Raw genomic sequence first — 212867 nt, forward strand, 5'->3', positions numbered from 1 at the left:
TAATTGTTTTCATTCCTCTCAGTGATGGACTTCTGAATTGACCACTGGGGTCAGAGAGCTGTTCCTCTCATCTGCCAATCCTCGACCAAATACTTAATATTATAAAAACCCTAAATCATGATAAACTGCCTTCTTTTCCTCACTTCAACCTGACGGGTGAGTGTAGTTCTTTTCGTGTCCCTAATAGCGACAGGGGTGGAAGAAAACACTCTTTGTGTTCTTAAATACAGATTTACTGGAAGCTGGGGCGCACAGCTGGTTTGCAGAAATATGGATACCTGGGCACTCAGAGTACCTTGGCTGCTGCCTGCCTCAGGGCTGTGGCACCAAACAGGTGGGGATTTGTCTCCTTTCACCAGGCTGCAAGCTGAAAAGTGGAAAGTTGCTCTAGCCATCCATACGTGGAAAAAATGTGAAGGAAAGTTTTTCTGATGAGATGCTTGTCTGCCTCCTTACAAACACAGTGGACCAGATCTTCTGCTGTTCCTGAGTTGGCTTTCACTTCATTGAAGATACGGAGTTATTCCAGCTGACAGCAGGGCCTGAGCAACAGCACTTTAATGGTTTTTGCCTTATTTAACTATTAACATTTGTTACGGCGTCGTTCATTAGATGAGGCATAAAGTACAAGTCCTTTTTATTAGGTTTTCATCTCTCCTCTCCCATTAGGGAAAGGTTCCACTTTCAAATTAATGTTAGAAGGGACTTTAAAGTCTTAGCTACCCCTAATCTTTATGGTTTCATTCGACTTCCTAATATATCGTTGGGTTTATCCTGTGAGCTGGGAGCTATATATTTGAGGGACTTAGTCCAAAGATACAGTATAAGCAGATAGTTTGGTTAAGCTGATTTTTGCAGTTTAAGTGGGTCTAAAGCCCATCATGCCCAGGATTATATTTATACTTGTGGTTAAATTTGACAGAATTTGAGCATTCTCTGTGCATTGCAGTGTACAGCTGGGGAAGGAGAAGGCAGCAAGGTTAGTAGTTTATATGTAAAGTAGAGCTTGAAGGAGCACGTAGACAATTTACATTTTCATTCTCTTGTACATCACTCAGGGAGAAAGTAAATATTTTGGCAGCCTAGATCATGTGATAGCGAAACAAGAGACTTCATTAATTCAGATATTTCAGATTCAGCAACAGCAGAAAGGAAGGATTATGAGTGCCCAATTTGAGCCAGCTGGAAAAAAACTAAATCTAGACCAAGGTCAGGTACATCACAAATGAAGGAATGGTATAAAATACATTTAATTTCCTGAGAGCTGTGATAAAATTAAGATAAGAGCCCTGGAAAGAGAATCTAATACACCACTCAGCCCTATCAAGCCTTACAGGTTTGCTAGGTGTGTCATAGCTGATTTGAAAGGATGATTCCTAAAAAAAAAAAACAAACAAAAAAAACCAACAGAATGTTCTATTTTTATTCTTTTAAGAGTTCTTGTCTTTCTGAGTACTGCCATTCATAGAACTGAATGATATTTTTGTGCAATATTGCTAAGTGACAACACTGGTGCTCTTTGTCCAGTAACCAGGGACAAGCCCAGCCTTTCATTGCTGCAGCCAGTTCACAGCTCTGTGCTTTCCCTCCCGTGGGACTGCAGACCCCAGCCCTGCAGTGGGCTTGGCTGCCTTTAGCATTTGCCCTTCACAGCACAGGCTTGCTCGTGGTGGAAAAGGCTGCTCCTCACAGGCAAAGCAAAGCCCTGGAGGTGTCCTGCATCACTGAGGCTGGGAAGCATTTCCTTAAGCTTAATTTATTTTGCAGAGGCCAAAAAGGAGGGAGCAGCACTAGCTAGGGGAGAAAGAGACTCTGGGAACAACATCACTTTTTTACACTGCTGTCTCCTCAGCAGTCATTCTAAAACCAGCTTTTGTTCCAGAGGGTGAAAACTTGCCATCTTCCTCTTCTTTTTACTTCTCCCTTCAGTCCATGCCTTCGATTATTTTATTTGCATGCACATGGCAGTATGTGAGTGCACAGGTATATGTTCATGTGTATAGTACATATTTTTATATAGGGGTGTGTGTACATTTTGATTTGAACTAAAATCATGTTGCTGCTTATCTCTCACACAGTAAGGGCCCTGTTCTAAATGATAAATTTTCATATATATTCACTTCTGCTTGAAAATCACAGCCAGCATTTTCTTATTAGACCAGATCTAGGCTACAGGGGGAAGGAAATTACATTGCCCCCCTAACCCAAACCTATTTTTAATTCCTGACATTGCAAAGGTTAGAGGCGTCTGGGGAAGATTCTCTCTGTGCTCTGCCCACATCTTTGTTCACTCAGGTAACAAAAATCCTCTGACCTCATCCAAAGAACAGAGTGCAACAGCTGGTTCTGCAGCTCAAGAAACAGCAGCCAAGAGCAGGAGCACTGAAAGCAACCAGCAATGAAAGGGGAGGATGGCAAAATACCCGCAGGCTGCTGAACATTTCCCAGCAATTCAGCAATGGCCAGCTGTGAGTGCTAATTAGAGACATTGCGTCACTGACCTGCTGCTAAAAGGGAAGGGAAATGGGGCTGCAAAGTTTACCTTTGTTGGGTTCAGTTCTGCCCACAAAGGAGTGACTGCTGCTCCTGGCTTTGCCAAGACTGCTGCACATCTGATGCTGTACCCTGAGCAGAGCTCCAGTAGAAACTCAGAGGGTGCAGCAGGGCAGGAGAGCAGTGAGGGCTCAGCAGTGAACTGGAAATTCAGCTGGACTTGGAGAAAAAAAAAGCTGTATCACTGTGAAATTCAGTTGTGCAGAGTCTCTCTCCGTATCAAAGTCAGATTAAATTTATGTTTAGACAGGACAGAAATCAAAGGTGCTTTCAGAGCACCAAGTTTAGTATCAGTCCATGACAGCCATCATGGTGAGCACTGCACAGCCAAAATCCATGAGCCTGTCTCCCCTCAGAGATCCAGCTGGTGCACACAGGAGTTCCAGGTCATAACTTCCTCTGATGTTTGCCTGTTATTCCCAAGGGTTGGTGAGCATTCATTTACCTTGAAAACCTGTAAATGATGGCTCTGGTGTGTTCATATAGCTGTAGGGTCCAATGCTTGTACAGTTGCCATGTGTCAAGAAATTTTCCATTAAAATAGCAATAAAAATACAAGATTATTACTTTTTGTAACCCTCAGCCTAAGCAGGCCTTGTGCTAGATCAAACCCCACCTCTCCTCTGAACTCTTCTGTGTCACCTGCTGGTTCCTGATGTGCTGCTATCCTGATAATCAGCTCCTAGTTGCAATTGTCTGCCGCACATCTCTGCAGCTCACACTTTGCTTCATTTGTTTAGGACTTTATTGCTCAGCATGAAAAGATGTGATTAGACAAAGGACACATGAGCTGATTGTTGTAGCCCTGTACCAGCAGCTTGTTTTGGCTTGCCAGCAGGGTTTAAATGGAACACACAAGTGCAAGCCTGAGGAAGCAAGGCACAGGTCTGAACACTCCCAGCACAGGGACCACAGAGGTGTTTCTGCAGAAAGGGCAGTGTGCTGCCCAGAGCTGTGTCCATCAATTAGCAGAGCCAGCAGTGGGGTGCAATAAGGTGTGTAAGAAGAAGCCCTTCCTGGTGATGGAGAAGCTCAGACTGGAAACCTGGATTGCAATGTAGGCTGAAATTACTTTCTCAGGATAAGGCTGGAGACCTCCACTGCAGGGGAGGAATTACCAAAACACTCAGACATCTCTGAGGAGAAGTTACACAAGTATCAAGCCCTCAGTGGTTTTGTCATAAACAACCCAACAAGCTCATCTTCCTTTGGTGGATCCCCAGGTGGATCCCCAGTCACAAGGGAGAGGAATTTGCTGTTTGCTACAGCTGAACACAAAACAACCTGCACCTCTTAGCAATGCCAGGGTAATGCTGACTTCATGCAGAAAGGATCAGCTGAATGTTGTAAGGTGCCTGTTTGGAAGGCATGTTTTAATATGTGCCACATGGTAGATCGTAGCCCTGGTTTGTGCCTGAGATGTTTTGGTTTTTCCTTAAGGGGGAATTTTCCCAGGGAATTTTCTGGGAGAGAAACAAGTAACATGTTTTTGTAATGGTAAATTGTTTACATTCTTTTGCTAGGAGGGCCTTCTTGATGTCCCTCTGGTCTGACCAATGTGATTGAAGAGGTTTGTCTTCTTGTCACCAATCAAATTGCTCTGTGTAGAATAGCATAAAAAGGAAGACACATCCCAAGAGTAAAGGAGTCATTTTCACCCTTCTGAAGTTGAAGTCTTTGTGTCGTTGTGGTGTAAAACAGTGTCAGTAAATGAACCCTGGGATTGCCCAGGACCTTGGAGGTGAGTTTTACCCTGCCCTGGGAGAAGTGCAGGGGCTGCACCACCCACCCAGGCTGGCACAGTGTTCTGGCAACATGGCAAACAAAAACAACTCCACAGAGACATTATGCAAACTGCTTCAGTTGGGTTAGAAATAGGAGCTGGGAATGACAAACCAGGGGCTAAGCATGTGAAACATGCAAAAGGAAGAGATACTCACAAAGCTGCAACACTGAGAAAGCACTACTGAGGACCCTGGTTAAACCCCAATGAGCCCACCAGAGTGTCAAGTTGATAATCTGAGTAATAAAGGTTCTTGTAGCCAAATCATGGAGCTGAACCAAGAGGATGCACAAGGGCAGTAGCCAGGCTGCTGTAACCAGGGGCTGGAGCACTGCTGCACTCTGAGGGCCCTGGGACCAAAAATTATCTGCTGGTCACAGTGGGACGCTTTGCCAGATCAGAGCCTCAAAGAGCAGATGGGATTTATCCATGCAAAAGCATGCACCTGCCTCTCAGTGAGGCCTGATTTAAAACAAGAGAGGAAGAGATGTTCATACAGCATGGCTCATCTGACCTATCTAAATGTTTTATTTGGAGAAAAAGTTTTGCTTAGAGAATTCTGGGACAGGATCATCATCTTCTCTCTTCTGTCTTTCTATGGGTGTTGCAGAAATCTTTTGTCTATTACCCTGGGCCTTCAGGTACCTGTATTAATGAGCCCTGCTGGGCTCCAGGTGAGCAGGTCAGGGCTGAAAAGCCCTGGGTGGAGCTGGACATGGCCTGAAACAGAAATGGGAGCACAGAGGAGCCTTTTGGGGTGAAACCCCGGTTCTGCAGGTCACCGGGACACCAGCACTGGCAGCATGTTGGGCTTGGGCAGTGTCCTCTCTGTGACTCCAGCCCAAAGGCTTGGCATTAATTTTTAAATTATTTGAAAGCCCTGAAAGGTTCTCTGCACCTTGCTGCTAATGAGATTTCAATGTAAAATAAAAGGAACATTGTCTAACCCAGATTAAACTTGCTCCTGAGTTATTTTTAGCTTGCCTAAACTCTTTCAACCGCTTTGGTAAAACTCATCAAAATTCATCTCTACTAAAAGGATGTAACTTCAAAGAAGGCATATGCATTAAATGTCAACATGCTTTACTCATTATAAATTACAGTATCATTAAATCTAACATGAGTTAAATGGGAAAGATTTAATTTCGCTATATTTAAAATTAAGGCATTTAAGCATGGGGATAAAATTCTCTTTTAAAAATGTTTTTAAAGCAAAAGGGGGGCATAGAAGGTTTATTTTCCATGTTATCATATTTGTATATAAAAACAAAAGCAAAAATGCAACACTCCATTGTTCTGAGGAAGATGTGGCTTACTTCTGCTCATTTTACAACCCTCTTTTTGGATACACTTCTAATTTAAACTGTGGAAACCGAAAACGCTCCTTTAAAACTGGTTGTCATGGTTATAAAATCCCGAAAGAAATTATGTGCGTCTGCATCTGCTGAGGGAAACATTTATGGCATGATTTAGCAGAGTCGGGGGGGGGGCAAGCAACCACCCACCACAACCCATTTTCAGAGTCACTTATTACATTACTGGAATTAATTTATCACCCTCCCCGAAAAGCCACAGGAAGGATTCTCACACGTTTTTCACTGCGTGCGGTTCATTAGCAAATATCATATGGCGAGGGGTTAGTTCTGTCAAGTTCCAACAGGTTGGGGGGTTGTTTGTTTGTTTTCTTTAGTTGTCTTTGTCTCAAGTAAGCTTATCCAGAAATATAGAGTGTGCTAGACTGCCAGCATACAGTTGCTGTCACACTTGATGTCTTGGATCTCTTCCATTATTTTTTTCCCTCTCCCTGATACAGCTAGAAAGTCATCTGGCCAGGATAAAAAGCCAAGCTGTGTGCTGCAGGTCAGACTGGCCTGAACAAAAGTCTGCATTTCTTCGTGGAGCTCAAAAGGATAAAGCAAAGGACAAGAGGAAAAGAAAGCTAAAGAAAGAAAAAAAAAAAAAGAAAAAAAAAGAAAAAAAAAAAAGGGGGGGGGGGGAAAGGAAAGAATAAAGGGAAAGAAAAGAGAAATGGAGAAAGGGAAATGGAAAGAGGCATCACCCACTGAAGGAAAACTAAGTCTTCAGTGAAGCCATTGCACTTTCATGTGCTCCCAGGACAAAGTTTACCAACCTGTTGAAACTGTAGGTTTATTAGAAATGAGTCTATGTTGGCTCAGGCCTCCTCTCTCACAGGGATGCAAAAGTCTGCAAATGGCTTAGAAACCGTGGTTTAGCACATTTCATTTTTCATTAAGAAAAGCTGACTGCATAGACAATTAAAAAATTAAACCATGAAAGGCTGAGGCAGCATTTTTTAATCTTTAGGGTGAGTGATCTGTTGACTGCAGGAAATCTGTGCTGTTCCTGGCCCTGTTGCAAAATGTAAATAGCATATAAGGATGATGAGGGCATTTTAGATAAACATTTTGTGTTATCAGATCGTGAGCCTCAAGTGGGATTCAAAGGGTCTCCTTGTACTCATTGATCCAGGGCTTTTCCCATTTAAAAAAATCTGCTAGAGAAGGAAGTCTCAAGCATGAAGCAGAACCCTTGTGAGAAAGTTTGGAATATAACAACGGGCTGAGCTACTTTGGAGAGGCTGTGGATGTTCTCAGACTCCTTGAAATTCTCCTGCCCATGAAATCAGGGATGTCATTCTTTACTCTTCTGTTTCTGTGGAAAATTATTTCTAGTGAATATTTTCCACACTCCTCATGGAAGCCCTTAATTTATAACACCTGAATGGAAAAATGTAAGAAACTGGAGATGAGGGAAAGCATCAGGGACAGAATTATGTTTCTCCAGTCCTCTTTCCTCCTTCCTTTATATCTCAACAAACAAAACCTTGCCATTGTTTTTGAATCCTTTATGTGACTTCTGAACGTCCATGTGCTGCATGATCACAGATTTGCCTTTTCTCTTGTTGCCTATAAAGTGAGAGATGTGCTTTCCCATGTTTGCACTACCTAACTCCTCACTCTGATCTTTCCTAATGTCTGAGCTAAACCTGAGAACAGGCAGGGAGCAGAGCTGCATCCATCCAGCTCTCTGCAGTTGTTCCCACTGCTAACTCCTGCCTCACCTGCAGGGTTCTGCCAAGCTGTGGAGTGGTGGAGCTGAGGACTTTGAATGTTACAACATGTATATATATATATATATATATATATATGAAATTCAGATAAATATGCCCAAATTCTCCTCCCATGTTGAACAGTGTCTGCTCTGCAGTTCTAGATCTCACACAGCGATGTGCTTTTCTATGAGCAGTGTCTATATCATTGATTTATAATCCTATAAGTAGATTGCAAGCCTGATTAATCCCTCATTTCTCTCTGTCTGTCTATTTCTCATCTCAGTTCTTTTCTTTCCCGTGACTTATTTACCTAGCAGGAAATAAATTGATTCAATCTATTTCCTTGTCCTGTCTTTTCTTATTTCTCTGCTAATTATTAGTAGACAGAGTCAGCACCCTGTGGGAGGGTCACCCTCTGCCCTTTGGGTACCTTTGGAGCAGCAGTCTCACCTGCTCTCAGCTGGGATGGATCACACCCTTCTGTTCTCTCCAGGGGCTGATGACAGCCTGCTTCACTGCAATCAGATTAATTTGGAAGTATTTTACTTTCCTGGAGAAAATGTCGCAGGATTACAGAGGGGAGAGATGGAAGAGGTTCATTAAATTGGTCAGTCCATCTTCCTGCCAATCAGTGGCAGTTCCTGGCAGGGCACACTCCAGCTCTGCTCCAGCAATGTTTTTTAAGTGCCTGGTGATGTGCTGCCAGCCCCTGTCCTTGACAATGTTCACAGCCAGCACCTTCCCAGGCCAGGAGCACTCAGAGCTGCTCCTCCTCTGCTCTGCCCTGCTGCCTGATCACCCTTCTTTCTCATAAATTCCCCTCTGTGTGAGCACCACAAACAGCTCTTGCTAAAGGAGGTGTTGAGTAGCACAAATCCTGGCAGCACCACTTGTGAAGGAATCCTCCCTGGGACAGCTTTGCTGCTCTTTGGGAAGGTCACCTCAATGCCTCTGTCCCATGCTGCCCACACACTTCAGACATCCCACCCTCAGGCTGGCAGGACCAGCCTGCTCATGCTTGAAAGTAATGATTTATAAACTTTCTTTAGTGCAAGCAAGAGAGCAAGAGGCTTTACTCAGACAGACCTGGCTAGATGGAAATTATTGATCAGGAGATGGTCTCAATGTGTCTAGAAAAATAGCTGACACCAGTGGCCTCTCTCTCTTTATCCATTTCTGAGTTGAGCATTATAGAAGTTCAGGTGGCTTTCAAAGCCTGGCTCAATTTGTGCCCTGGACTGAGCAGCTGTTTTATTTCTATGCAGACAGAGAATTTTCAGTGCTGAAGAACTTGCTGGGTCCATCTTCATTACTTCACTTAATCAGATGTGTAAGATAGTTGTTTGAGCCTCATTCTCTGCCAAATAACAGAATCATAGAATCACAGAATGGTTTGGGCTGGAAGGGACCTTAAAGCTCATTCAGTTCCACCTCCTGCCATGGGCAGAGACACCTCTCACCAGATCAGGTTGCTCCAAGCCCCATCCAGCCTGGCCAGTTTAATGTCCCTGTGGACAACTAGGAAAAGCTTCTGTAAGAAAGGTGCCTGTAAAGGGTGCACAGATGTGAAGGAGCTGGACTGAGCTAAACCTCTGTCTCTGCCCTGTACTCCTGCCCTGTGTTGGCTTGTACATGTTGTTTATTTCTGGATCCTAAATCAGGAGTAGCATCAGCCAAGGAGAATAAATCTTCATCCCGGTGTGTTGGATGATGCTCTCATAAAGGGAATGAGATGTGCATATATTAACTTGTTTCCCTGGCTTCCACAGGGCTTGTTTAGCCAGAAATTATGTGCACAAGCAAAAAAGTCTGCAAAGCAAAATGGGTGCTTTGTCTCCCCCAGGGCCTCAGCAATTTTGGTGACTGATCCTGCATTTTTGCATTTGGGAGAGCACAAAATGCCACTTACCATTCACAGGGTACTGTGCAAACCCTGTCTGGGGTTGTGGAAGGAGTCTGGGATCTGGTGAGGACTCATCCCATGGACAGTGACAGAAGTTGCAGCTTGTTCAGGCACAGCTGCAAGACCACACAAATCAGTGCTGTCAGCCAGTAACTAATCAGCTCCTGCAAATAAATCCATTCCTGCTCATACTCCATCCTGACAATTCCCTTTCCAGTGAAGCTCCCAGGGCTGGGATGTACAGCCTTGACACTCTCCCAAATGCCTACTTGGAAGAAGCTACTGTGCTGCCAGCTCCCAATCTGGCAAAAGCCAATCCCAATTACAAAAGACAAGCAGCAGGACCAGTCTCTCACACTGTTTTCTTCATCAGTGGATATTATGGCCTGTTCTACCAGTGTTTGCCATGAAGGCTTTAGCCTGTTCTCCCTCCTGTGCTGAACCCAGGGTCTCCTCATCCCAGCTGAGGATGCTGAGAGTAGGCTCAGAGAGTAAAAATAAATAAAATTAAAAACTCATCAATTAATATTTTACACCAAAAATCAAAGAAGTTTTCTGCAGATGTCTCTACAGATGGAAAAACTTATCTGTGGCTAACTAGATTTGGATGCTTTATCCTCAAACTGAATTAATGCTACTCTGTCTCTTCCAGCTGTGATTGCTCCACACCCAGACACCATTCCTGGATGGGACAAAACCTGTAGGGTCTGATCAAAGCCACTTGCAAGGGAATAGAAAAAGCTCCTCCAATTTCCACCTGCTTTGGTTTCTGCACTGAAGGAGCACCAAAGCAACAGTGGTTTCAAGAACAAGTCAGCAATGTTATGTATGTTTATGTCAAAAAAAGTCTCTTGTACCTTGGCAGAGAATGCCACTTGTGACCAAGCAAATGATACAAGAAGCAAAGGGAGCCATGTCTTAGAAATTATTTAAATTTCCAAGTGAAACACTTCTGCCTCTATCCCACTGTCTTTCAAAATCTTCATTTTATATCTGAAGAGTAATTTTTTTGAAGCAAGGTTACCCCCTTGCAGCAAATTAAATGGAACAGTTTATGCACAAAAGGTTATAAGAAAATACTTATTATGTACTTAGATAAAGTATTCCTTCTTCAGCCTGATTTGCTTGGGCGAGGGAATTAGATGCTATAGAAGTTTTATGGATGAGATATCTGTGACCAGCTCAGCTTGATTTATTTCCTATTGTCTTCAGGCTAATGAGGAGGAGGGTCAAGAACTGTTCCTTTTGTCCTGTAGAGAAGCTCCATTCTAACAATAGATTTATGTATCTCCCTCATCCCCAAACCATCTAAAAATAAGATTATGTTTTGCTCATTAATCTCAACAAATTGTGTTCTGCTTTGGTGAGGAAAACAAGAGCTATTCCTTTTATGGTGCTCAAGAAAAGTAAGGACACAAACACTCAAGGTCAATAAAATGCACTTTTTATTCTGTATCAATGAAAATATAGCCACATGTAAATAAAGACGTGTGGAAAAAAAAAAATCAACATTGATCCTCCCTGAAAAAGTACAGTTCATTGTGCTAAAACCCATTTTCCTTTGGGTTAGAAACAGTTGTCTGCCAATGCTTTAAAGTGACCCACAATTTTCCTTGTTGAATTTTAGCAAACAGAAAAGTGCAACAAGAAGCTTGCTACAGATAAACCAGTTTCACCCACCACAAGGACCAAAAGTGACAGGAGAGTCACCCACACCAAAGATGCTCCCACGAGCTCCTCCTGGGCACTCCCATGAGTGACCAAGGGAGGAGCATCCACTCTGGACCAACTGATGTGTGATTTTCAGTACAAAGATGGTCCTTCCTTGATGTAATTCCTGATTGCTTTGCAGGTTTCAGATATGGTAGCAGAGGTGCATTCCTTTCATAGCTGTTCTGTTTCAAACACTTTATTTTTTTATTATTTTTTTTTTTCTCTAGGTTTTTATAAGCTTCCTGCTGTCAAAATACAGTTCTCATTTGCTTTTGTAGAAATAATCCTGAAAGGCAGAGGCATTTGAAATCCTCCCAAATCCTCAGTATATTAACAACAGCAAAAAAGATAGCTGGACTGTTCAAAAATATTGTCGGGAACATGAATGTCATTTGCATTGGCTAGTGTACAAAGAGCAGCAAGTAGTAACAAAAGAAACATCACCCGAGCAATAACCCTTTCCCCCAATTTCTTCCTTGCAAAAAAAAAAAAAAAAAGAATTTTCTCAAAATACTTTTCCTCCTCACAGTCCAGTGTCTGTGAATCACATACATTCAAGAGCCGCAGTCACTCTGTAGATCGGGTTTTCCAACATGAGCTTTTAAAACCAGATGTTTTGCCCAACTTCTCCACGAGGGTTACACAAACACAATTATACCAAGCTGGTGCTTTTTTCAGCTAATGGGACACCTTGAAAATTGCGCTCAAAAAGTAAGGACCTCGGTTAAAAAAAAAAAAAAAGAAAATAAAAAAGGAGGATTTAAAGCTGATTATGCTTTGGAAGTCCTGCTAATGGTAGTGGAAAGATTCTCACGAACCAGGGATTACTCCCTGTTAGGTGCTCAAGGGTGGAGAGAGATACCAGAGCACAAATGTGATGTGGGGAGTGCTGGGCTGGCGACACAAGGGAAGAAAAAAAATTCACACTGGCATTTCAGCAGAAAAAGCAAAAGCAATAGAAGGCAAGTTATGCCGAGATTGGGTGCTCAGCACAGCTCTGTGGGTGGGGACCTTGTGAGGGCAGGATGGTTTTTTAGGTTCAGCATCTCTGTGCAGGCTTGTACAGCAGCTCCTGCTCAGTTTAGTTTTCAGTTGTCATTTTGGGTGAGGGGGGAAGCCTAAGGAAAAAACACCTAGAAAAACAATAGAATGTTTTGTCTATAATGAGGTCCCCTGCGATAACAATTCATTAAAAAATAATCTCCCCCTGCCACTAATTGTTATTATTCTGTGAGCATGCTCCTACCAGGGTACCTCTGCAGACACCACTGCAAAGCTGAGGGTGCACAGACATGGGCAAGATCATGCCTACCCCTTGTCCCTCTTTCCTTCCCACTATAAATTCTCAAGATTTTTCTTCATTTAGGAGCCTAGAATGACTAGTTCCCTCAATGTGTGGGAACTCATAAGCATATCAAAGGGATGAGGAGGCAGGAGAGGAAGCCTAAAACCCATGCCAAAGCTCCTGTGTCCCTCACAGAGCCAGGGCTTCAGCCTTCAAAACCTGTTCTGGGTTGGGGATACACTTCAGGAACCCCCACAGGAGCTGCCCCTTCCCTGCTCTGCTCTGCTCCAGGTGTAGATGGAGAGGAGGAGACACAAATAGGACTCAGAAGTTGAGCACATCTGGCCACATCTGGATCAGCAATGCCCAGCTGGAGGGCTGCATGGCAGGATTCAGTCTCACAGCACCTGGTGCTCAGCCTCTTGTCTTTGTCATCATCTCTCTCTGTGGTAGCACTAATAACTTTATTTTTAACCGTGCTTCTCCCCAGAGAGAGTTTGCACAGCTTATGTACATGTCTGCCTTGTGCAAGGATATTCCAGACAGTCATGAATTTTGAGCAGTTACTTTGGATGGGAATTACTGACAGTCCAGACACCAGGAATGTGCCTTTTGGATTGAAATACGTGTTAATTAAGAAGTGCCCTTTCCCTGATTGGTTCAGCTGATTTTTATGGCAATTCACCTTGCTGTCCCAATCTTCAAACACATCCTCTACATTTCTGCATTCTGCACGCAGCATTTAGTAGGGCATGAAATCTTGGACCCATTTGCATTAGACAAGGGCCTGAAATTAAAATTCTAGTACCCACAGCTCTCAGTTTTGAGAAAGCTCAGCCCACGCTGGGACTCAGTGTCCTGGTCCCTCAGCGAGAACTGGGCTGGAGTTAGAGAAATTAATGGAAAGACTTCCACTGACCTCAGAATGAATATTTACACAAGATGCTCGAAGCTTGAAAATATTTACCTCCAAAACAGAGAACACAGCTTAGAAGATCTGCTGAGACCACTTTACTGAACCACTCATCCACTGGCTGCTATTTAAGCAGGACATTAAAAAATCAGCTCTTGCTACAACTCTTATTAGCATATTATTTCTTCCAAACACAAACAGCAAAACAGATCATTACCTCATTAAATCTGCTGATGCAACATCACTTAATCAATCTCCCCATTTCTACAATTTCCTAGCCTAATGATCTAGGCAAGAAAACAAGGGAGGAAGGAAGGAGAGAGAAAGAGAAAAGGTATAAACAAACAAACAAACAAGGAAGGAAAACACTGCATTTCGTTGTGGAAAATATCCTGCTTCATATTACGTAGCTTTCAAAACACAAAAATTATCTCAAGATACACAGCTACACCTGCACATGAGCCCAGCCAAGTCTCTACACATAAGAACAGTCAATAGGTATGTAAGATTTATGAAGCATATCATGTCCTAATTCATGTGAGAACAGTTGGCAGTACTAATGGGATTTTGTTACATAAACTGTGCTGATAAGGCATTGGAGCTTTAAACAGTTAGCAACAGTGTTTTTACGGCTGGTATGTTTTCCAGACAAAATATGGTGAACCTTTACTTCTGCTTGCAGCTTTGTTGGAGTGTCCCACATCCCTTACAGGCTGCAGATCTCTTAAAGGGCAAAAAATCAACAATCAGTGACAAGAGGGGGAGCAAACCTGCCCTAGGAGAAATACTGCAGCAGCAGCTTTAGGAGCATCTCTGAATCCTTGTGAAACCAGGGGCAGGGGGAGGCTGACACTGAGGTCAACTGTGAAACATGCCCATGGAAGTGAAATAGTGCCGACGATTACATTTGAGAAAACATGGTTTGTGTGCAAGTTTTCTGGGAAAGCTCATTAGCCAGTCCTACCCTCCACAGAAATGAGCCCCAGCTCCCCTTGTCTGAGTGCAGGGGTTTTGTTGGGACAGCTGAAAGGTACATTACAGACCTGCTCTGCACTTCAATGCTAATGAGCTTTTCCACTGGTACCAATAAATTCTCCTGCTCACATGTTTAGCATTCCTTTGGCATGCATTGCCAGATAAATCCTTTATTGTCTTCCTGGTAGCTTGCCCAATTCCCACCAGGCAGATTTTTAAAACCCAAATCCTGCCTTTATTGCTGGCTACTGCCTCTCTCACCTGATAAATTCAATTTAGCACTTGATAGAATTAGGCAGTTGGTGGCTCTCAGCCCTGCCTTTAAATAGCAAAGAGATGTGTCTGGAAATCTGCAGACCATCAACAGGCAGTAGGAGGTGCTGGGAGGTGCCATTGCATCCTTGCACCCATAATCCTTTTCTAACAGTCCCATTGTGGGGGGATCCTGCAGAATAAAACCCCTTCTGTGACTGATTTCAGGAGAAGGATGTTCACACTGATGACCTCAGTGGGATGAGCTCTGAACATGCACTGAGTGCAATGGGGTTGTTGGTGTTCAAAAGCTGAGTACAAACTACTAGTTGAGGTGGCATTTCAGCTTTAATTTTAAGGTACAACCTGACTGAGCTTGTTTGTAATGCCAGGACTCCTAATTATACCTAAAATAAAGTTTAAAAAAAAAAAAAAAAAAAAAAAAAAAAAAAAAGCTGTTGCCAAATAGCATTTGATGATTGAGTGAAGAAGGCAGTAATTAATCCTGCAGGGACAACAGCCGACTAATTAGAAGCAGAGCAGAAATTTTGTTTTCCTTTAGAAAAAAAATGGCTTTTTCCATGAGAGCTCAGATAAGACACCCAATTTACAAACTGAACTGTGACCTCCAACTAATGGTCCTGGCAGCAGCCTTGGATGCAAGTGAAATCCCAATGATTAGTCAGAAAGTGGGTTTTTTTCTTTCCTTTTTCTAGGAAATAAAAGTGGTGACAGACAAAAGAGGTGGAACGTGTCAGGAAATTCTACTGACAACATATCCAGGAGAGGAAAGTGCCCACATGTCTTTGGCATAGGACACATGGAGAAGCTGAGCAGAGCCCTGGGTTTGCCTGAGGAAATACAGAGAAGTTTTACTGTCACTACATGGCACTGGTTCAGATTGCTGCTGGGGCTGAAGTTCACCCAAAGTGTAACTGGAGTAGGAATGGTCACACACATGGCAGAAGCTGCTGTCTCATTTGAGTTCCCCTGCTCAAAGTGGCTCATTAAAACCCACAAACACCTAAGCCCCTGCCATCCTACGGAACAGTGTGATGCTCATGAGTGTAAAAAAGGGCCACATATAAAATAAAATAAAATAATAAAATAAAAAATAAAATAAAATAATCTCCTGACAATGGCAGAAGGCTTGCCCTGTTATTCCTGTTTAATTTGGAGACGTGTTGCTAAGCCACAGATTGGAAAGATTTTGTGAATAACCCTGTGAGCCATCATAGAGATCGAGGGGGTCAGAGTCTGGAAAAACATCTAATAATAGAGCCAGGTGTAAACCTTTGAATGTGCCTGGACAAGCAGGGAGTGAGCCTGGGAATGGGGCTTGGGCAGACCCTGGGAATGTGCACAGATCCCATGGATGTGCCCAGACTTTTTGTACAAGCCCAGGCCTTTTCCCCAGGGGTGTCCACACACTGACTGAAAGAGGAGCAGGCTGAATCCAGGGAGATGAGAATCCAGAGGATGAGAATCACCTCCAGATCCAGCCACTAATGAGAAACCTGCACATTTCCTACACTCTTCACTGAGCACGTCTGCCAGGGCAGCACTGAAAACCAGCTCAGATGCTGTTGATATTTTGATGGCATATTCAGACACTGTAATCACCTTTCCCTGGACTGGGGAAGAGGCTGGTAGAGGGTGTGGGTGTTGTTGATGTATCCATATCAGCCCACTGCTTCCAGAAACTGCATAGTCACCGAGACATTATTCTCAGTGTTTGGCACCAAGTGTGGATTTTAGCTGATGCCTGATGAAAGGCTTAATTTATTTATATGCCATAGTTTTAGAATATGCCAGATTTCTCTGCTGTCTGTTTGATGAGTATTGGCTCTCACAGCTGTTATCTTGAAAACTGGCAACATGCTCATCAGCATGGTATTTAAACTGAAAACCAGAAAAAAATTAGGACATAACTAAGAACCTTCAAATTTTACCTCCTGTTTGTGCTATTAAAATCTACAGAATCACCAGATGATAAAATAGGACTTGGGGACTTTCTGGAAATTACTTGGTCCAACCTCCTCTGTTCATAGCAGGGCCAGCTGCAAATACAGAGTCCACACACTGATAATGCATAATTTAGATACCAAATGCCCCTTTCCAACAGATTTTTGGGACACGGGAAGAGATTTGGCTCTCCTGAAACCCACATTTTCCCCTAACAGCATATATTGAGCATCCCTTAATGCACTTTGCCTGTCCCATAGATGTCACACCAGAAAAATCTTCCAGCCTCATCCTGGAGCAGGGAGGGCTAAGCCCAACCTAGTACAAAATCCTTTTTATAGGGCTTTTAATTAAGGCTAATTGATGTATTCCTGGCAGAAAGCCAGATGCAGAGTTGGTGCACACCAGTAGTCTCAGCCTGTGGGCCAAGCCAGCTTGCATCTCCAAGAAGAAAAATAACAAAGAAAAGAACTTATCTGCTTTATAAAAAACAAACAAAAAGGTTTGTGAGAACACTGCCAGGTTCCACATACCATGCATCAGGGGGCTGATTAGCATAATGTAAGAAATAAATACAATTTATTCAGCATGGCCTGGTCAAGGCCTTTCTGAATGCTTCTGTCATTTGAGTATACAAAATCAATATGTGCCTTCTTGTCCCACTGTGCACTACAAGGTCAATTTTCTGTCTGACTAAATGCAGCCTCAGTGAGGATGATTTTAGTTTGTTTGTCATTTGTTGGATATCACAGCACTGCTCTTTGCACAATATTCTTTATGTCAGTAAGAACATTCACTGCTTCTCTGCCAGAAGAAATGTGGAAATTTTTTTGTCAATTTTAGCTCCATTCAGCACTTTGCTTTAAGAATGGATTTCATTTGGAAATGCATCATAGCATATGGAACCAAATACAACATGCAGAGGTTGTATTATCCACTTGCACAAAAAAAAAAAAAAAAAAAAAAAAAAAAAAAAAAAAAAAAAAAATGAAGGGAGAGTTATAAAAAATATTCCCAGATGTGGAAATCCAGATGGATCAAACTTTTCCTCCTACAGCCTGGTAAGAGCAATGTTAGCAAAACCCATTCAAACCCTCCTCTGCAGGAAAATTGTACTTGAAAATATATATATTTTTTAATAAAACAGGTATCACTTTGACACCATCTCACTCAAGGAAAAAAATATTTATTTTAAGAAACAATCTCTCCAATTCTGACATCCAAAAAGATAGGCTTGGGTTTTCTAAATGCTCAAAATCCCGGTAAAAAAGTATCAATTTCTCACAATATACCCCTATATATCCTCACTCCAAAATTCCATATTAAAACCTTTGGCTTTTTTTTTTTTTTTGTTTTCCCTTCCAGTTCAGGACATCATTTCCTCCCCAAAAGCCTCTCAGCTATTTCATGAGCACAACATCTGTTTTCTGACCCAGGCAATGGTGACATCTGTGGAACGGTCTCAGTTACTTCCAGAGCAACTGCTCTTGGCTTTGCAAAGAGTACAACATCATTTCTGCAGCTTCCACTCCTTTGAAACTGCCCTGGGATTCAAAATACATATAAAAGCCTGATTTGATTCTCAGATTCAGCCTTCACACCTGTGCTACAGAGTTGGTTACTCTCCATGTGCTGGTAAATGAAGACTGAACTCGAGTCTAGCAATGAGCCCAAACTTTGGTGCAGCATCAAACCCCTACAGTTGTGCTACTTCTGCAGAACAGGGAAAAGCAAAATGGACAAAGCTTAAGTCTGTCACTTCCAGAATCAGCTCTGCTCTAACCCCCGTTCCCTGGCAAAGACAGAAAAAAAAGGATTTGCAAATAGAAATTCAGAACTGAATCCTCATGACAACAATATTTTTTTTCCAGTAATTATCCTGAAGTGCTGTTCTATCTCTTATATGCAACATTACACAAAAAATGCTATTAAAAGTACTCTAGTTCATTTGCTTTGGGAAGTGTTTACATTTTCTGTACGCGTTTTGTTTCTATTCCAAAGTCCTGAAAGATAAAATCCACTCGTGTGCAGGTAGAATGCCTTGGACACACAAAGCACAGGGCAGGTGCTAAGGATGCTGTTCCCAGCATCTGGCAGGAACATCTGTACAGGTTTTGAGCTCTTACAGGACAGGAAAGGAAGGGAAAGCATGCAGCCAAGAGCTCCCTCCACTTGGTGTGTCACTGCTTGAGCACTGGCCTGGGTGGAAGTGACACCTTGGTGTCCTTGTTGCACTTAATGACTGCAGGTGGTTGCTTTCAGTCCAGCCTGGACTGCAGGACTGTGACTCATGCTTTTCAACAGAGAAGGAAAGTCCCAGTCACTCGTCACATCATGCACAACGCGAGGGGACAGGAGACAAACCACTGACAACTCCATGAAACAATATGTAACGCTCCCAACACGGGTTTTGGAGGCAAAGTCCTTCAGAATTGCACCAGCCAGAGCCAACCCCACAAACTGGGCCTCCCCCTGCACACAGAACATGGACAGCCCATCCACAGGCTGCACTGACTGTGCCTGCAGGGCACCCATCACACCACTGCTTTGTGCAAGGTAAGAGCTGGTTCCACTGAACTTGCAAGGGACAGTATTGGAATATCAGAGTCAAAGCAGCAGTAGAAAAAGACCTGGAGACACTGTATTTTGTTTCATGAACTTGGTATTTTACACTATTTAGCCACTACACATTTGAACCACTCAAGCTGCACTTGAACTTTAACAGACATTCTGGGCCCGCCCAAATGATTTTCAAGGTCAGATTAATCCTGTTAACACATTCTCTCATTGTAAAGTGGCACAAAGTTACACCTGACTTGCAAGATAAACCTAAACAGAGATCCCTGTGCATGCCATGCAGTTCTACCTAGAATTAATATCAGTTATAGAGAAAGAAAAGCAGTCTGTCACAAAGGCAGAGGAATGCCATTAAGGCCAAAGCTTTCTAACAAAGCCAACCCCCATTATCCTGCTGTCTCTTTTGCAGCATCACTTCATGGCAGGTTCATGCATTCCAGGAATTTTAACGAAGTCTGGCCCCCAGACCTGTGTGACTCAGCTATTCACCAGGCAGCCCTGGGCAGTGGCTGTGTGTCTGTCTTAACCAGCAGACCAAGTCGGGCAAGAACATTCAACATTTGAAATCTTGGCACTTAAACTGTACCCACAAGGTCTGTGCAGACTCCTGCAGCAATCCTGTAACTCCCTAACCCCATAATCCCCCCCTCCCGATTCTTTCAGAGTCCTTCAAGGTGGGATTTATCACAGGAATGGGAAGTCCTGTTGCTCTGCAGGTGCAGTTTGTTCTTGAAGTCCAAACCATGGCTGCAGAGTCATGGATTTGCACTTGAGTCAGAACAGCAGCTGCAAAATACAGCTGAAAATTTTGACAGAGGCAACTGCAGCTGCAGAGAACTGAAATGAGCAGATGGCCTGATCACTAGGCTTTGGGAAGGCCTGTCCCTTACTGTGGCTTTTTGTTCTACACTTTTTCTTTTGTTCTTTTGGTATCTCTAATTTCCTAAAGAAAGGGGCTGAAACAGGACAGAAAAAACTATCATCGCCCAAAAAGCCTCCATGAGTTGACACAACAGAAGCAATGACTTCTTTGGCTTTCTTATGAGCTTTTGGAGCTTTATGGGTTTGGATTTCACAGTCAAAGATATGTTCTCACCCTAAGGTGTAGATCTCTAATTGCCACTACTGCAAACGATGGCTTGTTTGGGTTTTAGGGATTTTGTTAGTTTTTCAGGAAGTGATTTCATTTAGTCTATTTTTCTAATGTTAAAAATTGGATCTAATACTGGTGTGTGTTTAGAATGCTCACTAATTATAACCATGTATTTGATATACCTGATTGGTAGTGATGCCTTGTGGTACATACATGCTTTACTCCAGGCACTTTTGAAAACATGGGATCTTGATTCATGAGCTCATCTAAGCTGCAAGCAGGGGGAATCCTTCTCTGAAGGAGCCACTGTGCTCTGCTGGGCTGGCCTCAAGCCACACCAGGTAACATCTCTGAAGCTGCAATGGCAATTTTTGCTATGCATCTTGTGTACCTGGATGCAAACCAGTGCAAATTGAGAGGCAGAAACACCCACCACACTCAGGGGCAGAGTCCCAAAGCCCAGCTCCAAATAGAAGATCAAACAAGATCCAGTGCAAAGCCTGCCCTATTGCAGCCCTCCAAAGCCAGCAGCTCCAGCCCAGGAGGTGGAGGGGGGTCTGAGCACAGCCCAAGGCTGGAAGATTCTGATGGGAGTCAGCTAAGAGGAGGGTCAGAGCCTCTGACACAGACCTGGGGGACTCAGTACATGTGGGACCTGGCTGTGTGGGCATTGCAACCCTGCTTTTGAAACGTGCCCCCTCCTGCACTGAACCCCTCCACAAGCCCAAGGCATGAGAAGCACTCCAGGCAGGACTCCATCCCCCCAGCACACCCATCATTCTCCCACCCACACATTATCATCCAAGCACCTTAGACTAAAGAGAATTACATCCTGACCAGTTATTTTCTCTCTTTCTAAAGGCAGCTGCAGACTGATAAATGTCTTCATGAAAGAGAGTGGAGGGGGATTAACTGCAGCCTTTTAACTTCAGGCTTTCAAACCTGCTCACATGGCTCCCAAAAAGCTGAGCTACGAGTTCTCTCCCTTGCTCAGACCTCGTGCAAAGTGTCTCTGCCAGGGGTAACAGGGGGGACAGTGGGAGAGCAACCTCAACCCCACAGAAATGGGACATGCTAACGAAGATACTGACAGAACCAGACACCACCACTGAGTGCTGCAAAGAGAATTTACATTAATGTTACTCTAACAGTTCAGTAAAAATGGCATCAGTAAAAAGAGGCTTTCAAGAAAGAAGTTACCCCCAAACACTCAGGGAGTGCAACTGAGAGAGTTTCCGTTACTTTCATTTTGTTACATAAATCACCATTATTATTCTTATTATTATTCTTATTATTATTTCTTACTTACGATGTTAAAAGAGCAGGAGGATACTTGAAATAAAAGGCTGTGCATGCACAATACCCACACAAATAAATTCCAGTGATCCACCCTAGCACCAGGCACGGTGCCCTTCCCTGCCCACTGAGCTGAGCCCTCCCTTTAGGAGGAGTAGGGGAATTCATCACCAAATATACAGTATATTGTCATGGAATGATACCAGGAAACAATACTAACAGGAGTCTGAACGTGTCCTTCACGTCATATTGATCTATTGTTTAACTCGGCAGAAAAGACAGTGAGGAAATAAAAGCTCAATTCACCCAGCCTGAGATCAAAACTGTCATGGCAATATTGGCAGGTTAGACCCTGATTCTTTAAATAGTACATTGCCTTTGTTAAACAAAAATCATTCTTTTATTACATAATAGAGATTATAAATAAATGTAAAGTGTGCATGCAGTCAACTGCATATTATACAAGCAATATCTATGTTAATAATTGCTTTCTTTGGCAGGCCAGAATCCAGCTGGACATGCAATATTTACATATCAAAATCCTTGGTGTGTTCAAGTCATATTGGATGCAAGTGAAAATATATATGTATATATATTTACCGTATACACACACATATATATATATGTATAAAGGTATATATACACCTCTGCATATATACTGTATACATATATACACATAGGTATATGCTAAAAGTGGATTTCATCTTTTTCAGATTCAGGTGATTCAGGCCTCGAAACACTAAAAATATCCTGACAGGATATCTGGGGAGGGGACTGGGGTGATAAATGAGACTTGGGGGAAGAGAGCTGGGATACGTTCTTTTCAGACAATATTTTTAAAATTTCTGCCACCTGCTTCTCAAGGGCAGCCATCCTGCTGCTTAGCAGCTGGATATCTTCTTTGAGTTCGTGCTTGACTTCTTGCAGCGTGGTTTGTAAGGCCTGCTCAGGAATGGGGTAGAAGGGACACCTGGCATCCGCCTGGATGGGGCTGTGCTCCAGGGGGCTGCGAGTCTCACCAGCTTTATCCAAGCGAAGGTCACTTTTTGTTATCCCACTGTCACAAGAGTCTGTTTTCCTCAGCGGATTTTTATTTACACCGTTCTCCGAGTCATTGGACTTGGGGTCATCTGACAGCAGCCCCATGGACTCGGCCTTCGTGACGTTGTTCCAGTCCTCCTTTTTCTCCTCATGGGTGGCCATGGTGTTCTTCAGTCGGAGCCAGCCTTTCCCGTTCCCGTTTTTCATCCTCATGGGGCTGTTCACCTTGAGGCATTTCTGGTCCCCGTTCCCGTTGGGCTTGAGTTCCATGGCGTCGCGGTTGTTGGGCTTGACGGCCTCGCTGGTCTTCATGTAGGCCAGGGTGGTCTGGATGGGCGTGATCTGGGACACGGTGACCACGCTGGTGCCCGTGATGGAGGCCCCGTTCTGCACGCTCCTGCTCTCCACCTGCAGCTGGTTCCGCTCCGGGTCCACGTGGGTGGAGCCTTGGTTGCGCATCTCCTTCTGCTGCTTGAATTTCTGGAAGAGCTTCCGCACAGGGTGGTCCACGGGGATGCTTAGCGTCACCTCGTTCTTCTGGCGCAGGCGCTCCTCTTCCTCCTTCTTGACGTCGCTGATCTTCCTGAAGATAATCTGTGTGGGGGATAAATCCACAGCAGAGTCAGGATCCAAAGGGCAGCGCACGAAAATATTAATGTGAGATGGGTAAACAATCTTAAGAACAGCCATTTCTCTCTTAATTCCTAATTCTGATCTTCCTTTCCATCTTAATTTTTTGTAGTGAATTCAAATGGAGCTGATCAAGACACAGCAACCTCAAGGTTAACCACTATAGACAAGGTAAATATACATACACATACACACACACACACTTTCTTAACAGGATACATTAAAAGTGGGTTTCACCTTTTTCCTTGATGCAGAAGATACTACTACTTGAAGAACTAAAAATACTCCGACACCAGCAGAAGGAAAGAAACTGAACAAAGAGAAAAAAAGCAGTCGACAAAGAACCCAAATACTGTGATGCCAACCTACCCATTACTCACACTCATACCTGCTCCGTCACTATCTTTAGTACAGATCAAAAGGGAACAGTAATTCAGCAGGGACTACACAGCTGCAAGATAAATTCAATGTACACACCCTTCCAGAGGCTGGAAAATCCCAACTTGCTCAATACTTTTTGGTTTTGCTGTTAGCGTTAGAGTTTTTCTAAAACACTGCAATAGCCACCACCTCATCATGCCATGCCATTTAATGCTGAGTTATTTCACCCAGCAGCATGTCTCAGGGTGCTACAGAAAAAGGAATTTGAGCCTCAAGCTGGGGGAGGATCCACAGAGAAAAACTTTTTTGTTGATTTTCTGCATGTTACACATACGATTTATTTTTTTTAGGTTCATCCAGTTTTCTTGAATATGGGACTGAGGCAGTGTGGGGAAACTGGTTCTCTGTTTGACAACACTGTGAAAAGCAGCCTATAATTCAATACAAATATGGACTGTGAAGGGATAGCGTAGCAAGAAAAGGAAAACAAAGGAATACATTTGTGTATTTATTTGAAATACACAAAGCCCTGTGTCAGTCAACTGTAGATTTTTGAAATATCAACTTGAGTATCCATATTTGACTATCTATTTACTTTCAAGTTTCCCATCTTCAGAAGTCAGCAGAGAAGTGTCACAATGGCTACAGATCCTTCACTGCATGAATCTGAGATGAGCTGGACTTCAAAGCTTCATTAGAGAGCTTTCAACTGCGGTAGATACATCCTTGCCTGCTGCTGATAGATGCAGCTGCTTATAATAATTTGGTTAACTTGCTTATTAAGAAGCCCAGTTAAAAAAATTTAAACAAAACCAAGGGACAACCATGGAAGTTGCTTTCATCTGACTCCTCTGACCTAGATGCAGTGACACATTCCCTCATTTGGAGGCTCCCCTTCATCAGCAGCTGCTCTCATGGAGCTACTCTCTCTTTCTCAGGCCACTGGGGAGAGCAAATAATGGCAAGAGAAGTTGCCCTTGATTCAAAATTGAGTGATTACATTTAATTGAAGCCACACTCTCTAAAGGCAGATTTGGAAGGAGAGTTGTGTGTGATGTTTTGTTTGTGCCTCTCTTTCCCTGGAGGGCAGCACAGCACCTCTGGCAGAAGATGCAACAGTGAAAACAACCAGCTGCAAGGATGTGTCCCCAAGGTGCATCCCCCAAGGGGACATGGCTGGTTCCTCTGCTGGTGTCCCTATTTGGCTGTGCTGCTCTGCCTTGCTCTGAGTCCCTGAAAACATCTGCAAGTCAAGGGAAACATCCTTTAAAAGGTTGTGTAGTGGCAGGACAAAGGGGGAATGGCTTTGAAATGGTAGTAGGAAGAAATCCTTTACTGTAAGAGTGGTGAGGCCCTGGCACAGGGTGCCCAGAGAAGCTGTGGCTGCCCCATCCCTGGCAGTGTTCCAGGCCAGGTGGGATGGGGCTCTGTGCAACCTCAACAAGTGGAAGATGTCCCTGCCCATGGCAGGGAGTTGGAAATGGATGATCTTTAAGGTCCCTTCCAATACAAACCACTCTGTGTTTCTGTGATTTCTCTGCATTCTGGCCATGGATCTGTTTCCCAGCTTGAGCACCCTGCCCTCCTGCAGCCAGCCTGAGCCTGGCAGCTGCTGTCCAGAGGAGTGGGGGATGCTGGAAGGGAGGCAGCTGCCAGCTCCCTGCCCAGTGCAGCACTGGATGTGCCACTGGGAAAGGCACCAGGCAACACTGACAACTTCTGTCCTGTTGCAGGTTCATAATAACCACAGTGACAACAACAAAGACCACAGCAGCAGCTTTTTGATTTCTCTCCAAAACCTTGCACCCTCACCTCCCTTTCTCCCCCAGTCCAATCTTGGTTCTTTTGTCCCTCTTCTGGACTCAGTTCAAACCTTCTCCAGACAGAGGTTATTTCCCTGAAGAATATAATTACCAGTGACTGCTGCTGCTGGGTTTGGCACAAGAAAAGCCAAAACATCTCTAACCTGACACCACCTGTACCTCATACTCCTGAAGTGTGTCTTTATAAAAGTCAGGAAATAACTTTTGTAAGCTTTTTGCCCCAGAACCACTTGGCCAGGTGTCACTTGGATGGGTTGAGCCCAGTGGCAGGGGAGTCTGAGCCTGAGTGACTCACAGCAGAGCAAACACTCTGGGAGAAGCTGAAAGGGATGGGTGGCCGGTGGCCAAGGTGGCAAATGCCAGCAAATACATGATGCAAATCTGGTCTGCCCATGTGAGGCCAAGGACACACTGACCACTCACAGCCATGAGCTTTACTCCTACTTTATGCCCATGCAGTGAAGACACAGACCCAAAGCCCTGCTGTCACCTCCTCAGAACATGTTCTCTCAGCTTCTTGCAGGACACAACATGACAGAACTCTTGAATGAATAATTTCCTCTTTCTTCTCTTGGGACAGAAAATGATGCTGCCTGGAATGGGTATGGGCAGCTCCTTTGCAGAAGCAGGCCTGCTGAATGCTGGATTAGTGCAGAAAATGCCCAGGGACTCTGAAATCCAGGGGTTAGCTGAGAGTCAAGAATTCAGGACTGCTGTCCCTCAGTGGAGCCTTATTTCCAATGGAGCAAAGGTGGGCTGATGCACAGCCCTGGGCCTGCTCCCCCTTGGCTTTCTCATGTAACCTATATGTGTTCATAGCTGTTTATTTTCTTTTTCACTCTGAAATGCACAACCAAGCAGATCCCAACTGACCCTGTGGGATAAGGGCACTTTGGATGGAGACTGAGGTCTTGGTCCTCACTCTGCCACTGAACTACTCTGCCAAGAAAATCATTTCACTCCATGGAGAATTTTCCCCTCTTCTTTCCCCTCAGCCAAGGAAGATGTACCCTTAGCACAGCAATAATCCAGTTTTGGTCAGGAGTACTTGAGATCAGTAGAACATGTACAAGTAAAAGAAAAGAAAGCTCTTACACAGACTGAAGAAAAGACAAAGACCTGAATTTACAAAGAACTGAAAAAAAAAAAAACAACCAAGATGTGAATTCTAGCACTAAGCAATAGTTATTTTCATTACCAATTTTTTCCATATTAGGAGATTTTTCATGTGGCTGGATTTAATCCACTTCCACAGTGGTTTAAACTAAACCAGAATAGTTAAAATGTGTTTACATTTACAAATGTTTACATGGAGAATTAATTCTATTGATGTCTAATAACTCGAACCAGCTTTCTTTCTTTATAAATAAGAATAGAAAAACATCTCATGCAATCTGACATTTCTGTGCAGATTGGGAGTGCATTATTTTGAAATCTTAAATTGGATAAGCTATTTCATTTGTCCCTGACCCTTTTCAGAGAAGTTACACATAGGCCTGCCCAAATGTATGTCCCAGGAGCAGACACAATCTTCAAAAGAGTTACTCAGAAGAAGCTGAATTAAGTGTGTATAGAGTTTATCTCACAGAGTAAAGAGCCACACTTCTGTCTCAAAACAAGTTCTAAATTCATTAATGTAACAGACATTAAGTGCAGGACTCCATTTCCTTTATGGATCAGATTGTGAAAGACTGTTCCATGTTGGCACAAACTTTGTCCTATGGGACCAGGTTCCTGGGTTTCCTTTTGTGTATTTATTTTGGGAAGAAGGGGCAACAGAGATGACAATAATTATTGAGCTGGCAAAGATAAAGTAGAAGCTAACTGATAGCCAGCCATGGGGGCTGAAATACTCCAGTTATTTATGAGGCAAGCACAGAGGAGACAACAGCAATTTGAGATTCTCCATCTGATCTCAACCTCAGCCTCCTTTCTCTCCCTTCCATACCAAGAGGTAACTCATGTGAGTGTGAGCTCTGTCCCTTCCAAAGGGGGACCTGACCAAAGGTACTGGCAATGGATATGTCACTGCTGGAGCAGCTCCTGTGAGGTGCCAGCTCGTACAACCAGCCCCAAAGCCAAGTGCAGATGAGGGCAACAGCAATGAGGAGTCAGGGAGCTCGAGGCTGAGACACACACACTGAATTAATGAGTAAAGCTGTGGGCTTTTCAGGTGCTTTGAAATGCATCCCTTGCCTGCTGCCTTTTTTTGTAGCAGTACTGTGAAAATCATCCCTCCATGACCTTGCTCCATACAGGAGATCTACACAAAGATCCCTTAATAAGTGACTCCAAGGCAGGTACATGAAGGGATTGAAGAACTGGTACAAGTCTTGAAGAATTACAGTGAATTCATAAAAAGTGGCAAGTGTTTGACCAGAGATTATCCTGTCCTGAGCCTGAACATCCCATGCTGTTGTTAGTGGTGTTCAACATGTGCCTGCTCCTCTCCACAGAAATCCATGGAAAGGGACAGCCAGGGATCCAAAGGGAGCACAGTTGTCATGGAGATGGATGCAGCGTGTGTGCACTGACTGGGAGGGAGAGAGGGAAGGAGGGAGGGAGAGTCACACAAAGCCATCAAAAAAGCAAAGATTTTCAGAGTGTGAGGACGCTGTCCTAGGAGAATTGGTTTGACTCAGCCCACTGGACATTTCTGCAGCAGAAACACCACACTTCAGTCCCCACAGCTACATCCACTCAGTTACCACAGGTCACTGTCATTAAAGCACAGACCAGGCTGATGTCAGTGCTGATCATCTCTCAAAAGTTTCTTTCAGGGGTAATTATCTTGTCTGCATCAATGTCTTGTAAAAGCCCCATCTCCCTTGCACCTGATTGTTCACAACACAAAGTATTTGTCCAGATCCCTATATTTTTTGTTCCTATTTAACACAGCAAGATCTTAGAAGGCATCTGAGATCAGCGAGATAAGAATCATAGAATCACAGAATCATTAAGGCAGGAATCAAGACCATCAATTCTGAACCAGGTTAATAAATTTGAAGAAATATAGGGCTCTGTTTAACCTGGACTTATCTGACAGCACAGGTCCAGAGCTATACTTGAAAACATTGTAGATGAAGCAAGTAAGATAAGCAGACAGAATTGGAACTTTCCAAGTGATTGAGGCAGGACCTCAGGGAAATGCACCTTTCCTTGGACCACACTGCAGAGCTGGCAGCTGGTTTGCAGTTGGCTGAGACCCATCCAGCACCTCCTTCAGCAGCTTTCAGATGCCACAAGAAGGATTTGGACTGCTCCACCTCTTCCAGGAATGTCTAATTGCCATACAAAAAGGGAATTAGAGTGTCCTCACAAGGTGTGTTGGTCTTGGCACCCTTTTATATAAGCCTTTTTGCCCTTTTTATATTTTTTTTTTGGTAATAGAAGAGCTGCCCTTCCTTGCCTCCTTAGCCTGAAATGACACAAGCTTAGCTGAAGCTGGCAAATGGATTTTAAAAGTTTTAAGTGGTATAACCAATATCCAATACTGCAATAACACAGATCTCATTTTCTTTGGAAATAATGCTGCAAGGCTGTACAACATAAATTTCCATAAAGATGTCTCCAAAAAATACTATTAATTTTCACATCTTGGAGTGCACTGTATGAAGGTAATTTACATCTTTGTCATGCTAATGTGGAAGGCAGATTTGTGTCAGATCCAGGATTTAGACACAGGATACCCCAGCGCAGATGACTGAGCTATTTCCTGCTCCTGAAAATACATAACACATAAATACATTTCCTTCCCCATAAAATACACCAAATTTCCAGAGCACAGACACTTGGAACAGGGCTCACCTACAAAGCCTCTGTCTGCATCTGAACTCACCCTCCAGGAGCCCTGCACAGCAGAGGGAGGAAGACAAAAGCACTTGGAAGGTGTGAGTCATCTCACCTGCAGCTGGATGTTAAAGCAGGTCAGACAAGCTGTACCCTGAGATCCCTGTTTGTCTCTGGTGTCTGCACAGGGAGCTCTGTGCCTGTCGCCTGTGTGCAGACATCCTCTGTGCATGCTGGGGATGGAGGACTCAAATCCCTACCTCTGGCAGTGCAAATGTCAGGGTTTGGTGCAGACTGTGTAAAAAAAGCTTCCTGCAAAGTTTTTCTCTGTGTATGTGTGTATTCTGCACACCCTTCATCTGATCCCATTTTTATTTCCAGCCCAGCATGTTGGGGTTTTGCCCCACAGTCTCAGGGCCCAGCCAGTCCTTACAGACAAACATTATTCTTTCAAAAGCTGCAGAGGGAGGAGGACAAGCCACAACTTCCCAGGAGACCCTGCCAGACTCAGTGAGAGCTTGTAGAAAACCAGATGTTTTTGCCTACTGGATGAACGACCAGCAGGGAAAAGAAAGCCACCCCTTCTCCCTTGTCCTCACTACACTTCCAGGAAAAACTTCCAGCAGGGGAGTGGAGATGTCCTTCCCACAGCCCCTAGGAAATTGGAGAGCACCTGAGATGTGTCTGTTCTGTACACTCACCCTTTTGCACTGCAAAGCTCCCCCCACTCCCAGGTGTTGTAGGATGGATCCTTCTTGCATCACTCCCACCCCTGGCACCAAGCACTGACAAACCCAGCAAACCCTTCCCAAGCCATTGCTCTGATGGGCTCAGGGGGGTCTAGGATGCTTCATCCCTCAGTCCTTGAGGACTGGTCCCCTCTAGGAGCTTTTAGTTGTCAAAACAGGGCATATCTGGGATATTCTTTTTTTCTGATATTCTGAAAACTAGGCCAGTTAAGCCCAATTCCTAATGTATAACCCTTGGTGAAAAGGCTTGCTCCAAAACTGAAGTGTTTTTAAAATCTAGGCAGGTCCCAGAGAACTTGACTCATAATTAATACTTGATGTGAAAATGCTTTTAATTCTTATTTTTCAGATACTATCTTAAAAAAATTAAACCCCCCCAAAATTTCCATGATATTAAAACAATCTTCCTTTTTTTGTTTACATGAATTAAAAATGTGAATTTTAAAAGTTATACTATGAAAGACTGGACAGAAATGCATGAATAGGAAGTGACCCCATACAAGCCTTTAGGTTGGTTCCTAATTCACTCCTGCAAATCTCTACAAACTCTTAGCTCACTTTATTAATCTGCGCTCCAAGGATGCAGAGTAGATGGTTTGAAATGATGGCTTTATTGTTCCTCTGCTCTGTACACTCCTCAGATAGCTTCTCTTTGATGTGAAATTCAGCCTCAAAAAACAAACTGCTCTAACAACTCTTTTAATTGCTCTCCAGTAAATTCCCCTTAATCCTCCTGTCCCAGGAACTGCTTTGTGTTAAACCATTGCTCCATCTGGGTGTGAGAAAGGAATCACTGTCCTTGGCTGTGCAGTGAAAATGACTGACTGCTGAGCAATTAGTTAATCTCCAGGATAGGGATGTTTCACTAAACAGTCTTTCATGCTGGATTTTGGAGGAAAAGAAGATTTCTGTAGGTTAGTCTTCCAGCTGCTTGAAAGAAACAGTAAATAATAGCCTTTCTGCAAATTTCCATTGATCCTGACTTCACAGACACGGTAACATGCTACAGCAAAAGCTTCCTACCAAGCACATTTTAATTTTGCTTTGGGGAAACTGTATTCACATACATCCTTCCTAAGCAACTGCAGAATTGACCTGTAAAAGATGTGAAGATTTCCAATCTAAGTAACAAAGTGATCTTCAAGGAAATGAGAATTATTTCCATGTGCTGAAAAAGCCCTTTTAAGGGATATTTAATGGCATTTTATGTGCTAGGAAGAGGTTCATTCTTTTATGATTACTTAATAAAGATCTTTGTCCCTCAATTTGCTCATCTAAAGAAAAATCAAGACATGTAACGAGAGAGAGACCCTTCAGAAGAGCACAACAACAGCCAATAACTGATTTCCAAAGTCCAGAAATTCCATCATCTCTTTACTGCTTGTCCTGTGGTTTAGAAATTGATTACTGTAGGTCAAATTCTAATCTGGTTCCATTTCATGTTCGCAATCAATTCTCACAGCACCTGAGTACCCTTGCAGAGAGACATCTGTGCATGCTGGCAGCCAATTAGGCTGATCTGCATTTGTGAAAAAGCATGAATATTAAGAAGAAAGTGTGGTTGAGAGTTTGACCCATCCCCTTCATACTTGGTATGGATCTGACATCATCCTGATTTCATTTAAAACCTGTCTGGATGGAAGGAGAAAGAGGAGAGAAGCGGGCAGAGATCTAAGTCTCATTTGTCACATCCCCGGAGCATCGTGGCCAAACACAGAGAGCACCAGGCTGGGATTCACAGGGGTGGATTATCCTGCTGGCCTGACCTTCAGCCAAGTGGGAAGTCCTGTACAAATCACTCTGCCTCTTTCCTCATGTCTCCATCTCCCCCAGTGTATGAGAGGATAATAGCACTGCCCTCATTTCCCCAATTAGCTGGAAATCCCTCTGTCACTGCTAACTATTTACAACTGAGAGACTAAAACCCATGGCTGACAGCAGAGAGAGGTCACTGTGCTGGCCTGTTGCCAAAACTAAGGCAGTTCATTAAAAAACAACAACAACCAGTCATTGAAAAAAATGCACACAGGTGTTCTCAAGGTGTCGGCTGAAGATCAGGGGCCCAAGGCACTGCTGCCCTAAGATGTTTAGGACAGTGCACCATGGATGTGCCACATGAAGTCCTGTCCTCATCCCCTGAGACATCAATCCCCTGATTGATTAAAGGTACTAACACCTACTGACCCCTCCTCTGCAAGGAAAGATCACTCAGCTGGTGTGATGGATGCTCATTATTTAAACAATGTGATTATATGCTGGCCAAGTGTGGGCTGAGCTAAGGACTCAGATTTCCAAATGGAACGCCAAAACCTTTTCCTCCCTTGGCAAAATTATACAGTTTTTCACCAGCTACAAGAGCATTATCTGAGAGCAGCTCAGTTTCCTGAACCAGGAGTTCTTCTGTTCTTTGAGTAACTCAGGCCTGAGCACCTCCTGCCCAGAGATGCCTCCCTCCACCTTTTCATATCCCAGGGGAAAACAACTCATGGATTTCCTATGGCTGCAGTTTCAGCTGTTGTCTCTGATATCTGCTGGGGTCTTTCTGCTGGGAAAAGGATGCTGAAGAAGGGCACTGTGCACCTCTGGAAGTGGGGAGCCTTGCCACTGTTTTTAAATGTGACTCTGGAATTGGAATTGATTGCTTATTTTTGCTTTTTCACTCACTGTTTTCTGTTTTCTTTGCTGTAACCAAACAGCAGATGCTTTAGCATGTTGCAGAGCAGACAGATTCAGAATGATTTCTGCAATACTATCCAAGTGAGCAAAATGCACCTTCCACATACAAAATTATTTCAATTCATAAACCAGAAAGGCTACTTTGTTTATGAATTTATGGTGGGTTTCAACCAGGGCCTGTTGCTGCTTGGTCTTGTTCAGGGTCAGCCTGTTCCAGAGTGAAGTACTGACCTGTGTGGCCTCACAAGGACTGTCACCATGGTCCAAACACACACAGCCCCTCTTGGGCTCCTGTCACAACTGGCAGCAAAGAAGCCCAGCTTTATCCTCCTAATTCCTTTTCAGGACCCTAAATCCTACACTGAACTTAATAAAAAGACTAAACTGGATCAGAACTGAAATAATGCATTGAATCAGAGTGTAATCTGTTTTCTGTACATAAGACAGACTTGGTTAAACACGGGGAAATTGAGCAGAGAACAATTTGAGTATGACTGCTGCAGGGTAACTATTACTGAGCAGTGTCTCGTGGGGACCCCTGTTCCCTCTCACTGATTAGGACTATCCACTTTGGGAGTTAAACTCACACCTTCCTTCACTCCCTAACAACTCTCCCATGTAAACAAGTCTAATCTGAACTGGTCATTTGGTGGGTGAGCAAACTATCTGCAGATGCGCTCTTGATGGAGAGTATCACATATTCATCTCTACTTCCCCTTTCTCTTTTCTTCCTTGCTGATGCAATTATTAGACAGTGAAGGGCAAGTGAGATATTTCTCCTATTTCTTTGTCTGGCATTAAAGCAGAGAGGAGAGCAGATTTCTCTTGATGGGGTTTCTTTTTTTTTTCCATTTTGCAGATGTTTCTTTCTCCTGCAAGAACAGAAGCTGAGGTACTTACAGAGGGGGACAGAGGAGCTAAAAATCCAAGCCCATTAGACTCAAGATCTTTCACTGCATCTGGAAGTGAATCCTAGCAAAGATACCTCCACCCACCCCAACCAGGCCATCTCATGACTTTCAGATAACCCCACTGATGTAAAGAGATGGTGACATGTGCCACACTATGACCACATTGTCACCACCAACCCTGCCAGCACATCACCATCAGGCACCCCAGTTCTCAAGACCTGGAGGGAGCTTCCCACTGCCTCCCAGCCCAGCTGAGGGGTGCTGTGCTCACTGCCAGACAGTGCCCCCACTCACAGGACAGTTCCCAACTCCATCAGGCAGGCTGGGACCTTGCAAACCTCCATCGATTGGCCCCTGGATCAATATCTGCTATTGGCACTGGCCTAATGAAATGTCAGTCAGCAGCACTGCCAATTGATCCACGCTCATCCCTCCTGCACACGAGCTACTCTCTCTGCATTTTACCAGAGATTATTAAAAGAAGAAAACAGGCTTCAGTTCTCCCAGGATGTCCTAAGGGGAACACGCTCCTGGGCAGGGAGAGGGAAACACAGTTCAAAGCCTCCAGATGACAGCAGGGTGGTTTGAGCTTGGGGCAAACTGCAGAAACGGGGAAAAAGTGCCAAAAGACTTTACAAGCTGCTCTTCAGCCTGATTTAACTTGGAGCAGAAAATCAATCATCAATAATAATATGCAGCACTAATCCACCACTCCCCTTTCCCTGTATTGGAGGAAGTTGGATTTACGTAGCTGCCATTTGTGCCAGAGGCCAACACCAGGGCACAGAGAGGTCATGCATCACTTGCCCAGGGTCATTGAGCTGTTTAGTGGATCAGCTGGGGGATGGAACCAAGGTTTCCAACCTAAAGCCCCTGTAGTAGGAAAATCCAGACAGTAAAAAAGATTAAACATATAAATACGTTTCTTAGAATTAAAATAAGATTATTAATGTAATAACCATTTCTTTTTACCATCGTCCTGTCTGGTGTGTAGACTTCTGGATTTGAAATAATTGAAAAGGCTCAGCTTTAATTGCAGTTAATTGTTGGAATTAAATCCAGACCAGGACAACTTACTACTGTGGTTTGTGTTGGGAGAGGGGTGAGGAGGGAGGAAAAACTATTTCTGATTATTTAGTGACAATTTTCAGAAGGTTGTGCTTTTCTTCCAATGAAAAATATCAAAATCTTAATGTTTGGCTTCTGGCCAGCTCTGCTTGTGCAGTGTTCCTGCATATCCCCAGCACAAAGCTATAGGCACAGAGGATTTGCAGAATTCGTGGTTTTTTCTCTGCATTTTTGCCTTTTATTGCTTTTTGCCTGAACACTAAATGGTCTCACTAAATGCCTAAGAGAGTCTCTCCATTTACAAAGTAATACATCAGCAAAAGAATTGCAAATTGTTCCCCAAATGTACTACTCTCTCCTGCCTGCTTTCAGTGGAAATTTAAATTAATTGGAATCATTATGGGTTTCTTTTTTAACTTAAATATTACTGTACCAGACTATAAAGTGCCTGAAATTTAATCTGAAGTCTTCAGACCTGAAAAAGCATTTTGCAACTGAAAGATTTTTGATTTTTTTCCAGCCATATCCATTGGCCCAATAAAAAATAACACCCGTTGCTACCAGCCTTGCTTCTGACATTGAGAACATTCTACCTGGCTTTCAGAAACCTGGGTTTTATATGGAATGTGCCACAAGCCACTCTGTTCACTTCATCACTTTCAAGGCTTTGTTAATTTATTGAAAAGCTTTTACAGCAGGAGCTTCAATTAAAACAATGCACTTCCATTGCCGTGGGATGTAGGAGACCATCAGTTTTGTTTGGAAGTGGTAAGTCAGAAATTAAAGAATAATTTAAAAAACCGAAATGAAAGGGACAACGGGCAGCCTCTGCACCTAGAAGAGCCAAGACATCATCACCTTGTATTACAAAACAGAGAGGAAAAACATCTGCTGCTCGTGCACTGTCAGATATTCCTCACCTGAATCAGGGCTAATAACCAATATAGTGGAGTTACTGACTCCAGACTCAAGCTAACACAAAAACATTCCAGTATTCCTGACTGGAGCAGTTTTGGACTGGTGGATGGCCAGTCATTTGTTTCTTTCTCGTTTCCTTCTAGATCCCAGTCAAGGACCTGATCTTCTGGGGCTCAAAGTGAGGACCTGCCTCTGTCACACCACAGGGAAAGGCACCAGGACTCCCTTTGTCCCACAGCAGTGTCCCCCACCAGAAAGGCAGAATCCAAGGGGATGGAGCAAGGCTCTTCTCATTGGTGTCAAGGAGGAGAAAATGGACAGAAATTGTCCATTTTCTGGAGTTCCACCTGAACATGAGGGAAAATTTCTTTCCCATGCAGTGACTGAGCACTGGAACAGGTTGCCCAGGGAGGGTGTGGGGTCTCCCTCACTGGAGCTATTCCAGACCCATCTGGACACAATCCTGTGCTCTGGGATGGCCCTGCTTGAGCAGGGAGCTGAGACCATCACTGAGGTCCCTTCCAACCTGACCCCCCTGGGATTCTGTGATTCTCTGACTAGGCTGCATTCAGAGCTGTTCCCATCTGTCTCTGCCTTCACACTGCACCAGCCAACCACACCAAAATTACCTCAGTTATTCCTTGTTTTATACAGCCTATTGCCATATCAGAGAAGACTGAAGCTATCTAGACCGAAGTCAGGACACTTCTGCCAGTGCTCACTCCGTTTCTACAGATCTTTTGGATGAAACCCAAGCTCAAATGACCACTGTCCATATCCCAGTGTCCACCTTACCCATGGGATGTCTGGCAAACAAAGCCACAGGGATGCTGCCAAGGGAGAATGAGTTTGGGCAGTTCAGCAACTCACATCTGTGCTTCTGAACTCAGAGACACAGCCCAAAACCCACTGGAAGGGTGAGCTAGCAATTCTTTTAATTTGAAATCAAGACTTGGAAAGGATTAACACCTCTGAAAGACAGGGTCAGCCCACTGTGCAATAGATGTGAAATAACTCAGTCAAACCATTGGGAAATCCAAATTTGACAGGAAAAGAAGACCAAAAAGTTATTTGAACTTTTAGTATCTACTTCCTTTAACTATAGAAAGCTTGGTGAAATAACCTTAAAAAGTGTCCCAGGGATTCTTCAAGTGAAACATCTCTCCCAGCAAGAGCAAAGCTTTTCCCATTTGGGAGCTCTTGGTTGGCAGTGTGTGATTAAGGAGTGCTGGCTGTTGGAACATGCTGAAATTGCCTTTAATATGATGACAAGCCACTGCATCAGTGAAGAGGAACCACTTGGGGAGAAAAAGAAGACCCAAGACACAAGCACGGAACCATTAAGGAGTATGCTGTCAAGAAGAAATATAATATGAAGAGGATGTGCTACTTTCACCTGAAACTTGTCCCTTTAGCCCTTAGTGGCTGGCAAAGCTCTGCCACTGAGGGTGCCTTAGCTCAGGAGACTGATGGAATTACAAGGTTTTAGAGACATCTGTAACTGTCAGCAGAGAAAGGGCCTTCTAGTTATGGCATAATCAAATTAAATTAATTTTTAAAGAGCAAAGACCACATTTAAATGATTGTGCTAATGTTTCCTCATACTTAAATGTGCACCAGCAGAGAGCTCTTCCTTTCTGGGGCACAGAGTCAAGGGAAATCACCCACAGCCAGGAAAGCCAGGAGGAGAGCTGCCCACCAGCTAGTGAACCCTCCACCACAGCACGGAAACACAGCATCAGCCATGTGAAAATTCAGTGTGCTGCTCCCTGAAGCCACTTGTGCAGAGATGGAGTTGCTGATGACACACACACCCCTCTGAGGATGAAGTGCTCTCCCAAAGGGACCACTGCATGTTTTCCCAGCTCAGGAGATGTGACTGAGGCACTTGGCAAGTGGTGAATAAATGCAGAGCCTTGCATTTATTTCTGAAGGGCATCTGCAGGAGGAAAAGCAGCACAGGAGAGTTAACTGGTGGGGTTACGGGGATGGCATGAACAGATGGTGTGGTGAAGAGACATTTCCTTCCCACTTGCACACTGACTGCATTAAATCAATCCCTGGGCTTTCAAGGCAATGAGCTCAGGCTGTGCTGTGAAGGGTTTTAACGATCTGACCATATCCTACTTGTGGGTATCCTTCTATTGAGCCTCCACACTTAATCCACTCTTGGGGAAAGCTCTTTCCATTTTTCTCATGTGCTTCTTGGTGATCTTCCCTACTACCTGTATCACAGCCATCACCCCTTTGCTACCTATGGATGTCTGTAAAGCTCACCAGCTTTAGAGAGATCCACATTTACATGTTTTTGTTCCCTTCCATGTACTCAGGCACTGACATGGGGATGTTCTATAGGGGCTGAGCCTGTTTTTACAGCCTTTGCTTATCTCACTGCTCCAGACCTAAACAAATTAGTTTGTAATCCTCAGTATTGTATACTCTGGAAAACCTGGCTTTAAAAGTGATCAGAAATGACCTCCTCACATAAAACTGCAGGCAATCCCCTCCTCCTGTCTGGGGCTGGCTACAAGAAAACCCTCTACCTGCACCAATAACAGGTCTTTGCAATCAATAACATTGACAATTCTGTATTTCCCTATTTGTGGCCATGCTTCACCATGTTTATACATTGCTTTCTACCACTCCCTGTGCACACACAATTAATGAAACACCAGCTGGTGCAGGCTAAACACTGCTGCAGGGATGTAAAAAGACACTACACAAAAGTACAGATCTCTACCTCTGTTATTCTCCATCTCAGATGCTGTGTGTGCCTCCCAGAGCTCATTCTGAGTTCAAAAACCTTGGTTAAAGCATCTCTCTGTTTTTCCCTTTAATTTTTTTTTCTGATGTCCAAAATACCCAGCTAACCCCAAGCCTCCTATACAAGACAGCAGGTTTTTTGTCACTTTGTCCCAGGAAGGCCTTGTCCAGGAGGATGACTCTCCTAAGTGGGGTTTGCCATTTGGTTTACATGATGGGGGACACTTACAAGTGTGCAACTGTATCAGATGTTAAGACCAGGAAGGTGCTCAAAGGCCTGGAGCACCTCACATATGCTGACAGGCAGAGAGAGTTGGGTTTGTTCAGCCTGGACAAGACTCCAGGGAGACAGACCTGAGAGCCCCTTCCAGTGTCCAAACGGGCTACAAGAGAGCTGGAGAAGGGCTTTTGATGAGGGCACGCAGTAATAGGTCAAGGTGAAATGGCTTTATACTGCCAGAGGGTGTTGCAGCAGCCCTCTTGTTAGAGGGTAGAAATGAGCAGAAACACAGACTCCTTGTTTATCACAGCATGAAAAAGGTCCTGGTTTATTCCTCTTTATAGCTCAGCCATCCTGACTCCAACCATTCACTGACTCTGCCTGCAGCAGCTCCTGCTGTAGGTTTCCCTTGCAGCCTCTGACTGCTGGTTATTTCCTGCTAAACAATGACTGCAGGGATCAGTTTGCAGACTCTGACTGCAGGCTTTCACCTGGCTAGACTGTGACTGCAGGTTCTAACAGGCTCTAACTGCTGACCAAGACCACCTCACAACAGTGATTCTCTCCCCAAGATTCTTCATCCTCTCCCATTCATGATCCTCCTCTTATCACCTCAGCCACTCCTTTTATCACACTTATCTTTATTGGATGTAGCTGTGACACATCAGGGGAGAGGCTGTATTGGGTAATTAACACAGCTGTTACTCATCAGGGGCAAGGTCACCTGTATTGCCTTCTACACAAGGGCAGGTTTAGATTCAATTTAAGGAAACAATCTTCCCTGTGGGGTGGTACTGGCACAGGTTGCTTAGAGGAGCTGTGGATGTTCCATCCCTGGAAGTGTTCAAAGCCTCACTGGATGGGGCTCAGAGCAACCTCCTCTAGTGGAAGGTGTTCCTGCCCATGGCAGGGGGCGTGGAAATGATCTTTAAAGCCAAACTGACCCAAACTATTCTGTGTTTCTGTGTTCCCTATGGGGCAGGGCTGATCCACTGGGCCAGAGCATCTTGCCCTCAAGAAGGCCAGCAAGGTTAAGAAGGCTGCTGGGGTTTTGCAAACCCAGTCTCTGTCCCAGCAGATTCCTTACCATCCCTATTAGCAGCTGTCTGACATGTTGAGTTGAATTTGAGCCCAACTGGTCTGGCAGGAAGCTCTGCATGGGACACAGACTACAAGATTTCTAACAAATGCTTTAAGTTACAGCTGATGGTTCATCAAGTTCAGTCAGGCATCTGTTTGGTACATTAATGCATGGCTGCATTGAGCTTGTGAATTATTATTCATGTACTTCTGTAGAACATCTTGAGGTTGTTGGCTGAGTCCTTCGCTAAATGGGAACAGGGACAATTATTCACACATGAAAAACATGCATGATTCAGTTTGTCCATTTACATTTCTAGTGTAACCTTCTTTGGCAGGATGGCCAATACAGCCTGGGAGAAGGATGGTCATTTATAATTGAGCTGCTTTGACCAACAACTGTTCTGTTTAAAAATGGATTTACCTCAGACACACGATGGAGATGGAAATTCACTACAGTGGCACGGAGTCAAGGAAGGCTGAATTGGTGAAAATAGGGAGGTTAGAAATTAATTATGGAGATGACAGGGTGTTCTGTTAGGGTCAGGGACATGGACAAGGAAAACTGGATGTCTGTGCACTCAGAGGGAAGCAATGGGCATGAATGGAAAAGCAAATGTAATCATAATAAAAAGGCTTCAGTTCATCTGACCAGTTAGAAATATCCTGATTAGAAATGGCTGTTCTTTGCTGCTGTCATCTTGCTTAGGTCCCCATTTTTACATTTTTAAGGGAGTGTGAAGTGTTTTAGGCTCTCAGAAAAAGCCAGAGCCTGTTCCTGTGGTAACAGGAGTGCTGTTCATAACAAAAAAGAGGACAAAGGAACTGCTTCCAAAGGGATATGTACTCAGAGAGGTAAGTCCCCTTCTCTGGAGGTAGAGTGACTGATGGAAATTTAATATATGAAAGAGTATATAGCACGTTTTTTGGCAGCTGAGACAGCTTTGTGGAGTTCTAATAAAAAAATCTGATATTCACCCAGAAGTCAGAGGGGAGGTCCCAAAGTTCAAAATATCAAAAGATCACTGAGAGTTTAATTAACGGAGTTAAGTGAAGCAGAGGATTTATAACTGCTCACACTATGCTCCTTTTTTTGATAGAAACCTGCAACTAAAAACTGTATTATGGTTTTGTTATCTTCAGGAAGGGAAACAAATTAAGAGCTAGGGCTGTAAGGTCTGAGAAGTAAAAATATGGGGGAAAAAATGAATTAATAATATATATTCCTTCCTAAACGCACTGGATATTTTTGGCTTTCAGTAAGTTGCTCAGAAGTGCAATAATAGGGGACTCAACTTATTTCAGGTGCTTCCCAGAATGTCCCTGTCCCTCCTGACAGCTCTGCCCACCTCTGGAATATATTTAAGTATCTCCTGAATTTGTTCCTGCAGACTTTCTTTGCATGGGACCTAAACTGAGCCAGCTTGCTAATCACAGCCACTGGCAGACAATTAAAAAAGGCACAGTCAATCAGCCATCATTAAGTTGGAAGTGACAAGCTAGGGTTTTTTTTTTAACTAAAACTAGTGGGATTCATGCAAAATTTCCCACAAAGTTCCTCTTGCACTTTGTTTACAATTTAATACTTTCCTACATGCACTGTAGAAAGCAGCCCCAAAATACCAGTGAAAACAAGGTAAATCTGGGATTTGCAGGACTGCAATGATTATTATGTGCTGAACCAGCACGTTTGGGTATTATTGCATCTGTGAAGTGTGAGCTGAAAAATAATAGATTAATGGATTTATACTTGCACAGAAAAGAAAGGCCTTACACAGGGAGTTTTATTTGGCATTTTAGAAGCTATTTATTTATATATTTATTTACTTGAGTAGCCTTTTTGATTAAGTCAGGGCAAAAAAAAAAAAAAACCTAATAAATGAGATCAGGGCTGTCTCCATTGCAAAACTTCTGTGAAATTGTTACTGATCATTTCTGGATCCCATTTTGGGCAGAGCCAGACGACTCCCACTTGGATGAATGTTCTGCCTGTGCCTTGTGAAGCCCACGGGGATCCACTGACATGATCCCAATGAACAGGCAGAAGTTCTCTTTCCCCAGCCATGGCTTTGGGTGCATTTCTACCAGCATTCCCAGCCTGGCAGAAGTAAGGTTTAAGGAATGAGAAGTCTGGGGTGGAAGCTCATTTTATACCCTCAAGTCATACTATGCTGTTGCTAAAATGTCTGATGTTCAGCTCCAGGAAGCAATGACAGAATTAATCACCTCAGTTTTTTAATATTTCCCCCTTTTCTTGAGGTTAGTTATCAGGTTGGAAAAAAAAACATAGATCTATACAGCATTTAGGCTCAGTAGCCCCTGTAAGAAGAAATCCATTGTTATGGAATAATTGCTTGGAGGGGTGTGAGGTAACACCAAACACCCCTGTCCTCACTTTCTGTATAAATCCTGCCTGCTGGGAAAAAATTTTCTTAACTGGAAATCAAAAATGAAATGGCAATGTTCCTTCCCATTGCACCATGCACATTCCCTCCCCTTCCTTTGCAGTGGGAAGAGACTAAAAGCGTCAATTTTAATCAGTGAGGGGAGGTAAACAGAAAATGTTCATTTTTTAATATTTACAAGATTTAAAATAGCAAACCTTTGATTTTTTTTTTTTTTTATTAGCAGTCATGTCCTGTGCAAGCAATGCCACCTTGAACTGATATTAGCAGACAGCCTGCAGAATGCTGTCTGTGTCAGCCAAGGAGAATATCTTAATTATGAGAGCTTTCTAAAGAAGACAATAGTGTTAATTCACAGAAAGCACAATAGCAAATAATCATCAATCTGGATCTTCACTCTAACACAGCCAGTCACATTTTTGTCTCTCTATGGACACTGCCCATCCTGACATTCCTGTTTAATGATCTTTCCACACACAGACAAATCACGCAGATTGCACAGCCTGCCTGAGGAAGGCTCATACTTTTCACTGGGGTAGATCAGTTGAGTGCCTTTAGTATCAGCTGTTGAGTCCCTGTGTGCAGAGACATCACACCAGCACACAGGATTCTTTTTTCTGCAGCCACACAATGCTGTTCAAAGATCATTGGATGAGAAATATGCTAAATTGCCTTGCATTTCTCAATAAAGACCAGCAGACAAACAACATAAAATGACCTTTTGATTTAGATTTAGACAGGGAAGTTACACATACAGGAAAAGAATAAGTCTACCTCTGTAATGCCAAAAGATTATCAGAATTTGGTTCAGTCCTGCTTTTAACAGAGCTGGTGATTTGTCCCTTTTTGCTCCTACAGAGGCATGGTCAGGATGTCTGAGGAAGGTATTTAACTCAGAGATTATATCTAGAATAGAATATTGGCCTGCTGCTACCCTGGGGGATTAATGTGGCTCTGAAACACCACTAAAGATGATAGTGCACTGGCTGATCTCTGCCTCTGCCTGCAGTCTGAAGGCAAAATGTGCTAATCCAGACTGTGCTGTGAATCCATAGTACACCAAACTTCCCAAAGATCTCATGGGAGAGGGACAGGGAGAGGGAGAGGGAGAGGAGAGGAGAATATACAACCATCATCTAATTCAGGGCTGACCACAGGTTACAGCATGATCTTAAGGGCAATGTCCAAATGGTCTCAAACACTGATGGGCTGAGGGTACCAACCATCTCTCTAGGAAGCCCATTCCACTGTTTGACCATCTTCTCAGTAAAGAAATACTTCCTAATTTCCAGTAAACCTTCCCTGGAGCAGCTCTGAAGCATCCCCACACATCCTGTCACTGGATCCCAGGGAGAAGAGATCAGCAGTTTTCTCTCTCCCCTTCCCTTCCTCAAGCAGCTGCAGGGGGAAATGAGGTCACCCCTCAGCCTTCTTTTCTCCAAACCAGACAAGTCCAAAGTGCTCAGCTGCTCCCCACACTCCTTCCAGCCCTTTCACCACCTTTGTTGCCCTGGTTGCATTCAAGAGTTTCACACTTATCACCAAGTTCTGCACTCAGCCACGTCCAAGCAAGAGAAAACCTCTGTGCTCCCTCTGCTCCTCCAGGGAAGGGATCCAGAGGTGCAATTACACCTCACTTTCCACGGTCAGTATGACCCGAAGAGTGCCCAGAGGAGATGAGTGTACAGGAGATGAACAAGTGGCAGAAAGGAGAGGGAAAGGAGTGAGGCACACGGGGAAGAGCCCAGCTCACAGCTACTCACACAGCAAACCAGGCCATCTCACTCTGCTCTGACAGCTGTCCCACGCTCTCTGCCAGGGGCTGAACTTGAGGCTCCTGCAGTTCTCCCTTTCAATTTTTATGCTGCTCTTCTACCTAGCAAAGTCACACACAGTCCCCCAAGGACTCACTTCCTCGCTTTGAATGCCTTAAATTCAAGTCCCCATGTCCATGAGGACACAAGGAATTACTCAGGGGACCAGGAGGTGGGAAGGAAGAGCTGCAGAAAAAAACTTGCCTCAGATCCGTAATTCTCACTTGGAAGGATCCGAGGAGCTCTCAGTGGCAGAAGGTGGAGGATGGACTTTGCTGGGCTGTCTGTAACCACAGGGCTACAAATACACAAGGAACTGCTGCATTATCTGTACTGATAAATTCCTCACATGGGTTTGGCCCAGATCCCTGAGCATTTTCTCCAGAAATTTCTAGCCCAGGGCCACCAATCAACAATTTGGACAAGGTTACTTTATTTGAAGGCTTGGAGTGGGCTCGTCTCACCCAAACACGTTTGACATACAAGTGTAAACATCATCAGAGGTGGTATTAGATATAAATCAGTGGAACAGTCCTTTAGGAAATATTGCAATTGAGTATTAACATGTTTGGAGAGAGTGGTGAATGCAATAAAGCTAAGCAATAAAAAAATCTTCAAATATTTTCCAAAGTGAAAGTCTTTTCAAGCATAATGGCAGCTGCAAAGTCTGCTAAGATGTGAACAAAATAAAACCAAATTGAGTTTTGAGGGTGTAACTTGCTTACTTGGTAATCACACTAAACCGTCACTAAAGATAAACTGTAGCTATAGGACCTAATTTTCTGGGACAACATATTCATATAAAAGAAAAAAAAATAAAAAAATAAAAAAACCCAGACAACTAAAGTCATAGAGGGAGAGAAAAGCTCTGAGACAAGGATGATGCTCTGACTCCTTTCCATGTAAGCAAGCCACTCCCCACAACTGATGCACCAGCTGGTGAAGTGCAAACAGCTCTGAACTCAGCTCCTGCAATTTTGAGTAGCTTAATTCAGAGCTCAAAACCTGTGAAAGTCCTCAGGGTCACCAGAACACAAGTGACCTTCAGGGGCAAGGGCTGATAGCTGCTCTCTGCCTCTGGCATTGCTTCTGCATCACTAATACAGCACACCATTGGGAGGGTCTGGAAAATGAAAATAGGGATGGTGAATGAACCTTGGGATAACCTTCACTTTTAGGACACGTGAATGCAGAATTCAACTTAAAATAAAGCTTTTCTTAAAACCACATGACACAGAACTAATGAGTGATTCAGTCAAGAAACCACATGTGAAGCATTAAAACCTCAAGCAAGAAGAGGAAGGCAATTTAAAAAGGAATTATTCTAATCTGAAGGAAAAAAGGAAAATAGGACGTGTGTGTTAACACAGTCTGATGGCCTCGTCCGCTAAAAAGCCCCAGAGACTCCGCGTGCTGGAGGTATTAGACAACATCAGCGGCTCACAGTGTTGTCCCTGGCTTTAAGAGCATCACAGGGAAAAGAGCTGAGCCTCCCCGAATGGGATTTTGCTGCCTTAAAGGCACTCATCTCTCCTCACATCTCCCTGGCTCGCTCTCAGCACACCTTCCAGGAGCAAACACACCAGGGGTCAGGCATGAACAATTGTCCTCTTCCCCGGCTGCTCCTGACTCATTCCTTTAGCACAGCTCATTCTGCCCACGGTAGAAAACAGCAGGAGGTGACTGTGTGCCTTAAAAGCTGTGGCTGAAATCTTTGCTGTATGGGCAGCACAGGAGGATTTTAGTTGTGATTTCAGGAAGGACGAGATTTCATCTGGGTTTTTCCCTGCACTCGCACAGGCTATGCTGGGCTCGCAGCTCAGCAGAGGTGGTACATTAGCTGGTGCAAATGGAAGCTGTGAAGAGAAAAGGGAAAATAAAACCCAGAATGTGGCTGGAGCAGGGGCCATGTGGAGGTAGGGCAGCACTTTTCCAGGACAAGCATCCTTGTTCTGGCTCCTGGAAATAAACACAACACAGCACAGCACAAGTGCAGGAATGAGGTTGAGATGTGGACATGGACAGCAGCAGATTTGGGTGGACGAAGACCACCCAAAATCCTTAAACCCAGTTCCAGAAAGGTCTGTAAGAACCGACTGTGCATGACAATTAATTTGCATAGAGAATGGGGAAAACCTGTCAATAAACAGGTATCCCCAAAAAGCCTGGGCACCCCACAACCCTAGACACCCCAGCTAGAGCAATGCTGGAGCCAGGACTGGTGATCTCTCTTCCTCACCCTTCTTTTCCTTGTTTGCTTGCTTTCATTAATCTCTTTCTTTCTCTGCTCCCTTTCACCCCACTCCTTTATCCAAAACCCACTGCTGTGTGCTTACAAGGGGAGCAGGGACTAACTCATAAAAATTCCTATGCCAAGTGTGTAATTTGCTAATGAAACTTTGCAACCATTTTGAAAACCCTTTGATTTCTGTGGTTCCTTTTGAGCCAAGATTTCCACCTGGGGTGCTCACTTCCCTTTGACAACTGGATGCCACAGAACCTCCTAAAAATCAGTCAGGATTCCCCTCCTCAGACCAAGCTCCATGGCTCAAGCTTGCAGAGAGGCCCCCTCCAGCTGTGTAAAATCTTGAGAGGCACTTAATGAATTAGATACTATTAATATTCTCTTCCAGCATCAGAAGGCAGTAATTAACTCTTTGAAGACTCATCCCAAGCCCTGCTTTATTACTCAATCCTCAGAGGCAGCTATGTAATCTCATTGCGATTTTAAAGAATATAGTTTCAGAATAATTATTTTCCTTGATTGGGAAAAAAAAAAAAAAAAAAAAAAAAGAAAGAAGTTCAAAGTCCTGGTTCTGCCTTAGAGTGTGCATTAGTGATACCAGACATGCTGTAAAGATATCAGAGCACAAAACACGATATGCTGCAATACTTTTGCTGAGCAGATGCCTTAAGGAGGTCATTTAACATGCCAGGCTCTAAATGCTATTTGGGAGTGAGAAAACATTATTTTCCCACTTCAACAAGACTTTCACTTCCCTGTCATGTGGAAATAACCTTTTGTGCTCAGTGCTATTATTAATTTATTAGCCTTTTGAATGTCTAAATGTTTTACAGTCTATGGACTGCATCAAAGTGCTGGCTGAGGGATAGGGCAGCACAAACACATGGCGTGTGCACCCAGATCCGTGGATGGGTGTTTCAAAGAGCAGACCTGGTGCAAGAACACTTCTGCCTATGTATTTTTGACAGTGAGAACAGCCATTTTCTCAGGCACAAACCCCCAAGGAGTGTATTTATGTCATCATTAAATGTCAAACCGTATGAGTGATGACTACGTGGAAAAAGTGCTAAGTATATATTTCTATAGAAATCAATTAAAGGAGACAATTATTTTCTTTCCATTTAGGTAACATGACTCCAGCACAAGCTGCTGCAGAATGGTGCAGCTGTCAGCCCAGCCTCACTGCCTGAGCAATTGCTTTCTGTTCACCTGATGGAACTGTCCTGGATGGCACCGATTCTCCTCAGGGATGAACTCACCGCCAAACATTTCTGTGATTCCCAACAGGGAATCATGGATCCTTCCAGCAGATAGGAGGTTTGAAACAATCCCCTGAATAACTTTATGTAACAGGAATTGCACTGTGTCCCTGGTGTTGAATGTAGCATGATCTATTTTGTGCCCAGGAACAAAACACAGAATTTCTCCAAAGCAGACTCTGGCTCAGCACATCTGACTGCAATGCCAGGCTGCTTCCAAGGCAGTTATTGACTGAAACTCCAGGGGAAGACAGGTGGAGTTCATCTGATGTGTGTGAGGTATTTAAAAGTTAGTGATCATGGGCTCCATGAAATCAAAAGGGGATGATTTTCCCATCCCAGACTGGGCACTGAAGAGGGGCCAGATGATTTCCTCCAGGAGGAATCATCCCTCATGGGCTATGGAGGTGATTGGTGACTACTCTGGACATCATCAGCCAGTTTTTAATGAAATTAACTCCATTCTGCATGTCCCACATTGACACCACCCTTCTTGGACTCTTCATCCAGTCTCTCATACTGCCCACACATTCCCCCAAACAGCATTTCCTTTCCTTCTGAAAAAATCTCATGTTTCTTTAGGAATGCTGTTCCTGCTCTCTGGGAGTCCCTGCCCCCATGTCAAAGTCCATGTACCTGACACTGAGCTAAACAGATGGTATCTCTGCTGGGAATGTGAGTTCCATGAATTTTTCCACCTGGGTGATTCCCCACACCAGGGCCCTGCAGGGAAATCAATTTTCCCTTAAAAAAAGGTGTGTGTGAGAGAAGAAATTTTGTGACAACTCAGCCAGGAGGGTACTCCTCATATGCATCCCTGGACTGCAGAGCTGAACTCCAGCACACTGCTCTGTCAGGAATAGACATGTCCATGTTTTTCTCAGGAAGCCAGCTGGAGTGACAGGCTCACAGTTTTAAGAAGGAAAGAATACATTTTGGTATAATGTACGTGGCATTATCTTGTCCCATGAAATCACCATCAGCAATGCCTGAGCAGAGCTGTCATTGCAGGGCTGTGAGCTGGTGAGGGGGCAAGGGGAGGAATGCTGGAGTCAAGGCTTGGAGCACTTCTTATCAACAGAGAAGTGATAAACTAGAAACCATGAGCCAGCTTTCAAGCCCCAAAGCCCTCCTTCAGGTCTGAAGTGGAGTTAACAACCTTCCAGTCAGAGGTAAGCTGACAAGCTGGAACCAAACCTGATTACAACTCAGCTCTTTCAGGCTCCAGCCCAGACAGAGGGGCACTGTAATCCCATTGCATCTGCTCCTTGCTGTGGCTATTTCGTGCCGTACTTGGCGATATCGATGAGCACAAAAAATAAAACCTCCTCTGAAAGCAGCATTTGTACAATGCTGCAGTGGATAGAGAGAAATTAGACTCCTAAAAAGTAAAATTCTAGTTGTGTTGAACTCTGTTACTGCAGAGGCTGAAATTGTCTTGTGAAATACTGAGGTAGCCTTGGTACATTATCAGGTGGGATGCCCAAGGTACAGCTGCAGAAAAACGTGTTTCAGCAGCTAGAGGATCACAGCTAATGCTCAGTAATCTATAAATCACTGTTATGAGATTTCTCTATGCAAATGAAGTTTATATAACCCTCATCAATCGTAAAAAAAAATCATAAAGATGAGATTTTGCAGCCGCAATGTGAATTAAAGGATCCCTTAACCTGTTTTCAAGATACGTCTTTATAGCTAATTAATTTTTAGATGGAGTGTTCTTTGAAAGAACTAATGGATAGTGAGCATTGCTGATTGATTATAAAATGAGCAGGGGGGTTTAAGAAGTGAGATGTGAATGCAAAATCCCTACCCAGCTTTATTAACATTGTCATATTAAAATGCTAGACTATGCAACTGTGAGAAGCAGGTATTAATACAGTACCTTTGATGAGTGTATTTTATTTATTTAACATCAATAAATTTCTGTTAGTTGGTCTATAACATGGAGATCCATCAGGTTGTTCTCTGAACTGTGTCTTAGAGACTTCAACTTTGAGAAATCCAGAATCTGGATTCTATAAAATATAACTTTATACATTTATGCAACGGGGTGGAAAAAACCCAACAAAATGAAAACCAGCAACTAGGAAGAAAAGGAAAAGAAATGCAATTCATATGTCATCCTGCTAGGACTGCTCTCCAGAGCTGCAAATCTACAGGTAACTTTTATTGAGCCATCATTACCAATACTGACAGCATTTATCGAAAGGCCACTCAATCTGCAATGACCTGAAAACATCAGCAGGAAATGGGGGGGTTGTTAAACACTGCCAGCAGGACTCTGCAGCCTCCTGGTGAGACAGAGGGGAAAATAAAGAGCTTACCCGCTTCCTCAGGTTGCAGGTGAGCGTAAGGTTCCTGGAGAAGGAGTTTGCAAAAGCAGTGTAGAAGTCCAGCACTTTAAGCAAGGCTTCTCGCTTAATTATGTGCAAATCGCAGTAGGTCAGAGCCCGCACGTTGGCACAGGCATGGGCCAGGCTGGTTTCCTTCCAGAAGATATCACCAAACACGTCACCTTTACCTGAAAAACAGCAGGGCACATTTGTTAAAAGGCAGAGTTTCTCAGCACACAGATGATTTTTTTTTTCACAACCTATCTTACATTCCCAATTATCCCAACGCAAGCACCCAACCATGAAAACTAACAAGGGTAAAAGTTTTAAAATTAGCTGAGGTGCTTGAGCATCCCTAGCAGTAGCCCCAGGTTTTTAAGGTATTTATAGATTGGTCTTGTGAAGTGTCACAAAGCATAAGAGCCAGATTGTAAAGGTTTCCTTGTAGCTGAAGATACAAATAATGGATTTTTCAAAGGCTGCCAAATATAATGAGCATTTAACTAATGTTCAGGTGATTGAATATTTCAGGTGTCTGTTCCCAAATGATTTAGGAGTCCTGCTCTTACGAAAACCTTCTGACATCTGTGTTCTTTCATCCTCATGGCTCTGCAGTGAGGGGCAGGAGCCAGCTTCCAGGGCCTAAGGACCAAATTCCAAAGGACGTTTAACATTTTTAATTCAGTGTCAGTGGTAACACTCCTTCTGGGAAACCCACCAAAAGCCTCACTGAGACTTTTAACCTTTAAATAACCACTTCTAAATCTTAAACACATCCAAAAGTATAGTTCTAAACCCAAATTCATCCATTTAAATAGAGGCTTAGGCTTAAGTCTGTATTTCAATGTTTGCTGAGTAAGAGAGGGTTTGACACCTGAGACATGTACATGTATAAATACCTTCAGCCAGAGGGGAAAATTACACCTGAAGGCCACTTCTGCACTGGCAGGCAGTGGAGCAGAACAGCTGATTGAGGACTTGGGACTGGCTGTAGTCCAGTGCCACAGACAGAAGAGCTCCAGGGACTGTGAGTGCTCTGACTTAGCCCAGTTTTGTTCCCTCTGCAAGGAATCCACACCTCCCACACCTGTGCTAGACACCCAAGCAAGAGAAGAGGATGAGGACATCAGATTCAAAATCACACTTCTAACCCAACCAGAACCTCAGCATGGGTGTAGATTGGAGATATGCTTTCAGGTTTTTGGACCTTCTGGTTGTTCTGAGAAGAGGCAACAGAAAACACATTGGAACATTCCAAAGCTGTCTTTTGCTGCCTGGCCACGGGCTGGGCAAGGGCCACAGTGTGTGTGGTTTGTGACTGACAATTCAAATCCTGAGGCAGAAACCGTGGTACAAAGGATATTTTTTTGTTTCAGACCCCCAGAGACATCCCAGCTCTGTATTTTAGCAGTTGTTAAAAGGGAACTCAAATCAGTCAGTCAGTCAGTGGCTATTGATTTCAGACACCTCCAGCAGCCCCTTGGTGAAGGTTGGGATGTTATGGTTTTGGCATAAAAGAGGTAATGAATTTTCCTATTTCCCCTTTTTGGAACTTTTAACATTTTGCTCCACTCTATTTTGGAAACACAAACCAGAGGGGTAATCTGTCCAACCTTATTACTTTTAGGGGTCAGAGACTCTATTTCTCTATTTCCATTTCTGCTTTTGGTATCGTATCCAGAAAAGCATATCTAACATTTCTTAGGCAGAATGAAACAAAATGTGCAAGTCCTTATCTCCCCTTCTCTGTTTTTGTTTTCTAACAAATGTCTCTATAACAGAATCATCCCTTAGAAAGTTTATGACTGCATCTCATTGAGCTGCTTTTAATTCTACATATTTTTATGTTATTAAAATTAACTACAATACATAACACAGCTGGTATAATTGATAAAACAAGGTGCTTTAAAATGTTTTCCTTAATAGAGAGCATTTTCTAGTAACATTATAATTTATCCAATGTACTGTTTTGAAATTACCTTCTGCAGTTAATTGTCCTTGTCTGTACTTAGAGTTCAAAACCCAGTTTACAGACACACTCAGCACAGTTACATAATTTATAGAAAACAGACCATTTCTGAAATGCAGAAAATTGCTTAATGGATTTGCTCTCTGAGGTGGACACAGGACAGAGCTGAGTCCTGCTTTCAGTGCAGAGTGCAGTTAAAAGACAGTGGTTTTACCACTGAAATGTGAGCAAACCACTTGTTCTCTTCTCAAATTTAGGCTAATATGTAGTTAATTTAAGCAAGAGGTTGAAAGCAGTGGATTCTCAGCCCGGAACTCAGGACAATAGTTACAGAATCAGTACACAAATCATGGATGAAAGAAAGCAATATTCATAAGCTTGAGAAGATGTTCTCATTGTCTTCAGTGTGGCAGGGAACTGCACTGGATGGGACTTAAAGGCTGGGACACGATGAACTGAATTTATTCACTCTTCCAGGAGCCATCACTCACTGGATTTGAAGGGTGAAACTCTAAACTGCTCTTACATTGTGGTTTATACTCTTCAGAAAGCACAAAATTTTGGAAGCCTTTAAAGGGATCTTGAATTTGACATTTCCCACACACACTTCTGAGCTTGTTTGCTGGTTATAAATGTGCTAAGGAACTCACAGAATGAAAACAAAACCAACCAGATACTCCAAAACAACCTGTCTTTTTTTCATAAGTACAGAGATTAATGTGCTGTACTTTATCCCTACTAACTTTAGTTCACTGTGCAGAGAGAGGTAATTATTCACTCAGGACAAGATCAGATGTTAGGAGAAAAAAATCTTTACTCAGGGGGTAGCGAGGCACTGAACAGGATGCCCAGAGAAGATGTAGGTGCCCCATCCCTGAAATGTTCAGGGCCAGGCTGGATGGGGCTTTGAGCAACCTGGTCTAGTGGAAGGTGTCTCAACCCATTCTATGATTCTGTGGGTAATTTTATGCATTGCAACTAAATAAAAACCAAAATTTTCAGGGTTGCAAAATAGAAAATTTAACTAGGCTAGGTCTGGCACAGCTACCCAGAGACACATACAAGTATTTTTCACTTGCAGGGGATGTTCAGAGCTCCAGGGAAAGTGCTGCTGGGGCTGAGCTGGGAATGCAGAGGTGCTGATGCAGCCTGCATAGTTTCCAAAGCTTTTCTCTGGAGATTCATTGAGGCATCAGTACATTCCCTCCCAAATCTGCCCTGAGTCCTGAGCACCTCCTGAATGGAGGCAAAGCTCTGGGAAACCCTCCTGCCCCTGCTCACAGTGCCCAAAGCATTGCTGGAAGAAGGAATGCTGTAAATTAGAGTGGGAGCTACTTGCATACATTTTACACATCACAAAATCATAAAATCCTTTGGGTTGGAAAAGACCTCTAAGATCACCAAGTCCAACCATTAACCCAACAATGCCAAATCCACACTAACACATGCCCCTAAATGCCACATCTATAGAATTATGGAATCACTGGGTTGGAAAAGACCACTAAGGTCATAAAAATTCAGATTTTGCAACTGAAAGGAGCATGGACAACAAGAGGACATGTGAAGGGAGTTGGTGGCAGGCATAGTTTCTGCTGAAATAGCTACACTGCTATCATTCTAAATACTACGTATGCATGCCTATACATAAAATATACATATGTATTCATGCATATTCACATAAACATATTTAGGGGCAATCATATGGTATGCAGCTGTATAACAGGTCAGGATATTTCTATGCGCTGTTCTATCTTCTATATGCTGATAACCTTGCCAAACAGATTTGGGGGGACAGATGTTCTCTGCAGATTTACACCATGCACTGACCTGCCAATTTGCCAGGCAGGAATTCATGCCTGGACCTTTCAGGCAGAAAAACTCTTGAGGGCTTCATGGAACCCCCCAGTAGTTTGCAGATGGAATGAAAAAGTGCTTGAACTCAGAAACACCGTTTTTTAAACAGCATCTCAAACCCACATGTGTATTTATGTAAAGACAAAATTCATCCTCCTTCAGATGGGGACAGAAACTGAGCTAATAAATATCCTAGCAGACATAAGAGCTTGATGGATCCTTTGGAAGAAAGTTCAGGCAAGCAGTTAAAGAATAAATTCCTGGTGGGAAATAGCACTGGGTAAAAACACATAAAGGGGACCAAGTCTTCTTAAGGAGGTGTTTTTATGTGCAGTCTTAGCTAATAGACCAGCTACCCTTTAACCATTTTAAAATACCTCCAAAGCTTCATCAGTCACGCTAGCACGAGCCAGACATGATGAATTATCTTGGCTTTCCATCAGGATGCACTCAAATCTTACCTTGCTTATGAAAAGCAAAGGCTGATGTTGTTTGAGGATCAGTAAAATTGTATCAGAGAGAGGAAATGTTCATCCAATCAGCTCAAGTGCCAAATACCATGAAGTGATGACAGCACGCACACAAGTGAAGGTCATAATTGCATGTATTGATGTCTATATTAATAAAAATTCATATTTTTATGTATCTGGAGTGAAACCTCCTGCTGCAGGACAGACATGTCCCAGACTGATGTAGAATTCCAATGAGCAGGAGTGAATCAGCTCCTATCACCCAGAGCAGTCCTGTGATGGGCCAGTTCTGCATCTCCTCACCACGGCACACTGGGACTGGTTGCACAGGTTTACAAAATGATGCAATATATTCATGGAATAAAATCCATCTGTGGCTACTAAACACAGAAAGATTTCCCTCTGGGTGAAATACAGCCCAGTGGAGGGTTGGAAACATTCTGGGGAAGCATCACAGTTTTCTTACTTCACCATCCTACTTTCTCCTTCACATCTGCAATTGACCTCTTTTGGAGACAGGCTGCTGGGCTGGCTGGATTTCTGGGTGTCCCACTTTGTGACAAATCTGGGAGGAAACAAATTTGGGAAAAAAGAGGGGATACCAGACCATGAAGTCACCCCAAGACATTTGGCTTAGCTGAAATTGTTGTTTCTGCCTTAAGAGGGTATCTGGAGAAGGTGGGGGTGATGCAGTGATGCAAATCCATCACTGGGACACTTCCCATGTGGGACATCCCTGCAAGCACAGCCCAAGATGTGCAGAAATGACACTGAACTGTGAGAGAGGTCTTCGTGCCCCTGCCAATGTTTAATCCTCAACTTCAGTCTTTTTCTGGGGCATCCAGAAGGGCCAGAACTGCCTTGAAAATCAGATCAAAGTTGATCACTGAGCAGCTGATAAATCCACCTCGGTGGGACTGCACGTGAAAGGGCAGAATGACAGGAGAAAACAGCATTTCCAGCCTCTGAAGCATTGTCACAACAGTCAGTAAAGCAGCAATGACAACAGACTGTGCCAAAACCCTGGTCCATGCTGGCAAAGGTGCTTTGCCTTATTTAACACAGTGCAACCTTCCCCATCTGCACCTGGAAACACAAAGGGATTGACCTTTCTTCCACCATTCAGGAATGCTGCAAGCAGGGCCCAAAGTCCAGAAAGATTTCTCTCCTCATCTCACTCATTTTTTAGTGCAAGTATAATACTGCCTCACATCCTTCTAGAAGCCCCAGCTCCTGGAGACAGGTTATTTCCATTATGATTTTATATAGAAATAGGTTTCTATCCTTTCTGACTGAAGAAATAAACCTGAAAGCATCACCATTCCTACCACCTTGAAAACTCATAGGGCAAATCACATTACCTCAAACTGTTAGTCTGATTTAAAAGAGCTGTACCACACGACTTTTTAATAATTTTCCTGTTCTTGTGCTGGCAGGACTTTTGAGTTTTGGCAGTGAAGCATGCAGGTCTAATTCCAAAACATATCAATTCAGAGAAAGCAATATTTCTGACTCTAGAGGCCATGGATCAAATCTGTAACACACTAGCTGGCACTAAATTAAGATTGATGTTTCTTATCATAATTAACCATCATGCAGAGACACAAAAATTAAATTAAATTTATAAAAATAATATGAAAAATTCAGGTTTGTCAGTAGGAACTAATGACACTTTTGAACAAGCATCAGTAGGACTAAATCTTACAATGGTACTGCAGATGTCAACCCAGAGCTGCAAGATCTGACTGATTCCAAGGCACTTAAGAAGAACTGCACAGTGCAGACCAGCAAATCATACTTGTTTGCAGACAAGTAACCCTTCAAATATTTTGAAAAATACTTTCAGATTCAGCACTTAAAACCCAGCCTAAATCACATTAATTATTTCAGTTCTGCTAGCTGAAAAAAATCCCAACACTTTTCTTTATGACTCATTTTCCTCTTAGTTAATTTAGTGCTTTAACTCATTGAAACACAGGGGACTTTTCCTATAGATGAAATAGGACACAGCCTGTTCTGTAAAGTGCAACCAGGTGCATGCTACTAACCTGGGGAAATGTTCACAATTAGTCTGCCTTGGTTGACTTCCCATGGAAAACCACACAAAAGTTCAGTATAAATTAACAAGAGCTGATTTGACACAGGGGCCAATTCTGCCACCTTCATTCCACTTGAGAAGAAACCCAAGCTGCAGCTAAACTAATTAAAATCAGGGAATTAGCCACTAATACTGTAAGATGGAACTGGACTGACAGGTTTTTATGTCACAAAGTGCACCACATGCACAGTGAGTCTCATCCTCCACAAAGCACAGCCCCAGCTGCCCAGGCATGGAAATTCAAAGTGCTGATGTGTGGACACCAAATATCCTCTTGCTAATGCCCATAAATGAGAGCTATGGAGCTCCTGGGATTCCTGCTCACCCAAATGGGAGCTGCTACTTGCTCTTCCTCTAAAGAACTTTTCTCTGTGCGATTTGCTGGAAGACTCAATCTTTTGACCCTCAGACAGAAGTAGCATTAAAAGCAGAAAAAGACTCATCCCTATTTTCACCTGCCATACCAAACTCAAGAAAGTACTTGCTTTATTCCTCTGATACTGCATCCTATCCCCTTCCCAGATAAAAACATTGGAAATAATTAATGAAGCAGACCTTTAATAAGGTGTGTGGTTTGTCTAATAACAATTAACTACGGGTTACTCTGGAATTATATGCAGAACATGCTGAGAATTAGCATGTAATACATAAAGGCAAGTAACTGAACACTGTGGGATCAGGACCCTGAGTGTGGCTGAAAACATGAACTATTACATTTATATTCATTCTGACTTGACTAACATACTGAGTTCACTCAGCAGCAACCCCCACCAGGATTTCACTGCTCAATATATTTTTATCACTATGCAGCTTGAGCAGTATTTTTGATCAATTCCTACAATCAACATCTGAACGCGGTGGGCCATTATTTTTCTGCTGAAAAAACAATTTCTTTAAACCTTGTTAATCAATATGCCCCGTTTAAGTTACTGCACAGCTTACACAGCCAGCTGTGCAAACAGCAGGAGCTGGAGAGCAACTTTCAGAGCCACTTGGTTGGCACTGCCACCCATGTGTGACTCCTCATCAGGAGCAAATTCAGGTTAATTGCAGCAGGGTGAATTATGAGGTGGACTCTTGGTAGCTGATGCCACTTCTCATTAGCCTGGGGACTCCAAACCCCTGGTCCTCCCTGAGATCCTCTGCTGGTAACACGTCCCTGTGCAGAGCAGTGGCATTAAATTGTTTACTCCTGCCTGAGACGCTGGAAAATTACTGATGTGCCTTCTCAGGGTCACCTCGCTTGCTGGGGAAGTTTGGATAATTAGAGGCAAGAGTGCTTGCCCTTCTCCATTCTCCTGGCAACTCCAGATGAGTTATGTTAAAATGTGTGTGTGTCCTTTTCCCCAGTGTGGCAGCACCCCAGCTCTGCACATGGAGTGCTCCAGGACCTACAAAAGGTGGGACACTGCCCTCGAGGAGGGGAGGGAACTAATGAGGGGAACATCATGGAGCACCTGGATATCTCCATTAATGAGTCCTAAAAACTGCAGGTCTACAATTGGAGTAGTTCTCTTACTGTTACTGTTTCTGAAATGCTGATTACTGCAGTGGCTGGGTGTTTAATTATCCAAAAATGAGAACCAAATCAAACCGGGGGGAACAAAATGTCACAGTGCTGCAAGTTGCCCTGTCAATCACCAGGCTCCACCTGATTTCAAGCACAGGAAACACCAAAGCTGGTGCTGTTGAGGCAGGGAAAATGCTGCTGAAAGAAAGAATGGTTGTTCCATGAAGGTGGAAAAAAAGAAAAGCACCTGGACAGGATCCCAAGTCTCCTGACGACACTGTTTCTGCAGGCAGAGAAGCTGGATGTGCCAACTCACCCTGGCTGCAAGGCAAGGGAACATGATATGGGAAGATGGACAAAGGGAAGATCATGGAGTGATTCATGCCAGGACCTGAGGGAGGATGAAGCCCTCCACTTCGGATGGAAGCATGAATGTCTGAGACAGGACATGATGGTTCTTAATCTGTTTAATGCCCCTACCTGACTCACTTCTCTAGTAGATTCCACATTTAAAAATACATCACATCTGCAGGTGAGCATGGTTGAAAAAAAACCCCAAAACATCCCTTCTCCCTCTCTCTTTCCTTAAGCAAGGCAAATGACACACTACTCTATTGAACCACACTGCACTATTATTTCCCCTGTAAGGATCAGAGGCTGCAGACAGCACGTCCTGTTCATTCCTGCTCTCATAGAGCAAATAAACGAGGACAAGTTTCCAAAGGACACTTACTGCATTTCCTCTACTCTAGGTCACTGCTGGGGGGTGAAGAAGATGGACAGAGTGACAGCACACTCCTGTGAGTTGACTTTCCCTGGGAAAACCATTGTGGCAGCAGATGCTTGGAGCATTCAAAGCAGGTACTGAGGTTTTCCCATTAGTCAGTTTTTTTGAACCTGGTCTCCCCCTTAGGCAGATTCAGACAAAGGTTCCTTGTGCTTGAACTTCTCAAGGCAGAACAGATCAATAAAAATTATGTTTTTCACTGTCTGATCTGCAGTTGCTGTTTCAGGTGCCACAGCTGCCACTAGAAATGTCTTTGCAACTACATCAGGGAGAGATTTTCTTCCACAAGTGAATTTTTTGAATACAATATCTCATAATTACTCAGTTCACTATTCTGCTAAATAATCTGTCAGAGCATGAAAAAACTCTTCAGTGTCTTCTAGGACTAGAGGAAGCAGTTTATCTTGCTTTAAGTTACATTTACAATGTAAATGTACAGGGATTCTGGCAATCCCTGTAGTACATAATGAACACGGCTCTGACTCATGGAAGAATTGAAGGCACTTCTGGTAATTAAAGGTAATTCATTTAACCAGATATGGTTAAAAGTCTCTCTGGTTAAAGGGGGATTAACATAGATACTAGATTTAATACACCTAAAAGGTAGAAACAAAAATTTCTTACTGTCATGTCATCCCTAACTCACAATATTTATTAATAGATGCAATCAAGTTTTGCATGTAATCCATTTAGTGATATCTCTTAGTTCAGTAAATTACATATTTATTGTTTTCATTGTTAAAACCATTTATTTGTTTAAATACTGCTACTTCTTCCCAAGCCTTTTGTTTTTTAAATAATTGTAAGCAAATATAAGATATCATCACTGAGATTAATTATAAAAATGAAATGGTCCAGTGAGCTGGAATACAAGGAATAATTTCCTATGGAAATTGTTGATTTAGGAGCTTTCATCGTAATGACTTCACATCTGAATATGGAAACAGATTCAGTCTTACATTAAATCTCTTTTTTTTTCCAAAAACTTTATGCACACTAGAATAGAGAAAGGCGCAGCAGGTATTCCCAAAGAGCATGGATGTGTGTTTTCCTGAGCTCATGCTCCAGCTGGGAGAATCCAAGTGACGCCCTGGGGGAGCTGTTTCTATGCAGCCCCATCCACACTGTGCCCAACCCCACCCCAGTCCTAGGCACACAAACATTTTTAGGGAAACACATCAGGAGCCCTCTGGAGCCACCCTGAGAGGGAAGAAGCAGCACAGAGATTCAGTGGGGCCTGACAGCTGCCCTAAAACCAGGAATCCACTGGATTTGCCCTCAGGGAGTGACAGCTCCAGCTTAAGAGAAGGCAAATATTCATCAGGATATGAGTTCTACAGTAAATGGGTCTATTTTAAGCAGGCAAGACAGGCTCTGGATAGTTTTTCTGCAGAGCCACCAGTTTTTACTCCAGATAGTTGTGCCTCTGAGGAGGATTCCTGCCCCCACACTGGTGCTGACCACTCAGTCCCATCATGTGCCACACCTTTCCCAATCCCATACAAGCTAACGAGGGTCTACACTGGGCTCCTTCCCAAAACCAGACAGCACAGTGGAGTGATTTACCTAAATTCCCCCATTACTCAGACTTCTCATGACAGTAGTTTGATACAAGGTGTAACCCTATCCCTTTACAAAGTCAGATCAGACTCTTTATTTTCTCTAAAGCCAGCTCACTACAAGCAAAAATTTTGCTTCCTTGCAGAGACTGTTTGCAGGTATTATTCTCGGCTAGAAAACAGACAAATGAAAATCCCAGTGCGAAGATTAATGTGGAAATCCTCCTGAGGGGGTAACATAAAACAATGTGCATTTCCTCCAGCAGGCCATTTAAAAGATGTCAAGCACACAGATGCCATTCTTTTCTGCTCAGAGACACTGTAGCTGTGACCAGTGAGCCATACTGGGCAGAAAGAGCACTCCCAATAGCACAAAAGAGGAGGGATTTGCTTCCAGAGAAGGATCTCTGGAGACACAGCATCTCCATCTTGTGACAACTGCAGTCCCAGCTGATGTTAGGCAAGGCTTGTTAATATTCAAACCTCAGCAAAAGGAAAACACACACACACACACACACGAGCCACGAGCACTCCAGCAGAGCTCACAGTACCTAAAATAGCCACCACCTCGTCGTCCTGGATGACTTCCAAGGATCCTGAGACCACAAAGCAGAGGGCATCCACACTCTCCCCAGCGTGGTAGATGAGGTCCCCAGGGGCACAATGGATGGTCTGGAACTCCACGGCCAGGGCTCTCAGGCAGCCGTCGCTGGCCAGCCGGAACGCAGGGTGCTCGTTGAAAACCTTCCTGTTCAGGTGCACACAGATGTCTGCCCTCATGTCCTTTGGGCAGATGGAGAGGACCTGGATAAACGAAAAGATGGGAAAAATGATCAGCTGGGGATGTGTCCTGGTACAGGGACACAAAACCAGTAACAGCTAGAACCTAGTAGAAGACTTTAACTGACTAGCGACTAACAAGCCTAATCCCTGCGCAGGTTTGAATCCTACCAACTACATGCTTCTTCTTTCCCCTCCTTCACCTTCAAAACTAATCTTTAAAGTGTAAAAGCTAATATACAACATAAACATGATAAACAATTAAGGATACAAGCATTAAAAAGTCACTCCAGGACAGGATGTGACACCAAGGCCACCGCTGTATGAAATAACCAGATGGATGGGTCTGATGATGTGCCTGGGGGTGGGTCTTGAAATCCATCCATCCATCCATCCATCCATCCATCCATCCATCCATCCATCCATCCTTCCACACTTCCTTCCGTCCATCCATCCATCCATCCATCCATCCATCCATCCATCCAGTAATTTCATAAAGCTTCTGGTGGGAGTTTGATCCTGATTTGGGGTAGCGTTTTCCTACCCATCTATTGCTTTCCCAGGGCTGTTCTGTTACACTGTGCTCACTCCTAACAGTTTTCACACTCGTTTTCCAGAGTTGCAGCTGGAAATGCTCTGTCCTATCTGTGGGTGTCCCTCCAGACCTGGTGCCCAGACTATCTGCCTGCTGCTCAATCCTTGCAGGAGCACAGGACAGACACACAGAGATGGAGGAGCTCAAGGACACGCAAAGACAGACCATCCACAACAGAAAAACACCACATTTTGTTCACACTCAGAAAACACAGCTTTCAGAACCCTTGATGTAGGAGACCACTTACCAACATGTGTCCACACACACCTAGGGCTCAGTTTCAGTGAGACATACAAGGAATTACCTGCCCAGGAGGGCTTACAGACTAGAAAATCCAAAGAGATTGGAGGAAAAAGGAAGTATAAAGAAACCTCATGAAATGTAAAGGTGAGTGAAAAACTGTCCACTATGAAGACATCTTCATTGTAGATCAATTAAATAAGACCTTCAACTGGTTTCTTACCTTAAATAGCTTTTCCTATTGAAACAGTAACACAAATACACCTGAAGAAAGAAAGTGAAAACCTATGGGTCCTGTTTGATTTGTAAACTGTGTGTTTAATATTTGCACACGCTCCTAAACACACCAACATTCTTATAGCCTCAACATGCACAGTAGCTAATTGCACCGAGAAACATATAAAATCTTTTAATGTTTTTCTAGGATAAATGATAGAAAAGAGCGTGAGACTAAGAGCACCCTGGAAGTCTCATATCCAGAAGACTGCAGATCAATAGTACTGATTAATTCCTTAATGTGGCAGCTTGCTCTGCAGACAGTGCAGGAGACAGGGACACTGGGTTAATGAGTTGACCATCATGGAATAATAGCAGAGGGAGACTCTGGTAACCCTGACTAAGCTTTGAGGCAAATGGTCACGTTAATGAACTCAAGCCACGATTTTAATTTCTGTTTAATGCAGGAGAGGTATAAAACAAATTACTGCTGAACGTTACTAAAGCTCCTAAAACATAGAATGTGCAAAGAATAAATAACTTTCATTTTAATAATAATATTTCGTCCTTTTCTTATTTAGATATATCAAAATTCCTTTGGGATCAAAGACATAATGAATGCAGAAAGGCAAAATAGAAGTTATTCTCCCATTCTCACTATGGCAGTGTGTGATGAGAAGGGGCCACTGTAACCATATGCACTAACCTCTTCCACTCCAAATGTTCTCATGAATCCCAAAATACCTGGTAAAACTATAGCCTAGAAGGCCTAAACTTAATGTTTTCAAGTGCTAAAGGGTATTTCTTCCAATGGACAGCTACTCTCCTTTTTTAAAACATGTTGTTTCTGAACTGATTTTTTTTTTAATTTTCAGCCAACAGCCAGAGAATCTATGATCTTGCTGAGATAAAAGACCTGCAATAATCATAAATCTCTTCCACATGTAGGTGTTTGTAGAATATGACCAGGTCACCTCTCAATCTTGAAAAACAAGAGAGATAGAAGATGCTTTTTCTGCCTATCACTATAAAGCACAGGCTCTCTTTGGAAACTTCCCCCTCCATGAGGTTTTCTCACTTACAACCAACTTCCCAGCGCTACCAGATAATTAGTTTTTATTTTAGTTTACACAGAGTAAGTCAATTTGGGTTAATGATATTTTTCTGCAACAAAATGTTGTACAGAAGACATTAAAATCCCCTGCATAAGTACGTTTTATCATAAATAAATAGTAATAAACACATTTGACAAGGCATATTCTCTATAAGCCATCATTTGCATTAGCAATAGCATCTTGTCTGAGTCACTACAGACCAAATTCAGTGTCAAGTTTCCATAATTTAGTAGGGGCAAATGTCAATTTTACAAATGTTTATTTACCTGAGTCATTCCATTTACCAGTAGAAATATGGGGCACACCTTAGTTTCTCATTTAAAAAGAAAGATCACTTTTGGGAGTGATTGTTTCGCCTCGGCCTCACTTGTGGAGCAAACAGAAAGTTTGTCTTTATTACAATAAAACAGAAACATGCCATCTTTTTTCATCTCAATAGTAACTTAATGAAAAATTCTGCTTTCTTCTCTACCATGATTGATGATTTTTAACATTTTTATCTACTCTTGGGCCTGAATCATGGTTATAAGTTTTTTATGTCCCTTTAATACTTTCAGAAATTTAAGTGCTTTTGACTTAACAAGGCCACGAGCTGGGAATTCTCAAACATTGCTCTTAAGAAAAATGTTTGTGTTCACACATGACTGATTACCAAATTTTAGCTTTTGAGCTTCCCAACTGCAGAAAAAAAAACAGTTAAAGTGTTGCAGAGGTTGTCCCTGTAAGATTCTGAGATGTTCCAGGACCCTTTGTTTGTTTGGAATGTAAAATAGTTGTGTCCCCCAAGAATAAAAGCCACTTGGATGCAAAGCAGCATAACCATTTCCTCACAAATATAGACTTAAATACAGAGTATTAAAAATGAACACTCAAAGAATTATTCTTTTTATAGACTCAAGCAGCATATCTATCACTACACACTGTAATATGAAAAAAAAAAAAAATCCATTGCACAGAGAAAAACCAGTCTTAAAAAGCATAATTCAGGAATTTTCTGATGTCATGATAAAGTGATTCTCCTAATGACAAATCACTGTACAGAGATAAATGGAGATATCAGTTACCAACGATATCAGCAGCAAATGAGTAATGATCTAAGAGGTAGCCAGGAACAAATATGCTTAATTTATGCTTAATTGAGTTTTCTTGCTTGCTACATGGGCATTGAAAACAGAAAATGAAACAGATGACAAGTAAAACAAACATTTAATATCAGAAGATTTGGCAAGGCATTGTTGACTGCTGTAGATAAATGTAGATATAGGTAGGGAAAAAAAGTGAGCAAAGATAGATAATTGTAACATTCAGCTATGGGTTTACTGCATGCTCTTCAAATGAGCACTCCAAATTCGGATGAATATTCACTGAAAATGATCCCTTACAGATAATACAAGACTTTGGACATTTTTATTGTGAATTGCTCTCACTGACATCTCAGCATTATTAAGGCAGCATGCAACCAAAGAAATGCAAACCAGTAGCACCATGGCTGTCCCTGAGTTCATACTGTGTACAAATGCACACATATGGGTGCAAAAAAAGAAAATTTAGGTTAAGAGAGAGGACATCCTGCAATGCTCAGTCAATTTTTTCACTGTGAAGGAAATGCCTCCAACACATCCTGGTGGCAGAACCAAAGCTCAGCTGGGACATTGGTTCTGCCCCTTGTGCTCTTTCGGCAGCGCAGCAAAAACCACCAAGACAAATTTCTGAAGAGGAGATTTCCTTGGAGGTTCTGTGGCCTTTTTGCAGTGAAACCTGCAGTGTGTAAGGCAGGCAGGGTGCTCAGGTCACTGATGGCAATGTTTTACTTTGCTAAGTGAGGGGGTTGGAGCACTTGGAGAGGGCAAGTGCTTGTGCTGCTACAGAATTTGCTCCGCAATAAATCTGCAGCCACAGACTTCCCAGCCAGCTCTCCCCTGTATGTACAGGCAGCACGAAAGAACAGAAGATGCTACATATCAGTGCAAAATCAGAGGAGAAAAGTGAATTCTACCCAGAGGAGAATCTTTGCTGGCTGTACCAAGTCTGATTTCACCGGGAAAGAAGCAAGGCTCCCTGAACAGCACACGGGTATCCACAAAAACCTGAACCACTACGAAGCTGAGGGAGCAGAATAGAAAACACAGAATAATATTTATCATTTGTCCTCTTTACACAGGAAACTGAATCTCCTCAAAGTCAGTGTAAGACAATTTCTGAGCTCTGCCATCACCACCTGGCGCCTGGGTGATACAGACCCCAGGACAACTCCCAAAGCAAAGACTCAACAGCACCATCATCTCTAGATCATCTCACATGGAAAATGCTGACAGTGAGAAAATGGCTTGTGTCTGCTGCTAGAGATTGGGAAAGGCAGGAAACAGCTCTTGAAGACCCACAGGGAAATGGCACAAAATATCTCACAGACTTGTTCAGCTCAAGATCTGGTAGGGGTGGGGAATTAAACCCCCCAGGAGGTTCCATCTGATTTTTTAACTCTCTCATCCATTCCCTCAGCATGTACAGGCAGTTCAAGATAAGCTTCCTGAACAGCTCAAAGAGCTCTACAGGGAGCAGAGATTATAAAAAATTCAAAGAAAAGCAAATGAATCAAAACAAAAACTGCACAGATTAAGAGCACGTCCAAACAATATCTTTTAGGATGGGTTTACAGGTTTAAGTATTTGTTAAAAAATCTTCCCCATCTGGAAAGCACTACAGGATGGCTTGGCAGGTATTACAGAATCTGTTTAAGACTTGTCAACAAAAAGGGCAGAGGCCAGTGAATCATGAACATTAGCTATCAATCCTCGTTCAGCACACAGGATTCCCACATTTTGGGGGCTGTAGGTAGGGAAGATATTGAGTGATAACCAAGCCAAGAGTTTTGACGTTCTGTGGTGTAATAACTAGGGCTGTTTCCTGAATGAATACCTGTAATAAATATCAGAGATACTAAAAATGCCAGCTTTGAAAATAAAGAAAATAAACTCCTCCAACCTCAAACCCATTTGAGACCACAGATAGGTCTTTTTATTTTGTGGAGAAAGGCCACTCTGGGTTTTCAGACATATCCAGCAGTCAGAATCAATGTCAGCTCTTTCCAAAACACCCACAATACTCACTAGGCAGCTGACCAAGTTACTCAGGTTTTTAGAAAGATTTGGCTCATTTGAGTATGGAGTTCTTTTTCAGGCCTGGCTAAAAGTGTTACATTCGGCACTGGATGGAGGCCAAAGAGACAAAGGTAAGAAAACAGCTGATTGGCAAATCACAGCATTTTTCTGTAATAATCAGGTAATTTTGAAAGGATCTCAAAGATGATGTATGGAGCTGAGCAGTAATTAACCCTGCATGCATTAGGGTAGTCTTTAATACATCACTGAGTATCTTGGCACTAAGAACTGACTGTCAGCAGCAATGGTGTGCTCTGTTTTAATTGCTGAAAGATCCAAGGTCTCTTGGATTTAAATGCTCTGAAATCGAGATCTGAAAATCACATCTAAGTTTAGTTTGTCTTGTTTTCTTATTAATAATATATGAGCTGAACCAGTGATTGAAATGGATAGATTTAGTGGTATCACAACAAAATTAACTTGGTTTTTTTTAACTGAGTAACTTGTTAAAGACATTTTAAAAAATCCCTAGAAATTGGTTGTGGAGTCCATTAAATTCAGTTTTGTCAACACAGCTAGAATCTGGCTAAGGACTTAAAAATCAGGGCAAGATGAGAGGAAACAACATGTCTTTTAAGGAATTAAGTGGTACACCAGCACAGGGGCTACTGGTCTATATAATGCACAGAAAAGTGGCACAATAATAACATCCATGGATGGCCCCAAATAGTAGATCCCAGGTTGCCCAAAGGCTGCATATTTAAAGGTTTTACTGTCCTCAGTTTTATTGTCATATCTACAGCAAGTAAAATTATTGCACAGTCTTCTAATGGGGCAAGGGATAGCAGGCTACTGGGAAATCTATCCTTAAAAAACAGCTTTTTAGATAAAACAAGAAAAAACAAACATCAGAAAGACTGTGTCATACAGTCAAAGAATTTTGCAAGTCACAAAAGTTTCTGGCACTCAAGGTCACCCTTGGAAGAATGGAATTGTTCAGTGGACTATTTTACTTTGTGCTTCTTCTGGAGGAGGCTTGATTTTTCTCACCTGCAGCATTATGTAACGACACCTAAGGAAATGAAGGATGAAAACAGATGTGGAGAAGACCTTCCCCAAGATGTGGTCTGGAGCTGATAGCCCCTTTGTCTGCTCCATCCCTTTGGTGGCAGTGCTCAGGAAATTGCCCTGCCCATCCACCCAGAGACTTACGCCCCCAGGAATTAAGCTCATGAGCTGCTCCACAGCCCTGGCATCTCCTCAGGCATGGTAAGTTCACAATTTATTCTGTATTAATCCCAAGATATTACATCCAAGAGGCAGAGATAACTGTTAATAGTTATCTTTCCTGGTCCTCCAAACAATCCATGAAGGGGAAACAGAAAGCCCCACTGGTGTACATGCCCTGCTCATAGACCCATGGGAAGGACAGTGAGATCCTGAGCATCTCTCCTGCATCCCACTTTCCAGAGATCCATGGATTCCAGCTGTACCTGTTCCTAGCTCAGCTCTGTGAGATGAGGCACAACTCCTCGTTCACCTCATCCCAATCTGCAAGGAACGACCAACAACCTCTACAACAAAACAGAAATACTTGTCCAAAGGAATTTTACCTGCCCTTTCCAGCAGAGAACTGTGTGCAGGTGTCACAGATAATGCTGTGGGAGTTCTCTTTGGCCAGAAAACTTGGCAGCCTTCTGCTCCTGGTCATCCACAAGGAAATCCAACCAGCACCTCACCTCAATGTGATGGGACATGGCAGGACTGGCAGCTTGATTCCTCTTTGTTGTCTCAGGGTATCACTAATTATTTCTACAAGTCTTGAAGCTCTTCTTAACAGCAAACATGAATAAGCTGCACTGTCCTCATGTAGATTAATGTTTAATGAAGTTACAACCTGTGTCTATTTACCATAAACTCATCTCCTTTATGAAAGCTCAGTGGACCAGCAGTGAATAATTCTAATAGTGTGTTATGTTCCTGTGATTTCCATTGCAGTCAGTGCAATGTGGAATTGCCTTTCATTATCCCAATTGCCACTGATGTTCAGGTTGAAACTAAATAAGATGACTTTTTTCTCATTCAGCCTATGGCTTTTCTGAAGGAAACTACTGTTAAAACATGACAGACATTTATTTAATTGCTTTCTGAGCAAATTGTAAGCCATATAACAGCACAGAGGTCAAGATGAGAAAATCTTTGGATTTTATAGACATTTCAGAGTGTTATCATTAGATAAGACCTTGAGACATCTGCATGTTAGTTAACGGTTGTTCTGCTTTCCTGGATAATGACCTATTTCTTACAGAAGAGCTAATATCTATAAATTTCTCATTTCTTGCCTGGATATTTTAATAAAAACTAAGATATTTGAATTCAGTGTGTTTCACATATCAAATTATTACTGCAAAGATTTTTTTAGTCTACTTAAAAATGGTCATGTACACAGAAAGTACTGCCTCTTTTTTTACCTCTCACAGAAAACACTCCAGGTTCTGAAGGATGAGAGATACATAATGCATAAAGGCTTTTCAGTTTTGTCATGTTTTTAACCCTGCTTGTTATTAGATGAGTAACCCCAAAATCTTCATCACTAAACATAAAAAAAAAAAAAAAAAAAATTAAAAAATTAAATATCCCATCTTGTTTGAGCCACTGTTACACCAGGAGATAAGTGTCCATGTATTACATATCTCATCCCAGCTGTCAGAGGAGGGCTCTCATGTTTAAGTGATTTAAGATTATGGATCAGAGGCCACTTGCTTCCCCCTTTAGGTAATAATAATAAATATGCTAATGCTTTTAGTGTCATTGTTAATTCCTTGTTTGTGAGCACTCAGAGACAGGCTGAAGCAATGCTGTCTGAAGGCAGGATTTGAGGATGAGCTATTCCCAAGGAGATCAGGGAAGCCAAAATTCTGAGCTTAAAACACCTCCAGTTCAGTGTGGGACACCAAGTCCTCTTCCACATACAAGGAAAACACAATGAGGTTTTAAATTTTTTTCAGGACATCCTGCTACACAGGTAGCAAGGACTAGATCTTCACTTGGCCTCCTCATTCTATAACTTCTACTTTGCCTTCAGTTCTCATGTAAGGACTCATCAGTTTTGGCCAAGGTCCTCTTTGGGGCTACACACTGAATGTGTCCTTCAGGGATAAATATTTGAGGCAACAAATCAACACATGTGAAGTGGTAGTAATCCCAATCGAGTTTAAAACTTGTGGTTTTATTTCAAGCATATTAATTCAAAAGGTTTAGTTATCAAAGAAACACATTTTAACTCTTGCTCCACCAATGCTGGGATTGTTCAATACCGTAGAAACCTACTGTAATACTCATGTAATACTGTAATACTCATTCTTCCTTCTTGTTTTTTAAATTTGGGGTTCAAAACAAAGCCATTTCAACATGCCGAGTGACTGAATGAAATATCTTACAAATTTGGGGCAAATGATGTCGCAAAACACACTCCAGTGTGACAATGGAGATATATTTGGAATAATTTAGGATGTAATAGAGTGTATTAGGTTGAAAAACATCCTTGAATGATGGAAACTGAAAAGCTGAAATTCCTCAGTAATTATCCTGTGTCACAACCACATGTGTGTTTTGCAGGATAATAAGAAGCTTAATGAAAAGTTCATAAAAATTAAGGAAAATGGGAAATTATGTGATGCAAATATATCCTCACAACAGACTGCTCAGAATGTCATTACTGGAGCTTTGAAAATGAAACTGGCAGAAACCTCTAAGGTCAGGTCCAGGATGTCAGACAAAGCAGTGCAGAGAAGCAATCCAAGATCTGGAACAATAATCCCCTCTCCCAAGCTGGAGCACTGTCTGGACTCAGCTGCAGGTGCAGCGCATCCCATTGGCCCCTCTGTACCCACAAAAATAAATCTGGGTACCTTGGGAGTCCCTCTGTTCCCATCCTCCTGCTGTTCTAGGTTCAGTGCAGATGGATGTCATTTAAGTGCAGGGGGTCTTACAGCAAGGCTTGATGGGTTAATGAAGGACCTGAGCAAGAGAAACCACCCACCTTAAATGACCAATCTCCAGGACTGCATTGCTGTTTCTGTGATTTTTTTCAGCTGGAGTTTACAACCCTTTCCCATTTGTTTGGGTGATGCACATTGTAACACCTCCCTGAGCGGAGATAAATGTAAGACTGGCTGCAATGCAGCACAGCTTCCCAAGCTTTTGCTAAAGGCAAGGTCTTTGCAGCAGAAAGCAAACTGCCTGATCCTTACCCTCATACAGACTCTGGGATGCTCTGTGAAGGCACTACAGGCTGCTGGAGCTGTTGCTTTTGCAGATTTGCAGGCTGTAAGGGACACAAAATATCAAAACATCCAACCTGGTGCTCAAGTTCTTACATTTCTCTTGTCTCTGTTCTTCTGTACCATGGGCTTTTCTGGGAATCTCGATTAGCTGCAGCTACTGATGTCCAGATGCAGAAATCCTGAAATCCTGAAATCCTTCCACTGTTTTAAATTGGGTTTGGATCCAGGACTACATTTAGGCAGGGGAAAATTGTTAAAAAACCCCTAAGTCACAGATTTTACAGGTAAATTAATTATCTAGCTAAGCAGCCACTCCATCTTGCAGACCAGAGAACAATGCTTGCCATGAGATTATGGCTCTAACTGCATTTTTATCATCTATAAAACCGGACATGCGGAAACTATGGCAGGAAATTTCAGTAATTAAAGCATAGGTTCTCCTAATTAACTGCAAAGCATCATTAAAATCTAATGAAACTGTAGTGGAGTAACACAGGGACTCTGGCTTAACTGCAAGGAGATAAATGCAAATGGGAGTTCAATTTCCATGTAGTTTGAAGCTTATACAATGGGGCTGAATGCATTTCCAGTGGTTTAGAATGGAAAAGCTCACTTTTAACACGTGTGAATCAGGATTAGGAAGTTAGGGCATTAGTGTATAAGAAGTTAACATAATAAAGAATGTGGCATACTGAAGCACAAGAATGAAAGAAATGAAGATTTTGCCTACTTAAAGTAGTTGTGTTTGTAGTGGTAAACTGAATTTCACAGCAGATGATAAGTAAGAGAACTGGTGTTGCATCAGCATGATGTAAGACTAAATTTTTTGGTGCAGAGACTTCATCCTGGCACACCCGAACAATGTGCATCACCATCCCATACTGCATCAGAGATTCAACTGAAGAAAGAACTTTAAAGCTCTGCAAGCACATTTCAAAAGTCATCTGTCATATGTCATGACTCTTCCTTAACTCCTTTGGACCCTTGACCTTAAAATCCTTAGAAGGGAAATCATGGATATTGGAGCTTGAATGCCTAATTTAAGATGACATGCACCAGGTCCACAGGAGCCACAGGAGCATCACTGATCCTCACTGAACAAAAATCTGTACCTAAAGCTGTTTTATCTTGCCTTATGTTCAAGGAATTGCAGGTGGAACCCTTCCCTCATCTGACTTCAGCTCTCTGAAATATCCAAGGCTGGACAGACTCACTGCACATGCAATGCAGAAAGAGAGTTCTTGAGCACAAGTCATGAGGTCAGTCCTGGCATATGATGAATCACTCTCCAAAGAAGACCTTCTAAAATCAGCTTTTGAAGAAACCTAAATGACCAATCCCTTCTGAGGGCCAAAGTCCTGTAGAGCTTCCACCTTGGCATGGATGCCAGTGATATCACATTCTCTGTACCTCCCTACCACAGGTCTGAAATGTCAGTCCACAGATTTGAGCTCAGGGAGATCAATCTCTATTGCCATTAAATCCTATACTAATTATGCCGATGGACACACCGACGTCCTGGGCATCAGCAAAAGGTCCAAGCCAATCAAACTCATTTAATTGCAATGCACAGATGCCAATACTTCTCAGGATAATACAGATGTAGTTTAGACACCAAATTATGTTCTTGGGCTAATTAGAAGACCAATTTCCCATTGATTCCAATAGTTTGGTACACTAAAATTGTTTAGTATTTAGACAAACTAAGACTGGAAAGCAGAAAACATTTACCACAATGAAAAATAAAGGCACACATTCAAAGCAGCAAAACAGTCCATTTTTAAAACAACCAGGTTTTTTTCCAAACACAAACATAATAAAGGCATAGCATGCAGTTAATAATTTGTTAGTAAATTATAAGCTGCTATACAGTCCACTTTCTGACAAAGCACACAATGGACACAAACTCTTGCTCGCTAAATTGTTACCTGGGGTACTCATACCTTTTCTGTGTCAATTCCTTTAGACATGGACCAGGTTGAGACAATGTAATCCATGACTCTTTCACTAAGGCCTTTTGGGACTTGATATAATTTTAGGAAATCCCTCACGTTGTTCAGCATCTCATGGTACCGGTTGGTGTTGGCGTACATTTGCTGGAAAATGGTGGTGACGTTTCCAAAAATAGTTGCATAAAGAAGAGCTGGGAAAAACCAAAATAAAATATGAAAATTAATGTGTATGCTCTAGTAAATGCTAATCATATTTCAAGGAAAATGTGAGAGAATTCTGTGTCTTACATTCTTACATTAGACATTACAAACTTTTCAGAAAAGAGAAATATTCTGGTATCTCATAACACCAATGTGCTCCACTACATCTGTTTTTGACATTATCAAATGCACAGAATTGTGCCTGTAATTTTTAATAATCTTCACTCAGAGGTACCTTATAGCAGAATTCAGCTATGCATTTCCATATTGCTTCTTTTAAAAAAACAACTGCAGCCTACAAATGGTAAGAAATAAGCCCCTGTGAAAGGAAAAAATGCCTTCCATCACTCAGTGCATAATGTCTTCCCTCTACACAACCCATTTCTACCTCATTTCAGAAATCCCACTTTGTTTCCCACCAATTTACTATTGTACATCACACCTATGTGAGAGGTGGCATTTTTAAAGAAACATGGTGCTCTCCTAAAACCTATCTAATAGAAGAATTGTACTTCAATTTCACACAGTGGTTTTGATATGTCCAGGTAGAAATCAGATGTCTTCATCAGGATCACACCAAACTAGGTCACACAATGTGTGGCACAAATGAACACAAGATTTCTGTTTCAGAAAACACAGCAGAATTACAGTCTGTGTGATGTTACAAGGGCAGGTTTTTTCCTTGCTTTTCTGATTGCTGCGTCATATCTGCAAGCTACAGAAAGATTTTCTATACCTCTGTATCCATTCAGACATACATCAAGACTTAAGAGTACAAGTATATGGATTATAAAAAAGTTTAGATGGATGAATGCCACATGACTTTTTTATTTCTTTAGCTTTCTCTGCTCTTTTGGACTTTTGCAGCAGGACAAACCTGATGAAATATCACTTCTCTTAAGTGCAACATCCCTCATCCTTCTGAACAGCTGCTGATTTATCGTGCACTCATCTCATCAGGTATGTGAGGGCACAAATATCTCTGATGTTAGATGCTACTGCAAGTCTTCATAAATGTATAGAGAAGCCCTAATTGCCCCAAAATGCTTTCTGCAGCAGCAGAGTTTCTACAACCTGTAACTGCAGCTAGACTGCATCTGTGAATCCAATGCCTACAACCCAACTGGCCATGCAGACTCACCCAGAGGACACAGGCTGATTGAAAATGTGCCCTGTAAGGCTTAAACAAAGAGATTCAACTGTGACACCTGCCAGGTTGGAAACAGCTACAAATGCCATGGTGAAAACAGCCTGTCTGAAGCAGCTGGCATTTATTACCTCCTCTTGGCAGGGAGGATTTGTGGAAAAAATATATGGCCAGAGAAGAGATTCTAGTCCTGTGTCTCATAATATCGGGTCCTGGAAAAGTTGTACTTTAAAAAAAATAAGGTTTCTTCAGGAAATTAAGGGTAGAATAAATCATTGGATCAAGCACACAAAATCCCTGCAGACACCATGCAGCAAAACTTCACTAAGCCAGAATCCACCAGGCTGTGGAGTCTGCACAGACAAACTCAGCATCATCTCCCTGTTAGAAACCAAAGCCTTCCTTTAGAACTGGAAATGGTAAAAATGGTTGAGTTCATCCAAACACTCCACTCCTCTCACAGGTGATTGCAAGGGGGATCTTTGGCAAAGCATTCAAAGGAACCTGCTTAGATCTTCACAGCTTTGGAGCTGTGCCTCAAAGGCTCTGCTCACTCCTGGTGCTCCCCCATGCCCACACCAGCAGCTGCTGAGGGGGGATTGCAGGTTTTGGGGGCAGAGAAGATTTTTCATCATTTACCTCTCTCTGTAAATCCTCTCCCCATCACTGTATTTTCTACATAATAACTAGAAAAGGAGGAAATTTATTAAAAAATGGTTTTTATTGTTGTGCAGGTCTAGGTATGCAACAAAAGTTCGGAGATGCTGACAAGCATCTAATGCTGCTGTCACCTTCAAAGGGTTAAGGCTCTCCATCAATAACCCATATTGTCCATAATTAGCAAGTGAAGATATCTCAGAGAATCTCTACTTAATGAGTAAATATTGAAGTGACAGGTGTGAGTCTTACCTCTCACCTATAAAAAAAACAAAGGCAGATGAGTGCTACCAAGGGCATTTCACTTTTGCTGTATTTTAATTATTCTTGGCAGGTGGAATTGGCAGTAAAAAACATTTTCAAAAGGTTCTGAAAGAAAATAAAACGCTGTGCCTCTCTTTACAGGAACAGTGTTTAAACTACATCTAAAGAAATCTCTAAAGTTACTCATACACCTAAATAGTTTAATTTAGTCTCTCAGTTTACAATAAACAGGAGAGATGAAGTTGAAGGTGAAATGACGCAATTTCATGAAAGGACTGCTTGGGTCAAACTGCATTTATTCACCTTCTCTTTATTGACTTGAATTTCTCCAAACAGTTCCTGTTATGTTCCTACAGTCATGCAATGCTCATTAACTCAATTGTTCTATGTGTATAAATCTGGAACAGTCTTCACTGAATTTTTTAGAGATAAATTTGATGTAATGATGCAGAAATATTTTTTTCTCAGTCCTAAAGGTGAGGTAAGTGGTCCAATTGTAATTGTAGTTTCTATTTTTACTCTCCTAAAATCTCCCCAAAATTACATACAAGAACCCAAGTACTATATACTTTCACATATAAAATCTGTTACTATACTTGTACTTTTACACAACATTTCTGAATGATTTAGCAATGGTGTTACATAAATGCTTTAGCCTATTTAAAAATAAGGAAATTTCTGAAAAAAAAAATGACTCAGAGTTACCTAAATAATCCTAAAGCATTTCAGATCTATTATCCTGACCATATGCTAAATACATCCAGAGAGGAACATCTGCCTTAAGGAACTGAAGGCTTAATTGAGAGATCTGATTTTCCTTATGTCCTGCTCTACATTGGAGTATTATTAATCCAAGCATATACAATGCTCCTCTAAACTGCAATTGTAAAGAAGATCAGCAAGGGGGTACCAGCCTTGTCTCCCAAATATCAAGCAACAGGACAAGTGGAAATGGCTTCAAGTTGTGCCAAGGAAGGGTTAGATTGGAAATTGGGAAAAAATTCTTCACTGACGGAGTGTCCAGCAGTGGGACAGGCTGCCCACGGCAGTGGTGGAGTCACCATCCCTGAAGGGATTTAAAATACACACAGATGTGGCACTTGGGGAAGTGGTTTAGTGGTGAGCTGGGCAGTGCTGGGTTAATGGTTGGACTCAATGACCATAGAGGTCTTTTCCAACTTAAACAATTCCATGAGGCTGTGCTCCTGGAAAAACATAGATTTTCATTTCTGCCCGTTAAGGCTAGCTATGACTTCTTCAACTAATTTTTGATATTAGCTATTCCTGCAAGGTTTTTAGATAAGTATTGTTAAAGTTCTATCATTCAGGAGAGATTTGATAAAAACTCCAATATACATTTCTGTATTGGGTTTACATGGTCTAATTTTGGTACTGAGAGGGTGGATTCTGTTTACACAGGGGTGGCTTCTGTCAGAAGCTTCTGGAAGCTTCCTCCACGTCCAGCAGAGCCAATGCCAGGCAGCTCCAGGACAGATTTGCCACTGGCTAAGGCTGAGACAATTAGAAAAGATGGTAACACCTCTCTGATATCATATTTAAGAACAATAAGAAAAAAAGGTATTGTGCAAATGTAACTGCAGCCAGAGAAGAGCAGGGTGAGAATGTGTGACAGGAACAGCTCTGCAGACAACAAGGTGAGTGTCTGGCATCCACACAGGGTCAAACCACTACAATTCACTAAATATAAATAGAGAGAAACCCAGTACCCAAAAATCTGATTTATTATTTTAGAAACGGAGCAGTTTTCTGTTATTTCTCTCCACCTCACCTTGATAGATCTGCTCAGACTGCAGAATGTTTGCAGGCACTGTTTGGTGCAACACCAGCCAGTGGCCATCTCCTACGTCAAACAGCCTCGCTGAGATGCTGCAGCAGCAAAAAGCTGCCACTTCCCCAACAGAAACAGCTTTCCTCAAATCCACCAACACACTTCAACCAAGTTACTACTTGGGAGAAAATAATCCTCCTAAGCCCCCTCCTCCATCAGTGTTTTATAGCACTTCTTTGATGCCAGCCCCAGCCTCCCACCTCTCCCCCTCAGGGACACTCCTGTCTGCCAGCTGTGCCAGTGAAAGCACCAACACAGCCCTGTGGTTTTACAGCTCTTCAAAAGCTCACCCTTGATTCTGAATCCTTGTCCCCACTAAATATTCTGCTGCTAAAATACTCTCCCCCATCCCAGCAATGTTGTACATCCGTGTTCAATCACTATTTTTCTCCATTTACAGGGAGATGCCAATGCCAGAGCACACTTTTACATTTTTCTTCCAAAATCATCCAAATAAAAAAAAAATAAAAAAATAATTAAAAAAAAAAAATAAAAAACCTTTCCTCCCCTGTAGCCAGATCACTGTATTATCCCATGACACATCATCCAATGTATTTATCCTCCTATAAGCTCCAACAGTGCATTGTCACACCCACTTTGCAGAGGAGAAGCTAATGGGCAAAGGTCTGGATTGAGCAATGAAATTCAGCTCTGAACTCCTCACCAAAGCCATCTGACTGCTGAAATCAGGGGGGATTTGCACACAGCTGTGTCTGGTAAAAAACCCACCACGACTCCAGGTTCCAGATCCCACCAGCAGCCTGGCACTCCCAGCTGTGTGTCCTGCATTGTCCCTGCAGGGTGCTGGTGGCATTCCTACAGCCCACTCTGCAGTCACACAAGGTGCACAGCTCCTCCCTGGGTCCAGCTGGCATCCACCCCTGCTTTCCTGGTCCAGCAGCTTCCTGATACCACAGTAATGCAAATCCTAAATTAAGAGGATAGTGATAATAAAGATAGGCCTGTAAAATCCCTGGTAACATTGATATTTGCTTGACAAGAACTAAATTATTATGTAAATTAGATGATTATCAGTGGTAAACTGTAGGAACTCACTCTCACTGTTCTTCTCCTTGCAGGGGACACTGCACAGAAGAGAGGGAAGCTGCTTCGGAGGCAGCTGAGCATTTGACATTCCATATGCATAAATTCTTATCAAAATGAAGGTTTTCAACTGCACTTGTACGGTAGGTCACTAATTTTTAAATTATGAAACTGGGAGCTTTTTTTTTTCATGAGCACACACAGCTAATGGAAAATACTTACTTTAAAGCTCCAGTGCCTCACCACTGTGCAATGACCTGACCACCTGCACTTTTGCACAGAGCTGCAAGCCAAGGGTGCCTGAAATATTATTGCAAAACACAGCCTTCAATTAAAGATATCATTGTCCACATCATTCAGTGAGTTTGGCTTCCAGTCCTGTGGCAGTGATGGACAAGAGCTGGAGCTGGCTAAGGTTATTCAGCGGCACAGACAACAAAATTCCTCATTTCAACCACCTGAGGATGGAGGGTTGACCTGGTTTAGAGCAAATTTGGGGTAAAGGTCTGATGCTAAGCAACTTCAGATCAGTTTGCACACACATTCCCTGCTCAACATCCCTTTCCACAGCCACCTCAGGTTATTAGATTACTTTGTTCCTTCACCTGAGAAACAGTGCCAGCCATCAGAAAGAGAGCCCTGCACAGGCTCAGGGGGATTCCTGTTGGTATTTGGATTGAATTTCCTGCATTTCTTTCCATCAGAAAGCTTTACAGGTCTTGGGACTGCCAGGGTCTGCTTCTTCCTCTTCACATTAGTCAAGGGTGTTAAGCACAATACAGGAAGGCACAGCCTGAAAAATGGTGGCAATTACACCACAACAGGCAGCAGAGCAAACAGCAGTGCCCTGTGTTAACTGAATGGTAAAAGCATCACTTTGCCGGAAAAATCCTTATTTTGCAGTGAAAAGGCCTTAATTCTAGAATCTTTTCCTCTAAGAGCTCTGAAGTAAGAGGCTGATTAGGGCTTCTTTTACACATTTCATATGCAGTAGAAGTTGGGTTTAATGGGTCACAGCTTTTGATGGTAACAGTTGGGGCAGGAATATTTAACTTTCCATTTATCAGAACAGTATGACACAAACACAGATAAGAATTAACCAGTGAAATGAGTGAAATCATTTCTTACAATGATGCTTCATCATTCCTGTTCCTTCAGAAACCCATCACCTCCTTGCCAAATGGTATTTCACACACTGCGCAATGTCCTGTGCAAAGGTAAATGTTAAATAAAACACAATCCCTTCCCTAAAGGAACTACAGTGGGTGCAGAAGGAAAGTAGAGAAGCAGAAGTTAACCAAAGTTCATGAGAATTATGTTCACTATGAATTCCAGCAACTTCCATGCCTCTAGCACACTTTGCTCCATCCTTACTTATCATTTTCATCATTTGGAATATTATCTCCAACACTGCCTCATTTCCATGCAAATCTCTCCAGTATTTCAGAAAAAGCTGAATTGTGTCTGTCAGGCAACCATCCACCTATCACAAAAATCTTTCTCTTTCCTTTCTCCACCAAAAAAAAAATATTCCCAGAGAGCTGTCCTGACTCTTGTTTCTGTCCAGACCCAGGGATCAAAACCATCCTGTGCCTCCCTTGCTGTGCCTCAGTGTGTCAAAACTGTCACCAGTAACAAGCACAGGACACAAAGGGTCCCCAGCACTGCTGAACTGCAGCACAGGAACCAAAGGGAACAGCTCAAACAAAAAGTTCCCTGAGCAAAGTTGGCAGCTGTCAGTATCCCTGTGTGAAAAGACGTGCTGGATTTGAGCCGCGAGGCTTTTTTCTCTTGTTGACTTTTTTTTTCCTCCCCTTTAATGCTTTTAAAGGATTTTTTTTTTTTTTTTTTAGTGGGACACCAAGTTCTTGTCACATTAAGATGAACTCAGGGTAGCAACGTTGCTGGAGGCAGAATGCCAGAACATCGTTTGCACACTGAGGGACACCACCTAAATTGCCTGTCTTGTTAAAATATAATGGAAAATTTGTAAACACACCTTCAAAGTACTGCACTGTGTGAAAAGATGCTTCCAGCTCTCTGCTCCTAGGTCCTTTTTTTATGTGTGTCCCACTGCAGAAGTTTGTGGTGTATAAATCTATGTGCTGGTGTGGTTTAGATAATCATAAATATACATATACAGTGTAAAGGTGAACATACAATATCAATGGGCCCAGAATTTCTCCAGCTGCAAATTTTCCTTTGAGTCTTCTAATTTGCTCACTCTTTCTAGTTCCTTCAAATCCAATTTTGCTTATTCATTTAATTAAATGTTCGGTTTTATCTCAGCACAAATAACAAGAATGGATTTGGGACAATTAAAGGAATTATTCCAGCTATAAAGTACCGGCCATGTACAGCCCTGAGCGATACGGTAAACACACGTGTTACCATAACAGTGAGGTATTTATACAATATCTGTCGGAAAATATTAATGAGACAGAGAACAGGTAAAGCAATATTGCTTCTATTCAGTAGAACTCAGCCTGAACTCTGTGTGAAGATGGATTTTTGTGAGTAATTATAGGGCATTTTTAGGAACAAGTAAAGTACTTAACCCTTAGTATTAAAAGCCTCAAATTTGGAGATGATGTTTCCATCCTATTATTTTCAGAGTAATTCTGCTTCATAAAATGACCACAAAACTGATTCACTGAACTCAACAATAATATTTCTTACTCATCTAAGTCATCTACAGAAGCACTTTCTCTCTAATCTTCCATCCAGCAAATTCAGCACTTCTAGACAGAGCTTAGCAAACTTTTGTATCTAAAATTTTCCATCTGATGCTGACAGATTAGGTCTGATTAAATTTCTCTTCCCTGACATGTTTGCACTAAAACCAATGGAAAATAAAGAAAAGAGTTTCACAAAAAAATTGAAACAATTCACCTACAGCTTTTATAAAACTAAAATAATTCACAGCAAAACATTTTTCCTCCAGTCTTTCAATTCTGACTATTAGAAACCTGAACAATGAAAGAAAAATCACATTTTGATGCAAAAAAAAAATAATAAATAAATAAAAAAAAAAGAGTCTGAACAGCCTAAGAAAAAGTGGAACATTAATTATCTTCATACATGCCCTCAGTTTATATTGCAATGGAATACTTTCCACAAAACCAAGCCATGAGTTCTTAGCACACTTCTAGCAATAAGGGCCAATTTTTGTCCAATTTATTAGCACCAGATTTCCATTTTATCAGCACATTTGTGCACATGACTGGTGTGAAGCCTGCTCCCCACTCCCACACTTGGGCAGAGCTCAGGGCTGGATCTCGGCACCTCTTCTCTTCTGCTGGAATAATGCTGCTTTTGTCTAAAAAAAAAATTTCACATCAACGTTTCCTGACTTTCAAGGTGAATTAGCTTTACTCTACTCTGATTATTCACTTTGGGAACCTGCCCTTCATGGCAGTATTGATTTAGCTGTGGCAGATGCTGAGCTGTCAGTAATCCTGACAGCTTCTTCAGAGCTTCCTCTGTGGTTGTCTTGTAAAACAGTCAATAGCCAAGTGAAACCCAACTGTGAAAACAAGCACGTTTCCCACTTCTGTGCTCTATGAATTCACGTGTGCTGCATCCTTCTGGGAGGAGGAAAGAAGCTGCCCTCTCAATTTGGCACTCAGCATTATCAATTAAGCCTTTGAGTGTTCAAAGCACATCCTGACTGACACGTTGGGTGGGACCATGTTCACCACAGGTCTGTGGCTGGGCAGTCACTCAGAGCTGCCCCAAAAGCACTTCTTACCAGGGGAGAACGGTCTTTAGGGAAGGTGGATGTGCTTTGGAAAGGGTTCCATGCCCTACACAATGCTGATTTGGATTCCAGCATATTTGGGTAGTTTTTATGTCGCTTCAGAGAACACCTACAGCCCTACAAAGACTCTCTGTGTTCACCTTTGCAAAGGGACACAAACTACCCTTGTGAGGGCAAAATGGCAGGCAACACCCCAAAAATGTTTTTTGCATTGTTCATCAGAGGATCACAAAGCCAAATAGTAATATGTACTTTTAAATTATTATTTATTCATTTATTTATACATTTATATGTAGAACTGGACATCAGCACTCCAAAAGCTATAAAAAGATCTGTTTTCAGGTGAAACAAGCTGTTCAACTACTGTACCATATTTCCACTTCTCTCTACCAGTCCCACAGCTCTGCACCATCCATCCCCTTCTCCATAACACCAAAAATAAAAAACATTCCTGGAAACAATGCTAGCCACCAATGTTGTCCTGGCAGAAGGCCTTTGAGAATATTCAAAAAAAACAACAAAAGATGGCCTACACTGTTCAACGAAGACCAAAAAAAAAAAAAAAAAAAAAAAAAAAAAAGAAGAAGCCTGACTTTTAATTTTGGCCTCAGTGCATGTATTGCTGAACTCTCCATGACTATGTGAGACTGGAAAGGTATCTTTATTTCCTGGCAGCAGCTCCTGGAGCTCTTCTCCTCCCTGTCCAACTCCTTCTGATCAGCACTTGTTTCTATCTGATTACCTCTCTGTTTTCTTGCTCACTATTCCAGGAAGGAGATGCTGGAATTAGATTTGCTGCATTTCCATTCCTACATTAACACTAATTTCACTGAAGTCAATGAAATTACACTGAAGTCTGGAGAGTGTCTGAGGAGAATAATTGAGTGTATTTTATCACTTTCCTTTGACTTTTTTGGTGACTGTTTCATGGCATCTTTAAATGTCCCATTTCACTAAAATGCACTTATTGAATGAAGTTGCTCTTGGGATTGTGGAGTTCTTGCTGTAAAGCCCCAGGCATTGCCTGGAAGATGCCCGGGATGGGAATACAGAGATGTGTACAGTGATAAATGTGATACCCAGCACCACACTAATTGCTCATCCAGCCAAAATCCATCCCCTGGCTGCAGCCCCTTCCAGATATTTATGAGAAGAGCTCAAGAAAGAGTGTGCAGAGTGCATCCCTGCCCTGGGCCACTCCTTTCCAATTTCCACAAACCCAGAAAGCCCAGGGACTGTACCCACATCATGTATTAGCCACCAACCACCTCCACCAAGACTATCTAATACCACTCCACAAATCCATTTCTGGACTTTTTCTCCCTTCACCAAAACATTAATTTTTCATGCTATTCTGCAAGTGTGGCTGCCCCAGCCTTTACACTGACCACCCTCAGCAACCCTTTCTAGAAAGTGAGTAATTGCTCCTCTCCACCTCCTTCGCACCACTCTTGTTTTTTTTTTAAGCCATCGCCCACTGTGTTTTTCCAGTCGTCATCCCATGCCTCATTCTTGTCACCTTTTAGACACCCTTTTTAATCTTACAGCATCTTGCTGCAGAGCAGTGCAGTGTGGTGAAACAACATTAATTTCAATTGCCTGCCCAGGAATCCTATTTGCCTTTTGTTGACTGGTACTGAATATTGCAGCGATATTTTCAAGGAACTCTCAGCAGTAAGAGTCAGGTGTCATTCCTCAGTGGTAACTGCTTATTTAGAAAACATTACTGTGTAGGTATAGCTACCTATTCATTTGTATGCACTGACACTGAATTTCATCAGCCCTTTTCACAATCACTTCTGTGGTGGGATTGCTGGATCAAACCAGAAGCCCTAATTTCAGGATTCAGCAGACCTGCAGCACAAGGGAGTTTTCTCCTATGATCCTCCTAAGCTAAGTTGTCTCCTAAGCTGCATTTAGATACAACTTTGAGTTAAAAATAAAAGTCTGTGCAAAATTTAATTGGTTTAAAATTTTTTAAGGTTTATGCCAGTATCACAGCTTAGGTCATAAGAACTGGGAAGATTTTATCATCCTTCCACAACAAGCAGGACTGACTATTTCCCAGAGCAGGACAAAGCTCTTCTTGGATGTTACCCAAGAGTGACTAACCCAACTCTGAAAGTCCAGTGAAAATAAACGAGAGATTTGACAGAATAAAAATATCAAGATTTGACCCAAGAGTTAGAGCAGTTATGGGATGAGATATCTCTCAAATAGTTACTCTTTAGCAGCAGGAGAAAACATGAATTTCTAAAAAAACATGATCAACCCTCCAGTCTGGTAGCCCTTGTGTGCCATTAACACCAAACATCTTGTCTTTATTCATGCACCAGTGAGACCAGCCACAAACACAAGAGGCTATTTTAAGTGGCCTTGATGCCTCTGACATATTTGTTCACATGTTAAGAGCTGAGGGAATGACTGCAGGGTCTCTCCCTCCGCTTATTTTACCATCCTCAGTTGTTTCTCAGCTGTTGCAAGGCACTCATAGCTGGTCACTTGTGTCAATAATGTCCTTTTTTAGGGACAATGACGTCTGAAATTACACACAGAATAGGCATTGCACATGGAATAGGGAGTTTGACAGTATATTCACATTTTCTGCAAGCTACTAAACACCTGCAGGTATCACTCATGTCAAGTTGTCCTACCACAAACCACTGTAAGAAACTGCTGCAAGCCCTGCAGGACAGAGTCTTCAAACCCCAGAAAATGATATTCAACAACCCATCTATTAGCACATCTCTTCAGGCCTTCCAGCCTGCTTCTCCCCAAGCCTCTGCAGCATGGTACATTAATTTCATACTGAACTATTAATTGCAGTTGACTTTGCAAAGCTCTTTTCTTTACATTTTTTATTCAGTTTTGCAAACTCAATCCCAAAGGAGTTCATCTTATTCCCCACAGTTGTTTGATCAAATTGCAAATATTTCCTTTAATCTTTTCAGGCATTCAGATTAACTAACTATGGAGCAGAGCCTCTTCATCTCCTCTACTGTTGGTCTGGGAGAAACAATCCTTCACGTATTTCTCATTTTATGCAAGTGCTTATTCCTGCAAGTACATATTAGTAAGCATAACATTAAAACACGTTTACCTAACCTAAATAAAAACACTTTGAACCAAATTTGCAAGCTAACCTCCTTTAGTTCTTAATGATATTAATCTGAAGTCATTTTTCCCAGGGGTTGTGGTCCATAATTCACTGAGGTCAATAAAAAGTAGCTGCTGATGTTAGTGAGTTTTAGGGTTGGCAATAAACACGTATGAGTGTATTTTCCTTTGAGAAGCTGTAGGAGAAATTTCCCAAAGGCAGGAGAAAAGGCCTTTGGGACACAATTTTAATTTTCTTCATGCCTATTCATAGTTAGAATTAGGAATAATAATAATAATCATCATCATCATCATCATCATTTCACAGTCATTTCACATTTCTCATTAATACATACATTTTACAAAGAAAGGTAAATTATTCAATTTTGTTCCATACTTAAACATTTATTATTAAGTTCCACACTTAATCATTTATGTCAATTGTCCTTATTCTATTTTTTATTAGGAAATTCAGAATGAAATATTTTATAAAATTGAGAGGTGCACTCATGGTTTTAAAAATTACTCTTCTCCACTTTGGTATTTTACTGCTTTTACTCTATGAAATATGATAAACTTTAGCAAAAAAAAAAGTAATACCTTGAGTCTTAGTCTGAATTTGTAACTGTAGAGGACCTTCTAAAGTGAAAGTAGAAGTCAAACGTCTTTTTTTTTTTTTTAATATGTTCTATTTTTCCACCATCCAAGTGAAGTTTTTAAAAAATAAAATAAAGTTTCCTCCCAGCAGAAAACCAAGGGAAGGATTTTTCTCATTTCATTGCAGCATGAAAAAAAAATCTGAAAAGCAGAGGAGTAAGAGAATGAGCAAGAGAGGACTTTTCAGTTCTCTTGAAATCAGGGACATATTAGTTCAGATGTAAAAACAAAACCCCTTGTGTATATTAATTCTTTTCCTCAAAATACACAGTTTAGAATAAGAATAAATTTTCAACGAAACGAAGGATTTTCCCAAACACTTTTTTTTATCTGAGTTTTTTTCCACCACAAGTTTTTTTTCACTATCTCATTAACTCCCATGATTTCTTCCTCCTCACCACATCTCCCTTCAGCCTCTGATGAATTCTTCCAGAAGTGATAACAGCTTATTTTTTATTTTGTTTAGTAGCTTAGCTGCCTCCCACCTGACATCACTCTAAGCTGTTTTTCTTCATTTTACTCAATGTTGTTCATAATTATTTAACCTAATTGATAGGATCCCTCCTCTAGGTAGAGCTGGTTGCCATGACACTGTAAGAAATTACTCCATATTTCCCCATTCCTGGATCTTCCTGAAGAATTTATGCAGAACATCTTGCCTTCACCAGCTCCCTACCTTCACACACATCCATAAAAAATAATTAATGGGCTAATCCTTGCAGGCAGATTTCACTGGAATAATAGGGCTAAAATTGGGGTGGTTTTTTGAAAGGCTTTTTCTGCTGACACTGACCAAGACTGGATAGATTTATGCAATCACAGAGTTGTTTGGGTTGGAGAAGACCTTAAAGATCAGCAAGTCTAACTCTTCACTCAGCACTGCCAAGGCCACCACTAAACCATGTCCCCAAATGCCACATTCACACATATTTCAAATCCTACAGGGGATGGAGACTCCACCGCTGCCCTGGGCAGCCTGTGCCAGTCAGTGCTTGACAATTCCTTCCATGAAGAAATTATTCCTAATATCCAACCTAAACCTCTCCTGGGGCAACTTGATGCCATTTCCTTTTCTCCCATCTTTACCCAGGAGCAGAGCCTGATCCCCACCTGGCTACATCCTCCTGTCAGGGAGTTGTACAGAGTGATGAAGTCTTCCCTTGAATCTCCTTTTCTCCAGGCTAAACACCCCCAGCTCCCTCAGCTGCTCCTCATCAGACTTGTTCTCCAGACCCTTCCCCAGCTCTGTTCCCTTCTCTGCACCCTCCATATCCATCTTGTCATGAGGGGTCCAAAACTGGACAGAGGATTTGAGGTGTGACCTCAGCAGTGCCCAGCACAGGGGGACAATCCCTGCCCTGGTCCTGCTGCCACACCATTGCTGGTACAAGCCAGGATGTGAAGGCACATGGGCCGTGCTTGATGTGACAAGGGCAACCAGAGGAAGGCAACAAGCAGTGAGGTGGCACAGGCACAGCGCCATCAGCATGAAGCAGCTCATGAGGATATGGTTTGGGAGACAAGCTGGGTCACAGCTTGCAAAGCCCTCCCGTATTGGGGTTCCAAATATCTCTGAGGGACCAGCCCTTGCAGAGAAATGGCTAAAATCAATTAGCAAGATGGCATGATTGACTGTGTCTTGAAAAAGCAAAAAGGTTTTAATAAGGGAAGAAAATAATACAAAGAGTAAAGCTGAGCACAGTATAGGGACGAGTCCCATACTTGCTACAACACCCCGAAAATGCTCCGAGTTTCTTTGTTCTCTCTCTTTAGTGCTCAATAGCTCAGGTGGGCTATTTGTCCCCTGGCCCAATGAAATCAGCAACAGGCTTTGAGTTACATTTTCCAAGCCCAATCAATGCCTCTGTGCTGGCACTGAGCCAGTTACAATGAGAAAGAAGGGCACAGAACTTTCTAGTTAAACTTCCTAGAATGTCAAAAGCTAAACTGAAACACTTTCCTTATACAGAGATGCCCACTCGGGGGCAGGGCATGCTTTACTACACCCCCACACCATTCACATCAGTAAAAGACACAGAGGAATAAAACAGTGCACAGATGCCCAAGAAGATGGAGCCTAGCCCTCAAGTTTTCAGGCAACCTTCCTGTAACTGCAGCAATGAGATTTGAGACAGTGCATTTCAGAACAGACATGAAAGGCTGAGATGCTTTTCAGGGCTCTGCAGCTCTCAAGGAGCTTTACAGAAAAAGGGCCACATTGAGAGGAGCTCCTGCAAAGAGCAGGGGCATGGTGAGGAGCTCCAGATTAATTTCACATCCTATTTAGAAGAGTGGTCCTTGATACAAGTTCCCCTCAATTTTGGCAACCCCAACCCCTCCTTCCTGACCCCTACATCACTCCAAACTTTAATCCTAATTTCCTCACAACCTCCTCTACCTCCTGACCCAGACCTTTCCAGCCAGGACATTCATTTGAAAACACGAAATGAAGCCAAAGCATGTCAAGCACACACCAAGCAGCACTCACAGCTCAATCTCTACAATCCATTTCAGCCTGGCTTTGGACAGTGATCACACTGCTGATACTACAACAATAACATCAATTATTGTTGGGCAATTAATTACTCTGGGCAATTATGAATGTTTTAGAGGACCATAGTTTGTACCTAAGGCAGTCTGAAATGCACAACATGGACATAAGTGTATTTGTCCTTGTGAATGTTTCTAGCAAAACAGAATATTAACTATATTCATTATTTTTACTTACACACACCACTAGAGCTGTGGTTCTGCTCTTCAAAACGGCACTCAACACTGCAGAAATTATATAGATTGGGAATAGCCAAGCTTTTCACAGTAAGAAAAAATCCATTTATTTTCATTTATACATTATTAAGAAACTTGCTGAGCAAAACCTGCTTTTATTGTTGTTGATGAGCATTCATTCACAAGGCTAGGATAAAAAGCTAATGAAAACTTAAGGAAAAAGTCAAATAACAAAACTGTATCTGAAGTCCTTGATGTTATCTCTCTTTCACACTTCAGAGGCATAAGGCTATTATGAAATTTCTTTTTTTTATTTATTTTTATTATTTGGGGCAGACTCACACCAGATTCAGGAACTGATTTATTCAGCTAATATATTTATTTTCATTTGTGAAAGGCATTTCCGAGCACTGCAACCAAAGTAACAGCAAATTAAAATTCTCAAAAGCTACAATTTACTGATTATAATTACTAAGGTCTTGCCCATCTCCTGTCTCATTTACACAAAATGAATCTACAGTCCATTTCCAGGTTCCTCCCCTACGAGCAGTCAGCCAACAGCAAGTATTTCAAAGAACACAGAGAGACGGTGTGGATGGAGAGAAATGATCTTTTTTGACCCTGCACAGGGCCTACAGATAATTTAAGCAAACCTGAGCCTACCCCATAAATCTCCTGCCACAAGCAGACATGGAGCCATTCATCGCTCCATAATTTGACAAGCAAAACAAGTTAATGTCACCAAGAGTCTGTGTGAAGCACATCCCCTCATGGTCTCCTAATTAACAGGTACCATACATATTTTTATATCTGCCTTTGCCATCTCCCCCAAAGATACATAGAGACTGATATGGCTCAGATTTTCTTCTTCACAGGAAGCTTTGATTTTGAGTCCTAACAGGAGAGAAAGGATAATTTTTAGATTTAAAAACTGTGGGCAGGTGGGGGTGGGTTATGGTGATAGGAATTAAAATTAAATCGGTTTTGCACTATTTTGTATTCCACTAGGTAACATGAGACAATAAAAAACTCAAAGCTAAGGATGCTTAATGACAAAATTGATAGGTCAGTTTGTCCCATATGGGATTTATCAGCCCATAATGGAATGAAGGGGACACAGAGTGCTAACAAGTTTTTAAAAGACGTTTTGGCAAGATCAGTTAAATGCCTCCTTCTCTGACAAATTAGCTTCTTCTATTGAAATAATATTCTCCCTCAAAGATTTTAACTGGCTTTAATAATCTCCCAATTTGTTTCCTCAGAAGGGATTTCTGCAATGCTCCAATGGTATTTGCATTCAGGGCATTCAGACTCACCAGGGCCACATTGAATATCTTTGTACTGAAACTCGTAAGGATGTTCAGGCCAGTTACCATTGTGGCACAGTCCAGTGCTAAATTACTACAAGTGATTTGAAAGCAATTTTTTCATCCAGTATCTTGATTTTTCTTAATTACTGGAAGAAGAAAACTCTTCTCTTTTTGATCTTATGATCCTCACACTGGCTGAGACGACATCTGGGGAAGGCTACCGAACACATTTACCGCAACTGATCCCCACACGACATTTTTTCACTTTCCTTCAGAGAAAAAAATAAAAAAATAGAACTTCTCAGTACCGACTTCCAAAAATGCACAGCACAGCCTTTCAGAAGCAAGTCTATTTCTCACTACGTTTCACCTACTTTATTTCAAATAGAAACGGAATCATTAAAACTCCTCTTTGTTAAAATCATGACGGGGCAGCGCACCTGTCCGCAGAGCAGCTGTGCCTTTGTCCTCTGCATGGATCTAAAAGATGACTTAATACTGTACTGTCACTGATGAACTGGAGGCTCTGGAGGCTCTTCAGCAGCTCTTTGTATCCAGCAGTTGGTCAGAGAAAAGAACATTACCCAGCACTTTCTTTTCCTAACTAAAAATAATTTCTAACAGGTTCTAAATTTACAGGCTTTACATTTAAATGACAAAAAAGACAAGAAGAATCTGTATTAAGTGCAATGTCTTCTATTTAGAGAAGAGTGACAATAGGTGTTCAGGAGAAGAAAAAGTTACATAAAACTGGAATCAGAAGAATCAAACTCCAGTGATTGCAGCAGTCCTTCCCTGTACGAGCTGACAGAACTTCTTTTCAACAATCCCTTGCAGGGAAGGGAAAAGAAAAGAAAGGAATGGAAAAAGGGTAAAAGATGAACAAAGAAGACTGAGATTAGACTAAAAATATGTAATAATTTTTCCTGTTGTTGATAGTAACGGGTTTAGAATCTTTTTTTACCTTCGTTTACATGAACTTTTCCTGATCCATTCAAAATCAATACAGAGAAGCTGCCACCTATTTTGAGAACCCAAAAAGTGCCTGTATGCTGAGGGTTTGACATTATCTGCGGTGTTGGAGGTGCTGAATTAACACCATTCTGACAACAAACCTCCCGACTGACTCCTTTGCCCCAGGCAACTCCAGAGACGTATCTGGGAGTTGAGTATTGATTTTAGCACCAGCAGAAGCAAAGAGGAAATGAAAGGGAAAAGGCAAAAGAATTTAGATAGTGCTTTGCTTTGCTAGCCAAGCACTATTTTTGACTGAGAAAAGAAATGACAAACTGGGTGATCAAAGATTTTAAGAAGTCAGCTGCACTGGGATGGCAAACACAGGTGCAATCTTCTCCTCTCTGCCTGTATCCCCAACAAACACCTGACCATGGTTATTTTAAGCTGCCTGTTTTCAGCTTTTCTTCTCAAGGAACGTACTATAGCTGCTGCTTTTCCCACAAATAGCAGTAAACATGCAGTGAAAGGCATTTGACAAATAGAAGCCTATTAACTTATGCAAAAATATACCTTTTAAAAGACAAAATATTATCTTCATTTTCTCCCTTCTTTGTAAGGAGTCTAAAATGGCTATAATGTTTTCAGATTTTTTTTTCCACTGCTTGTTAATGTACTCAACTGTTTTTGCAAAAGTTGAAAAATAAAGCCTTCAAACGTAAGGAAGCATTTGCACAAAAAATATCATCTTGATAATTTGATTTTTTTTTTTTCAAGGAGCAGGCTTTTTTTTTCAAGTCTTTTAAAATACCAATTTTGGAAGAAGCATTCCATTTTAAAAATTTACTTTTTCTACTAATGTAATTATGTAATTGTATTAAGTGCTCTTAGTCACAGAATTTTTTTTTAAAAAAAGAAGCCGGAGTAGGGTACTGCAGGCAAAACTGGTCTGTACACACAGCTTTGCTGCCACGCCAGGGTATTTCAGCATAAACATTCAGGACACAGAATTTCACTTGGATGAGTGCCTTGCAAAGTGAAAACTGAATCATTGTTAGGCCCTTTGGACAGCGTGGAACAGATCCAGAGAAAGAAAACAGAAGCAGAAAACAAACTTTCAGAAAATTCTGATGCCTGCATCATTGCGTTGCCATAAGGACTAACCCTGGAATTACTCAGAACTATCAGCTGCTTCTCTTTTTAATCTAAATATTCCCGAGTCACCTTCAATACTGCTTTTCTGCAGAGACTGAGATATGGGTGGGACCAGGCAGAAGGACCTGCAGTCAGTGGAGGTTGCTGAAAACCTGGAGGATGTGGGAAAGAGTTCTGCAGAGTGGCCAGGCTTGGCCACAGATGAGTGAGTTCACCTGGGAGAGGACACAGGGGGAAGAAACAGGCAGGAAGAGGGATAAGGTAGAAAGGTGACCTGGAATCTCTAGAAAGTGAGTGATGAGGGACTGAAATCCCTCAGACCACAGATGGTTCATTATGGAGATTTTCCCGGGGAAAGGGATGAGCAGCTCACCCTCAGGACACAGGGGAGGGCAGTGACTCTGCCATGGGGAATCACCCCTGGATCCTTTCAAAGAGCAACTTCTGACTCCAGCTGCCTTTGTGGAGCTGGGTCTCAGATGGGCAGAGGATCCTGGGAGCCACCCTGCCTTATAACCTTTTGCTCGTGGGATTCCCAACATTTAAATCCCCACTGTGTTCAACAAGAAGTGCACTAAACCTTGGCAAACTCCTTTGGCCATTTCCATAGTGTTCTGCCCCATACAGGAAGCAGGGAAAAGGAACCTTTCCCTGGGCAGAATTTATAAGGTTTGTAGCTTCAGCCAGTGCTTTGAAGATTTTTCTTGGTGGGGCATTTTTGTAATCTCTGGTGTTTATCCTGCAAAACAAATCCTTGGAGAAGATCCTGTGGATCCAGTTCAGCTGTCCACGTTTACTCACCCTTGAAAGTGGGTATTTATTTTTGTCTCCAGATAACACTCCAAAGCTAGTTTCCTTTCACTAATACATCTCTATTGAATTTCTCTGCTAATTAAAGAAGCCAAGGCCAGAGCTAAGGAATTGGAAAGTGCTCTAATGGAATTAGTACTCTGAGGTGGCTTGAATGTCATAATTCCCTTCTCCAACATAGCAAAATATTGACAATCACCTTAAAGATGAAGAGCAAGAATAAATACTGCTGGGTTTTTCAGGGGAAATATCATTATGGATATTAACACCTTCAGTGGTAACAGTAATACAGGCATTAAATATAGCAGCCTTAGTGATTGAAATGCCTATAAAGCATCTGCCACAAGATAAAGTAAAAGAGTAAAGAAAACTCTGGGCTGAGAACAACCCTGGAAAATTGCAATTAAAAGATCTCCAGCACAACTAAGCTATGGCTTCCATCAGACTACAAACAGTCCATTTCAATTCTTTTTCATATTTAGGAAATTATCTAAGCTACTTTAACATCAGGTTATGCAGCATTTGTGCTTTTGTCATAATATCAAAGCTTCTTTTCACTGTAATATACCTACAAAATAGGGATACGGTCTTTGCACTATCACATCATCTTAGGGAAGAGGTTAAATGGTCCCTCAGCTTTACCCAGTGAACCAGGACATGGTTAAAGATCCAGGCTGTCTAACATCAGGTTATTGTCTTTCACACCACCACTGCTTCTGCATTTAACAAATGAAACACAACTAAGACCAACACTAAAATGTAGGGTGCACCAACATCCCTGGTTTTGGGGAGCTTTTCCAAGGGTTTTCTTCATTACAACTCCTCCAATGTATCCTCTCTGAAAGTCAATGTACTGTGAGGTATTTAATGTTTAAATTGATGAGGCTGTTCAGTGGATACAGAGCTGGCATTTAATTTTTTAAAAATAGGAAGAAGGAAACAAAAAAAAGAAGAGGTGGAAGAATAACAGACAAAATCTTCACTTTAATTAAAAACAGATTTATTTAAATAATAATGGTGGTGATAATTTGCACTGATGAATTTTACCCAAATTCAGGCAAGTTAGCTTCTGAAAAACAGAGTCACCAGGATGAAAAGGAAGGAGAGGATGTTGAGGAATAAATTTGACAATGCATTTCCTCCTCTTTTTTGTTTGATACCCTTGATGAACATCTTGTCAGCAGTTTCAATATGTAGCTCTAGAGCTGATCAAAAGCTGGGATAAGCAAACAGAGAAGTTTAAAGCAGTAATCTGTGGGTTTTCCAGCAAAGTGAGAGTAAAAAATAAACCAGCATTTGAAAAATGCTTTCCTGCCATTTGTAGGAATAATTGCTTAAGCAGCAGTTGAGGATCAAATCCCAAATTTACTAAGATTAACCTTTACCCCCTACATCTTCTACAGAAGGAGGAGCACAAACCAGATCTTCACAGGGCCCAGGAAACAAATTACTGCAATGCTGAGCTCAAGGCTATCGTGAAAACCAGCTCCAGGCCACAGCTGCTCAACAGCATAACCCTGCAAAGCTGCTCGTGTGGGTGCTGGGAGCCAGTGCCATTCCCAGCCTGCTGCACTCGCTCTGCCCTTGGAAAATCAAACCTGAATATCAACTGCACAAGGTTGTCACAGGACCTCCAAGCCTTGCCAGCCACTGGACTCACCACAGACAAACACAGGGCAACTTCCAAATCAACCTTCTAACTCCCATGATTATTTCCACAGAGTGACAGACAGAAGGAAACAAAAAAAAAGGAAAGGATTGAGCACTCAGAGTGACAAAATGTGAGCAGCAGATGGGTTTACATAACTGGCAAAAAGGGAAAAGTAAAGAAAAAAAAATGAACCTTCATTAAAGGGGCTAAAATATTGTAGATTGAAGTCTCGTTTTAAAAATTGATGCACCCTGGGAAGCTGAATACCTCCAAAGGAGAGAATTTAGAGGACACACAGGCTTTCATCTCTCCATCCTCAGCCTCTGCTCAGTGCTGGCCACTAAATCCATATTCCTGGTTGGGTTCAGATACAAAGTACACTCAAACCCAAACATCCCTGTTACTCTCTGAGCCTCAACACCCAACTCATTTGCAAATCTTCCTAACTCAAATCCTCCCAGAGGACACTGCTGCAATAATATGATAATCACATTTACAAGACTCATCATAGGAGTAGTTTAATGTTCATCTAAGCCAATGATACCCCTGACAAGGTAACTTGCCACTGCTTGCCTACATTTCCTGCCCTAAATGTCTCACAGTAACCTCTGGGATCAGAAATAGCTGGTTGTCCCTTGGAACACATTTGGGTATGTGCATAAAAGCATTTTCTAATTCTCTTCCCACCATGTCAGCCTTTAATCAGAAACAAGGTAAGAAGGCACTGTACCAGATTCAAAGATGTGTTTACACAAAACTCCACTCAGCCTGGAGCCCTGGAGTAGAATAAAAACCACGAGACCAAGGAATAAAATTTCTGATGGAATTAGGATCACAAGGCAAAGGAATAAACTTCTCGAGGAGGAGAAGAAATTGCCTTAAAATTCCCTCCCTGCATGCTCCAAGCAGAAGGTGCTGTCCCTCTCTTTTCCTCTTTCCCCCACTGCATTGTTTTTTCAGGCCAATAAAAGCACTGACAGATTAAAAGCTCAGAACATTTCAACCTGGCTATGTTGTTTGTTTTACTTATGGAAATTTTAGAATTGAAATGCACTTATTTTATTATAAATAAAACAATGCAGTGTCCTTTCCATGAAGGCATTTCCAATGCAAACAAGCCCCTTGCACAGAACAACCATTACAGTTTCACCCAGGTTTTAACATGAACCCAGGTCACTTCTGACATGCCAAAGTCTGGGCTCTTCTTCCTCCATGATGTCTGGATGAGGAAAACCACACTTGTCTGCCATTTTTCCCTTAGACCATCTCTGCCTGTAGTTTTGCTCATCCTCTGCAGAGGTGAAAACTCAAGGATCTGCACAAAACACACAAACAAGCTCTGCCAAGGCAACCACTGGAAGGAAGAGGCAAACTGAATCCTCCTCCTTGGAGAATTTAGCACAGCTGTTTGGTGCTTATATTTCCTTAAAAGCAGGAGTCCTTTGTTTCTGAAATAAGTTTCCTACTAAGTGTTTGATGAATGGACAGCTCTGTAGGTACTGACTGCAAAAAAGGTGGGAGTCCGTCCTTTATGTGGGAAAAATGTGCATCAGATTTTCCAGTGAAAAATGGGCAAGATTAAAGCCAAAGCAAACAGAATGACTGCTACAAAATGGGCCCAAAGTGCCTTTTTAATTTATGTTTAAAATGTCTCCAATATTCTGTACTTAAAGACTTTGACAACATAATTCTGTGAAAAGGCTTATTTATGCTGCATAAAGAACACAGAGTGCTCACCTCCCAAAGGAAAGAAAATACTTATGGCTGTTGCTGTAATAAATGTTTCAGACAACAGCAGAATCTCTCTCCTCTACTAGCACAAAGAAACACAGGGAGCAAATCTCACATCCCAGTTCATTTACATAGTTAGGGTTGGAAAAGAGGAAGAAAAATTCCTGACCATAATTAATTTTAACCTTTTCTAATTTCATCATGATTCATGTTCAAAAATATTTTCATTAACTAATCCATACAATACTGAGCTACATACTTAACCTAATTAGATTACAGAAATGGTTTTAAATCAGGAAGGTTTAATTAGTAGCAATTATTTCCCATGTTATTTCCACTACATGATGGGATCACATGGATTGTATCATAACAAAACAAACAAAAAAAAAGTCTTTTTTTCTTGCAATTCCATATTTTACTGTGATGCACAACACAGGCTTCACTCTCTGCCTATATGAACAGATCAGCCATAAAAAATAACTCTGATTGACAGGGGAAGGGAAGGGAAGGGAAGGGAAGGGAAGGGAAGGGAAGGGAAGGGAAGGGAAGGGGAAGGGGAAGGGGAAGGGGAAGGGGAAGGGGAAGGGGAAGGGGAAGGGGAAGGCAAGATGGGGATTAAGGATTTAATTGTTTTATTGAAAGGATTCCCTGCAAATCAGCCTCCAAAATAACACACTCCATGCTCTACCTCGTCACAAAAAGTGACCTGAAATTATTATCATGTTGCATAACTGAGCCCATGGAATATGTAGGTCTCCTCTCATTGTCAAAACAATGGGGTAACAAGGAAATCAGGATTTTGTCCTGGGACAACACAGATGGCCTGATCTCAATTATAGCCAAACTCTATATCTGCATGCATAGTTGTGCCACAACAGCAATTTGGGGAGAAAAATTAGGAAAAAAATTAATAACCATCTTCACAGAAACCATTTCAAGAAAAACAGCATATGAGGATAGAGTCTCTGAGGATAACAACAGAATAACTGACAAAACATCTCAATCTATGAAATATCCAGACTGCTTAAATGGAATTGAATAAAGTCCATTGTTTAGTACTGGGTGCTGAAATTAACTAATAGAATCAAAAGCTAAAAAAAGGATTTGTCAAAAAAATTAAATTTGTCCTCATTTTGTGATACCTTCAACCAAATCTTCTGAGTAGGATACTAATTTTCTTGATATTTTTATTTAGGTGTCTTGAACGTGAAGCGACTATAAAACGAAGGAAAGAGGATATAAAATATAAAGCTGATTGCCAAATTTCATTTGGGGCAGGAAATGGAAGTAAGGCAATACTATATCTTATAAAAGTATATTCACCACTGGGTTGGTTTTTTGGGGGTTTTTTTAATTAAAATATAAGAAAGTTAAACTATCATCTGCAGACTGAACACTGCATTCCCCAGCTGAGACAGTTTCACCTCCCACTCTAAACTTCCTTCCTTTCGTCAGACTAATTTGTTTTGGCCTGATATTTTCCAACGTCAAGGTGAATGTTCCCAGGAAATTTGAGCGAAAATTATTTTGGCTGATTTTCATTTGTTGTAGCTCTACATGAAAAATACAGACTTTTTCAATAATTTTTGGAAGTATGTCTAAGAGTAACAGCAGCTATTGGCACACACCTCAAATTCAGTGCAATTATCAATCACATCGGGATAAAATGCACATAAAAACTTTGAAAATATCCTAATATGAAAAGCATTCAAAAACAACATTTGTTCGTGTACAGAAGCACTGGATTTGTTGTGGGGTTTTTTAAGTTTAATCCAAAATGTTCCAGGCTGAAAACTAAAACAGGCTGAAAGAACAAAACACTAAGAAATTCTAATGCAGAAAGTGCAAAGCAATATAAAAATGAAAACCAATGAGACTGTGAATTGGTTTCCTGTTTTTTTTATGAAACAAAACAGAAGTGTCTAATATAAATTCACTCCTAGGGCTTAGCACACCAAGACCTCATGCTCAGAGGTCAGGGGCCTCTGAGTGGTATCTTGATGGCTTATCTTAACCTTGCTATTATCTCACATTTCCTTTTTGTGACTAATGTTTCTGTGTTGGTTTGGAGAGCAAGGAGCATATTCTAAACCAGTTTTAAATGCTCTATATTGATTGCAACTGGAAAGGCTTACAGAAAACAGGAACACGATGTTAAAGCCAAGATCTCTCCGACAGTGAAAGGGACATAAAACTCCTCAAAGCTGTGTCAATGTTTTCAATACATGCATATATATTATCCTATAGAACTCCCATTTCCAGTGCCTATTTGGGGGACTTTTGCACATTAATAGCAGATTCCTGTTGTGGTTTTACCATGTCAGCCAGGTATTTCTTGCCATTCTACTAAATAATATTGGCTCTGCCTTAAACAAGTCATTCTATCAATTTAAAAGATCAGGATGTATCCGACCATTGCCTTTATGCCTACATATGTTCATCACATTTGTCTGAGAAGCATGAGACAGGGACTAATTTCAGCACAAATCTGTACTGTTCCCATGTACCCTGGCTATATTAATCCTGGAACTATTTACCATGGAACATACTGCTCCTGGTAGAAAGAATTGCCTCCAGCCCTACTTGTTAGGCTTCATCCACTGAAGCAAAACAATGTATGTATTTTATTATTTCTTAAATTAGGATGAACTACAAGGTTCACCTGATTTATTCCCGCAAATGCTGCAGCCCAGGCCCACGTGAACTCTTGGTTGTTGTGGAATATCCTGACTGCAGACAATTAGACCAGCCCAAGCAATGCACAGTATCTTATATTTACCTCTGCCTTCACCTCAGCTTTTAAGCTGTAGATTGGCAAAAATTAAATGTCCCTTGGACTCTTGGAATTTAACCCAAGGTCTGAACCAGTTGTCAGCTACAGAAATTCAGATTAATTCAGTGGAGTTAGACCTTATTTTTATTTTTTTTCACTTTTTTTTCTTTTGATTCCTGGAATATTGTAATTTGTTTTTCTTCGCTCCCTGGAACTCGGAACATGGTTTGATTGGCACTTAACAAAGACATGTGGAGTTCCTTCCCCCAACCATTTAACATTTAAACCAACAAATTGTGCATGGGTTTTGAGAAGAATAGAGCCCCACAATATTTATCAAATGCCGAAGTTCACGATTCTACCAAATGTCAGATCTGGAAATGAAAGCAAAAAGTTTCACTTTCCTAGATAAAAGCCCCAACCTTTAGACATCTCTACCCAAAAGCTCTTGTTTCTATATTAATATTGCCAATTAAAAACAGCCACAGCTGAGTCCTTCTGCTTTTACTATACACATGAAAACACACCAGTAAACAGCCTCCACGTGTAGCCATTACACCTGGCCATGCTCTGCTGCTGCAATTATAACCTGACAAACAACAAATTTATGAGAAAGTCTAATTAATTCTGACAATCTCATTGTAGTAACACAAAAACCATTAAAGCTATCGTGCCACTGCAGAGATGTCTGTGTCATATTGACATGATGATCTGCCCTTACCCACAGCAGAAATTTGGTTAGAAACAGTAGGGCAGCACACAAAGGAAGAAAGGGATAAATGCCTTTTGCAGAGATAAAGAACAGAGGACTCTGCTCCCTTTGCATTTATAATATTTCAGCAAGCATTTTCTTTGTTGCCTTCTCAGCTGGCTAAAAATGGATTAGAAGGTGAAGATGCACAACTTCTCTATGGCCCATTATTTCTTATCATCATCCAGATGGAGAGGGGCTATTAGAGCACCACTAAAAACTCTAATGAACTGCAGTGTTGTAGATTACTAATTCTTCAACAGCATGTTTGTGTATCAATAATAGACTGTAAAAACAACAACCTGACTAATTAAGTTGGATCAAATCTGCTCTGCTCGGCTTCCTGTCCCTCCTGTTCTGGGTGTTCATGTGGGTGTTCAGTATTGGTGCAGCTTCCATTAAACTCCTTCCAAAGGCTCTAATCACCCCGTGTAATATTGCAAACATTTAGAAACGTTTGTTTAAATGCTTATAAGAAGCATTTAAACAAGAGCACACCCATGTTGAAACCATATGAATAATTTTCTCGCTGTTTTGTCTGTAATGCAGGGGAGTTTAAATCTCAGTTGTTCCTAAGACAGGAAGAAGTGGGAGGGCCCCAACATTTATCATTAAGTCCTCTGTTTAGCAAAGCACTCAGGATTTAATTCATTAATACTTTCTGCTATTCCTGGGCTTGTTTGGGTTTTTAACAGGGTAAACAGAAACACATTCTAAGCTTGTGCATTCATTTGCTTTGCTCCCTTAGCAGTTGGTGGAACATAAAAAAGAGCTGCAGTGCTGGGCCTCACTCAGAAGCTTGGGAAAAAAATAGTTTCTTTAAAAACATCCAAAGCAGTCCTGTGGAATCTAAGAAGTAAAATCGTAACCCTGCTCCAAATCTCATCAATACACACACAAATAAGTGCATCTGTTGCAACCCCTGAAAAATATTAAGGAAGTTCAGCCAATGAAGATTTATTATTTTGAAAGCGAGTGATGTTTCAGATAAATCTCTCCAATTCTGTCGTTTTACATCCCATTTAACAGCCAGTGCCAGCCCTTGACTTCCCAGAGGAGACAGAAAATGAAATCTGTGATGGAGCTCAGCACAGCATCACTGCCATGGAATCACACAAAACTCAGCCTGGCACCTCACTGGACAGGCTCTGCTAAAATCGCCTCGTGCACAGGGCAAGGGAGGGCTGGCCAAGAACCTCCAAGGGCTGTGGCTGTGCCACAGGTTTTGTAGGGATCTCACACACTTGTCTTCCCTTTCTCTCCTCCTCCATTCATCTTCAGACAAGGAGATTGGATTACAAGATCCTTCTTGCATGACCAATCTTCACCCACACGTAATTATTCCAGACTCACAGCCATTAGTTTCCAATACAGCACTGATGCCAGCAGCTTTATTCTGAACTTCTTTCTTACCTTATTGATTTGCCTTTTTTTTTTTTTTTTCTCTTTCAAGTGCCAATGTAGAAAGACTGTGATTAACTAGAAAGTTGCATTTCCTTTAGGTAAGGTGGATTATCAATTTCAGCAGGAAATGCTAGCATTGGTGAAGCTCAGTAGTAACCTTCTTTATGACTTAGGGTCCTATTCAAAAATAAGGGAGTGAAAGCAGGCATCAGATTTTGTGCTTTGAAATGTTCCTGGTCAAGAAGGGAGAAGGGAAAATAAAATTTGTCCTTTCACCATACACAAGAATGATTGTTTGTTCCCATGTCTTTACCAAGCAGGCGTCATTCAAACATATCATGTAAAAAAAATAATTTCCATACATGAGACCTCACTGAAATGGATGCTGAGGTTATTACAATACCCCTAATATGGATTTTAGGCATGAGCCCTAGTGACCTTCAAATGGGACTTACCCCTCTAATTCCCTCTTGACAGTACTTGGAAGATCCACCCATAAACCTGAAATGTCAGAAATGTTCCCTTCACCATGGTTTGTCGCCAGAGAACACCTAAAGGTAAGTTCTCATTAAGCAAAGGTCAGTGAGACTATTCCAGTGGTTAAAAACACACCACGAGTTTAAAGTTCACAGTTCAGGAAGCACTGAAGGACTGGGTAAAATGAACTTAAAAAATAGACAGGAATTCATCACACCTCATTCTGCCCTCCTAGCCTTTAACTTAACATGATTTGATCACATATGAGGTAAGAGAAATTAGACCTAAGGGATTGACAGTGTTTGCCTGCGTGACACTGATGCTGAGTTCACGTTGCTCAACCTTGCCAATACAATGTAAGAATCACAATTTTTCTGCAGCTCCCACCATTACTGTTGGAATGTACATGCAAAACTACAAATTTTGTAAGGCCATGGATATGACTGTTCCTCCCAGTGTTCCAACTTCAGGAAAAATCCAATTTAAATGGCTTTTACTTCAGAACTGACCATCTTCCACTGAAGAAAAACTGACACAACTCTCCCAACACGATGCCATTCCTACAGAGCTGGGCTTTTCCTGCAGAGGAATGCAGCCTCCACTCCATCTCCCATTGTCACATCACCATGCACAAATCAGCAGCAGATATTTATAAACCCTTTTCCATCAACTTCATCCTATATCAATTCTGATTACACTTCACAATGGAGCTTTGAAATGTGCTTTAACTTTCATGAGGCACTTTAGAAGAAATTAAATATTCTGCTCTATTAGAAAATCCTTCATGTTGTTATGCAACAAAAATGTAGACAAAGTAAGATAAAAGCTTACTAATCTTTCAACTTTATAAAAATATCTTTTTTCTATCTGCTGGTCTTCTTCCTTTTACCTGCTTGCTTAATTTCCCCTGGAAAAAGAGAGAAATGGCTGAAAGAAAGAAAATGGCTCCCAAATTTCTCTTTTTTACCTCAGTCTTAGAGGAAAATTTTACTTCTATCCTTCTGCTGTACTTCCAGTATGTTATACCAAAAGATGCAGCATTTAAAAAACCCCAAACTTTAAAGAAATAAAGACAAGAAAAAAAAAAAAAAAAAAGGAGGGGGGGAAAACAAAATTTCTATTATAGTTTTTTTTTCTTTCTTTAGTGTAAATCTTTATTAATGAAAAAGTCATTATGAAAACCTAGAGGCAAGAACCTTTAGCTCAGAACTATATTTCAGTTACAAAAAATTCTTAATAGAAACTTGTGCTTTCACTAGGTGTTTAAAGATGATCAATCACCTAGAAAAAAGTGAGCTTGGCCATGCCAAGATGTAACAGGGATTTGCAGCTGTATCTTCCTCTCCCTCCAGCATCAGAAATTTGTAGGCTTGGGAAGGACCTCAAGGGAGAGCAATCCTGAGGGAGGATTGCAGTGCTCATCAGTGAACTGGAGTCTACCAAATCTGGTGCTGGTTCTGCCCATGATCTGCAAAGTTTTGCCCAAGCTGAAAAATTTTGGTGAAATCCCTGTTTCCAATATCAGTCTTTCATTCCCTCCTAAGTGCCCTCCAGGAAACACAGATCAACATTTTTCTCCCTTTCAAGCACACTCTTTCCATGGTGGAAGTCAATCTTCGTGTTCCCCTCAAGCTTCCATCAGATTAAGCCAAAGTCAGTTCTTCCAACTGTTCCCTTGAGATCCTGCCTTATGATCCACATCCCTTGATCATAAAAACATATTTTTATGATCTCCTCTCCCTCCAGCTGGTCTACAGCTTTCTTAAAGTGCTGTATCTAAAAAAGAAAGGAAAAAGGTGCCTACCCAGTCCTAGTCCCACCAGAATAAATACCTTTTCAGCTTGTTTGTAGCACTGCTCCTGATACCCTCCAGAGTGAAATTTACAGGTTTTACCCCACTGGTATGTTGTCAAATCCAGTCTGCAGTCACCTATCCCTCTCCTTCTCCAATATCCTCCAAAATCCTCTCCAGCCTCACAGCAGCAGACCCAGTTATTCCACAGACTGTGCTTACGCATTAGATTTGCCCTCTTTGCACGTGGTGCCCTGCATTTCCCTTCCATTGACATTCACCTTGCAGATCTGGGGACGCCTTTCCAATTTATTGGGATCATTATGGATTCCAATGCTGTCATCCAAACTGCTTGCAACCCTTCCCATAACCCTCCCAGTGAGCTCTCTCTGTTCTGTCGCTCATCTCTGCTGATGAAAGTGTTGAACAGAATCACATGCAGGGAGAAAATCGCACTGGCAATTCCCTCCAAGCCTGACAGCGAAGCCCTTGATTATATTTTGAGAGAGATTGTTCAATCAGTTATTGCCAACTTTGTTACGATTGTGTTGAGATCATCTTTCACCCATTCGCTGTGAGGCCACTAAGCAAAACCTGTCAGAAGACTTCTAAAAAGTTCAGATATATCGCGTCTACTCAATTCCTTTTATTCTCTAGGCAGTTATCTTGTCAAAGAGAGAAATCAGATTAATTTGCCATGAACTCATCTTGACAAATCCACGCTGGCTGCCGGCCAGTGGAAGAAAACTAGTCTTAATCATTCATGACCAAAATATTCCCAGTGAAACGCAACTGGATTTGACTCAGCACTCGCAGGGATGCACAGCAGGTACCCAGGGGAGAGATGCCAGTTTGGATGCTCTCCTGTCCTTTTCCAAAATGGAAGGGAAAGGAGCAAAGCTCTTTAAGGAAGAACCCGCAGCCATACTCCCACACAGAGTATGGTTCCACCAGCGGAAAATTGTTCCCAGTTCTACCAAATTGTTGCAGAAAAAGCCACAGGAAAGATGAACAAGGAGGAGAGGCACACAGGCTGAGTCCTCAGTGCTCTCAGAATGTTCAACAGGAACACGACATTGTACGACTTCAGACCTACAGAAAGGAAGCAATGGGAAACCAAGAACTGGTATCTGTCATCTTTCATCCAATTACCTGATATCCCCAAGCACCACCAAATGTCTTACAGCACCACAGGCAGCACTGTGATAATGAAACCTTCCAGAGACTGGGGCTTTTTTATAGATTTTACAAAAACAACACAAAACCCCAGCTCTATCAGAGTCTCTGAGTGTGCGACAATGTCACACAACTTTTCAGTTCTGAAACCCAACCTAGCAAAATTTAAGCACAGAAATCCCTTGCTAAACATGAAAAATAGTATTCTAAGGCCTGATTCAGTGGCACAATTCAAATTTTCTACAACAGGACAATTGTTAGAACAACTTGTCTCCTCGCTGAACTGCCCATCCTAACCTCCACTCCAGCTGATAAAGCACAGTAGTTATCTGCAAGCATAACTGGGCCAATCTTAATGAGATTTAATAGAAACTACCTGTTTTTCCCACTGAAAGCAGGACCCAGTGAGGAGCCCATCTCCACTGATATCAGGCAGGAGTTACCTGTTAACTGGACTGACTTACTTGGCCACTCACCCTTCTAATTGCCAAACACACGGAGGTATTATCTCCTGGGTACACAAAATTAACCAAGGATCTCTGTGCAGACACAGACTCAGATCACTCCCTTGGCTCCCTGAAACTTCAGAACAGGCAAACACAAAGGATCTCCTGAGCCCCTTCCATCCAAGCAGTGTGATACCTTGGGGGTTATCTTTTATCTCAGATTTGTTTATCCCTCTAGCACAATATGCTATAAAACTGAGCTGTGTTGTGTTCTTAGCCAGTCAGATATATTTGCTGATCTGGCTGGACTAATTAAAACTTTCTGCTTCCTGAGAGATACAGTTGTTGTGAGTAATCCAGGACTACCTGATAATCCCTCTGGGACCATCTCAGGTGATTGCTTGCACAAAGGTTCATTTTCAACATTTACGTATCATTTATTCAATAACAATTTTCAGTTGTTTTAAATAATATAGTTCAACAGCATGAAATAACATTTCCTTCTTCATTGTTACCTCTCCCACTCACTGTCCTATCTCTCTTGATACCATAATTTCCTTTAAACACATCAAGCCAATGACAATAAAAGTAAACCTTATATAAACACATGCTAGCTATAACCTTGACAAAAAAAAAATCCCATAAAGCTTCCCAAGGAGGCTGTTTTATGGTTTTAAACCTCTTTATATAAAGACACATGTTTTTGCTATAAAGTAGAACCTGAATCTCTAAAAATCTCCTGCTCTGACAGAATTACAGCAAAACAAGGCACATATGGCCCCAATCTGGTGGATACAACCAGGTGTTGGAACATGTCCTGAGAAGGAAAACAGAGCTGGGGAAGGAGCACAAATGTGATGAGGAGCAGCTGAGGGTGTTTATCCTGGAGAAAAGAAGCCTGGGAGGGATTTCATTGCTCCCTACAACTCCCTGAAAGGAGAGTGTAGCCAGAGGGTGGTGGTATCTTCTCCCAGGTAGTAAGTGACAGGGCAAGAGGAAACAGCCTCAAGTTGCACCAGGGGAGGTTTAGATTGGGAATTAGGAACAATTTCTTCACAGAAAGGGTTTCAAGCATCAGAACAGACTGCCCAGGGCAGTGGTGGAGTCACCATCCCTAGAGATATTTTAAAGACATGTAGATGTGGTAGTTGAGGATGTGGTTTAGTGGGGGGCTGGCAGTGGTGGAGTAATAGTTTGGTGAATGTTATTATAAGTCTTTTCCAACTTAAATGATGAGTTTATGATCTCACTCTTACACTCAAGTCCCATTAAAAGTAGATGATGCTACATCTTTTACTCCCTTAGAGTAATTTGGGTTTTTTTTTACTGTAGGCTACTGAGATGTGATTATACACTTAAGGCTTTTCCATGAAGCTACTCAGAGAATATTGAGATTGTCAAGTTCAACTGCTGCACAGACACCAATAACCTGGCTCAAATGCTTCATCTGCCCCAGCTGTGAGACATAAGTAAGATTAGTAACAACAAAAAGATATCACAGAAAGATCCTGATATCCTTTATTTGTAGAGCTAATAGCACTTAGGCTGTGGTCCAGCAATCCAAACTGACTCTTGCAGGACAACCTTGGGGGCAGAGCTGGATTTCTACCATAGCTAAACATTCAAGCCTATGAATTCCTCTAGATGCAAACCCTTCTCATATTAGTATCTGTTGCTAGGAAAAGTATAATTTAATCTACGGTGCTGGCAGTGATTTTTGCTGGAAGGTGCTATCTTACACACTCTCCTCAGGATCAAAAATTAAATCCTCTGGGCTCCTGGGATTGCTTGTCTGGGAGCCTGCCAGACAAGCGCTTTCCTACAATGATACACTGTTGTGTCAGCGCGTGGGCTCAGCCACTGCTTCACAAATTTGCCAGATAAACTTCCATGATTCATCCCAACGGCATCCAAGTGGCTAACTACCATATATTATTGGCAGGGAACTGACAGAATGCTGCTTGAACAATGAAAAGGGACCCACTGAAAAGAATGAATTATGTTTGACAGATCAATGGGGGGCTTGACTGGCAGCCCCTGGCACTCCACGTCACAGCACCCAAAGAGCTGAGCAGCAGCAAGGAGGGTGCTGTGAGCAGTCATCAGCCTTGCAGCAATGTTTGCCAAATACAGGAGAGTTCAGGGCTAGAGGTGGCTCAGATGAGAGCATCTCACCAGTTTTAAAAAATAAAGAGTCCTAATCTCTCTATTTAATAAAATTAGAAGGAAGGCTGGACGTCTACATGTTAATATAGATAATTAGAAGGAGGGCTGGATATCTATGTGTTTAGTACAGATAACTAAGACATCAGTGATATCTGTATTTATGTGTCTAGCAGACACCTTCTGGTGAAATATGTCCCAGCCCATGGCAGGGGGGTTGGTACTGGACAATCTTTAAGGTCTCTTCCAAGCCAAAGCATTCTGTGATTCTGTGATATCAAGAGGAACCCACCCACACTCTCCTCCATCATCTCTCCCCTGAACAGTAATAACTTGGGGTCAAAGTGACAGCAATTACATCTGTCTCCTTTTCAAAGCTGAAAATCATGAACCTGGGTATTTTAAGAGGAAAACAAGAAGTTAGCACTTTGAGCCATTAAACTAGAAACTCTTGTAAAGAAGAGTCTAGAAATTACACCCATTTTCCAGAGAAGGTATCATTTACAGTCACTACAACAAATTCTTCTGCTCATATGCAAAACCAATGTGAATTGCCAAGCCTGTTTTCACCATAATTTAAAACCAGTCACTGAGAAACATCATCTCTCCCACAACCATCTCCCCATAAAACTGGAGTAATTAGAAGCCAAAGCAATTATGTATACAGATAAAAGTATTTCCCTACAGGAAGAACAACAAAGCACCCTTTGCTCAGCAATTCTGGGGACCAATGGACAAATAAGAGATTCTTCTGAGTTTTTCACAGCCTGAGAAACAGTGAATTATTCAATGTTCACTGACACTCCTGCCTTCAGTATCTCATTCTGACCTTCCCTTGCTGCTCAGATCATCGGAGCATTTCAGTGACTGGTGGAATATCCTGGATTTCTCCAGCTGCCTGGATGTACATGCCAGGTCCACTCAGCTGGACAAATAAACTCCTGTAATTGCTGTATTTATGGGGCCAGACTGATGAGCAATCTGCTCTGTGCCACGCAGAGCCATTTCACTGTTGCACATGGACAGGGGCAAACCCATCACTCCGGGTTACACCAGAAGCATGAAATGTCTCAGAGACCCTCTGAGCCCCAGGCTGGGTGTTGTGCTTTAACCTAGCAGGCAGCTAAAACTCCCACAGCCACCTGCTCACTCCACCTCTGGAACAGGGGAAAGAATCAGGAATAAAAAAGGCAAAACTCATGGGCTGAGATAAGCACAGCTTCACAGGATGGAAAAGGAAGTGGAAAAAATAGTAATAATGATAAAAGAATACAAAAAATGAGTGATGCACAATGCTATTGCTCACTACCTGCTCACCAGCCCCCCCAGTTTCATTGTTCAGCATGATGCCATATGGTGTGCAATGTCCCTTTGGCCGGTTTGGCTCAGCTGTCCCAGCTGTGTCCCCTCCTGGCTCCTGTGCCCCCCAGCCTCCTCACTGGCAGGGAATGAGCAGCTGAAAAGTCCTTGATTCGTGCAAGCACTGCTCAGCAACAGCTAAACCCTCAGTGTTTTATCAACATTATTCTCATTCTAAATCCAACACACGGCACTGTACCAGCTCCTGGGAAGTAAATTAACTCTATCCCTGCCTAAACAAGGACTTTGTGAAGCTGGCTGCTCTTGTCACAGTGAAAGTACAGAAGGAAGAAAGCATATGACTCTACTCCTGTTGTTTAAACATTCACATTTGTTCCTTCAAAAAACCCATCTCTCCTGAATTTTTCAAGCTGTTTCACCCAACCACACTCCCACCTTTCCTCAAAATGCTTTTTCCCTTTTATTTTCTGCTCATTAAAGGCCTGGCTGGGATGAGTTGCAAGACAGTGATAGTGGGGTATGAACTAAAAGTTTCTTTCTGTTCTCTTTCTTCATACTTTTTTTTCTTTTTCTTTTTTTCTGAAAGACACAAACCCAGTCAGTTTTCCATCCGCATCTATGGCTGTGCTGCAGGAGCCTTAAAGCTGCTTGTGGACAGAAGTAGAGCAACACACAGCAGCAGAGGCTGAGATTTTGTTTGGAGGCTCTGAGCTGGCAGAAGATAATGGGAGGTTTACAACAAAGGTCCTTCCTGAATGATAAACGATTCCTGGTGCATTCAAAGGATCTGACAGACCTACCTATTTGCTCTGCTCTGCACAGAGAGGGGATGAAATGACCTAGATCAACACAAAAGGTGCTACAAAAATCAGATTTTCAATGCATATTCAGCAACTCTAGGCAGCAAATGCACAATAGATATTTAAACAATAACCCTTTTAAAAACCTTGCTCCCTTGTCATAGGATGCTTTGTTTGCTATTTTTAGCTTTTCAAGTGTCAAGAAGCAACAGAAAAAAAATATTGCTGAACAGCACTGGACACCAAGATAAAACAAGTGAGGCAAAAAAAGAAATCTGAAGCAATTGCCACAAGATGAGGTTAAGTTATTCAAAGCTCTCTTTCCTGCAAGACAGGTGATGTTATTTCAGCTTAAATATCCCACTCGATCTGCCCTCAGTGAAGGAGCAAGTGACAAGCTGCCAATCCAGCTGAAAAGCTCCCCATCCATCAGGGCTTCCCCCGCCCTTGCCCGCACCAAGCAATGCTTCATCAGCACCTACAGAATCTGAATCTGCCTATTTTTAACGAGAACACCATCCTGCAGTCCTGCCCACCAGAAGGATTTGCAAATCTCTCCAAATACTCCTCCCAGGTCCTGATAACTTTGCCAGCATTAATAGGAAACTTGGGGCTTGCAGAAGGAGCCGCAGCTCGCTGACAAGGCAGGGAAGATTTCCTCTCCTATCTGCAGTTTGCATGAGTAGGCAGCTGGGATTGTGATGAATTACTATCTCTGATTCCAGTGCTAAGTTTAAAACAGTTATTTGGCATAGTCTGTTAGGAAAAGAAAAAAAAAAAAAGAAAAAAAAAAAGAAAAAAGAAAAAAAAAAACAACCACTGCCAATATCAGCTATTGGTATTAGCAAACTTGTTCAGGAGAGCTACCAAAGGTATTTCAGAGTCTCTCTCTGCTTGTAACAAGAGTGTGTCTGTGGACCAGACATGTTTATTGACTGAACTGTAATTGAATTTTACTGAATGTTTATCTCAAAACACTGTTTCAAAAGAGAAACTAAAATATCTTGGATTGAGAATAACTCAGTTCTTAGTTACACCTTTTCATGAGGCCAAATCTTTCTCCTAAACTCAGTGGACACTCCGAATGCCTGGGAAATTGCATTTTCCATCAACCATTTGTTGTGCCTTCCTCTTTCATTTTGGAGCTCAGAGTGACAGGCTTTCAGCAGCCAGCTCTGCAAAACATGTCTCTGCAGGTCTGGTCTCTCTGTACAAATATTGCAAATATTAAGCCCATGCCCAGTGCCTGTTCCAAAGCTGGTTTATTTTCCAACCATCGGAAAATAATCGACCAAGGTTTGGATTTCAGTCAGGAGCACTCATCACACTGATGTCCATGGGATTAGAAATCTTCAAATCTGCACTGGTGTCATCACAAAAGATTCACTATTTGATGATAATTGAGAATTTTTATTTGTAATTTTTACTTGAAAATAAACCAAAAAGGTTTCTCCTGTCTGTAGCCTTCCCGTGTGTCACAGTGCTCATCACCCCACTTGCAAGAGAAGGCACATTCATTTTCGTGTTATTATTTTGATGCAATAAGCAACTCAGTAGTCTTTTTGCAACACTTCTTAAATTTTAGATTCCACTTTTGACTTTGTCTAACACCCTATAATCCTACACAGAGTTTCCCAAGTGCTAAGCTCACAGTTGCCACTCATGAATTTGATGTGAACATTTAGTAATTAATTCTGTAGGTAACACTTATGGAAATTATTTGCCAGCACCACATATATAGGCTGTTGGCAGTGTCAATTTTGATCCTGCTACTTGTATTCCCCATCTTTAACATGAGTTCCAGAGATGAAAAAAGCAAGGAAACGACCCCCTTAGACCAGACACAAAGCAGGTTACAATCTCCCCTTCCTTTTTGCCTGCTCAGACCATGCATGTATTTTGTTGTTGTTGTTATCATTATAAATAGTAGTAGTGGCATTCATTATGCTTTTATGGGTCTCATCACACCCTAAGTCATTTACCACTTAGTTTTTTCCTGTCAAATCCCCCTCAACAGGAACAACTGAAGTCCCCACCAAAAAAAAAACCCAAAAACCAAAAGAAAACAAGAGAAGCAAATATTACAATGTATAAAAAATGTTCTATATCCACTTTATTTTCCAAATCCCCAGCTTCTGTAAATACCACAAATCAGTGTCAACAAACAGCATATCAGCTCCTATGGGCTTTTGATGACCTATCTGCAATAGCTCACTAATGCTCTGGCTTGGGGATTTGTTTTTATGGACTTAGAAATGTTTTGCAACCCCATCATGTAAATATTGTTCAGCAGAAATTGCACCATGCTTCAAGAGTCCTAAAATTGCAACTTGTCTTTTTAAAAAGCATTTTAAAATCTCCAAACAAATGTCTTTAATCTTCTAAAGGTCTAGAAAGACTCTGGCAAGAAAAGTCCCTTTTTATAGTTCAGTATTTCTCAGAGATGTTAGCTGAGATAATTATCAGAGAGATTATGCAGATCTTATTATCGAAAGGTTTTGTTTGCTCTCTTGCTACATAATTGCTTTGTGTTTGCATGGTGCTCAGAAAATAGAAAGCACCAGAGAAATACCAGGAGTTATTGATTTAAGAGAAAAATAATTCTCCCAAATGGTATTAACATTTTAAGTTGTCTCTGCTATATTTTAAAGATTTCTGGTTATCTGTAGAGCCCCTCAGTGATGTAACCTTGGCAGCACATGAAATGAGAGTTATGCCACTCCTGATTCTGGATTATTTCAGCAGAGCTGTGAAACAGCAGGAAGCAGAAAAAAAGATGCAATATATTGTCTCATCATTTCCTTCACTTCTAGCTTTGCTGGTGACAAAGGCCACCACATTCAGAAGATAAAATCAGGATTTATACCAATCAATTTATGGAATCACTAAATGTTTCAAGAATTGTATAAAGCCACATCAAATGATTCCAGGCTTGTGTAAGTTTATAAGCAAAAGTCAGACTACCAGAATTCAAATACACTTTGTAACTCTTATCCAAATTCTTGCAAAGACCTTACAAAAATGATAAAAGTCATCTTCAAAGTGTAAAGATGAGGCCCCAGGTATAAACTTGCCATTGGGCACATTTAGGTACCCAGACCACTTAGCCTTGCAAGCCATTTAAAAGGCCCAGCAACTCCATAATTTCAATACCTGTTTTCAAGAATTTCAAGTTCAATTCATGATTATTTACAGGTATCACAGTTGGGGTTTTTTAGGATGTCAAGAAAGCTTAAATCAAGTGCACTCGACAAACATGGCACTTGCCACAGAACTCCCCTTAAACACGAGAAAATCAGATTTTACTTACAGCCAACCATCATCATGGCCACCGAAAAAATCTTCTCCCCATCAGTGGTGGGGGCTATGTTCCCAAATCCTATGGTTGTAAGGCTTGTCATGGTAAAGTAGAGAGAGGATATGTACAAGGAGTCTTTGCTGGGCCCTCCTTCCCACTGCCCCGAGCCCGTGGTGTTGTAGCGATATGGGGTCCCGATGCTCAGGGCCAGCTGGTAGAGCCAGCTGTCTGTCTTGATGGTGTTGGTCAGTTCATCTATGACTTCGTAGTCCCCAATGCTGTACCAGATGCAGGCCAGCCAGTGGGCCACCAGCCCAAACACACACACCAACAGCACCAGCACGGCAGCACCGTACTCCAGGTAATGGTCCAGCTTCCTGGCCACTCGACCCAGCCGTAGAAGGCGCACCACTTTTAAGGAGCTGAAGAGGCTACTGATTCCCTGGAAAGGAATAAAAAGAATCATTATTTGGTCTCAAATATCCTGCTGGTTGGCACAGAAGGCTGAACTGCAATTCCTGCATCTGCTTAAAATCTTTCTATGTAATTTTTCAGGCCTTAGATAACAGGATACAAGATCAAACTATCCTCCCTCCTCCAGTGCCTTTGTCCCCATCAAGCTAAACTGAGTTTGGCACTCACTAGGTGGATAAATTACTTTGTTCAAACTCAGTCTTTCAAAGTAACAGAAGGGTTCTGTAGAATCCAAAGTGGAAACAGCAAGTTTATTACAAAAAGGAGTGGCTCAATGTTTCACCAGTTTGAAGTGAATTGGAGACTCTGCTTTGACCTCAAGAAGATAAAAGGAGGTGGAAGAGGAGTCACAGATGGAGCTCCACCAACCCTGTGGAGTCTTCCTGAAGTTTCCCAGAGAACAGCATTCTGTTAAATCCAAGCACAGGATTGTTATTCTGGCCAAAACAGGGGCACACCTACTTCAACAACCCTCAACTTTAAGAGATGCTTGAGAGAAACATCAGAACATAACTGCAGTGGGAAACTCAGAGAAATCTGCCTATTGTTACTCTCATCCACCAAGTAACTTCCTCTAGTACAACACTCTCCACCTCTTATTATCCTTCAAACATAACTCTGGATATTTTGTTATTTACAAGAAGTCTCACTGATTGAACATGGAATTAAATGATTTTGGACACATCACCTTCCAAGAGTAAGGGAAATACAGATCACAAGCCTCTGCATATAGGGTTAATTTCCTTTCCAACCAACATTGCAGATATTTTCCTAAAGCAAGTGTTGGTGCAGTGTTGTTTTTTTTCCTGTCACGCAAGATAGATGACATACAAATAAATGGAAATACAAATATTTAGGGAATAAGAGCACAAGGACCATCAGAAAGTTAATAGAAACATCAGCGAGAGGGTAAGGAATGTGTATGTCCTTCTCAATGCACAAATGGTTTGGGAGTTTAGAGATGCAGAAGGAGAACAAAAACATGCTCTTGATCTACTGCAATCCCATGAAATAACTAACTTGTGCATTAAATTAATTAGTGGCTCAAAATAGAAGGTTTGTAAAGGAAGGTTTCTAATATAAAACATTCAGAAGCTGAAGACATTTAATTTAAAGTAGAAATTAAGACATAGAAAGCAATGAGGCAAACACTCCTAGTTACTGTGCCAAGATTAAATTGCCCTTTTCTATGCATCATTATCAAATCAGTCTAGTCAAAACACTGGCTAATTATATTATCAAACAGTAAAAGACTGGAGTTTCTGGAGTTTTCCATACCAGAAAAACATTTGTCTCTTTTGCATCTCTGTTTCTTCTTCCTTTGCACCTTTTTTCCCTTTGCCCAACATTTGAAGGGTAACATACATCTGATATTTCTAGATGTAATCTGTTTGGCACAGTTCTTGTATGCTTTTCAAATCCTGTTGGAATGTGTTTCAGATCCCCAAATCCTTAATAAATTGAAGCTCTATATTTGCATTCAAGCTCTCATGATGACTAATACCACGGAGGGAAGTGGAATTTTCCCATTTTGATTTCTGCATTTTGCATTTACACAGGACAGCCATCTATTTTATTGTCCTTATTTCCATCTAAATGTATATCTACTTATTTGCTTTAGGATATATGGCTGGGAGGCATCCTGAGCAGCCAAATTTTCCAATAAACTGGGAAGCCCCTTCCAATATTCCTAACACAATGGACTGTGCCCAATGAACTGCTGAATGAGGGTCCAACCCCACAGAAACAATATCTACATAAAAAAAAATATATAAAGAGAACTTCAGAGTAGTTTAATAGTTATTCTGCAGTACATTTCACTGAGTGAACCTTAATTTTTAAAGTCTACAGCTTTCAAGTGAGAGAGAAAACAGCAGGGTGTTTTCCTTGTAGAACCAAATCCTATTGCATTGGTCAAGCAGAAATGCATTACTTCTTTTTTAATTAAAGGCTTACCATTTATTTTCAGGATTAATGCTAGGGAAGGAGTTAGAGACCTGGAATTCAAATTTGTGGGTCCATTTTTTTACACCCAGTAGTGTAAGTTTGTTCCAGTGGCACAGCTTACACTGCACTTTTTACTGCACAAACAACCCTTGAACAGAAGAGTTTACAGTATGACCTCCATCCCCCACTCACACTTCACCTTCTCTAAGTTACATGGACAATTTAGCAGTTATACAAATAATACAAAAATACAGCATTTATTTCAAAGTCTGGGAGAAAGTTTGTGCTGTCATTTTTTTTCCCCTAAGCACAGGTAACAATCACATCTCTTATGTATAAAAGAGAAATATTTCATTTTAGCTGACATTAAAACATATTATTTCCAAAGAGTAATTAATTAAGTAAACCTTAAAGCCAGTTCAGTTTGACCCCTTACTTAAGACCAGAAAATCAAGAGATGTAGTGAACATTCACATTTCATGTCTAATCTTCCTGTATTCTATTTCTGTAAAATAGTAAGACAATACTGGAAGTTTCAAAAGCCTCTTCTACAAAGCACTACATGGGAGAGAACAAATAAACAAATGCTAAATGAATATATGATATATTACATATAGAGTATATCATATATATATATATATATATCATGCACTAAATATTGGTTGGGTCAAGTTGGCACCTTCATATTTATAAAATTGCCAACAATTAATGCACAATTGTTAATATTCAAAGCTCCGCCACAGATTCAGTAACAATGTCTTTGAAAGAAGTTATGTGAAAGACTAACTGCCTTGAATTATGTTTGAGCAATTAAGAAATTCAGCTTTCTAAACTCGATTGCAGGCTGCCTTTAATTTCATTTTTCTTTTAACTGTATTAATGCTCCGTAATGAATACTTTGGAATCCCTTCTACTCCAGGGTGTGCATCTGCTCTGACAGAAGTAACTTCAGCACTCAAGGAACAGAGAGGTGATTAGAAATTGTGAATGGGGTATGTAATCCAGTTTGGCAGTGGCATGGTGCAAATAAAGCACATGTTGGATATTGGAGATCCAACCTTCTGGGAAGAGCATTTGTGACTCCATTGCCATTTCAACTGGGCCAACAGTCTGTAACAGCTGCTGGGCTGTGTTCTCTAACTGAGAATATCTCCTTATGTTATCAGCCGTCCATTCCAGCCCCTTGGAGTTTTGGCTAATGTATTTTATCACATCCTAATCAGATGAGGACACTCAACTTACTCATCATCCATCATCTCAGCCTCAGAAATCTTTACACTGAAAAACCACCTCCTCCAAAGCTGCCTTTTGGGTTCCAAGTTTGGAACCAAATTCCCATCTGACACACATCATCAATTTAACTCTTCCAAACGTGAGTCACAGGAGTCGTTCCCAGGAAACTTCTAAGGCCATTGGATGAGGAGAGGAAAGAGCACTGCCTCTGAACCAGCCATTTTGTACCACCACTTCAATTTAGGAGACAGCTGAGGCCATACAAAGGATGTAGACATTGTCAAATTTATCCAGAAAGACATTTTTGAGGGATGGATGTTTAACTTTGGAATTAAATCAGACATTCATGATTAAACAAAGCCCAAGTTTCTCGACACAAGCACGTTGCAAAGTGTGTTCTCAAATTCTCTTGATACACTAAGAAGGGAAATTAAATTTGATAGTGGAGGCACAACTGATAACAGCACTCAGTTTGACATGCAGAGGGATCAATCCTCCCTTTTAAAACTACCTGACTCTTGCCATTTCAGACCCTAGATGTTTACCACACTGTCAAACTGCCATCTCCCAGGACAAAAGCAGTGCCTAGACTGTGTGCCTGCATCTAGCTGAACTTTTCCAGCCACAGGACTGAGACAGATGTTTCCCAAAATTGCCACGCACACCATGGGAACAGATCTGTGCACCTCCAGCAAGAACAGGGAGCAAAGTTCTCTTGCATTTAATGAATCCCTGATAAGCCAGGCAATAGGAAGGATGAAGCTGATAAAGTTGTGTTATACAGGGGTCAAGAGCCAAACATGCAAGAGGATGAAGGGAACATGGTCACCAAAGGAAAATGAAGGTTAACAAGGGCAGGAAATCATCTGAGTCCATAATGACTCTACCTAAAACCTCTTAAACCAGGGAAGAGAGAGTGGAGTCTGTTCTACAATAAAGGAGCAGCAGAATAGCAGAGCTGCATGTTTGTAAAATCTGAAAAAGAATAGCTGGTTACTTGCTAATGTAATTAATCTTTTCTGAAGTTGGAAATTATTGCATAAATCTTCTTTTTAAAGTAAAATAAAAACAAAAACAGCCATTAGTTTCAACCATCTAAATATACAAAAAAATCTGCTTAAACCTCAAAATTAAATCCCAGTATGCTGAAATGGTAAATCATGCATAACTTTTTCTTTCTACTAGGGAACAATGTGTTTTTAACTCTAGGCACTTTTTCAATTAGATTTCACTCCATGATTTTTTTATTTATTTGTTGCTAGCTCTGGGTACGCACGCAACAGCAACAACAAAAAGAAACTAAATACGCATTTTAAATGTGTTCTAAAACTGAAATACTCTGAACTTTGAAAATGGGGATTGGTACTGCATCATTTAATAGGAAACACTGTCTCTGAAAAGGTCAGAGGAAAAAAAGGAAAACTTTTCACTCAATTTTAATGTTCAGCACACTGTGGTTTTGAAGAATTTGTGGGGTAGTGTAGTGGTTTTGTATGCCAATTTGAGATTAAAAAACCAGCACAGGTGGCCAATAACCAGAGCTATGAAATGTTGGTAGGGCATGCTGCCACTGCAGTCAAAGGGTGATTGCACCATATACAGATGTTAAACTAAATTTAAGCTGGTATCTTTATGCTGGACATGAGCAATTACAGCAAAACTGCCATAAAAATTAACAAATCCCAGAGGAGTTTGCAGCCAGAGCTTATCTCTGTGCAAGAACAAAATGGTTTTGTGTGGCTGCAGCAAGGGCTGAGCACCAAGGAGGCTCCTGGATCTCTCAGCAAGCTGATGGCAAACCACCCTGTCCGTGTGGACAGCCCATCCTTCCTCCCTGGAGATGAGGAGTGGGGCATGTCAGGGGAGTGACTGACCCCACATCTCTGACAGCCAGGGAGGGGATGAATCAGCTCCCTCCCCTCCCACTGGGCACACAGGAGCTGAGGGCTGTGGCTTGCACAGCTGCTCTGAGGAGGAATCAAACCCATCCTCAGGAACCCAGAGAGCTGGATCAGCACCCAGTATTGTGTCATCAGAGAAACAGACACTGCCTCCCAATGTGAGACTGATCCTGCTCCAGATGAGCTTGGGGAATAAATGCTATTAATAACAGGAGGCTGAGATGTTCTGCAGATGCAACAGGATGCTTATTTCTCCATTCAACAGCCAATTATTTCCCATAATGTGATGCTACACTACCTTCGGTTCTTGCAGGGTTTTGCAGAAGTCTCCATTGGCTTGAAGAAGGAATTGAATCAGTTCATAAAAAAAGTGAACAATCACAAAGTAAACTGGACTGGGGGTGCTTGCTCTCAAAAGGGCAAGAGCTGGTAAATTATAAATATTGAACTAAAGATAGTAATAAGTGAAGGCAGGTGGACTACGAGAGGTAGAAGAGTCAGACACCTGACAGCAGAGGACACTTGGAATGTCCTTAAATCAAAAGGTTGTAACTCAAAGAAGGAGGAGGGGAGGCAAACTTGTAAAGCTGAGCATCAGTTATAAATGAGTAAATAATCACCCAGAGGAAGAAAACAGAAACAGAGAACCGATAGTATTTAAGAAATAAAAAACTGATGAACAGAATATTACACCTTAGAGAGAAAGTTGAGATGAAGTAAGAATTGCCAAATACCAGGTTGAACTTTTCCTTGCAGAGGATACTAAAACAGATACCCAAAGATCCTTCAAATTCAAATTTGAATAAATAAATAAATAAATAAATAAATAAAAGGAATTACTAACGTGATCAGGTGAAGTAAAATTCATCCAGGCTTGGGCTAAAAATTAAGTTAATTCTCAGCATCAGTTTCCAAAAATTATGTTGATATTTCCCAGAAAATCTAATGCACCAAGAAGGAAATAAACAGATACATTACTTGAACAAATGTCAAGAGAAAGCATAATTAGAAACTTAGATAAATCAAAATGCAATCAGTAGAGCAAGAGGTTAGCTAAGCTTAGGCTAGCTGGGATCTATCCAAGATTTCCTGATAGCATTCTCTGATAACAGCCCATTTTCTAAATAAAAGAAATGCAATATTTCAGTAACATAAGAGGTGAAATTATTATGAACCACAGGGAAAACAGGGACCACTTCTGGGATACCAGAGTGACTGAAGAACTTGTGGACAGGGTGGAAAAATGGAAATCATAAAAAGGGAATCTAGCAAGGGTTACAAGTGGTGACTCTCAGTGATTTTGCTGATTTCTTAGTGACATAAACAGAAATAGTGTATGGTCACAGAATCTGCTAATGGCACCTTTGGAACACACTGTCAGGTACAGAGAATTACTGTGTGGGAATAAAGGAAAATGTGATAAAGCTTGACAATACTGAGTCCCAAGGCATCCATTACAAATTAACAAAAATGTCTACAACAACAAGGATCTTTAAGTGAAGATTACTGAGAAAAAGAAGTATTTGGGTATATGGGTTAATCCCACATACCCATCCTACACGAGTCAGAGCAATCAGTGAGCTGCACTCACAGAAAAGGTTAATCCAGCTCCAGGACAGATCAGCTGAGTGTTTCCACCACCAACAGGAAAAGCCAAGTTGCAAAGTGAAGATGAATTCTCCACCTGGAGTAACCTGTAAAGCTCTGCCCTAAAGAGATGTATTTGAACTTCACTTCCTGCAGAAGGAGGCAGTTGGATCAGCCACAAATATGTTCATAAAATTTCATAAATGAGGCGTCTAGACAAGATCAGTTTGCTTAAACTAAGGAAAGGAAAGCAGGCGTGTTTATGCAGGGGAGAGATGACTCTTCTTTTCTAAGCACATCGAGGAGATAAACACGAGGGCGGGAAAAGAAATATTTAACCAAGGAGGTTGGCACAGGGAGGAATGCACAGACTGCAAATTAGGAGAGATTTATTAAGATATCATGAGGAAAGGTGGATTTAGACTGGTTTATAGGATGGGTGGTACAATGAACCTGCTCACCAAAGCTGATGACTCAGAGACTCAAGAAGACCCCGTGAGTTTTACACCTATTTTTTTTTCTGCTTTTGCTTTTATTCTTTGAAAAATCAAAGTGAGGCAAACACAATCTCAAGGGGGGGGGATATATTTCACCCCAGCCTAAACTAGACCACAGAGGAGTTTGCATCTGAGCTAGTCACACTAGTGTCATTATATTCAAGGGTGAGAAATAGAAGTTTTTAGGGCAGATTGGCTCCTCAGACCTACTCTGAAATTACATCTTAGAACATGAGGAGCCTTGCCCCAAATGTCCCTGTACCTTCTTGTGGACAATGCCTGGCCCCACATTTCATCAGGTAAATGCCATGCTTAGCACATTTTGAAATACAGTCCAAGCACTTTATTTAAAGATGTGTGGGAAAAATTTTCCTTACCTTTCTCTCACCAGAAGTAATTACAAAAACAAACAAACAAACAAACAAAAAAAATCACACAAATAAATCACAGAGCTGATTCTTTATAGTTTAGTACTGAGGCAGTGAAAGAGGCAGGATTTTTGTACACCTTGGGCAATCTCCACCAAACAGTTGTTAAATGATGACACACAATGTAAAAGAAAACAAAGTGCCTGCAGATTTTGGGGATGACTGAAATGATGAGCCCTGGCAACACGAGCAGGTGAGCCTGCAGGCACACAACCAAAAAGTTCTATTCCGTGCAGTGCAGGAGGAGTATCCTGGAGGAGGTAAAGGCTTTTTGAAATGCAACCAGCAAATCATTCCCAAAAGAAATTTTCAAGCTTAGCTACTTAAATACAGCTTAGCTCTAAAATCCCTGGTTAGCTCCTTAATGCTGCTTTACTGGAGTTAATGTTGAAATAAATCTTCCAACGTGTATCAGAAATCTTTATTTCTCGGCAAACAATTAATATAATCGAGTTGCACAGTTACAAATCAAAATGAGCAAATGACAAAAATAAGACAGAGACAGTTCTGATGTATCACCACTTTAAGAGCAGAATTTAGAGTTGTATTCAATTATGTAGATGCACACAGGAGTAAAGGGCTTTGCTTCTTCTGCACCAGCAATCTAGATCCCAGGTCCAGGTACAAGCAGAGCCCATTTAATACTTGATCCTGCACCACTGGAAGCAATGGGAGTAGTGGCTTCAGTGAGCAAAAATTTGAGTTTTTACAGCAAATTGTAAGCAAGTAGGTTTCTTGGCACATTTTCTGAAAGTACACCTAATTTTATTGCTCGGGATTTATCTTCTGGTTGTTTACCAGGGGGATGGAGAAACTTTCCTTTTTTTTTCTTTCTTCTAACACAAATGTCAATAAGCTGTAACATTATAAATAAACTTCCAGTGAACTGTTTATGGCACAACTATACAGTGTAGCACACTTCAAACAGTAAATAATGGAGGTTATAAAGAGAAGGGTGATTTCAAAGTTTTTCTTCTAGATGCAAGATAATGGGGGATGTGGCATCCTGCACTATTTATTTGTTAGTGCATCGGGGTGCCCAAAAAAAGGGAAAGAAGACAATATCAGGAAATATGATAATTTTCACTCACGTAGGGAAGGTGGGCACAGGACAAAATGGGAATTTGTGCTATTCCCATCAGCATCACTTCAGTGAGCATCTGATCAGATTATTTCATTTCCTCATCTCCTTTGTAAGCCTTCCTTTCCTTTGTGAGCAGAAGGAATCACACAGGACTCCAACCTTCCCTTGAAAGTGCTCCACAATTTCCTCTGCTGGACTCTGTATCAGCTTATATGGCTCTGACTGAAGATTTAATTTTAATGGCTTGTACCCAACAGCTGCTTCCCAGTAGTATATATACCACATTAATTTATTTTTTTTTTTTAAAGGGAGGAAAAAAGACCACTGGGACATCTAATTACAGTTCAGTATGGCAGAACCCACATCAGAGAGGTGTAGGAGGCTATCAGGTCACCCACCACCCCCTGCACTGCCTCTGGCTCAGCTCCTTCCTTTCACAAGTTGCCCCTCACATCACAGAGACATTCAGGTGTCTCCACAGGGAAACCTGCAGACCTTGTACAACATTAAAGTAGCTGGTTAATTAATTAAGAAAAAAAAAATTAAGCTGATTAATTAAACAGTGGCAGAACTTTAATAAAACCTTAGAATAAAAGCCAAAGAGAAGAGGTGCAGCTCTGCAAGTGAGTGCAATGGGTAGATAGAGGTGAATAAGTGAAAGGGGTGAAAATGGTTGAAAATCTACTAATACATGCCTCCAGTGGATACATTTATAACTTAATACCATACTAGGGCCACTGTATTATTCTATTGTGGGTTTTCAATGACAGCAATCTTCATATTTAATATGTGCATAACAAGGGGGGAAAAGCCAGGTCCCAGGGTTAGTGCTTCTGTCATTACTTGCTAGGAATTTGCATTGTAGTTTAACACTTGGTTGCCGCCAGGATTTTGTTCTGGGAATTATTTTCTCCATGTCAGCCACCTAGATTTTAAAAAGGTAGCTAGCCACAGAATAAATTTCAGAGCCAAAGTCACACTCTTGAAACACATCAATTTATCTTCATCTTGCATACACCACTCAGCCTGGTGCCCAAAAAACCTCCTTCAAATACCTCCCACAAAGGGAATGTTTGCAGTGCAGCACTGCAGGTGTGAACATGGCTGCACCAGCTTAATCAGCTTTTATTTGCTTTCAGTCTACAGACATTGCAATTCTAGTTTCTATTAGTTGCAGTGATACAAAGAAGTTTCTGACAGTGCCTGAAATAGATCGATATTGGTAATTAAAATCAAATTACAGTTACAAGGAGTCCATGCTTTAATATGCCCTGCATAGATCACTAAATTTTAAAGGCCACTGGGTCATGTAGTCTTACATTATTAAACAACAGGCACAGAACTTTGGTTTAGGTCATTTAAATTTCTCTGCTTTCACTTCCAGCCATTGGCTTGCGAAAATTAATTTCTGCAGAAAGGATGATCTTTTGTACAACCCATCTGAAAAAACATCTGGATACCACCCTGACTTCGTGTCTCTTTTTTCACAATACATGACATGTCATTTCAGGACCATGTTTCTGAAATGGCAGAGAGGAGATCCAGCTTCTAGGTTTTATTTCATGACAAACTCAGAAATTAATGAATCTCAGTTAAAATTCCCAGAAAAAAAAAATAAAATCATATTTTTCTAAATAGTAAGAGGCTTTTTCAGCTGAAATTAACCCTTATTTTGTGGAAGCATTTTCCATTTAGCCAAAAGCTTGTCCATTCATCTAGTTTGGGGAATATTCGCTCAAAATACTTATCTGCAGAAGCTCAAATGCATGTGGAGACAAGAGCCAAACACCTGCCCAACATCCTGGTGTCCCGGGATGCCAATTGATCAATGTATTTGATCCCAAAGGGAGATTTTACCATGGTTTGACCATACCTGATCAGCATCCTTGGGCACCTGCAAATCTGCTGGACAATTTCATCACAATATGAGTCTGATAATTCTGACTTGTATGTAAAAATGGTTACAAACAACTTTTTGGTAGCACAGGCTGAGAGAGGTCAGATATTTATCTCTCTGATAGGCAGAACACATATAAAGGCTAAGTCTTGAGGTAACATAACTCCAGCTTCAAAAGCAGGGAGTCATGATTTTATAAATTTTATAAACTGGTGCATACAGCAGTGGAAAAAGTTGTTACATACAGCTCATAACTCAGGGAAAAGAAAATTAGAAGGACCACAAGTAAGACATAACTCCAAGACAAAAATCTGATTTCTAGTTGCTACAGATTTCACATCTTAATACCGACAGGAACTTCATGGGACCAAAATCTTTGGATCCAAATACCATATTCCCCATTAATCCAAAGTTTGTGGGGTTTGTTTTTGTGGGTTTTTTTGGTTGGTTGTTTGGTTTTTTGGTGGGTTTTTTTGGTTTTTTTGCATAATGTTAAAGAAAGACAGGCAGGTACACTTTTAGACTAATTCTGAAGTTTCAGAGAACTCTAATACTAAAAAATAAAAAATAAAAAAATAAAAATAAAAAATAAAAAAATTAAAAAATAAAAATAAAAATAAAAAAATAAAATAATAATAATAATAATAAATAATTAAAAAAAAAAATTAGCCAAGTTTCAGAGACTCTGAGCACACACACTCTGTTCTGGTTTGTTCCTTGAACACTGCCTGGATTCCCCAGTGTGTGCTATGCTGTCCCCTGTCACACTTCTGTGTAGGAAAGGTTTTCTGTATGGTTTTGGTTTAGCCAGAAGATATTTCAGTGCAGGATATGCTGTCCTGAAATAAAATGTATCATGCATTTTTCTGATTTTCTGGGACTCTCCTCCTAGCAAATTTCCTAAGTCAAATATCCCACTAAGGATCCTACTTTCCTCTCCATTAGTTCATTTTTCTCCAGCCTATTTTACCTTGTTTTCCTACCTTTCCAATACCACTTAACCATTTAATTCCTCATCCATCACATCAACTTAGATCCCTCTGTGCTGTGCAAGGTGTCTCTCTTTGTTTTACCTTTCCCCCCCTCTCACACATCCCAATCCCCCTGTGCAGACTCCAACAGCCTGGCTCTGTAACTCCAGCCTTGGAAGCCTACACCTCTAATTCTGCCTCAAATCATCTTAATCCTCCTCAATTCTCAATTTGTGTGTCATAATCCTCTCCATAAAATCCTTCTACCAAGGCTCTACATGGACTCAACAACAAAATACCTTTGATTTGCAGTCATGTTTGCCTCAGGTGGGAACTCCAGCCTTCACTTAATGTCTGTGAGGGAAATGACAAGGTTCCAAGATTCTGGAACTGGCTCTGGCCAAGACTGGCTGCATTAGAAGAGCTACAATCCTTGGTAAGAAAACACACATTTAAACACACATTTCCTTTTTTCAATTTTTTTTTTTTAATCTTTCAATTTAACTCCTTAATTTTAGCATTATAAATAGCACTGTAGTGATTAAGGCATCTTAATTCACTTAAAGCACCTGTATCACACAGAGCTGTCTACATATACAACAAAGAGACAAAATTCCAAACCTCCTTGGCCATATCCTTCTTCATGAGTGAATGATCTGCCCATAGGGAGGAAAAGAAACCCCCTCCATTGGCATCCCCCCTTCTCATCTGGCTCCTTAACCACTAGCAAAAAAAACATTTGATGCTTTACATGGGACAACAAGGCTCAGATGTGAGAAAAACAAGGGAAATTTGGAAAGTCTCCTTTCACTCAGCAGGCTTTTAGAACTGCTCACTCTGATTTGGGTCCATCCCTCGCCACCATATCAAGAGCTCAAAGAGCACCAGGACCTGCACCCAAGGTTTTTTCTGCTAAGCTCATTTTCTGCAACTTTATCTGAAATGCTGCTGAAATCATTAACTTTAACACTTTTATCCAACACCCAAGGGCAAGACAAAGAGCTAAAACCGAGCAGAATCAAGAGCTAAAAGAACTCTTCTCTCTCCTACTTGCCTTAATAAGGAAACACCCACTTTCTAACGAGAAACATTGCTTTTAATCAGAGTATCTCTCCCAAATTGAGATTATGGATTTACCTATTCTTTGAACAGCATTTGAACACCCTGCTGCTAGGAGGCCAAAAAGTTAAATCCCTTTAAGACAAGAAGCACCATTTAAAACAAATGTTAAAAACCAAACAAAGATAAAGAGCATTAAAAACTGCAACCACCCAGAACACACCGACCAGCTCAAAAGACTTAAATGTCACAAATGAAGAGATATCACAAAAAAAATATATCTCCCCTGAAGGACAGGGAAAAGAGAAAATGTAGACCCAGGGAGGAAAGGCTGACTGTTTACATTCCTGTTTTCAAAATCATTTCAATTCTTTTCAGACACTAGGGAAAGCTGGATTTGGAGGAGATTGAAATCAAGTAAATATAAACCAGAGCCTGCTGGAGGCTCCAGAGCAATAACACAGAACTTCACGACAAGGGAATCTTACTGTTCCTTTATTAAAAAGGAGTTAATGTTTCATTTGTTTGAAAGCAAATGACAGCTGCTCTAGGATCACTGGAGTTCGTGATACCTTGCTACTGTTATTACATTTTGATTAAAGTTTGTCACTTTAGGAGTGTCTCAATTATAATGCTCTGCGTCAAGATTTTCTTCCCTGTCACAAACATTGCAGATGGTTTATTTCCCATGTATATGTCAGAGAAAGAGGTTAACCTCATCCTTTAAATCTGTCCTGCTTGGACACTGAAATTATCTGTTTGTTTTACATATTAAAGGACAAAAATCTGGAGATAAACGCTGCATTTTTTTTTATAAAAATCAGGTTTCTCTGTGTCTGAAACTGGTTATCTTAAAAAGAGGTATTATATCTACAACCTTGCTAATATCACCTTCTTACACAGCCTGACTGTACAACCTGGTTTCAGACGGGCAGCCCTCATAGGATCTTGAATTTAAGCTGCAAGTGTTATCACTTCTGTCATGTTTGCTATAAATAAAATGGAACAATGTCAAAAGATGCTACTCAGCACACAGAGGCAGGGATGGAATTTTAAAGGAGCTCTACAGAATTTGCAGCAAAGCCTCCATTAAAAAAATACGATGTAGGTTTTATATAGTGAGGATATGTAAGTGCAGAATTGAGAATTAAAAAACAAACAAACAATCAACCCCATTAAATGGTGTTCTAAGAAAAAAAAAATGTTAAAATGTTCAAAAATTAACAGAGGCTTTTTCATCTGTTTATGGTTCTGAAGATAAAAAGCTCTGGAGAAAAATTAAAACAAGTCCTAAAGCCATTACAGTTCCATTTTAATAATGAATTTCTGTACACTGACTCATGTATGCATTATTTGTTGTAGTTATTGCTTGTTTTCTGTATTAGCTTAGGCCACAAGCTCAACTGCATAAATGTTAACACACTTAGCAGTTAAAAAGCTTTAATTCAGCACCCATCTATGATATTTACGTTTTCTTTCCTCAAACAGTTTCTCAAAATTTAGCTGTAGTTAAAGAGTTGTACCAAAAACATGGAAATAAATCTCCATCTCAATCAAACATTTAAAATGGCATTAAAAAGAAAAAGAAAATACAGCCTGGTTCAGAAGGTAGTCCTAGGGCAGGATTTAAAAAAAAATGTTTCTTCAGAGCCATTCCCTACTTTCGTATAAGGGGCAAATTCATCATCAGCTTCAGCCAGAGCAAACACAGAAGTGCAATCAAGCCCTGCACTGGGTTAGAACTGCCCAAAGACTGAGCTGAGAAGGAAGGCTGTGACTGGGGACATCCCAGCTGGCCCAGCCCACTCTGACAGGGACTTGCACGAATGATTTTGGATGACATTCAAGCCATTCTAAAACCCCCATCACTAAAATAAACACCCACACATGATACTGGAACCCTGAGACACCTCTCCACCAACACGGGAACACCTTGTTGGTAAACCTCAAGGTCAATATTTGCACAGACATGAGCTGCCTCACTGGAACAAGCTTCCAAACAAACCCTTAGTTAAAATAATCCTTTAGAGACAGACTACAATCACTTACCTCATCCACATTCTCAAAGGCATTGATGATGTCATATGGTAAACAGGACAGAAGATCAATCACAAACCAGGTCTTCAGGTAGTTCATCCGTATGAGCTTGGGATCAGATATTACCTCTCCCCCGGGGCCAACAAAGGTGGTGTGAAAGTTCAAAACAATGTCCACCAGAAAAATAACGTCCACCACGCTGTCCAGCACCAGCCAGGCAATGTTGTTCTGCTTTGTCTTGAAGGACACGTTGTATGGAACCATGATTGCTGTGTAGAAGGTGAGAATTAAGATGACCCAGTCCCAGGTGGTCTTAAAAGCACAATAGTGGAGTATAATGTGTGGTGGAGTCTTTGGAGCTTCTTGCTTGTACTGGGGAAGAATATCAGATCCCAGCTGGAGAACCTGTGAGAGGCAGAGAGGGAAATGTTACTGTTTTCAGTGGATGAGATCCAATGAATCTTACAGATTCCTGGGAGGGGCAGCAGAGACAGGACGGTGCTCGTTGGACATTGCAAGGCAACCCACAGTTTCTAAATAATCTGATTTATTTAGGATGTGTGAAGGCAGCTATCACCCAATGAATGGGAGCAGCATGGTATCTGAGGATATTCCTGCAAAAAGGGAGGTCTTTGCAGATGGACTGAGGGGAAACCATGCTAAGAGCGTGGGAAGAGAGGCTCCATAAAGAGGTTTTGGTACCGCCACGCCAGCTTATGCTTTGCAATTATGGACATAGAATCACAGAATGCCTTAGGTTGGAAGGGACCCAAACAATGATCTCTCTCCAACCCTCCTGCCATGGCCAGGGAATCTTCCACTAGATCAGGTTGCTCCAAGCCCTACAAAACCTGGCCTTGAACACTTTCAGGGATGGGGCAGCCTCAGCTTCTCTGGCAACCTGTTCCAGTGCCTCACCAACCTCACAGTAAGGAGTTTCTTCCTAACAGGTGATCTAATCATAAACACTCGTTCAGATTTGTAATAGTTACAAGACTAATTCTTTGTGCCCAACCTCTTCAAATCACTGCTGAGCCAGAGCAACACCGTGTGAAAGGTGAAGCAGACCCCAGCCTTGCTGGCCAGCCTCCTAAAATGTGGTATTGTGTGCACAGCTTCTGCCCAAAATCCCGCCAATATCACACTTCCTTCATATTTTCTTCCAAAAAGTTGTTGTTCCCACAAGCTCAATATCACTAGTGGGTTCTCTTTTATTTCCCGTAATTACTTCTCCTTTTTTTTTTTTTGCATAGGACTATAATTTCCTGCATGCTCAGTGTTGTAAAATTGTAGAACTGGAAGCACTGCAAAAACCAAGCCAAATTCACTTAAGACATTCCCAGCTAATCTAATTACCTCTTATCTCAGTCCAACACAAGAAACAAAGGCACAAAGGAACGCACGAGGCAATTTATTGCACTGACAACTGAAAGATCCATTTGGGGATACACTTGGGGATCTGAAGTCCATATGGGATAAAATAAATAATTACAGCAAGTTTAAAACTCATTTCAGCCCTACACCTGCCCCATACTGGGGCTGATGCATCATATTTCCAGGGACAGTTGGATTGAAAGCAGCAGCCTCAGATGTATAAAATTGATCAAAGACATGATGGTTCCTCAATGGAGAGGAGTAAACTGCTCTGAATAAACTGTATAATAACTAAGAATATGAACTCAAGCACCACAGATAGGGATTCTCCATGAATTCTTTGCAGTCTTGTCTTTTAAATGTTTTTAAGAGAAAGCTGTTACTGAGATCAGACAGTAAAAATCTGGCTCTGCTGAAAATCTGTTCTCCAGGAATTACCAAGGGACAATAAAAGCAGCCTCCCTCATTCTGTGATAGGGGATGTAGCTTCTCAAGATGCCAAATCTGGGCCAATGTCAGGCTGAAGGGATGCAAACCTGTTTCTGCCTACCTGTTCCCACCCTCCCTAAGGTCATATTTAGCAATCACGACCCGTAAGGAAAGTCAGTTGAGCTGACACAACAAAAAACTAACTTGTTACATTAATTAGCCATTTGTTTTCTACAGTCAGGTGAACTGCACAGATGCATGCTATGGACAGAAAAGCACTGGACCCACTACACAGGCAGCAGGGAGAGAGCAGCAGAGACCTCCAGGAGCCCATGGCTGCTCCCTTTGCCAACAGCCTGGTGTCACACCAGCTCCAGGGTAACACAAACCCCTCTGTGGAGTGTTGTGGTCCCAATAGCACTTGTCAGAGACAACCACAGATGCCAAATCCTAGGTGATACCTATAAAAACATCAAACTCCAGGTGTCCTTCCCCCAGTGCCCAGGACAGACTCACTATCAGCACTTCTATGCTCCTATAACCACTGGAGCACACACCGAACTTGCTGGCGGGACCATGGGGTTTTCCCTGGAATTAAAGCGGCCATCAACACAACCATTTTCTCACAGCAGCCTTGTGAAAATTTCTTTCAAAGCAAAAATTTTCACCTGCACTTAACACACCATTTTGGCTTTGCCTCGTAATTTGGTTGTTATCTCCAGATCTCTCTTTGGACACATCAGTGTCCAACACTTCATTGATAAATCAGCACTGGGACTTCTTTCCCTGGTTTCTTCAGGCCTGTTTGTTCCCTGCCTTGTTCACTGGGGCAGGAGCTGGAAACATCCTCACTAGAGCTGGAAACATAAGCTACTTATGGCTCAAGCAGAATGCTATTAACATATGCTTGATGGTTCCCTGTGCCTCTGGTGGTGGAGTGCTCGGGAGCTCCCACGATACTGCAAAAGCATAATTATTATTCTTAACATAATATCATGCTGAGTTTGACATGGTGAGTGGGTGGCAAGTGGCTGTGGAGACCACTGAACTATGATGATTATTTCTTTTATGCTGCATGGATTTTTAATTTTAAATCACCAAAGAATACACAATATCTTGATAGTCAGCTGCATTTACCACAGACTGCCTGTATTATTCCTGTGTACAGCTAATGAAAATGACTAGTAACTGTTAAGTCTGATAAGGTGAGCAGCACATTCTGCAAGGGATGAGCTATGAAGATAATGCTCCTCCTCAGAATACAGAAATATGGAAAACAGGGCCTGTGCAGCAATGGTGAACCTCCCCTCAGACTGCCTTCCTCACAGCACTCTGCCTACAAAGCATTTTCCAGCCATAAAATGCTTGTAAAAGATGAGATTGCACACTCTGCAAGGAACAATTCCTGAGTACAACCTTATCCCACCTATTCCTGAGCACACCTACTCCCTTTCCTGAGGTATTGCTGCTGCCTGATCTAAATCTCCCTTGCTGTGACCTAATGCCATTTCTTTTTCCTCCTGTAGTGGTCCTGGTGAACAATTTCCTCCCTTGTTCTATGCAGCTGCTTTGGACTGTTTTGAATATTGTTACCATATCTTCTCATATCCTTCCCCAGACTAAACCAAGAAGGGATATAACTGGATTTACAGGGCACTGAAACATCACTAATTTGAAAAGTGTGAGGTGTCAATAACCCAGTATTTTTTCAAGCCATTGGAATGGGATCATTCAAGGGAAAACACAACACTGCTAACACATGAACACTCTGGGTTTCCACTCTCATAATTTAATTGGAGTTTTTAATTATCAAAGTTCACTAAAACCAGAAAGGAAGTGAAACCAAAACCAAAAAATTTAAAGCCACTATCAGTTTGACAGGACAAGTTCTCTGGCACTAGGGCTATGTTTTCCAGTAGCTCATATATTTTGACCCTGTACTTTTGACCCATTTATTTTTCATTAGCAGTGGACATGAAGATGAAAGCAGTTCCTCTGTTTCATCAGTTAACCTGAAGGTGTTCACTTGCTGCACCACCTGCACTGTTAAGGAGATATTTGTAACCTGCCAAAGAGTTCATTTCATCAGTTCTGAAGATAAAAGCCAGGAGTGAAATATTGTAGGAATGGCTTTGCAAGAAAGTCAAGATCAGGGTATATATTCAGTCCATGGGGACTCAGATAGAGATGCTTCCACAGAGGTTTCTCAAATAATCCCATTTTCCTTGGAGAGGGACTCAAGGACATCAGTCCTGGTTCCATTGTCACTGTGAGACAGTACATCAGAGACTGTGCACCCCAAGTTAAGGAAAACCAGGAAGCTGAGGACTATGTGCACAGAAATAGGGTAATTTAAGTAAAAGTGACCTACAGAGAGTGCTTTTATGACCTGTCCTAAAAACGTGGGTGTGCCTGTCCTAAAACGTGATGCTGCTTTAGGACGACAAGGCTGAAAAAATCAGAGCCGGGAAATATTTTCCTCTAACAATATCCTTCACCAATGGGAATTAGGGTGGGTTTCCTTGCCCCCACCCTTGCCCTAGGAAGGGATCAGGCTGGTGTCCACCCCACTCACCTCTGCCAAGCGGGAATGCTTGTGCACCACCTCAGCCTTGTTCATGGGCGTCAGCTGCTGCAGGACGCTCCGGCTGTTGGTCAGCGCCCGCGTCAGCCGGGCAAACTTGGTCCAGCCTGCAGGAAAGGAAGGAAAACTGTGTCACAAATCTCATCAGAACCACTCAGGCCTCAGCCAGTGCTAGTTGAATAGTGATTTTAAAGGGTTAAAGTTTTTAGCCAAGGGTTAAGAGCAATTTATATTAATTAGGATGCAAGTTAGAAAAAGAGAAGATAAGTTAATGACTATTAGATGCTTGAGTTGGAGCTAGACAAGGTATTGCTTGGTATTGTGTGCTTGTTTTAAGTTGTGTTTATAGAAGGAAATGAAATAGATGGACCATCATAATGACAAATGGAAACCAATGGGACATGACCTGCACCTGGACTCAATACTAATTGATCACAAAACAGGAGGAATTGGATCATGCCAAAAGGTCATGGAGGCCTTTCAGCAGCAAGAAGGTAGAAAGGTCATTGTGATGAAGACTTTTCTGACTTCATCCTTCGAGACCACTGACCCAACCTGAGACCACAGAACCAATTCAAGAGAAGAACTGTGCACGCGTGAAGGACTTTTAACCTCATTTCAATACAAATCAGGGAGTAGGTGGTGCTGTGATGGTGCACATGTATAAGCATTTTGTGTATGTAACACTTTGGAAAATAAATAGAGGGCAAAGAGCCTTGTAATTCGTGGGCACAACATTAGGAAATTACTAAAACACACCACTTTCTAACTTTAACTAGTCAGAGAGGCTTTGTCCGTGATCATATCAGTTTATCACCATTCACTAGTAAGTGTGGTAAGGCACCCCACACCCCCAGCAGGTGTTTACAAATAGAGAAAGAGATTCAGTTTACCTTTAGACATTTTAGGAAATTTAACTAGAAAGTTCTGCGGGTTTGTCATTGTAACTGGCTCAGCACCAGCACAGGAGCATGGATTGGACTCCGAGAGTGTAATTCAAAGCCTGTTGGTAATTCCATTGGGCCAAGAGTCAAAGAGCCCACCTAAACTATTAAGTACTAAAGAGAAAGAAGAAGTTCCAGGCTTTTCAAGGTGTTGTAGCAAGTAGGAGACTTGTCTATATACTGTATTTGGCTTTGCCTTCATTTTTGTATTATTTTCTTTTTTTATTAAAGCCTATTTGATTTTTCAAGACACACTCGACCATTCCATCTCACTAATTGATTTTAGCCATTTCTCTGCAAAGGCTGGACCCTCAGAGGTTATGGGAAAAGCCATAAGTAAATCTCCTTGCTGCTCAGTGATGTTCAGTCTCAGACCTGAATGGTTTCTCTAACTTGCTGTACAGAACAGCTTCAGGCTCTGGGCTTAAAGACCTTGCAAAACAGGAAAAATAGTGCTGCTTCAAGGCAACACAGGTAAATGTGACGGGAATCAAAAATGTCTTTCTTCTGCCTTCTGGAGACATTGTGTTAGAAGGATGATATCCTGTTTTCAGCCTTCTGGGGACATACTCTGCTGCTGAGATCTAATTCTAAGCCACCGAAGTTCATGCAAAAGCTTCTCAAGTCTGCAAATCCTGTTCAGGGAAAATCCTTCCCAGCTACAGAAAGGCTCCTGCTGATTCAGGACCACTGGAGCAGCCACAGAAGTCTGATCCTTAAGTCTTTACTGGTTTTTGCCCCAGCTAAACTTCAGGGACAAAAATAAACTAAGTGGGGAAAAAAGGACTGCAACAGCAGCAATGCTTCAAACTAAAAAAAAAAAAAAAAATCATTAAGCATTTAAAGTCAGATTAAGAACTTGATTTTAAATGGCATTAAGAAATACATTTAGCTATTATACTAATGATAAACAGCTGCTTTAAATGCAGGCTGGGACCCACACACTGAGCTGTCCCTGAGGAACATTTTCCTGCAGCACCTGGTAAGGAGCAGTTTGCTCCTGACAGCAGCACCAACCCAGGAACATGTCAGCAAGTCATTCCTGCTGGAAAAACACCCCAGTGTTTGTGATGGTGTGGATACATCAGTGGATGGGGTAGAGGGGTGCAGCAAAGAAAACCCCAGGATTTTCAGCAGTGTAGCACCTCAGCATTGAGCAGGAAAATAGAAAAATCCAAGTATCTTTAGGAAGGAAACATGTTCCCAAGGACATGGAAGGAGATGCTGAACATTCAGTTTAGCCAGGTATAATGTCATTTTTTTTACCAGAAAGTTATGGATTAAATATCAAACAAGTTACAGACAGGAAAGGGGTTCAGGAGAAGGTTTAACGTTCATTTAGTTTGAATGCTGAGTAGGTGAAAATTAGGGGAAATATTTATATCTCAGAAAGGAAACATAGCATTTCTATGTTAGAATCATCACAGAATCACAGAATGGTTTGGGTTGGAAGGGACCTTAAAGATCATCTCATTCCAACCTTCTGCCATAGACAGGGACATCTTCCACTAGACCAGGGTGCTCCAAGCCCCATCCAACCTGGCCTTGAACACTTCCTGGGATGGGACAGCCACAGCTTCCCTGGGCACCCTGTGCCAGTGCTAGGCTTATTTTTAAATGCCATTTGCTGATAGGAGTCAGGGACTTGGAATGTAAAGGGAAGCCCTGAGGGAGACAAAATAATGAGCAGGGAACAGAAAATACAGTAAACCCTCAAGGAAAAAAATGATGTACAAACTTGGCTTTGCCATTTACCACATACATATCACATTCACACAAATGTAAATCCATTGTTCATCATTTAACAATCAGAACAGCTTAAAATATCATGACACGCCACCAGCACTGCACAAACATTTGTGTCTGGCTATTTATACATGACCTCAAAAATGCACATAAAAAATTCACTGGGAAAAGGTAAAAAATAGAAGCATTTTATTAACTTTTCAAATGTAAACTTTCAAATGTGAGCTTTGGATATGTCTCATGCTTCTGGAGCTTATAGGGATATTCAATTAGGAATATGCACTTTCTCTATTAAACAAGGTCAAGGCAGACTACAGTGATCTATGAACTATTAATTGCTAGAAAAAAAATCCTTGAGCTTTTCTTTTTCCTAATTGTCTACAAAACTGCAAGAAGGAGACAGCTTCAAGACAGAAGTCAGAACTGTTCTTTATCTCTCTAAACCAGCAATTTCAAAGACCAAGTGAGCCTGGTAACAGCATTGTGACAGCTCTGCCCCAGCCTTTCTAGTAATTGCTGGAGGCCACATTGCACCCAAGTGATTTATTTTGGGTCACTGCAAACACACAGCAAGAACCAGGGAAGAAAAGCAGCTCTCCTCCAGAAAGGTGTTCACCCAGTTCCAGACCTGGGCAGGTACTCAGTCAGGCCCTCTTCCCCTGGAAAAAACATTTCCCTGTGGCACATAAGGACAAATATGGGACAGTCCCCAGTCTTTATTTTGTCATACTGCCTCACAGCTGATAGGAGAGTGATGGAAAAGTGCTCAGCAAAAACAAAACCACCACAGACAAACTGCTGGACACAGCCCCAGCTGCTCTTACTGGTCACATCTCAGCATTGTCAGCTACTCCAGGTCCTGACAGGAACCTGAGGATGTCCAGCAGGGAGATGTGCAAAGCCCTGTACCTAAGGAGGTACAACGCCATGCACCAATTCATGCTGGAAAATGGTTTGGCAGAAGATCACAGAATGATTATGTTGAAAGAGACCTCCAAGAGTCCAACCCATCCTTAACACCACAACTAAACCCTGGCACTGAGTGCCACATCCAGTCTTTGTTTAAACACATCCAGGGATGGTGACTCCAACCACCTCCCCAGGTAGACCATTCCAATACTTTATCACCCTTTCTGTAAAAACTTTTTCCTAATATCCAACCTGTATTTCCCTTGGCACAGCTTCAGACTGTGTCCTCTCATTCTGTCAGTTGCTGCCTGGAGAAACAGACCAACCCCACCTGAGCACAGCCACCTTTCAGGGAGTTGTAGAGAGTGATAAGGTCATAAATGGTTTGGGGATTCCCAGAGGACTGAGGTGAACGTGTCCATGGTGGGAATCCCTGGCTGAATGAGACAGTGAACTGCCAGCAGGTCCAGGAGGGTGATCCCTCCCATCTCCTCCTCCTCACTGAGGATTGAGGCCAGTTCCTGCCGTACCATGTCCAGTTGGAGGAGGATTTGGAGAAGAGTCAGAGGCTGGCAATGACAGGAGATGGCTTTGTGTACTCTCTAGAAATCCTTTGTCATGGTGCTTTGCAGACTGAGTGATCCCACTCATAAAAATATGGGGGTTAAAATGCTTCTCTTGTAAAAGCAGAACTGGTAAGAAATGCCTTGTCACTGATTTAGGTAAGAAAAACTTTTGTCCTACATTAACCACAAATGCAGAATTCCTAGGGGAGTTAGGGAAGATGGAGCAGTAAGCTGTGTACCAGACAAGAACAATCCTTTTGCTGAAAAAATAAAAAGAAAGGAAAAACTACAATTTCTTTCAAATCCTTCTTTACCACCATGTGAGATCATCAATGTCATGTGAAAGAAAAGAAGCCACACATTTTAGCATTGAAGGTTACCACTCTGCTCATCTGCTCTGACCTTTTCTTTTCACAGGACAAGCCATTTCATCATGTCCTTTCTCCACCAAGACCAAAGCTTTGCTTTGCACCAGACCAGACTTTCTACAAAACCCTTCCAGCCTCATTTAGAAGCTTCACATTTTCCCATTTCTTTCAGCCCTGTGAAGCCCACGATTCTGGACATTGGAAGCACAGAATATACTAACATGACTTTTTTCCTCCAATTCAGCACCAAGTCCAGCATTATTTTACCTGCTCCAATCCATCCACCTGCAATAGTGTGAAAAAAGTACCAGGTTCTTTTGTCTCCTATTTACAACCCAAGAGAATTAAAAACACAGCAACAGCAAGATGCTGGGTTATGAGTGGGAAGGTGAAAATGTATACAGGCTGCCTCGTGTCTGAAATAATCTGTACAGGGTACATTTCTCTCTTTCTTGACCTTGTTGTAGACCAGACAAGTTCAGAATTATATTTAAAACCAATGTGTATGTTTAAATAGACCAGGGAAAATTTGCATAGCTGCCTACTGCTGTCAATGGTTCTTCAAACGATTCCCTCCTTTCTTTTCCTCTAGAGACAGACACTTGAAAAGAATGGTAATTTTATCACAAGTATTAGTGACCGCCTGTCCTCACAGATATTTTCAGTCTGGAAGGAGTAAAGGAAACTCACAAATAGCAGGTGCAAGAGGGGCAAAAACAAAAATGTACTCGTGAGAAAATGCAACACTCCTGATGCTCTTTTCAGCTCAGCTGGATTGCATCTTTTGTCCACAGCTCTGCCTGAAAAACAGCACCCTGAACTTGCACCATGGCACTCAGATTCTTGGGGGGAAAAGCATCATCAGATCACACACCAGATCAGGCCAGCAGCTGCTTCTCCTTACAAGCAGTTAAACTGGGTGTTCCCCAAAAAGATGTGAGCCACCTCAAATGGAAAAATCTGGAATAGTATATAAATAAAATTATTGTTCCCCCTGGTTCTCTTTAATTACTTTCTTATCCAGAGACAAAATAAGAAGTATTTATTCCCGTGCTTTAAAAAAAACCCACTCATTCTCAGGATCCAAAACAATGATCTCTTAAACAGGAACCTAGCAAAATATTTGCCTGTTTCTATCCATTATTCAGAGTAAAATTACTGCATTCTCAGTAAACTGGAGGTTTAACACTCACAAGGACAGGACCTGAAGAAGGCAAGCATGCTGATAGACGAGGGCTAAACTAGTGTCTGCCTTGGCCCCACTGTAATGCTGCCCTTCCAAGAAGGCAAATTCCTTCTTCCTCCATGCATTTTAGACACAATTAAATATTTTACATCCACTATTCTCCATGTCGCTTGCCCTAAACAGGACTGCCAATTTGACAGCCCCTGACTGTGGGTCTAACTGAGACAGAGATGACTTTGTGACGTCCTTCACACAACAGCTGAGCCAGAGGTTTCTCTGAAGAGAAATAAAACCAGGAATATCAAATTAATTTTTAAAAAGGTTTTTTTTTCTAAACCTTAGATGCTGTGACACTGGTTGAAGCTGTTGATGTTGTGACAGGATGTCTGGGGGAATGCAGGACCACGAGGGGGAGGTAGGCAATAGTCAGGTGGAGCAGACAGAGCACCCAAACACCTCCTCAGACAAGGAAAAGCTTTCCAGAAGGGTCTGAGGAGCTCATTTAGCCACTCAGTGGTGTATGGATGTATAGATTCATACACCACTACAGAAACTACTCAGTGCCTGAGGGGGAAATGGTATTTCAAGGTTAGAACTTGATCCTTTTGTCTCTCCACTATCAGAAAGTCCAAACTATCCCACCCACAACAGCACATGCCTTTCCATCAGGACTCCTCCAACAAGAGCAGTACTCTGCCCACACATCTTTGTCCCTGACACCCCCAATCCATCACGCTGTTTTACACTGGACAGCTGGGATGAGCTCAGCTCTGTGGCAGCAGCTCTCCACAGACCTCCCCTCCACTGCTGCTTCCTCTGTGTGCAAAATCCTTTCCAGGACTCATTTAGAGACTTCACACTGTCACATTCCTGCCAGCTGCACCCTTGCACTGCCACAGGGGCCTCTCTCTCTGCCCTTCTGGGTCACCAGCCTCCTTTCCCAACAACCCACCCTGCAGATGGAGGCAGCACACAAACACCCCCACCCATCTCCAGCATCTCTCCTCATCTCTGCTGCCTTCCCTGGGTGAGGAGAAACACCAGCCAGGTCCAAGATGTTGTTACAGAGCATAGAAAGAACCAGAGTAAAATCTGTTCAAAGAAAGTGCAGCAAGGGAGGCTTCCCCAAGCAGAAGTGATGCTGGAATGGATGAGACAGAATCATTGAATCATTTAACTTAAAAAAGACATCTAAGACTCTTTCCTAAAGGTTATGTGGAGACAAAAACCTTGGAATCAGAAGGATTTCCAAGCTCAAAACAGAAAGTAATTTTAAATATAACTAAATATTCTAAAGGGATAAAACCTTTAGAACTCTCACCATAATTTAATTAGGAGTTGTAAATTTGCAGTCTCTCTGACTGGGTTTGTGTACAGTTCCAAATGCAGCTCTAACCACCCAGCTAGCAGCCACACTGAAAAACAAAATTAGTCTGTGAACTATATTACCTTATTTTAAAGCTAAATCCATACATCAGAGTTTATGAAGAGTTTAAAATCTCAAGGTGAAATGTTAATGTCCTTTATGGTGCACTTGCTCTGAAAAACCTAGACATGTCTAGGTCCCCCTAATAAAGTATCAGTGTAGTTCTACTGGGTCACAATTAACCTTTTTGTCAGGGTTTGTCTGGTCTTAAATAATGATGACTTTTAAACCAGTATAACAGGGAATTATCCCCTACCTTAGACTGCAGGGAATACATTTGGGTTAAGAATTATAGTCTGTGTGGAAAAAAAAAATAATAAAATAAAAATAAAAAAAATTTAAAAAATTTAAAAAAAAAAAAAATTGCAGAGGACAATTCCAGCAGTGCTTGTGTTGATTCCTGCCTGCAAGAGCACAGGGAACAGATCCCGACCATGGAAAGGTTGCTGATCTCATTGTGAAGCACAAAACAGTGCAGAGTGCTTAAATAATGTATCGTTTATGATTTACCCACAAGAGCAAAGAGCTAGCACTGCTCAGAGTTAGGAAGTGTGGAATTCAATTGGTAACACGGATCATCCTTTGGCATAAATAGTTAGCACATTTAAATCCCAACTATTTCTAGACTTTCATGCAGTAAAATCATGACAATGGCTGGATGTTTGCTCTTTACTGCAGGCAAAGTATGTCTGAAAGAGCTCACTGTCTCTTTGAAAAAATTAATAATCCTACTATTGGGTTTTTAGAGAGAGAGAGGAATAAACAGGATTCCTAAATAAACAGATTAAGAGTCAAACAACGTTCAACCATTCCCATGGTGCAGTAAAAATATTTCTGGAGTTAGAGTCTATAAAAAATAAAGTTCAAAATATTGGGATACATTTTTGGAATTGAAACTCTGTGTGTTCCACTGTCTGATAATGCACTGCACTCCTGGGATAATTTTTACATCCAACTCCCTTCTTGCTCAGTGTTGTCTTCCCAGTTACCATCCACCCACTGCAGCTGCTGGGGAGTTCAGTATGGATGAAGAACTAATGGGTAATCTTGGGCATATCATTTCATCTCTCTGAGCTTCAGTTTCTCCTCCTTAAAATGAAGATAATGCTAATTACCTAATTTGCAAGCCATTTTGAGATCTACTGATAAGAAGAGCTAAGATTTATATAACTCTAGACTACACTAGGTGCACATTTTAAAATTACAATATATTTTTTAATTTAATTCTCAGATAGCCTTAAATGTGCAGTGCACAACCTCTTACATTTTACTTTTCTGCAAATAAGGTTAAACTTTATACACAAACACAGGGCCACTGGGGAATTTCTTCCAAGAAGTGTATAAAAAACAGGTGCAAATTTGGGGAAGAAGAAGGAGAAAAAAGAAAATACTAATTACTGTAAAAGTCAGCCAAGGGTTTTAAGGGGTGGTCAGATAGAAAAGTGCTCATCCCATGTCATCACCTCATCCTGGTTCTGCATTTAAGTCACCCCAGAGACACAGAGTGGCCAAAGCCTCTTGCACAGCAACCTTCACCAAACTGACCCTTGTGTGACACACTCAGTGAGATATTGAGGCCACACAGTTCAGTAAATTACAGGTTAAATGTACTTTTTGTAAATGTACAATTGTTACTTTGCAAGTATCAAACAAGGAGCAGTGGAAAATAACAAAAATTTATTACTGGGAGCCTTCTGGACACCAGTGGCCCAGCATCCTATTCAGTGCTTGTCTCCAGGGTTTAAAAGTCTTTATAAAATGACTGATAGAAGTGTCAAATGACAGGAGGATTAGAGGAATGTTAAACAGCACTCAGGACAGTCAAACAGGATGGTGTGCTTGATAACTGGGCATGTGCCATTAAAACAGATTTTAAATGGAAAACAGAGAAAAGCAATGAAAACTGTAACTCCAGCATGGGAGGGGGAAATGTCCCAAGCAAAAAACAGTTCTGGAAAGGATCCAGAAGTCCTGGTAGATGAACAACTCAGCAATTAATTGGCTTTGGTAAAAAGTCACCTCCTCCTTGAATACATAACAGTAAGAACTGGGCTTGGAGGATGGGCAGTAGTGAGGAATTAGCTGGAAACCCACCCAGCCACAGTAATTACTGCAGAAACTCACTGGGGACCTGGGAGCCTGAATCCAGGCCACCACAGCTTCATCCCTACTGCTGCCAGTGAGCTGGATTAAAGGGCAGCTAAAACATCCACCTATCTGCCATCACCAGACCTCCAAATTCAGTCTAGACAGAGGTTTAAGGAGCTGAACTCATTTACTTTATCAAATGAAGGCGCAGTGATGAGGTGATTATATGTGTAAATGCCTTAGTGGGACTTAATACAGTGAAAAATAAGACATAAGAAGATGCCACTGCAAGAAGCTGAAGCCAGGCTAATTTGACACTTTTTTAATGCCAGAAGTGCAATGGAGAAGCACAAAAAAATCAAGTAATGTAGTGAATGCTCAGCCTCTTCTAAATCTATACTGGATGCCTCCCTGGAGAGAATGATTTAGTTACACACAAGTTCATGGGTTCAGCAGAGGAGCAACTTAGTGAAGTGGAATGCCTTGTGTTACACAGATCAGACTTTTAAACTCCACTACATTTATACTTATTATTTTAGATTTGGCTGATGAGTGTTCTGTTTTCTACACACAAAGTGTATCCATCTACAAACAGCTGCTGCTTCAAAGATCAGCTTCCATTTTAATTCATTCTCTCACAGGGTTAGATTTCATTTCAATGGGATTTCATTTTCACTGCACATTAAACTTCCAGAAATTTGCAGACAGTTAATGTGCATTGATGGGTTGCTGATGGAACACGCAAAGGGCTCCAAAGGCTGTATCAGATTCAGAAAAAAAGTATTTCATTTCTGTGAAAGAAACCAAACAACCCTGGATATGGAAATTCCCTCTTCTTCATCACCGTGGGTCTCCAGCAGCAGTAAAGCAAAAAAGGATACAGAGAGGGAAGGGGGAGTGAAAATAAAGCCTTGGAGCATCACTCCTAAAAGTGAGGAAACAACTCTCTCTGTGACTATTCAGCCTGTGCAGTGTCTGCAGAAAGTGCCAGCAGCACGTCACTGAAGACATAACTGGGATAAATAACAGGGATGTTTGTCCTGCAGGAATAGGAAAAAAGCGACCTTGGAAGGTCCTCCAGGTTACTGGCAAGCTGTGCCTATCCCAAATGGATGGTTTAAAATACTATCTAAAACAGTATTTTATCTAAATATTATCTAACTATCTAAATACTAGAAGAGATTATCTCTGAGCATCATTGCATGGAGTTGTCTGCTCCTGGCACTGAAAACCCACCTGGGTGTCCTGGCAAATGCCCATTCTTGTCATTCCACGCCCCCCCCCACCAAAATCCTTTCTCCCAGCCCAGGAGTCCCTGGATGCTGCCCTCTAGACCCAGGGGAGAATGGAGAAATGGAGGTGATCTCCTTGCTGCCTGGAAGGGAGTGAAACTGCAGATCACAGCAAAAGGAAGCAGCATGAGGACAAATGGGTCTCTATTGCAGTGAGACCCTTGTTATTACAGCCACAGAAAAGTGCAATAAAAACATGTTAAGGATATCCAAATTGTAACTTATTAAATTACTGTGATGGATTACTGTCAATGTGATGTACTCAACAGGGTACACTGTGCTTCAGCTAAAGGTAGAAACCTTATTTTCATGCTCTAATCCCTCCACCCACTTCTTCTATTATCACCAGGATTGATACCCCCTCAAGGAAAAAAAGGTTCCCATGTGCAACTAGTTATATATGCTTAATAACTTGCACTTATTAAAGATAAAAAAGGATCAGAATTATAGGCTTAGCAAGGATTAGCAAGCCATAAGTGAGTATTTCTGCAACTACTACACTTTTTATAGCCCTGTCACACTCTGAGATAGAGTTGTATCATTATATAGAATTATATAATCATAAAGAGTTATATCACTGAAAGCATTACAGCATTGTCCCAGACAGACTTGATTATCAGAGTCTGGCTCTATCAAGTGAAAAGGAAAAAAAAAATTAAAAAGCAACTTCAGGATCCTGCTGTGCCATTTCCTGATCCCATCTGTTAACAGCACAGTGTCCTGAGTTGTGAGGGCTCGTTAACACAACTTTGCATCCTGATCCAACATCCCACCATTATTCACTAGAACTTCCCCATCACTCCAGATGTGACAAGCCTGATACTTCGCTCCACAGAGAGTCCAGATAACCAGTGAGAATCCTAGCTAAAAAAAAAAAATAAAAAATTCTAGAGTTTACACAAAGGTCATGTTTTTTCTTCACTGGTGATAACAAAGGGAATAAAAACATGGCACAACCAGGTGAAACTCCACTATTAACCAAAAATGCTGGTCTTTTTTTATTATTTTTCTATACTTAAACTTTCTGTTCAATAGAATCTACAGCACTCCTGGCTTCAAATGGCGTTAACATTTTAAGTGGCCCCGTTCACCCTTCTAATAGTTAGGGCCCAGAAAAATGGCTTCATTCTTTTCCTGACAAATAAACAGAAGATTATTACCACTGTGTGTCTTTGGAGGAATTGAAAGTCTTCAGATGTTTTTAAAAGGCCATTGGGTAAAGACAGAATAAAAGCTCAGCAAGCTGATAAAAGCATCCAACTGTGACCCAACAATGGTACAAACATTAAAAAAAAAGATTCTTTGGGTTTTATTCGCTTGAAGAAAATACATAATAGGATCTTTCATATGCTTGTAATGGCCTTCCACCTCTGCTGTGCATGGCCTGGAGCCAGGACACCTGGGGATCTGGCCCTCTGCCACCACAGGTGGGACCTGCTGCTTGCCTCTGAATCCACATCAGACAAATGTTCATATTAGCAAAGAGGAGCAGGAGAAGGGAAGGACAGATCAGACAAACACAGCACAGCTCCTTCATCAGGAAATAAGGCACTGGCCAGTGACCACCAAGTGCAGCCATCGCCTCCTGCCTCAGCATGAATTCTCACACCTCTTCTTCTGCTCTCATGCACAGTTCATCAGCCACTGGCTCAGGAGCTGGGGCACCATAAATCAAAAAACAAACCAATGGAGGGTGTTCTCTCTATCCTCCAGACCCCCACAGCTGCCTCTGGCACCTTCACCCAGGAGGGAACACATCAACCAGGAGGCTGAGCCTTTCTTCCATCATCGTTTTCGCTGCATCTGCTGGAGTTGCTGGGGGGGTTTTGACACTTTTGACTGGTTAGACACTTTCTAAAGTAATTTTCCATTTACAAGGAATGGCTTTACAGCACTTTCTGGTCACTGTTACATTGCCATACATCATAGGTCTCCCACGCATCACCCAGCAATAATAGATTGGAGCACAAGTAACAGGAAAACAAGTCAGTCCAATCTTTAGCGTCGACTGCCTGTACCCTCTCAGAAAACAAGGGTTTTGATCTCTGTCATTGTATTTTATGAGAGGAAGGTGGCTTTTAAATATCCCTTTTCTCCAGTCTTGCTTACAGTCCAGTAAGTTTCACCAGCTTGCTGGTCTGCAGCAAATTTACAGCCTCCTGGGTGAGCCCAGGAAAAATTTTCATTACTGTTACTGCCTCTGGCAAGCAAAGCTCCCTCCTCCTCCCTTCTTCCTCCCCCTCATCCTCCTCCTTTCAGCATTAACAGAGCAAGTGGTGAGCACACAGGTAAGCAGAGACACACACCATCTGTCACAGTGTCCCAGACCTCTCTGACTCCCCCTGCTCACACAGGGCTTGTCCCCGTGAAGTCAACTGCATTTTTTTGCACTCAACAAAAATGTTTTTAAGCCCACATCAGGAAAAAAAAATTCCCACTTCACCCTGGCAATGTGAGACAACTGTTTCATTTGTCTGTCCTGTTTTCAGAAACCCCACAAGCTGCTCAACACTTTTGGGCAGATCTGCATCCTCAGCACCACTCCCCGTCCCCCAAACCTGCTGTTCCCTGGCAAGGTCTCCACGAGATGCCAGATCATCTGGCCAACCCAACCAGGAATTTCCAGGAGTGGGGACACACAGGTGCTCTGCATTGTAGATACAATCAGTGCCATGATTTAAATACAAAAGTGTGATATGCTGAAGCATCACAACAAAGCAACACACCTTCGAACGGTGCAGGACGTTTTGGTATGGAGAGATTATTGCATAATGGCATCAATATTTTATTCCTGCTGAATTTTTTATCTCAGATTTACTGCTCCCATAAGTAACACACAGTAACTCATCTGCACCATAGTTATGTATTATGTATTGCATGGTCCTGGCAGAATTTCTTAAAAAATATCCTTCTTTAAAAAAAAATTTAAAAATAGCCCTTTCAATGGCAAATCCCAGCACCCAACAGCAGCAGTATTTTATTGAAACTCTTTTCCACGAGACTTTAAAAATTCTCCACTACATTTGAACGTATATGTTTACCAATCTCATAACTCAAAAAGAAAGTGGCCTGGCAGCTTCTAAGCACGTTGTAATGTTATCTGCAGGGACAATGAATTATGTATCTCTCATAGCACCATGTCTGACACAAAAACACTATAATCCCAGTGCTGTGGGATCCCAGAGACCCACAGGGTAATGCAACAGGGCTGTTTTCCCACCCCTGTGGTAAAGTGCTGCAAATATTTGAATGTGTTTTCCTTATATCAAGGATGCAAAAGACAAGCTTTAATTTATACAGAAGCAGAAGAAAAATCGGGTCGGTGGTTTGTAATGATGAGGTTTGTTGGAGGCACAGATCAATGCTCTTCAATGCTCTAATCAAAGCACCCTGAGCAGATTCTTAAGGCTCCAATTCTATGCTTTAAAAGCATAGAATGTGGGAAATGTGGCTGCACTGGCTCTGTGATATTCTGTTTGAGTTTTAGGGGCTTTATGGTATGACTTTGACAGAAGTAAAGGGTTCTTTAGACACAGAGCCAAACCTCTTTGGCTGCTGAGTGCAATATTTCATGATGTCCACCATTAATACCTGGCATTTTAACTAATGGTGCCCTTCAGTGCAGAGCAGCAGCACGCAAGTCTTGCATTTCACTGCTATTGCTCTTTCCCATAGGAACAGATATTCCTGTTCTGGATTCACATGGGTTCTGCTCCTCCTCAGCCACAAGATAGGGAAGGGAAGAGATGAGCCCCTGGAGCACATTCCTGCCTCCCAAGGGAAGGCAGCAGAGTTTGAATCTCTCTGGCTGAGATTCCAAAGGAGGCAACATTCATCATTTCTGCATTTGAGAACCACCTTCAGTACGTTTTCTCTGTCGTGCTGCAGTCCAACACTTCTCAGTGTGACTCAGTCGTGCGGGAAGTGGGGCAGAGCAGGGGAAAAAGGGGGGATTTGGGAGCTGGTTTCATGTGAGATACATCTTGGTTCCCCTAAAATGCATCAAACAGGAAACCTTACAAGAGGATTCTTGCAAAGACTGGCTTTTTCCTTGATGAGCTTACCCTGTGTATTACATACACTGCAGCAAGGAGCTGGTCCTATGTTTTTAGATACCTATAAAGTCCTTTTAATTAATTGGCATTTACCCTAAAAAAACTCAGATTATTTCCAGGCAGAAGAATTCCACATTATGGAGCTGAAATTGAAATAAAGAACATGTGCAGGTTGCTAGCTAAATTGTAGAGGCAATAAAGTTTATGATGGCTGAGGAGGTATTCCTATATCAGGATCTTATAATTTTATGGATAATACTCTCTTGACAAAAAAAAAAAAAAAATAGTCTTATTTAGTGTTAGCTGGGAGGAGAGTCTTTCATTTTAAGTCTGCCTTTATAAACTGACTTTTCAGTTATCCAAACACTTGCAATAAGTGCTTTCTAGATATTAAGAAATTACTTTGAACGCTGTTTGCATTCAAATGACACCAACGTTATCCTAAAGAAGAGCACACCAGCTCCAGGTGAGATATCAAGCCTTCTTCAAGCATGAAGGGAAAAACATAGTAAAGAATTAATCACCAGGAGGCAACTTCCAAGAGACATGGATAATATCCTTTATGTAACATGCATTGTTTCACCCAAAGCAATACACATGTAAACCTGACACAAGACACATGTTTTGTGACTAAAGCAGAGCATGATGCTGCCAGATCTTCTGTACCTTTCCCCACCAATTTCTCCTCCAAGGCTGCAGGTCTGGCCGTGAGCTGTTCAGTGCCAAGAGCATCCCAACAAAATCCCACCCTGCAGCTGATAAGTAACAAGCACGATGCCCACTGCCATGCAGTCATCACTCCTGAGCAGCAATAAATGACTCAAGCAAGCTGCTTCTTTCACATTTCACCTCCAAGAGGGAGAATGGGGAAAAAATATCAGCATCTCATCACAAGGAGCCAGAATTCTTTTTTCCTGAAAAGATAACACCTGTCCCGTAACAGAAAATGACTCAAAAGTGTGTAATTTTTAGAAAGTGCCAGCTGTAGTGATGAAGAAGTGAATTACAAAGGAAAAAGAAGGCTTGTGACTCTAGAAAAACATTGGTAGGGAATTTCCACTCATGGTGATTTATCCTATTTTTTTTAAATAATTTAGGACAGTGGCATTGAAACTCTGACAGGTCACGAAACATTTCCTCAGCTCAAGACACAGGTCACAGACATGACACATCCCTGTGACAGGTCTGAGCTCAAACATTTACTTCTATCATTCACAAAAAATAAGAATGTATTTAATGTTTACCTTTTGTTGAATCATCTTCGATCGGTTGCTTGAATAAAGTGATATCCTTAAAAGTGCACAAGAACAAAACCACTTTTTCGTGCTCATTTCTTATAGGTGCAATTTGCATGTAGAACCAAACTGGGGTTCCTGGAGCAGAGAAAAAAGTGACATTGGAATGTGGTGTATCATAAACTATTCCCCAACCCATAACATTTACACATTATTAAAACACACACGTAGTTTAGGTGTGTATCTCAGTATTTTTGATTTCCAGAGTTTTGAATTTTACTTCCTCCAAGGAAAACAACATATTCCCATTTTTACAGCTTCATTAATCTAACTAGATGATAAACAGAGACAGGAAGCTATATAAAAATTCATTCTGAAATAAATGTGCTGTTCTTCCTCTCTTGCTCTTGTTTTTTCCCAGCATGTCACACAAACTTAGGTCTGAAAGGTAGAAAGGTGAGAAAAACACAGGTGGATGGCATCTTTGATTGCCTCTTTATATAAATATGGAGCTATCAAATAAAAAAATGATGGACTATACTGTGAATTGCTCCAAATTTTATATTTAAGAGGACCTGAGTTGGACTCTCAATGTCCTATCAGGACAAATCAGATTTGATTTCCTTTTTTGTGTTTCAGGTCACACCTCCTCACTGCCCTGCCCAGTGCAGCACTCTCCCAGCAGTTATCTCTGCTTAACTTCTGAAACGAAACCAAGTGTTTTTCAAATCTTACCATCCATTAAATAAACAGCCCAAAACAGCTCTTGGTTTTGGAGTGGTCAGCTTGGCTTTTGGTAAATCCCCCGTTTGCAGAGGGCTCCTGAAGGTGCTCAGGAGCTGAAGCTGGTCTGCCAGGCTGACACACATGTGGCACATCCAGGTGTGCTCCACAAGGTGTGAAACCCCAGAACACTTGGAGGAATTCTCCTAGAAACACCCTGTTCCCCTGCAGGGCTGTGAATGTCAGACGTTCTCCATCCAGCAAAGCTCCATGTCCCTCCCTCCCAAATGAGCACCTACACACGCTGCACCATAAATGCCTCCACAGCCAGCTAATTACCTCTGGGATTTGATGTGCTTTCAGCCAGTTGACAGAATGGCTTTTCTCCTGAGCTCCCTGGGAGCTGACACATTGACACGAGCCTCTTGCCCACTGTTATCCCACACGGGCACTGCTCCCCCCTCCTCCCAAATTTTCTCTGATGCACCAGGTCTGGGAGCTGTGCCAGGAGCTGCAGCATAGATCCCAGAGGGCAGAGAAAACCATTTGGGCTAGGACTGCTGTGGGGAAGATTGAAACCCACAAGGGTTTATTGAAATTCAACCGGGATTAAACCAGTAACTCACCACCAGTAAACTGGAGAAGTGGGAGAGATGTGAGACTGCTTTCTGTGATAATTCCAAAGCCTTTATGCTGATTACTTGATGATCTTAATTCCCAGTTGCTAACCCAAGACAAAAGACTTCTCATATGTACTAAAACAGAGTGCTGCAGCTTTCTGGAGAAGTAACCTGCACTTACACCTGGGAATCCATTGTACTCTTTGAGATGAAAGCAAGTAGGCAAAACACCCTGTACAAGGGTGCTGACAAAAATCAAATACAGAGGCAAGGTGGCTACTGCTGTAGAAGCAGCAAAATGAGGAAAAGGAGGTAAAGAGATTTCCTGAGTATTACCATATAGGTTTCCTGAATATTACCATATATAGAGAGAGGCATACATAGACATATATATCTATATATATATATACACACACACGTATATGCAGGCATGTCTAGTGTGGTTGGTGAATAGTTGTGTATGCAGAGGTAAGGACTAATAATAAGGGAATGCAACAAAGCAGAAGAGAGTTGTAGCAAGCTTTCAAGCTTTCTTGAATCTGGAACCTGCAAGCTGGGTTGGAACACCAAGGGGAGTGTGAAGGCAGCAGTCAAATAGATGTTGCCAGAGAACATCAGCCCCTTAAAGATCATCTCTAACACAGCAGAGAAGGATGGGAAAACAACCTGAAAACCTCAAAAATCTTCCTCTGCCAGAAGCAGAAGGGAATGGGTAAAGGAAAAAAAAAAAAAAAAGCCAACCCACATTGTGCCCCATTATAAAAAATACACAGCACACCTGGACCTACAGTTTGAAAATGTGGGTGGGAGGGTGCTCTGAAGGCACTGCAAGCTAATGTGGGTGATAAACACAAGCCCTTCCACAGAGTAACCACCTACACTCTGCAGAAGTGCATTCATACTAACAGATAACTAATCTTTATTTCCTTCTCTGTTCCAATTTTCAGCCTGGAGGATAAGCAGGCAGGGTCTTGAAGGACCATCTCCCACAAGGCTCAGAGAATGGCAGATGGAAGCAAAACCCTGAGCTCACCAGTTTTGAGCTGGAGCCAAGAGGTGAGCCTGTTAGAATTAGTGAGAGGTTGAGGTTCTGGGCTTTGGGTGATGGAGAAGAAAGCTGACAACACATGTTATGGATGGGAAGTGACTCAAGCCCAGAGAGGAATACTGAGTAATTTTCCATAAAGTCCTTCTGTAATCCTCCATAACTTATGGAAAGTGTAGGCTTGGGGATCTGGGCAAAGGTGAAGATTTTATTAAGGCAACTGCAGCTCAATAAATCTCTGCAGCATCATCAAGCTCCAGCAGACAATCCACAGCCCAAAGCAAAAGAGTCTGCCTTGTTACAGAAAAGTCACCAAGAGAAGATTTTCTCTTTTTATACATAAATAAAATTTAAAAAAGAATTTAATTCAGGCCCATTCTAGATCAAAAGCTGCTCCAGCATTTACTAAGAGAAGCCAGGGCTGGGGAGAGCACGGGGTCTCTGGATCCACTTTAGAAATCACATGGACACAGGGCATGGCAGTGCTGGGCACCACCACCAGCAAAGACACCCAGCATGAGACTGTCTCAGGAAATTCCCCAGATGTGAGGGGACATCCAGGTGACCTGCACAGGAAACAGGAAGAGAAGCAGAAAATCTGTGGAACAGACACATCCATATGCTTGGGAACCAAAAAGAGGTCATTTGGAGGGCTCCCCTGGGCACCTGCAGGAACAGCTGGACTTCAGAGCTGCTCTGGTTTCTCTCTTTAATTAACATCTTGGCTAAAATGCCTTGATGCAGTCAGAACTGGAGAACTCTGCAGGCATTTCCTGCTATTTTAGTGCCCACACAGGAAGATTTAGTCTAAAAAGGGAAAACAGAGGTAAAGCATAAGAGGAGGTGTCCAGGATGCTCCCTTCAATGTCATGAAAAGTTTAAGTGAGTTTGCAGTAAAATGAGGAAGTCAGGCACAGGGAGCTCTTTCCTGGGGCACAGCATTCCCTTCCCTCAGCCACACCATGCAGGGAAAAGCTGTGGCAATCCCATGCCAGCACCAAAGCCCACCTAGGGGAAGCATGGCTCAGATTCTGGGCTCCAGGCAGGTGAACCAGGGGGAAAGATCCCCAGCCCCACAGAACCTGCACCGTGTGCAGGGCACTGAGAGCCAAACTGCAGAGAACATCTCCACCAGGATTGGTCCTGGACTGCTCTTGGCCACCAACCCAGTCAACTGGATTAATTCAGTGCAGAGGAAAGGAACCACCTTCTCTGGAGCACGTTTAATCTGAATTTTGGCTTTCTATTCTGGGAAGATGGTCTGTGCTAGTGAAGGAGGTTGTTCATTTCCACTAACAACAACAGGAATTACAACCACAAGCTCAGCAGATCTGTCCACCATGCACAAGTCCAGCACGAGGCCACACAACAGCATGGGCTGTGCTCACGATGTGCCCTAAAATCAACAACCCAGGACACAAAATATGACTGGAACAGCTCGTGGTTAAGACAAAATGAAGAAAATCTCCAGTTCTGGCAACTTCCTGCCAACCCAATGCCACCAAGAAGAAGGAACACAGGCCCTGAATCTCATTAAGCTGTGGAAGTCCCTGGTTTTTTAACTAATCCCTGGGCTATGTGCCAGGCCTAGTACTCTCCCCAGAGCTTGTATGTGTTGGTTTACAACCAGGGAGGCACCGCCAGGAGCAGCCACTGACGGCAGCCAGGGCCTGGGTTCTCACTTGTGGAGACATGGGGGAGTTTCCTGAGGGATGTGGGGGAACCTCATTCTGCATTTCTTTTCACTTAACCCAGTCAGTTTTCCCTGCAGGGAAACAATCCTCAAAAAACTAAATTTATTTTTGAAAGAAGGAGTCAGACTAGAGACAGCAGGGAACAACTACTATTCTTGGCAATCTGAATGCTTGGCCTGAAAAGAGAGTTCTCTTCCTGAGCTGTGGTAACCAAAATACCTGTTTCTCCTCCAAATCTTGCCCCAAATTTACCCATATGTCAGAATGAAAATTTCTTTCAGTCTATTATACACTTTAAATATGCTTTTTCACTCCCAGCACCACGCACAAATGTATACATACTGTTTTTCTTGTAGAGGAGAATTTCAAAGCAGTTTGACTCATAGTTATCAAAAGTTTGTCGGACTTTTTCAATGGTCTTCTTGTCTGTCAGTTCACCATACATAAAACTGAAAAAAAAAATTAAAATTCTTTTTTACTGAGACAAGCAACAACATTGTTACAGTCATCTTAAATAACAAAAGCATGGAAGATGCTGTGAACTGTCATTTACCAAGGTTTAATTATGATTTACACTCCATTTCAATATTTAGAGTGTCACAAGGACACCTACAGCAGCGAGGAACCATGACCACCTTCTTACTGTAAATGACTGCAAATAAATCCAACATAATGCTTCATTAAGTGCTTTACTGAGTATATCTTTAAGGATATATGGTTGGAAAAAGAGCTGACACCTTATGAAGCCATTATCACCACAGCTGCAGGCCATGGCAGTATTGCTGTCAAAACAGAGAAAATTGAACAAAACCTCTAAAATCTCCCAAATTTTTTTCAATCCTCCTGAAAATCCTTCTGGAGGAGGGATGTTTAGCTACTACAGGTAAAGGCTGTTGGCTGAACTGATGGCTGCAAGCCTAATCTTGTCAAGATGTATCTGGGACAATGAGATAATTGGAATTCTTTTACTAAATACCAATACAAATAGAGGTAGGATTTAAACAGTGAGGAGCAATGACTGCAATGTGTAGCTATGTCTGCACTAATACCAACAACCAAATTCATCCTCATTTTCCTTACTGTATACTGCATTTCCTTAATAGTGCAGTGGAAAATACTAAAAAGCTTTTGGAGACTCATCCCTCTCCAGGCTGAGAATATAAAAACTTTATTTTAACTCTGCTATTTCTTGCCACTTAACCATCTTATGTTTGCATTCTTTTCCAGGTCAGACCTCCAGGTGGTGTAAGCAAACCCAGCCCCCTGACCTTACTTTTGACATCCTTTGTAAGGAAACAGCCAGGCTTTTATTGTCATTCTCCCCTGGATTAAAAATAAGTGGAGGCTGCTCTGTGTAAATTCCCAATTACAGAACTAAAAGAAAATGGAACATCAGATAAAAGCTTTCAGGCACTTGGATGAATATACTTTTAATTGATCAGACTTTTTTTTTTCCCTCCCCCAATTCTCTTAGTTCACAAACAGTTTGAGCCTCAGCTGAAACCTCCAGCACAAAACCCTGAGAATATGAAAGGGAAAAAGCTATCACTGCCTCTGTGGTTTTAGTGCAGCTTCTCTTATTGATCAACAGACCTCCAAAGGTTCAATAAACATTTATTTTATGTCTACTGCTCTGAAAGAAACAATAAAACAACACAGTGGTTAGAGGCTCAGCAAGCATTAAAGTACTCAGTGAAGGCCAGAGCATGAATCTTTTCTCCCCACAGCCAGCCCAGGGAGGCAGTGGAGCTGCTCCCACAACAAGGTGGTGCCTGGTCTGGGTGATGGAGGCATCAGAGTGGCTGCAACACCTGAGTGTCACTGCAGCTGCCTCTTCACAGGTAACACAGGCACAGACATTGATTAGATTGGGTAGTAAGAAAAACATCACTGAAAGGGTGGTCAGGCACTGGTACAGGATGCTCAGGAATGCTGTGGAATCTCCACCCCTGGAAGTGTTCAGAAAACACGAGGATGTGGCACTTGGGAACGTGGCTTGGTGGTGAAGGTGGCACTGCTGGGGCAGTGGCTGGTCCCCATGAGCTCAGAGGTTTTTCTAAACCCAAATGATTCTGTGAGTCTCTAAATGGCAAAACTGTCACCTTTGGGACAGCAAAGGAGATGCCACCACTGCAGCTGACAGCAGGAAATGCTTTTACCCAGGCACGAGGTTCCATTAATGTCCTGATTATCATTAACATGCACAGCTGTCTCAAGGACATGCACACCACAGCTCATTTTCAAATTACCTTCCTTTCTCTCCCCATTTCACCTGATAACCTTTTATACATGAGATGATAACAAAAAGAGTTTGATTTAATTTTTTTTAATCTATGCCTTTTTTAATGCTCTGATGCATCTCTTTTTTTGTTTCCTTGAGACTCAAAACAATGCTTCTCATAGTCCTGAAGGAAAAAATAGCAAGAATTTGTTGAAGTGCTTGATTTTATATGACTTATAATGCAGAAAGTCATCATTAATTAGTGTTAAAATGACAAATCCCACTTGATGATGAGAGGTGGACGATACCAGTTAGTGCTGCAGAATATGATCAATCAACTTTATGTTTTAAATTACAGGCAGCTTATTGTTGCCGTAAACCTGTAATGCTTAAATCTCATATTATATTCACACATAAAGAGACATTTTAAAGGCTTCTGGAACAATAAAAACATTTTTCAGAAGGCAATTTTTAACAGCACCAAAGGAACCTCAGAGCCTTTCACTGCATGAGTTATATAAGATTTTTGCTTATCACAAGTTTAATTTAATTTAGTCTGTCCTATTTTGTACACATGGAGGGACTCCTACTTCTTTAGTCAATCACTGTCTTTTTCTGCCTTTTTTTGTTGTTATTTAGTACTTGTCAAATGTCTTCAGTGCAAACTGTACAAGGCATAAATATCAAAACCACTCTGCTACTGGGAATCTTCTACATAGAAAACACACTTATCAAAGAGAAGCAAGACTTGCTAAAATGCACAGAAAGAGGCAGAATCTTAAATATTTTCTCCACCTCTAAAACAGACCAGTTGTCATTTAGGATGTCTGGGCTCCCACCTCCCTCTTAAAGAATCTCTCGACACAGAAAAGCCTCGTCTGAAGTTTCAAATTGTGCTCCTCTGTCCTCTGCCAGGATGCAGAGCAGCAGCATCAGAGCAGGTCTGTGTTTGCAGGGCAGTAAGAGCTGTTTGAGAGAAATTATCTAGGACAGAGGAAAAGTGAAGCACGGAAGGCATCCAACCCTACACCAAATTTACAGCTCTCTTCATCCAAAAGCAGTCAGGGCATCAATTACAAGAAACAAACATCCACCCAGGAGGAACAGCAAATAAAGATACACATCAATAGCTTCAAACCCCTGCAAGGTGAAGAGCAAACACCATTTCTGAGGTGCAGCTTTGTGAATCCCATGGGCATCCTCACTGGGGCTTCCTTGCACTGCAAGCACACACAAAAATAAGGCCACAGGGGTGCCATCCCAGCACCAAATCTGACCTTTTTCAAGTCCAGCTATACCCATCATGCATAATCCCATTTCTTGATCACAGTAGGAATTTTGCCATTGGCTTCACTACAGCCAAGATTTGCCTTGCAGACTGTTTTTAAATCCCACTTGTCAGGGCAGAAAAGCAAAACAAGGCAGAGCAGAGATGCTGACCAAGTGTTCCAGTGGGAACAGTGGCTGAAAATCTCATGTGCAAGGAAAGGCAAGCAAAGCAAAGCCTGCAGTGAATGCCAAGTGTCAAATGCCAGGGTAGGTCCATTAAAGGATGCCTGTTCTTCCAAAGGCAGGATGAAATCACACAGCTTAGCTGATAAGCAGCAATATTTAGAAAACACTGATACAACTTGCAAATTAAACTCCATTTCCGCGTTTTACAACTGTTTATTCTTTCAATGTGTGCATGAAGACACACATGGTCATGTCTTGGACAACTGGGCACAAAACCAGGGATTTTCCTGGATGCTGGCTGACCTGCTGACACACCTCCAGGCAGGGGTATTTTTTTGGTTAAAGGGAGGTTTGAGGTGTCTCAGTCACACATGCCCCGTTCCTCCTGGACTGTCAGCTCATTTTCATCTGCCACAGCAGATGAAAGTTCTTCCACCTAAAAATTCTATGCATTTTAGCACTCACTTATATCAATTATTCTATATATCAGCCCAAGCTACACATGCAATTTTGAGTGCCACATGAGCTCAGAAAGAACATAAATCAACTCCCATCACCCAGTATAGCCTGACTCCTATGTACAATGTGCTTTTTATATAGTGCCTGTGAAACTAAGGAGACTGGCACTCATAGTGAGGGATTTCTAAGTGATTTTCCTGCCAGCAGGCATATTGTTGCTGATTAAAAAGATGAGAGAGGTGCAAAATCAAAGGAATTACCAGCCTAGCACAGGACTAACTCATTGCCTGAGCTGGAACAAAAGTCACTCACACCTCCAGTGCCTTCAGTTGATCTGCCCCTCCCTGTGATCTGTATCAGGCAAGAGCAGCTGAGACTTAAAATCACAGAACCACAGAATTATTTAGGTTGGGACAGACTTTTAAGATCATCAAATCCATCTGCTAACCCAACACTACCAAGTCCATCACTAAACCATGTCCGTGAGTGCCACAGGTACACAGCATCTGAACAGTCCCAGTGTAGGGGATGGGGTGGGAAAGAGAATAAAGCAAATTCTGACTGGACTACCAGGAGAAAAGTATGGCTGAAAGATGATTTTGCAACACTTATAGCCTGAGGCAAATTGACCAAACATTGCAACATTTATTAATTGTCCTTTATCTCACTCATGGTCAGTAATAAAATCAACTTGAATCAGGCTAGATTTACATCTTTTGTATATTTAATTTGGTTGGATTTTTGGCATTGAAAAGCAGACCCTTCCAAAACATGCAATTAGGAGGTGGCACCACAGCACTCTTAGTCTAAAGCACTTGTCTTAGGGCAATAAAACAAACCCTACATAGGAAAACCTACACAAACTTGTATCTCAGCCCTCCCTTCTTGCCTCTGTCCCTCCTTTGCTTTGCTCACACACACATTCACACACATCAGGGAGCCAGTCCTTCCCCAAAAGCACCTCTTGCTAAAGGATGCAGCAGGCATGGCTCAAATGCACATCCAGCCACAAATCACAGCTGCTCTCTCCTGAAAGACCACCAATAAAAGAAAAAAAGCCATGCAGCTACAATGCTTAGAGTAAATATATCAGCAGCCTAATCACTCTCTCGGGAATAAAGATGCACTTTGTGCATTACTGGGCTCTGTGTATGCTTAATAAAAGGGGCCAGTGTGAGCTACAGAAGAGCCCCTGCCCCACAGCATGGTAACAGCAGAACTCAGAACAATCTAGCAAAAGTCCCTTTGAACGATATTACCTAACACCCCACTCTCTTTACTGGATCATTAGCTAGAGTATATTCTCATCAATACTAGCCAGGATAAATTTCAAGGTGCTTTACCATGTTCTGTCTAAGTTGCTAGTTTCACTTAAAGCCTGTTTTAAGACCTCAACATCAGAACAATGCCTTTCCTACCTCAATCCTTTCTCCCAAAATGTTGCAGCAGCCCTCTTGTTAGAGGGTAGAAATGAGCTGAGACACAGACTTCTTGTTTATCACAGCATGAAAAGGGTCCTGGTTTATTCCTCTTTACAGCTCAGCCATCCTGACTCCAACCATTCACTGACTCTGCCTGCAGCAGCTCCTGCTGTAGGTTTCCCTTGCAGCCTCTGACTGCTGGTTATTTCCTGCTAAACTCTGACTGCAGGGCTCAGTTTGCAGACTCTGACTGCAGGCTTTCACCTGGCTAGACTGTGGCTGCAGGTTCTAACAGGCTCTAACTGCAGACCCAGACTGACCTCACAGCAGTGATTCTCTCCCCAGGATCCTTCTTTTTCATCCTCTCCCATTCATGATCCTCTCTTGGATACAGCTGTTACTTACCAGGGGCAAGGTCACCTGCATTCCCTTCTCCTACACCCAAAACCTCACCATTCTTCCCAGCAGATTAAAAGTTTTCAAGTGCACCAGGTGGCAGCAAAAAAGGCAATGGACATACCTGCAAGTGCTGCTCTTCTGCATGACGTCAGCTCGGTGGTATCCAGAGAGTTTACAAAATCCGTCATTACTATAAACTACGGGCCAGTCCACAATCTGGGCGTTTCCCAACAAAAAACTGGATTCTGAAAGGACAAAGAGCAAAAGAGAGAAAGGGCTGTTGTCAGTGGCAAATTGCAATGAAATCCTCCTTGTTTTACACAGCAGATGCAGTTATTTGTGACAGTAATTTCAATCTTGACATTTCGGAGGGAAATCTAAATTTACATCTGAAAAGAATTTGTGATAAAACAGGAAAACTCCTGGTAATGCAAGTAGCTTCTCACATCACAAAAGCCCCAATGCTTTAACAATTCAGAAAGTATTCATTTATCCACAACATCTGGGCAAGATAGTATGTTTTGGTTTTTGTTTTATACATATCTTGAAAGCAACATTAAATTAACGTGCAAACTGAGTTTTAAATGCTGAATTGTATGTCTGCCCAAAGATGATAGTGACTCCTTTGCTTGAGAGAAGTAATTTTTTCTTCCTGGCAGGTCTGAGTCTGTTTTGCAGGACACAGCCAGGATCCCTGGGATGAGGGACAGAGTGCCAAGTGACACTGGGGAAAGCAGATGTTTTAAAATTGTAGTCCGTGGTAATCTTCAGTGTTTTCTTTATTTTTACTCTACGTTTTCAATTTCATTTTGAAATGTTTTCTTTATTTTCTTTAGTGTTTTCTTTATTTTTACTCTTAGTTTTCAATTTCATTTTGACTACAGCTATGGAACTACATGGTCTCATTCACTGGTGTTAAAAAGCTATTAAAATGTAACTATTAACAATCTTGCTGCATAAAAATTATAGGAAATGTTCCTTTCAGCAGTTCTTGTGGGGAAGAAAAGAGATATTTTTACAAATTTTCCTCATAATAGCCAAAGAATGGTTATGACAACAACAGACATTTACTCAGGTGTGCATAATGATTTTAACATAAAAGTGACACTGAGTTTGAATGAGCTACCCATGCCCTACTCAGAGTGTTTATAACTGTGACTGAATTGTACATTCTGCAAAATATTACTCTATTGGATACGGAATATGTACCAAAAATATAGTATTTCTATCTCTTTTTTTCCTTTATAAGCATGAATTTTGAAAAAAAAAAATCTGGAGATTATTGGATTTTCCACAGAAAAGCAGATTTTAAAATATTTTAAATCTACCCAATGGGAGAAATAAAAGCTTAGATTTTGTGAAATCTTTTACGCTCAAGGCATTTATTCGGATCCATCACAAATATTCTTTAAGCCTGAATGTCAACTTCAAAAATTTGCTTTCCTGCCCACAGGAAGATGCCCTTGCTACAAGCAGCAGGAAACATGGAGTAAAGCCTGAGCATTACATAAAATATCCCTGGATTGCACCAGATATTTTCTGCTGGGACTCAGCCCAGCTCAGGGGACATCCTAAGCCCCTGGGGACCAAAGGGTTTGCAGGAGCTCATCTCACTCCACTGGTGTTCCCCCCACACCTGTATCTCCACTGATGCCTGAAGACGTTTTAGCTTTTTACATCTTCTGATATATTTGTAGCCTTGTAGATTTTTAATACATAGTTGTATACTTCCTAGTACTTTTCCTGCCCTTTCTCATAACAAGCTAACCCTTTTCTACCACTTTCTTGAAATTCTGTTTAATCTTATACTTAAGGAGAGAATTTCTGATAAGGACATTTTGTTTTCCACCAGAACTTAACAGACATACCAAGAAAATAGGGCAAAGCAGTCCTGAGACCAACTCCAAAAGCCTGACCCAAGGATGAGTTATTGGAGTAACTGATGTCCTATTGGATGTACTATCTAGGTATACTAATTAATTAACCTAATAAAAATTGTGAAAATCTTTTTTTCACATGTGCACATTTGTGCACCTACGTGAAGGCTTTCATTAAAGAGTTGCTTTTTTAGCTCACTACTTCAACACTGTTGGAAGGGGTTTTTTTCCTTTTGTTTTTGGAAAAGGGAGACACCTCTAACCCCCCAAACCTGGACTCTCCCCACACCTGCCACCCCATCACCACCACACTCCAGCAACTGGAGATGCTGGGAGCACGAGCAATTCTGAATTTCCCATCCCAGAAAGAAACAACCCAAGGTTGCAAGTTAAATTTGGAAAGATTGTCTTTATAGAACCATCTCTGGCCGAAATTCTGCTCACACATCTCGACACCAAGGGCACAGCCTGGTGATGGTGCACTCAGGGATGCTCTGCACATCCCTGAGCTCCCCAGAGAGCCACAGTCCAAAAGCTGATAACCCTCCTTCAAAGCCTCCCCATCCACAGACATGATCTCCATTGTGTATTCCCACCACGTCACTGTTTCAGGACACAGAGCACACAGCAGAAGATATGTGATGCAGCCAGATAAATAGCTTTAATTGTTGTCTTCTATGGATTTTATACTTCTTTGCACATGAGAGTCTCAAAATATTTGATAAGGCATTCACCAAACTGACTGAAACTTGGGAGGGGACAAAATGTAAAGCCAAGCTATTGACACATTGTTGTGGGTTTGTTTTTCCTTTAAATCCCACAGAACTGGAGGTTAAAAAGACACCAGAAACATCTTGATAGATATTAGTATTTTCAATTTTTACGGTTAGATCAGATCCGTAATATTCATATTAGAAACTTGACCAGATATTAGAAAGTGTTTTCTTTTGTCCCCTTGAATTTTCTTTTACTTTATTGACTCCTTTTTCTTACCCTTGTCTCCTTAGCAAAGCTCCTTCATCCATGCTCAGCACAGGAATATGAATCATAGAATCTTTTAGGTTGGAAAAGACCTCCAAGATGATTGAGTCCAACTGCAAACCCAGCACTGTCAGGTCCACTACCAATATCTGTGTCTGTGTGTGTGTGTGTGTGTGTGTGTGTGTGTGTGTGTGTGTGTGTCTAATTCCAGCCAAAGGAAGATCTTGAATCAATATTTGCCTCTTATTAGAGACCAATAAATCCAACTGCAGGCACAAAGCCACTGGGATCCACGTTTCATTAAAGCTGCTGCTCACTGAGTAACTTGATAAAATGGAAGGAAGAACAGGTCAGTTTTTGGTCTGACCCTCCAGTTTTATTGGGTTCCCAAATCTCAGTATTCACAGAACTCTCTGTATTTAACCTGCCTTATATTTTATCAGCAGTTATTATTTTCTTCAACCAAGACGCAATTAATTCTTCCCTGTTTCTATCTAAATCATAACTCCAGGCAGATTTAATTCTGCCAGTCCATACCCAGCTAAAAACCCCCAAACTGTGTATTGGGTAACAGGACACTTTGAGAGAACTTTTCTGGTTTTGACCATAATTTTATATAACCATGTTATCACCACTGACTACTCATTGAAAGTCCATTTCTGCAGTTCCTTCCAATGAAGATGGATCCACAGCCAGCTCTGGACTAAATCCACCTGCATGACTGACTTTCGTATTCCTACAGTTCAGATTCATGATGTCCTGGCTAAGAAAGGTCACCACAGTTGTGTCTTTGATTATGATTTCCACGAGTCTATAGCAAATTCCACTCTGTCCAATTTCCAGCTGGCTGCCTGAACCAGGTGTAAGAGATAAGGGCTGGGAAAAGAACTAATTTTATCTCCATCTCCAGTTGCCAAAGGACAGCCAAGAATGGAGGTGTTCAGACTCCCTTCATGGGAGAGGCAACCTCTCCTTCCCTGCTCAAGTCTTTAATAGATAAAAGGAGTGTTTTGTTCTCCCTTCAGAAGAACAAGAAAAGGACCCAACAAAGGGTCTGGAAATGGCAGGAGGATGGGCATGGCAAGGACAACAGGACTGGGATCTCCATAGGCATATTCCTGTCAGATCCAAGAGACAAAAACTACATTCTGCAAGCAAGTCTTTTGAAAGAATATGTTCTGTTTTTCTTAAGGGAGTTTTGTTACTAATAACTAGACATTACTGAATCCAGGCACTACACCTACACCAGCACATGAATTTAATTTACAATTATGTCACAACTTCAAGGAAAGATCACAACAGGGATTGCCAAGGATAGCCAAAGTTATGAGTGGCAGGGCATAAACACAGCTGACCTCAGCTGTAAGGTGCTGTAAACTAAAATTTGTGCCTTATCTGTGCTGTGGCCCAGAAAGGAAAATATCTCTCTGTGAAGCTCTCAATCTCACAAGTATTTTTCTACAGAAGCTGAGGACTTTCCCACTGGTCAGCAAGACACAGGTCACTGCTGAAAGCAGGACAGGGATTCTGACAGACTCTGGTCTGATCCAGCATATGGTGAAACTCCAGGAAATTGGGATCCAGATGACCATGCTGTGGTATCTCATACTCTGAAAACACTTTAAATTCAAAACTCACACAATGATTAACCTGAAATCTCTGGTGACGTGTTCATCCTTCTCAGATTTCTCCAAAGCACTGAAAGTGCAAGTCCATTTCCCATTTCCTTACAGAGAAAAGGTCAATTTTTGTTATTTCTAAGCTTGTCTTGATGTCTTTGCCTTCTCCACCCATTCCCCTTTCTGATGCATTGTAGAGAGCCCAAATCACAGTTATATAGGTCGTTCATGCTCCTTGACCAGACACCTCTAGACACCAGTGTCTGTCTAAGGAAAGCAGGGTCTGCCAGCAGACTCGTCTGTCTCAGAGTTGCCAGATTCCTCTCAGGAAGGCAGCAGGTTTTTTATTAGCTAACATAACTCTTCTGGTTGCAAGGTTTAATGCTGATGGCAAGGAAACAGGGTGTTAGAGGCATACGGTCAGCAAAACTTCAGGTTGGAAAACACAGTTGAGGAAAACAATTTTTTTTAAAGGCACCGCATTTGCTGTGCTTCTATTTTGTAGAAAGGCTCTTTTGTATAAAGGCAGCCTATGCTATAGAGCAGCAAGCTTTTAATCTTACTCTATCCTGCAGTAGCTAGCACTCAACACAGAGCTGAGCCTTGTGTTTGTTATTAAAACTAAATAAAAAGACCACAGTGTGCGAGCAATTTTTTTAACTAACAAAATGCCTAAAGCTGTGTAAAATTCATGTTATGTAATGACAGGAGAGCAAGAACAGCTAAATCATTCCAGGAGATATGCTTAACCAAGTGAGAAACACTGTCTCTAATCATCTTTTCTAAAGAATGGTTGGGTACCACTTGCAACCCAAATTGTTTAAATCACCATTTTTGAGAATTCCCTCTCTTTTCAAGGAAACTGGCTGGTGACCTTTTTTAGAAAGACTGAAAAGATTTTCTAAAGAAAATAAAGTAGTAGCAGCACACAAACAACAATGATGATTATAACAACAAAAAGAAGCAGCATTTCCATCTAGGAACAAATTCCTACCTCTGTCAACTTTACACAGAGCTGTCCTTCAGAACTACCACCTTTCCACTGCACAGCAAAGGCAGCTCAGGCCTCATGGGGGCTGGGAAATATCTGGAATTTGCCCCTTTTTTGCTAATATAAAAGCCCCAAACCATTTCAACCGCTGTCAGTTGATTCTCCTCAAAACTACACTGGGTCAACATATTGCCACAGACTTGTTTAGAGCATCTTGGAAAACTGGTGGTGTTCCTCTGTGGGGGTACTTGGGAGGGGTGTACTAAAAAAAGTTCTCTTTTTTAATTTTCTTAACTTTCCTGAGTTGAGTCTGGGCCCTGACAGTACCCAGTGTTGTCTGTGGTGATTCCAACCAAGTGTTCAAAATGTGCTGCATCCCCACAGAATGCAGAAGAAGATCCTGTTGGAGAGCACAGACCTCTGAAATCTGCCTCAACAGGCACCAACATCCCTCCAGCTCTGGGGCTGGCTGCAGACAAATCTCTATTCTTGAAGCAGCAACCTCCACCAGCACTTTGTACTCCTGTCTGTGAAACCATTGTGCTGTTTTCTAACAAAGCTATAATTTCCCCAGTGTCTTTAAAGCATGCAAAACATCAGTGTCATCCAATTTACCCAGTACATTAAGCGTTGCTTGCCTGAAAAAAAAAAAAAATATAAACTCTCAAAGGACTGACTCTTTACGTCACCTTTCTGTGCCAGTGTTGTCTTTATTTAATACTCATATCGTGAAGATGCAGCGAGGGCTAAACCCAGAGCAAGGTGTCATCACACTAACTATGCTGAAATTACCCACTTCCTGCCCCAAACGTGCTCCTCGAATTAAAGAGAAGACAAATAATCCAGCACTAGCTGAAATATTAAATCCACTCAGCTTTCAGCAATTTAGCAAGTGAGCTCAAGAAGAAAAATTAAAGAGTCTGCCTGAAATTTACCTCCTTGAAACTTAAAAAATTAACTGCAATCATTTGGAATGTGGAAGCCCATGAACAGCCCTTGCCTTTACTGTGGCACATCAATGACCCCAGGAAGAGCTCTGAGGCAACAAGGAGATGAGAGCATCTCTATGAGTTACCTGAAAAATGACATTTCATACAATTCTGATCACAGTTTCTTCCTCACACTGCCATTTATCCTAGAATTAAAGTAACCCTCACCTATCCCAGTTACCATCTAAATGCCACTGCTGAATCTGCTCTCTATTAAAATTATGCAGAACACAACACAGATGTACTGAGACTAAATCTAAACTGGAGCACACTGTAGCTCTCACTCAAGACATACAGGCACCCTCAGGAACAACCAGAAATCCAGACTTCCAGCTTTATCCAAATGAGAGTGCTGCCTTGTCATTCCCAGAGGAGAAAATTGTGGTAACAGGAGCTCTTCAGGCACGGGGCTCCTCTTGCAAACACTGAGCCCGCAGAGAGTCCTGGCTGCAGTTCCACAGAGCCTGGCAGCTTCTCAAAAAAAACCTGTTTGGGTAGAAAATCGGCTGCATCCCCTGTGCTCTTCTCTCTGTGCCAGTGGCTGAAGCAAAGCTTCCAACAGGACCCATTCCAGAACCTCTCCTGAGTGTGGAGTCAGGCCTTGGCCACTTGGGATACCCAGGGCTTAGCAGTTACAATAGCCAGTCCCCTGAGTGTGCTGATTAAACAAGTATTGTCCATTTTATTTTTTATCTGAAAAGCAGATTAATAGAGCAGCAGCTCCAAAATCTTCTATTATTTAATGTTATCAAATCAGAAAATCCTATTTTCCTTCAGCTATCCATGAGAATAACTTAAAATCCCAGTTCACCACCGGACAGCACCCTGTAAAACAGGCTAATTAAATGTATTTCCACTGCCTGACATTATTCTTTGGCTGCACACTCCTTCCAACTGCAATAAGAAAACCTGAATGTTTCCTCAAAAAAAAAATCAATTTAATTTTTTTCCTTCTCTCAGGTTTCAACATTCACCTGGAAAGGCAGCAACTCTTGCAGTGACCTCTTGTGGCAAGTGCTCAGCAGCGCTCAAAATTCCTCCAAAAGGGGAGGATGGATACCTCTCCCACCAACCACAGAAGGAAAGAGAAAAAAAAAAAAAAAAAAAAAGAGAGAGAAAACTAAATATAATAATAAAAAGGGAAGGGAAGGGAAGGGAAGGGAAGGGAAGGGAAGGGAAGGGAAGGGAAGGGAAGGGAAGGGAAGGGAAGGGAAGGGAAGGGAAGGGAAGGGAAGGGAAGGGAAGGGAAGGGAAGGGAAGGGAAGGGAAGGGAAGGGAAGGGAAGGGAAGGGAAGGGAAGGGAAGGGAAGGGAAGGGAAGGGAAGGGAAGGGAAGGGAAGGGAAGGGAAAGCAGACCCACAATTAGAAATAAGACCACAAAGAGCTGATCATATCTCAAGGAAATCCAGCTTTTCCTTTTGCCAACAACATGGCATTCTTTAAGTTTCTAAATCAATAAAATGGCACAGAGCTTCCATAAGTATTTTTTAAAGTAAAAATAAACATTTTAGAGCATGCAGAACTCCCCCAATTTCAGCAGCAGTCAGAGATTCCTAATTCATCTGTGCTCAGCAAGCCCACTTGAAAAAGCAAGGAAAACAGGATATCTGCAACTGCAAACCCCTCACATATGTCATTTAGTAATGCTTGTCAGTGTAAAAATCCACTCTGCATTGATTTACGTGTCAGCCAGCTCCCTGCAGCCACAGAAACTGCAGAAGGAACCCTGTGCCTTCCAATGCCAAAGACAGCCCTAATGACATGAGCACCTTGGCCATCCCTTCCTTAACTCCCGAGCTGAAGTGGAGGATGGAAACTTTCACCCCACAGTGCATCCTGCTTTTATGCAGGGCTGTAGGGAACTGCTGAGCTCTGTATTTTTCTTGGAGGATCCCAAGTGACAGGCATCCACTAAACCTGAAGTACTTTGCTTTAAAGAACTTCCTGTGTGCAGCATGTGTGATTTCATTGGTGCCAGATGAAAATGCAGCTTGTGTTAATAGAGGGGAGAGAAGCCCACATGTATCAGATCCCAAACCCCTGCCTGGAAGACAGGAACCTACACAAGCCAGTAGGAACAGAAGAGGCAAGAGACACTTATTTTATCTTTAATACCAGTGGAATAAAAATTTTAAGTGTCTTACTGCTACAGATGTGACAATTGTTTCCACCCCCTTTCCAAGTAAACTGCTTGGACAAAAATCACCTGTGAACAGGGCTGATCCTTTCACCCACCAGTCAAAGGGACCCAGCAGGGCATAAAGGTCTGTGTGAAGGAACTGCTTTTCAGGAACATGGCATAAATCTGAAAAGGCCAGGAATTAAATGCTAGCTTCATTAAAACTCATGCTGGAATTCCCATGTAAGCCTTACAGAGCTAAGATTTCACCCCAGTGCCAAAATGTATTTGTGAAAGATCCACTTTCATGAGGAAGCTTCTAAGAGTTATTGCAACAGAAATAATAGCCAATAATGATGACTCTTATCATATAGATAAGATTATATATAGTTTTTCACTAAATTCATCGTCTCTTCCAAACTGTTAGCAATCTTAATTGAAGATTGCTGCCAAGTCCCAGAGTCACCTTTTCCACAAATTCATGCTCTACCATAAAAGCAGATTATGCCATTAACATATATGTAATTTTTCTGCTGATAGAATTTGTGAAGGCAAGACAGACTTGGCTCAACTCACTGGATGACTCTGCCCATGGGACAGGTCCATAAAACCCAGTCCTGATCTAGAGATTTGCCCAATTCTGTACCCTCTGCACTTCCACAAAGCTGAGCTCAGGTCAGTATCAGTAGGAGCTCTGAATGCACTTAAAAAGTGAACAATAATATCAGTAATAATGGGCACAGCCTGCTGAGAACATCTTGGGAGAGAACATTGCCCTTAGGAGGGTCCTTATTAAACGTCCCAAATACTAATGGCAGTAAAAGGCAGTCACCTTAATGTGATTTAGCCCAGTGCTCTCACAAAACACCTTTCAGCTCAGCAAAACACCTGGTGCTCTTAAGATCTAGGGCACAGCCAAGGCTGTAGCGAGATTGTATCAATCTTTGTGAGCCTCAGATAAGCCTCGATGTATTTTCACTGTGCTTTAAAAGAGAGGAAAAATTTAAAAAAAGATTGCAGAGAGTGCACTGAGATTACCCTGAAGAGAGAAGTTTGCTCGTCCCTTTCACCAACCACAGCAGCCCTAAGGACAGACCCCATGGGCTTTGGCTCTCCTTAAGTGGAGCTCAGCTGTGGTGAGGGCAAAGACCCTGCAAAGAGGTCACCACCCCATGCTTTGGGAAGCACCTGCAACCTGGGATGCTGCCCAAACACCAAAGTTCAACGCTGAGCTAAAACACCTCAGAAGCTCCAAGGTGTAAATTCATCTCCAAAAGAGACGTTCCCCAGGCGAGGCGGCACCGCGGGACCCCTCCATCGCTTCCCAAACTGCTCCATCCTTCCCAAACACACTGGCATGGAGACGGGCATCCAGCAGGACAGCCCAGCTCCCTCACTGTCCAACACAGAGGGAAAAGAGCCACAGTCACCCTGTTTCACAGCCACTCTGGTCACAGCCACCCCGCTCCTTTCTGCTCAGCTCCTTGGTGCTTTGCTCATGGCTGCACACTGTGAGCGCTTCTCCCACAATTTGAACCTGATAAGCAGCCAGAGCTGAGGTAAAAAGGAAGGGTTCACAACATTCCTAAAGAGAAAGTGCCCAAAGAATGCTGAGAATTCAATATATGATTATTTTTAACACCAGTAAGACACCACACCAAGCCTGCACACTGTGTTCCCACTACACACGCTCCCGGTCCTGACTTTCAGATTTTAAAATTAATACAGTTTTCTCCATAAATTTTGTTATTAGGATCCATCTCCAGTAACTCTGAGTAATTTGTCTCCATCAACACCTCATTTTGAAGCCGTTGCTTCTATTTCACCCGAAGAGGAGCCTGTCTGCTGAAATACCTGCCTGATTTTTTCCAGCAGTACCCGTACCCTAACAGAAGTTATTACCCATATCTACAAACTTTCTCTTGGCTGTTAAGAAAAGGTTTATGATCAAGAAGTGCAATGGGATTGCATAAATGTGACAAAGCTCAAAGGAGAATGTTTGTGAACCAGGAACGGTGACAGAAAGGCTTTTTGGGGGGGAAATGCTGAAGATGTATTTTAAAAACCAATCATCAATCTTTCCTTCATCCTATTCCTCAAATTGTCAATGAAAAATCCCTTGGAACTTGGTGAATCCAAGTCTAAAAATGAACCCAGCAGACAGTCAGCAGACCAAATCCTTGTCTTCTACTGAGCACTGGCAGGAGATACTTGAACCAGATTTGCTCCACTGTATATTATTAAATTTGGATTAAACAGTCCTGAATCCAATGAAAATTACTATTTCTATAAAGGATAAATAAGGTTATGTCCTGGATGACAAAAATAAGAACTAAATCATGTTTCAGCTCACAACACTGACAACTTACATGAGTTAAATACAAATTCCCAATCTATTTTCCTCTTTGGGTACCACTTTCCCAACAGGGAAAATTTACCTCTCTAGCTAGCACCATGCTTAGACATCATCAGTGGCACTGAAAAAGCAGAATGAATGACCAGATCAGCATGATTTATGCTCCTAAATTAGACCAGGTTAAAAATTGGAGGGGATATGTGTTTTTAAAGTATAATGTTTGTAAGCCCTCTGAGCTTTTCCAATTTTTGATATCTCGAAGCTTTCACCAGGGAAGATGTGTGATTTAATTAGAGCAGGATACAAAACCATGGCATTCCCAAACCATGCTCCCAGCCCTGCCACCAACAGTGCTGCAAGACCTGGGGAAATCAGCAATGATGCCCCAAGCCCCCATTTACGCCACAACTCGATGAACAGGTTGAGAAAGCCTCAGTATTGTCCCTCTTCCACAAGGAGCTGTGAAGTGTAATTAAATTCCACCCAACACTTTGAAATTGTCAGAGGGAAAGTGCTATATAAACGCCTATTAATTAAGCCTGCATTTAATATTCTGGGAAATAAATACACTGTTGTGGGAAAGCAGCTCTTGGAGATGGTGCAGCTACAGGGCTTGACAGGGAGGCAGCTGCCGACCACAGAACTGACACAGGCAACACCTGAGGGAGGAAGCCCCCAAAAAAACAGCTCAGTACAAAGCTGCTAATTTAACACACAACATTGTAAAACAAATTCCAGCTCCTCATCCCACTTCTGCTCCTGAGGAAAATCCACGAATCACTAATTCACTACCTGTAATCAAAATCCACCCCAAGCCAGTGCACCACACCACACCACACCACACTGGTGTGACTGCACATCCAGCACTGTGCAGTGTGGAAAGGTGGAAAGGAACATTTTTCAGCGTAATTTCACAAGCCATTGGTGCCTTGATTAACATTAGATGTAGTAACTCTTCTCAATGCTCTGCTCCCCTTTCCCACTCCTGTCCCCTGTGCACACTGGCACAGCAGTGCTTCAACAGCAGCATCGCCCCAAATCTGGGCTGACCAAGGAATTATCTTTTAGCAAACCCAAAGCTGAGCTCTCCTATGTTTGTGCAAACACTCCTATGTCTCTGTAGTTATGTGCCAGTGCAAAAACTACATTAAAAAATGAATGTAAGTAGCATAGGACTTGCCTAAAGCAGCATCTACATCAGCACACCCAAGGAGACAGTGGGCTGTGAACACAATGTAACTTCAGTGGAGCTGTGTACAGCGCTGCTTTGCACTAAAAACAGTGAAATTAACTCCAGCAGCAAGGAATAACTGGATGCCACACAGTCCTGTAAATATTCACCCAACAGAGGAGCCATAAATGACTAAGTACAGACAGTTCTTTACCCATTTGCTCAGCCACAGGATTTACCATCACCCAAACCACAGTCACTCCCTCACCGCTTTCCCGGCACCGTCGCCACAGACTTTTAAGTGTCAAAGAATTGCAAAAAAACTTTGAACCCCCCCGAATGGAAACGGTTGCAAGTCCTAATTATTACAAAAACTAAAGAACAAGAAAAATGGGAGGGGGAAAAAAAATTAAAAAAAGATCCGATGAGTGGAGAGGATGCCAATTTATTGTCTCATAAAAGAGAAAAGGGTTGAAATTGGCAGTAGCGAATGCGATGTAAGTGCGGGGAGACGGGGTGAGGACCGCGAGGGGATGGATGCTCCGGAGGGAGATGAGCGCATCCCGTTCCTTGAAGGCACCGCTTTGGCACCGACCCACCAGCGTGGCAAACGCCGGGGCGAGAAGCCGGAGAGACGGACGGACAGATAGATGGATGGATGGATGGATGGATGGATGGATGGATGGATGGATGGATGGATGGATAACGGGGCGGGGTGAGGGGGGGGGGAGAACTCTCACCGCTGGAGCGCCGGACGATGTTCTCCAGGAAGGTGTTCTGCGGTGCCACCAGCCCTCTCTTGCCCCCCGGCATCCTGCAGCGCCGGGCTCGGGGGCCGGGGGTGCGCGGCGGCAGCGGCGGCGGCGGCGGCGGCGGGGGGGGGCCGGCGGCGGCGGCGGCGGCGGCGGCAGCGCCCGGTGCCCGTGAGTCGCGCAGGGGCGGCCGCGGCCGCTCATGGTAGAGGCGCCCCCGCGGCGGCTGCAGCGCGGATCTGGGGCCGCGCCGCGCTCCGCGCTCCCAGCGCCGCGCCCGCCCCCCCTGCGCCTGCGCGACCGCCCCGCCGGGCCGGGGGACAGCGGGGACGGGGGGGGATGGCAGGGGATGGGGAGGGACGGCGGAGACGGGGGGGGACGGCAGGGGATGGGGAGGATGCGGGTGGGGCGCGGCGCGAAGTCCGCGAGCATCCCCCGAGCATCCCCACCCTCCCCGCCCTTGGCTGAGCCCCGGCGAAGTTCTGCCCTGAGAGAAACTCACCCAACCCCCTGGTTTTGCATCTATACATTGTTTTATCTGGGGTTGTTTTTTATTTGTTTTGGTTTTTAGGGTTTTTTGGTGGGTTTTTCCCCCCAGCGGTTGGGTTGGAGGGAAAACGCCCTGGAATTTTTGTGTGTGACACACGGGAGGGCGGCCGCACTTTGCCCTCAAAAGATAAACGCAAAGTGCAACGTCCAGTGTTAAATATCAGTAGCCTCGCTTGGAGCCATCAAGATATTTCCTGGAGGATTCCCCCCTCTCTCTCCGTGCGAGGCAACAGGAGGCGGGTTTGGGGCTGGAAACCTCTTTTCTCCACGTTCTGAAGGAGCAGGCGCTGCTGTGCCGGAGCCCCAGAGGAGCAGGTGAGTCAGTCAGTGCTGCCACACCCGAGCTCCTCTGCCTGAGCTGTGCCCTGTTCTCATCCAGCCGCCCTCCCTCCAGCCGTGTCTTCACTAGGACAGTGTTTTTTTAAAGCTGTGGACAGTAAAATCCTGGGAGGAATTTCTCCAGCTGCTGCTTCTGCCTCTGCTAGTTTTGCAGACAGGAAAGGATTGTAGAAAGAGCTAAGAGGTGGAAAATCAGTGTTTGTCCAGAGCAGGAGCGAGCCCTGCAGAGCACAGCCCGGTGTGCCGCACACTCCTGCCCTGCTTGGCACAAGCAGCGGTGCCTCTCCCAGAGGACATCGTTCCACTGTGGAAAAATCAATTCATTTATTTTGTCGTTCTGCTTGCAGCACCTGCGCCTTCCTCTGCCTGAGTCTTGGTCTAACAAGTCACACTGAAGTCACCTGCACTCCACAGCCTGGAGTTTAAAATCTCTGCCACTCCAGGAGCTGTTGCTGGAGCAGCTCTTTCCTGGGTGCCAGTACTGCTGTCCCTGGAAAATGTCTGGATTTCATTTCATTTAAACAAATGCAAATCAGGAGTAGCTCGATTACAAACAGCTTGGGAATGCTGACAGAAAACAAGTTTGAGGTGTGAACCACACCCGATTTGTCAAACATTCATTGTTTGTCCCCAGGTCTGGCATCTTCAGGGCTTTCCTTAGATTGGTATGGTTAAAAAGATGCTCCTGCTGAGCGCTGCCCCGAGGTAGAGGGAAATTTTGCTCCCGGTAATTGGAGAGTGGAGGACACCACCTTTGTTTGTTTCAAGTGAGCTGTAGCTCACCTTAACCAGCTGTGCACAGGCAAATACTGTGTGACTGATCTATCTGTACAGGGCTGCCAGGACCTCTGCTCCCAAATTCCCTTCCTCCCAACCAATCTGAATTTTTCTATTCATTCCCCAACCTTATTTTGAAACCTAGACTTGCTACTTGCCCTTCCACTTTCCCCATTTCATCAAACCCCTTCTTGTTCACTCTTTCCAATAAACTTCTCTGTCCTGACATGGCAGCCATGCCCAAGAGTCACTCCATCCTCCCTGCTCCATCTCCTCAACTTTAGATCCCTCCTCTGAGTTCTGTTGCTGTATTTCCAGTGGCACTAATTAAACAAGAGGTTATGGAGAGGGACAAGCTCCAGAAAGATACCTTTAAATGTCACAGACGTCAGCCAGAAATGGCAAGACGTGGGGAGATGTTTCTATACCAAGGTTGCAAAAAACTCCAGAGGACACTTCTTTCTTTTCCTAGAATGCTGGATGAGGCTAAAGATAACCTTGAAAAGAAGAGTCTGACAAAGAAAGCAAACTGGGAACTGCAAAGAGACTCTTGTCTTCTTTTGGGAATCTTCGAATTGTGCTTGGAAACAGCATCAAGCCACCACGCAGGAAACTGTCAGGAACGTTTGAGGTCAGGGTATGTAGGAAAAAGACAACTAGGCAGCTTCTTTCCATACCAAAAATACTCCAGTCTCAACCAGCTGTTCTTAAGTGTGGCAGAAAACCCACTGTGATTCAAAATGCTTTATTTTTTTTCCCCTCTGAATAGGTCAATCAAAACCATTTCAATTTTAAGGAATTAATTAATTGTTAAAACATTAAAAAGAAAAAAGAAAAACGGTCTAAGCTAAATGTAACAACATTCCTGATGGATTATTAGAGCATTCCTAGTTCTTCTTTCTTCTTGGCTTGCAAACTTTATTTCTTTAAGGGAAGAGACTAGTTTTCCTTTCCTAAAAGGAAAAAGGCAAGAATTTGAGTGAATGAGAACATCGCTGTACCAGAGTAAAAGTAATCTCAGTTCTCTCCTCTTCTGCTTCACCATTTTCTTTCTTCTGAAATTTGAAGCACCTGCTCTGGGTGATTTACCTCTTTTCTGGTATTCCTACAAAAGACGCAATACCCCAAATCCACCCAGCAGAAGCTCCCACAGCAAGTGGAGAGAGCACGCACTATGAAGTTCAGCTGCATGTGGTGAAGAGCTGACCCTTGGAATCTAAACCTACAGGAGAGGCTTATTTTACTTCAGGGACTATTAAACATTTCAGAACTGGTTCTTATTCACAGCACAGAGCTTTAAATGTGTCTTCTGTGAATTTATGAATTGAAGAATCATCGCTCCCAGGGCTCCTGGAAGAGGAGGGAGACACAGACCGGCATAAGCAGGTCAGGCACTGATCCAATGCAAGAGCCTGAGTCATTGGAGCATCCGAGCTGCTGAACACATCCACATTTCCTGTGCTCTCAGTGCTGTGTGTAACAAGGTGAGTCAGGTTCCCTGGGACCACCCTGGGGACCCAGTGAGACTCACCCGTGTAGGTCTGAAAATGTTGTGAGCAGAACTGAGTCATGGGATACCCTTGGCAAGGCTCAGAGCTGTTTTCTGCCCCAGGCGCACACACAAGACTTCCCATTCTATAAACCAGCATCAGGATGACCAGGAGTTTTTGTTATAGACAATGTGATTTGTACACATGAACTCCAAATTAGCAATATTTGATTTCCAATGACCTACAGGTATTACTGTAACAACAGCTCGAATGGGAAACAAATGCCAGTGGGAGACATTTGAAGGATGATCAATGGTGGAAAAGCAGGTAGAGCTTTCTCCTTAAAGGCCAAAGAATCTACACCAAAGAATGTGACAGAAGAGACTTTTCTGCCAAGAGGCACAAGACCCTCAATAAATCTTTCTCCATGAGTAAAGTACATCTGTTGTCAGATATTGGAGTGGGACAACAGGGGAGCTCATACTGCAACTTTTTCTCCTCAGCAGGGGGGACTATAAGGTCAGGGGGTTTTTTAATGGCTCCAGAAACATTACACAAGAACTGTGGAGGGGTTGTCAGAAATCTGCAGGAAGCAAAGCAGCATCTCTGAGCCCACCATCCTACTCACCATAAAGGTGGAATCTGAGTCTGAAAGTTGCTGAGGGGACAGCTTCAGATCTGCATTTCTGCATTGCCTTCAGACAGTAGCCCTGAGAAAGGAAGAAATACCTCTGCTCATAGCAGCAACTGCTAATATTAAAAAAAAACCCCGAAAAAACTTAGATGACAAAAAATAAAGAGGAGGAGGAAATAAATTGCTGTTTCTTTCCTAAAAATAAAAAATAGCATTTTCTTTCCTTCCCTGTTTTGGGGGCTTTTGCTTCTTACCCCATTACAAATTTGAAAAAGCACTTTGGCAGGCAGGAAATCAATAAAAACTTGACAAAAGTCACTGCTTTTGGTATAAAATTGATGGAAAGTATTGATGAAACCTCAGACCTAAAGTACTCACTGGATTCTAATTTGGCACCGGTGAGAATTCTTTATTCTCTGTTGTGTTGGGCAAGTTAAGTCTGGACAACTAGACCTGGAGGTTATAAATCTCCTGTCCCTCAGTCCCTTTGGCAGAACAAAGCAAAGGAATGCAGAACTTATGGGAGGCAACAGCATTCAGCTGAGTCAAGCACACAGGAATTGGAAGAATTAAGGCTCCCTGTGTATCCTGCACTTGGGATGCACTGAGGATGGCTCAGAGCATGGATAATGCCTAAGCCTTTCCCTTTTACACTTCTCATTCAACGTGGCCCTGTGCCACATTCCCGGGACCCCAGCCAACCTCTGCTCAAGTATGGCATGATTAATTTTTCTTTTTTTGCGTGGTGCTCATCACTAATCTGCTGGTGCTTTGTGGGCACCATTGAATATCTTCTGCATTTTACCTCGTCATACCGGGATCAGACAGGAAACTGGGGCACAGGGAGATTAAGGTCAAAATGGTCAGGGAAATCACAGTGTCCAACTTGAGACGTCCAGGATCCTTTAGCAGTGGAGTCCCAGTTCAGCAGAAGTTTATGCATTCAGTGTCTGGAGGCTTTGGTTACAGCTGTGAGAGCAAAGCACTTCTCCTGATCACAACCTCTGCATGCCCCATGAGCTTATGAAAAATATAGGAAGAATGGGCAGTGGGAGACCCTAGGTTTGAATGACTTGCACAGCCTAGAAGATCCCTACTGAGATTTAAAAATAACAGCTCTTGCTTGCTTTTAACGTGACACTTTTTATAGCCCTTGCCTTATTGTTTCGTAGCTTTCATTTTCTCTTTGTGGGCACACCAAAGATATCACAGGCCAAAGTTGCACACGAGTCAGAAGAAGTCAGTGGAAGAGGTTTATACACACATATACATGAAATATTGTGGGGAGTGTAACTGAAGACTGAGTTGCAATGCAGAGACATAAGGGTAGAAGCAACTCAGCCATTATATGGGCACTGCCTCCCTTTGGAGTGCCTAGAAACCCAATTTTTCTTTTCCACAGCCTTTACTTAAGCCAGAATCAGACACCTGGGAAAAGAGCCTTTAGACCATTATCACTTTATTAATGTTGTTTTTCATATTCCTTCACCTGCAAGGTCTGTGCTTCAGTTATCATGAGTCCAGCTGTGCAGTCACAGGGAGCCATTAAAGCTTCTGAAATGACCTAAAATAACACCTTGGATTGAACAGCATCAAAACTTTCAAAGTCCATTATCACAGCATCAGGCAGGTGCTGCAATGTCCAAGGCAAGACTCGTGTGCACTTTCTCCCTGGAAGAAGGGACATCCCTCATTTTCAAGGGTACAGAACTCATAATTCTAACCCTGAGAGGAAACCCTGACACGTGCTGCAGCACATTTGTGGGGAGGGAAGCATACAGTGATAAGAGTGAAAGTTTTTATGTCTTCAAGGCCTTTCAGGAGAGAAGAGGTGGAAATCTCAAACTCCTCCTTGGAAAGAAGAGTCCTCTGATTTAACCTAAAACCCCAGTATGACCAGTACTGCAGGATGGCAGCTTGCAGGTGCCCAGGAAGAAATGTTTGGGACAAGGGTAAATCACAGTCAGAGTCAGATGTGAAAAGGAAATGGTTGATGTTCAATAGTCAAAAGGGTATGTGGAATAAAGGGGAGGAAATGTTCTTCCATCGTAAGGTGAGCAAATATCAGCACCCACATTAATTTCTGGGGGCTCTAATGAGACCATGGCAACTTCCTCTCCCAGGGTTTCATCCTCAGAAATAAATTGATAGCAACAAATAATTTTTTGGCAGGCTTTGCAGAGATAAATTACTGTATTAATTACAGAGGACCAAGAAAAATAGACTTATGCCCTTTCCTTCTTGCTGTTGTTTTGGGGTAGTTATTTTAGTTGTTTGGAGTTTTTTCATTTTCTTTTTTAAGGGGAAAATATTTTTACCCTGAACAGGTAATACCTGAAATAACGATCATGTGAAGATGGGATGACAGTGCTTCAACATCATACTCTTCAGCTTTTTTTTGCCAATAGCTGAATCATCCCAGAAGAGATTCAGAATTGGAAGCAATCCAGTGGTTTATCTCAGAAGTAGCATTTTGCATTTAAAGCAGTGACCATCTAAGAACACGTCACAGAAGCACCTTTTGATTCTCTTGGCCTTATGACTAATCCTGGACTTTTACCCCAAAATCATCCTTGCAAGCATGCTCTGAGCAAATCCGTGACAGAGGCAAGGAGTGCACAGCCTCACAGGTCCTTCCTGGGTGCAGTTTGCAATATACTTTTAAAACCCTGCCCTTGGCTCCAGGGTTCCATATTTTGGGGGACTCTTTGGAGTCTTACTACTTAAACCAGCAATAAATCCTTGGCACCAAAGGGGCAAGAAACTCAGAAATAAATACTATCCTAGTAGAAGAAAGGGATATTCTTTTCAGGCAGGAGCAGATAATAGTCTGGATTAAGTCTGATAGAAGCTTCAAGCAGCATCACATCCCCCCTTGCACCCCAAAGGTCACAATCCCAGCACAGGGGAACTGGGGGAGTGTGAAAGGAGCAGCAGAAAATAAGCCCCGCTGTTCTGGAGCCATGGCCACACATGGGAGATGAAAGGAGAGGAGAGCAAGCACCCTGCTGGAGAATAGAGCCATTTTCTGCATCAGAGCTGTTTTTCAGGCTTCCTGCAGACTCCAAGACACAAATTGCTTCTTAGGCTGTGGTCTGACCGGGTTTCCAGGCTTGCTGGGGGATTCCAAAGTGAAGATATTTTCTTTGCTAAAGAAGGGCAAGCTGAGAGTCCCTGGTCCTATGACTCAGGGATCTGGGGCTGTAGTTCTGATCATGGCTCTTTTTTTTGGATGATGAATATTTTTGTCCTTCCACAAGTGGTAGCACACACGTGGGAAGCAGAGAGGAAAGCTGCCCTGGCAGGAATAGGGACAGACCAGTCAGTCATCACAGGTGCCTGTGACAAATGAGACATTTCATTTTCCTCCCCAGAGGTGGTACAGGTTATTCCCACACCTGACACCTCTTCTGGACCCTTCTCCATGTGAGAATCGTGCCAGTTTTGGAAGCTCTTCTGAAATCAGCAGGAACTACAGAAAAAAAAACTTCCCCAGAACTACAAGTCCACTGTGCAAACCACATTTTATGTTATAGGGGTACCTCTGAGAGCCTGGGCACTGTGCCTCAAGTACACTAGAAAATCTCAAGACTTTCTGGCAGCTGAAGGATGGACATAAGTGGGTGACATTAAATTGTCCTGGAACTTATGTACCTAAAAACCCAAACACCCGAAAAAGGTGTTAAACACAACATTTGCTTCTAACACCTGCAACCGAAGTTAAGTGTTTTTATATGTTTGGGGGAATATGTTATAATAACAATGATGCAGTTACAAACAAGGTGTTGGGGATTTTTTTTTTTCCAATTTTAAACTTACTTATATACACTTGTTTATAAAACTTATCTTTGAGAACTAAATTACTTTCATCAGAGCTTACCTTAATTGCAATTTAATTTTATTTTTTTTTTTAATTGTCATTAGAGCTCAGCATGGGGCTAATTTTTGAGTTTAAACATACTTGTTAAAACTTGTGTTACTGGAAAGCCAGAAAGTTTAGCTGCCCAAGTTTAGGATGAGTGGTGGCTGGCTGGCTGCTTTTCCTTTTTTTAGATTAATTCTGTGTGAGTTTTCATATCGATTTTCACAGGAGCAGAGAGAAGCCCTTAAATTGGTATGTTTATAATAGCGACTCCTCGGAGAAGTTAAAAAAGGCTTAGCATGGAATTGCCTCTTTTTAGTGCAGTTAATCTCAACCTATCACCTCACTGGCAATGTTTTCTCACATTAAGTTTTATTAGGATTTGCTGCTAGCTCTGCAGAAAAACACAACACAGAGGCAGAATCTGCTGACACACAGACCTTTCATAACAAGTCACACAGCTGCTACTCCAGCACTTCTTTGCAAAGCAGGAACATCTTACATGACTAATTGATTAGCATGGAAAAGGTGTCCCTAATTTGCTGTTCTGTTGGCTACACAGAGTAACACCACTCTTCACTAACACAAACTGGCCCAGCAGATGAGATCCTGTTTAAAATGCTGTTCAGCCTGAGTTAAGTTTTGAAGGAGAATAAATCCTGCTTTGTGAGAAGGAAGGATGTGCCAGGGCATTGACCAAGCAACTTTCAAAAGAGAAAAAAAAAAATCTTTCTAGGTGATCTGGTTCCTTCCCCTGTGTTTACAAACATGCCAGGTGAACAGTGTAAGATAATACAACACTTTTCTGTTTATAGTGGGTGACCAGCCTGAAGCCTACAGATCTTGTACTGCCTGTAGCACATTTGGACTGTGGAAAAAGTCTTAGATCAGGTGTCTCTCAGAGTTAAACCACTGATTAACTGGATCCAACCCTCCCTCCAAACAACTTTTTGCTGGATAAAAATGAACCAAGTTCATCTTGGCGTTTTTTCCTTTTTATGACAGGGGTTTAAAGAGGCCTCAGGGCGAAAGACTCACTGTGTGCCACTGATCCATTAGAATTTCTCTTCTCTGACAATGGGGGAACAAGAGTTGCTGAGAGTATCCCAGGCAAAAAAAACCTCTGCAACTGCTGGAGGTTGATAATTTCTTTATTTCAAAATCCTAACTTTTACTTTCCTTTGGAAGAAGTTAATTAGGTGGTGTAAAACCCATTTTAACATAAGACAGGTAATTAAATCAACTCACTGAAACATAGAGCATCTGAACATTTGGGACAATAATTTGTGTTGGCATTGCTTTATGAAAGCAGGTCACAGCTGTACCACCCAACTATTTGACATCTAATTCTTTAATCTATTTCCATGTTTCCAAATGCAGCTGAAGTTAACTACAGATTGTAGAAATCACTTCACTTAAAACAGTTTTCCAGCTGCTGGGGTGTGACAGGAGCGCAGAGCAGGCTACAGTTTTCCACTTCATGTGTGCAGAGAAAAAGGTTTCTCCTACAGTCACTGCTGTGAATACAGACTATAAATATAAAAGGAACAGGTATATTAATAGTGCCATGCACAGGAGTATGAGTGGTTGTAGCCATAATAATTATCTCTGTAATAAATATTATTTCATTTCCAAAGACCACAATTTGTGTTTCCACTGTAGCTCCTCACTGAAGTCCTCTGCATCCAGTAATCAGATAATTCAGGGCAAGGATTTATCCAAAATTAAGGGCAGCATTTGACTGTGCACTGCTGAATCTCATTTCCATCAGAAAGATATAATTGCAGCCTTAGGTTAATTTCTGGTTAGAAAACTGGGAATTATCAATACAAACAAATTTGTACCAGAAACACTTATATCTTTCAAGTGCTTTTTGAGCTGCAAATCATGCAAAAATCATCTGAGTGTTAATTACATCTATCTCACTTATCTTTGTCTCAGAATAGATACAGGCTAGACCCAAAGAAAAGCAGATTTATATGGTTACTTAACTGGAAAAATAAAGAAAAAACCTCAAAAAATAAAACCAGAATCTTGCATCTTTTATAGGGTACAAGATTCACATCCTGCTGTTTTCAATCAAACTACTCGGAGATTTTTCCCTGCTAGGAATAGAAATACACATTTAATAAGCATAAACCTAATGCCCCCTGTTGGTTATATACAGCTTAAACCCTCGCCTGTGCACACGGGGACTCCTCATCTCCTACTGCTGACTAAAGCATCCCACGGAACATTTAAGGTTTTACATGGGCACAGAGATTATGCTCCAGATCCACCTGAATTAATTTCTCTCCTCCCTCACAGGCTCAGAGACACATTCTGGTTTAGAAGAGTTTCTGTACTTACAAAACCAGCCCATACCATCAGAGTGCTCTGCAATATCCTGTCCTCAATCACTCTACATGGAACTTGCAGGATAAAACACCTCCAAGAGCCCTAAGGCCAGCTGTTAACCCAGCACTGCAAAGCCCACCACAAAACCACATCCCCAAGTGCCACATTTACACATCTTTCAAATTCCTCCAGGAATGGTGACCCCACCACTCCCCTGGGCAGCCTGTTCCAATGCTTGACACCCCTTCAGCAGCAAAACTATTCCAAATATCCAATCTAAACCTCCCCTGGCACAGCTTGAGGCCATTTCCACTTGTCCCATTACTTGTTACCTGGGAGAAGAGAGCAATTCCCACCTGGCTACAGCCTCCTTTCGGGGAGTTGTAGAGAACAGCAAGGTCCCCCCTGAGTCTTTTGTTCTCCTGACTAAACAACCTGCAGTCATACAGCCTGGGGCTTCTGTGTTACCTGTCAGAAAAAGGCAAAGTACTAATTGTGGGTCAGGTGTTTAAAAGCAAAATTACTCTGTTTTTTTAGCTTTTCTACAACACCTTTCACTGGTTTCTGAGGAGACCTCCAAACTGAAAACTCAGCATCTCCAGCTGGGTGTGTATCCTGCAGTCAATTTAACCTTAATTTGGAATTGCCCTTCCTGGAAAAAAAGTCTTAGGAGCAATTAAACAAAAATACATAAAATTAAGGGAAGGGGGTTTTTTCTACCAAAATTCCTTTGGCCAACAGCACTTTTTCTGTTGGGTGAATGTTGAGCACAGTGGTTCCCCTGGCTCTGCACAGCAGAAGATGCCGAGAGACTCCTGCTACCTGTGGTCTCAAGAGCAGTAAGGGCCAAATATCTTCAGAGGCAGGAATCACTCCTGTGAGTGCAGCTTGTACCCCTCTCTGCCTTTCAGCAAGAACCTCTGCCAGCCACAGCTGAACATTCCCTGTCCCTCCTACCTGGCAGACACATCCCCAGAGGAGATGCTGGACCAATCCTGCATGGCTGGCTGAGCACCTTGTCCCTCAGAAAGACACCACTCAGCATGGAATCACAGAACCATTTCAGCTTTAAGGTTATGGAAGCAACAAATAACTCAGACCTATGCAGCAGAGCAAAAATGCAAAGATCATCCTCTTGTCCTCACCTGGAAATAGCTTCAGAATTGGAGGCACACAGCAGGAATTTCCATCCTCCCACATTTTACTGCAAATGCCACCATTAAGGCTGTTACATCTGTGAGGATTCCTGTGCGGCCCCCTCTTTGAGCCTGTGATGCAGCAGACTCCAGGGCTCCTCAGAGAAAGGAGGGCCAGGGTTGGGTATCTGCAATATCAGCCTCCTCCCAGGGACACACCTGGTGTCCATCAGACAGATGGAGAAACTGTTCAGAGCTGAAGTGACTGTCAATGTCACAGAATCACAGAATGGTTTGGGTTGGAAGGGACCTTAAAGATCATCTATCCCCAACCCCCTGCCATGGGCAGGGACACCTTCCACCAGACCAACTTGCTCAAAGCCACATCCAACCTGGCCTTGAACATTTCCAGGGATGGGGCATCCAATCTGATTTGGGCAGCCTATGCCAGGGCCTCAGTACCCTCAGAGTCCAGAAATTCTTCCTAATATCTAATTTAAACCAGTTCTCTCTCAGTTTCAAACTATTGCCTCTTAAATCCCACTTCATTCCTTACCTTAGCTCCTGGAGCAGTTAATTTCTTAGCTCCCTGTAGAACAGCCTAATTTCTGTCTTCAGATTAAAAGCATGCCAGTGATACCAGGGTTAGGAGCAAGAGGGACAAACTGAACTTTCTGTGAAAAGACAGAACACTGAAATACAGGGGAACACAAGGAGATATTTTGTGACTGCTGGCCAAATGAACCTCATCTCCCTCAGGCACACCAGGCACAGCCAAAACCAGCAGCACTCCTTTGTCTTGCTTAAATCTCTGCAGAGCTATTTCTTGCTGCCTGCCTCAACCCGCCACACCTGCCTGGGCACAGCTTTCCTCAAGCCCCTGAAATCCCCAGGGACCCAGAATGGGACCCCATGAGACCTCCAGGTGCCACCCAGCCCCTTGGTGCCCTGCAGGGTAACAAGTGTCACTGGCAAAACCAGGTTTATTTATCCAGTTTTTATTATTTGTCCCAGGCAGAGGGTGGGTTGGTGCTAATTCAACCACCTGGCTCTCATCCTACTGAGATCAGAAGGCAGCTGGTGCAGGTTTTGATATTGCACCCTGGGAGCCAAGATTTGGGGTGCCACCCCTCCAGTCACCTCAGTTGTCTATGGATGTGGCCAAACCTAAGTTTTCCTACCCAAAGTCAGAGATGTTCCTCATCTCTGGCACAGCTGAGCTGAGCCAGAACTGTAAGTTATAAAACTTCCAGGTTCCTTAATTTCAGCAGCACATGGAGAAAGACAGCATGGCTGAAATTACAGCATAAAACACGGGCAATGGAGAACCAAGCTGTAAGCAATTATTTGAATCAAATCCAGCAAAGCCTGCAACAATTTTCCAATATCCAGTTGCTCCTTCAACAAAAGCAAATGTAATTTCCTCTCTGTCCTTATTTTGAAAACATTCCACATTAGATGATATTTTGGATATTCATTATTGAAATATCAACCCTATCAGTAAGTAGGCAACAGAATTCTTTTGTCGCTTTTGTCATAAAATATCTTTACTGAGCGACTCTTGAAGCAGCATTATTTGGATGGAAATGAAAATGTTATTTCAGGTCCTTTGATAGAGGTTCAGGGATATTTTTACTCTTCCTGGCACTCTTCCCTTCTGTCTTTTTCTAAATAAATTCAAGAAATCTCATCAGTGACAAGAGAGAGGGGAGACACTGCAAAGGGTATCTGGATTTATGTGTTAAAGTGTTCTGTGCAATCCAGTCTGACTTTATTCCATGCTGGGGAACCTGATGCTTATCCTCACATGTAGTCCTTTGTGACCTGCCAGGCCATGAAGATAAGAAGAGCAAGGCTTTTAAAATAATGCAGTGTCATATCTCTGAAAGATTCCTGTAAATCTGCCTTTGAGGCTGAAGGGAGGGGAGGAAAATCCAGCTGAACAAAAGCTTTGAAAAACACATGTGATACACTACAAATCTGTGTAACCACTCAAGGAAACTGGAAGAAAAGGAGCAAAGAAACACCTGCAAAACAACACTGAAAATGGCATGTGATGCAAGAAAATGATAAAAGAAAATCTTGCACCCTTTAAGGACATCAAGTGAAATGCAAAATGCTCAAAGTTGGCTTGGCTCGCTCTCTGCTTGATTTGAATTTCAAGCTCTGATGTACAAAAAGCTTTGTCTCCACGCAGGGTTTTGAAGTCCTGCAGGACTGCCTGCCTGGATGCTTTTGCTTTGAAGCTGTCTAAAGCCTCCCTTGTCATCACTGTTTCACATTAAAATATATATTCTCCACTGCAGGACTTAGCAAATAGATTCTCAGCTGTTCCATCCCCTTCATCCCCTCTTGCTCCATCAGATTGTTTTCTTCAGGCTCCAAGTATATGCAGATTTAATGGGGAGATCTTTAAAAAATAATGCTTTCCTTAGAGAAAACAATAAGTTAAAAGCCATTTGTTGTCTCATGCTGTCAGATTTTTGCCAACAAAACCAGAAAACATAATACAATCAGAATTATCTATGCTGTGAAGCAAAGCTGCCTGCCTCTTCTAAGCCATTCTTTTATCCTGGTTACACCAATTCCTGACACCAAAGTGTTTCCATGATTTCAGCCTCCTTCCAGGTGATGCTCAAGCCCAGTCCCATGAGCTGAGCAGAAGAAAGTTGGATGCACTTGATGGTTCTAATCACAGGCTCTGCAGATTCCCTGTGCCCTGCATTCCAGGCTCAGTGCTGGGTCCTCTGCCAGCTCCACTGGCTCCCACACCCTCCCAGCTCACACTGAGTGTCTGTGCCTTTCCCTCCTCTTGCAGCCTTTCCTTTCTCCCTCCATTTCATGCTTCTACTCACCACTCTCCATTTTCCTCCTTTTCATGACCCTGAGCTCTTGCCTCTTAAAATCCTCTTCTTGCACTTACCTCTTCCAATGATGGAACAGATTCAGAACAAGCACAATGGACTCAGGGAACAGCACTGCAATGGAATGAACCACCAAACTTACTCAAGGATAAGATGTTTTTGCAAAGGGGAAAGAACACTCCCTTCTTTTGTGTTCCATAGAATGAGAAATAATGATCAGGATCTGAAGATGGTCTTTACCCATTGCCAATTTTAAGGTTTCAGGCAAAGCATTATGTATTTCAGAATGTGAATATACTGTGGTGATGTGTGAGCTGGCATAAGCAGACAGAGGAGCAAGGAGCTGCATCAGTAAGGAACACCCTTAAAAGAGATTAAAGCAATTTGATCTGCAGGATGAGCAGGTTTGTCTCCAGTTACTCTGTTGTCTTTGCCTAGGAGGCTAAAATACACCTATTAATTGGAAATTAAATAACACAATTCTGCTTTTAATTAATAAGATTTGCTAATCCTATATTGTGCAGTGTGAACAGAGACTCAGTGTAGAAAATACTGCCTGAAATTCTTTTTATTCAAATAGTACATGTGTTTTCTTACTCCACCTTTATTTCTCAAATTCTGCAGCTTCAGGTTACCCTTATGTTCTGAATCCTGTTTCAGCCCCATAAATCACAGAATGGTTTGGTCTGGAAGGGACCTCAAAGATTATCTCATTCCAACTTCCTGCTGTGGGCAGGGACACCTTCCAGAGACCAGGTTGTTCAAAACCCCATCCAAACTGGCCTTGAGCACTTCCAGGGATGGAGCAGCCACAGCTTCCCTGAGCAGCCTGTGCCAGGGCCTCAGCACCCTCACAGGGAAGAATTTAATATATAATCTAAATCAATCTTCCTTCATCCTAAAGCCATTCCCCGCCCTTGTCTATCTCCCCACATGATCGAATCCCTCTCCATCCCCTCGGTGCCCTGCACACAGGAGTTCTGTGTCCATCACCTCCTCCAGAGCATCACCCCTGGCTTCCCCTGGGTGGTGCAAATCCCATTCCCCTCCCCAGCACTCCTGTGCAACCTGAGATCCCTCTGGAAGTGAAACCACCCAACCCCTTGCACTGTTTACAATCTATCCAGCAGCTCTTGGTGGAAATCATTTGAGCAGCTCTGGTTTATATCCTTGTGAGGTTTCTTAAACTGCTGCCCAGCTCTGATTAACTTGTCAAGCCCCTGGACTTTCTGTATTACTCCCTATTCCCTTGTTAACACAGCTTCCATCATGTTCCTGGCTTTCCACAGCTGCTTTGCATTGTGGAGACATTTTTCACAGGGATACCTAAAGCTGTTCTTTTCAAGTAACTCACACCCTGTGTGTGCAAGGGTGACTCTGGTCTACCCTGATTTTCAATTTCCTCCAGTTTTCTTAGCTAAGAGTATCTCAACTGGCAGATTTTGAGGAATTAATATGAATCTGGAACAAAAGTAAGTTTTGCTGGAAACTCACCAAGCTCCAAGGCACATGATGTCTTCCATATTCCTGCAGGACATCTCATATTTCTCCATGTTTTCCAGGCTCTGAGGGATCTGTGTGTCAAACACAGCACGCAATTCCACCCGGGCCATCACAGGCAGAAGCTGCATCCTGCTTCCTTCTGGGCAGATTTCTATAAAAGAACACAGAAGACCTTAATAAATAATAGGAAAATTGGTAAATTTACTTGGAGTCTGCTGGTGAAAAATAGGCACAGCCTTATGTTACATCCTTCTGGGATTCCTCAAGCAGCTGTCCGGTTCAAATTAACTGAAGACATTTGTTAAGGCAACATGTCCTCTTAATTTGTCATTTCCTTTTTTGAAAGGTGTTTTGATTAAATGGTTTTTCACTTATCAAGCTTGAAGCCTTGAGTATAAAATTCAGGGGACAAAAAAAAAAACCAAAGGGGATGATGTATAGGTTTATTTTTAGACTACCAGGAAGACAGGGTGCAGATACACCCCTCCAGGTGCATCAGGGTGACCAGAGCTAATCCAAATGGCATCAGGTGAGGACAAGAGGCACTCAGCACACATAAACCAGATTATTTAGGCATCTGTAGAGAGGCCTTTTCTCCTCTAACACACAACTCAGCAATTCTTTAACCAAATTGAAGCTGTCAGAGAACTCCCACTTTGTCCTGACAGTGGCTGTACCAAGGGGCTGGAGAAGTCACAACTGAAAGTCACAATATATTCGGGGTCCACTGATTATTTCTGGTGTAAAGTTCTCCAAGATTTCTACATCCAGATGACCCCATGTAAGTGCTGCAGTGGCCTGAACCACTCACTGAAATCTTCCACTGGACTGGTGCTACCACATGTTTCTTTCACACTTTTTTGGTCTAAACACTGTGGATGCCAAAATGGCTGGGAGTGAGGAGAAGAATATGAGGCTTTTTCTGATTCCCTGGCAGCAGTGAAAAATGATAATTTGGGCAATCTGATTAAATCAGCTATATGAAACTAACCCATTGTTTTTCCTGCCTTTGAGAGCAGCTCTCACAAAGAATTTCATGAAGAGAACATCAAGCCACAAATGAGCTCATATGACCAGAGCAAACCACAAATAGTTCACTGCTCTGATCGTTATTTAATGAAGTTTGTATTAAGCTTTTAAGGGATTTTCATGAGGTTTTGTCACATGTCTTTTTAATTTTTAGTGGTTACTTTCAAAAAGTGACAGTTTCCAGAAGTACCTGGGGTACACTGAACTGCAGCTCCTTTCTGTTTCAATACACTCAGGGGGGTTTTTTTTGTTTCATATGCAAATTTTGCAACGTAGATCACCATATCAACAAGCTGCTTTATTTTCTACTGTGACATGCAGCCAAAGTAGCTCCAAAAATCAGGTGTGCTGCTGCTGAGAAACATTTTTGAAGCAACAAAATTTTTGTGTTTTCGTGACATGGAATAAAAACACGAGGACAATAAACTGAGATGCTGCTGCAGATAAAAGACCCATTGTCCTGTTTCCAGCACTGACTGAGAACAGGTGTAGAGGAAGGAACACAAGCACCTGGCAGTGAAGGTACAGTCCATGGTTATTCTCCAAAATGGATATTTTGCACTCCAGGAGTTTCCTAAGCCAGAGGTGTTTCCTTTGTATTTAACAGGCAGCTTCTTCCTCTTTGAGTTCATCTAGCTGCTCTTTGAACACTGAGACAAATATCTGAACCAAAAGTTCTGGGTTTTTGTTTGTTTGTAATAGGAAATCTGAGGGCAGCAGCTGCCATCAAAACTGATTCTGAGAAAAAAAAAATCTCATACAAAAACTATAATAAACCTCACAAAGGTTTATTATTCAACAAGGCCAAGTGCAACATCCTGCACATGGGTCGGGGCAATCTGAGGGAAGGTTTAGACTAGGAATAAATTCTTGATTGTGAGGGTGAGGCACTGGCACAGGGTGTCCACAGAAGCTGTGGATGCTCCATCCCTGGGAGTGTCTAAGGCCAGGCTGGATGGGGCTTGGAGCAACCTGGGATAACTGGAAGATGTCCCTGCCCATGGCAGAAGGTTGGAACAAAATGGTCTTTAAGGTTCCTTCCAACCCAAACCATTCTGTGATTCTTTATTCATGGACTTGGCTTCCAGGAAAACAAAACCAAAATGAACAGACCTAAACAACAACTTCTACACTTCTACACATATAAATTACAAGTTGTACATAGCAAGACAATTTTTTGTAGCTCCTACTGGTAATTTCCAATAAACATCCTTGATCCTACTGGGGAGAAGAAATCCTCAAAAACCCCATCCCAACTGAAAATTCTCATTGCAGACAGTATTTACTTTTTTTAGTTTCAACAACAACAACAAAAGCACCTTGTTTCAATCATCGCTACCAAGTTCTGCTTCAGAGGACAAAAATATCCTACAGAAATGAAGGTTGTCAGAGATAATGTCACTTCATGGGTTTTGATCTTCATTCACTGTTTGCAAAACATATTTTCCCAAAATGAATCAATCTGGTGTAGTCCCCTAAAACCCAGGTAACCCCCACTCCTGACTCCTCCTGGGACAGCCACTTTAACTGTGAAATACAGTGAAAGAGCCAAGGACAGCTGAGCATCTGCCATTACTGGGGCCTACATTTCTTACCTCACAAACGCTGCTCAGCCCAAACAAAGCTGATTTATGCCTGAAAACTCCTCTTTCTAATTGCCTTCTCCTGCCAGAAACCAACTGACCAAGAAATCTGCATGGGGTATATTTTCTCCTGGTGTGTACTCTACCACAGTAGCATATTTCTGTGGGAACGTCACTATGTTTTAGAGATGTGCTGGTGCTGCCACGAGCTTTGCTCGTTATTGCTTCCAAAAGCTTCTGGTCAGAGCCAGGCACAGCTTTTCCCCTCTGAGCACTCACAGCTAGACACAGACACGGTGTGGGGCACATCCTTTCCAGCCTGTGCAGTGTTTACTTGTGCAAATGCAAGGCTTCTGAAGGGATAAACAACTGGTTTCCCCCTTTTTCCAGCTGTGTAACTCCAAGCCTTTGCACAGATGCATCCTTTACGTCTTCTTTCAAATGAATTGGCAAACCTTGAAGGGAAAAGATGCTTTTGGCATCCCTGAATCATAATGAAATACGTCTCTGATAGACATGCAGCTTTCTGATGACTTGAAAGATCGTTGTGGTTTCTCCTTTGATCACACACTCAGTGCAGACACAAGCTTGAGGTAAGAGTTTTCATAGCAATTCCACATAAGGAAAGAGGCCACCCAGATGAGCCTTGGACCCTGGTTTTTGAAAAATGCCTTTTAATTTTTATTATTATATTGTACCACTATATTATGTTATACTTTGCGTTATGTTACGTAATGTTATACAGTAATAGAGGAACATTTACAGACTCAAATTCTACTCTCAGCTCCCTGAAATCTCTGTTTCTTAAAGGATGGATCAGGTACCTAACATTTCAATGAGACTGTTTTTTCTTCCTATTGTAATAATGCTTCATTCTTATTCAATGCTTTCTTTAAACTCTCTCTTGAGTTAGTGGAGCTGTCATTGTTAAAAGACATGAGGTTATTGGTTCTGCTTGTGAAGGAAAGCACACTGAGGGATTAATTGCTTTCATTATGCAATAAGCTCTCTATTCTTACCTAACTGCTGCTGCCTTTGCTCCTACAGGACCTGTGCCCCTCAGTTTTGGCAAGCAGGAATTGCCACCAGGCTTCCATTGCCTTAATATTCACTTTCTTTTTGACTTTTCATCTTTTCTTAGGGTTCATCCACACAGTCTCTTGAAAAAGTTTTGATCACTTAGGGGGCTGTTGCTCGCTCAGAAGTCCTTCTCTTGCCATGTCTGTGTCCAGAAACTTTCCCTCTGTCCCTCTGCAGCCTTTGATCTACACCAGGAGGTGACAGAACAACATCTGGCACTTTGCAGGTTTGGTAGATAACTGACCTCAGTTTCCCCCAGGCTCACAGCTGAGGAAGACATCAGGGCCAATGTCCCATGAGAGCCTTTTCTGAGGTCAGGGAGGATGGAAATAGTGACTGCCACTAGCTGTGGCATGGAAACCTGCTCCAGACTTCAGCAGAAAGGTAAACAAGCTGCCCAGGAATGGTGGGATTTGGGGAATTTTCAGGCAATTTGCTGCTGTTCTCCAAAATGATCTTTTTGTGGTTTTATTTTCTGTGGAATGTTTCTACCACAAACCCTCACCTAAGCATCCAAATTAGGGAATAAGTTACATCCCTTGTCTAGTTAATATACATAATCCAACTGCTCACCACTGCAATTGAAGATTTTACCTATACAGACATAATTCTATTTCAGGGTATTTGAAAACAGCCGAGGGAAATAGATAAGCAAGCATATATCACAGGATGTGAGAAAAAAAAGCCACATTTCATCCAAACTGCCTGTTGGGCAGGGTATTGCACCTCATCATCTTCCAAAGGTAATTTTCCCTTTTTTAAGTTTCTCCACACAACCACAATGGAGCTGTCACTGCAATTTTACACCAATCCCCAGTAGGTGTAAGACAGTGTGATCTCCAAAAACTCTGTTTGTCTTCATGGAGGACTTGGCCTAAGGTGTTAAAATATTTACTGCAGAGAAATTCATAGATCTATTATAATTACATTTTATCTACTGATCCAACCTCTGACTGTTCCAGTACCTTAATTACTAAACTTGGATTTCTTCCAGGAGGAGATAAACAGCAGTAGACAGATGGGGAAGGAAAAAAAAAAAAGGATAATTTAACATTTCCCTAGAGAAACAACAGAGAAGAAAGCATTTAACGATAATCAAAATTAAAAATAGATTAAGATGTTCAGTAGTCATTGTTCATGAACAAAATCAGACACACTAGAAAGGGGCACAAGCCATGTTACATCTTCAAGTACCAGATGGTCCTGGGTGTCCACTCACCCACCAAGGTTCCTCTTGCCCATCAAATACCTCTTTTTACTGAACTTTTGGTACTCCTTACATGGATTATTCTACAGCACAACACTGAGAAATTTTTTCTTGTTATTCCACACAAGGTTTTACCTCCTGATCATCACAAGTTTGGTTTAAAGGCTCTATGACCTGCTGGCTGTGGTTCTGTGACACCACAGGAGTTCACCAGTTTCCTTGCAATATTTTGTCCTGGATTTCAGTTGGGCATAGAAATTGAACTAGAGGGAACACGCAGGTAACTCATATTAATCACTGCAAGTTCCCAATTGTCTCTGGTTGCAATGCAAGATGTAACCAAAAGTCTGTATTCTATTACCAGCTGTTAAAATCAGGTGGGTAAATGTTCTTTATCTCTTCCTGATACATCCTCCCTCCAGGGGATATCTTCTGTTAATGAGCCATCGAGGCTCACTGCAGGGCTGATACAATTTCATCATCCCATGGGGAGATGCTCCACCCAGGGGGAGGAGCCCAGCATTCCTATCTGGATAAAATCCAGAGATATGGAACACCATAGTAGTCGGTTTCCACTGGATTCCCAGAAGAAGACTGGACTCATCTCACCACCACTGGACCTTCAGAGGAAAACTACACCCTCCTGCAAGATCATTGCTCCAACAGAACCACATCTGTCACTCCAAGAGGACTTAACTGAACTGCTCTCAACACCTTGACCAACAGGGTGTCAGGCTGTATTCTGACTTGGTCAGTGGGTTGTTTATTTTGGGGTTTTTTGTTGGTGTTTTGTTTTTTGTTTTGTTTTGGGTTTTTTTGGGCTTTTTTGTACTACTGCATTTTTATTTCATTTTCTAGTAAAAAACCTGTTATTCCTATTCCCCTATCTTTGCCTGAGTGCCCCTTAATTTCAAAATTATAGTAATTCACAAAAAGGGGGCTTACATTTTCCATTTCAAAAAAGGCTCCTGCCTTCCTTAGCAGACACCTCTCTTTCAAACCAAAACAGCAATACTGCAGAAGGCCATGACAAGCTTTCCTGTGAACTTAAGTCAGGACGGCAAAAAAACATACAGGAATTTTGCAAGGCAGAGTTCCCACTGGACCCTTCTTTCAGTACTAGGGTATCTGGGATGAGCAAAAGCTCCAGGAAATCAGTTCCAAGTCCCTCCCTGGATGTGTATCACACACACACATGTTGCTGGCTGTTGGAGAAGAGTTTTCCATCAAGACCTCACATGCTCACAACTCAAAAAAAAAAAAAAAAAAACAACCCACCTGAACAAAACACTGCTCTGCCCACACTTTCCTACCCAAAGAGAAACCAAGAGTCCAGTCTAAACACACACAAGAGCTGGTTTATTTGCTGTGCTGTTGCAAGGTGCTCGGAGGAGGGAAGGACATGTCAAGCTTGCAGACACTCTGTTGGCTGCTTCAAGACGTGGTATGGGATATCTTCCAGCTGGTGGCTTTCAGTTTGCTGCCAAAGGCCTGCAGGTTCATTTTCAAGGGGTCACAAACGGTAGGAAGATAATAAAACTAACATCAGAGCATTTAAATGCACTTAAACAGAAAATAATAGAAGTCCCTGTCTATGTAAAGTGCTGAAAAAAAATCTGTTCTTGAAAAACAGTGTGGGAGTGTTCCCTGCCCCCATATCAAACCCCGGCTACCAAATCCCAGATTTGGTGTGAAGAAGGAGAGAAGATGAGGGTGTGTTGCTCTGCAATCTCATCCCTTCTGCTCACCTGCCCCCCACTTCCCAGGGGGACAAACTATCCAAACTCAGCTGGAAGCAGGTTCAGCCTGAGTCTTACCAAACCCCCAAACACCAGCCAAGAACACCATCTGCATGTGGAAGACAGGGTCTGGGAGGGAAAAATCCCACTGTGCTGTCATAGGTGGACAGGGAGTGTCAAGAGTTCAGTTCATGGTACGAGCTGGTTGTTAGAAGAGTTGCCAAATCACACACAGGGCAGAGATTTCACTTCTTACATGGTCATTCCTTCAGTGTGAAGAAATTAACTAAATCTGGACCCCATCCCTGCACAGCACCCACACTTGCCTCTTCCTCACTTAATTTGGATGCTCATTTTGCTATTCCTGCTATACAGTATAAAACCATAAATCACATTTCCTGGAAGAGGAAAAGGCATACCTTGATCACCACAACAAGACAAGACAGGCATAATTTAAATACAGATGTTCTGAAGATGATGCATCTGAGGCATTTTTTCAGAAAATCAGACTTAGCTCTAAAACCATCTGGAACTTGAAAATGAGTACAGATTTCCCAGTTACATCATTAGAGTTTCAAAGATAGTCCATTACATCAGATACAAACTAATTTACCTGCATTATTAGTCTTCATTAGTTGTATTACTAATCCTCTCAGGAGACTCAGCTGTGAACAGCAACCACCATGAGCAAGGCTAAGTGCAAATAGTATCAACAATTATCTTTTTACCTGGTTTTGACATTTATAGAGTTTGTGCCAAACTCATTCCAAGAGCAACACAAAAATGACACCCTGGGTCAGTTCAGTCCCCTCCCCTCAAATCTTCAGTCGATTCTCATTTATTTTCTTAGACAGATTCCCATTTCCCCTAATTAAACACATTCTGTCTCAGACACCACACATTAAACATTATTTAACATTTAAATATGTCCTAGAATTTCTTTTTAATTTTTTTCTCCATCCAACAGTCTCTCTTGGTCTTTGCAACACCATCAGCTCTTTCCAAGGGAGCAGAAATGAAGCAAAACCTTAATTCTAGCGAACATCTTACTGCCTGCATTCAAGAGGTATCTAATGAATTTCCATTCCCTGACAAAAAAGAAGGCTTCAGCTTTCATGTGTTTTATAGGTTATTGTGGAGCTGTGCATTTCTTTGTCTCCCCAAATCCAAAGAGAAACATCCCCTGTTTCCTCTGCAGATTGTCCCTGCTGTGTCCTCTGTACCTTCAGAGCCAGGTTCAGGGGGCCAGCAACTTGCCAGTCTGAATTATGGATGGCCTGACTGCTCAAACATCACTTAACTAGGTTTTATTTTAAAAAAAGATAGTCCCATGAGATAGGGCAAGCCAGCCAATTAACCAGGAGAAAAAGAAATGTGTACCTTTTCTTCATGTCCTTTTCACTGACTTATGATGTGGGCCCAGATTCTCTACCATTTATAAAATGTTACAAATATTCCAACTTTTTCAACACCCTGTTTCATAAAGTGTAATTTTCTCAGTCTCTGCTGTTTCTGGGTGGGCAGTGTCAATTCATCATCTTCAAGGAACACTCCATGTTTGATTTCTGCTATTTATTTATTTAATGTTTCATATTGACAGGGACAGATGCTCTCCTGAGTTGCTTTAGAAGTGTTGCACCACTAAGCCAGTGAGGTTATTACCAAACTAGAGGAGTGTTTGCACCAAAGGCTATTCAACACCTCCAGGGTATTCCTAAATACCCAGTCTCACCAGTGCCACTGGGGTAATGCTCTTGTCACTGCCCACTTTTACCTCACTTATATATTCTTAGGATGCAAGATTTTGCTTCCTTAGTCAGGCCCATTTTGTCAGCCACAGAAGGAAAAAAGAAGGGATTGTGTTTGTCTTGTGAGATGTCTCCCCAGCTATGGTTTGTTAAAATTTAAAATAAGTCTTGCTGTGACCACAGTCCTTCCTCACCATGGGGTCCCACAGGTTTCTCCATCACCAGGGAACACCAGGACATGAGTACTGAAGCCACTACCCCTGATCTCACTGAAGAAAAATGATTAATTGTCCTTAGCAACCCTTGCGTCACTTCCCCAAGAACCAAGGTGAGTGCACTTTGCAGCTGATCCCAACCATTTATTGCACACCACTGTACTGACAGGTTTTTCTGAAGGACTGTCCTTTATTCTGCTAGTGACCCTGCAGTCAAATCTTCCACATTTTAAGTACTCTTTTAGGGAGAGAAGAGGGATACCTACATAAGTGAGCTGCAGTCTGTCCTGTGAGCTTCCCATTAAATTGTCCCCAATGTGTGAACTTGGCTGCAGTTCCTGTTCATTAAGTCTGCAGATACTTGACTGAGAGCTCTCTGTAATGGAAATGTTTGGCAACTGGGCTTTGTGACCATTTTTTCTGCTGATTTAATTTCTTCTGACCAAATACTGAAGGAATGAAGAAAAGATCTGTTTTAAATAATGAGGATATTTGACTTGGGAACATAATGCAGCTGCTTTACTGTTAAGAATAAAAATAATCACTTAAAAATGATTTTGTCTGTCACATGGGAAAGCACTGCAGAAAGGCGGTGGGAAAAGAAAGCTACTTGCCATCACCAAAGGTTAATGAAAACTTGGGGTGTGAAGGAAAGAACACTATGGTAGAACTTGAAGAGAGACTAGATTTGGCAACTTTTATCATGAGCCAGCTGTGCCCAGGTGGCCAAGGAGGCCAGTGGCACCTGGTCTGTGTCAGCAATAGTGTGGCCAGTAGGACCAGGGAAGTGATCCCTTGCACTGGGCACTGGTGAGGCCTCACCTCAAATCCTGGGTTCATTTTTGGGCTAAAATATTCCCTCACCTTCAGGAATTCAGTCATCCCCTTGCTTCCTTCAGAGTGTTGACTTTTGTGGCTATGCACAGGACTCACATTTCATAGCAAGGGGTGGAGGTTGAGACACAATCCTACACTGTAAAGAGAAAACTCCAGGAACCACTTCAATCCCATCATAACTCCTCCTTAATGTTAAATTTAAAAAAAAATATTTCATATGATGGTACACATCAAGAGTGTTAGAAACTGAAATTCATTATGGCAGAATGATGGGATTTCCCCAAATTTTCACTTTCTAAGCTGTGAGGAACAGAAATTCCAAGCACAGATTCAAGATAGCAATAGTACATTTGGATTTAAGCATTTACTTTCCTTAATGGAAAGACAGGCAAAGGAAAAATTATGATAAAAATGTCTTCTGAATTCTCTGTACTTTTGCCTTATGTTCTGAACAATAAAAGCAATGCAGCAAGAAGATAATAGTTTTCATAGGGGATGTTTGTGTCTAGTACAGCTTATTAAGAAAGTTTATATAAGCATCATATCCCAGTACCTAATCCACCAAAATAGGTCAATCAAGCATTGCCAAAGAAAAATAAACTTTTTTTTAAATAAACTGTTTGAAAACTTTGTTCAGTTTTTATTAAACTACAGGGTTCTTTCATTTTTTTCAACACCAGGCATTAAAGTGGATAAAAGTGCATGTCTGACTTTGGCCTGTCAGTCCTTTCAGTCCAGCAGTGCATTCTGGAAAAGGCAAGTTTGGCTTTTCCATGCTGGGAGATGGACAGCAGTGCACCTCTGCCAAAATATCAAAATACCAGCAGCCAAATACCCAAATGTTTGGACTCTGGTGATGCTCCAGCACGTGCAATTCTTGTCTGGCAGATGCTTTTCTCCCTGCAGCCTGTCCTGACTGAGCCACCACTGCTGCCACCCACCCTCTGCAGAGGTGGGATGCTGCTGCTGGCACAGCCTTTCCCTGCTGCCTTTTTATCTCTCTGAACATTCAGGTCCTACCACTGCTGTTGTTCCTGTTTAATCCTCAGGATGACTCAGAATAGTTGCTACAACGCAATATTAGTTTGCTGTTTCTTTGCATAAAATGTTTTGTGCTGCGCACCAGGAGAGTAAAGAGAGAACCTCTTACTTTTAACAGTGGAAAATGAGGGTCTGGGGAACCAAAAATCCATCAGTCTGGAAAAAGAATAGCGCAAATTATTAAACAATCTGTTTATAAACACCAGGAGAACTATAAAGTGATTTTTAAGAAGCTAGAGTGAATGTCAAGAACACGTTGTACGCAACCCAAACTCATTTTCCTCTTTGACAGGATGAGTGGGAAAGCAGGAGGTGGTAGATGTTGGATGTCTTCACTTCAGTGATGAGAGACAAGGGGAGTGTGATTTCCAGGAGCTTGCAAAAAAGTGTCCCAACAATCTGTCCTCAGGCTGAGAGCACACAGTGCCACTGGGCTCCTGAAGTGGTCCATCCTGCTCAGTTGCACTCAATATTTTCATTCATCGTGTTAATGACCTAAGATAAAGCATCAGAAACATGCAGGTTGCCTCAGTTAAGAGGGTCCTATTCACCAAGGAGGGCAGGACATGCCCACAGACAAACCAGAACTGGGTGTGACCAGGCAGGGTGAGATGCTGGTGAGGAAAGGGATGCACTCCCACTCCATGCTTGCAGAGCTATGTGATGCATCATCAGCCACATACCCCTACAAACACACCCTTCAGGTGTTCAAAGTGTAAATGAGGGTTAGCTGTCTACCTAACCTAATTTGAAATTGATCAGTTAATCTACCTTTCACTGCCTTGACATCTTCTCTGGCATCCTCTGTAAGGGAAACATCTACTGAAAATAAAAATATAAAAACCTCAAGCTATCTAACGTTGGCTGTCAGTAATATCTTATTTAAGCAAGACAATGTGTCCACAGCCCTGTCCCATGCTGTTATATATTTCAGGACAGTTAGCAATAAATATCTGCCTGTATGTTTAGAGAAAGCGACAGCAGCTGGGAACATTGACAAGCGAGGTCCATTTCCCTGTTATTTACTGTTCAGCAGAGGTATTGATAAGAGAGCTAGAGGGAGGATGCACATTTCTCTCCATCTGCTTTATTATACCACTGTAAGGCACAGCATGAAGGTCTCTGTAGAGTCAAGTGGAGAAAATAATAACCAGGTTTTAGACAAGAAGGAATTTAACTCGCACTTCTTCCACCCCAAACTGATCCCACTGTGCCTTTCAGAAACGTGGTGTCACGTGTGGAAACCTTCTGCCAGACCTTTTTTCTCCTCCTCACCTGAGCTATAGGATAATTCGATCCCTTCCCATGGGCTTTCAGATTCTCTTCCTGGTTTAGGTAATTATTAAAGACAAAGTCATTCTGACACCTGAGACAAGTGGTGGGAAGTCTGAGGGGAGATGTCTGTCTTCTCTCCAGGGAAGCTTGTCCCAATTTTCTAGAGCTAAGAGCACTTCAAATCTCAGTTAAAAGACTTGATTGTTGTGCAGGAGGGGAAAGCTCATCATCCAGCAGTGAATTGGGTATGCCAGGGTGGGATGGTGGAGCAGCACTGTGAGTGAGCAACCTCTGAGTCCTTCCTCTGCCCAGTGTCCCCACACATCACCTGGGGCTGCATTCACAGGTGAGGGACAAAGAGCTCAGTGCAGCCTTAAGTTCCAGGCATTTTTTTACAAAATTCTCCTGAGAAGTTTGTCTGATGACCCAGACTCCTGCCTTGGCCCTGCCTCCACAAGTGGGACAGGACAGAGCCTCCCTGGGACTTTTCTAGCTGGAGGGAAAGACACTCGAGCTGCCCTGAAAATGATAAGACTCTGTCAGCACTTCTGGCATAGCTGCAGTCTTTAATTACAGTTTTCAACTTTCATTTTTTGAAGTTTTATTCACAGCAAGGAAAAATATCATTACCCTCATTTCACAGCTACAGATTAACGAAACTGCAGTGAAGTTCTGGGAAACACAGCAGGAGATCTTCTAGTTCTGAGGCAGGGAGACATCCCTGGGTAACCCAGAGTCAGCACAAAGTGCCACCAGGGCTCATCTCTGTGATGTCTTGCGACCTGCTCTAAAAGAGGGGTAGCAAAAAAATTAAAAGAAATTTTAATTTTAAAAGCAATTTTAATTAAAAGTGCTGCCCTCCCTGAGTAGTCTCAGGGAGGGCAGTGGAACGTCTTGGCATTATGACCATGGTTTTGCCTCACATATATTTTCCTCATGTTACTGAGAACACCTTGGGGCATTGGAATTGGAAAAATTCAAACTTTGCTTTCACTGCTCACTCTCCTGACTTCCTTATTCATATTTAGGTGAGTCAGCATCAGCTCTGCTTAACATGCATATTAATTTTAATTTCACCTTCCTCTCCCCTCACCCCATGCCATGCTATTCGCAGACAGAATTAACCACAACCAGGCCAAACACACTGTTGAGTAATGAAGATGTTTCTGTGCCTGTCACATTTCAAGCTTGCTCTCACTCACCACAAAACCCACAGGAGAAGGATTACAGCAGAAGGAAAAATCAGTGGCTGCAGCCCAATCATTGGTTCACAGTCATTTCCTACCAGTTCAGTTTCTTACCCTTGCTGTATTTTAAGTGCCTTTTGGGGAAAAAAAGGGAATCCCCCAGGGATCCTCCTTCTCTGCTTTCATCTGAGCTAGCTAACCTACAGCAAAGGGAGCAACCATCTCCTCCCTGATTTTCCCATTTTGTCGAAAAATCAGAAAATGGATCTGCTGCTGAGCACCCTGGTTTGAGGCTGCTGTTCTGTTAAAAGGCTCTTAGTGACCACTAGGTGGGGAGAGAAACTTATTGTCCTTAAATCCCATGGAAAATCCGCAGGCAGCACGGTGAGCTCTCGCTCCAAACCCTCAGTGTTTAACCTGACCTTTTCCCTCCCAGATGAGTAGTGAGGCCATGAACTCGATGTGATTAGGAGGGAAAAAAAATCTCAGTATGATCTGCAGGTTTCATTTATGATCTGTAGCTTTTCTGGGCTCAGTTGCAATCCCTGAGATATAGAATATTAAATTTGTTGATGGTGCAGGGGTAGGTTTAATATGCACGGGAAACGTTGGGCCAAAGTCATTTTTAGGGGTGAGCTCCTTACTGACAGATTTATTTGGCAGAGGGATTTGGACTATTGTGCACTTCTTTGATTACTAAATAGAAGGTACTTTCAAAAAGAACTGGGTTTGCAACTTGTGAGTCCTAGGAGAGAATGATCGGATTCAGGGAGTTTAAGAAAGACAACTGAAGAGATGCAAGAGGTGAATTATCTCTCCAGTTATCTCAGAGATGCCAATATTCCCTCTTTCCAAAGATTCAGCCAGCTAAGTTCTCATTAGATGAGTACTTACAGGGGTGCTTGGGGTCTGGGGAGGGGTGGATCTCCCTGAAGAATCATCAATTCTCTGAAGCCCCAAGTCAGCCACATTTCTGAGCTGCATTCATCTGGCTGGTGTGAATCTAAGCCTAAATGCTGCTTTGAGAGCACCACAGAAATGCATTCTTCACCATTTTCCCATGAAGACACAAGCACAGCAGATGAAGGTGCTCAGCACCTGCTCACACCCAGCTGCCTTCTCTAAACCTGGGCTGGGTCTGCACTGAAAACAGGGCTGCAGAACAGACACGTCCTCAGAAACCCGACCTCCTGGTATTTGCTGTAGAGACAGAACCAGCAGCTCTCCTTCTCACTTGCAGCCTGAGCTGAGAACTACAACAGCGCCCACAAACAACTGTGGTTGCTATAAAAATTGTCTCTTAGTCACCTTTCAGTAGCAAAATACCTTGAAAGCATTTGGCTTCAGTAGCTGTAAGTTTCTCACTTCATGCCTGGTAGTAAACAACATTACCCTTCAAACAAGATGTGAAGGTTGCCATGGAGCTCCCAAATCTTCCTGGTCCAAGAGAAGTTAATGTTTCAACTACAGCATTTTGATGAGGATAGTCTGTGTGGTCTTTTTTCCTCCACATTCCCTGATAGAGGAATCATTACCTATGACCAAATAAGAGAAGCACTTGGCAGCTGCTGCGCTCACTTACCAAGTTCAGTGTAATGTACTTCCAAGAGGAACATCTGGCTCTGTAATTTTGTTCCTTGGCAATGCAGCTGTTGTCTGCATGGCTGGCTGCCCCTCTCTGCTGGCAGCTGTGAAACTGCACTGGGGTATGCTTTAGACACAGACTGCTGCCTTGTGATGTCTGGATGTTCTTTGTCCTTTCCTTCTTCCCAAAACTGCCTACACCTAGGAATGAGTTTGCTTTGCAAATGAATGCAAGGTGCAGTCCCTCAAATTTCCCCTCACTGCAGATGGAAGCAGCTAGGGAAGAGGAATAACAGCATGGGCCTGTTTACCCACTCAGCAGAATTAGCAGCAGGTGTTAGTGAATTTAACACCCCACCTGCAGTTAACAGGCACACATTACCACATATGCTGCCCCTATACAAGGGAAGAGAGGAAAGAGCTCCTGTCTCAATCACAGGCCATTTTATGGAAGCTTTGCTGAGAATTTAAGTGAATCCGAGACAGAAAATAATGAGTTTCCAAGGGAATTTAAATGTCAGATTTATCTGTTTAACAATAGTAGAAATTTAGGATGTACAGGTCTCAGGCCACCATCTGCAGAGGGGGAAGGCAACATTAATAATTACAGTGCTGCTTAAACACAGAGGAAAGAGCAGGGGGAGGTTTAGGGAAAAGTTTTTCTCCCAGAGGGAGGCACTGGAACAGGCTCCCCAGAGAAGCTGTCACAGCACCAAGGCTGACAGAGCTCAAGAAGCATTTACACAATGCTCTCAAACACATGGTGAGATTCTTGAGGTGTCCTATGCAGGGCCAGGATTTAGACTCCAAGATCCTGATGGGTCTCTCCCAGCTCAGCATATTCTGTGATTCTCTCATTCTACACTGACAGCTGACTGGTCCATCACTCAAATATCCACTGCATTCAAAATTTTTCAGAATCAATCTGGATTTTACAAAAGATTCATGGGATAAACATTCCAGACCAATGCCTAACACTAAAAGTGATCACAAGAGCACTGAGAACAATTTTTCTAAAAACAACAGAAAAGCCCACTTCAGAAAATGAACAAATTCTCCATCAGCTAACGAATGAAAAAACAAAACCTTTATTTTAAATTATTTTGGAGGTGACAAGGCAGTGCCCCCTCAGGAACAGTGACATTAAGGGTCCCCTACCTGCCTGCTCCACAGGGAGTGAGACTTTGGACAGACCACAATAACAGACATCAGTAGCTCAAGGTGACACAAACCCTGTTTTCAAACTATAACGTTCCCACTTTAGTGCTCCATGTTTTTTTCCATCAAACAGCTGGAGCAGGTCCCCAGGATCCAAACCACAGTTGGCCTCTGACGCTTGGAATAACCTTTTGAGCAGATAAACCCCCCATTTTCTGTCAGGTACAGCTGAGTGTTTGTTACAGCTCCCTGGTGAGTTGCTATGAAAACCGGTGTCAAATTAATAAAAGCCTTAGGAAAAAAATGTCACAGGGTCAGACACTGCTCCAAATTTGGGGCTGCTAATTACAGAGGGGCAGGAGAGGCTGGGATTTCACCTGCTGGCTCTCTGCTCACCGCTACACGTAAAACAGAAAATGCCTTCGCGGCTGGACACGGAGGTCAGCTGTGGGAAGAGAGAGAGAGAAGGAGAAGTAAATAGCTTGTTAGGGTTTTGAAAGCTCAAGTTCTCCCCCTGCATCTGAACAGCAAAGCTGTGTGTCTCCACAGTGGGAAACGGCAGCTGTGAGCAGCTGCCTGTTGTGAGAAGTAAACTTGTGGTTATGGCAGATTGCTTGCCCCCACCAGATCCCTCCTGCTCAGATTAAATGTGGTTTCTCCACTATGGAGGGAAGAAAAGGTGGGATATGATTGTGCACCTGAGAAGATCTCATACCTATATTATCATATCTTTTTGTACTCCAAGCCCATTTTGAACCCACACTTCTGAAACCCCCAAATTTTCCAGCTTGTTGGTTCCCAAACTGATTTGTGTTGGCTGGGAACCAGGGGACTTGCCAGCCAAAGAAATTTAGTCACAGGAAGTGTCCAGACTTGGATTTTGCATCTTCGGGCGGAATGGCAGCAGCTGGTAGGAGTTGTGTGATGCAACAAATTCAAGCACAAATTCAAGCCCAGTCAATGGGGGATGGTCATGGCATCAACAGGAGGATCAATAGGAAAGAGCTGAACTAAGGAAAGGCCCTTGTGTCATCAGGTGTTCACTGCTGATGGTTTCACAGTCTTTGATACTGCTGGGTAGGGAGAAGGAATGTACTTTCCTAAAGGACATTGCCAGGCAAACATCTCTGCTGTAACAGGGAGTGGGAGAGGAGCCCTGACCTGAGCCCTGAGAATTGTCTGCTCTGCTCGAGTGACAGCCAGAGGACAGGTCACACAGCAATCACAGAATCACAGAATGGTTTGGGTTGGAAGGGACCTCAAAACCCACCTGGTTCCAACCTCCCTGCCATGGCCAGGGCCATCTTGCACTAGACCAGGTTAGTCAAAGCCACATCCAGCTTGGCCTTGAACATTTCCAGGGATGGGGCAGCCACAGCTTCTCTGGGCAACCTGTGCCAGGGCCTCACACCCTCACAGTCAACAACTCGTTCCTTACTATCTAATCCAAATCTACCCTCTTTCAGTTTGAAGCCATTCCTCCTTGTCCTATCTTGCTGTGCCCAAATAAATAGTTCCTCTCCAGCTTTCCTGGAGTCCTTTTTGGTACTGAAAGGTCACAATATAGTCACTCCAGAGCCTTCTTTTCTCCAGGCTGAACAGCCCCAACTCTCTCAGCCTTTCTTTGTAGCAGAAGAGCTCCATCCCTCTGATCATCTTCATGGCCTCCTCTGGCCTTGCTCCAGCAGCTCTGTATCTTACAATTTTAGCACCCTACACTCATTCCTTCCCAAGTGCTGCAGAGTAGCAGGTCCCAGAACAGAAAAATCCCATAAACAGCTACTCTGGCCCCCAGCTTGCACTCAGAGCAACCTGCTTTAGGCACAGCACATGACTCAGAGGCGTTTATCTCAGCCAGAGATAACCAGTGGTCATGGGTCAAGGGCATGGGCTGCTATTTCTGGCAACTCCAGAACTTCACACTTCCCCTTCTGGTTCCCCTCCTGTCACTTGCACCTTTGGCCTGCAAGAAGCTGGGAGTGTCCCTGTCCCTCTGCACAGTGCTGGGTGTGACAGGAGTGTGTCCCACTGCTGGGTGCCAACCCTGCACAGAGCCATCAGAGCAGGGGCCACTCTGAGAGGAGGGCATTTAAATCAGGACGTTACGCAAACATTGAACTGGAACACAAACCAGGCCTTTTAGGGGAATGAAAAAGCACTGGTTAAGTTTTCCCTGGTTTCCACAAGCAGGCACTCACCCCAGTTCCATCAGAAGCAAGGCAGCAGTGACATGGTTGAGTGCTGAAAGGCTGTTGCTCTGCTATTCACGGCGTGACAAGTCACAGAAGGAGCTGTCACATGAACCCACTCTGGGATGATTTCCCAATGGATTGTTTTCCAGTCCTCCTTACCTCAGCACAAATTTGGGAAAGGACTGTTAACAGAACCTGGTCAAAAAAAAGTTGGGAAATCTCATGAGGACAGACTTCTGAAGAGCTTGACAGCTCCTTTTCTGGGAAAACCTATAAAGCTTATTTGTGTTATTCCATGCCATGTATTTCTCTTTTTTTTTTTTTTTTTTTTTCTTTTTTTTTTTTTTTTTTTTTTTTCTTGTCTTTTTCACCAAAAATTAAAAGGTAGCCCAAAATTATCTTGGTGAAATTGAAAGAGGCATTGAAATGGTCGCAATCTAAGCTATATTTCTAAACTGGTTAAAAAAAATTTAACACTGCTCAAGACATCTAAAAAAGAGATTAGATGTATGCAAGCACCATTATTCAGATGTCACACCACTATTCAGATATTTAATGAATGGCTTTAAATGGAGATTATCATTTGTAATGGTTAACCGGTAACTAAAATAGGGAAATTGGTCTCAATGAGCATTTGCAAAGTGGATGAAGGCCTGAGGATGAGCTACAGGAAGGACAAAAAGCCACTGGAGGATTTCGAACAGTATGACAGCAACAGGTTGAAATGGAATTTGTTATTCCTGCTGTTCATTTGCAAAGGATAGGGCTGTCACCCATGACAGAGGGAAAGTCACAACATATTCCAGGATTCCAGCCCTTCTCCTCCTCAGGCAGATCTGAGACATGGCTGAGACACCTGCAGAGAGGACAGGAATGCTCTTGGAAGCCACCTGCTTTCTTTGCTGTTGTGCACCTGAACAGCATCTGCCACATGGGTTTCCTGGCTCAGCTGATGATGGTGATGAAGGCTGGTGGGCTCAGGACTGAGAGTGGCAGCCTGATGCTGATGCTGTAGTGCACTACAACAACATAAAGACTTTGACTTCAGAAGGCTGAAAATTACTCTTTTATTCTTGGGAAGTGTTTCTTCTTTTATACTATTTTACACAGACCAATTCAATTGGTGACAAGAAGACAAACCTCTTCAATCACATTGGCCAGACCAGAGGGACATCAAGAAGAAAGTCCCTCCTAGGGGAAATATATAAACAATTTTGCCATTACAAAAACATGTATCTTGTTTACAGAAAATTCCCTGGAAAAGAAATTTCAGAAACCAAAACACATCAGGCATGAACCAGGGCTCCAAGAGCCTGGCTGCTTGTGCTGCTTGCATGTGCTGCTTCACCATCATCACAAGCCCTGTGGCCTGGGGGATAAGGAGGAATTGCTCTGGAGGGTGTGACTACGATGGGATTTCTGCAGCTCTGTGTTCTCAGGCTGCTTGGGTGCCCAGGTGGAAAAAGAAAACAGTCTGTGACAAAAAGAAAGGCTTCACGGCTTCCCCTGGCAAATCCAGGGCAACACATGGTCACAGGGCTCAGATGAGCTTAGTGGGCTTTGGGAAAAGCCTTTCCAAGGAAATGCTCTACTGGGTGATATCTACTGACATCAGGCTGTGTGTCCGCATTGCCTGCAGGGAAATTTGGGGCTGTTCTGCTCCTACCAATGATGAACAAAACCCATCACAGAAATCTGAAGTGTAAATTACTGATGCTCATCAGCTGCTTGTTGTCTTCAAGTCAGTTTTTCTAATATTTTGCTTCATTTGTGAAATAAACCCACTTGGTTTGAGGTGTTTGTTCATCTCCACACTGAGAGAGGACACAGAGGCCTCTGCTCCAAATCCACCAGCACAGGCAAGGAGGAGAAATTCTGTGCTCTCTGCATATTAGAAAATGTAGAGTTCATCACAATGCAACCCAAATAATCAGGTCTGTTGCCTGCAGGGCACAATCAGAGAGACAAGAAAGAAAACAAATCTTCCTGACCACTTCCTAAACATTTGCTGTAACAGCAGCAACCTGTATCTGACTATTACCAAATATCTCCTGAAAACAGTAGAAAAATTGTGTTTAAACTCAGTCAATAATATTGCACTGGGAATGGATCTACATATTATTCATTGTAGTTGTCATCTACATCGTATATGTTTAATCAAACAAAATTGGAAAATCTTAGGAGTCAAATTTGCCCACTAAATCTCCAGAGGTATCACCAGTGCAAAATACACTGCCATGGAGACAGGGTGGCCCCAACTGTTCCTAAACTAAGGAAAATAACCCACAGGGATTCCTGCCATTCAATGGCAGGCACTGGGAGCCAACCCAGAGAGCTCTGAGATGGTGGCTGATGTTCAGCCAGGCTCATCTGACATAAATGTGCCACTGTGGGAGAACAGGGAGCAGGGAAAGGGAGCCCTGACCCTTGAAATCTTCACAGGGCTGCCTCAGCTGATTGCAGCCCAGAGCAGAGCACAGCACCACTCTGCAGGATCCAGCAGCCACAGATCCCCCAGGACACATAATACCTGAATTTCACAAAAGGCCACTTCTAAATAAGCAGAGTTTCCTCCTGAGAGATGTCAGTGCCCTCTCAGAGGAGGAATGAGCCAGACAGTGACAAGAAAGAGGAGGCACAGATGGGTGAAGAGTTTCTAAATCAGCCTGAGTGTGCCATGAGTGCCCACCATGGTGTGTCTGTAGGGCTGTGACTGCAGCTCCTGACACACACAAAGCACACACATCAGCACAGGTACACTGACAGCTGCGTTACCTGCAGCAAAACCTCTGTTTCTGACTATTTTCCACCTCTCCCTTCCCCTTCCATTGTATGCTCAGCTAGTTGTGGGTCCTGAGGCTTTGACCTGAAGCCTTAACCCTAAGCCTGATGTGATTTTTGGACATTTCAGCAGCCTAGGTAGGGTGCCCATGTTCCTCATTCATTTTACCACCACACCCAGACACCTTTAAAGCAAGAGGATGATTTTGCAGTGCAAATAAAACCTCCAATTCCTACAAAAGGAGCAAAGTAACCTGCTGCTGTCAGCGTGTCTCCCATAATTCTCATTCCTTGTGGAAAATCAAGCTCTCCTTACAGTGAGCTGGGGGACGTCAGCCTGCAGAAAACCAATGCAAAGGAGGGAAAAGGAGCAGAGGAGTTTTCTATGCATTTTCTCCTTTGAAAAGCTCGTTGTCAGGTTAGACCAAGCACTTTCTGGGTGGCAATCAGCAAGTTGGTTTAGTTGTGTCATGGGTCCACACCCTTCAAACAAGGCAGGAGCTGCCCTGAAGATCAGCAGTATAAATAGAAAAAAAGAAGCATTCCTCATTCCTATTTCACTCATGAGATCAGGGCTTTACTTGGATGATGCACTGTGCTTGTGCCAGTCTGAGCAGCAGGTCTGGAAATGCTGCTCCTGGGTCTCATTGCGGTGCTTTGGCACAGGGCTCTGCTGAGAATAGGCTCAGCAAGGAGACACAGCACAAAAACTGTGACATCCCTTTGATGCCACCTTGGTCCTCCTCCCGTCTGCCTGCTCCTGGAATGTGGAGGCAGCAGCAACAGCCTTCTGCTTATTTTTGAGCGGAGGCAGAAAGATCACATGAAGCAAAAAAGCACATTCCCTCCCTGGAAGCAGCCTGCTCCCTCCTTTCCAAGAGAGTAAAGACTCTGCATGAATGTTTTATGAATCAGACGTGTGTTCATTTCAACGATAAAGCCAGCTTGGCAATTTGGGCTGGAAAGGGGGAAGCTGAAAACCTGCAGGTTCCAGCTGGCATGTTTCTAGACACGAACCTCTTCCCCCCATTGGAAACATTACATTTGGACCCATCTAACTTGGGGAACCTTCTCTGCTTTTAAAGAAATTGCAGATTATGTCCCAAGCATTACTCAGAGGTAAAAAACAGATTTGTCCCTGTAATGACTTCACTGAGTACCTGCACACACGGTGCTAATTGATCACAATGTCGGTGCCCTTGATTTCCTGATTGCAGCCCTTTTACATTCCCAGCAGTCCACCATCTGCAGAGGAAAATGCCATTTCGAGATGCAGAAGAGGCATAGATGAGGTTTCTCTTTGTTTAACCTCCTGCTGTACTGCTCAACCTAAAATAAATATAATTTAGCTAAAAAAAAAAAAATCTCTATGGAAAACATCACAGGTAGGCAGAAAGAAATTGCCTGTTGTTTTTTTTTTTTTCTGCTATGCTAATCCCAGGCTGAATTCTACCTAAGTCCACCTCTCCTCACTGTGATAGGGAGAGGTAAACATCTTTTGTCAGAGAGAAGAGAAGAGAAGAGAAGAGAAGAGAAGAGAAGAGAAGAGAAGAGAAGAGAAGAGAAGAGAAGAGAAGAGAAGAGAAGAGAAGAGAAGAGAAAGAGAAGAGAGAAATGAGACAGCCATGCAAGAACAAAATCAGAAAGCAGAGAAGGCAGAGGCAACAGCCAGTGATTTTCTGGAAGGAATGAAAGAATTCTGATGCAAACAGGGAGAGTATGCACCAGGTGCAGATATCCCACTATCTAGAGGGAACTTTCACACCTCCAAGGAAAACTCATCCTCAAAGCCCAAATTCCAATACCTGTGAACAGAGAACAGCTGGAAATGCAGGCTCTGGATAAGTACCACGAGCTGTGGGGTGGGTGACACGTGCAGAGCTCTGTGTGCAGCCAGTGATGCAGAATTAACTGTAGGTAACAGGGAGCACTGCCTGCCCCAGCTGAAAACTGCCCTCCCCATTCACAAACACACAAACACAACGTGTGCAGCTCTCATTTTACAGCAGCCCCCTCTGGGAAGCAAGAGGGTTCTCTGCTGGACAGGACGTGAAACTTCCTTTGCTTGACCTCCTCTCCCAAAAGCCTCTTGTTTTATTAGCTCATCTTTGCAAAGGGAAACCCAATGGCCCTAATTATATCTGTGGCAGCAGCTTGAAGGAGGGAACTGCTGGCATGGACCACCAGGGTTGGTGCTGCTGGTGGCAGCTGCCTGATGGGCTGGCATGGCTGGAGAGAGGCTTGCTCTCTCTCAACAAGCCTCAAAGCTGACTCTCAGCACTTGCCCATCAGCGAGATGCCTCTAAAAAGGCTTCACACAGAGCACTTCCACCCCTCCTGTGGTCACTGTTAAACTGTCATTTTTATTATTATTTTTTTCCTCCTGAATTTGCTGCTTCTGCTTTTCAATCTATCAAATTCACTGGAGGTCTCAGTGAGCACTCCACTGGGGTGGGAGGCTGATGAACGGGGCTGATAGGAAGAAAGGGGAAGAGAGGATGGAGAGAATAAGGATAAAATACTCTCATTTAATTAAATCTTAGCTCAATGTGAAGGGCCATCCTGGCAGCACTTGAACAAACAGGAGCCACCCCAATATCTAATATTGGAGGTGAGAGATATGGTGACTGTGGGGATGTCTAAAAATAAAGGTTTTTTTACTGCAAAAGGCTGGCTCTTATAGCAACAAGGTCCTGAATTTGATGGCCAGGGAAACTTGGTTTTAAACAGCACAGTGATAGTTAAGCTTAATATAGTTCTGCTATGTTCAGTCCAATATCAACACAGTCCCTGCCCTAAAAAAATCAAAATCTAAAAGATTAGACAAAGGATAAGAAAAAAGTGAGAATATTTGCCTGAAATCAATTTACAGTTCAGTAGTAGTGCCAGAAACTTCATTTCCTCATCAACACTGGTAGGTGGAAGGAGAGTGGCTGAATGTGTCTATTTCTAGCAGCAAGACAGGGAGAGAAAAACTTCACAGCAGCGTTGTCACCTTCAAAATCCCCCACCCTGGGGAGCTTCTTAAGGGTGAGAATGTAGAGACAGATCTGCTTGGTTTAGGCCAGGAGAGGATTTAGACCCAAGGAAGAGTAAGACCTCCTTAAAATCAGTCAGGTCTGGTGAGGAAAAGAGTTAATGCAGAACATTGCTCTGACTGTCAAGTTTTAAACTCATAAGATTGCACAAAGTTAGACCACTGCATTTCAGGAGGCATTGGAGAAATGTGGGAGTGGCAAGTTGGCCAGGGAAGGAGAGCAGGGAGAGCATGACAGAGCATCATATTTCTTTTTTCCTCCTGTAAGCCTGCACAGAAATACAGAATAGAGTTAATTGGCCGAGATACAGCTAATTGCAGAGCTAATTTTAAAAATTGCAAGTCCTCCGTGTCCTGCAGGTCTTCTCACCTAAATTTTTTGCACCAGCCTTGAACTTGCTAATCCCCAGGGAAGCAGCCCCAGGCACCCCTGTCTGACCTGTGCTGATGAAGATGAAGGTGATGCATCCCCACAGCACATGGGAGCTGGAGATACTCTGCAGCCTTCGGAATAGATCTGCTGCCAGTAGATTCATTAATTAACAAAAGGTCAGAGGCACTTCTTCTAGAGCAGAGATTGCCTGAGAAACTTGGCTGGAAAGTGCCTGAGGTGGCAACTTCACTCCATGGTGCTCACAGCACCTGCCCTTCTCTGTTTGTGCCCTGGTGCCCTTGGCTAGAAACTTGTAAAACCAGTGGGAAACAAACTGGGCTGGATACCTGAGAACTACACACATTTAAACAAGATTTCCAAGCATTCAGAAAAGTTGGCTTTTTTTCTTCTTCTTCTTCTTCTTTTTTCTTTTTTTTTTTTTTCCCTCAGACACATCTTTCCAACCTGTGGCTCGTAACCAGGCTGCTCTTATTGGGTTGTGAGATGGTAATGACTGAAATCTTGTGCAAAAATCTGACCACTTCTAACCTGATTAGTGAAACAGCAAAAAATAAAGCCCTGGATCTAGACTAAATCATTAGACCTTCTGACATTTGCTAATGATCATCAATAACCCCGTGGCTCCCAGGCTGGGGCTTGAAGGCAGCTCCATTATTCAGAAGTGCTCTTAGGGGAGTAGAAACTTGCACAGAAGTGCAGAAGGGTCAGCTTAACCTATAGAATTGCCACTTGCCATTTGCAGGTTAACAAATCTTCTGTAAAAGGCAACGGGATTGCCTCAAACTTTGCCAGACTGCTGGATGACAGGTCTGGCCTGTTAATTCACACAGCAAAGTCAGGGCCAACTTGATAATAAAATAACAACAACTCCTGAGTAGCAGGGGGGTAAATGTGCTCTCAGTCCCCTGAGTAAAGTGGTGTAAAAGAACGTGATCAAACTTTGCTGGAACTAAACCAGCTCTTAAAATTATTTGATCCAGCTGATCTAAATGGTGCCAAACTGAGTTAAAGCCATGAGATTAAAAAGAACATGTGTTTTTAGTCTGGATACAATTCTTAATTTATAACTTTATCATAACTCCTCTAAAGCTGCACATACCACCTATATAGGTAAAGCAAAGTTGTAGCACTGAGTTTGAGTTTTGCAGGTCAGATGTCAGCCTTCCTCACCTTTCAGATAAACTCCACCTGTTGGTTTATTCCAGGCCATCCATTATTTAGGCTCTGGCTTCATGGCTGCACTTCCATTATTCACACTGAGGGATATAAGGTCTTTTATTGATGCATTTTTAACTAAAACTGGTTCCCTACAAAGTGTCCCGTGCATCAGAGCTTGGAATTGGAAGGGTCTGCAAAGATCTAAGGAGTTCAGGAAGAATTTCTCCCTTGAAAGGATGGTCCAGCATTGGAATGGGCTGCCAGGGAGGTGGTGGAGTCACCACTCAGGGAAATGTTCAAGAAATTATTGGATGTGGCACTCAGTGCTGTGATTTTGTTGACATGGGATAATGAAGCAAAGGTTGGAGTCGATGATCTTGGACGTTTTTTCCAACCTTAATGATACTGGGATTCTGTGATCCTCCAGTTCAGCCCCTCAATAGTAAGAGAAAACTTTTAAATTTTGGAAGGCCATTTTTAAAGGGGAATAGAGAATAAAGTCACTTTAATCCTGTACAAAACACAGCAAGGAAATTTCATCATTTAACCTCTTGCAAAAGAAGTGGAGGTGGGCACAGTCCTGCTGAGACTTGCCCAGCTTTATGATCAGGGAGGAATGAGGCACAGGGATTTTGTTGCAGGCCTAAATCTGGCCCAAGTAGCATTAAATCTTGCCTTAACTGGAGTCTGATGTTGAAAAAGCTTGCAGATAGATTATGCCAGTGTAAAATGGGAAGCAAGACAGCTTTTGCTTTTGTCTGATAGAGGCAGTGGGGAACTGAACCATGAATTGTTGGAATGTTTTTTCTTCCTCAGGCTCTGCAGTTACCTTGCAACAGCATGCACCTACATATTTGGCAAAGTTTCCCCACAAGGTCACCAGGCTGGTAAGCAAAGGCACAGAGGGGATCAGGGTGCTGGTACCTACTCAGCTGCACAGCCACTAAACAGAGCACAGGCTTGGAGTTTGACCTCAATTACAGTTAGAAATAAGCTTAAAGAATAAATCCCTGTAACATGTGCTGCACCTCAGCATGACCCAGCCAGGTTGCTGATGGGGGAAATGATCAGCAGAGCAAATGCTTGGAGAATGGGGTTCTGATGCCCAGAGCTCACAGGTTTTCTTGGATGAAGCTCAACCTTGGGCTGCAGTTTGAAGCTAGAAGGATGCACTTGATCTCCTCCTAACTGGGGGAAACATTTAGTGATGCCTCTGATAGCAGGTGTGATGCTGGGCCTGACACTGCCTGCTCAGATCCCTGTTATCTGCAGGGAGGGGGGCATGAAGGAGGTAGAGGTCACAGGGCACGAATTACTGAATGAGCAAGACTCAGGTTAGAGACAGCAAACAGAGCTCCCTGGGGCTCTCCAGGTGAACAGACAAACCTTGTTCACATGTTTTATCCACCTCCCATCTCTTGAAGTGTTCCAGGCCAGGCTGGATGGGGCTGGGAGCAACCTGGTCAAGTGGAAGGTGTCTCATGGCAGGGGGATTAGGACTGATGATCTTGGAGGTCCCATCTAACCCAAATTATTACAGGATTCTATAATTCTACCACCTCTTGGGGAAGGTGTCCAGAGCTGATCCAGCACAGATACATCACTGAAGAGTCTGACAGACTCAGCCTGTCCAGGAGAGGTTGCAGGTGGGTCTGCCCTGCCCCTTCACCACAAAAAAATTGGAAGACACACATTTTGGGACTACAGAGTCCCATCATTATGGCTGTGTTTATCTTTACTCATGCAGTTTGAGGCTGAGAGAACTTCCTTTCTAAGGCTGTGTTGGTCTTTGCACTTCCAGGTGTGCTGTACCCCGAATTTGTGTGTATTTTTGGGCATTTGTGTCTCACCAGGTGTGAGCAGGGCAGGGGAAGTCTTTATCACCTGTGGAGTGACAGCAGGGGCTGCTTCCCCCTCTCAAAGCCTTCCAGCCTCGTGGAAGGGAAATGCAGCCAGCAGGATGTGCTGGGGCTGCTGCGCTGGGGTTTGTGTCAGTGTCTGGCTCCTTTCTGCTGGAAATTGCAAAATCTTTCCTGTGCAAGGATCGGGAAGTTTTGCCCTTCGTGTACATTTAGATTGCTATTTATTTATTTATTTATTTATTTATTGTGTATTTAAATGGGGACAAGACTTAGGAGGCACATGAAGCACCGGAACAAACCAGGGGAGGGGGCAGGAATCATTTAGTTCAAAGCTGGTTTTTCACAGATTGCTATACAGTGTTTGTTTGTTTAATCTTTTAATTTCTCTAACTCATAATTCTACTTTATTCTCTCTGTCTGTGTTTACATCTTTACATTAGGAGGGGGAAAATCTGTCTTTTGGGGAGAAGGGGGAAAGGGGGGAATGAGGGGAAAGGCAAGAGAAACTTTCAGAGTGTGTGAACTGAAAAAACAGTTATTTATTCTTTACAGCAAACACTTTAAAGAGACAGAAAGTTGACATTATCTAGCCACTATTCCTCCTTCTCCACTTCCCCCTTTCCCAAATG

General features: G+C 42.4%; 1 protein-coding gene across 1 annotated transcript; it reads right to left on the reverse strand.

Annotated features, from left to right (window-relative positions):
- Positions 1-22062: 22062 nt before the first annotated feature.
- KCNH5 (potassium voltage-gated channel subfamily H member 5) lies at positions 22063-169716 on the reverse strand. The gene is made up of 11 exons (XM_083862923.1): positions 169629-169716; positions 156907-157030; positions 151173-151279; positions 146758-146886; positions 130925-131040; positions 126559-126951; positions 111444-111873; positions 72010-72209; positions 60288-60540; positions 49481-49677; positions 22063-23016 (listed from the first exon to the last, which is right to left on the reverse strand). The coding sequence occupies exons 1-11, from the start codon at positions 169699-169701 to the stop codon at positions 22069-22071; spliced, it is 2970 nt and encodes a 989-aa protein (XP_083719049.1). The 5' UTR covers positions 169702-169716; the 3' UTR covers positions 22063-22068.
- Positions 169717-212867: the final 43151 nt, after the last annotated feature.

Source organism: Zosterops lateralis (assembly GCF_965231275.1).
Source record: "Zosterops lateralis genome assembly, chromosome: 6".
NCBI classification, from domain to species: Eukaryota; Metazoa; Chordata; class Aves; order Passeriformes; family Zosteropidae; genus Zosterops; species Zosterops lateralis.

Excerpts from the sequence above, each read along its gene's own strand:
- KCNH5 (XM_083862923.1), bottom strand. The coding sequence starts at position 169,701 with ATGCCGGGGGGCAAGAGAGGGCTGGTGGCACCGCAGAACACCTTCCTG. Across the intron at positions 49,678-60,287 it reads CGAGGTGGTGGCTATTTTAG|GTAAAGGTGACGTGTTTGGT; the intron begins GTACTGTGAGCT and ends GCTGTTTTTCAG. Across the intron at positions 23,017-49,480 it reads CCTGCAACCTGAGGAAGCGG|ATTATCTTCAGGAAGATCAG; the intron begins GTAAGCTCTTTA and ends TCCCCCACACAG.